This window comes from Myotis daubentonii, chromosome 18 (assembly GCF_963259705.1).
Source record: "Myotis daubentonii chromosome 18, mMyoDau2.1, whole genome shotgun sequence".
Lineage (NCBI taxonomy): Eukaryota > Metazoa > Chordata > Mammalia > Chiroptera > Vespertilionidae > Myotis > Myotis daubentonii.
In genome coordinates, this window is record NC_081857.1 from 43,704,332 (window position 1) to 43,945,081 (window position 240,750).

The 240,750-nt window shown below is 49.2% G+C and overlaps 19 protein-coding genes, 2 long non-coding RNA genes, 12 other non-coding genes and 3 pseudogenes across 44 annotated transcripts; 18 read left to right on the plus strand and 18 right to left on the minus strand.

Moving 5' to 3' along the window:
- Nucleotides 1-3,618: 3,618 nt before the first annotated feature.
- LOC132220820 (probable ATP-dependent RNA helicase DDX5) lies at nt 3,619-5,533 on the minus strand (annotated as a pseudogene).
- Nucleotides 5,534-11,286: 5,753 nt separating this feature from the next.
- Nucleotides 11,287-11,807, plus strand: LOC132220858 (histone H2B type 1-C/E/F/G/I). The gene has a single exon (XM_059674513.1). It carries the CDS (start codon nt 11,312-11,314, stop codon nt 11,690-11,692), a length of 381 nt encoding a protein of 126 aa, XP_059530496.1. The 5' UTR covers nt 11,287-11,311; the 3' UTR covers nt 11,693-11,807.
- Nucleotides 11,808-13,103: 1,296 nt separating this feature from the next.
- Nucleotides 13,104-13,543, minus strand: LOC132220862 (histone H4). Its single transcript, XM_059674521.1, has one exon. The coding sequence runs from the start codon at nt 13,497-13,499 to the stop codon at nt 13,188-13,190; it is 312 nt and encodes a 103-aa protein (XP_059530504.1). The 5' UTR covers nt 13,500-13,543; the 3' UTR covers nt 13,104-13,187.
- Nucleotides 13,544-17,230: 3,687 nt separating this feature from the next.
- Nucleotides 17,231-17,996, plus strand: LOC132220829 (histone H1.4-like). The gene has a single exon (XM_059674471.1). The coding sequence runs from the start codon at nt 17,304-17,306 to the stop codon at nt 17,946-17,948; it is 645 nt and encodes a 214-aa protein (XP_059530454.1). The 5' UTR covers nt 17,231-17,303; the 3' UTR covers nt 17,949-17,996.
- A 721-nt stretch (nt 17,997-18,717) lies between these two features.
- Nucleotides 18,718-19,283, minus strand: LOC132220836 (histone H3.1). The gene has a single exon (XM_059674481.1). It carries the CDS (start codon nt 19,261-19,263, stop codon nt 18,853-18,855), a length of 411 nt encoding a protein of 136 aa, XP_059530464.1. The 5' UTR covers nt 19,264-19,283; the 3' UTR covers nt 18,718-18,852.
- A 990-nt stretch (nt 19,284-20,273) lies between these two features.
- On the minus strand, nt 20,274-21,021 carry LOC132220843 (histone H2A type 1). The gene has a single exon (XM_059674495.1). It carries the CDS (start codon nt 21,001-21,003, stop codon nt 20,611-20,613), a length of 393 nt encoding a protein of 130 aa, XP_059530478.1. The 5' UTR covers nt 21,004-21,021; the 3' UTR covers nt 20,274-20,610.
- LOC132220852 (histone H2B type 1-C/E/F/G/I) lies at nt 21,010-23,409 on the plus strand. The gene has a single exon (XM_059674506.1). The coding sequence runs from the start codon at nt 21,293-21,295 to the stop codon at nt 21,671-21,673; it is 381 nt and encodes a 126-aa protein (XP_059530489.1). The 5' UTR covers nt 21,010-21,292; the 3' UTR covers nt 21,674-23,409.
- Nucleotides 23,410-25,633: 2,224 nt separating this feature from the next.
- On the minus strand, nt 25,634-26,220 carry LOC132220853 (histone H2B type 1-C/E/F/G/I). Its single transcript, XM_059674507.1, has one exon. The coding sequence runs from the start codon at nt 26,164-26,166 to the stop codon at nt 25,786-25,788; it is 381 nt and encodes a 126-aa protein (XP_059530490.1). The 5' UTR covers nt 26,167-26,220; the 3' UTR covers nt 25,634-25,785.
- Nucleotides 26,221-26,434: 214 nt separating this feature from the next.
- On the plus strand, nt 26,435-28,272 carry LOC132220831 (histone H2A type 1-D). Of its 2 annotated transcripts, none has more exons than XM_059674474.1 (2): nt 26,435-26,889; nt 27,771-28,272. In XM_059674474.1, exons 1-2 carry the CDS (start codon nt 26,501-26,503, stop codon nt 27,940-27,942), a joined length of 561 nt encoding a protein of 186 aa, XP_059530457.1. In that variant the 5' UTR covers nt 26,435-26,500; the 3' UTR covers nt 27,943-28,272. The 2 variants fall into 2 exon arrangements, with proteins under 2 accessions (XP_059530457.1, XP_059530458.1); XM_059674475.1 differs by having other exon boundaries at nt 26,436-26,889; nt 27,656-27,912.
- Nucleotides 28,273-32,479: 4,207 nt separating this feature from the next.
- Nucleotides 32,480-47,826, plus strand: LOC132220861 (histone H4). 4 transcript variants are annotated; one of them, XM_059674519.1, is made up of 4 exons: nt 32,480-32,788; nt 36,830-37,223; nt 45,501-45,920; nt 46,442-47,826. In XM_059674519.1, the coding sequence occupies exons 1-3, from the start codon at nt 32,505-32,507 to the stop codon at nt 45,825-45,827; spliced, it is 1,005 nt and encodes a 334-aa protein (XP_059530502.1). In that variant the 5' UTR covers nt 32,480-32,504; the 3' UTR covers nt 45,828-45,920; nt 46,442-47,826. The 4 variants fall into 4 exon arrangements, with proteins under 4 accessions (XP_059530502.1, XP_059530500.1, XP_059530499.1 ...); XM_059674517.1 differs by lacking the exons at nt 32,480-32,788; nt 36,830-37,223 and having other exon boundaries at nt 45,476-45,920; nt 46,442-46,643; nt 46,748-47,826; XM_059674516.1 differs by lacking the exons at nt 32,480-32,788; nt 36,830-37,223 and having other exon boundaries at nt 45,476-45,920; nt 46,411-47,826.
- LOC132220827 (histone H1.3) lies at nt 40,337-41,121 on the minus strand. Its single transcript, XM_059674469.1, has one exon. The coding sequence runs from the start codon at nt 41,064-41,066 to the stop codon at nt 40,395-40,397; it is 672 nt and encodes a 223-aa protein (XP_059530452.1). The 5' UTR covers nt 41,067-41,121; the 3' UTR covers nt 40,337-40,394.
- Nucleotides 47,827-50,699: 2,873 nt separating the features above from the next.
- On the minus strand, nt 50,700-70,670 carry LOC132220873 (uncharacterized). The gene is made up of 4 exons (XM_059674528.1): nt 70,361-70,670; nt 69,986-70,027; nt 56,276-56,609; nt 50,700-51,098 (listed from the first exon to the last, which is right to left on the minus strand). Exons 1-4 carry the CDS (start codon nt 70,641-70,643, stop codon nt 50,750-50,752), a joined length of 1,008 nt encoding a protein of 335 aa, XP_059530511.1. The 5' UTR covers nt 70,644-70,670; the 3' UTR covers nt 50,700-50,749.
- Nucleotides 57,598-58,069, plus strand: LOC132220855 (histone H2B type 1-C/E/F/G/I). The gene has a single exon (XM_059674509.1). It carries the CDS (start codon nt 57,627-57,629, stop codon nt 58,005-58,007), a length of 381 nt encoding a protein of 126 aa, XP_059530492.1. The 5' UTR covers nt 57,598-57,626; the 3' UTR covers nt 58,008-58,069.
- On the minus strand, nt 61,123-63,155 carry LOC132220834 (histone H3.1). Its single transcript, XM_059674479.1, has one exon. The coding sequence runs from the start codon at nt 63,009-63,011 to the stop codon at nt 62,601-62,603; it is 411 nt and encodes a 136-aa protein (XP_059530462.1). The 5' UTR covers nt 63,012-63,155; the 3' UTR covers nt 61,123-62,600.
- Nucleotides 63,304-64,135, minus strand: LOC132220846 (histone H2A type 1). The gene has a single exon (XM_059674499.1). It carries the CDS (start codon nt 64,116-64,118, stop codon nt 63,726-63,728), a length of 393 nt encoding a protein of 130 aa, XP_059530482.1. The 5' UTR covers nt 64,119-64,135; the 3' UTR covers nt 63,304-63,725.
- LOC132220857 (histone H2B type 1-C/E/F/G/I) lies at nt 64,417-65,068 on the plus strand. Its single transcript, XM_059674512.1, has one exon. The coding sequence runs from the start codon at nt 64,443-64,445 to the stop codon at nt 64,821-64,823; it is 381 nt and encodes a 126-aa protein (XP_059530495.1). The 5' UTR covers nt 64,417-64,442; the 3' UTR covers nt 64,824-65,068.
- A 1,652-nt stretch (nt 70,671-72,322) lies between the features above and the next one.
- On the plus strand, nt 72,323-72,394 carry TRNAM-CAU (transfer RNA methionine (anticodon CAU)). The gene has a single exon. It is a non-coding gene; the product is annotated as a tRNA-Met (tRNA).
- A 1,215-nt stretch (nt 72,395-73,609) lies between these two features.
- Nucleotides 73,610-73,682, plus strand: TRNAR-UCG (transfer RNA arginine (anticodon UCG)). Its single transcript has one exon. It is a non-coding gene; the product is annotated as a tRNA-Arg (tRNA).
- Nucleotides 73,683-78,177: 4,495 nt separating this feature from the next.
- On the plus strand, nt 78,178-81,268 carry LOC132220874 (uncharacterized). The gene is made up of 2 exons (XR_009449876.1): nt 78,178-78,471; nt 81,043-81,268. It is a non-coding gene; the product is annotated as an uncharacterized LOC132220874 (long non-coding RNA).
- On the minus strand, nt 78,370-78,451 carry TRNAS-GCU (transfer RNA serine (anticodon GCU)). The gene has a single exon. It is a non-coding gene; the product is annotated as a tRNA-Ser (tRNA).
- TRNAQ-UUG (transfer RNA glutamine (anticodon UUG)) lies at nt 79,574-79,645 on the minus strand. The gene has a single exon. It is a non-coding gene; the product is annotated as a tRNA-Gln (tRNA).
- TRNAQ-UUG (transfer RNA glutamine (anticodon UUG)) lies at nt 80,096-80,167 on the minus strand. Its single transcript has one exon. It is a non-coding gene; the product is annotated as a tRNA-Gln (tRNA).
- TRNAS-UGA (transfer RNA serine (anticodon UGA)) lies at nt 81,090-81,171 on the minus strand. The gene has a single exon. It is a non-coding gene; the product is annotated as a tRNA-Ser (tRNA).
- A 294-nt stretch (nt 81,269-81,562) lies between the features above and the next one.
- TRNAM-CAU (transfer RNA methionine (anticodon CAU)) lies at nt 81,563-81,634 on the minus strand. Its single transcript has one exon. It is a non-coding gene; the product is annotated as a tRNA-Met (tRNA).
- Nucleotides 81,635-82,136: 502 nt separating this feature from the next.
- On the minus strand, nt 82,137-82,207 carry TRNAG-GCC (transfer RNA glycine (anticodon GCC)). The gene has a single exon. It is a non-coding gene; the product is annotated as a tRNA-Gly (tRNA).
- Nucleotides 82,208-87,152: 4,945 nt separating this feature from the next.
- On the plus strand, nt 87,153-87,225 carry TRNAR-UCG (transfer RNA arginine (anticodon UCG)). The gene has a single exon. It is a non-coding gene; the product is annotated as a tRNA-Arg (tRNA).
- Nucleotides 87,226-88,746: 1,521 nt separating this feature from the next.
- Nucleotides 88,747-88,828, plus strand: TRNAS-AGA (transfer RNA serine (anticodon AGA)). Its single transcript has one exon. It is a non-coding gene; the product is annotated as a tRNA-Ser (tRNA).
- Nucleotides 88,829-90,741: 1,913 nt separating this feature from the next.
- On the minus strand, nt 90,742-90,813 carry TRNAM-CAU (transfer RNA methionine (anticodon CAU)). The gene has a single exon. It is a non-coding gene; the product is annotated as a tRNA-Met (tRNA).
- Nucleotides 90,814-91,171: 358 nt separating this feature from the next.
- Nucleotides 91,172-91,243, minus strand: TRNAW-CCA (transfer RNA tryptophan (anticodon CCA)). The gene has a single exon. It is a non-coding gene; the product is annotated as a tRNA-Trp (tRNA).
- A 5,122-nt stretch (nt 91,244-96,365) lies between these two features.
- LOC132220815 (butyrophilin subfamily 3 member A3-like) lies at nt 96,366-146,390 on the plus strand. 4 transcript variants are annotated; one of them, XM_059674443.1, is made up of 10 exons: nt 96,366-96,482; nt 102,195-102,328; nt 102,547-102,888; nt 104,495-104,776; nt 116,260-116,291; nt 140,873-141,008; nt 141,223-141,249; nt 142,420-142,443; nt 142,834-142,860; nt 144,747-146,390. In XM_059674443.1, exons 2-10 carry the CDS (start codon nt 102,250-102,252, stop codon nt 145,406-145,408), a joined length of 1,611 nt encoding a protein of 536 aa, XP_059530426.1. In that variant the 5' UTR covers nt 96,366-96,482; nt 102,195-102,249; the 3' UTR covers nt 145,409-146,390. The 4 variants fall into 4 exon arrangements, with proteins under 4 accessions (XP_059530426.1, XP_059530427.1, XP_059530430.1 ...); XM_059674447.1 differs by having other exon boundaries at nt 96,438-96,595; nt 102,512-102,888; XM_059674444.1 differs by lacking the exons at nt 102,547-102,888; nt 104,495-104,776; nt 116,260-116,291 and adding exons at nt 135,603-135,944; nt 137,543-137,824 and having other exon boundaries at nt 140,844-141,008.
- On the plus strand, nt 116,351-125,524 carry LOC132221060 (butyrophilin subfamily 3 member A3-like; annotated as a pseudogene).
- On the plus strand, nt 127,241-128,743 carry LOC132220832 (protein MEMO1). Of its 2 annotated transcripts, XM_059674477.1 has the most exons (2): nt 127,426-127,863; nt 128,007-128,743. In XM_059674477.1, the coding sequence occupies exons 1-2, from the start codon at nt 127,574-127,576 to the stop codon at nt 128,320-128,322; spliced, it is 606 nt and encodes a 201-aa protein (XP_059530460.1). In that variant the 5' UTR covers nt 127,426-127,573; the 3' UTR covers nt 128,323-128,743. The 2 variants fall into 2 exon arrangements, with proteins under 2 accessions (XP_059530459.1, XP_059530460.1); XM_059674476.1 differs by having other exon boundaries at nt 127,241-128,743.
- Nucleotides 146,391-151,643: 5,253 nt separating the features above from the next.
- On the plus strand, nt 151,644-165,537 carry LOC132220814 (butyrophilin subfamily 3 member A3-like). The gene is made up of 9 exons (XM_059674442.1): nt 151,644-151,792; nt 154,991-155,124; nt 155,339-155,680; nt 157,283-157,564; nt 160,559-160,723; nt 160,938-160,964; nt 162,143-162,166; nt 162,563-162,589; nt 164,509-165,537. The coding sequence occupies exons 1-9, from the start codon at nt 151,767-151,769 to the stop codon at nt 165,162-165,164; spliced, it is 1,683 nt and encodes a 560-aa protein (XP_059530425.1). The 5' UTR covers nt 151,644-151,766; the 3' UTR covers nt 165,165-165,537.
- LOC132220876 (uncharacterized) lies at nt 165,485-191,361 on the minus strand. The gene is made up of 2 exons (XR_009449878.1): nt 191,074-191,361; nt 165,485-166,415 (listed from the first exon to the last, which is right to left on the minus strand). It is a non-coding gene; the product is annotated as an uncharacterized LOC132220876 (long non-coding RNA).
- LOC132220811 (butyrophilin subfamily 3 member A3-like) lies at nt 170,875-231,558 on the plus strand. Of its 4 annotated transcripts, none has more exons than XM_059674419.1 (10): nt 170,875-170,953; nt 174,274-174,407; nt 174,626-174,967; nt 176,574-176,855; nt 185,201-185,359; nt 185,471-185,491; nt 227,291-227,317; nt 228,494-228,517; nt 228,913-228,939; nt 230,835-231,558. In XM_059674419.1, exons 1-10 carry the CDS (start codon nt 170,928-170,930, stop codon nt 231,494-231,496), a joined length of 1,704 nt encoding a protein of 567 aa, XP_059530402.1. In that variant the 5' UTR covers nt 170,875-170,927; the 3' UTR covers nt 231,497-231,558. The 4 variants fall into 4 exon arrangements, with proteins under 4 accessions (XP_059530402.1, XP_059530401.1, XP_059530400.1 ...); XM_059674418.1 differs by lacking the exon at nt 185,471-185,491 and adding an exon at nt 209,049-209,069; XM_059674416.1 differs by lacking the exons at nt 170,875-170,953; nt 174,274-174,407; nt 174,626-174,967; ... (1 more) ...; nt 185,201-185,359; nt 185,471-185,491 and adding exons at nt 220,473-220,620; nt 223,023-223,156; nt 223,356-223,697; nt 225,298-225,579; nt 226,837-227,100.
- On the plus strand, nt 208,423-208,567 carry LOC132221475 (U2 spliceosomal RNA; annotated as a pseudogene).
- Nucleotides 231,559-240,750: the final 9,192 nt, after the last annotated feature.

The following is a 240,750-nucleotide window of genomic DNA, read 5'->3' on the forward strand; positions in this document are numbered from 1 at the left end:
ATTGACTTTTACCTGAGACTTGAGATCCTCGAACACGGGCAAGGTTAGAGAAATCCCCACCCCTCCTGTATTCCAGAAGTGGCTCACAGCAGGGAACCACGTCTCCCCCAGAGCCTTCGGCTTCAAGGGTGAACTGTTGGCCTATGACACAGGTCCTCCCGATTCCCACTCTTTAATTCACAGATGATTAGTTGAACTGCTGATCCCCACTAATCAATCAGAATAATAGGCTTGTCAGCCAAAGGTTGCATTTTCCCCGTGACCCCAGGTTCCAGAACCTTGACCCACCCTCCAACTTCATGAGGGTCCCTCCAGAGAATTGGAAGACCTCAGGCTAAACTATTTTCTGATCTGCTTTCCAGTTAAATCACGTTCTCGCCTCACTTTCCTATACTGGCTGGCTCCTAATCTTGCTAACTCTTCCATCTGAAGCAAATCCCTTCCGCCTAACCTTGGGACGCATCCAGACCTTAAGCAAGTCCCCCGGGCCCATTGCAATAATCCCTTCCATCCTGCCCATAATCCTTTCCAGAAAAGTATCTTCTTACCAAGTCTGAACCTCTTTTTCATTTAACACAATTCTTGGACTATTTTGTCTGGCCCGTATCCTGTGTAACTCACTAAACTCATGTGCATGTGGAATGACCACTCCAGTTTCGGTCAATCCTCACCACTCTTCAATGTTATATAGAGCCCAGGTTCGACTTGTGGCAACACAAAATTCAGCCGAATAAATTAGGTCTGATCATCGGCTGGGGTCCAACCCCAGCAGGTCCAGGGGTCCCCAAAGGTGTGGATGGAGTCGGCGAGGAAGGAATGACACACACGGGGACAGCGTTCAGTTGATCAGCAGCCTAGCCAGGATCTCTAGCCAGGATCTCCAGCCAAGTTCTGGTCTGGATCTCCAGCGAAGTTCTGCTGTTTATTGTCTTGTTACATCCGTATTTATACCAGTTGATTTTAATCCTGTCAATTTCTATTGCAAAGGTTAGGGCATTTCTTATCTCCATTCCAGGGAGTAAAGATTATGTAGCTTAAGCGTGATTGTTTGTAGTTAAAGTGATTAACTACCCGCCTGGCACTTAGTTAAGGAGTTTTTTTGTTTTTTTTTTCCCTCTCTTTTTATTTTTTTAATATATTTTATTGATTTTTACAGGGAAGAAGGGAAAGGGATAGAGAGTCAGAAACATTGATGGGAGAGAAACATCAATCAGCTGCCTCCTGCACACCTCCCACTGGGGATGTGCCTGCAACCAAGGTACATGCCCCTGACCAGAATCGAACCGGGGACCTCTTAGTCCTCAGGCCGACGTTCTATCCACTGAGCCGAACTGGTCAGGGCAGGAGTTTTATCCCCTCCCTGACTTCAGGGAAAAATCCCTACCTGGGGAAACAATCTTTCTCGGAGGTGACCTTGGTTAAAACACACAGCGCTAAGGGGAGCAAACATATTAAGAACAGTATGCTATATACGCCAGGTCCCTTGAAACATATGCTGTGCAGATGTTTCTTTCCTGCAGCGACTGTGTCAAGCAGCAAGGATGGACCGGCTTCCGGCAAATTCCCCCTTTTTCATTTTTTAAATGATAGCGCATGCAAATCAGTGGCCACCTCTCAGATTGGGCTGTTTAAGACTCGGAAGAAGACTGGCAAGCAATGACAGTGAGCGTAACTATAAACATAGCGGATGGAGCGCACAAGGAGCCCCATTCCTGTAGAAGGTTGCCGGCCTCTTCAGTCAAGGGATTTCAGCTGTCCTCAAGTTGTTGGTTTGATTGTCTTTGTTGGTCTGGCTAGCGGGCGGCGTCACTGGCGACGGGCTTCCTGAAGCGTCAGCGAGTTGAAGGGCTGCATCAAAGGGTCCATCAGGGCCGTGGTTGATGGTGGTGTCGATGTCCGAGGAGGAGTAAGCTGTGCCCTCTGGATCCAGCTGACATGGAAGATGGAGGGTAGTAGAGAGAAAAAGAAGAGAAAGCAAAAGAACTACAAGGCATGGAAGTGTTTAGAAAAAAAGAGGGAGAAGAAAGGGAAGAAGGCAGCATCCTGACACAGCCCTTTCCTTCAGCTGCCCCTTTCCCTGTGGTCCAAGTTAGAAATGGGAAACAAGTCCTGTTGCAGTGAGAGGGCAGCTGCTGTCAGCCAGTCTCTGTCTTTACCTGGGTCCTGATCTGAGCTGGGCGTGGGAAGTGGGAAGGAGCCATGGGGACAGGGGACCTTCCTCAGAAGGGGTGAGTGTTCAAGCCCCTGAACCATTCGGGGGGGGGTGAGGATCTGTGCCCCACCTCTGTTGAACCCCGAGTTCTCTCCTACTGGCCCCCCGACTGTGCCTGTCTTAGGTTGCCCCATCTTGTGGGGTCTTATCCGTCTTTGACTACCAGCCATCTCTGGGCCAAGTAGGGTGATATGAGGTTCAGTTCTGTCTCCTTGGTAGCCTATGTCCCTCTGGCCTGCACGCCCAGCAACTGCCTTGGGATCCCCTTGCCTGCTGGCGGGGCCCCGGCATTGATCACATATCTTGGGGAACCCAGGTTTCTTCTCCAGGGAGGGCCCAGCTCACGCCATTGGGTGAGAGACAGATCCTTGGTACCAGCCACCATGAGGCTTCAACCTCAGCATGAACAGAGAGCTCAGGCAACAGCTATGGGCAATTGGATTGTAAGAAGAGGGTCCCTCTTGACACAAGGGTAAGAGGGGCCAATACAGGACAAAGGAGAGTCCCGGAACAGGGCTTTCTCAGCCCAGGATGTCAGGCTCTTGGCACAAGACAACTCCATGTATGGGACATATACCAAACACCCCTAGTCACGGCATAAAAGGGAGGTGCCGTTCCTGTAACAGTAGGGTAGGGAGATTCTAGAAAAGGCTGTGTTCAGGAAAGAAGGAGAAAGGCCAAAGAACCAGCAAACAAGTAGTTAGATTTAAAAAAAAAAAAAAAAAAAAGGAAAAAGGAAAGGAGATGTGGGGCAAAGCTGGGACATGTGGAAAGACAAAAAGGTTTGGCTCAGTGGATAGAGCGTCGGCCTGTGGACTGAAGGGTCCCAGGTTCAATTCCGGTCAAGGGCATGTACCTTGGTTGCGGGCACATCCCCAGTAGGGGGTGTGCAGGAGGCAGCTGATGGATGTTTCTCTCTCATTGATGTTTCTAACTATCTCTCTCCCTTCCTCTCTGTAAAAAAAAAAAAAAAAAAATCAATTAAAAATAAATAAAATAAAACAACCTAAAAATTGTTTCAGGAATGTAGAGAAATATCCAATTTAAAGAGCGAAAAAGTGCACCATAATTACTGCTGCACTGCAGTCATTTCTGCATTTCCCATGTTTCTTAACTCTCTTGTCTGATAACACACAATATAAAGAGCAATTATGAAAAACAGACATTTACATATACTTCTTTTTTTAAAAATATATTTTATTGATTTTTTACAAAGAGGAAGGGAGAGAGATAGAGAGTTAGAAACATCGATGAGAGAGAAACATCAATCGGCTGCCTCCTGCACATCTCCCACTGGGGATATGCCCGCAACCCAGGTACACGCCCTTGACCGGAATCGAACCTGGGACCTTTCAGTCCGCAGGCCGATGCTCTATCCACTGAGCCAAACTGGTTTCGGCTACATATACTTCTAAAGTCTTATTGAGAATATCCTGTTGGCATTGGATAACCAATCATAGGTGCAGCTGCAGTAGCAGGATATGCATATGCCTGTTGGTTCATACCATTGTGCATATTTGGAACATTACTTCCATATTGCTAAATGCTATCATAACCAGTCTGGTAAGTCCCTGTTGGATCACCAGTCCTGAAACTGGTCTGTATACCAGCAGACACAAAATTACTTCCAAAGCTCCCATGGGTGTAATTTGTAGCATTGTAAACACCATTCTGGGTCTTTGCCCCCAAATCTCTCTTAAGCAGACTAGAGTAGCCGCTCTCATAATTTTCCCTGTTTCTAAAGGCATTAAATCCACCCCTTTTGCCTGCAGAGTATCTGTCCCGACGGTCATCCTTCATGCCTCCTCTACCCCTGGAACGACCTGAACCTCCGTCTTCAACCAACTGAAGCAACTTGGGATTGACGGCTTGATGAGCTTCACGAAGCACAGAGATAAGGTCGCTCGCTTGCTTGATGTTATTAGGTGTAAAGAAAGTGTATGCTGTGCCTGTTTTGGTACTGCGAGCAGTTCTCCCAATTCGATGAATATAATCCTCTGAGGAGTTAGGGTAGTCATAATTGATGACAAATTTCACATCTTCCACATCTAGCCCTCTGGAAGCCACATCCGTAGCAATCAGAATAGGAGCTTTTCCATGTTTGAATTCACTTAGAACCCAATCACGTTCCTGTTGACTCTTGTCACCATGAATACCCATGGCAGGCCACCCGTCCCTCCTCATTTTTCTAGTAAGTTCATCGCATCTTCTTTTGGTTTCAACAAAGACAATGGTTTTACTCTCCTTCTCACTCATGACCTCTTCCATCAGACGAATAAGTTTTTCATCCTTTTCTACATCATGACACACATCCACAATCTGAAGAATGTTGTGGTTTGCACTCAGTTCCAGTGCACCAGTGTTTATATGAATATAGTCTCTCAGGAAATCTTCAGCAAGCTGTCTTACTTCTTTTGGCCAAGTTGCACTCCACATCAGGGTTTGCCTGTCAGGCCTTATCTGGTCCACAATCTTTCTTATTTGGGGTTCGAAGCCCATATCAAGCATTCTATCTGCTTCATCAAGGACAAGGTAGGTGGTTCGTCTCAGATTTGTTTTTCCACACTCTAAAAAGTCAATCAGTCTTCCAGGTGTTGCGATACAGATCTCCACACCTCTCTCCAAATCTTGTATTTGTGGTCCCTTGGGAGCACCACCATAGATGCAAGTAGACTTCAATCGGCACGCTCTACAGTATTCAGCAGCCACTTGCTGCACCTGCTGGGCCAGTTCCCGAGTTGGTGCCAGCACCAAGCAAATAGGTCCATCACCTCTCTCTAGGAACGGCTGATGATTGATGTGGACAATGGCAGGCAGCAAATAAGACAATGTTTTCCCAGATCCAGTCTGTGCTACTCCAACCATATCCAATCCACTTAGGGCAACTGGCCATCCCTGAGCTTGAATAGCAGTGGGTTCAGTAAAGTTCTTTCTTGCAATCGCATCCATGATGTTTGCAGGGAAGTTTGCTTCATAAAAATTCAGAACGGGCTTTGGGCAGTTGTGTCCTCTAACTGTAATTTCCTTGCTTCTTCTGTATGTCTCTACCTCTTGCGCTGTGCGCCTGGCCAAATCAGGGTGTTCTTGGTAAAAATTCTTCTCAAATTTGGGCAGCTCATCAAGATTCCACTGCTTTTTAACTAGTTTCTCCCCAGGGTTTCCAAACTTCTTTCCTGATAGAGGCCCTGCCCTACTTCCTCCAAATCGAGGTGCACCAAACCCTCGATCCCGGCTGCGGTCCCGGTCACTCCAATAGCCCGACATGGCGTCAATGATTGCGGTTGGCGGGGAACGAGGTGGAGAGAATCGGGTGGTGCAATGAGTACCTGGTGGAGGCTTTGGCAATAGCGAAGCCTTGCAGGAGTGGGGGCGGAGGCGGAGGCGGAGGCGGCGGAGGGACGGCGATGATAGGAGCCGGAGCTGCTTCCCTACAGGCCGGTGGGCGTCCTCTGTTGGGGTCCAACCCCAGCAGGTCCAGGGGTCCCCAAAGGTGAGGATGGAGTCGGCGAAGAAGGAATGACACGGAGACAGCCTTCAGTTGATCAGCAGCCTAGCCAGGATCTCTAGCCAGGATCTCCAACCAAGTTCTGGTCTGGATCTCCAGAGAAGTTCTGCTGCTTATTGTCTTGTTAGATCCGTATTTATACCAGTTGATTTTAATCCTGTCAATTTCTATTGCAAAGGTTAGGGCGTTTCTTATCTCCATTCCAGGGAGTAAAGATTATGTAGCTTAAGCGTGATTGTTTGTAGTTAAAGTGATTAACTACCCGCCTGGCACTAAGTTAAGGAGTTTTATCCCCTCCCTGACTTCAGGGAAAAATCCCTACCTGGGGAAACAACCTTTCTCGGAGAGGTGACCTTGGTTAAAACACACAGCGCTAAGGGGAGCAAACATATTAAGAACAGTATGCCATATACGCCAGGTCCCTTGAAACATATGCTGTGCAGATGTTTCTTTCCTGCAGCGACTGTGTCCAGCAGCAAGGATGGACCGGCTTCCGGTAATCATCTTTTAGCGTTTCATGAGTCAGGCCGCAGACAGCAAGGCTTTTAGCTACTGCAAGGGGCTCTCAGGGGTTGCACAACCTGCAAAGTTTCCATGGGAAGAAGGTGGGGGGCAAGGAGGCGATTTACAAAAGCAAAGAAAGGTGTGTTCTGGGGCCGAGGTGTCTTTTCTTTGGGGGAAGAGGATGAGGGGATGTTCATCAGGCAGATGCCTAAGGAGGAGCCTTTTTAGACGGATTACCTTACTGGTATCTGACGGGAAAATTCCAGACCAGTTGATTAAGATTCCGTTTCTCCTTTCACCTTAAAAAAAGGGGGGGCGGGCCCTAACCGGTGTGGCTCAGTGGATAGAGCCTCGGCCTGCGGACTGAAGGGTCCCAGGTTCGATTCTGGTCAAGGGCATGTACCTTGGTTGTGGGCACATCCCCAGTGGGGAGAGTACAGAAGGCAGCTGATCAATGTTTCTCTCTCATCGATGTTTCTAACTCTCTATCCCTCTCCCTTCCTCTCTGTAAAAAAATCAATAAAATATATTAAATTAAAAAAAAAAAAGAAGGGGGGGGCGGGGGGGAAGATTACCTGTCTGGGAGAGATTGAAACTGTAATTATGTCAGTTTGTTATGGACCAATGTTCCCGAGAGTAAGACCACCAACTCCAATTCGGTCTTAAGCAGCAAGTGAGGATTTATTGAAAACTGGCCAGCGACTGCCGTAGGCGGTTTTTCCCATGACAGCACCGACCCTGGTTCTAGGTCAGCCTTTTATTCCCCAAAACCATACAACGGTTGGCTAAACACACACAAAGTTACCTGGGATACATTAATCAACACTGCCCCGTTACCAAGGTATTCATTAATCAACTTGCCCCGTTTCCCTAGCTAATAATATCAACTTGCCCCGTACCCTAGACTACCCTCGACCACAGTTGGTTCCATTTCCCCAGTACAAGAGGGGCTTAACTGTAACAAGTTATTAAATCTAATTTTGTTATCTTGAGCTTTTGCCATGAGTTGTGTCATTTTGGGCCTGTGGCTTTTCTCTATTTATGATCCACACACTTAAAATTAGTTGCTTGGTCCTCATACCCTTATTTAAATCCTATAAACCCAGTGGTTACACTTGGGCAAATGGTCAAGGGTCATTGACTTGATGCTTTTACTTTAGGACTCATCTTTTTCCTTAATTGGACATGAATCGGACCACAAACGTCTTGTGTTTCCAGGCAACATGCATTAGTCACCGAATATTCACATTCATTCGCACAGAGAAGTGCCCTTCTCCTGGTGAAACCTCATGGGGAGGATGAAATCAGGAAGGGAAGTTTCCACAGCTGAAGGGATCCGTGTTGGTTTCTCTTCAGAGCTTTGTCTCACTATTGGTGGCTTTCAATTTTACCCCAAATGGAAACACACTAACATTCTCAGCTAGTTAAATTAAAAAGAAAAGAAAAGCTAATGGCAATGCTAATAATAACCGACAACAAAGAACCCTAGACAAAGAATGGAAACGGAAGAGTGTTTGGTCCTTTGCTCACAGCGCCATGTGTCCTGGCCAGGCTGAGGAGGCAGTGGGCACCTGCACCCTGCTGGGCTCCTTGACTTTCTCTCGGGTCCGGGTGGGGGGAAGGGAGAAGCACAAACAATTAGGTGATGACGTAGAACAAAAAGGATGTCGCAACATATGAAAGCCCTGGGCCAAGTGATGAATTAGAGCTAAGCAATGAAATACCTGAGCCCGAAAGGGTTTCCTGTGGAAACGACTGTCACAATACAAAGAAGAATTTGTTCCAATGACTGACGAGACCCTCAGCTATCGGAAACCATGGAGGGTGGCCCTGGACCAGAATCGCGATGGACGGCTGAATTCTGAAAACCAGGGCGGGTTTGCATGTAAATGTGATAGATGCCTTGATTTCAATGTTATGTTTTTGACACGTGTATACACTTAATTTTTCTGTCAAATATGATCACTGATAATAGGCAATAAATATTTCCTTGAGGAAAAGTAAAAAGGGGGGGGGGTGTTTAAAACCATGTGTGGAAAACAGAAGAGATTTCGGGGGAACGTGCTCCTTCCTGTCCTTTGTTTGTCCCCAGCCCCCCTTCTCTGCCGTGAAGAGCAAAGACCCTCAGCACCTGCTTCCACTGCAGCCAGGCGAGTGGGGGTCTCCTTAAGGTGCTGAGTCTGGCTTGTAGGTCAAGGGTGGAGCCTGAATTTCCAACCAGTTTCTGGGTGACTTGCTGCTGGTCGTTCAGGGACCCCAATTTGAGTAGCCAGGCCCTAGAAGAAAATGTCAGATCAAATCATTGCATCCAAATCTTCAACTGGCTACCTTCTCCCATGGGCACTGACCTTGAGACCAATTCACAACTGGCATTCCCTTTTGCTTTAGGGCACATTCCACTTGCTGAGACCATTATCTTCCCGCTCAGACCCGCCTGGAGAATTCTCCACCCAGAAAAGCCACCTGGAGCCCTTTAAAATCCCCTGACTCCCCTGGGAACCCACCTGGAGAATTCTCCACCCAGAAAAGCCACCTGGAGCCCTTTAAAATCCCCTGACTCCCCGCCCCTGGGCGCTGCCGCCATGCGGGGCTCAGCCCATCTGCTTTCCCAGGTGACCTAATAACTTCATAATTCGTACCCCTTTCAGCCTCCTGTGTTCCTCCTTCGGCGACCCTAACAGAAAGGAAGCTACTAAATCACTGGGAAGCGAGGGTCAGTGGGAGTCAGGCCCACGCCCCTGGCACCCAGGCTGCACAGGAAACGCTGCAGGCAGCTCCCGGGAGGAGTTGAGGCAGGGAAGTCGGGTTGGAGGCCGTGGCAGGGACAGCAGGTCACGGATTTGTGGCTCTACAGACAAGCACTTATGAACCAGCTCCTGGGGCTGAATAAAACAGCAGTAGCTACCTAGGCAGTTAGAGAGGTGAGGGGAACGCTTTTCTATTCACACAAAAACTCAGTTTCTGCTGCTTTACGTAGATGGCTCGTTTCCTTGTCAGAAAAAGTAAAATTCAATCAGGGAGGGGCTTACGGTTAAACAAACACAAATAAAGCCGTTCGCTGTTGTTCTGGACCAGCCGTGGGCAAACTACGGCCCGCGGGCCGGATCTGGCCCGTTTGAAATGAATAAAACTAAAAAAAAAAAAAAAAAAAAACCCACAAAAAAACACCGTACCCTTTTATGTAATGATGTTTATTTTGAATTTATATTCGTTCACACAAACACTCCATCCATGCTTTTGTTCCGGCCCTCCGGTCCAGGTTAAGAATCCATTGTGGCCCTCCAGTCAGAAAGTTTGCCCACCGCTGCTCTGGACAATGAGGGAGACATGATGAAGCTGAAAGGGTCTTTGGGAGGTTTCCTCCACATGGAGGTGAGAAGGCAAGTTAACTATTTTAGGAAACAAAGATAAGACGTGTTAAGTTCAGGGGTGTGGTCTTGTTGGGGGCCAGGCTGCCACGGGCTGTTGAGGGGGGGGGGTACGAAGCCGAAATCCGAAAGAATACATCTCCCCGCGACAAGACGGGAAGTGAAGGACTGGCAGAGAAACCGATTCCGATAAACGAGGATAACTTCTTTTAGCCGTTAAACACCGGCTTCCTTCAGTTTATTTTAAAAATCACTTCACAAGTTAGACTGGAAAACTATGTGATCCTCCTCTGTGGCTAGACTGGGAATGATTTGACACTTGTCAGTATGAAGCACTGTAACCACATTGGCCAACTAATTCCTCCCTTATCTCTGTTATTGTGCTTTCTCCCGGGTTTATTCCCTGCCCTTTAATTTCACTTTATGTTTCTGCATCATGAAACAACACTGCCCTCCGCAAGTCTGGATGATGGGGAACCACCCTTTTTTTTTCCTGACTCCCCCCCCCACCCCTCCAACACGGAAACAGAGGAAAAGGCAGGGGCGGTATTTTTATAAACCTATTTGGGAGTGAAAAAGAATTGTGTCATTGCTTAAGATTGCAGCCAAACTGAGAGGCAACTATCACATGATACCACTTATTTGTGGAATCTAATGAACAAATGAATTGAACAACAAAACAAGCCCCGAAGCAGGGAGGGATGGAGGAGATGGACATACCTCGATGTAGGGTGGGGGAAACCAGAGAAGAGATAAACCGAAGAACTTATACACTTATATATGCGTAGCCCAAGGGCAATAGGGTGGTGAAGACCTGGGAGTGGGTAGGCCCTGGGAGGAGGGGAGAGATAGAGAGGGATTAATGGGAGATATCTGTAACACTGTCCACGATAAAATATATATATATATATATATATATATATATATATATATATATATATATATATGAAAAATTGAAAAAAAAAGATAGGGTAGTCGAACATTCTTTAAAAATTAAACTAGACGCCGAAACCGGTTTGGCTCAGTGGATAGAGCGTCGGCCTGCGGACTGAAAGGTCCCAGGTTCAATTCCGGTCAAGGGCATGTACCTGGGTTGCGGGCACATCCCCAGTAGGAGATGTGCAGGAGGCAGCTGATCGATGTTTCTCTCTCATTGATGTTTCTAACTATCTCCTTTCCTCTCTGTAAAAAATCAATAAAATATATTTTTAAAAAAAGTAAAAAAAAAATTAAACTAGAGAAATCGTGATGGTTCATCTAAATACCTTGATTTTATCAGTGGGGAAAAGATTGCAGCTTCATCTTAAATCACTGAAAATTCAAATTTGGGACTCGCGTTCAGATTGGACAGATAATTTTTTTTAATATACTTTATTGATTTTTTACAGAGAGGAAGGGGTAGGGATAGAGAGCCAGAAACGTTGATGAGAGAGAAACATCAATCAACTGCCTCCTGCACGCCCCCCACTGGGGATGTGCCCGCAACCAAGGTACATGCCCTTGACAGGAATCGAACCCGGGACCCTTGAGTCTGCAGGCCAACACTCTAGCCACTGAGCCAAACCGGTTTGGCAGACAGATCATTTTTGACGTCACTTTGAATATCCACCAATCAGACACAAGATTTTGCTTTATAATTGCATACCAAGTTGTATATAAAGGGATACATCCCTCTTTCTTTACTCTCTCCTCTCGCCAGAGCCATCCATTGAGCTCCCGACCATGCCCGAGCCCGCCAAGTCCGCGCCCGCCCCGAAGAAGGGCTCCAAGAAGGCGGTGACCAAGGCGCAGAAGAAAGACGGCAAGAAGCGCAAGCGCAGCCGCAAGGAGAGCTACTCGGTGTACGTGTACAAGGTGCTCAAGCAGGTGCACCCCGACACCGGCATCTCATCCAAGGCCATGGGCATCATGAACTCGTTCGTCAACGACATCTTCGAGCGCATCGCGGGCGAGGCGTCGCGCCTGGCGCATTACAACAAGCGCTCGACCATCACGTCGCGCGAGATCCAGACGGCCGTGCGCCTGCTGCTGCCCGGCGAGCTGGCCAAGCACGCCGTGTCCGAGGGCACCAAGGCCGTCACCAAGTACACCAGCTCCAAGTAGACGCGCGAGCACGCGGCCTCACTCCTGACCCAAAGGCTCTTTTCAGAGCCACCCACGCTTTCCCATAAAGAGCTGTGCACCCCCCAGTCCTGGGGCTGAGCCTTGAGGCCAACGTTCCAGAGGTCGTCCCCGGCCCCTCATGTGTCCCCCCTCCCTTGGCAGCCCGGCCGCGCGCTCGAGCCCCGGGAGTGTAACCCAATGGGGCTGAGAAGCAGCGCGTGCTCACCTCTTGCCATTGCCCGGTCGGCTGGAGGAGCAGCTCCCCGCGCGGCTTCTAACTGGGCCGCGGCGCCTCGGCGCTCGGATGTAACGTCATCACTGGGCGCCGAAGGCCTCGCCAGCGTTTGAAAAGCCCGCGCTAGACCGGGGGGGGGGGCGCCTCTAGGTGTCGCTGCGGCGCTAATTCCTCACCCCTCCTCCCCCCCCCCCCCCCCCCCCCCGCCCCGGGCCTGGGCGTTAGGGACCTCGCCCGGCGCTTTCTCTCCGGGTCTTTAGAGACATGTTGGGCGCCTGCAGCGCTCCGGGGAGAGCAGTGGTTACGGCACCTGCTTCGACCTCCTTGATCTTTTTGGAAGGCGCTTAAGAGTTAGGTTTGTGTTTTGGTTTTAATGGCAAAGCACACAATCCCTTCCGCACTTACGCCTCGTCTCACAGACCAGACCTGCAGCACAATTCCCAGGACGCGGTCTCCACCAGGTTCCTTGTCTGCAGCCTCCAGCGCGCCCTCTCGCACCGTGACTTTCCAGTTCCCATCCGGTCTCCAGGTCTCCCCTGGCTCCGTCCAGCAACTGTGGGGGGTCCTGGTCAGGAGAGGGGCCCGGGCCAGTCTGGACGTGGAGGGGAAGTAGTAATGTGGGAATAGAAAATGCTTTTCTATGCCTTTCTTTAAAATATACATACATACACATTACTTGAGCCAAACCGGGCACGAATGCCGGGTTCAACGGCCATGCGCTGGGCACTCGGGTCTGGAAGCCTACGGTTTGTGAACCAGTGAAGCTGAGCAGACTGCAACCCACAGGAAACACCGCGACTTCCCTTCCCTCATTTACCTGGAAACCGGCAGGGGGTTACTTCTGGGAGTGACATAGGGGCACGACACCCTAGGTTAAAGCATTAAGAAGTGGCATCGCTGTCCTTTGAGAAACACCCCTTCATATACACGATTCCCCGCCACCACTTACTATCAAAATGGCGAAACAGCATTGCCACTGGCTCACTGGGCCGGGTTTCAGCCATCAGACAGAAGGGTCTGGGTTAGACCCCTGGAAAGGGCGCACGCCCGAGCTGCAGGGTTCCCATAACTGTTCCCAACGCCCCATAAGAAACTTAGAGGGGAAACATTCCCATGTGAAGGAACTTACAAGCCTGTGACTACCTGAACCGCCGCAAAGACGAGACAGTGCAGTTAAAATTAACAGCTCTTTTAAACGAATGGGTGGGTGGCCCTAAAAAGGGCCTTTGGTTTTGCTGAAGAAGCCAGTGGGTGGGTGGCTCAGCCGCCGAAGCCGTAGAGGGTGCGGCCCTGGCGCTTGAGCGCGTAGACCACGTCCATGGCCGTGACCGTCTTGCGCTTGGCGTGCTCCGTGTAGGTGACGGCGTCGCGGATCACGTTCTCCAGGAAGACCTTGAGCACCCCGCGCGTCTCCTCGTAGATGAGCCCGGAGATGCGCTTGACGCCGCCGCGCCGCGCCAGGCGCCGGATGGCGGGCTTGGTGATGCCCTGGATGTTGTCGCGCAGCACCTTGCGGTGGCGCTTGGCGCCGCCCTTGCCCAGGCCCTTCCCGCCTTTGCCGCGTCCAGACATCGCGACTTCTCTACTGCTCAGCTAGTAGCGCAATGGTGTGGCGAGCGCCGCTCAGCCTATTTATAGTCGAGGGCCGGACCTGATTGAAACCTTACTAGCAGGCGTGGCGACCCACTCAGTTCCCGCCCTTTGCGCATTGTTCCGGCTCCGAGCTGTGGAAACCCGGTGTTGCGCCGGAAGCCACGCTGAGTCCGGGAGGGGGAGTCTAATCAATGCTACGGCGTGTGCATATGTGTAGTTTGCATACAACACTTGAAGCCTTTAAGTGGGCCGTTCCATACACTTTCCACAAGGAAGCCTGACACTTGTCCTTCAGGGTTCCCAAAATATGAAGTCATGAGTTCGTGCATGTTGTTCCTCATAAAGATCTAAGCCATGCAATTTGTTTAACATCTGAAAACACACACACAAATAAAACAGCCACATTATTAATTATTCCTCTCCCCAAAATGCACTCCTCTAAAATGATGAGTACTAAGACAGCACCCGAATTTGCTAAATCTTTGTGTGGGGCTATGAAAAATTTTTCCTCCCATCTTCAGAGTTCTAGGTGGGCTAATCCAATTAACAGCGACAGGTTAGCGGGAGAAAGCCAAAATGTAATACATCTACATGGGGAATTATGAAAATCCCAAAGATGGGCAAAATGAAGTATATATGTCATTTTGAATAAAGGAGAAAGCGGAGAAGGGCTCTGAGATTTCAGAAGAGAAATAGGCGATTTGCAGGTAACAAAGTGGGGAAAAAAATTTCTTGCTAGACAACTCAGAAACAACGGGGCAAAGGGAAATGCAGTGAACAGATCTTTGCACGGGTCCTTCCTGACTTTCATACTTAATTCTTTTGTGCTAAAGTGTGTTTTCTGAAATGATTATGCTCTGGTTCCCTTCCTAAAGCAGGCTTCTCTATCTGAATCTCATTAAGAAGGAGACACTGCCCTGGCCGGTTTTGCTCAGTGGATAGAGCCTCCGCCTGCAGACTGCAGGGTCCTGGGTTCAATTCTGGTCAAGGGCACATATCTGGGTGGCAAGCTCCATCCCTGGTTGGAGGCATGCAGGGGGCAGCGATCAATGATTCTCTCTCATCATTGATATTTCTATCTTTCCCCCTTTCCCTTCTTCTCTGAAATCAATAAAAATATATATATAAAAAAAAGGAGACACTTTCCTGTTTGTGTTGGGCTTCAATTGATTTCAGCTCCAAATTATCTGTATGCCAAGGGGGCTTCAATTGATTTCAGCTCCAAATTATCTGTATGCCAAGGGGGCACACTGATGGGAGTGTCCCTCCCAAACCCCACACTTCTTTTGAGAACAATTCACAACAATAAATACTTATATATTTACTTCATCACTCACTTCGTGGAGAAGTGCCAGCTGACTCTGGGTAGACCTGGCTTTTCTCCATGGCTTGTAAGGAGGACCAAGCTCGCATCAAAGTTGCTCCACGAGTTCACAGTATATGGAGCCCTCACTGGTTTGGTTCAGTGGGTAGAGCACCGGCCTGTGGACAGAAGGCTCCTGAGTCCTGGGTTCGAGTCTGGTCAAGAGTACATGTCTTGGTTGCAGCCTCCTCCCTGGTCTGGGCGATATTTCTCTCTGTCTTTCCCTCTCTCTCTAAAAAGTCAATAAAAAATATTTTTAAGTATTTAAAAAATATTTTTTTAAAGAAAGCAACAACAACAAAAAACACACTGTATGGAAACAAATTCTAGAGTGGAGTTATTAACCTGGGAATTCAGACAGGATTCAGAGGGTCTGAGAACTTGTGGGTAAAAAAAACCTTGATCTTTATTCTTAGTATCCCCCAACAGAATGGTAGCATTTCCTCTGTTTATGAAAACAGTTAACAGTATAATTGGCTAGACCTGTGCTACAGTCATATCTCAATGCATCTACAGCTATTGATATCTCAAAACATCATTTAAATATATTACTCCATCAAACTCTAATTCTTGGTCACATGGGTAATCTTGTTTAATGTATTGATAAAGAAGCACATATGTTAATACATGTTAATACCTCACTGATTTGCACTTTTGATAAATTTAATGACAGTAGCTTAATATGGTGTTTTTGTAATCCTATGTATATTTTAATATTTTTTAAATTTTGTTTATTGATTTACAAACATTTTTTAATCCTATCTGAGGATATGTTTTTTTATTGCTGAGAAAGAGAGAGAGAGAGAGAGAGAGAGAGAGAGAGAGAGAGAAAGAGAGAGAGAGAGAGGAAAACCATTGATGTAACACACATTGATGGGTCAAGGAGAAAGCTTAACTTCCCGTGCTTTGCCGTGTTGTGTAGTATCCCAGCGTTTCCCTTTCATAGTCCGAGTGGAACACAGCCTTGAGCTTGTTGACGACGAGCATAGAGCTTGAGGAGCGAAAAAGAAAATCAAATCACCGTTACCAAACTCAAGGAGTTTGCCGCTTGGGCTGTTCGGTTCAAGAGAGACAGTTGTGGGCCTGTCCTTTTATTTATTTGCAGCAGGTGGAGGAGACAGGGATTCATAGCCAAAGCTCTGTCCTCTGAAGGAGGCTTACCCAGCAGCGCTCATAGACTATTTGGTTAAATCCCTGCTGATTTCTCCTTTGCTGTTCATTTACCAGATTTGATTCCTGTCAAGCTCCTTGGCTGTTTCTGTGCTGAATTTCAGCATTTAGCAAAAACAGCATTCAGTGAGACTCTTGTCCTAACAACTCTACCATCAACCTGTATCTTACTGAACAGAAAGCAGAAGCTGTAATGCGCTGCCTATAAACCTATATCCTTTCTTAAATAAGAATTTTAGTAGTAACTATAGAACATTCTTGCTTTGAAATGTCCCTGTCCTAAAGGAATCCTACATAAGTGAGGGTGTGTGCTGTGTATGTTCCTTAATGCTGCTGTTACTTGAATTCTTGCCAAATGTATCTTCCCCAACCATGACAGACTTCTGTGCCCAAAAGCCCATGAACATTTGATTAACATCCCCCTCTTTAAAAAAAAAAAAAAAAGAATTTTTTTAACCTGTAGAAAGCACCAACTCTCTTTATGCCTTTTCCTGAATCTATTCTGCCATCAGCTACTGTAACAGGCCCAACTGCCCTAAAAGACAAGCATTGATTACTACATCCCCCATTTACTTTAAATAAATATTGACTCCTTACAGCCAAAAATAGTCACCAAAAGCTGTGCTAAAGCTTTTTCAGACAAATCAAAGGCTTTTCTGATGAAAAATCGCTGGTATTCCAAGCACCCTTCAGGACTGCTCTTGTAGAGAAATCCTGGGAGAGCCTGTGCTATTTCTTCTCCTAGGAAGGCGATTTTCTGGGTAAATCTCAAGGACAATGCAGCAGATGCTGACATGTATGACAAGCCAAGAAGGTATAGAACATTACTGGGGGGCAAGATATTGGAGACACACAGGGAAAATTTTATATTTTGAACGAAAATCAACAAGTGGACTCTCCGATCTGTGAATCTCTCAGAGTGTCGGGGGCTTTTGACAAAGGCTGAGACGGACGTGATGCTAATCGAAAGGCGACAGTATGACGTCCTCAAAGCTTGACCTGTCCCGGTGGATTGTAGAGTAAAATTGCAGTGGTTCTTCCACAGGAAATTTTAATTTTTTGGCTTTCCTAGAATGGAACAAACACAATTCCGAGACGGAGCTGAGACCCAGTTGCTCTGGGGCGGAAGAGGGAGCCGGGAGCCAATCAGCGCGCGGCGTGGCTGTGTGTTTATATAGACACTCTCCGCACCGGCCGCGCCACTCGCAGACTAGTTTTTTTTAATCTGCCAGGTATCCTCGCCGACGACCATGTCCGAGACCGCACCGACCGCGCCTCCCGCTCCTTCTGCGGAGAAGACGCCCGCGAAGAAGAAGGCGCGCAAGTCCGGCGGCGCCGCCAAGCGCAAGGCGTCCGGGCCGCCCGTGTCCGAGCTCATCACCAAGGCGGTCGCCGCCTCCAAGGAGCGCAGCGGCGTGTCGCTGGCCGCGCTCAAGAAGGCGCTGGCGGCCGCGGGCTACGACGTGGACAAGAACAACAGCCGCATCAAGCTGGGCCTCAAGAGCCTGGTGAGCAAGGGCACCCTGGTGCAGACCAAGGGCACCGGCGCCTCGGGCTCCTTCAAGCTCAACAAGAAGGCGGCCTCCGGGGAGTCCAAGCCCAAGGCCAAGAAGGCGGGCGCGGCCAAGCCCAGGAAGCCCGCGGGCGCGGCCAAGAAGCCCAAGAAGGCCGCGGGCTCGGCCACCCCCAAGAAGAGCGCCAAGAAGACCCCGAAGAAGCCCAAGAAGGCTGCGGCGGCGGCGGCGGGAGCCAAGAAAGCGGCCAAGAGCCCCAAGAAGGCCAAGGCCGCCAAGCCCAAGAAGTCGGCCAAGAGCCCAGGCAAGGCCAAAGCCGCCAAGCCCAAGGCCCCCAAGCCGAAAGCTGCCAAGCCCAAGAAGGCTGCCCCCAAGAAGTGAGCACCCGACTGACTCCGTGAATACAAAGGCTCTTTTCAGAGCCACCCACGTAATCCGACAAAGAGCTGGTGACACCACATTCCCTGGATGGGGTGGGAGGCGGCGGACCTGAGGCTGTTCTTACACGTTGCGCCTGGTGCTTGGTGTTCTGTGTGTTAAGAGTAAGTACACGTTTACTTTACCAGTGAAGGGTTTGGCGCGCTAAAGTGGTTTTGGGGTTAAGGTTGGGCAGCGCTTGTCTTCTATGGCTCCAGTATTTGCCTTTGACCCAGCCAGGTATCCAGAGAGGACTTTATTACTGAATAGGATTCGGTGATACCATGTGAGAAGTTGTGAATACAAAGTACACAAACTTGCATGCCCTTAAAGAAAAAAAAGCTGTTAATTGTGAAAATTAAAGCCTCATTTCCCACCACAGGTTTCTGCGTGTTTTTTTCCGACTTGTATTTCCTGCGTTGAGCCTTAAAGTGAAACCTTATAATCCTTTTCATACACACGTTTAAGTCTCATTTCACCAGTCTTGCTTCGGGGTGAAAACGGTGCGCTAAGCTACTTTTACTGTATGCCCTGAGCGACTTCCTACCTATTGTTTACCAATTGCCTGAGGCTAGGAGCTCTCCCATTCCTGATTATGCAAAATTACACTCGGGCATCGCCCGGAGGCGTTCGGGTTTGCTTCTCAAGTGCTGTGCCAAGGAGAGGATTTACACGGGGTTTCGGCTACATCTGATAAATATGATAGAAAGAACCTTTATCAAACACAAATTACCTTGAAATTATGAGCAGATTAAGCCGAGTCCCTGAAGGTGACTAAGTCCCACCCTTTTGCTTACAGCACTTCTAATTGAAGTTGTGGGTGGCTCTGAAAAGAGCCTTTGGGTTTTCGTTGAACTTTGGGTAACAGTTACGCCCTCTCGCCGCGGATGCGGCGCGCGAGCTGGATGTCCTTGGGCATGATGGTGACGCGCTTGGCGTGGATGGCGCACAGGTTGGTGTCCTCGAACAGCCCCACCAGGTAGGCCTCGCACGCCTCCTGCAGCGCCATGACGGCCGAGCTCTGGAAGCGCAGGTCGGTCTTGAAGTCCTGCGCGATCTCGCGCACCAGGCGCTGGAAGGGCAGCTTGCGGATCAGCAGCTCCGTGGACTTCTGGTAGCGGCGGATCTCGCGCAGGGCCACGGTGCCGGGCCGGTAGCGGTGCGGCTTCTTCACGCCGCCCGTGGCCGGCGCGCTCTTGCGGGCGGCCTTGGTGGCCAGCTGCTTGCGGGGCGCCTTCCCGCCCGTCGACTTGCGCGCCGTCTGCTTAGTACGAGCCATTGCAAAGCAACGAGAGGCGAAGCTGGGGATGAAGGGGAGAGTGGGATCTCAACCGGTATATATAAGGCGAGTCCCGCTCTGATTGGAAGAGTTATCTGTCCATCAAGCCTCAGAGTAAAGTTATTGCTCGCGGCGATCACTTCCGGTTTGGTGGGACTTCCGGTAGGTTAAGACCGAAAATTAACTTTTTCCTCCCAAGCACCCTTTCAGAAGGGGTTTTCTATCTACCGTTTTTCGCCTCTATCGTCTTTATACCGTCTCTTTCACAATATCGTGGCTTCATCCCCGCACAAATTATCACAGACGTATGTTGTTCGCTTGATAAGAATTGTAAATTTTGGCGCTTAAACTGCCTTTCCTGTGTTCCTTTTGAAAAGGCGCGCGCTAAATGTGATTGGCTAAGTGACTTGTTTTTGCCTCATTCAAGTTTAGGAAGACGGATTTCAATATAAATTTCTTGATTTCCCCATATGACCTTAGACTTTCCCTCTCCCCGCCCCCAACATGGAGATTTTTAAATGTTCTGTTTTCATATACTTTCCCTAAATGCAACAAGACCATAAATTGAAGTGATTTTATTTTCTGTTGTAACTACATTAATATGTGTATTCCCTATTAATCAGCATCCTCACAGAAAGCATGTCACTAAGTTTGACACTTTTACCTGATGCCTGTGTAAAATGTTTAGAAAATACTCAAGTTTTTGAATGTTGCAAAGATTACTAAGCCTTTTTACAGTAAGGCTGAAGCCTGTGTTAAGTTCTGCCTAAGGTCATGAGGGTGGAGGCGGGAAGAGGATAGGTGTGATAGCATAAACAAAACTGAAAAATAAAGAAAAGGGCATGACTGCGGGCACATAAAGTATTGTTTCCTATTTGCAAACGGTTAAGGCCCAGCAGTGTTGCAGACCCACTTACAGGTGATTTGTCCTATTAAAATGCAAAACTACCCAACAAGAGACTGAAAAGGTGGTTTATTGCGGCGGGTCATTAACTACATTTGCATTTAAATAGTCACCTTTGACCAAACATCCCCCTTATATACAATGTATTTCTTATCTTAATCTTGAGGTATTGCTGAAGTGATCAGCTTAATTATCTGAAACCAAACACCTCTGTTTCTACTTGGCTGATAACTTTTCCTTTTAATGTATCTTTTCAGAGGTTAATTTCGCTCTTATGGGTGTTTACTGACATCTACTGACCAAACACGGTAAAAACCATTTTCAAGCAGCTGCTTATGGAAGAAAAAAAAAAAAATGCAAGCCCTTTCAGTGGGAATGTGGGTGGCTCTGAAAAGAGCCTTTGGTTTAGTTATTTGCGTTGTTGCCAAAGGAACGCAGGGTCCTCACTTGCCCTTGGCCTTGTGGTGGCTCTCGGTCTTCTTGGGCAGCAGCACGGCCTGGATGTTGGGCAGCACGCCGCCCTGCGCGATGGTCACCTTGCCCAGCAGCTTGTTGAGCTCCTCGTCGTTGCGGATGGCCAGCTGCAGGTGGCGCGGGATGATGCGCGTCTTCTTGTTGTCGCGCGCCGCGTTGCCCGCCAGCTCCAGGATCTCGGCCGTCAGGTACTCCAGCACCGCCGCCAGGTACACGGGCGCGCCCGCGCCGACGCGCTCGGCGTAGTTGCCCTTGCGGAGCAGCCGGTGCACGCGGCCCACGGGGAACTGCAGCCCGGCCCGCGAGGAGCGCGTCTTGGCCTTGGCGCGCGCCTTGCCGCCCTGCTTGCCGCGTCCGGACATGTTGAGTTCAATGTGTCAACAAAAAGCAGACAGCAAAGTGAAAGTGCTGCGGTCTCAAATTTTATAAACATGTCTGGGCGCGAAAAAGCAGTTGTGTCATTGGCTAAATCTGCAGCTCTATTTGGCATTCTGATTGGGCAGACCTTATGACGTCACTCTGAATATGCACGAATTACACACAAGAATTTAACACCTTATTTGCATACCACTTGGTATATAAGGCGGATAAGTCAAACTCTCCTCCATCTACTGCATTCTCCAGCTGAACGACTCCGCTGAGCTCCCGACCATGCCCGAGCCTGCCAAGTCCGCGCCCGCCCCGAAGAAGGGCTCCAAGAAGGCGGTGACCAAGGCGCAGAAGAAAGACGGCAAGAAGCGCAAGCGCAGCCGCAAGGAGAGCTACTCGGTGTACGTGTACAAGGTGCTCAAGCAGGTGCACCCCGACACCGGCATCTCGTCCAAGGCCATGGGCATCATGAACTCGTTCGTCAACGACATCTTCGAGCGCATCGCGGGCGAGGCGTCGCGCCTGGCGCATTACAACAAGCGCTCGACCATCACGTCGCGCGAGATCCAGACGGCCGTGCGCCTGCTGCTGCCCGGCGAGCTGGCCAAGCACGCCGTGTCCGAGGGCACCAAGGCCGTCACCAAGTACACCAGCTCCAAGTAGACGCGCGAGCACGCGGCCTCACTCCTGACCCAAAGGCTCTTTTCAGAGCCACCCACGTTTTCCCATAGAGAGCTGTGCACTGGCACGTCCAAGTCCTGAGCGTTCGTGCCCACACTCGGGAGGGGATCCCCGAGTGCCCCACGTGGTAGGTGCAGGGCCACCTCTCTGGACAATAGTGCCCAGTACGAGGCTCCCGTTGTGTATGTGAGCGTGGACTGAAACCCATGTATGTCTCACTATCTAATCCCCTCAAGCTGCTTGCCACCATTTTTTAACGTTTTCGCAGGGACTGTGTGGGCTGCAAGAGACGCTTTATAAAGCTTCCAAATCGACCCTGAAATGTCTGGTCTGTTTTCAGTAAAGCGTCCCCCCAAAGCGCCTCACTGGCAGCCTCCACGAGCGTCCTCTAGGTGTCGCTGTGGCTCTGCGCCCGCCTTCCTTTGTGTGGCTCCAGTGACTTCCCCATCCCCATCCCCCGCCCTGTGCCCGCGGCCTTTAGAGCCCTTGCTAAGCGTTTTATCTAAGGGCGTGGATGCCTAACTCAGGGTTCTTTTCAGAGCCGCTTACTGCCTCAGCGAAAGAATTGCATGCCTTTCTGTTCCATCACAATGACTCCTGAATTTGCTGAGCCTTTGTCCGTTCTAGGAAGACCTGTATGGGAGCCCCGTGTACTCAGTACAGTAGGCCTGTTCCTCTGCCTCCAGTGCTCCCGGGACTTGCTGTTTTTAGGGCAAACAGGCTGGAGTTGTGCACACCAGACTCATTTGCAGTAGCTTCTAGGCACAGCAGCGGGGCTGGCAGGGGGCAGTTACAAGGGGGCGCTCTAGTTTGCTTCTGTGTCAGCTCTGGTCTTACCTTCTGGGGCAACTGTAACCATTGAACCAAGGTATCCGTCTGGGCTGTCGATCACTACTTCTGCCAATTAAGCAGAGACGGGGTTGGATCCCATATGAGCGTTTATTCCAATCCTGCCGGCAGCAGGGAGACCAGCAGGCCACCCACAAGAATCTGCTCTGACACCCCACCCCCCGCCCCGCGCAGTTGGCTGATTAGATGCACACGATGGAGAAGATAGCTACGTGCTGCGCGCTGCGTGTGTAGCAGGGAAACGGGAGGGAAGAGTCTGCAGTCCGGCCTGCAGGAGCTCACACCCTGATAAGGTGTCTAATCGGTGATGTTACAAACAGCTCAGCCTGTTCCTGGGCCCAGAGAATGGTCCGCGCTCCTGAGAAACACTCCCGGAGGGGGCCAGAGTCCCAGCACAGCCACCCAGTCCAAGCGTGTCCTGTCCTTGGCCTGTTCTCCAATGTGTCTGTTTTCTGAGTCATGGACCCATGGCGGCATCTTATCTTTTTCCAGCCTCCAGGGTCCCAGGGTCTGTCAGAGAACCTCTCACCACAGTTAGTGAGGAGAATTACTAGACAATGGCGGCTCCATTCTTATGACATGCCCTCCCCTCTATCACAACAACTGGTTCCAGTTCCTGGCTTTGCCCCCCGCTCCCCACCCCCAGCCTGGGTTCTAGGCTTCCAGCATCAGCTTTATAAGCGCCTGCTCCCAAGATCGGAGCCTTATCTCTACCGGGACTCCCTCCAGATTTCCAGACTTTAATAACTGACGTGTGTTCTCGCTCTGAGCCCTGCTCTGGCTCCTGCTTCCTTTCCCTTGTCCTTGGCACACCAGTTCTCTCTTGCTTTTCAGTTTCCCAAAACCTGTGTCACGTTCATTAAATTATCTTTGTAAAAATAACCCGTCCTTTTCTGTTTTCCGGACACCAGGGCACCTCGCCGCCCTGGCTGTAAAGGGTTGGTTCTATTTTACACTTTAAAGAATATGCTTAGGGCGCCCCTCTCAGCCTCAGGCACGTGGATCACCCTGGAAGACATGGTCCTTGCTCTGGAGGGGGCCTGCTGGGGAGGGCTTATCACCCTCAGCTCCCCGGGACCCAGAGGGAAGTGCAGGCTGCAGGCCCACCTCTGAGCCTAGCCAAGCTTCCCTGTTGGCCGACTCAGGAAACATGAAAGATCAATTGGAACACACACACCAAGAAAACAGGTAGCGGGTGCTGGGGAGAGGAGAAACCCTATGTAAAGGTACTTCCCAAGGTGCTAGGAAATCCGTAGATCTCTTTAAAAGTGTTTTTTAATTCTATGCGGACGTCTTTGGAAGGCCACAGCATCAGAAGACTGGGGTTGGAACTTGAGCTCTGCCAGGTCCATGAACTTGGGTTCTCACACCCTCGGTTGTTTTACTTATTGTTAGGTCTGATCAACTCATCGACTCCATACCCCTCCCCTAGGAACTGGCCTTTAGATGAATTCACAACCCACATTCCCTTTCCCTTACACCACAGTCCACTTGCTAAGGCCATTACCTTTCCCCTCTAGAGAATTCGCCCAGAGAATTCTCCGCCTAGAAAAGGCCCTACAGTCCATTAAAATCTCTGACAATCCCCTACCCCGTCCCTGGGTGCTGGCACCACTGGGGGGCTCAGCCCATCTGCTATCCAGATGGCCTCCTAAGTTATAATTCCTCACCACTTCTGGCATCGTGCGTTCCTCCTTTGGCGACCCTAACTAACACTTATAAAAGGAAAATATTCCTAAAATCTACTTCGCTGCTACTTCTGTTAAAACATGAAGCCATTATAATACATTTAAATATTTTAGGGAGATTTACAGTTCACGAAGTTATTTATGGACATTTTTACCATGACTCCATTAGTTTGCCTATAATGAAGACCAGCTTTTTGAAGTAGTAGTATCAGCAGAAGTAATAATACTGCAGCAGATGAAGTACCACTCCATACAATTAGACTTCTGCTGCTATCTTCAGCCATTGTAGACTCCCATATAAAAGAAAATACAGGTTGCTGCTGTTCAAATAAGATCAATTTCAAAATCATGAGAGCCTGAAATATTTATAAAGTTTACAGGCATCTATATTGATTTTTATAATAGTTACAGGTATAAATTTATAATCTTAAAGACATCACTGAACACATTAGGCAATACTAAATGTATGTAAGGGCATTCATTTTGTATTGTCGGTCGATGAATTATCACAATCTTGGTGAAATACACACTTAAAACTTTATAGTTGTGTAGATCAGCATTTGCTCCTGGGTGTCCTTGAGCTAAAACCAAGGTGTCGGGGGGCTGCGTTCCCTTGTGGGGCTGCAAAGGACACTGTTTGCTCCCCATTCCAGCTCTTGGAGGGCTCCCTCCCCCCTGAGCTCCTTATTTCCAAAGCAGGTCTCTGGGCAAATCCTCCTCCGGCTGCCACCTGACTAGTTCAGCACTCTGATTACCTCACTGGGATCACCTGGAGCATCTCATTTTAAATTACAGGGAATTCGCGGGTACCTGTTTCAGCTGCAGCGGCAGGGCCTTTGTGAGGTAGCCTAACCCATCACAGAATCCAAAGCGTAGGAGGTGGATACACCAGGCGGCACATTCTGCCTGGCACCCTGCATTACAGCACGTTTAGAATTAGAAACAAAGCCACAGTCAGTTCCTTTGCTGGGCAGGGTGGGGGATGGGGCAGGGGAAGAACACGTAGGTAGATGCACTATTGTAAACACTTTCAGGGAATTCGTGAACTAACCTGGAGCCAATGAAACCCTTTTCAACTTTCATGCTCATTAACCATCCTGCAGGTTGTTTTGTGAAGTTAAGTTGCTTTAAGCAAACACACCCACTGGAACTAGGATGAAGGTCTTTCCCAGACCACTAAGGATTATTAAACAACCGAAGTCCTCTTCCCTTTCCATGCAAGGATGTGTAAGACACAGGAATTCACAGCACTTGAGACAGCATGTCAGTGCTTTAGCCACCTTTGTAGCCAAAGTGCCCAAAGGAAGAAATTAAAAGTCTACAACTAAACCAGTCAATACCCCTCTCATGTTTAACCAAACGTCAGTCCTAGTGTGCTTCCCGTTGCAAGTACAAGACATCCAGACACTTTTAAAAATATAATCAAAACGATACCAGTTCGGCATCCTGTTTAGCTGTCAGAGTGGCCAGTGAAGTCCTTACAACTCTTATGCTGAAAACGTGGGTGGCTCTGAAAAGAGCCTTTGGGTTCAGGAGTGAGGCCGGGGGCTCGCGCGTCTACTTGGAGCTGGTGTACTTGGTGACGGCCTTGGTGCCCTCGGACACGGCGTGCTTGGCCAGCTCGCCGGGCAGCAGCAGGCGCACGGCCGTCTGGATCTCGCGCGACGTGATGGTCGAGCGCTTGTTGTAATGCGCCAGGCGCGACGCCTCGCCCGCGATGCGCTCGAAGATGTCGTTGACGAACGAGTTCATGATGCCCATGGCCTTGGACGAGATGCCGGTGTCGGGGTGCACCTGCTTGAGCACCTTGTACACGTACACCGAGTAGCTCTCCTTGCGGCTGCGCTTGCGCTTCTTGCCGTCTTTCTTCTGCGCCTTGGTCACCGCCTTCTTGGAGCCCTTCTTCGGGGCGGGCGCGGACTTGGCGGGCTCCGGCATTTTAATGCAAAAGAGAAAAGCTGCAAAGGAAAGCGGAAAACTGTAAAATGTCCGCCTGGGTCTACAGCGTCTTCTTTTATAGAGAATTTATGCAAATGAGGTCCTCAAGCATCTCCAGATCTGATTTGATGATGTGTCGGTGACGCGCTCATGTAAATGCACTTGCATCTTATCACCTTTCTCATTGGTTGGCGGGGACTGAGATAATTTTGAACCAATCCCATCTCGCGTTTAACAATCCCACCCAGGACTATAACTGGCGTCCTGTTGCTTCCTCTCGCACATTTCTCCTTTTTCTCTTCCTGTGGCTCTTCTCCTGGTGTTACTGGTCAGCATGTCTGGACGCGGCAAGCAGGGCGGCAAGGCTCGTGCCAAGGCCAAGACGCGCTCCTCGCGGGCCGGGCTGCAGTTCCCCGTGGGCCGCGTGCACCGGCTGCTCCGCAAGGGCAACTATTCCGAGCGCGTCGGGGCGGGCGCGCCCGTGTACCTGGCGGCGGTGCTGGAGTACCTGACGGCCGAGATCCTGGAGCTGGCGGGCAACGCGGCGCGCGACAACAAGAAGACGCGCATCATCCCGCGCCACCTGCAGCTGGCCATCCGCAACGACGAGGAGCTCAACAAGCTGCTGGGCAAGGTGACCATCGCGCAGGGCGGCGTGCTGCCCAACATCCAGGCCGTGCTGCTGCCCAAGAAGACCGAGAGCCACCACAAGGCCAAGGGCAAGTAAGGACCCTGCGTTTTTTGGCAACAACGCAAATAACTAAACCAAAGGCTCTTTTCAGAGCCACCCACATTCTCACTGAAAGGGCTGGCATTTTCCCGACCTTAGCAGCTAATTGAAATCATGCTTGCAGCAGTTCCTAGCCACTTGAAAGTTACAATAAAAGCCAAGTCACCATAAGCGAAAGTGCTGTAGGTGCTCCATATTATAATTAAGGCGATCAATGCAACACGCTTCGGGGTTAAAAGTCAAAGGCTTCTTTCCCTTGCGTTCCCCAGTATGAAGGGGACGAGCTCCCCACTTTTCCTGAGTGAGAAGGTGAAGTCTTTCAGGCCAGGACACGTGTCTAAATCTCCATTTTGCTCACAGCCGCTTGGTAAGGTTTTAATTTACCTGCCACAAAGTGCTTAGTTCATTTTTTTTAAGCCATTGGTCACACTTTGTACACAAAGATGTTAGGAAAGATTCATGACACTATAATTTCTGGCGTTCCCTTGTACCGAAGGCAATTGCGATTGTGTGCCAGGACATCAGTTCGGACTGCCCGTGACATGCTAGGAATTGTTCTGTGGACATGACTGCTGTGTATTCCTCATATATAGGCTGCATATTCCAGTAAACTCACTGTCAGCCTCAATTATGAATAAAAGAAATGATAGAACAAAGGAGGGGTAGCTGGCCAATCACACGTGAGGGCGGGCTTTTTAAATTTCACTGGTGAAGGCATTCTTAACATTTTTTTCATCCCCTGGTCATTTGTCTCGTCAGAAAACAATGAATGAAGCCCTCTAAAGTCAGCACTGAATGAAACCTGGCTTTCATGCACTCATTTTGAAGTGGAGTATAAACTCAACAGACATTTTCATTTTATATCCCCCTTTAGCGGTAAGCTGATCCCATTTCTCAAGGAAGCAAACAAGACCACTTCAGGCACAGCCGGGGGGCCTACGAACCAGACTGGCCTGTTGCTGCAAATAAAGCCAGAACCCCCACCAGTGCTCTGGGCCAGTGTCCTGGTCTCTGTAACTCACGGCTCAGCCTGTTGTGACCCCTGAACTGACACAGGCTCATTGCAAACTCATCGAAGTCATGTGCAGCCGCACACCCTCCTGTAGCGAGAACGGAACAGACTTGCAATCCTCGGGGTCCGAGTGCAGGGAAAGTGCAGGGAAATCAAACGAGAGGAGTTGTCATTGAGCCTCTCTGGCTTCGCTGTGGCGGCCTCAACAGCACCTGGAGGCCTGGTTTATGTCACAGAGGGAAACTGGTCTTTGTGCACTGAGCTTAGGACAGCTACCAACATGCAAAATCCAAAACCATACACCATGCCTCAAAAGCACAGTAAATGTTCTTATGGAGAATTAATTGTTAAGGGAACCATCGGGGAGAAAACCTAGTTCAAAAGGAGATTGTCAGGACTATACACAGGACAGTGAAGGACACCAGAGTAGTCACCCCACAGTAGCCTCTGGGACACAAAAGTGATTTTGAGCTGAAGCATCAGGTGCAGGATGAGTTCTCTCTTCCATCCCCTTTTCCTGCCTAAAGTCAGGACAGACATTGTGGAGACCACTGGGTCCTCAGTGACTGGTGACAGCCCACGGGCACAAGAGGAACCTGCAAACGAAGCTGACTCTTGCTTTCCTCACATATATTTCACCTCCCCAGTTTGCCATCCTTAGAAGCCTAAAGCTGCATCCTTTCTCCTGTTCTTTCTGTAAAAAAAAAAAAAAAAAAAAAAAAAGGACTGTACTTTGTTGAAGATGCTTTATAAACAGGAGCTCTAACCGAAACCGGTTTGGCTCAGTGGATAGAGCGTCGGCCTGCGGACTGAAAAGTCCCGGGTTCGATTCCTGTCAAGGGCTTGTACCTGGGTTGCGGGCACATCCCCAGTAGGAGATGTGCAGGAGGCAGCTGATCAATGTTTCTAAGTCTCTATCTCTCTCCCTTCCTCTCTGTAAAAAGTCAATGAAATATATTTTTTTAAAAAAAAACTAAAACAGGATCTCTAAGCCACGTCTATGAATTAATCTTTACTGGGTCTCTCCCAGGTATAAACCTGATTTTCTTTTTATAAATTTTTTTCTATTGATTAAGGTATTACATGTGTTCTTATCCCCCCAGTGAAACCTGATTTTCTTTTTTTAAATATATTTTTTATTGATTTCAGAGAGGAAAGGAGAGAGAGAAACATCAATGATGAGAGAAAATCATTGATAAGCTGCCTCCTGCATGACCCCTACTGAGGACCACACCCTCAACCCTGGCATGGGCCCCTGACTGCTGTGGAAAGTGGCTACAGTGTTTGGGCAGGTTCAAGCCTCAGACTAATGAGAGGGCACAGTCCTCTCATTGCCACGTGCAAGTCTCAGCTTGGAGGGCAGAGCCCTCCCAGCACAATTATAGCCAACAGCTATAGTTATGAGCTTGAACCTATGGTTCGAACACGTGGCCCCACGAGTCTGAGTGATGTGGGCTTGATAGAGTTCAGGTGCATGTAAATGAGTAGGATCAAAACCCACGAGAATGTTGTAAACATCTTGACTTTGCCTGGTGGAATCTGGCTTTAAAATAAAGACACGTCTTGTAGTCCGTGCCGCTGTCTCCATCCGGGAGCCGCGTCCCACCCAGACCCAGCTCATTCTCTTGTCTTTTCTCCATCCTTCATCACCCCCACTCGGGCTCAATGACCCTGGCTGAGTGGCATGGCACATAAGGCTACCTGGGGCTGAGTATGCCATGGCCGTGGCGGCTCGCCACAGACCGGAATTAACCTGGGACTTTTCAGTCCTCAGGCCCAGGCTCTATCCACCGAGCCAACCCAGCTAGGGTGAAACCTGACTTTCTTCTCTCCATTTCCCTTGGTCTTTACCTAAATTCCAGAAACAATACATTTTTCATGGACATGCTTTTTACTTCCCCTGAATGGTTGCTTGTCTTCATTTTTGCACTCCTGGAATGCAAAGTCTCTTGTACAGAAGCTTAAGGCCACCTAGACAATAATTGCTTTAATAATCAGATTTGGATGCTTACTCTCAAAAAATTCACCCATTTGGAACAAAAAGGTTAGCCACATTGATTGCAAGTAGCTTTCAACTCCTGATATCGTGCCCCTGAAGAATTCTAAGGTCAGCATCTTTCTAGTATCCGTCCTTACTTGCAGAATATGCCACCCCAAAATGAGCCACTTTGCCACATGGATTATTGTGAGCTACAGTCAATCGACTCCCAGCAGAAGCACTAAAACCATGTGCCTCTTCCTCACCTACCTGAAAGAATATAAACAGGAGCCTGTCCCCAAAAGCGATCTACTGCAGATAATTTCCATCCGAGTGACTGAGGGCAGGAGACATCCGATGACCCACACCTGCTCCTCCTGGTGACCTACCCTCCCTCTGCCCTGAAGCCATGGCCCCTATTCCACTCCTGAGCTACGGGTGGCAGACGAGCCTCAGTTACCTGACTGCCTTTGGCCCCATGATTTATTTAACCCGAAATACCCAAAACACTCTTATTTCAAAACATAACCCTTATTTTTTTAAAAATATATTTTTATTGATTTTTTTTTTTACAGAGAGGAAGGGAGAGAGACAGAGAGCCAGAAACATCGTTGAGAGAGAAACACCGATCAGCCGCCTCCTGCACATCTCCCACTGGGGATGTGCCCGCAACCCAGGTACATGCCCTTGACCGGAATCAAACCTGGGACCCTTCAGTCCGCAGGCTGACGCTCTATCCACTTAGCCAAACCGGTTTTGGCCATAACCCTTATTATTGTAATATTTTTCATTCCTTCTTTTCAGCCTAAATCTTCCAAAGTAGGTGCATGTTTTATGCAATCTGATATCATTTTTTTCTTGAAATACTTGATATACATTTACATTCCCCAAATTGTCCTGCCGAGAGAATTAATTTCACTTGCCCAAGTGGTTCAAACGTAGCTCAACAGTTTCAATAACTCAGGGCAGCATCTGCTTTTAAATTGAAAACAGCAAATAAAATGACATAAAATTGAAATTTCGGTTCCTCACCTTCAGCCACGTTTCAAATGCTCAAAGGTGGTTCTGAATACTTTTCCAGAAACTGTGGTCCGAGGGGGAACTGTGTGGGGGGGAGGGAAGTGTGATGGAGACTGATGGTTAAATTGGGGAAACACGGCAAAAGGAGGCTTACAGTTGCTCATATGAATGAGAATACAACCACTAATAAATAATAATACAAGAATAAACTCGTGTTCTGCATACCCACAACTGTAAACCTACTTTTGCACCACTCTGTATATACATTTAAATGTTACCAAGTAAATTTAGCATTGACGACAGAAATCGAACAGTTGTTTCTGATATAGAGGTACGGACATGATGAAAGCAAAGGAATGTAGGGCCAGATTGCAAAATACCAGGTTGAAAGGTTCAAGGTCGCTGGGGAGAATAAACCCCGGGGGCATGAAGATTACTTTTCTTAGGAAATTAGTTGTCCGCCTAAGAAATCGCCAAACCTGTGGAGAACTGTACACCAGGACATAAGCTGGGAGGCAAGTTCTCAAATGCTCTCGGAGGAACAGGTTTGTGTTTTCTATGCATTCGCAATTGAGGAGGAGATGGGAGGAAGATTACATGAAGATCAGATTAATGTTTCTCTCTCCCTTCCCTTTCCTCTCTGAAATCAATAGAAAATTTCTTTTAAAAGATTGCAGAAAACAAGGCGTGTATCCAAACTATTAAAAAGATGATGTGCTCCCTGGAGGGTAGGCGGTTAAACCTCCAGGGGCCTGAAAAAGAAAAGGGGTTGGTTTGGGCAGGTCAAAGGAGGGGTGACCCAGGTGCAAAGAACAATGCCCAGGGCGGGCTTCCGGCAAAGACAGCCTCTCACTGAAGGAGGTTTGTGGCTGGCGCGTGTCCTGCCGCCAAGACCTGCCCAGTTAGGACTGACGATACGATTACCCGCGGTTACTCTTCAGAGAACCCTTCATTCCTCCTCGCTGACCGTTCAATACTTGACCAAAAAGTTACTTTCAGATGCCAAACACCAACATTTCCATTCTAAAAATGAAACGAAAGTCAAGATGAGAGAACCGGGGTCCTGGACCTCAGAAGGCGGGGTGCAGGGAGTGTTGAGGCCCACGCAGTGGGGACCAGGCCCCCAAGGACAAGCACCCCAGGTCGTTCCAGCTCTTTCCTGCATCCCTGGAGCTACGTGCCGACATCGCCACGTGACCCTCCTGTAAAGTGTACAAAGACGCCTCTCGGGAGAGAGGAGCCGGGACTTCTCCCATTAGGTCGGCGTTTAAAGCACCAGCCCATGTGCCATCATGGCCTCTGCCTGCTCCGCGGGGAGTAAGACCCCAATCATTTAAACCGGAAAGACACGCTAGTCTGACGTAGGTACAATCATCTAGGGACGTGGATGCACAACTGCATTTTCAAAAGATCCTTCCGCGGGGCCTTGGCAATGGATCGGGAAGGAACGGGGCGCACGGAGCCGCCTTTGTCTCCGCCGGCCCCGCCCTAAGACGCGGGCGCGCGGGGCGGAGACAGACCCCAGGCCCCGCCCACCCTCGCTGGCCGTTTTATAAATAGGGTTTCGGCTGCCTCTTCTCCATTCCTCCGTGGTCACCATGTCCGGACGCGGCAAAGGCGGGAAGGGCCTGGGCAAGGGCGGCGCCAAGCGCCACCGCAAGGTGCTGCGGGACAACATCCAGGGCATCACCAAGCCCGCCATCCGGCGCCTGGCGCGGCGCGGCGGCGTCAAGCGCATCTCCGGGCTCATCTACGAGGAGACGCGCGGGGTGCTCAAGGTCTTCCTGGAGAACGTGATCCGCGACGCCGTCACCTACACGGAGCACGCCAAGCGCAAGACGGTCACGGCCATGGACGTGGTCTATGCGCTCAAGCGCCAGGGCCGCACCCTCTACGGCTTCGGCGGCTGAGCCCGTCCCCCCGCCCCGGCTCCCCCCAAAGGCCCTTTTCAGGGCCGCCCACCCCCTCTCGGAAGAGCTGCGCGCGCTGTCGTGCTCGTGTTTCTGTGGACACAGTTTCTCGTGTTTGATGCCGGCGGGGCCTTAACCTTTAGCAGGAGCTTCAGGCCCAATGGAGGTTCCTCGGCCCATCGGGAGGAACTGGGGTACAGGCCGGAATGAGAGCAAATCGGGGCGGCGGGAGAGAAGGTGAAAGGGGAAGCAGGGTTCATTACAGTATGAGTTTCCAGCCGGAGAATCCGCACACTTTGGACTCACCCCGCTCCCGCCTCCTCCCAGGCCTGGAGCGGCCCCTCCCCGACCCGGCGGTGCTGGGTTTAAAAGGCGCTGGGCCTTGTCCTTTCTGTTCACTTGCAGGCGGGCCCTCCCCACGCCCCGGGCGGAGCAGAGTGAATCACCCTCCACTAGACCAGGCGGCGGGGCTCTAACTCTGTCTCACTCTCAGCCCGAGGCCCCACCTGGCGTTTGGGAAGGAGGGGCTCCCCCCGGGTCACAGCCTCTCTGCCCTGCGGCCCCTGCTCTCCACTCCCTCCGCCTTTCAGCTCGGAAGCCGGCCTGCTGCAACTTCTGAGAAGGTTTTGCTTTTATTATTATTATTATTGTGAATAATTCAAACTCTACAATAGGATTATAAAAAGCTTTTCAGGTATATCCTCAGACTGATAAAGGAAAAAAAATTCCCTTTAGTAACCTGCCTGCTGGAGAGAAGTGCTGATGGCTGCCTAGGAAACCACCTGCTTCCCGGTCCTGTGCAGAGGGCTCCCCCTGGCCCTGGAGCAAAGGCTGGCTCGGCAGCGGGTGTGTGAGACGCGCGAGTTCAGGCGAGAGGCTTAGACTAGGAATATATGGGTCCTGAAAGCGATGGATCACAGAGTTTAAACACGCATTGTGCCTGCGGTTTGTTACAGCAAATCCTCATTAGAAGGCACTGGAGCCCGGCCCGCGTGGCTCTGGTTGAGCATCGACCTATGGACCAGGAAGTTACAGTTGGATTCCCGGTCAGGGCACAGGCCCGGGTTGCGGGCTCCATCCCCAGTGTGGGGCGTGCAGGAGGCAGCCGATCAGTGATTCTTTCATCATTGATGTTTCTATCTCTCTTCCTCTCTGAAAGCAATAATTTTTTTTTTTAAAAAAAGCTAGTTTACCAATTATTGGAGCCCCCACCCTCCCCTCCACGTAGGAAGTCTGCACCCTCACTCCCACATTCTATCTAATTTGCTCGCTGATGCACCCCCAATGCTGAAAGCAGCATCTGGCCCGTGTCATGAGGTCAGTATATCCTGAAGGGACAGGCGCTGAGGACGAGGTCAAATGACCGCCGTCCGACCTGGACCTCACTTGCTCCTCTGCCCATCCGGGCTGCAGCTCTGCATTCTCCTTGTCAGTGTAGATGAAGCCAGGCGAGGAGGAACTGTGCCCATTCCCCCTAGAAATCTTGGAGGACAGTTACCAGGTGAAAAGTAGAACTCAAGAACGAGGAGAGACTCCAGCTGAAAGTAACGCATTGAGGCTATAACCTGCCCCGCACTGAAAGAAAACGAGGAAGAACCCGTGTCAGAGGCCGCTGTGCATGTCTCTGCAGATGGAAATCGCTGTTTCTGGGTTAGCCACTTCCACTGAGCTCACCCCCGTCCCCCTCCGGGGGAGCTCTGAGCTCTGAGGTACAGGCACCCAGAGCGGGGCCAGGGACAAGGGTTTAAAAACCCTCTGGGGCTACAATGACCACAACGCCAAACGCCCTCGTCCAAGACCAAGGAGGGGCTTCACCTTCCTGCCTCACCTCCCGCCACCTGCCGGGAGTCTTCATGTGCCCGGGTATGTACACCACACAGCTCACTCTGCCGCTGGCGGCCCCATTTCATGGTTTTAAAGTACAACAGGGCTATCTGCTTTTTTCTCTATATATCTGCTTTTTATCTAAATAAAAAAAATACACTGATCTTGTGAGGATTATAAGTTGAAAGCAAATATATTATTTAAAAGCTGCCATTGCCAGTTTTGCTCAGTGAATAGAGCTTCAGCCTGTGGACTGAAGGGTCCTGGGTTCAGTTCAGGTCAAGGGCACGTGCCTGGGTTTTGAGCTCCATCCCAGGTGGGGGGTGTGCAGGAGGCAGCGGATCAATAATGCTCTCTCATCATTGATATTTCTAGCTCTCTCTCCCCCTTCCTGTCTGCAATCAATAAAATATATTTTTAAAAATAAATAAAGTAAAATTGTAGTGTGGTAATGGTTGCACAACTCTTTAAATTCACTAAAATGATTAAATTTATATTTATTTAAAAAGCCTGTAAAGGCAGTTACTCTTAACACGGCAAAGTCCCTGAAATGGTAATGAAATTCTATTTATTTCACTCCATGATGCCGGTGTCGGGGTGCACCTGCTTGAGCACCTTGTGCACGTACACCGAGTGGCTCTCCTTGCGGCTGCGCTTGCCCTTCTTGCCGTTCTTCTGTTCCTTGGTCACCGCCTTCTTGGAGCCCTTCTTCGGGGCGGGCGTGGATTTTGCTGGCTCAGGCTGGTATGGCATTATAAGGGCAAGAAATGTGGGAGGCTAACGGAAACAGAACAAAGGGAAAACCCGGGTACTTATGGTACCCATATGCAAAGACTCACAAATCTAAACTCTGATTGGAAAAAATAAATAAATAAACTCTGATTGGACCCAAACTGGCCAAAGTATGAATAGAATATATATTAGGTATTCCTAAACTCCCTTTCTATTGGATGAAACAAACACTTTCAGGGAATCCTGTAAATAAAATCAATTTCTTAAAAAATATATTTTTATGATAGAACCATTTTTAATTTTGAAAATCAGTGAAAGCCAAGGCAGGAAATCCTGCTGAGTAGCCGAGTGCAGCCCTGAGCGCAGCTTCACGGGCTTTGCCACAAATTGTACAGGACGCCCCGGTCTCTCCCGCCAGGAACATTTTGAGTAAATGTGCACTGAAGACCCTGGATCGCTGCCATCTATTTATTTTTTCTTCTTCAAAATAAATTCAGTTTATTTTGTTTACTTTCCTTTAACAAAGCCAAAACCCTAACTTGCTACAAAATTGGCCTTAGTGCTCTTACGCCCCACCCCATTCCCACCTCCCAGCTGCAATGGCCTTTCTATCTAACACCAGCTCCCTCCCTGCCTCAGGGCCTTGCTCTAGCTCAGTCACTACTTCAGGGATTAACTCAAAAGTCACCTTCTTGAAACCTGACATCTGCTACAACATGGATGAAACTGGAAGGAAATAAGCCAATCACACAAAATACTGCTACCATCTATTCCAAGGTTCCGCATTGCAAATGCTTCCTTGCTTCCTTCTTTCCTTCCTTCCTTTATTTTTTTTTTTAATGCTTTTTCATCCGTTCTTGCTTATACAGCGCAGCTGACATTGTAATGCATCCAAACCTAACGGTGGAGTCAAATGACCATTTGAAGTCGAACTTGAAAGTATAGCGCCAGGGATCCCAGAAAATGGGAAGTTTGCATGAACCCTGAATGATACAGCATTCTGCACGTCTTCCCAGTATATCCTAGAAGCACCTGCAGCAGTGAACTGGGAATTTACCGAAAATACAGTGAAATCGATCCCAGGAGAGGCTCAGACAATGGATTGAACAAGGGGGGCGGGGCGGGCGGGTAACAGGAGCGGGAAGAAAACCGGTTAACCGCACAAAATGCCGGTGTTTCTTTCAACAAAAATTAAGCTCTTTCTCTTTCAAACACATTGTTATCCAAACAGGAGAAAATCTCAATAATAATAAATGTCTCTGGGTCAGACTTTGTAGACGTGGGAGCATCACTGATGAAACTGATAAGTAAGAAAATAATTTTATTTGAGGGGCGGGGAAGATGGCCTTCAAATTGACCAATCAGAGACTCGCAGGGAACGGAAATCCCACCCTAATACGGCGGGATCACGTCCTGAAATTAACCAATCAGAGAGATTCTGCTCCCGTATAAATACAGCGCCGGACGCCCACTTCAGCCCACCGACTCGGCTCCTCAGTCATGGCTCGCACCAAGCAGACGGCGCGCAAGTCCACGGGCGGGAAGGCTCCCCGCAAGCAGCTGGCCACCAAGGCCGCCCGCAAGAGCGCGCCGGCCACGGGCGGCGTGAAGAAGCCGCACCGCTACCGGCCCGGCACCGTGGCCCTGCGCGAGATCCGCCGCTACCAGAAGTCCACGGAGCTGCTGATCCGCAAGCTGCCCTTCCAGCGCCTGGTGCGCGAGATCGCGCAGGACTTCAAGACCGACCTGCGCTTCCAGAGCTCGGCCGTCATGGCGCTGCAGGAGGCGTGCGAGGCCTACCTGGTGGGGCTGTTCGAGGACACCAACCTGTGCGCCATCCACGCCAAGCGCGTCACCATCATGCCCAAGGACATCCAGCTCGCGCGCCGCATCCGCGGCGAGAGGGCTTGAGCTCCATCCTATCCACTTGCACCGGAACCCAAAGGCTCTTTTCAGAGCCGCCTACCGCTTCAATGGAAGAGCTGTAAGCCAAGGAGAGACGTCTGTCCCCAAACAATGCTGTAGCAGGCCGGGTCGTAGGGGGGGGGCAGCTGCGTGGAAGTGGTGCTGTCGCCGCCCCACTCTCCCCCAACCGAGGACTCGCCGCCTGTCGCTGAAGCAGTTTGCGCTGCATTTTCTGGCGGAGTGCTTGGCTCTGCTGTCCGTGATAGAGTGGGGGCACTGCTATTGCACCAAATGAGGCCTGAAATTATAACTAAAGGTCTAATAAGGAGTTAAGGGCCTGTTTCGGCAAATCAGTGCACACTCACTGCACAATTGCACCCGATGAAGTTGAGTAGCTCGTCCTTGCCGCATGTCCTCAGCCAGTGAAGCAGCATGTCTGTGGGAGAATACCTCAGAGGGCTATCTGCGAGTACACATACCCACGGGAGCGCAAGTGAAACCGGTGGGGCGTGAATGAGGCTTGCACTGCAGTCTAGATTAGAGTCTTTTGTCCAAGTCCATTGCCTGGTGATTGTGTAGGATGTCACCATTCGGGGAGGTTGGGTCAATGGACTTTATTTGAAACTAACAAATCAGTGTTTGCTTTTCATACAAACAGGGAGGGTTGGCTTTGTTCCAGCCGTGCTGGTGGTGGCAGGTCCCTTTGGCTGAGGTTTGTTCTATGTCAGTACATTCATTTGTAGGTAGTGCCTCTACCTCAAAAGGAAACTGCATTTCAAAACTTGATATTTGTAATCTCAAATTTCCTGATGGGTTCTTGGCTGTTAATGATCCATGGTGTCTAGGTCAGCGTGCTTGGTTCGTCATAAGTGTAGATGGTAAGGGACAAACACCGAGGACCCCAAATGGCATCACTGTGCTAAAAGCCCCAGACACCAACCCAGATTTAATACCTGACCTAACTGCAGTCTCAACCCCTCCCAGAAACATACATAATCTTAACCCGTGTGGGACTTTCTGGTCAAGCACCAGGAAGGTGATTCTGCCCAGTTCATGTTTCTAAACCACAGTTTTCTTACCTGTAAAACAAGCATTTCAATCAGGCCTAATGCAAATGCTTCCTAGCGAGGCAGCCGTAGATGTGCTTTGTAAACTGTAAGGGATTTCAGCGGTGGTGTATGGTCACTTCGACCACTCAGTGAATGACTACTTCCCCCCATAATTCTTATTCCCCCTCCCTCTTCATCAAAAGCCTGACTCTCTCATTCTGGTTATTAAAGACCTCACAGCTGTTTTCCCGTATTCCCTACTCCATGTAGTCTCTTTCCAAACAGATTCTTTTGAGTAACAACCTCGCATTCTCCCATTTTCCCAGGTATTCTTTCTCAAGTGGAAAGTAGGAAGAAATTATGAGATGCAGCTGTCACTGGGAACATTTTGAACTGGTTAGAAAACACCTGCTACAGGCTACACATACTTTAAAAAAAAAATAAGATAGTAAAAATTAAATTGTAATCCAGTAGGGGGTGTTATAAACAAAGTATAAGGTGAAGAGACATTCCACCAAGATATCTGTGCCCCCTGGAAATGGGCTTAGGGATACAAGACTCCTTTTGTTCTTTAGACACTATGGATGTTGTTTTCAAAAGGATGTTGGTTAAGTACTTGAAGCATACAGGATAAGAAAGCAACATTAAAACATACCCAGAGTGTATTTGAGCTTGTAAAATAATGCGTTTCATTAATAACACATCAAATAAGGAGCAGCAAGGAGTAACCAATATCATTTTCAAAAATTTAGCGTAAATTTTATTTCTAAGATATTTGCAATCCCTGCAGAGCGATACAAAAACATCAGTGACTGCTCTGCTGAAGAAGTCACAGGTACTGCAAAATCCATGGTGATTAGTTGCCTACACACATAATTGAAAGAAATGCTGAATTGCATTGAGAGTCCCTGAAAAATGTTTCCCCTACCCAGGTTCACACCCCCAAATGTTCTGTAGAACTGAAGATTTTGTCAGATTTGCCAGTAAAATTAAGTGAACTTCCCTGAAATAAGTGATTAATAATAATAAAAGCTCAGTCCCAGGCATGAAGTGGAAATGGTGAGACAAGTGAACCTCTTCTTCCAAGAGCCCATATTGTGTGCCCTGGCCACGCCCAATCCAGTTCTCTGCAAGCCACACTGCCCTGCCTTCCAGAACGTTCTTGTTTTCTTTACCCTCCAATTCCTTGCCTGCTCAGCAGGAGACTATGGCTCCCCAGGTCCTCGCCACCACCTGCGGGGAAGAAATCGGGCCAAGGGGGCCACTTACAAGCCCCCAGAGGAGGACGACTTCCACGTTCACAGTCCCTCAGCCTCAGGGTGGCAGCTCAATCATGGGCAGAATAAGAGTGGATACCCTTCCCCCAAAAGAACTCCACTGACCTCAAGAGGGGGGAAAAAGCAAGGGTTTCAACTGCCTCACAGAATATACAAGACTTAACATCGCAATCTCTCTAATGGGTACTTTCTCTGGAGCCCATGCGCGTGAGTGCACGGGGACGTTTCGATTAGCTCTCAATAACCTCTTGCAAACCACTGCGGAAGGAAAGTTTAGGAAAAACACAGAAACTTAAATAACCCTTTCCGCGGATCGGCTTGTTACGATAATTACTTTCCCCTTCCAACGAGTCTGGGCGCGGGAAGCAGGGCGGCAAGACTCCCAGGCGCCCCCTACAGCTGGCGGACCGCAACGACCAGCTCAACAAGCTACGGGGCAGTTTGACTACCGCGCAGAGCGGTGTCCTGCCCAATATCCAGGCTGTGCTGCATGCAGCCCAAGACCGAGAGCCGCAAGGTCAAGGGCAAGCGAACAGGCAAGACCACGGTCCCTGGCACCGGATGCCAACGGCTCTACCCAGAGCCCCGATTTCCCGAAAGCGACTATGATTGTTCCCGGGAACCCAACAGCGATCACCCCTGTCTCCCACCTACCCTCCCCAGTGTAAGGGCATCATTCACTTAAAGGAAAACACACCAAATGCAGCCAGCTCAGCTCTTTTCCTGAAATTAGTGGGTGGCTCTGAAAAGAGCCTTTTGAGATTTTCAAAGCAGGACCTGCCGCGGTAGCTTCACTTCTTCTTAGGCGCCGCCTTCTTGGCCTTCGCAGCCTTGGGCTTGGCAGCTTTCGGCTTGGGGGCCTTGGGCTTGGCGGCTTTGGCCTTGCCCGGGCTCTTGGCCGACTTCTTGGGCTTGGCGGCCTTGGCCTTCTTGGGGCTCTTGGCCGCTTTCTTGGCTCCCGCCGCCGCCGCCGCCGCAGCCTTCTTGGGCTTCTTCGGGGTCTTCTTGGCGCTCTTCTTGGGGGTGGCCGAGCCCGCGGCCTTCTTGGGCTTCTTGGCCGCGCCCGCGGGCTTCCTGGGCTTGGCCGCGCCCGCCTTCTTGGCCTTGGGCTTGGCCTCCCCGGAGGCCGCCTTCTTGTTGAGCTTGAAGGAGCCCGAGGCGCCGGTGCCCTTGGTCTGCACCAGGGTGCCCTTGCTCACCAGGCTCTTGAGGCCCAGCTTGATGCGGCTGTTGTTCTTGTCCACGTCGTAGCCCGCGGCCGCCAGCGCCTTCTTGAGCGCGGCCAGCGACACGCCGCTGCGCTCCTTGGAGGCGGCGACCGCCTTGGTGATGAGCTCGGACACGGGCGGCCCGGACGCCTTGCGCTTGGCGGCGGCTGCGCCCGTCTTCTTCGCCTTCTTCTTCACCGGTGTTTTCTCAGCAGGAGCGGGAGCCGCAGGAGCCAGGGGAGCCGTCTCCGACATGTTTCAGTTCCGCCCGGAAAGACCACAGGAGACTTGAACCGTCAGAGGAGCGTGGCCCGGCTCGGGCGGCGGGGGTTTATATAGCGAGGCGCTGGGTGGTGATTGGCTGGCGGCTCCGTGCGCCGTGCAGCCTAGCCGGCTCCTCCGCTCAGCCGGGCTGCTGTGTTTCTTGCCCCTTAAAAAAGGAGAAAAATATAAGAAATCTGTGCACGAAATCATGAGGGATTTGGGGGAAACGGGTCCGGGAGCCTTCAGGCTTCCTTCCTGCCTTCTCCGGCGCGCCCTGCTCCGCCGCCGGCCCCCTGAAACTTTCCCGATTCCCCCAACTCTCTTGAAAACTTCAGTCAAACGGAGACAACTTTCCGATTTTCCTTAAAAATACTACTTCTCTCCGTCTCCTTTGCAAATATTTCTTCCAGAACATAGTTCTTCACATTCTTGACTTTGCAATTTTGTGTACATGAACGGATCCGTACTCAAATGGACCCAGAAAATAGTTTTTTTCGCGAGAGCAATAGCACAGCTCGCCTGCGAGTGGTTCGCCCTGAGCCCTGGGAATTGGCAGAGGGGGACGAGAATTCAAAGTACACGATGGACTACGACCTATATTAGAAAAAATGTTGGTTTGATTTTTTTACGTGTTGGAGCGACCATTGTGGAAACTGGGTTTGATCCCATTGTTTTTGGTGATTTAACCATTGTTAGGAGGGACGAGGGCAAGACTGCTCCGTGCATGTTTTATGTGTTGTTGTTGTTTTTAAATAACCAGTTCTAGCTAGTCATCTATCTTCTCTTAAAAGGTAGCCCACTCGATTTTTCAGACCTAGAGTGGGCATCGGAGGTCACCCCCCACACATCTACCAACAAAGCATCAGATGGGCAGGTCCACCTCAGTTGACCAGCTGTGAGCAGGAGAGCCCTGCGGAAGCACTGGTGTTCATCCCTCCCCTTAAAATTGCAAGGCCTTCAGGACAGACCCCCAGTCCACCAGATTGGCCCCCCAGTACTTAGCATGCAGTTTCGAACATAGTTCCTATATTCTGAGATGATATTCAAAATACAAAATGCATTTGACCTTTGTTAACATTGCAAGTCGGGACCCAGAGGATTAGAAACAAACGTTTCTCACTGAAATCACTGCAGGAGCCCTAGCTGGTTTGCTGGGTGGTTAGAGCTCTGCCTGCAGACTGAAGGGTCTCGGATTCCATTCCCATCAAGGGCACGTACCAGGATTGCAGGCTCAGTCCCAGGCCTGGTTGGGAGGCAACCAATAGATGCATCTCTCTCACATTGATGTTTCTCTCTGTGTCTCTCCCTCTCCCTTCCTGAAATTCAATGGGATGGGGGGGGGGGGTGAGGATTAATAAATCACTGCATGAATTTTTGTATTTCCCCCCGGGGCCTTTTCATTAACAAAGTCTGAACCAGACTGTCACAGCCTAAATCAATGAGCAGAACCTGCCCGCTTGAGGGGCTGAACAAACATTCCATCACAGGCATGACCGACTCCCACTCATCTCTTTCTTTGCAACATCATAAAGCTAATAGAATTCAGCAAATATTGGATAATTATGCACCACTTTATATTGTCCACCTATTAATCCGGTACCGGCACCACACCTCATGTTGTAATAAATAACCAAGTAAAGTATTGGGGTGTTGTGTTTCTTCTAATAAATACCCCTATCTCCAAAAATCTAGTTATTCTGGCCTCGATTCTATGTGATTTGATAACTTTTTCATATAAATCCAAGACAAAATATTCCATTTTAAAGATGCCACAGTTAGTTTTATAAAGATCACTTGGCTTGATTTTAAAGTCATTGATTGGCAGGCACTGACTGGAACCAAGTCTCTGGTACCTGAAACCACGTTATACAAACACTGTACAAACAGGGCGGGTATCGGCTTTGGTCATGGGCGCTCTCCGTCTCCCTGGGCAGGAATGTTATGCGTGTCTAGAGCAGCGGTTCTCAACCTGGCCTCACCCCATAACAAAGAAACAGAATTTCCGGAGGATGAGGCCCAGAAATCAGGATTTTAAAAAGATTCCCAGGTGATTCTAATGTGCAGCCAAGGTGGAGAACCACTGCTATAGAGGAAGGGGTTGTTATCTTCAATAGCATCATTGCCGATAGCTACTATCACAAACATTAATGTTTGGGTCGCCAAAGCAGAAATGCCTGAGGCCGACCGCGGTGAGGGATTATAAGCGTATTGGGTCATCTGGATACAAGATGAGCTGAGCCCCAAAATGGCGCCAGCACCCAGGGATGGGAGGTCAGAGGTTTTACCAAGGGCAGTCTAGGCCGGCTTTTCCTGGGCAGAGAATTCCTGGGTGGATCTGAATCTTGGGGAAAGTCCAGAGGGGAGAGATAATGGTCTTATCACATGGCATGTGGTCTCAGCAAAAGGGATGCAGGTTGTGAGTGGCCTAAAGGTCAGTTCCCAGGGGAGGGGATATTGATACAATTATTGGATCAGACCTAACCATTAAATAGTCCCTTTTCCTGTTCAATCTACAGCTCAACATTATCTACACCTAACGATACAATTAAAATTCAGATTTTTAAAAGTTTCCTATTTGGGTCATCATGGTAGTCATACTATTCGTTGTTGAAAATGGTTGAAATTGTTCTCTAAGTTACATATACTCGATGTAAGATAAGTGCGAAGTATTTTCTACAGCAGACGTCCCTGTTTCAGTCATGTGCAACTCTTCCTGGAGCCCATGGTTATTTAGGTCACGAATAAGGGAGAAGACATTGGGACATAGGGCCTTTTCCTTCCCTGTTTGCAGCTGGTCCCTCCCAGAAGGCAATCACTAAGACCATTGTTTTCACCAGGTGTTTACAGGAGGGTGGGCCGCGCTGCCTGCAGTTCCTGTTGTTGCTTGAGGCCAGGCCCTTCTCCCTGGGACTGTAGGCATGGGGGGTGGGGAGTTCTTGAAAGCCGGATTATGTCCCATGGGACTGCCAACTTGAAAACTTTTCCCTGTCCTTTTGGTAGCCTGCGGAAAAGTTGTGCTTTTCCTCTTGAACCCTAGATCTGTATACATCTTAAAACGGTGGCTTGTCTGTCCACGATCCTGGCGTGAACCATTTACTCTGTAGATGTGAAGAGCAGCTGAGAGAAACTACAGGTAAGCGCTGCACAGCTCACTCAGGACCTCGTGTTCTCTCCATAGTAGTGTTAACCCCCTCTCCCCACCGTGAGTGATGGTGGGCGATACAGGTGCTCGGGGCTGTGCTTAAGTGTCAGGGAACTGCAAAGGCTTGAGGGCAAAAGTGGCTGCGCTGAATAAATACCAAAAGGGCAAAGGAAATAGAACGCTGTAGCGCAGACAGGGGCTTTGTGTTCGAATAAAGTGCAGAGGAGCCCTGAGAAATCACAGCTATTTTCATTTCCTATCAGATGTCTCCTCTGAGGACACTCTTCCACTTGAAACTCCCCTCAGGAGCATGGGGGCGGGAGCACGGAGGGTCCAGAGCATGGGCGCCGGGAGTATGGGGGCCCAGAGCATGGGCGCCGGGAGTATGGGGGCCCGGAGCATGGGCGCCGGGAGTATGGGGGCCCGGAGCATGGGGGCCCGGAGCATGGGCGCCGGGAGTATGGGGGCCCGGAGCATGGGGGCCCGGAGCATGGGCGCCGGGAGTATGGGGGCCCGGAGCATGGGCGCCGGGAGTATGGGGGCCCGGAGCATGGGGGCCCGGAGCATGGGCGCCGGGAGTATGGGGGCCCGGAGCATGGGGGCCCGGATCACGGGGGCCGGGAGCACAGACTTGTTCTAACCCCAAAAGCATTTTAGGACAGGAATAGCACTCCAAGCCTGGATTTCTCCCTTAAAAAAGTAATAATACCTTCTTTTTCTTCACCTTTTACCGCCTCTATACCTTCCTCCACTACCCTCCCTTCCCCCGCAAGGATTACTCCTTTTCACGGTGCAAACAGCGCTTCACAAACCTGGGAGCGAAAGTGGAAATCCCAGGAACATGGCTGCCCTTCCTGGAGCGCCCCCCTCCCCCCCTTAGGAAGCTGCACGCGATGCATAGCGCTGCGCTCTGCGGGCGGGACCGCCCCACGTGCGGCCACGTTCACTAAGGATTGCCAGAGATGTGGGGTCAATACTAACTTCTCCTTCGCCTTTAAAGAGTAACTTGAGCATCTCTCCCTTTTGTCGATAAGGGCGGCGTGACCTCCTCCTCACAAAGGGTCACAGTGGTCAGGACGCGTGTACAAAGCCAATCCCTGCGACTGCGCACCGCGCGGGTCTGGCGACCACAGGAACCCGCGACCCTGCACCCCGAGCGGCGGCAGGAAGGAGGCAGCCCCGGCGCGGGTGCCCCGCCCCCTGCGCGTTCCGCTTCCTGAAGCGCCCGCGGCGCGGGTATATAAGGGGCTGCGCCCAGCGCTGGGGAACAGAGTTGTGATCAGCGTTCTTCCTTCACCATGTCCGGACGCGGCAAAGGCGGGAAGGGCCTGGGCAAGGGCGGCGCCAAGCGCCACCGCAAGGTGCTGCGCGACAACATCCAGGGCATCACCAAGCCCGCCATCCGGCGCCTGGCGCGGCGCGGCGGCGTCAAGCGCATCTCCGGGCTCATCTACGAGGAGACGCGCGGGGTGCTCAAGGTCTTCCTGGAGAACGTGATCCGCGACGCCGTCACCTACACGGAGCACGCCAAGCGCAAGACGGTCACGGCCATGGACGTGGTCTATGCGCTCAAGCGCCAGGGCCGCACCCTCTACGGCTTCGGCGGCTGAGCCCGTCCCCCCGCTCCGTCTCCCCCCAAAGGCCCTTTTCAGGGCCGCCCACCTGGTCTCATGAAGGGCTGTGAGCAACCACCGAGCCTCAAGGTAACTTGTCGAGTTTATGGTGTAGCTAAAATATACGTATTAATTCCAGAGAGGAAGGGAAGTAGAAACACCAGTGATGAGAATCAATGATCTGCCTCCTGCACGCCCCATACTGGGGGAGGAACCCACACCCTGGGCCTATGCCCTGACCGTGACCCCCTGGTTCATAGGTCGACGCAGCCACTGGGCCACACCGGCCGGGCTGTAATCACAATTTTTAATAGACTCCTTTGCAAAGTACGGCGGTTTTGCTTTGGGAGCCATTTGGGGTGATCCTGGCTTAAGATGGCCCCTCCCAAATGACCCCAAAGAAGAAAACCGGTTGGGGCCCTCGCGTTTGGAAAGTCCCTGGTATGCTACTCCCTTGAGCCAATGGCCTTGCGGATGGCAGCAGTTCTCTGGTTTGTTTCTTTTGTTTCTTTGTGTTCCCGGAGCACGAACTTTCACTTTCCCAGAAGGTTCCCCTGACCTGGCACCCCGCGTCCTGTAGAGGGCGCCTGGCTTAACTCACCTCCCTGCAGGAAACACCAACAAAGCCGGGGTGGAGAGGCCGGAAAATGCAAAAATAACTGCAAAAGGACACCTAATTGTCGCCTGAGTGCATTCCTGAGGTCGCGAACCCTAGCATGGCGTAGGTCATTGCTCATCTGGCTGCTTTATTTCCAACAAACGCTCCTTAACGTGTTGTCAACCTACCGCCTTCCCATCTGTAACCCTGAGTGCGTCCTTCATTTTTCTAGGCAGAAGGAGCCTTTAGGTCGCCCCCTGCTCCCCCTCCCGCCTGCGACCTAAATCCTACCCCTCATTTGTGCCCCTTAACCCCACAGTGAAAACAGTGTTACGGGGACAGCGTCCGTCTGTGCCTGTTATGTGTTAGGATGGTTGCTCATGGCGGCACCTTCCACAGACAGTAACGTGGCTGGACATTAAGCAGCTGGTGAACCTATTCCAACTACAGCGATATCCCAGGGTGAGGTGTTCATGGTCTCTCCTGGCTCCTTCCCTTCCATATGTGTCTTTTCCCTTCCCTTCGGGGTTCTTTGGCTGATCTAATAATTAGATTCACAGAATAACAGGAGAAAAACGGCTTTTATTTTGTAAAACAAGAGCTCCAAAAAATATAAGACCCAAAGGCAGTTGAGGATTGTCTGCATCCTGAGCTGAGGAAGAGGAGGAGGGAGGGGCCTGGGGCTGCAAAGGGGTGGGGGGACTCACAGGGGAAAGAGCAGCTGTTTCCTTCTAAGGAGGCCCTGTCCTACACAAAGGTCAGCCAGGTCACAGTTAGCTCTGTTAGTAGCTGGGACAGGCCCACTATCTAAATTCTCTTTTTTTATGGTTTTATTTGTTTTGCTTGTTTTAATTTTTTTACTGTTGATAGTACTACGGATATCTCCCATTTTCCTCCCAGCCCCTGCCCCCACCCCAGTGCCTTTACCATCCTACTGCCTCTGTCTAAATTCTTCTAGGCATAGAAGTTTTTCCTGAGTCCCCTGGGTCTTTGCCTCGAGACCAAAATAATTCACATGACAAGTAGCACATTTTGGAGCAGCCTATTCTGCTCCCCTTCAGTTTTATTTTTAATATATTTTTATTGATTTCAGAGATGAAGAGAGAGAAACATCAATGATGAGAGAGAATCATGGATCTGCTGCCTCCTGCACGGCCCACACTGGGGATCAAGCCTGCAACCCCGGGCGTGTGCCCTGACCGGGAATCAAATCATGACCTCCTGGTTCATAGGTGGACGCCCAACTTCTGAGCCACTCAGGTGGGGCCCCTTTGGTTTCATGTCAGTTTAATTCTCCGGCCCCCAGCCAAGGACCCTGGAGGGTCGAGGTAAAACCTGACTTTCCTGCAAAGGCCGCGGAACATCTAAGAAATTCCTCGCCACAACCACAGAAGGGAGCACAGAAGGGGTCTTTGTTCCCTGGGAGGCCAGGTGCTCCCTGGGGCCAGACCCCCTGGCCTCCCACCTCAGCTCCACTGTGGGCACAGATGTCATTATACACCCGGGGCCTCAGTGCCATCTCTTACATGAAGGTCATAACGCTGATGTCTGTCTTCGGGCTCCTTTGAGTATTAAATGAGCCTAATGTGTGCAGTTGTACCTTAGAACTGGCTCCTCTGTCAGTCACTTTTATTCAAGTAGCACAGACAGAAGAGGCTGAACGCCACGCAATGAATGACTCGTGTTACCTGTTCCTCACCTCCCGGTGGAACATACATGATGCAGCCTTGGCAGCCCCCCCCCCCGCCCCCCGTACCTGTATCCCAAGGCCAGACGTGGGAGAAAGGACACTCCTGGCGGCGTGTCCCCACACGGCCCTGCAGCCCTTACAGATCCGGTGCTGATTCCGTATTCCCCCCCCCCCCCCCCAGTCAGGGGAAGGCCGTCAGCAGAGCGACCAGGCGGCAGTTCTTCTCCTAAGCCGCCATCGATACTTTTCTCAGGAAATATACCACCAAACTTCTGGGACACGATTATTGTGTGAAAATACCAAAACTGTATTTTAAATACATACTGTTTTGTAACGATTTGCCTGCCATAAGCATCTATAGACCAACTTTACAATCATTTTCGAAAGAATTTTGAACTGAAAATATTCAAGAACATCCAAATCGTAATATATTTATTTTTATAATATTCATTGCAAATTGATTCCTTAAATTCAAAATATCGTGGCGTGTGGGGATGGCTGCTGTTTTGGACACGTAGCAATTAACTGGTTAAAATATATTTTTATTGTTAATAATATTACAGGTATCTCCCATTTCTCCCCCCCTTTACCCTCTCCTCCCAGCCCCTACCCCCCCCCCCCCAGGTCCTCACCACCCTATTGCCCCTGTCCACGGACTGTGCTTATAAGTATGTCAGTTGTTTTATGTAGATGGCATTTTCCCAGGTGTCAGGCATGACTTGTGCATATGATAACCTCCAGTCTCCATTAAAAACAGTCCTCTCTGCCTTTGTTCTGCCTCCTGTTCGCCCTCCTGCGTTGTGGTTTCTTTGTTTAATCTGTCCTAACCAGCTACGCTTCTTCACCCGGCAGGTCAATGTTGGTATCGTTTGCCAAATAAACTAAATGGAATAAAGGATATTGAGATTTAAAACAAAACAAAAAAAATAGTTGTCTATAAAAAAATACTTTTCTCAAGCATTAAAAAATACAAATTATTTAGTTGGCTGACTTACCAACCTGACAACATACTTTTTAAGAAAACCTTTGTAAACATATTGCAGTGTTTGAATGGTCCATAATAAAAACCGAGGAAAGACATCTTAAGCGGGCAAGAGTCACAGCGGGAAAATGCGCCGGAGGCTGGGGGGGGGGGAGCCCCGAGAACCTGTGGCCGCAGGAGGGCGCTCCTCGCTCACAGACTCACAGCGAGGCCCTCGGGCGCGGGAGGGTGGACGCGCGGGGAGGCCCCGGGCCCCTCGGGCTCCGCGGGGGTAACTCACCCCGGCCTGGCCTCGGGCGGGGGGGGCCGGCCCGGGAATGGGGGCCGCAGGTGCCAGTGGTCACAGCGGAGCGTCAGGAACCAGCGCCCGCGGTGCCGGGCGATTGTCCTGTTAATGGTCTGGGCCCCCGCGGGCGGCGGGCACTCCCGGCCCCCAGGTCATACTCGTGTTTACTTAACCCCCCACCCCCACCCCCCACCCCACGGGCAGCCCCACCTCCACCCGCCCAACCCCCACCCGCCACCGGGTGAGCGAGCTCAGCGGCGCCTCCTGCCCCCTCGCCACCCGCGCCCGTACCTGCTCCTTCCACGGGGGGGTGCGGGCCGGGCGGGGTCCCTGCAGGAAGAGCGGGGGCCCACGGCTGTCTCCCCTCCACGGAGGACTCAGGACTGGCTGGGACCACCCCCCCCCCCGCCCGTTCACTTGCTTTTTCCCGCCCGCCCGCCCCCGTGACCCCGGGTTAAGGCCCCGCTGACTTCAAACACGAGGAAACGTGTCCACAGCAACGCGAGCGCGACAGCCGCGAGGGCGTGGGCGGCCCTGGAAGGGCCTTCGGTGGGGAAGACTAGGCGGGTGGAGGCGGGGACTTGCCCTCCAAGCCCAGCGCTCAGGCCGCGGCCGGGGGAGGGGGGAGGGAGAGGGAGGAGGGCGGGGGAGGGAGGGGGGAGGCGGGAGCGGGAGGAGGAGGGGGGAGGGTGGTGGGAAAGGCAGAGCCTGGGGCCGCGGGAGGGAGCCCCGCCTCCTCGGACGCACAGCGCCGCCTCCAGGCTGAGTTAGGCCCCGAGTTCGGGCGCCGACCGCTGAGCTAGTCAATGGGACTCACACGCTGCTGGGCCACGGGCTCAGGGAGGGCCCGGGACTGAGACCGGCCCAGTTCAGACCCATTGGAACCGGAGCCGCCGGTGCTGGAGGGGGTGACGGCCAGTCAGCGCGATGCCCGGGAGGAAGCGGGGGCGGGGGGTGGGGGTGAGCCCAAAGTGCGCAGACCTGCCTGACGGCCCAGGCCAGCACGCGAGCAGTTTAGCGGGGAGCTTCCCCTTGAATCGACCGGAGTCCCTTTGGGCAGAAAGTGCACCCTCACTGGCTCGCAATCTGTCCTTTGATGGGTCTCGCGGCCACGAGCGGTCAGACGGCTTCCGGGAGCCGCTCCTCCCCAGCCTGCGCCTGGGACGCGGGGCCCCCGCAGAGGAAGGGGGGGCCCCCAGGGAAGAACCTTTTGGGTTAGAGACCGCCCCAGTGTACTAACTCCCGCAGGCCACCCACCCCCACCACACACCCCAACAAAGGACGACAGCGCGCGCAGCTCTTCCCAGAGGGAGTGGGCGGCCCTGAAAAGGGCCTTTGGGGGGAGCAGGGGCGGGGGACGGGCTCAGCCGCCGAAGCCGTAGAGGGTGCGACCCTGGCGCTTGAGCGCATAGACCACGTCCATGGCCGTGACCGTCTTGCGCTTGGCGTGCTCCGTGTAGGTGACGGCGTCGCGGATCACGTTCTCCAGGAAGACCTTGAGCACCCCGCGCGTCTCCTCGTAGATGAGCCCGGAGATGCGCTTGACGCCGCCGCGCCGCGCCAGGCGCCGGATGGCGGGCTTGGTGATGCCCTGGATGTTGTCGCGCAGCACCTTGCGGTGGCGCTTGGCGCCGCCCTTGCCCAGGCCCTTCCCGCCTTTGCCGCGTCCGGACATGGTGACCGAATAGAAGTCAGAGCCGTCTGTCCCCGCGCTTGCGGCGGCAGCTTCTTAAATAACCGGGGGGCGGACTTCATTGGAGCAGAGGGACCGGAAGAGGCGGGAAACCGCCGAGTCCCGCCCCCGCTGCTGGAGCCTCAGGGAGCGCGGGGCAGGTTTTCTGATGTTTAGAAAGTAAATTCTGACCCGGAGTGTCCACCGTGCACCCGAGAGAAACCAGTCCGCTTGCAGGTGTGCCCATCCCACGGGCATCCCTGGGTCATCCCCACTCTGGGAAGAAACAAGCACAAACCCCAGAATAAGGGAATTGGTAAAAGGGCCAAGCGACCCACCGGCTGTGGCTTCGGAATCCACGAGCGGCCGCTCTCAGGGGTTATGGGGCCTGTTTGCCAAACTGGGTCTTGGCGGCCTCCACACGGAGGAAAACTCTCGTCAGTCAGTCATTGAGTTATTGTAGGAAACATGTCTGGCTGGTAGTTCTTTGACAGAAAACTCATGCCGCCCAGACTTCTGTTTCCAAGGCAGAATATTTATAATGCAGGCAGCAGTAAAGCACAAGGCAGGGTTCCAGGGCATGTCCAGCCTAACCCGAGCACGGCAGTGCTTCCATTCAAACAAGTTGAGCTCATGCATTTAAACAATGGGGGTCCCAGAGGGGAAGAATGTGGATTCCAGGGGCTCAAGCCCTGTTCTCCGGCCTAAGGCAGAGGGTGGAGGGGTGCCCGCCCTTCCCTGGGGCTGGCTCATCCAATTCCAGGAAAGCTGTCATAAACGCTGAAGCTAGGGAGAAGGAATTGTACGCAAGTGACAGTGATAAGGATGCAGCCATTCCTAGAGGTTTGCATTATCTTTAAAAATGGCTGAGCGACTACATGAGAGCGTGAAGATATGAATGCTGCCCTTAGAATACAACAGAATGTTCAAAGCAAGAGATGGTTGTGACTGTGAAAAAAGTAAAGCAAATTCAACAGAGTAAATTTGAGAATCTTATTCGCCTTATTACTCAATTCGTGAGTCAGGCAGCACCCCAACTACAGCTAGAAAGGTGCTCAGAAGGGTGGTACCAAAGGGAAATTTTTATATAGGAACAAGGATGGGGCAAGAGAGCTATTAACAAAAGAAAAGAAAAGAGAAAAGAAGAGAAGAGAAAAGAGGAGAGGAGAGGAGAGGAAAGGAAAGGAGAGGAGAGGAGAGAAAGGAAAAGAAAAGAAAGGAAAAGAAAAGAAAAAGAAAAGAAAAGAAAAGAGAAAAGAAAGGACTTCTCTTGGGCCCAGGCATCTTCTGTTTGGGGGAAGAGAGTTAGAGGACTTTTATCATGCAGATTGCCTCCTGCCTCCTCCCCACCTTTTTGTGGCCACTCCCCACCTAAGCATCTCTAAAATCCTAGTGCCCCCCCCATATACTTCTCATAATTCAAAAAGTGAGCTCCTATTCACGTGGAGGAAGCCTAAAAGGCCATGAACTTGGTCTAAACAAGCTTCCAAAGAACATGGCGTCCATGAAAGAGAAAAAATAAAAGAACGAAAGGACAGTTTGAAGTACTGAGAAAGAAATCACTAAGAAACTGCTTAAAAAATAATAATGATATGAAGTGATATGAAAAAATAGCAAATTTTTGAAACAGAGAGCTGAAATGCATAAATATGTCACAGTATGTATTTATATACTGTATATAAGGCCCCTAAAACCTAAGAGATGCAAAAAAAAAATCACTGTTAAGAACTCATTCTCCAATGGCCCCCCGTGGGGTGCGTGCCCCACTTTGGGAACCACTGCTCTAAGTGGGTGGAGGGGGCCCACGTGACTGATTCCCTTATTAGTGCTTCAACAGAAAATTCCCCAGGGGTTGATTAAAATTACATTTCAAGGAGAGGTTGAAACTGCAGTTAGATCAGGTGTTAAATCTAGGTTTGGAATCCGGTATTTAGCTTGAGCAATAACTGCATTTTTTGCACTTTAACATCATACAGTTAGGATGTCCCAAGCACATTGCCCTAAACACCATGGATCAACTCAGCCAAGTTCCCCACTAGAAAATTTATCAAACCTTGAAACTGTTTACTTTAGAGGTCGGAGCAGCAATATCTCCAAAAATCAGATACCAACATAAAGTGACTAAATCTAAGCCAGATGGGTATTTCACCACTAGGACAGCCAGAAGAAAAACAAACAAAACACCCTCTGTTGTTTACATGAAAAACACACACACACACACACACACACATTGATTTGTTAAGCAAGGCATACAATCCTAAGCAATACAAAGTAGCAACTGCCAAAAAAAAAAAAAAAAAATTGGTACAAATTTTTTTTTACAACCTTAATTTAAAATACAGTCCCCAAGCCCAGTTTCACCTAATGGAGACATCATATATCGTTATAATATCAAAACCAGTAATGGACATTGGCAAATTACTGTCAACTCTAGACTACAGGCCTGATTCAGTCCTCACTGGTCTTACATGCGCTCATTTGGCCATGTGTGTAGATAGCCCCATGCAATCTTACGCCCTGGATAGCGGTGTAACCACCACCAGGATGTAGATAAAACACTTCCACCATCACCAAGGAACTCCTTATGTTCCCCCTCTGTAGGCCCATTCACCCACCTCTCCCACACCCTGGAGCAATCACCAATTTGTTATCCATCTCTGGCTTTGTCATTTGGAGAATGCTCCGTGAAATGGAATCAAACAACATATAACCTTTGAAATAGGCTCTTTAGCCCGGCTGGTGTGGCTCAGTGGTTGAGCATCAATCTATGATCCAGGAGGTTGCTGGCTTGATTCTGGTCAGGGCACAGGCCCAGGTTTCGGGCTTGATCCCCAGTGTGGGGCGCGCAGAAAGCAACTGATCGGTGATTCTCTCCCGTCATTGATGTTTCTATCTCTGTCCTTTCCTCTCCGAAATCAATAAAAAATATATTTTAAAAATAAAAAAGTGAAATGGGCTTTTTTCCACTGAGCTTTATGCCCTTGATTCCCAGCCATTGCCAGCGGCTTCCCTTCTTATTGCCGAGTAGGACCCAGTCGTATTGATGTATGAGAATTTGTGCTCTCAACGTAGGAAACTTTCAAACCTGCACAGAATTTTTGTTTATTTTGAGCTAAACAGAATTGCCAGGAAGCAGCATCTGAACAGATTGAGGGAAACGCTCTGGAAAACTGTGGTTTTACCACTTATTGTATTCATCGGAATCAAAGGGGGAGATGTAAGGTGGTTACATGAAATTCATTGGTGATGGGTAGGGAGGTGGGAGAAAGCAAAGCAGGGAAACCTCCGGGATTGGACACAAAGTAAAAGAAACAGACACATACTTCTTTGAAATTTGTGGCTATAGGATAGTTAACATTAAACAATTTTTAAAAAATTCTTTATTAGTTAAGATATTACAAATGTGTCCTCACCCCCCCCCATTAAATCCCCAAACCCCCCCCCACACACACACACACACACAATCATGCTCTCATCCCCCTGTTGTCCATGTCCATTGGTTTGGCGTATATGCACGCATACAAGTCCTTTGGTTGATCTCTTCCCCTTGCCCCCTCCCTCCCCTACTTTCCCTCTGGGGATTAATAGTCTGATGGCTGTTTCTCTGTCTTTGGATCTGTCCCTGTTCATCAGTCTATGTTGTTCTCTATAATCCACTAATGAGTGAGATCATGTGGTATTTATCTTTCTCTAATGGGCTTATTTCACTTAGCATAATGCTCTCCAGGTCCATCCATGCTGTTGCAAAAGGCAAGAGTTCCTTCTTTTTTACCACAGCGTAGAATTCCATTGTGTAGATGGACCACATTAAATTTAAGGTTAACATTAAACAATTAACACCATAAAATGAAGATAATGGGATTTGTGGTTGCTGCCCTGGGGGGATTGTCCTGGCTTTCCAAAGGTGGGTGATCCTAGATGCAAAATGACAATAGGCAGATACAGTTCAGGTAAAAACTGACTTTTGTCAGGGAAGGTACCAGCTGGGGCCCTGACGACCCGCCACAAATCGCTTTTAGTTAGAAAGTTTTCATGTCAGCTCGTCCTATGTGGATACTTCCCACCTCTGCAGGCCTCCCCCCTTCCCTGCAGGCCTCGCCCCTCCCCTAAGATTGTCGGGTGTAGCCTGTGGCCCCTTTTTCCTTTTCTGTTTTCCACCCTGTAATAAACATTCGTCCATGGAAAGCTAATAGTACACAGCTGTTCCCACTTTAGGACTACTACTAATGAAGCTTTTCTAAACTTTAACAAGTACAGGGGTTGTTTCTTCCCCCTAACCACACTGCAACCCATTTGGGTTTAAGTTTGTATTTCCTGCCTTCCACCTTAAAATTACGGTTCTTAAAGGGGTATTCGTGTCGCTATGATAACTGGTAGCCTAATAACCCTTTCCACATTCACGTAAAAGTCACGTGTTGCCATAGCGCTTGGAAGTTAGCTTCAAGGCAGAAACATACGGCACGGGGCAGTCCGATGATCCTGAATCTGAATCCTGGGTCCTGCAGCTGAGGACTGGCTCCAGCAACAACGTGCGGCTGTTGTTAAACTGCAGGGAATGCCAGGTTCTGGCTCCTGCCGGGGATTCGGTTTTACTCAAGTGCGGAGCCATTGACTGAACAGACGCCATTGCTTACCCACCACCCCGGGGAGGGAAGTCCCACCTTTCCGTGAGCAAACATACTAAACCCTACACGCTGCATGGCCCGAGGTACAGGACTTCCTTCTGGAGGAAAAGGGGGAAGCTTGGCCTCCCTGGTTGAGGAATTCCAGCACAGAAAGGGTTACGCAAGGACGATGGTTTCAGGCCTAGTGGCAAAGTACTTCTCAGAGGGTGCAGGCTGCAAAGCTGAATGCCTGGTTAGAGATCTAGCGACCACCCCAGGCTCCCTTGGGGGCAAGCCAGCTATTCCATTGAAAGCACAGCCACGCATTAGGCTGGGGCTGCTGCTACATAGGAACTGCATGAAGGCAAGCGGCCTCTGGGACAAGGAGCTGGGCAACCACAGCGCCTATCCCACCTGGAAGTAGTTCTGTTTGGGGAACAGAGTCCGGTTTTGTTTACAGCTCTCCCACTGAAACTCTAGGCGGCTCTGAAAAGAGCCTTTGGGTTTCGACGGAAGTGGGTGGGATGGAGCTCAGGCCCGCTCCCCGCGGATGCGGCGCGCGAGCTGGATGTCCTTGGGCATGATGGTGACGCGCTTGGCGTGGATGGCGCACAGGTTGGTGTCCTCGAACAGCCCCACCAGGTAGGCCTCGCACGCCTCCTGCAGCGCCATGACGGCCGAGCTCTGGAAGCGCAGGTCGGTCTTGAAGTCCTGCGCGATCTCGCGCACCAGGCGCTGGAAGGGCAGCTTGCGGATCAGCAGCTCCGTGGACTTCTGGTAGCGGCGGATCTCGCGCAGGGCCACGGTGCCGGGCCGGTAGCGGTGCGGCTTCTTCACGCCGCCCGTGGCCGGCGCGCTCTTGCGGGCGGCCTTGGTGGCCAGCTGCTTGCGGGGCGCCTTCCCGCCCGTGGACTTGCGCGCAGTCTGCTTGGTCCGAGCCATGAGGGCAGATCAACAGCACAGATCGCTACTGAAGCCTCTGTTGGCCTCGCTCCTATTTATAACCTCAAACGCCTCCTGATTGGTCCGAATATTCAAATTCCGCGCCGCCAATTAAGCAACGTAGCGAGCCGTCTGATTGGCTATCGGGTCTATTAAAAAAATGGAAAGTTGCTCAATTATCTTTTCACTGAGTTCTCCGCCCTGTATTTAGGTGTTGATCGCTCGCCTTAATCGGCTTTTTGAATCTCCGGCAGTTTTTAATCTCCTTGTTGTGATTTACACTTGGGAGGAGGTGAAAGTGAAAGTTCCAGGGGTTCTCCACCTTCTCAAAAACTCGGCGTTTGAATTTGCGCAGTTTCGTCCTTTATTAAAGCTTCTAACTTGAAAAGTATTACATTTCTGCAGCACAAGCGCCCTCTTTCATCATTTCTAACCTTCAAACAAACACTGGTATTTCTCTCATCTGCCCCGTCTCCAAGAAACAGAAAAATCCCTCCGCTGTGAAGGTGAGAGAGTTCTTTGAAAAAGCTTGAAAAAGCTTTAGTGTTGCCGGCTTTGACCAGACCGAACGGGGAATGTCAGCAGCATAATTTGGAACATATTTAATATGCAGCTAACATCTAGATGCTCTTCTAGCGTTAGCAACCCGGTCTCTAATTTGGCTGGAAGCGATAGTCAGGAATTTATATTACACTTTGTCTGTTTAGATATGGATCCAGGCAGAGACAAGATTCATAAGTAGATACGATTGATAAGACATTTATGTAATTGTTTGCAGTGTTATGACTAAGAAAACTTTTCTAAGGAAGGAGGAAAAAAACACCCAGGGCGGCTTCCTCATTAACAGGCAGTCAGTAAGATTTGAAATCCCCTTGATTGCGTTGAAGGTTTCTATTGGATGATTTCAGCCAATCAGAGATTGACATGGATTAAGCCCTTATTTGCATATAAGCCATACAAATATAGGCCGGCCTTAAGAGCAGCACTCATTCTGCTGGTTTTCTGTCTGAGAACTGAGCACCATGCCCGAGCCCGCCAAGTCCGCGCCCGCCCCGAAGAAGGGCTCCAAGAAGGCGGTGACCAAGGCGCAGAAGAAAGACGGCAAGAAGCGCAAGCGCAGCCGCAAGGAGAGCTACTCGGTGTACGTGTACAAGGTGCTCAAGCAGGTGCACCCCGACACCGGCATCTCGTCCAAGGCCATGGGCATCATGAACTCGTTCGTCAACGACATCTTCGAGCGCATCGCGGGCGAGGCGTCGCGCCTGGCGCATTACAACAAGCGCTCGACCATCACGTCGCGCGAGATCCAGACGGCCGTGCGCCTGCTGCTGCCCGGCGAGCTGGCCAAGCACGCCGTGTCCGAGGGCACCAAGGCCGTCACCAAGTACACCAGCTCCAAGTAGACGCGCGAGCACGCGGCCTCACTCCTGAACCCAAAGGCTCTTTTCAGAGCCACCCACACTTTCACGTAAAGAGCTCTAGTGCTGGCCACTTTTCTCATCTCTAAGGAAATTCTTTGCAGGTATGTTGGGGCAAGTTGGATATATAGAGGTCGTGTGCTTTCTGACTCTAATTTATTGTTCAGGCTGCTGAGGTTAAGGCTGGTTTCTGGCATATAAGGAATTGGGCGGAGGCTGTGGGACCAAAAGAATGTCCTTGGAGAGTACCTCAAACCTCTAGCCGTGTGATAGGCAATTTAGACATGGAAGATTAAATAGGCTTTACAGGAGGAAGGGGATGAGAAGGAAACCTGAAACAGGCCAAAAACAAGGCCTGTTTGTTGTGGGTAATGTCTTTGGCTTTTGCAGTCTTCCCTTAACAGGCTGAGAATCAACAGTGCTGTTTCCGCTGCGGAATTTTAACATGGCCTCCACTAACAATTACACAGATACCCGAAATGTTGGGCTAGGAGCCCCCCATCCTGGGCTCTCCTGTGGGATCACGGGGCTGAGGTGGGCTTGGTGCAGATTCTTCCCTAATTGGGGTGCTGAGACTAGGAAACTGTTCACTTCTTGAGAGCCTACATGACAGGTATTAGGAAAAGAGCAGTGTCCTCATTGGGCGTGTCACCTTGGACATTTAAGGTGATCAAACAAGGGGGTAGCGTTGCCAAAAGCTGACATGACTTAACCTTACATTCCCAAGTTCCCTGGAGGCAGCTCTGGGAGATGGAGGAAGAGAAATGACAAAGGAAGACAGCAAGAGAGGGATTAGCGGAGGGTGTGGAGTGCAAATTTCAATGTTTGGACTGCAGTTAAGGGGTTGAGTTTATTTGATCCAAGGTGTTTGCTCTGTGGGAGATGCAGGGCCAACTGCACAGCCTCCCATCAGCTGGGCCCCCTCCCTCGACTGGTTCTCAAGTCCACTGTCTCAGCAGAGAAGACAGTCTCCGGGAGGGAGAAGGGAGAGGGCAGGGGGAAGGGAGGGAGAAAGATGTGAAACTTGGCCGCCCATTTATAGTGTATCTGAAATGTGTTAACTTGCCCAATCTCTTCCCCGCTTGTTCCTAGCTATGCATTTTTTTAATATATACCCCCCCCCACTAGGGATGAGACCACAACCCAGGTACATGCCGTTGACCGGAATCGAACCCGGACCCTTCAGTCCGCAGGCCGACGCTCTATCCACCGAGCCAAACCAGTTAGGGCTCTAGCTATGCATTTAAAATTAATCCAATGCAATTAAGTCATGGAACTCGGGAAACTTCTGTTGGTCTGTGACCCGTTCTGTTCCATCACCTTGGAAATGGCCTGCCTGGCAGTGGATTCTGAGGCCACCATTGCATTAAGATGATTTCCCACCTGTCATTCTCATTCTTCATTGGCCCTGACCAAGATGTTGGCACCAGCTACAGCCCTCACATTCAGATTGTCTTGAAGGAAGAAAAAAGAAGAAGGGAATGCCCCCACCATTTTTTTTTTTTTTTTGAAAACCTGAGGGATGGTATAAGATACCATTGACCAAAAATAATGGCCATACCTCACTGCAAAGGAAGGTTGGGGTGTTTAGTTACTAAACAAGAAAGGAAAATAAATTTCAGGGGACATGGCACAGGTCATGTCTAAAAGCAAGAGGGGCCAAAACCGGTTTGGCTCAGTGGATAGAGCGTCGGCCTGCGGACTGAAGGGTCCCAGGTTCGATTCCGGTCAAGGGCATGTACCTGGGTTGCGGGCCCATCTCCAGTGGGGGATGTGCAGGAGGCAGCTGATCGATGTTTCTCTCTCATCGATGTTTCTGACTCTCTATCTCTCTCCCTTCCTCTCTGTAAAAAGTCAATAAAATATATTTTTAAAAAAAAATAAAAAAAAAATAAAAGCAAGAGGGAACATTGGGGAGTTCTTACGTCTTCAGAAGGACACGTTTCCAGTACAACGGAAATGAATTGTAAATACTGGCCAGAATTGTTTCCGTGGGAGAGAAAGTAAGATAATACAACTCTCATTAAAATTAAATGATCATTTTGCAGTAAATAGTGCTTGAGAGCGTACGCAGCTGTGTGCAGTCAGCACAAGGATGAAAGGTCAGACTCAGTGCCTTCTGTGGACGAGGTCAGACTGAGTTTGGAGTCGCAGCAGTGATTGAAACACGCTACTCTTTTCATATACTTTCCAAGTATAACCATCTGATACAGCAGCTCCAGTCCTATCTGCCTCAATCCTGCCTTTTTTTTTCTCAGCTCATTTAAGAAGATATACCAAGTTCTAATGAGCAGTCAGCATTGAGACCTCAGATCTACAATAAAATCAAACTGCCTTCGGTGCACGTGGTTGTGGGTCAGTGCTTCAGAGAACAGCTAATTCTATGCCGGGAATAGAATGAGCTATTCTCTATTCTATGCTGGGATTTGCAAATGCTTACTCCTGCTGAGGGTTCACAGAAGACTGACTTTCTTGATGAGACCAAAACCACCCATTTAAAGAGTAGGTGTCTAAAACGCATTCATGAGAATCACCCCAGGAGAACTGGGGACCGTGTTCATTGAGGGGCCTGGGTGAGTCTGAGACCACATTTCTACCAAGATCCAAGCGTTGCCCAACCTGCGACTTTCCTCTAGGGCCTAGACCAGCCGTGGGCAAACTACAGCCCGTTTGAAATGAATAAAACTAAAAAAAAAAAAAAAAAAAAAAAAAAAAAAAAAAAAAAAGACCGTATCCTTTTATGTAATGATGTTTACTTTGAATTTATATTAGTTCACACAAACACTCCATCCATGCTTTTGTTCCGGCCCTCCGATCCAGTTTAAGAACCCATTGTGGCCCTCAAGTCAAAAAGTTTGCCCACCCCTGGCCTAGACTATCAAGTCCTCAGGGCAGAGCCTTCCGTTCTGCCACCAATACGCTCATTAAAAATCCGTATTGTCAACTGTCATAAACAATAACCTCATTATTCTATGTGACAAGGACAAATAAAGGAAAAAATATTTCACAGGAAAGCCAAAGCTGCCTCACTTCTAACTGTACATTGACATGGGAATGACATAAAAAAAGCTAAGGTGAAAAAAAAAAAAAAAAAAAAAAAAAGCTAAGGTCGCCCCAGCCGCTGCGGCTCAGGGGTAGAGCCTCCACCTGGGAACCAGGAGGTCCCGGGTCAATTCCTGGTTAGGGTACATACCCAGGTTGTGGGCTTGGTCCCTGGGGTGGGGTGTGCAGGAGGCAGACGATCAATGATTCTCTGTCATCATTGATGTTTCTATCTCTCCCTCTCCCTGCCTTGCTGAAATCAATAAAAAAATATATTTTTAAAAAGCAAAGATCAGCCCTCGCTGGTTTTCCTGAGTGTAAAGAGCATTGGTCTGCGGAACGCAGGGTCCCAGGTTCAATTCATGTTAGGGGCACATGCCCTGGTTTCAAGATTGATCCCCAATAGGGGGCATGCAGGAGGCAACTGATCAATGATTCTCTCATCATTGATGTTTCTATTTCTCTCTCTCCCTCTCCCTTCCTCTCTGAAATCAATAAAAATATTTTTTTAAAAAGCAAAGACCAAAGACGTCCCGGTAGCATGTTTCCCAGTGATCAATGACCAAACATGGGAACAAAGCTGTAGGAGGGGCCAACAGAAAATGCACCGCCGCATCCAACCTCTTGTGGGTAAAGAACCTCACCTTTCACAATGTGTGTCCATACCATCCGCATTTCACCTACTATTTCTGCCCCTTCCAGTCTTCAAACACAGGGAAACAACTCAGCCCACTGCTAAGCACCCTTGGGACCTGAGACTCACCTTTACATCCTCCTCCTGCTAGCCAGCAAGGCTCCGATCTGGGACAACTTTGGCACATGACCTGCTCACTGTGGGGTACAAAGCAGCCCCAGAGGGGCCTAGGGGGGCGTCTGAAACTTCACAGGAAACTGAAACCACCAGTCCCCCTTCCCCCCCAGGAGGCAAGCTGCGCAAGTGCATCCAGTCCCTTATGAAAACAGATCACCTCAATGTCCCAAACCAATTTCAAAAACCTCAGGACAGATTCAAAATGAAAATATATCGGAATTGCTTTAAATAGATTAAATAAATGGGTAGCTCTTCAGAGCCTGAGTCCGGTGAAGTCAGTTCCGGGGAAGCCAGGTTCTGTGGTGAGGCCTGGAGCCTGGAGCCGGGGCTCCACTTTAAGCACAAAGCGTTTACTTAGCGGCTGAAGAGGCCATTGTTTCCCAGTCGCCCCGGGCTCGGAGCCCCCATGGCTAATGTGCGCGAAACCACAAATCCTGCATTGCCCGAGGGGCTTCGGGCCGCGGCCTTTGTGGGAGGAAAGGGAGGACCTATTGTGTGGCTGTTCAAGATTACCACCTAATTAGTATCTCACCTGCGCAAGCTGTGGATTCTGAGACGATAGTCGCGTTCTGCATAATGACCTCACGCTTATTTACAGCAAGCTGTGAGCTGCTGGCGGGAACTAAGGTTAGATCCCAGCCCTTGGCCCACAGCGCTTCTCATTGAGATTCTAGGCGGCTCTGAAAAGAGCCTTTGGGTTTCGGCGCAAATGGGTAGGACTGAGCTCACGCCCGCTCGCCGCGGATGCGGCGCGCGAGCTGGATGTCCTTGGGCATGATGGTGACGCGCTTGGCGTGGATGGCGCACAGGTTGGTGTCCTCGAACAGCCCCACCAGGTAGGCCTCGCACGCCTCCTGCAGCGCCATGACGGCCGAGCTCTGGAAGCGCAGGTCGGTCTTGAAGTCCTGCGCGATCTCGCGCACCAGGCGCTGGAAGGGCAGCTTGCGGATCAGCAGCTCCGTGGACTTCTGGTAGCGGCGGATCTCGCGCAGGGCCACGGTGCCGGGCCGGTAGCGGTGCGGCTTCTTCACGCCGCCCGTGGCCGGCGCGCTCTTGCGGGCGGCCTTGGTGGCCAGCTGCTTGCGGGGCGCCTTCCCGCCCGTCGACTTGCGCGCCGTCTGCTTGGTGCGAGCCATTTGGAGGACAGTGAGGGGAACCAACTAAATTGAATAAAAGGAGATAGGGAGCGGAGGCAACCCTTATATACCCTCAAAAGCATGCTGATTGGTTGTGCGCTTTTTCAAAAGTCCCGCGCAAAGAAGCCATTGGCTGAAGTTAAACAAGTGAATGACTAGACAGCTGCTGAATTGCTCCACTCTCCGATCTGTATAACAAGTCTGTGATAAAAAGGAATTTCCTAAAGTTCTTTATTGTACCTCAAATTGTAAGGGACCACTTGGGTATCCTGGGAAGGTGCCAATTCTGGCTCAGCGGACCTGCCTTGGGGCATAAGGATCTGAGGACCACGCGCTGAGAAGACTCACTCGTATTTTGTGACGTTCTTTACCTTCCCTCTTACCTTTGGTTTCCCTCCTCCCTAGAGAAACTACTCAACACCGAGCCAAACTGCCCCTAATGTCTACTGAAACTCGCAAGCGTCTCCTTTACTGGCTGTCCCCAAATTCAAAGCCTTAATAACAGTCCCCTCTCCCAGGACCTCATTCAAGCGCAGGAATCACAAGTAGCAAAGACCGCTAACTCCCGATAACGAGCTGCAGTGACTATGGAGGAAGGTGGCTGACCTGCACGGTCGGGAAGCAGCACCAAAGCTGGCTCTTTTTGAGAAAATGTGTGGCTCTGAAAAGAGCCTTTGGGTAAAACTAAAAGGCAGTAGGTTGTACGCACTTGGTTTACTTGCCCTTGGCCTTGTGGTGGCTCTCGGTCTTCTTGGGCAGCAGCACGGCCTGGATGTTGGGCAGCACGCCGCCCTGCGCGATGGTCACCTTGCCCAGCAGCTTGTTGAGCTCCTCGTCGTTGCGGATGGCCAGCTGCAAGTGGCGCGGGATGATGCGCGTCTTCTTGTTGTCGCGCGCCGCGTTGCCCGCCAGCTCCAGGATCTCGGCGGTCAGGTACTCCAGCACCGCCGCCAGGTACACGGGCGCGCCCGCGCCGACGCGCTCGGCGTAGTTGCCCTTGCGGAGCAGCCGGTGCACGCGGCCCACGGGGAACTGCAGCCCGGCCCGCGAGGAGCGCGTCTTGGCCTTGGCGCGCGCCTTGCCGCCCTGCTTGCCGCGTCCAGACATGATGCGCTGACAAACTTCCCAGGAAGTGTTGAGAGGATGGGGGCGGCCCTTTTTATAAACCTTTTCCGGCGCGAAACAGTGTGTCATGGGTTAAGACTGCGGCTTCATCTTAACCAATCAAAATGCAAATTTGGCAATCCTTCGTTCTGATTGGACAGTGCTCTTTTTTTTTTTTTTGACGTTGTTGTGAATAACCACCAATCAGACACAGAACTGTAATTTATCACTCTATTTGCATACGAGGCTCTATATAAAAGGGACCCGTTGAGTCCTGGCCTTACTGTTTCCCTGGTTCTCTTCTGAGTGCTTCAGGAGTTCTCTACCATGCCCGAGCCCGCCAAGTCCGCGCCCGCCCCGAAGAAGGGCTCCAAGAAAGCGGTGACCAAGGCACAGAAGAAAGACGGCAAGAAGCGCAAGCGCAGCCGCAAGGAGAGCTACTCGGTGTACGTGTACAAGGTGCTCAAGCAGGTGCACCCCGACACCGGCATCTCGTCCAAGGCCATGGGCATCATGAACTCGTTCGTCAACGACATCTTCGAGCGCATCGCGGGCGAGGCGTCGCGCCTGGCGCATTACAACAAGCGCTCGACCATCACGTCGCGCGAGATCCAGACGGCCGTGCGCCTGCTGCTGCCCGGCGAGCTGGCCAAGCACGCCGTGTCCGAGGGCACCAAGGCCGTCACCAAGTACACCAGCTCCAAGTAGACGCGCGGGCACGCGGCCTCACTCCTGACCCAAAGGCTCTTTTCAGAGCCACCCACAATGTCTCAAAGATCTGTAGCTCCAAAAGCGGTGCAAATGTTTCAGGCAAGAAGTCTGCTTCTCCCCCGCCTAGTTCTTAAAAGTTCTCTGTGCAACTGGGATATTTGCTGCTGCGGTAGTTAGCAAAGGGAAGGTGGCCTAGTCTGATTTGCTCTCTTGATCTTTCATTGCCTGGTTAAGGCAGTAAGTTGCCTGTCCTCAGTTTCATTTTTTTATCCAAACCCACTAACGTTTCCATGGATTTTTTTTTTTTTTCACAGAAAGAGCCCCTGGATTGTTTTGAGCAGCTAAATAGTAAGTCTTGGCAAGGTCCAGATTGTCTGACCACCCTGTAGAGTTTTAAATTAAGCTAATATCTGAGCGTATAGAGAACTGCAGGAGTCGCTGAGGGCGGGGAGAAAGTGTCCATTGTTGTGTAAATTTCTCAGCTACCGGGAATTCCTCAGCAGGGAGGGCCTTGATTGTGCCTCCAGGGTCAGTTTCATTCAAACCCCAAGGGCTCCCAGAGTTCCCCTACCCTTGTCCAGAGCTTTTTCTTTTTTCGTTAGCTTTTCATCTCCCAGGACTTTATTCTAAGATTTCACAGGATTTAACATTGGTGTGCTCCAGCGTGTCGCTGATTTTATCCTACAGTCGCCTCAGAAGGAATCTCCAATTTACAGGCAAAGGACTGAGACTTCAGGTTGAGTACTAGGCCCTAGCTCATCGGTCGAGCTGCTCGGGACTTTCCACAGTGTTTGTCAGGCTTTTTCTCAAGGAAGAGGCTGGTCATAGGAATGGGGAAACCGTCAAAGGCAAGTAGATGGTTAGAATGAGAGGAAGTAGAAGTGGCCAGGAGACACATGTGATCTCTGAGGGCCAGCAAAATCCTTGCGTGGCCATTGGCAGAGTAACTCTGAGCTTAAAGAGCTCATTTTCTACTTATGAGCAACATGGAGTTTCATGTCTTTTTTCTGCAAATGACTCGGTAACAGATCCCTGTGAATGTGCAGGAATGACTCGGTTTCGTAATGGACTTTGTGAAGAAAACTCCTGGGGCCCACATATTGTGAAGGCATTGATTTCTTCCTCTCCAGAGCACGTTTAAAATACATTTTTGAAAAACAGTGTGTTCATAAAAAGAAACAAAAAGCTGAGTCCTTGCTTTATTCAAGGTAAGAGAACATGCTCACATTGTGGAATGCGTTTGCTTTTCAGCTGGAGGCTTGGAAACGTGCTTGTTGCCAAGCAACATGTTGATTGTGTGCCTCTTTCCAGGATAAACACTGTGCTCACAGAGCACTTGCCTGTTGCGAGTGACCGCATCCCTTTCTTTAGTCTAAAGTAAAGAAAGCCAGGATAGCTTTTAATTTTTTTCAAAACCCTATATAATAAAGCGGTGATATGCAAATTGACCCTCACGCCATCACAAGATGGCTGCACCCACAGCGGAAGCGGGGTTTCCATAAGGAGCTGAAACAGATCAGCAGGGGCCTGAGGCTCCATGGCGCTGGGGCCAGGGGGGAAGACCTCAGGCTGCATCCCCGGCCCAGCGGGGATTGATGGGGACCTCAAGCCACACCCCCCACCAGGCCAGGGGACCTGAGGGTGCGATGGGGACCTAAGGCTGCATCCTCACCCAGCACTGGGCCGGGAGACCTGAGGCCGCACCCCCCCCCACCTAGCGGGGCTTGACGAGGGTGGGCCAGCGGGCCTCGGGCTCACCCAATGGGGGTGGGACTGGCCAGGTCTGGGTTTCAGATGATTTGAGGTGCACACAGGTGGGTGGGGACTTGACTCAGTCTCCCGGTGCGCCCCAGACTCTGACAGGAGGAAGATTTTCATGTACATTTTACTAATTTTCTTTCATCTCTGACACTTCTATTATAGAGAAAGAGCAAATAGCAATATTAAAATATTTCCTCTAATTAATTCCCTTTTAATGTGCACTAATTTCATGCACTGGGCCACTAGTAGTAAAAAGCAGAAGTATTCAACAAGAAAAAGCATTCGCTGAGGGGAAATGCCCCAGGCAGGACACAGCCCCATCTGCCTGTTTGAATGCTGAGTTTCAGCCAATTACTTAAACCCTCTGTGAGCATCACCTTACATCTAAAATGGGAATAAAATGAGTAACTACCACGTGGCATTGCTGGGGTGATCAATAGAAGATCTCCGGTGAAGCTCTCGGGGCAGTGTCTTAGGACAGAGTCCTCCCAGATATTGGCTGTGGCTACAGCCTCTGGTCCCGCTGGATCTGAGTCCCGAGGCCTAGAACGGGGCAGGAGGCCAAAAAACCTGCTAACATTTGACATCAATTGGGTTCCTTGTCTGGCAGTGTGAACAGTGCAAACCCTTCTGTAACCGGACAACCAAGGGGTCCGGGCTGCCCGTCACCACTTCAGCCAATTCAGCAGAAAGAGGGTCGGATGCTATCTGAGCGTTTATTCCAATCCTGCCGGCAGCAGGGAGAGCAGCAGGTCACCCACAAAAATCTGCTCTGCCCCCCACCATAAGCCAGCTGCTTATATTGGGTAGAAGGGCAAAGATTAGGTGGGGAAGTAGGCATTACAGGCATGTGGACGTGGGCATGGGATACTCATTACAGGCTACAAGTCATGCGGGCTGGGGGGGGGGGTCGCAGAAAGCGGGCGCCTGGGGGCACCCAGGACCAGAGAACAGGTGACAGGGGCTGGGTGCTGTAAGGAGCAGGTGCCTCCTGGATGAGATTGCTTTGGCCGCCAGGTTGTCAATCTTTTCATAACAGACTTAGACAGAGATCTGTGTTCTCGAGGTCCATCTTCTCAAATCAGAAGCTGGGGGAGCCACGGGAAGAGGAAAGCCAGCTAGGGACATGGGGCTCTGAAGTGGAGTCCCACGCTGGGTTCCAGGCCTGGGAAGCCCCTGGAGTTGCATGTAAAACATGGGAGGTGCCTGGGTGCATCTGGGGAGGACATGCATATCCATGGCTGGAGCCCCGGAGCGATCTTCCCAGGCTCTAACATCCACTCCTTCCTGGAGCGAAGTTCCAATTTTATTGCCTCCTCCTTGCCGAGGGCATTTCCCCACATCTGTCAACCAGGATCATAGTTCTGCATGTTCTGAAAATTCCTCAGGGAGAAACTGTTAGAACAAGGGTCTCAGGTCTGGGCTGTTCTTACATGTCACTCTTGCTAAATGTGAAAAGGTCTCAGGGTGTGGATGAGGTTAGCCCACCACAAGGAAGAAACCAACATGTAACTGACAAAATCGTGTAATAAGCCATGGCTAAGCCTCCCTCCCGCAGGCACAGCTTTGGAAATGATTGCCCTGCACTTGTCACGAGTAAAAAATAAAATGGGCCCTAACCAGTTTGGCTCAATGGATAGAGCGTCGGCCTGCGGACTCCAGGGCCCCAGGTTCGAATCCGGTCAAGGGCATGTACCTTGGTTGCCGGCACATCCCCAGCAGGGAGTGTGCAGGAGGCAGCTGATCGATGTTTCTCTCTCATCCATGTTCCTAACTCTCTATTCCTCTCCCTTCCTCTGTAAAAAAACAATAAAGTATATTTTAAAAATAAGTAAATAAATAATAAAACGGTTTTCTTTCAACAAGACTTGTGTTTCTTCGGTTCTGTTACTCCGAACTGAGCCCCTGTGTTCAGTTAGAGGTTGGTCTGCAGGGCCTGAGGGAACAGATCAACTTCGGACCTTCTCTCCTTTGCTCCCTGGGTGCAGCCACAGCAACTCCTGGCCACCTCCCGGCTCTCCTTCCTGGTCTCCCTTCTACTTGGCACTTTCTCAATTTTCTTCCCCACTCATCGCCTTATCCGCAAAGCCTTCCATGGCCATACCATTTAAAAATATCACCTAGCCAGAAAAAATAAATAAATCAATAAAATAAAGTGGAAAGATCTCCTATCCGTGTTTCAGTGGACTTCATAGCACTGAGCACATCTGACACAGTTTTTCTTGTTTTGTTGTTCCCCCCAATAAAATATAAGCTCCATGTCTACAGAAATATTTCGCTGTCAGTCACTGCTATAATTCCTGGAGTATATGTAATTCTGTGTCTGGTTCATGCTATATGCTCAATCTTTTTGTTTGTTAAATTAACATCCTCATATAAGTTTATCTCCTCAAACCGGTGCCTTAGCTCCAGTAACATCTGATATTTTTCCTATTTAAGTACTGGAGTCCATATCTTTAAAATAGATGGGATTTAAAATGATTACATTGATTTTTCCTCATCTCAAAGTGATAGGGGGGACTTGTAATATGATAGATGGAGCACCTGAATTAATCTGAAAGACAATCACATTATTTTGAAATTCTGAAATACATCTATATATAATAAATATAAAATATATAAAAAGCCAGTGTCCGTGACGACCAGGACGGCGGGTCACCATGAGGTGCACTGAGCACCTCCCGGTCCCGCCCCCGCGGCCCACAGGCTCCGATGGCAGGGCCCCTAACATCCCCGATAAACTCAGCGCCTGACAATCAAACCCGGAGCGTAAAACGAAAGTTGGCTGATGAAAGCTTGAACTGAGCGGGTAACAGCAAAAGATGAAGCTCGCTTTTAAGGAAATGGGGGGCGGGCCTGAAACAAGCCTTCGGTGGAGGAAAGAGAAATTGCTGAAAATGGGCGACTTCGCCCCGAAACCAAAGCCCTTGGAGTTCCAGCGCGCAGCCCGCGTCACTGGCGGGAGCTGGGAGGAGAGAAGGTGGGGGGGAGAAGGGAGGGGAAGGGAGGAGGGAGGAGGGCGGGGGAGGGAGGGGCGGAGGCCGGAGCGGGAGGAGGAGGGGGGAGGGTGGCGGGAAAGGCAGAGCCTGGGGCCGCGGGAGGGAGCCCCGCCTCCTCGGACGCTCAGCGCGGCCTCCAGGCTGAGTTAGGCCCCGAGTTAGAGCGCCGACCGCTGAGCTAGTCAATGGGACTCACGCCTCGGGCTCAGGGAGGGCCCGGGACTGGGACCGGCCCAGTTCAGACCCATTGGAACCGGAGCCGCCGGTGCTGGAGGGGGTGACGGCCAGTCAGCGCGATGCCCGGGAGGAAGCGGGGGGGCGGGGGGGTGAGCCCAAAGTGCGCAGACCTGCCTGACGGCCCAGGCCCAACACGCAAGCAGTTTTACTGGTAATTCTTTAATCGATCGGAGTTCTTATGGAGAAGGGTTGCAGCCTCTCGTCCTCGCAATTTGTACACTAATCTGAACGCTCGCCAGACAGTCAAAACCAGTTCGGCGGGACTTCCGGGCGACACCAGGGCACGGTCCCAAGGGAACAAGGGAGCACAAGGTACCCGCCAGGGAAAGGCGGGGTGCCAAGGGCCTGTCCTCCACTGGGGTGCGGAATGGCGGGGACCGCTCCCGTGTACTCACGCTCGTCTCACACACACAACAAACCAAAAAGCCGCGCGCAGCTCTTCCGAGAGGGAGTGGGCGGCCCTGAAAAGGGCCTTTGGTTTTGCTGTCGAAGGTAGTGGTTTGGGGCCTCAGCCGCCGAAGCCATAGAGGGTGCGGCCCTGGCGCTTGAGCGCGTAGACCACGTCCATGGCAGTGACCGTCTTGCGCTTGGCGTGCTCCGTGTAGGTGACGGCGTCGCGGATCACGTTCTCCAGGAAGACCTTGAGCACCCCGCGCGTCTCCTCGTAGATGAGCCCGGAGATGCGCTTGACGCCGCCGCGCCGCGCCAGGCGCCGGATGGCGGGCTTGGTGATGCCCTGGATGTTGTCGCGCAGCACCTTGCGGTGGCGCTTGGCGCCGCCCTTGCCCAGGCCCTTCCCGCCTTTGCCGCGACCGGACATGATGGGAGCGAACAGACAAGTACCGAACAGGCTGAACAACAAAGGCAGCCCACTTATATACGCGGAGTGCGGACCTAATTGCAAACAGAAGGCGCGCAGAACTTCCGCCGGATATAGGCCCTCGCGGCCTCGCGCTGGGTGACGTCACCGTGAATGGAGTCCCGCCTCCCGCGGCAAGTCCTGGGTCCCCGGATGAGGATTTCTGGCATTAACTGCTGAAAACTAAAGAAACTGACCATTTTTTTTGTGTGCAGAAACACGGGAAACGGTAGAGAATTTTATAAGTTTATTGGAGCCAAAATGACGACACGCGAGGGGGCGAGATCCCAAATGCTCAGGAGGACAGCTTTGTAGCTTCCTTCGCGCACTTGCCATGCGGGAGGATCCCACCAACGCGCGGGGAAACGAGGTGCAGGAGAGAGCTGCACCCTGGAGGGCGGCTGCGCTCTGAGGGGCTGGAAAAGGAGGATCCCTTCTGGGGGCTCGGGGGGTGTTAACAGATGCACCAGGACAATGGGCAGGGCTCGCTTAAGGCAAGATAACCTTTCATTGAATTGTAAGATGGGGGCTTGGCTCCCCACCAAGACCCACCTGTGGTCCGACCACCCTGGGGGGTTACTTTCGTTCATGAATTTATTAGAAACCCTCTTTCCTTCCCACATTTCACACGGGATGGAGATAGTCCCGCCTGCCCAGTGCGTTGGCGCCCAGGGCACACATATTGAGAGGCGTTCGCTGGACTCACAGGCCGACAGGGCAGGGTCCAGGGGAAACACAGGCCGGAGGAACCAGACAGGGAAGTCTGAGCAGCCTGATCACAGGAACCAACAGGCAGAAATAATGGAATGTGTCTGGACTCAGGTGGGAGGCATATGAAACGAGGGAGGGCCTGTGGCAACAGGTGACCTGAAGTATAGGAGCAGAGAGTTCAGGTCCGTGCTGGGCAAGAACAATGAGGGAATCGATCAGGTGGCGACACAGGTAGACACAGAGCAGCTTGTAGCCCGATATACCTAGACCGGCTGGCTTCACTGGCAGCCCATACCTGGCCCCGCTCTGAATCTGCTTGTAATAAAATGTCCGCGGCTTTGCTTGAATCTTCTGGTCCACGGTCCTCAATCTTCGGCATCGCGAGACACGACCCCGGGAGGAAAAGCCTCGGCTCACCGTTCAGGTTTTCACTGTTATCCGGGCAAAGCCTTTCCAACCAACCCCCAGCTCCAGCCCCACCTCGGCCGGGCAGGAGTCTAAAAACTGTCATTTCCCCGTCGCCCTCGCCCCCCCACCCCGCCCCCGCTCACACACACACACCAAACCAGGGGAATCCGACCAAAAGGGTGTTCTTCCCGAAGGTGGGGCCACAGAAGCCCGGGTCCCTTCGCGGCGACCTTATTTTTTTCTTCCCTGTGTATTAAAGCCGGTAATTCTCATTTCACTCTCTAGCCACCCTCGCCTCTGCGCCCAGTCACTCATGTGTGTCAATGTTTACTTCTCTGTTCCTAGTTTTGTCTGCTCTCTGATTCTGGTAGCGACATTATTCCAAACAGAATTGGCAACTTGTGGACGCGAAAGTATTGGGATAAATAAATAGGTGCTTTCCTACGAGCTATTTTTAGAAACGAACGTCACTCGCTTTTGAATAGAGTTAAGTACGTAGATAAAGACGCCGCGAAGCAGGCAGCAGAGTGGCGCAGCGGAAGCGTGCTGGGCCCATAACCCAGAGGTCGATGGATCGAAACCATCCTCTGCTAAGTACTTTTTTTTCCTTTTTAAAATTCTGCAGTTTATGTTCACAATAAAAAACAACAAGAAAAGCAGAGACAAACGAGCCAGTAGGGCCAATACTCCCAGGGCGTGCGATTTAAGGAAAGTAAGGAAATGCCTCTGCGTGCAGCTGACTTTACCTTCTAACGAGGTGCTCGAGGTCACCCACGCGCTAACAAGCTCGAAAGGAGCCCCTCTGAGCACAATTTTTCATCAATACCGCGTTATTGGACCAAACACTCTACGGAACATTATAAAGTCTGTAAACACCTTGTCCATCGAATGAGCTATTGAAACACGTGTTTTGTGTAGATGTGTGTATTAAGTGTAAATATTGTTAACAGTCACAATTTTTGTACTCCGGCCAAAGTGGGCTACTTTAATTTATTAATATATGGACGCCTCAAAAAATAGTAACGGCCCTGGGCCTCTTTAAACCCCTGAGAAACGCTAAGAAAAGCATTCTTTTCTTCAAATGGATAGAGACACCGTGTGAAAGCGCTCTAATCTCACATTATAACCATCACGGGCAATAGGGTAGTGAAGACTGGGCGGGGCGGGGGGTGGCTGGAGGAGGGGGAGAAAGCGGGGTGCGGGAACCGGAGATATTTGTAATACTAACAACAACAACAATTTTTTTTTTAATGAAAAAAATATCAGAGAAAGCACCAGAAGAGCATGGGAAGTGAAAGGGCGGGTACCCACGCAGAATGGCGAGAGGGACACGGTGTAGATGCTTCCTGATATAAGACCCCCTTACGGGTGCGGTTACCATGACAACTCTCCAGACAGCTGACCCAAGTATCGAGAGACTGAAAATAGTGAATGTGGGTGAGTTGATAAGGAACAATGAGTTCGCTTATTAGAAAATATCCCTTGATGCAGACAATATGCAATACTTTGGCATCGCTTAGGAGCCCAAAACTCCAGTTTTCTGCTCAGCAGTGGTAGACTGACTGACTTTCCTTTCCACAGAGTCCCCATATGCCACAAGACTTAAATGATTGTCAGTTTCAACCTTTCCCCAATCCCGACTCCGTGGCCCCAAATGACCCCACATTGTCTAGAATTTCCATCTTTTTAAAGGCGAAAAGGCCCAGGCAACATAGCCTGTGCATCAGGACGTGACGTGAAGGACTCAGGACCCGGCTGGAAGAAAGCTCAGTATGCTTTTAAATATTTCAGCAAAACTGAGCGCTAGCGACCACGTGGCCTAACGGATAAGGCGTCTGACTTCGGATCAGAAGATTGAGGGTTCGAATCCCTTCGTGGTTAACTTTAGCTTCTGCGTTCTCTTTTGCCAATAAACTGCCCTAATCCATAAAAGAGGGTCAGGAGTCAGCAGTTTCACCAAGCTCTTTTCACTTTCTTTTCTTTTATTTTTTTTTAACTAATACATATTTGTATTCTTGAGATAGTGGCATTTAGATAAAATCCAATTACCATACCTCAAATAGATTTAAAGAAAGTGGAAAATGTCCTTGGGACACTTGGGATGACTTTAGGGTTATATTTCGATAAATAGAACATCTGCTACCCACTTTATGAGCTACAGTAGAAGTTTTCCAGTAATATTGTTTACTCTATAAAATCATATTTTAGGATCCCAATGTGTTAGCTCATGTGCATGTTAAAGTACAGGTAATTGAGTCCCTATAGGGAACCATGTCTGCTTGTTTGGGTCAAAATTTCTCCCTTTTTGTTGCTATATCCTCTTTTATTCTTATGTAGTTGTCCATTGAAACTAAAAGAAAGTTTTTATTGATTTATAGGAAGTAAGATGCATTCTAAGGTTTAGATAATTTGGCTGTTTAATGCTGCCTGTCTAGCTGCAGCATCAGCTAACTGATTTTCGGTTGCTCTCATTGTGGCAGCTTTAGAATGACCTGGAATTTTGATAATTGCCTATTGTTTCAATTCTGTATGACATCTAATAATTCTTCAACCTATTTTCTATTCTTCCCTGAGAAAGTTAAGAAGCCTCACTGCTTCTACAACATTTTAGAGTTGTGAGCTACACCAAGGTTTTAGCTACTATTAGTGCAAATATTGACTATTTGATCTTTGGCCAATTTACAAGTCCAAGTTAGAACAATTAATTCAGCTTATTGGCCAGACCTTATTCAGGTAAATAAGAACATTCACTTATGTCTACCATGGAAGCTATAGCATATCCAACTTGGTAACATCTCTGTTTATCTTTCTTTTTTTTTTTTAAATTAAATCTTTATTGTTCAGATTATTACATTTGTTCCTCTTTTTTTTCCCCCCCCATAACTCCCCTCCTCCCAGTTCCCGCCCCACCCTCCGCCCTCACTCCCCACCCACTGTCCTCATCCATAGGTGCACGATTTTTGTCCAGTCTCTTCCCGAATCTCCCACACCCCTTTCCCCCCCCAAGAATAGTCAGTCCATTCCCTTTCTATGTCCCTGATTCTATTATAATCAACAGTTCATTCTGTTCATCAGATTATTTATTCACTTGATTCTTAGATTCACTTGTTGATAGGTGCATATTTGTTGTTCATAATTTGTATCTTTACCTTTTTCTTCCTCTTCCTCTTCTTAAAGGATACCTTTCAGCATTTCATATAATCCTGGTTTGGTGGTGATGAACTCCTTTAGCTTTTCCTTATCTGTGAAGCTCTTTATCTGACCTTCAATTCTGAATGATAGCTTTGCTGGATAAAGTAATCTTGGTTGTAGGTTCTTGGTATTCATCACTTTGAATATTTCTTGCCACTCCCTTCTGGCCTGCAAAGTTTCTGTTGAGAAATCAGCTGACAGTCGTATGGGTATTCTCTTGTAGGTAACTGAGTTTCTTTCTCTTGCTGTTTTTAAGATTCTCTCTTTATCTTTTGCTCTTGGCATTTTAATTATGATGTGTCTTGGTGTGGTCCTCTTTGGATTCCTTTTGTTTGGGGTTCTCCGCGCTTCTTGGACCTGTAAGTCCATTTCTTTCACCAGATGGGGGAAGTTTTCTGTCATTATTTCTTCAAATAGGTTTTCAATATCTTGCTCTCTCTCATCTTCTGGCACCCCTATAATTCTGATGTTGGTACGCTTGAAGCTGTCCCAGAGGCTCCTTACACTATCCTCGCATTTTTGGATTCTTTTTTCATTTTGCTTTTCCGGTTGGATGTTTTTTGCTTCCTCGCATTTCAAATCATTGACTTGATTCTTGCGCTCCTCTGGTCTGCTGTCGGGCGTCTGTATAATATTCGTTATTTCAGTCCGTGTGTGCTTAATTTCTAGTTGGTTCCCCAATATAAGATTGAGGGTCTTATTAGTTTTCGTGTAGATCTCATTAAGTTTATCGGCAGCTTCTAAACAGTTCTTGAGAGACCTTAAAAGTGTGGTTCTGAACTCTATATCTTCCATTGACAATTTTGTCCTGTTTCTTTGTCTCCGCATTTTGTTATGCTTCCTTGGTGCACCCCCTAGTGGTCTTTGTTCGCAGTCTTATAGATAAATCTTGATTGTTGTAGCTAATTCCAGGGAGGGTTTGACCTCCAGGCCAAGTGGCTCTGAGAATCAGCTGTGTCAGCAGTGAGAGAACTTCTGTCCTCTAGGGAGGTGCTAACCTAGCCTTTGCCTGAGGCTATCCGGCAAATGCCTCTGTGCAGGGCTTGGGCGGGGCGGGTCGCACAGGATCAACAGGGTGGGCCGGAGAGAGCAGTTATGGCGGCTCTCAGTCCTGTCCCCAGGGGCTCTGCCTCTCTGAGTCCCAGCACCCGCTGCAAAGCTCGGAGAGAAAGCTGCACTCGCTCTGACCGAAGCCAGACAGTCCCGCTTCTCCCGTTTGAGTCTGGGTCCCTAAAGACTCGCCTGGATCTGGTGCTCAGAGTCTGCGACTCCCTCCCGATTGAAAACAACAACCGCGCCCTCCGCCGCCAGCCCGCTCCGCGCACTCCGCACCTCAGAATTTGACTTCAGCACTGCGCCTCCTCTGAGTGTCCGTGTGCGTTTCTCTTTCCTCCTAGTTGTAGGACTTCCACTCAGCCAGTGTTCCTGTGGTTCTGGGTGATGTCCCTTCCGTTTTTTGGTTTCACTTTTGAAGTAGTTGTTCAAAGCAGCAAACTCCGGCGTTAACCTATGCCGCCATCTTGGTTCTCCTCTTTTCACTTTCTTTCTTTCTTTCTTTCTTTCTTTCTTTCTTTCTTTCTTTCTTTCTTTCTTTCTTTCTTTCTTTCTTTCTTTCTTTCCTTTTTTTTTTAAGTTCTGGCTGCTGTGGAGTCTATGTTACCGTTTTTCACTCTTCCCCTCCTGTTCCACCTTCCTTTCTTCCTTCTGTTGTATCCTCATCAAACGGATGAGAACAGCCTGCGTTCCAACCTCAATTACAGAGCAGAAATATTAAGGTCATTAAAAGAGCCCAGGTGTTTACAGAAGTGTGCATGCAACAGACCCATAGAGAAGGTAGCTGCGCAAAATATAAAAACACACATTTCTGTGCCTACATAACTGATTTTAATAATAATTTATAGGATGAAGAGAAGGTAATTTCCAACTGCTGACTTCCTGGTGAAACATGGTCTTTGGTTTTGTATCTAAATATTGGTTCAAACGTGGAGGCCATGAGGGCTCTTGCCAGGTGAAAGCAATGAATAATTAAAACAAGGTAGAAAACAACCACAAGGTAGCTATGGGCCCTTTCTTTCCCAGCCTGTTTCTCAGAGCTCCTGACTGGTTTCCACTAGTCCTCTGTGAAGTCCAGACCGTACAGAGAGAGCAAAGAGGCTTCCCTCGTTTGTACGTAATGTATTCATTCCTGTTTCCTTCCCTCTTTGTTTAGGGAGAAAAACAAAGCCTTTGGGTTTGAGAAAGGTGATGGGCTGGGGCAGAATTGCCCCAGATCTACCTCCTTACTTTGGGACAAGAGATGGCCACGTTTAAAACCACCCTTTAACGTGAATTAAAAGGAGTGACACACCCCCGCAGGTCTTTTATGCTTGGATGAAGTTTCAATCCCTCCCCTGCCACCACACACGCACACAACAGGCCTTTAAGTGTCTGTTTTACAACTACCTGTTGAATGTTTACAGTGTGCAAACTTGGAGAAACAGGGTTTAAAACCTTATTCTCACAGAAGGTAAAGTGGGGAGGGAGTGGCACCAGGGGTAAGACTGCACAGGCATCCGTAGCATCAATAATTACCTCCGATTCTTTGTGGGAGAAAAAGCAACATATACAAAGCATATCGTGTATGACCCAATTCCTGAAGACTCCACTTCGGCTTGCAATCAGGACCATCGCCTCCTGAGCTTTGATTTCCAAGATTAAGCGGGTCATCGTGTGTAAGCCAGCTTGGAGCCACATCTTCCGAATACGCCATCTATTGTTAGGTGAAATTCAAACACAGGCGTTGCTTTAAAAATCCATGCTTCCTGGGTCCCAGTCTTCATGAGGCCTTGGGAGGTCCGCTGACTTCCGCCGCGTGTACTCCAGGAGTTTCCAGGTCTCAAAAGTTGCAATCCCAGTCCCGGACAAAGAGAAGAAGCATTCTTTCCTTTGCAGATGCACGGGAAAGGGACACTTGATCTGGGTCTTGAAAATGGATTTTACCAGAAGGAACCATATAAGCAACAGCACAGCATGTGGGCAGTTTCTACTCCTAAGGGGCAAAGGTTGAGTTTGATGGGGAAGTTGGGAGGGAGGAACTGATAAGGCGTCCAGCCAGAGAACTTTGGACTTGGAAACGTGCCTGAGATTTAAAAGGTAAAGAATATGAGACAAAAACTTGCCAACACACGGCCACTGAGCGAAGAAAGGGGCCAAAGGCCTCACTTCAATCACTGGCAGCACCGGAACCGCGGGACCCTGCCCAGGGGAGTCAGACCAAGCGCTCAGCGCGCAGTTCTCGCTCTTCGCTTACAGACTAATAACAGGCTCAGAAAGCACTAAAACGGCCCCTGGCAGCACTCGCTAAAACCTGGCACCCACCACGGAGCGGGCCCCGGAGCGACGAGGATGGGATTCGAACCCACGCGTGCAGAGCACAATGGATTAGCAGTCCATCGCCTTAACCACTCGGCCACCTCGTCCGCTGCGTGGGGAAGCTTCGGTAAATATTACATTTCTTCATTGAACCGACTTGTTCGGCACTTTCTCTTCTTTTATCGCAAGTCTTCATTCATGAACATGATGCATTTGTTCGCCTGGATGTCCCTCTTGCTTTGATAAAGGAAAAAAAATAAAGAAGAGCCTACAGTCCCGAAATGGAGGGGTAGGGTGAGGATGTGAACCTGAATAAAAATGACAAAATACACTTCCAAAGAGAAATGTGGAGTCTAAAAAAGCCGGACTCACAGAGACAACGAGTGGAATGGCGGTTATAAGGGATTTGCTTGAGGGTGGGAAGCTGCGGGGACGTGGGTCAAAGGATGCAAAACTTACTGTTAGGAGAAGAGTCCGTTCTGGAGACGCACAGCACACCGATCATAAGCAGCGGTGCTGTATCATAGACTTGAAAGTTGCTAGGAGACTGTATCTCAAATGTTCTCACCACACACACACACAAAGAAATAATTATGGGATGTGGTGGAATGGACTGTGGCGATCACACTGCAATACACAAGCGTATCAAATCAAGACGTTGCACAGTTGAACTTGCACAATGCTGTCTATCAGTTATGTCTCTTTGCTCTACAGTCCTTGTGGCATCCGCCTGAGGTTGGGTGATTCGGGGAGGGTGCAGGGAACCCCGGCTTTGTTCGGGGCTGGATGCTGTGAGGAATTCTGTGCTTGAGACGAAGGTAAGAACACAACGAAGCCAGAGCTGTGAAGCTCGTGGGCCCTCGGATCAGGTGGAAGGAGGTGCTTGGCGTTAGCGTGGTTTGCGCGGTGAGCTTTCCGTGTCTGTTCTTCGCGAGATTATCACATGTTTTGTTGTTTGTTTGCTGTTTCCGTCTTCTGTCACTGGGCTCAGAGGATGAACGCCCTTGTCGATGCCCCTGGTCTGCGAGCCTGTTTTCGTTCAGCAGAAGGATCCCCGGGCCGAGCAATATTAGCCGCCAGCGGAGACCGCAAGGCACTGAGTGTTGATGGGGTGGGGGGCGCGAAGTTCAAGTGTAAGGGCGTGTCTTTACAGGCCAGAGTGCACTCTTGGTTTGGGGACTTGATGGGCATAGGCCAGGATGCACCAGTGATGGGAAAAAAACAGCAGCAGGCCCCACCGAGATTTGAACTCGGATCACTGGATTCAAAGTCCAGAGTGCTAACCATTACACCATGGGGCCACACGAGGACACCTTGAAACTCCTATAAATATTTCTTACAGAGTTTGTCATTCTTACTATTTTGTGAATTATAGTTTCAGTTTAAAAGATATTTATTCAATTTAAAATCTGCTACATCGCTCTCAGCAGAGACTACAAAATGCACAGGAAGACCTGGGCTCACACGCACCACGAACTTCTCAAGATCGAGTGCGTGTTAGAGATGGATAGCACCCGAACCCAGAACTGAGGTCCCAGATGTGAAACGCGAATACTTAGACATCTTGAAGAAAACCGAATTTCCCAAGATCTGAAGGGGACTCTGGCCCAGTGAAGGCGGAGGGAGAGGAGAAGGCGGGGGTGGAACAATGAAGGAGGCATGCGGCTGATGGTCAGAACCGTGAGATGGGATGGGTGTCCGTCCAGGTGCAAAGGTGATCAGACGGCCAAGGAAGGCACCAAAAACACAGAAGGTCCCACCGAGATTTGAACTCGGATCGCTGGATTCAAAGTCCAGAGTGCTAACCATTACACCATGGGGCCAACCGGCACCACGGCCGCAACAGTCACAAGCTCTCTGGCAAGCTTTCCCAAAGGCGTTGGCTGTGCGTCCGGTGACGTTCAATAGGGTGACTTCTTTCCTGAACGTCCCGTGGGTCCTGGGAGAAAAGGCGAAGCCAAGCAAAGCTCACTTTTGCTTGGAATTTTCCTGCCGTCACAGCGCTCTTTACAAAACCAAAACTGTGCATTTCTGGGCAATGTCAGAGATTACGAAAAAACTTTTCCCTCTTTAAGTATTTTTACTTCCTTTCTGCCTTTCCTAATAGACAGAATGCAAGTATGATAAAAGATAATTTTTGTTATGTTTACTCTTTTCTATGTTACATATACAATTTAGTGTATGCGTTAGAGTTAGCAAGCAAAACGATTTTTAATAAAAAAAAAAAATAAGATTTAGCGGAAAGCAGCTTTGAAAATTATCTTTCTGGTACTTCCTCTCTAGTTCTGGCCTCTGAGGTGGAACGATAAGAGAGCTCCAGAAGGAGGAACGGTTGGGAAATTCTTTTTGAAATGTTCCCTAATCATCAAACGTGTTCACAGGAGAATACTGCTGCACTGGCGTGCCCACATTTTGGGGAAGAAAATCAAGTGGAAGAAGCTACAGGCAGGCGAGGCTTCAGCAGTCAGACCTGAGGTGGACTGCCGATAGGGAGACAGCAATTCATAGAGAATTAGAGCGTCTTTAGGATGCAGGCTCAGAAATTCCTCTGTAATCCCACAATCATTTTCAAAGATTTGTCTCTAGCGACTGTCACACTAAGAGACTCGTGCTACCTGCTTCCAGTGTTACGGAAAAATAAAACAGTAACCAGGAAAACGGTGTTTCGTGTTATTTTATTGTGTGTTTGAATTTCCAGAGTTGGTCCAGGAGATGATGCGGTGCTGGGGAGGAAAAGCTCAGCTGCGTAGTCGGCAGGATTCGAACCTGCGCGGGGAGACCCCAATGGATTTCAAGTCCATCGCCTTAACCACTCGGCCACGACTACCAGACTCCAGCCAGCACCTAGATAATTCCCATGAGGAATATTACCTCTCCTGCTCCAGATTGGAGTTTCTGTTGGGCACCTGTTTTGAAATGTCTGTCATCATGGTAAAAACAAGACTGGGAAGATCGAGATGTCGATCATAAATTATTACAAATTGTAACAGTTTGACTATGGGATACATATTCCGATCTGTACCAGGCGTACATATCCCCAAACCTGAGTTACTGAAATCACCAGAATTGCCAGACTAATGACTAGCATTTACCGAAGTTGGAGACCGAAAGCAGCAGACCTGCAGTACTAGTCCCCAGGCCCACCTGATAGTCCGTGATAAACTGAATTCAATCCCCTTTCCTAAAATCTAAATTTGTGTCAAAAGTACAAGTCAAGATAGCAGAGGATGGTTTCGATCCATCGACCTCTGGGTTATGGGCCCAGCACGCTTCCGCTGCGCCACTCTGCTCAGACACGCCTGATACTCTTTCAAGTAGTATTAAAAAAGAAGTTCTGGCATTTTCCTAACCTCTAGTAATTGATGAATATTTTGGCTGCCAATAAGAATGGAAAGAGTACACTGATATCCGTACGTGACTACACTCCAACTCCAAATACTAGCGGCTTAGCGTACCCCCGAAAGAGCCCAATCCTCAGATCCGCGTTTACTCGGGCTCTGACAGAATGACGTTTCAGGTTATTGGAAAACCAAGCACATGCTAATTAGCATAACTTAAGAAGATGAAATTGCAAAAGGAAGGCTAACTGGTCTTTCTCAGCTCAGCCATCCCCAGATACCAGAAACATGGCTACTTTAGGATTTTGTTTACCAACCTTTAAATAATTTTTATTTTTCAATCCCAGTTGATACATATTATTATATTAGTCCCGATAAATCTCGCAGTCATCATATTTTTTTGACACTGCAGTGAGATGTTGCCTTGCAGTAATGGGAAGGAAAAAACACGACTTGCATTGGCCGGGAATCGAACCCGGGCCTCCCGCGTGGCAGGCGAGAATTCTACCACTGAACCACCAATGCTCACGGAAGTGCAGCTCTCTTTTTGTCCTTATGTAGACATCGTTACATTGTCACATTAAAACAAGAAGATTGCGTGTTTTTTCCGCCCCTTAGGACTTTCTTAAATTCCATTCACTTTGATCAGGACATTTCTCCTGCTGAAGGGATCCAGAATAAGCCACCACTGTGGCAAAAAATAAAATTATTTTGAACTAAAAGCATTTGAGTTTCTAAAATCCCTTATCTAAGAGCAGAGCCTTCCAAAAGAATTCACTTGTCATAAATCCCGTCCCCTGAAGCAACTCTCATCTTCCCTTCTGAGAGGGAAGTTGGTGTAGAAAAATAAAAAATAATTTTCCCACCCTAAATTCTTGGTTGGAATCCCTGCAACCAAAGCAGAAGTTTGTTAACATGTATATGTCATGTGCACAAGGGAGAGGCCCAGGGAGACTGGTCGCTCTGGGAGAGCAACGCATGAAGCGGAGCAGAACTTACCCCAAAATATGCCTCTTTGACATAAGAATTATTTTAGGTCCATTAGTTTTTAGAAACAGCAGACACAGAAGAAGATCCAAAAACCAAGTAGAAGGTACCTTTTTGTAAGAGACATTTACATTTGTAGTAATAATAATAATGATGATAATCCTATATAATAAAGGGGTACTATACAAACTGACCCTCATGCCCTCACAAGATGGCTGCCTATGACCAGGCCGGCAGGGGTGTTAGTGAGGGACACCAAAGGACTGAACAGCAGGCTGCGTGGGGGGTGCTGTGAGGGGTGACCAGGCCAGCAGAGGGGGGAAGTTGGGGGTGACCAGGCCGGCAGGGGGGCAGTTGGGGGCAACTAGGCCCCAGGGGGGGGGGCGGATGGGAGGAAGGGGGTAGTTGGGGGTGACCAGGCCAGCATGCAAAGGCAGTGAGGGGTGATCAGGCCGGCAGGGGGGGCAGTTAGGGGCGACCAGGCAGGCAGGTGAGTGATCAGGAGCCAGCCCTCCAGGATTGTAAGATAGATGTCCCTGGGATGGGCCTAAACCAGCAATGGGACATCCCCTGAGGGGTCCTGGATTGGAGAGGGTGCAGGCTGGGCTGAGGGGACCCCCCCCTCCCGTGCACAAATTTCGTCCACCAGGCCTCTAGTAGTAATAATAATAATAATATACATGTAGGCATTTTAAAATGGAACTAGAGCTGCAATCACAGAGGAACTGCCTTACACGTTTTATGTCTCACACCTTTGGGTGTAAGACTGTCCAACCTCAGAGGGAAGGCGAGGGGGGGGGCAGGGGGAAGGGGAGATTGGGAGTAAGAGATCAACCAAGGCCTTGTATGCATGCATATAAGCATAACCAATGGACTCAGACTGTAGGGGGGTGAGGGCATGTGGTGGGGGGTGGGAGCGGCAGGGGAGAGGTCACTGGGGGAAAAAGAAGACACGTAATACTTTAAACAATAAAGAATTTAAAGTTAAAAAAAATCTTATGACTTTCAATTTAAAAAAAAAACAAACACACCCAACCCTTTGGGTGTTTAAAAAAAAGGCAAAATAAACTCTGGACTTGGCCTAAAGCAACCTTATGCCCCAGAAAACAGTTTGCAAGGATAACAAGAAAGCAGATATTATGGCTACTGTGCTGATGACTAGGGGATTGAAAACTAAAACCAGTCTCTTCGTTATACTAGGTGCACCAGTTAATGCGGATTTTTTCACCAGATGGAGTTACACATGTGTTGATATATGATGCGATTTGATATGTATGCTATTTTTTTGTATTGACAACAAGCTTCAAAACTTCATGTGTCAAATTTTCTGAAGGTGTTAACATCATAGATATTTTTACGCTTAAATGTGGGAAGTTTTAATTCATTACTTTATTTTGAAGAAAAGTGCTGCTGAAAGTTATCATATACTTCGGAAAGCTAATGGTGAACACGTTCCATCTCAAGATACTTGTGAACGCTGGTTTAAACGCTTTAAAAGTGATGATTTCGATGAGAAAGACAAGGAACGTCCAGGTCAACTGAAAAAGTTTGAAGACCAACAATGACAAGCATTATTAGATGAAGATGCGTGTCAAACTCAAAAACAACTTGCAGAAAGATGAAACGTTGCTCAGCAAACAATTTCCGACCGTTTACAAGCAACGGGAAAGGTTTAAAGGAAGGAAAATGGGTGCCACATCAGCTGAACGAAAGACAAATGGAAAACCGAAAGTCATCAGTAAAATGTTGCTTCAAAGGCATGAAAGAAACTCTTTTTTGCACCCAATTGTGACTGGCGATGAAAAGTGGATTCATGTCGAGAATCCCAAACGCACAAAAACTGCATTATTAACCGGTTAACGCTTAATCCGCATTATTAACCAGGTAACAATCGGCATTACCGGTTAATAATGCGGATTAACCGTTAACCAGTTAAAAATGTGGATTTTGTAATTAAAGAAAACATGATAATTTCAAGAGCAACATCAATCGTGTTTTATTCAAAGTACAGTCATGTCCATCGCTAGCTACACATTTCCCCATCTTTCAGGTAATTTGTGGAGACCGTCCCAATAGAACTTTTCTTGCTTTGGGGCAGACCATTCACAGACCCGATTGTCCGCTTCTTCCTACGTGTTGGAGAGCCGCTCAGAAAGCGCGTGCGCCGTCGATCGGAACGAGTGGCCATCTGCAGGAGCGAGGGCTGGTGAACCCGGCGGTGGGGTGAGAGAGAGATGCAAGGAGGCCTTTGTGGTCATCGGGAGAAGGGGATACGTGCGATTGGACATTGTGGGAGCGAAACTCGGCAGATTCCCTGATGGGGTTGGGAGACGGAGCGGAGGGAGTGTGCAGGATGCTCCCGGCTCCCGGTCCCGGCTCCCGGCTCCGGGGAACAGGGTGGGCCTGCAGCCGAGGAGGCAGAGATGGTCCTGGGCAGACAGGCGAGAGCGCAGAGCGGGGCGCAGGTGCAGGGGCGGGTCCTCGGAGCATCGGGGACACGTGGGGACCAGGAGGCTGCGTGGCCGGGCGGCGAGGACAGTGTGTGAATTAACTGTCCGTCAGCGGAGGCTGCAGAAGATGCAGAAGATGTCCCGTTTCAGAATCCCAATGGCAACGCGGGCGTCACAAAGGCATCTGATGCAAGCACGTCGCCTGCTCTCTTCACCAGGCGGCCGCGGGAGTCTCCCTGCTCTCAAGGCACATCCACCTCGGAGGAAAGTCGCCTCGAGGCTTCATTTCTCCCCAAAAGGCCACTGCGGTTGACCCCGACGGGACTTCTGAGCCGGAGTCAGACGCGCGGCCGAGGCGTCAGAAGGCCACAGCAAGGAGCCCTCCCTCTTCTCCAGTGGGATTTAAATAACTTTCTCCTCTCCTCACTTTTTCCTCTTTTCTTCCAGGATCTAAAGATGTATTTCTCTGTATTGGGAGATTTGATCCTTTCTCCCCCGCCCCCCACCCCCCGCCGTCCCCCCAACACACACTATTCATGGCTTCGTCGACGCTTTGTTGCTAACGATAAGGGACGGACCAGATTAAATGCTAATCCAAAGGGTGAACGCTGGTGGCTGCTCTCGTGGACTCTTCCCAGTTCGGGGTTTCCGTCGCAGTGAACGGGAATGAGAACGGCTGTGCGCCCGGCGCTCCTGCTTTTCTAGAGTAACTCCCCGGATTTCTCCTCCCGCCGCCGAGCCGGCCCGGCGCCCCTAGCCGCGCGCACCCGCGGGCCCACCCTCCGCCGGCGGCCGCGGGCTCTGGCCTCTGCGGCGAACGCGTGCCCTTCAGTCCATGGCACCTCCCAGCAACTCGCCCGCGTTTGCGGCGCCGTCGCCTCCCCCGAGTCCGGTGCGCGACCTCCCCGCCGGGGCGCTCCCGGGGCGCGGGGCGCGGATGTCCGCGGGGACCTGTTCGCCAGGCTCGTCGGCCTCACCGGGGCCGCGGGCGCAGACAGTCGGGTGGCCCGGCAGCCGCGTTTGGACCAACCTCGGGGAACCCCGCCAGCGTAGCGCCCGGTGCTTGCTCCCCGGCCAACTCAGCCTGCAGTCTCCGTTCGGAGACGGGGCGGGGGCGGAGGTGCCGGTCCGCCGGGGCCGCCATCACCAAGGCCGCAGACTTATTTCTCTCACTTCTGGAGGCTGGAAAGCCCAGCTCAGCCTTGTCAACAGGCGTGTAGGGCGATGGTTGCCCGCCCGGTTCCTTCTCATGGTTTCTTTCCTGTGTGTGTCTGAGCCCTAATCTCTTTTTATAAGGACACCAGGCATCTTGGGTCAGGGCCCAACCATAGGCCCTCATTTCACGGACTTTTGTACAAGCGGTGTCTCCAAACACAGGCCGGGAGTAGATAAGGGATGGGGTTGGGGCGACGGCAGGACTCAGCTCCTCACAGGCAGGTCCCAAGCCTGGCCTGGGGTGGGCCCAGGTCTGGGGCGCAGTTCTGACCGCCTCCTGCTCTCCCCGCACTGCTGGTGCGGGGCTCCGCCGTCTCAGGTCTGACAAGCCAACCATCACACCTCAGCGGGAATTCCAGATTTCAAAATGAGGTTGCTGTTCCCTCCTCTCCTCAACGTTCTGTCCTATTGGAAAGTATATGTTAAAGTTGCTTTAAGTGAGATTTCTGGGGTGCGCAAAAGTGAAGCCTGTGTTTCATCCGCATTCACCCGGGAGCCCTGCCCGGCAGCGGGGGCTCCCCGGTTCCATCTTGGCCTTCCTCCTTCAGGCCTCGGCGTTTCTTCCCCGCTGGGGCCTTCCTGTCAAACAAAAGGTAAATATCCTGCTTCTATTCGCCACTGCAGCGCCGAGTTCCTCTCCTGGGTAGCCATCGCGGTTGTAACTTTACCGTTAGGGTCAGCTGGCTTTCCCAGTTAGACTAAGACTTTCGAGGGCTTGGAAACACCTTGGTCCCCAAGGATAATTTCACTGTTGTTCCAGTTATAGCTCCGAGATTATTCAAGCACATGTACTCTCCACATCGCCTCAACTGCCTGAGGACCACGTGGCCTAATGGATAAGGCGTCTGACTTCGGATCAGAAGATTGAGGGTTCGAATCCCTTCGTGGTTGGCTTATTTAACGCAATCGTGGTGGTTGTCCCAATACAGTCGTACTGTGCTTTTGTTTAAGTCAGTAATCAGAAATCTCATTTTCACCCTAACAATTGACCCTGCACGCCCCATCCTTTCTTTTCTTTTAAGCTGGATTTTGTCATTTATTTTAATTTAATTTATTTATTTACCCCATCCTTTCTTTCCCCCCCTCCACGCATCTGTTTCTCTGTAATAACACCACTGTCCATCCTCCCGGGCAGCGCTACTCAAACTCTTGTCCAAGCACTCGCCGCAGGGCTGGTGATCTTCCCTGGAAAAGGGATAAGGGACATAACCAGATTTGCATTCCCAGATGAACACAACAGTTAGTGCTGACATAGTCCCACCTACATCATCAGCCCTAAATCGCATCTCTGGGTACATCGCTCCTTGCTGCCCCTCCAAATAGCAATGTTCCAGCAAGACAACGTTCCTGCAATTTCTCTCATATTCTATGAGGTCTAGAACAGGAACCCCTTCTCTCTTTGGGCTCACTCCCATCCATCCTTCAGATCTGTGCTCCAATATAATTCATTCCACAACCCGATCTTTGAAAATGGGCCTGAGGCTTGGGAAGAAGAGCCTGTTAGAGGAGCAATCAGGAGGTTAACCTGGGTGCTCCTTTAAAAACATGTTGGGTTATTGGAGGAGGTTCAAGTTTGGAAAGAAAAGATGGAACATGCATTTTGGGATGCATTGCTTTGGAGATACCCATAAAGATACACAAAGACATAATCAGGACAACTGTATATTCTGGAACCACCCAGAGGAGAAATCTGGCCAGGAGATGGTTTCCAATCCCTCAGCACATCGACAGTGGTTTATCAGTCAGCCCTAGTCTTCTCCTGTTCATGGAATGGAACTCTTGATGAAGCACAGAAACCCCACTTGCACCCTAATAAAAAACAGTCTATCTGTTGCTTTAAAATATTGTGAGCTTTATGAAAAGACAGAAGATAGGTTTCCCCGTGGAACATTTGGATGGATCCTCATTCTTTCCTTTCTTTTAATGATTTTGAGAGGGGAGAGAGAGAGAGAGAGAGAGAGAGAGAGAGAGAGAGAGAGAGAGAGAGAGAGAATTTGTTGTTTCACTTATTCATGCTTCTTGTATGTGCTCTGATCGGAAATAGAACCCACAACCGTGGCCTAGTAGGACAACACTCCAACCAGCTGAGCTCCCTGTCAGGGCTGATTCTCATTCTTGAGTTTTAGAATTATGAGCCCTTACTGTATTCCAGGCGCTGGGTTAGGTTGGAGGACATCGGGCATCTAGCTGTAAGGAACGTCTTTGTCAGATTATTTAAAGTTATTGCGCCATGTCGCTGATTTCTTTTCTATAAAACAAAGTTTACCACATGCTAGAATTGAAGTTGGTTGACTTGTTTGGTTTCATTGATGGGACTTGAGATTCTTTGTTTTACCCTTTTATCACTAAATCCTGAAATAGCGTAGAATGATATATGATACATTGAAGGACACAAGACAGGGCACCTCAATGGTAGTCGTGGCCGAGTGGTTAAGGCGATGGACTAGAAATCCATTGGGGTCTCCCCGCGCAGGTTCGAATCCTGCCGACTACGGTAGCTGAGTTGTATACTTTTCTTAAATGTTCAGGTTAGACTAGGGTTCAAATTCTGGTGGCCAGGAAAAAGCAAGTTGAAAGAATTGTCATCCTGGCATTTAGAACAAAACAACTCAACTACTTCTTTTTTCTGAAGGTTTATATACTGCATATGCAGCAGGTGGGCCAGTGGGGCAATGGATAACGCGTCTGACTACGGATCAGAAGAATCTAGGTTCGACTCCTGGCTGGCTCGGTTTTTCTTTTTTTGTTGTCATGCCCTTTGAAGTTCCTTTCGTTGCCAGGGTTTCTGCACTGTGTATATTTTAAATTCAATATAATTAAACATTTTTATTCTATAACTTTTACACAGAATGTTCATAATATGGGCTCCAGCTGATAGATCACAACTTTTCTTTTACTGCTATATATATATAAATTTTCTTTAAATCACATTGCTAAGTTGTTTTCAAAACTGACCAATCTTCAAAATAGTCTCTCTCAACTTCATTTTTTTAAGAACAGTGATAGGTTCACAGTAAAATTGAGAGGGAGATACACATGCACAGCCTCCTCCATCATCAACATCCCTCACCACTGGTACATTTATTACAATCGATGAGCCTGCATACATTGACACATCAGAATCACCCAAAGTCCATAGTTTTCATTAACGTTCACCCTTGATGTACTTTCCATGGGTTTGGACAAATGTATAATGACATGTTTCCATCTTTATAATATCATGGGAAGTGTGTTCGCTGCACAAAACCATCTTCTGTGCCCTGCCTACTGATATTCCCTCCCACACACCTCTGCATTTTCCTGTACCCACAGTTTTGCCTGCAATATATATCCTTTCAGATTGGCTTTTGTCACTTATTAACATGCATTTAAATTTTCTCCATGTCTTTTCATGGATTGGTAGCGCCTTTCTTTTTAATTATGAATAGTATTCCATTGTCTGGATGTAGCAGTTTATTCATTCATCACCTACCGAAGGGCATTTGCTTGCATTTAACTTTCGGTTATGATGAATAAAGCTGCTGTAAACATCGGTGTGCAGGTTATTGTGTGATCATAGATTTCAAGTCCTTTGAGTAAATAACCAGGAGTGCAATTGCTGGATCTGAATGTAAGAGTATGTTTCGTTTTGTAGGAAACCACCAAACGGTCTTGCCAGTGGCCGCACCATTTTGCATTCCCACCAGTAATGAGTGAGAGTCCTGCTGCTTCACGTCCTTGCAGCTCTCGATGTTGTTAGTGCTCTGGGCTTTTAACATTTTAGTAGCTACGTAGGGGTGTCCCATTGCTGGTTTAACTCGCCTTTCTGTCATGACATGATGTGGAACACCTTTTCATGTGCTTTAAAAAATGGGCCACAGACTTAGACATCTCACTAAAGAAGATATGCACATAGTCGACAGCAAACTTTGTTTGGGTTTATATCTAGCCTTTTATGCACACATAATTTATTTATTTTAAAAAATATATTTTTTTATTGATTTCAGAGAGGAAGAGAGGAGAGATTTGGGTTTATATCTAGCCTTTTATGCACATATAATTTATTTATTTTTTTAAAATATATTTTTATTGATTTCAGAGAGGAAGGGAGAAGGAGAGAGAGAAAAAAACATCAAGAGAGAGAATCATTGATCTGCTGCCTCCTCAGTTCCTACAGGGAACTGAGCCCACAACCCAGGTATGTGCCCTGGATCGGAATCCAACCCGCGATCCTTCAGTCCGCAGGCTGACGCTCTGTCCACTGAGCCAAACCATCTAGGGCTATGCACACACAATTTAAAGAATCAGACATTTCATAAGATTTGTAACAAAAGACAAAAGCTATCTCTTTTCGCTGTTCTAACGGTCCCATGACAAACGTAAATGGCACCCTCAGATCTACTTGGGATGGAAAAGAAAACTGAATGTTAGCAGAGGATGGTTTCGATCCATCGACCTCTGGGTTATGGGCCCAGCACGCTTCCGCTGCGCCACTCTGCTGCGGCGAAACGTTGTCTGAAAGTTACTATTCAGCTGATTTTTGGTTTGACTTTTCTTTTTTTCTTTTTCTTTTTCCAACTTTCAGATTGAAATGTGTTTCCTCTTTCTCCAGATGAACACTCTGTCTTTGGTAACACGATGGCCACTGGCCTGGACTAACTGAACATTACTCTGTAGACGCCTATTTACTCTCTTTCTTAAGGCGTTTAAGGAGGGCATCAAAGGGTGGGAGAAGGAGGAAGGGCGTGTTTTTCCTCCAGGACACGATTTAACTTTACGGACCAGAATCTTCAAACCCCCTCTGCGCTACACTCCCTCCCACGCCTCGGCAATAAATTAAAAGGAGAAAAACTCTGGTTGACCCCGACGTGATTTGAACACGCAACCTTCTGATCTGGAGTCAGACGCGCTACCGTTGCGCCACGAGGTCCCGCGGGCTGGGCCCCTTTAAATCTGCCCAGCTGATCTATGGATTAATTTTCGACGCTTCCTGCAAACCACGCACCTGGATGTGAGTCATGCCAGGCTCCCTCCTCCGACCAACCCCGGGTTCTCTCGGCCTCCGAATTGCTTGTATTTGCACTTCACCCGATTCTATTTCATTCCTTTTCTTATCTAGCTTTCTGCATAGATGTAAAAAAAAAACAGAAGTTTGGGGGACTTCTGTTGTTTTTGTTGGTCGCTACGGAGTGGAGTGGGGGAGGTGAGAGGTCAGGGAGGGTGGTGTTGGGCTTTCAGAAAATGCACGCGACCAGGGGAGGACTGAGTCTGCAGGTCTGGTGTTGTCAGAGAATCCAGGGGGACCGGCTGCTGCCTGAAACCTGAAACGTGCACTTTCCTCGCCTGCCCCACAGGCTCACTGTGAACTCACATGGGCCACGTGCTTAGAAGGTTGCCTACCGCACACGGTGAGGTCTCAATAGATGCTGGTGCAGTTACTGTCGGTGCAAAGGTCGCTGAAATTCTTACATGCATTTGCCCACATCGCCAGAGATTGTGGGTAAAAGTTACATTTGTCAAGAGTTAATTTCTTGCATAGATTTAGAGTTTGATCTCATAAAACAATAATATTGGCTTATTTCGATGTTAGAATTATTTTTTAAAAATAAGGAAAACAAAAAAAAAATAGTAAACAGGATATGGCCTCTCCTTAATTTCAGATGCATAAAAGAAAGCGCAAAACTATTATTTCTGAGAGCATGTGAGATCTTGCTCCCCCAGCAGATGTTGTCAATTTGGCTCAAATAAACCCATAACATTTGTTTTTAATGGCTGTCACCCGTAGTTGCAGCTAAAACCAGAGAGGGCTTTTGCAAAATAGGGCCGCAGGTGACCTGGCCATTAGCATCAGCTCCAGTTGGCAGCTGGGATTAAACACTCCGGGAAAGACTTGAACTCGGGGGCCGCCCACCGCTCGATTTGCATCGCGGCCCCGCTCGGGGTGGCCATGGGCCGGGTGCCCCGTGGTTGCCCACAGCCTGGCAGCTCTGCCTCCAGGACCACCGCGACTCCACGTTCAAGAACCGGCCCTTCCTGGGGGGCTGCGCCTGTACCCCGGAACGGGTGGCCGCGGCCGGCTCCATCCACGGCCCCACCGGGAACCAGCCCGACCGGCCCAGGGCGGCTTCTGCTTCCAGGAGCTGGAAGGCGGGCGCCAGACGCCGGCCCCGGGGTGGGGATGGGGGGTGGCGGGCGGGGACACAGAAGCATCCACCTGGCTGTGCCTTCCTTCCTGTCAAGGAGCAGCTTGAAGACTCGCCCTCGGTCAACTTTTGAAACTGGACAAGGAAAGAGCCAAGAACAAAGTGGCGAAGGAGGCCAACCGTCAGCAGAAAGTTAATATTCATTATAATCCACAAATGAGTGAGATCATGTGATGCTTATCCCTCTCGGACCAGCTTATTTCACTCAGCATGAAGCTCCCCGGCTCCCTCCCTGCTGTGCAAATGGTAAGAGCCCCTTCTTTTTCACGGCAGTGTAGTCTTCCACGGTGCAGATGGAGCACAGGTTTCTAACCCACTCATTGCTGACGGCACCTGGGCTGTTTCCAAATCTTAGCTATTGTACGCTGTGCTGCTATGGACATAGGGGTGCATATGTCCTTTCTGATCGGTGTTTCTGGTTTCCTGGGATATAGTCCTAGAAGTGGGATCACGGGATCTCAAGTTTTTTTATTCATTTGTTTTCATTGCTGTTTAATGATCATTCACGTCACAGCTGATTTGTCTGGTTGTTTACAACCATCGGCTGCAAGTCCGGGTAACATTTCAGCGATGAGCCTGCTGCTCCGTCTCAGCAACAGGTTCCCGGGTGCGCAGCCTGCGGGGCCCTTTGTCTCCGGAGCTGGAGACCCCGGTGCAGGCGGTGCCCCCAACCCCAACCCCGGCTGCCCCTGAGCCCCAGCCTAGCGCTTCTCCCGACCCCGGGGAGCTGGTTGTGACCTCTGACCCGGTTCTTTTTTTTTTTAATTAAATCTTTATTGTTCAGATTATTACAGTTGTTCCTCTTTTTCCTCCCATAGTTCCCCTCCACCCGGTTCCCACCCTACCCTCCGCCCTCACTCCCCACCCACCGTCCTCATCCATAGGTGCACGATTTTTGTCCAGTCTCTTCCCGAATCCCCCCCACACCTTCCCCCCCCCAAGAATAGTCAGTCCACTCCCTTTCTATGCCCCTGATTCTATTATATTCACCAGTTTATTCTGTTCATCAGATTATTCACTTGATTTTTGGATTCACTTGTTGATAGATGTGTATTTGTTGTTCATAATTTGTATCTGTACCTTTTTCTCCTTCTTCCTCTTCTTAAAGGATACCTTTCAGCATTTCATATAATACTGGTTTGGTGGTGATGAACTCCTTTAGCTTTTTCTTATCTGTGAAGCTCTTTATCTGACCTTCAATTCTGAATGATAGCTTTGCTGGATAAAGTAATCTTGGTTGTAGGTTCTTGGTATTCATCACTTTGAATATTCCTTGCCACTCCCTTCTGGCCTGCAAAGTTTCTGTTGAGAAATCAGCTGACAGTCGTATGGGTACTCCCTTGTAGGTAACTGACTGTCTTTCTCTTGCTGCTTTTAAGATTCTCTCTTTGTCTTTTGCTCTTGGCATTTTAATTATGATGTGTCTTGGTGTGGTCCTCTTTGGATTCCTTTTGTTTGGGGTTCCCTGCACTTCCTGGACTTGTAAGTCTATTTCTTTCACCAGGTAGGGGAAGTTTTCTGTCATTATTTCTTCAAATAGGTTTTCAATATCGTGCTCTCTCTCATCTTCTGGCCCCCCTATAATTCGGATGTTGGTACGCTTGAAGCTGTCCCAGAGGCTCCTTACACTATCTTCGTACTTTCAGATTCTTTTTTCATTTTGCTTTTCTGGTTGGGTGTTTTTTGCGTCTTCATATTTCAAATCTTTGACTTGGTTCTTGCGATCCTCTAGTCTGCTGTTGGAACTCTGCATAATATCCTTTATTTCAGTCAGTGTATTCTTAATTTCTAGTTCGTCTTTTTTCATAACCTCGAGGGTCTCACTACATTTATTGGCAGTCTCACCAGACTTTTTGAGGGTCTTACTAAATTTATCAGTGGTTTCTAGAAAATTCTTGAAAAACCTTAAAAGTGTGGTTTTGAACTCTATATCCAGTAGTTTGCTTTCCTCCATTTCTGTCATTTGTGTCCTGTTTCTTTGTCTCCACATTTTTTATGCTTCCCTGTGTTGATAGAGTGGCTTTGTGTGCTAGGTGTCCTATAGGGCCCAGTGGCTCAGCCTCCCCAATTACCTGAGGTGGACACTCTTGGTGCACCCCCTTGTGGGCTTTCTGCACAGTCTTGTTGTAGTTAAGTCTTGATTGTTGTAGGTATCACTGGGAGGAATTGAATTCCAGGCCAATTGGCTGTGAGAATCAGCTGTGTCTGCAGTGGGAGAAGTTCTGTGCTGGAGACACCCCTCTGGGGCATGACTTGCTTCAGTGGGGCTTTGGTGCTCACTGAGTCTGACCCCTGAGTGTGTCCTTTATGGATCCAAGGAGCTGCAATCTGGATAGTCCCACTCTGACCACTGGTCACACTGGCTCCTAGATCTCTAGGGAGGTGCTAATCTAGCCTCTTCCTGGGGCTACCCAGCAGGAGCTCAGCTGTGAAGCAATGCGAGTTGCTTGGGGCCTTGGGCCAGCTGCAGTTTGGTAGATAATTTTCAGATTGCAAAGGGCCAGGCCTTTCCTATGCAAAAGCCAGCACACAGCTTGGGCGGGGTGGGGGTCCCAGGGGATCAACAGGGCGGAGCAAGCAGCTATGGCTGCCCTCAGAGGCTCCACTTCTCAGTGTCCCAGCAATCGCTGCAAGCACCTCCGAGAGAAAGCTGTCCTCGAGTTCCGACCAATGCCAGACAGTGCAGTTTCTCCCGTATGAGTCTGGGTCCCCAGAGACTCACCCGGAACTGGAGCTCAGAGCTTGAGACTCCCTCCCGATTGAAAAAGACAACCGTGTCCTCAGCTGCCAGCCCCCTCCGCGTGTGCCTCTGTACTTTACTTCCACACCGCAGCTCCTCTGAGTCCCAGTATGCTTTTCTCTTTCCTTCTAGTTGTAGAATTTCCACTCAGCCAGCCTTCCTGTGGTTCTGGATGATGTCTGTTCCGTCTTTTAGTTGTATTCTTGAAGTGGTTGTGCTAAGCAGCAATCTCCAGTGTTTACCTATGCTGCCATCTTGGTTTTTCCTTCCTACCTGGTTCTGAGAGAAGACTGTGTGTCCGTGTTCCCGCTCCTAAGAGAAGAAGGAAAAAAGCCGGAACCCTTAATGCAAACCACTCACCAGAAACAAGGGGTGGAGGCCGAGTTCCAGGAGCACTTCTCCAGGGAGCGGAAGTTCAAAGATCCTAACGTTTGTCAGCCTGGCTTCCTTACGGACCCCGACTCCTTTTAGGATTCCTGGGATGAGTGACCCCATTTTAGTTCACAAAAGTGTCAACATCGGGAACAACTCACAGGAGAGCGCTGCCCATTGTAGGGACCTGGGCTGTTCTCTGGGAGGGGCCCAGGGGGACATATTTGCTGCGCAGCCCATTGGATTCTCTCTCTGTTGCTCTTGCTTGCTCTCCTGCTTCTTCCTTGCTAGTGACCCTGCCAGGCTGCCATGTGGTCCTAGGAGCTGAATGGAGCACGGCCATGCAGACCCCACACGCCATGGACTACAGCTGGGAGCACAAGCTCCCCCAGCCAGATGCTGGACTGGACAGGACTGTGCAAATATGGAGCAGACACTCTGGGAACGGCTGCAATCCTGGTTCTGCTGAAGACAAAATGGGGCTTTTCCATGGCAGGACGGAGGGAGATGGGCCCTTGGAAACTCAGGGGTTTGATTCCACAGAAATAAAGCTTCCCCAACACCTCATCCTCCTGTGGGGCCTCAGGACATTTTTGTTCCCGTGGCACCCCAAGAACCCACTCACACCAGGAACAGGTGGAGACTTGTAGAGCACCCCACCTAGAACACACCCCGGCAAAGTAAAGGTTATTATCGTTCTTTTTCTAACAAGTGCTTTCAAAGAGGGACTTTGCACTTTTTCTCCTCTTGAGCAAACTTTCTTTCCCCACCCTTTCCTCAAAATCAGAGACTCAACTGTAATGAAGACCTAAGGAGGGCCTTTGTGCTGTGGTTTTCAGCTGAAAGTGCCAACTGTAAGTGGGGGGAGTTGGTAAAAGCCAGAGCCCCAGGTCTCCTTAGGAGAGAGGCTGATAAGCTGGGTGAGCCTGCAGGTGAGGACACAGTGAGACCTGGTTGGCAGGGCAAGGTAAGGCCTGAACTCAGAAATCTGGGGGCGGGGGTGGGGGGCTGGAGTGGGGGGAGGGAACCGGAATGAGTGAGTTTGACAACTGCATGTTCCTTAGAATTTACTGTGGTCATTAAGGCCTCTGACAGGCTCGCCTGCTTCTCTCTGGGATGTGTCCTAAGAGATTCTAAAAGACAGGTTGATACTGAACCCAGGTTCAACTGCCTGCCACTTGAAAGACCAAATCGAGATCATGGGACTGGTGGGAGGAATGTCGGTTTGTTCTAGAGCCTGCAGCTTCAGAAGATGGTAGACACATGCTGTAAAGACAATTGGACACGGGCAGGATTTTTTGTGAGGAAGAGGAGAAGGGGGAAGAACAAGAAAGGAGTAAAAAGGAGGGGGTTGAGAGTTCTCCGTTGAGGGGACTAAGTGCCAGCCAACACGGTCTGTTCAGATTACTGGTTGAAGGTCAGCAAATCTTCGGAGATGGAATGTCTGAAGGTTGGAGTCTGCTTTTCCTGAAGTTAGTTCCTAGAATTCTTTTTTTTTATTTTTTTTTATTTTTTTATTTATTTATTATTATTTTTTAAATATATTTTATTGATTTTTTACAGAGAGGAAGGGAGAGAGATAGAGAGTTAGAAACATCAATGAGAGAGAAACATCACTCAGCTGCCTCCTGTACACCCCCCACTGGGGATGCACCCGCAACCAAGGTACATGCCCTTGACCGGACTCGAACCTGGGACCCTTCAGTCCACAGGCTGACGCTCTATCCACTGAGCCAAACCGGTTAGGAGTTCCTAGAATTCTTAAGCGAACAGGCTGGTTATGTGCAGTCACATTTACAGAAATAATGTTAAAATAATGGTGGTGTAGGTTACAAGATGTGCAACTTAAAAATTAATCTGAAAAGGTGTTCATTACAGAATTATATGTAATCTATTTATATAAAAACCCTGGGTGTAACATCACGGCCAAAGCTTGACCAACCAGAAGGATGTCAGTCCTGCAGGGGTCCTCTTGGAAACGGCTGTGCCCTCCCCCAGCTGTTTCCCTGGAGGGTGAGGTTTCAGGCAGGAACCCACCCTCAGGGCAAGGTTTCAAGCAGGAACCTGCCCTTGGAGCTTGGAAGTACTGAGTCCTGGGTTGCCTTGCCAAGGGCCGCATGCCCTCCCTGAGCTGTTTCCTGTGAGGCCTGAGGGAAGAACCCACCCTCAGAGTGCCAGGAGCACCCAGGAGCAGTCAGTCCTGTGTTGCTGAGGTGGAGGCCAGAACTCTGGTAGAACTCTGGGTCCGGCCCAAAAGGGGGCATGGCTGGCCTTCAAACCAGACCCTGACAGTAGGGAGGAGATAGACCCATTCCTCACAGAATCTGCTGTTGGATAGCTTGCTTTCAATGGCCTGCCAGCCAGGAACCCCATTCACCTGCACCCCGGACCTTGACAGGAGGGAGGAGGGAGACACATTCCTCTCGGAATCCACAGGTGGCCAGGTTGCTGTCAGGGGCCTGCCAGCCAGGAATCCTATTCACCTGCATATCTGTATAAAGTTTTAATACATTATATTAGAGGTCATGGTGGTAGTGTTTTACCCACAGTATCTACAGGAATTGCTGTAAATTTATTTCTCGGTGGAATCACCTTTCATTCCCATTATAAATGACTGATTCCATTAAATGAAACTTCAATTTCTAGACTTGATATAAACAGTGAAGTTGCTAAACTATTAAAAAGGCCCAACTTCTCATTATTGATGAATGCACCATGGCATCCAGTCATGCTATAAACGCCATAGACAGATAACTAAGAGAAATTTGAATGTTGTGTTTGGTGGGAATGTTCTCCTTCTTGGAGAGGATTTTCGACAATGTCTCAGTATTGTACCACCTGCTATGGGATCGGCCATAGTACAAACGAGTTTAAAGTACTGCAATGTTTGGGGCTGTTTCAGAAAGTTGTCTCTTACAACAAATATGAGATCAGAGGATTCTGCTTATAGTGAATGGTTAGTAAAACTTGGAGATGGCAAGTTTTCATTTAGGAATGGATATTATTGAAATCCCCTGTGAAATGATTTGTAATGGATCTATTATTGAAGCTACCTTTGCAAATACTATATCTACAGGTAATATTAAAAATATATCTAAACGTGCAATTCTTTGTCCAAAAAAATGAGCACGTTCAAAAATTAAATGAAGAAATTTTGGATATACTCGATGGAGATTTTCACATATATTTCAGTGATGATTCCATTGATTCCACAGATGATAGTGAAAAGGAAAATTTTCCCATCAAATTTCTTAATAGTATTACTCCTTTGGGAATGGCATGTCATAAATTAAAATTGAAAGTGAGTGCAATCATCATGCTATTGAGAAATCTCAATAGTAAGTGGGGTCTTTGTAATGGTACCAGATTTATTATCAAAAGGTTACGACCTAACATTATCGAAGCTGAAGTATTAACAGGATCCGCAGAGGGAGAGGTTGTTCTGATTCCAAGAATTAATTTGTCCCCATCTGACACTGGCCTCCCATTTAAATTGATTCGATGACAGTTTCCCATGATGCCAGCATTTGTGATGACTATTAACAAATCACAAGGACAAACTCTAGACAGAGTAGACATATTCCTACCTGAACCCGTTTTCGCACAGGGTCAGTTATATGTTGCTTTCCCTCGAGTTTGAAGAGCATGTGATGTTAAAGTTCTAAATGCTTCAGCACAAGGGAAATTAGTCAAGCATTCTGAAAGTGCTTTCACTCTTAATGTGGTGTACAGTGAGATATTACAATAAGTGTAATAACTTTATCAGTCATTGTTTGCATCACTGTTGTTTTTATATCATGTTTTTGTTGTTGTTATCTCATGCCTCTGTTGTTACATCCTTTTGTTACTGTTTATTTATTAATAAATGTATATATTATTTTCGTATAGATTTTACTAATTTCCTTTCATCTCTCACACTTCTATTATAGAGAAAGGGCAAATAGTAATATTAAAATATTTCTGCTAACTAATTCCCTTTTAATGTGCACGAATCTCGTGCACCGGGCTACTAGTATTAAAATATATGAGACAGCATACATGTACAACAGTTGAAGAATGGATAAGCATCACGTTGTCTGACAGTAGAGGGTTTCCAATCCATATGCCTGTTGGCAATGCGTACCTGCTCTTTAGGTAAATGTCTATTCAGGTCCTCTGCCCCTCTTTAAATTGTATTGTTTGGTTTCTTGCTGTTAAATTGTATGAGTTTTTAAATAAATTTTGGATATTAACTCCTTATTGGATGTATCATTGGCTAATATATTTTTCCCTTCAATAGGTTGTCTGTCTGTGTCATATGGTCCCATTTGTTTATTGTATATTTTCCTCCCCTTGCCTGAGGAAACACATTGAAAAAATATATTACTAAGAGGAATGTCAGATCTTCACTTCCTCTGTTTTCTTCTAGCTTTATAGTTTTGGGTCTCACATTTAATCTTTTCTAAAAAATATATTTTATTGATTTTTACAGAGAGAAAGGGAAAAAGATAGAGAGTTAGAAACATTGATGAGAAAGAAACATCAATTCAGCTGCCCCCTGCACACTCCCTACTGAGGATGTGCCTGCAACCAAGGTATATGCCCTTGACTGGAATCGAACCCGGAACCCTTCAGTCTGCAGGCTGACACTCTATCCACTGAGCCAAACCAGTTAGGGCTCACATTTAATCTTTAATCCATATTGTGTTTATTCTTGTATGTGGTGTAAGAAAGTGACCAATTACTTTTTTTTTATGTATCTGTCCAGTTTTACCAGCACCATTTTGAAAGGACCGTCTTTACCCCACGGCATATTCTTGCCTCCTTCGTCACAGATTAATTGACCATATAAGTGAGGGTTCTTTTCTGGGCTCTCTGCTGTCCCGTTGAACTGGGTGTCTGTTTATATGCCAGTGCCATGCTGTTTATTAGTGTCGACACTTGTATAGTTTGATATCAGGGAGTAGGATGCCTCCAACTCTGTTCTTTCTCAGGACTTCTTTGGGTCTTTGTGATTCCATATAAGTTTAGGATGAGTTGTTTTATCTCTGAGAAGAAGGCCATTGGTGTTTTAATAGGGATTGCATTGAATGTGGATATTGCTTTAGGCAGTAAGGACATTTTTTCAATGTTAATCCTTCCAATCCATGAGCATGGTGTATCCTATCATTCCATTTATTTGTATCCTCTCCGATTTCTGTCTTCAGTGTCTTATAGTTTCAGTCTATAGGTCTTTCATTTCTTTGGTTAAATTTATTCCTGGATATTTTATGCCTTGTGGGTAAACTTGTAAATGAGATTTTTAAATTTTCTCCTTCTGATTATTCATTATTGTTGTATAGAAATGAAACAGGTTTCTGATTTTCTATCCTGCAACGTTACTGAACTCATTGATTGGTTCTCATGGGGTTTTTTAGTGGAATCCTTAGGTTTTTCTACAAATTGTATCACATTCTTTGAAAATAGTGAGAGTTTTACTTCTTCCTTTCTGATTTCTATGCTTTCCATTTCTTTGTCTTGTCTGACAGCTGTGGCCAGGACTTCCAATACTGTGGGAGCACAAGTGGTGAGAGTGAGCATTCTTGTCTTATTCCTGATCTTAGTTATTAGAGAATAATTTTTCAGCTTTCCACCATTGAGTATTATCATGGCTATAGGTTTAGGAATTATGTTTTTAATAAAAAGTTTTGTTATTATTACAAAACTGGATGCAATTGGGAATTTAAATTGTATCTACCATTAGGTATTGTAGATTTTACTATGATGAACATTAAATATAAAACTTTGTGTTAATGCCTGATATTTTTCCTTTAGGAGTAATTCCTGCAAGAGGTATTTTTGGGTTAAAGAATATAACATTTTAAGGCCCATTGTGTATGTATATATTTGCCTTAAAATGGCTATATATATAAGGCAATATATATATATATATATATATATATATCCAGAAATATTTACATTCATATGTACCAAAGTATGTGGTTCCCATTATAAATTATTTAAATTTTAGTTATTTTTATTTTGAAATAGTTTATAATCAAGAATAAAAACAATAACCATCTCTGAAAATCAGTGGAAATATATTCCCCTCTCTGAGATCTTAAAATTTCAAACATTCAGATAACTTAGAAAGTGCAGGGAGCAGAGGACACCAGCTCCTGCTCTGAGGGCAGTGGGAGCCCCTGGAGCCTGAGGAGAGGCATGAAGTGAGGGAGGCAGGAGCATTCGGGCTGTGGGGTGGAGCAGAGACTGAGGGGCCCCAGTGGTATCGGGGCTCAGAGAGGGAGGGTCCTGCGTTAATCAGAGTGAGATGCTGGAACGCAGACAGGCTGTCCAGGAAGTGTGGGCAGGTGGAAGCTTGTGAGCCCATTGGACACAGAGCCCAGGACTCCCAGGAGGCCAGGGCCGAGGGACGGACACTTAAGGTTACAGTCTTTCGGGTGGTTTTCCCTGTTGGAGTCAAAGGCGAAGAGACTCCCAAGCAGGCATTTCAGAGGAGGCTCTGGGGTCACCAGTGATGGTGGCTGCTCTGGGGGTCGGCCCTGGGGAGGCAGAGGTCTCCATGTGGATTCTCCATCTTCCTCCAGGTCGTCATTTCTACCAGCTCCTTCTGGTGTCTCTCTGTCTGCACAACAGCCCACAATGGTGAGGTCCCTGGCCTTCCATCGGCTCCTCCTCCCTGTCTGCCTCACCTTGGTCCAGCTGCTCACGCCCTGCTCAGGTAGGGACCATCTGCATTTATGTACCTGGAGCTGTTACCTATATGCCCAGTCAGAACCTTGGTGTCCTCCCCACACCTGGGAGGCCCATCCTAACTGTACACCTGTCAGAACTGAGTTCCTTTCTAGATGTTTCTTACCTCACCCTCCCTGCCAGGGACACCCCCTTATCCTCTGGCCTCCAGGTCCCTCTGATGGAGCACCCCTTTCTGCTCACCAGCTCAGTTTGCTGTGGTTGGACCCCCTGAGCCCATCCTGGCCATGGTGGGTGAAGATGCTGAGCTGCCCTGTCACCTGTCCCCGAAGATGAGTGCTGAGTCCATGGAGCTGATGTGGCTGCGATCCGGCCTCAGGCAGGTGGTGCGTGCATATGCACACGGCAAGGAAGAAACAGAGATAGCAGAGTATCGAGGGAGAACCTCCATTTTAAGAAAGGACATCACTGAGGGGAAGGCTGCTCTGCGGATTCACAAGGTCAGAGTCTCTGACAGTGGAACCTACCAGTGTTATTTCCAAGATGCCAATTTCATTGCAAAAGCCCAGGTGGAGCTGAAGGTTGCAGGTGAGTCTGAGGCTGTTCTGAGCTCCTTCTTCTGTGGGGCCTGGGGACACAGGCTCCTAACCCACCTCACAGACCTCTGCCTACACCCCAGCAGCTGCCTCCCTCCTCCACCTCTGCTTCTCTGGGCCCTTGACAGACACAGGTTTTCCTGCAGGAAGGGCTCCTCCTGAACCAAGTGAAGACGTCCCTCCCGCAGCCACCAGGGTCTCAGCAGGGATGTGGGGTCGGGGCAGGAGGCTGAGGAAACCTCCCCTCAGTGGGGGGCCCAGAGTTGATTGGGTTCAGCTGTGTTCCAGGCAGTGGACCTGGGCCCCCCAGGTGCTTGCTGCTGTGGGTCCCGGAAGGCTGAGCTGCAGGGACATCAACTGTACTGCCAGGTCCTCCAACCAAGGGCCCCAGGATCACACCTGCAGTTGAACTAGCTGAGCTTAGGACTAGTTGCACTGAGGAGAACTCACAGTGCGGAAACATGGGGTGTCCCCATGAGGGGGTGTCAGGGAGACTTGGTATTACTTTTGGGCTGATAGGGGACTAGGGGAGGGTTTATGGAAGGAGGGCTTTGCTCTGGGTCAGATGCTGTCAGAAGTATGTGGGGTAACTGGTCACTTACCCTTAGGACAGGGGATGATTGCTCACTGCTGTGGTCTGGACACTGTTCATGTTTTATTCTGTGTTCAGATCTGATGACTGAGTGGTCTTGATTTGTCCTGACCCATCACAGGGACAAAGCATCCTGTCTGATGCTGCTGTTGCATGACATTGTTTATGTCCAACATCATTTCTCTTTCTCAGGGCACAGCCGTGCCTTGCACAGGAAGGAAGGAAGGTGGGGTTGGAGGTCCTGGCTTTCTCCCTGCAGGGCCTCCTCAGCTAAATACAGTCCCTTCCTGAGACCACAGCTCCTCTTAAGTAATCCCTCCCTACAGGACTGGGTTCTTGCAAGTCTTCAAAAGGCTTCCTCCCACCCCCAGACCCGCTTGGGTTAAATGTTGAGGGACTGGTGATAACAGCTCACTGTTGCAGGCCCTGGGTCAGCTCTCTCCCATGTAGTCTTTCCCCTTCCACAACCACAAAATAAAAATTCCCTGAGTCCAAAGACCTGAAAAAGAGGCTGTAAACTCTAAATTAATGATATCAAGAGTTCACCACGGTGACTCTCATACCAGGAACAGCGTGGGCTGCAACAATAGAACGTGCACATCCTCCCCACCACCTGACAAAGCCTAAAGCTCACACAGGACAGGCAGGATAGATAGGGGACTGGGGCATGACCTGCCCAGATAAGGGGAATGACTTACACGCCTGGCGCGGGTGAGGGCCAGTTCTAGGAACCAGCACTGGGCAGGGGTAGGGTCCAGGTGTCTCTGAGGGGATCCATGGGAAGCAGTCTGGGTTCTGGCCCAGATCCAGCTGGATCGAGATCGAGGGTGCATCAGGGTCAGGCAGTGGTCACCTCATGGAACAGTCTCCCCTGCACAGCACACGTGGTAAACAGCTCCTTAGTGAACCCTCCCTGCGTGATCTAGTGGAGTGAGCCCCTGTTCCTGATGGACCCTCACCAACACAGAGGCCTCCCCATGACTCAGGCTCACTCTTCCTTCCCCAGCCCTGGGCTCTGATCTTCACATTGAAATGAAGGGCTATGAGGATGGAGGGATCCGTGTGGAGTGCACGTCTGCAGGCTGGTATCCGCAGCCCCACGTAGAGTGGAGAGGTGAAGGCGGAGAAAGCTTGCCCACTGTGCCGGCACCTGGGGCTGCAGATGCAGAGAGCCTGTTCGCAGCCAGGTCATCTGTGATCCTGAAAGACGGCTCTGGGAAGGGGGTCTCCTGTGTCGTCAGAAATCCCCTGCTCAGCCCGGAGAAGACAGCCAGGGTCTCCATTGCAGGTGAGTGCCCGGCCCCACACTGAGCTCAGCTGTGGCCACTGGGAGAAGGAGGCCTGAGTGTCTGCTGCTGGCCTGGGTCTGTGCAGTGAGCATAAGGCTCAGAGCAGGGACCTGGGTGCCCTTGGCCCCTTGAAGCTATTGATGTCACAGACATTTTCTGAGCATCCCTGCTGCCTCCACCTGGGACAGGCGATGGGGATGGGCAAATGGTAAAGGTCAGCAAACACATGACAAAGTGGGGAAAGTATGTGCAGACATGTCCTGGAGAAAGGGCTGAGCTCCTCAAAACATGAAACAGCTCAGTACAGAAATGAATGGTTCCCAGAAGGAAATACCTCCGGGAAGGGTGTCCAGTCTCACTGAGCAGGGAGACGTTCCCACCTGTGAGATGGGCAGCAAACAAACCATGTAGTTGGAAACACTGATGGCAGGACTGTGGGGAAACAGTCACTCTTAGACGTGTGTTGGTATAATTTGGTATATATATATTTTTTAATTTGGTATATTTTTTATAAATTGATACAGCTTATATTGGGGGTGGGGGTAGTAGAACAGTCTTAATCCAAACTAGTTACTTATTGACCCCAAATCCCAGTTCTAGAAATTTATCTGGCAGATCAGCTCAGGATTGTATGAAAGGTCTGATGGACAAAGATTTCTTTTTTAAAAATATATATTTATTGATTTCAGAGAGGAAGGAAGAGGGAAAGAAAGAGAAAAACATCAATGATGTGAGGGAATCATGGGCTGCCACCTGCACACCCCACACTGGGGACCTAACCCACAACCCAGGCATGTGCCTTTGACTGGAATTAAACCTGGGATCCTTCAGTCCACAGGCCATTGCTCTATCCACAGTTTTTTAATCCACTCATGTGCTGATGGGCACTTAGGCTGTTTCCAGATCTTAGCTCTTGTAAATTGTGCTGCTGTGAACATAGGGTGTGCATATATCCTTTCTGATTGGTGTTTCTGGTTTCTCCAGTTATAGTCCTAGAAGTAGATTATAGGGTCAAATGGGAGTTCCACTTTTAACTTTTTGAAGAAACTCCATACTGTCTTCCACAGTGGCTGCACCAGTCTGCATTTCCACCGGCAGTGCATGAGGGTTTCTTTATCTCCACATCCCTGCCAGCACTTGTCATTTATTCATTTTTGATGATAGCAATTCTGACAGGTGTGAGATGGTACCTCATGGTTGTTTTGCTTTGCATCTCTCAGATGATTAGTGACCTTTAGCATGGTTTCATATGTCTCTCGGCCTTCTGTATGTCCTCTTTCAAAAAATGTCTACTTAGGTCCTTTGCCCATTTTTTTTATTGGATTGTTAATCTTCCTTTTGTTAAGTTGTATGAGTTCTCTGTAAATTTTGGAGATTAAACACTTATCTGAAACAGCATTGGTAAATATGTTCTCCCATGCAGTGGGCTTTCTTGTTGTTTTGTTGATGGTTTCTTTGCTGTGCAGAAGCTTTTTATTTTGATGTAGTCCCATTGGTTTATTTTCTCCATTTCCCTAGGCGCTGTGTTGGTAAAGATATTGCTATGACATATGTCTGCTATTTTGCTGCCTATGGAGTCTTGTAGGATTTTTATGGTTTCCCATTTTACATTTAAGTCCTTTAGCCATTTTGAGTTTGTTTTTGTGTATGGTGTAAGTTGGTGATCTAGTTTCTTTCTTTCTTTTTTTTTTTTTTGCATGTATCTGACCAAGTTTCTCAGCACCATTTATTGACGAGACTGTCTTGACTCCATTGTATGCTCTTGACTCCTTTGTCAAATATTAATTGAGCAGAATGGCTTGAGTCAATTTCTGGGCTCTCTTTTCTGTTGTATTGGTCTGTATGTCTGTTCTTGTGCCAGTACCAGGCAGTTTTGAGAACCGTGGCTTGGTAATATAGCGTGATATCTGGTATTGTGATCCCTCCAACTTTATTCTTTTTTCTCAGGATTGCTGTGGCTATTTGGTGTCCATTTTTATTCCGGATGAAATTTTGAAGAGTTTGTTATAAATCTTTGAAATATGCCATTGGTATTTTAATGGGGATTGCATTGAATCTGTAGATTGATTTGGGTAGTATGGACATTTTAATGATGTTGATTCTATCAAATCATGAACATGGCATGTTCTTCCATTTGTTTATGTCTTCCTCTATCTATTTTTTCAATACCCTATAGTTTTCTGAGTACAGGTCTTTTACCTCCTTAGTTAACTTTATTCCTAGGTATCTTAATGTTTTTGGTGCAATGGTAAACAGGATTTTTTTTTTCATTTGTCTTTCTGTGAGTTCATTATTAGTCTATAAAAAGGCCATAGATTTCTGGGTGTTAATTTTGTATCCTGCTATATTGCCAAATTTATTTATTAGATGTAGTAGCTTTTTTATGGAGTCTTTGGGGTTTTCTATGTACAGTATCATGTCATCTGCGAATAAGACAGTTTTAGTTCTTCTTTTCCAATTTGGTTGCCGTTTATTTCTTCTTGTCTGATTGCTATGGATAGCACTTCCAGTACTATATTGAACAGGAGTAATGAAAGTGGGCATCCCTGTCTTGTTCCCGTTCTTAGGGGAAATGAGTTTAGTTTTTGCCCATTGAGTATGTTGTTGACAGTAGGTTTGTCATATAAGGCTTTTATTATGTTGAGGTATGATCCCTCTATTCCCCGTTTGCTGAGAATTTTTATTAAGAAAGGGTGTTGGGTTTTGTCAAATGCTTTTTCTGCATTGATTGATTTGATTATGTAATTTTTGTCTCTCAATGTGTTTATGTGATGTATCAGATTTATTTATTTGTGGATATTGTACTATCCTTCCCTCCCTGGAATAAATCCCACCTGGTCATGGTGTATGATCTTTCTAATGTAATGCTGGATTTAATTTCCTAGACTTTGGTTGAGGATTTTAGTATCTATGTTCATGAAGGATATTGGCCTGTAGTTCTCTTTTTTTGTGGTGTTTTTATCTGGTTTTGGAATTAGGGTAATGCTGGCTTCATAGAAAGAGTTTGGAAGTGTGCCTCCCTCTTGAATTTTTTAAAATAGTTTGAGGAGGATTGGTTTTCTTTCTTCTTTGAATGCTTGGTAGAACTCCCCTGTATAACCATCCAGACCAGGACTTTTGTTTCCTGGAAGATTAATAATCAGTGCTTCAATTTCTTCAATGGTTATCAGCCTATTCAGGTTTTTTTTTTTCTTCCTGATTGAGTTTTGGGAGCTTGTATTTTTCTAAAAACATGTCCATTTCATCTAGGTTTTCCATTTTGTTGGAATAGAGTTGTTCATTGTATTTTTTCATAATCCTTTGTATTTCTCTGGGGTCGGTTGTTACTTTATCTCTTTCATTTCTGATTTTGTTTATTTGGGTCCTCTCTCTTTGCTTCTTGGTGAGCCTGGCTAGAGGTTCATCCATGTTGTTTATCCTTTCAAAGAACCAGCTCTTGGTTTTGTTGATCTTTTTATTGTTTTTTGTTTGTTTGTTTTTTGTTGTGTTTTTTTGGGGGGGGTCTCTATGTCATTTATTTTCACTCTGACCTTTATTATTTCCTTCCTTCTTCTTATGCTGGGCTTTTCTTGTTGCTCTCTAACTCTTTGAATTGTAGGGTTAGATAATTTATTACAATTTTTTTTTTTTTTTGAGGTAGGCCCGTAGAGCTATGAACTTCCCTCTGAAGACTGCTTTCACTGTGTCCCATAGATTTTGGATTGTTGAGTTTTCATTGTTGTTTGTTTCTATGATGCTTTTTATTTCTTCTTTGGTCTCTTTGGTAACCCAATCATTGTTTAATAGCATGCTATTTAGCCTGCAGGTGTTTTATTTTATTCATAGTTTTTATTGTAGTTGATTTCTAATTTTATGCCATTGTGATCTGAGAAGATACTTGATATGATTTCTATCTTCTTAAATTTGAAGAGACGTTGCCTGTGCCCCAATATGTGGTCTGTCTTTGATAATGACCTGTGTGCACTTGAGAAGAATGTATATTCTGTAGCTTTGGGGTGAAATGTTCTGAAGATGTTAATTCCATCTGATGTAGTGAGTCATTTAGGATTGACGTTTCCTTGGTGATTTTTTGTTTGTTTGTTTGTTTGTTTGTTTAGAGGATTTATCCAATGGTGTTAGTGGGGTATTAAGTCCCCTACCATGACTGTACTGCTGTCAATCTCTCCCTTGATATCCTCCAGAAGTTTTTTAATGTATTTGGGTTTTCCTGTATCGGGTGCGTATATGTTACCAGAGTTATATCTTCTTGTTGAATTGCTCCCTTTAGTATTATGAAGTGGCCTTCCTTATCTCTTGTTCTGGCCTTCACTTTGAGGTCTAATTTGTCAGATATATGTATTGCTACCCCAGATTTTTTTTTTTCCATTTCCATTTGCCTGAAAAACCTTTTTCCATCCCTTCATCATCAGTCTGTGTGGATCTTTTGTTCTGAGGTGGGTCTCCTGTAGACAGCAGATATATGGGACATGTTTTCTTATCCATTCAGCTACCCTATGTCTTTAGGGCATTGAATCCATTTACTTTTAAAGTTATTATTGACAGGTTCTTGTTTGTTGCCATTTTATTCTTTATGCCAGTGTTCCTTCTTCCCTTCCTATTTCTTCTTTTGACAGCAGACCCTTTAGCATTTCTTGCATTGCTGGTTTGGTGGTAATAAACTCCCTTAGTCCTTTTTTGCCTGCGAAGCTCCTGATTTCACCCTCAGCTTTGATTGATAGCTTTGCTGGGCACAGGATTCTTGGATTCAGACCCTTGCTTTGTATGTCTTTGTATATTTCATTCCATTCCCTTCTGGCTGATGTGTTTCTGTTGAGAAATCAGTTGATAGTCTGATGGGATATCCCTTGTAGTTAACTCTCTGTGTCTCTTTAGCAGCTTTTAAGATTCTTACTTTGTCATTGGTGTTTGCCAATTTAATTATAATGTGTCTTGGTGTCAGCCTTTTGGGGTTCATCTTGTTTGGGACTCTGTGAGCTTCTTAGACTTGTGTGAGTTTTTTCTTCCTGATATCAGGGAAGTTTTCTGTCATTATTTCTTCAAACAGGTTTTCTATTCCTTGCTCAGTTTCCTCTCCTTCTGACACCATTCTTGTGCAGACATTCTTTCATTTCGTGTTGTCCCAAAGTTCCTTTAGGCGCTCCTCCTGTTTTTTAAGTTTTTTTTTCAAGTTGCTGCTCTGCTTGGTTTTTTTCCCCCTATATTGTCTTCTAGCTCATTGATGCTGTTCTCCACTTCTTCTAGTCTACTGTTGATGTGTTCTATTGTGTTCTTTATTGAAGCAACGTCATTCTTCATCTCTTCTTGGTTCTTCTTAATATCCTCTTGATTCTTACACATATTGTTGAATTTGTCTTCCATCCTTTTCAGCGTCCTTATGACCATTGCTCTGAATTCTTTCTCTGACAAATTGTTTGCCTCCATTACACTTACTTCCTTTTCTGGTGATTCCTCCTTTTCTTTTGTATGGGGGCTGTTTCTTTGTCTCCCCATGTTCACTCCTCTCAGGGCGTCTGGTTATGTAGTTCTCTCTTTCCTGTGTTGACTTAAAGGCACAAAATACAACATGACAAGACACAACACACAGTGCACCAAACACAAATGGATTCACAATACCAGTAACCCCAAATAATGGTGACCACCAGTAAAAAGAGAATTAGGGGAGAGAAAAGAGTGCAAAAAGTATATTGGGAAAAGGAAAAAAAAATGTAAGAGAGAAAAGAAAGAGAAGAAAAAAGAAGGGGGAAAAATCCTATATAATAAAGAGATAATATGCAAATTGACCCTCATGGCCTAATGCCATCACAAGATGGCTGCCCTGCCCAGTCCCTCCCTGGTCCCACTCCTGATCAGCCTCTCCCACCCCAGTTGAGGGTGGGGAGGCTAGGCAACCCCTCAACCTCCCTACAGCTTTTCACCCAGACCGGCCACCCCCCCCCCCCACTTTCCCTGGGCTGGGGATATCCCAGGCAGGCTGCAGGCATGGCGTTGGTCAGAGGCAAAGGTCCTGGCTGTCCCTGGCCTAGAGAGTCCAGAAAACCTCAGCAGTGACCAAAGACCAAGACCGAGTGGAAAGGTCCCTGCCAGAGCTTATGGCTCAAAGTGCCAGGAGGAGGCGGAACATGTTGAACCTGCAACTCTGGCATCTGTACACCAAGCCTTGGGGCACAACACGCCAGTGGTGCCTGTGGGTGAAAGGGGGAGAGCAGTGGTGCGGAGCTGGGAGGGGCCTAGAGTTTTCGGGAGCAGCCTGCCTGCCGAGGTTACTGTGATCCATGTGCTCAGGCTTGGCCATAGCCCCTGGTCAGCTCTGCCACTTGCCTTCCAGGTGCGGCTAGCCCTGAGCCGGCTGGCATTGTGCTCAGAGAAGCAGCTGTCACTGGGCTCAGTTAAATAAGAGAAATCAAAGAGCCGAGAGTAAATATCCTCCCAGCCCTTCCTATGGACCCGGGCGAGGAGGGCTGGGGATGGGGGTAATGGAAAACAGCTGCTGCTTTGCATTTTATAATGAAAAGACTCCAGCTATGTAGAGAGGAGAGCTGATTCCTTTCCAGCAACACCTGGCGTGTTCCCTGCCCCAGCCCTGAAGCCTGACAGCACCTAGCAAAGGTGTGTCCACACAGCCATGTTGGCCTGGCTCCTGGAACAATGGGAGCAAGTTTGAGCTGCATTGATTTAAAAAAATAAAAAAAGTAAAGATTGGAAAGCACCTCTTTGTACTCAAATGGCACTATAAAATGCAGCTTACAGCATCTGATTTTGTCTTCTGTGTTGATTTTGAGGCAGAGCGCAAATGGGTTCATGGGAAAAGCAGAAAAAAACAAAGGGAAAGGGAGAGGATTGTGCTGTCCACAGCACTGAACGTTGTTTTTAGTGTTGTTTTTTGTTGTTATTTTTCCTTCTGTTCTTCAAGTCAGTATATGCCATTTAAACCACTTTATGGCCTTGGGTAATGAGCTAATGCTTCCTCTATTAAGAGCAAGCAGCAGTGACTTTCATATGCATCACATACATTTAATCCATTTAAATGGAGCATACTGAGTGGAGAGAATGGTATGTGTCATTATATAAAGAACTTGGCATTATGCTGTCTGACTCAAGATCTTATTTATTTTGCAATTTAGAGAAGGTAGACAAAACAGGCATTGAAAATGAATGTGCATGCTTAAATGCATGACTTTATTTTCATCTGTAATGACCAAACGACCGGTCACCAGGAGGTGCATTGATGGGTCCCACGGCACAGCGGGTCTGGGGTCTCAAGGCACAGCAGGTCTGGGTGAGGCTGTGTGGCGAGGGCCAGGGCCAGGAGACCTGAGGCAATGCCCCCCACCCCAGTGCCAGGATGTGAGGCTGTATCCCCCGCCTGGCAGGGTATGATGGGGGTGTGGCTGGCCAGGTCTTGGTGTTGCCCAATGGGGGTGGGCCAGCCGGACACTTCTATTATAGAGAAAGGGAAAATAGCAATATTTAAATATTTCCTCTAATTAATTCCCTTTTAATGTGCATGAATATCCTGCATCAGGCCATTAGTATGTATATGGGGAGAAAACTCCAAAAAACCAACAACTAATCCAAAAAACGCAAACAACAAACACCCAGAGAAGAATGCAAACGACAAATAACAACTAATCCAAAAAATTCAAACAACTAATACCCAAACAACAAACTCCCAGATGAATTTGAAAAGGCAGAGGTTATTTCTCACTCTAGGCCCATTGTTGACAAACTGTGGCTCGCAAGCCCCATACAGCTCTTTGGCCCCTTGAGTGTGGCTCTTCCTAAGCCTTAGGAGTACCCTAATCTACACTAATAAAAGAGAAACATGGTAATTGGCATACAACCGCTACCCTTCCCATTGGCTAATCAGCGAGATATGCAAATTAACTGTCAGCCAAGATGGCGGCCGGCAGCCAGGCAGCTGATGCGAACAGGGAGGCTTGCTTGCTTCAGTGACGGAGGACTCCAACATTCCCCACCTGACTTGCCGGCCTCTCAGCTGCAACTCTAAGTAACTATGTTGCAAATATAGAAGCTAAAAAACCCCCAGAAACCTACTTTACTCAGTGGAGCTTCAGCCAGCCGGACCGCAATATTGTATCAAATACAGACGGTAAACAAAGGCCAGAAACCTGTTTTCAGCAGCAGAGGCCTCAGAGCTAAAGCTGGCCCAGAATAAAAAAAAGAAAAAAAAAAGAAAAAAAGGAGCAGTTGGGAGCTTCAGTCCCAGCCTGAAAACAGCCCTCAGCCCCTCACGCAGACTGGCCAGGCACCCCAGTGGGGACCCCCACCCTGAAGGGTGTGTGACCAGCTGCAAACAGCCATCATCCCCTTACCCAGGCTGGCCAGGCACCCCAGTGGGGACCCCCACCCTGATCCAGGACACCCTTCAGGGCAAACCAGCCAGCCCCACCCATGCACCAGGCCTCTGCCCTATATAGTAAAAGGGTAATATGCCTCCCAGCACCGGGATCAGCGTGACAGGGGGCAGTGCCCAAACCCCCTGATCGCCCTGCAGCTCTGTGTGTGACAGGGGGAGGGGCCCCACCCCCCCCCACCCCCCACGGGCCCTGCTCTGTGTGTGACAGGGTAGAGCCATAACCTCCCCATTGGCCCTGCCCTGAGTATGAGGATGGTGGTGCCCCAACCACCTGATCGGCCCTGCTCTGTGTGTGACAGGGTGCGGCGCCCCCCCCCCCCCACTGGCCCTGCTCTGTGTGTGATGGGGTAGAGTCATAACGTCCCCATCGGCCCTGCCCTGAGTGTGAGAGTGGCGGCGCCCCAACCCCCTGATCTGCCCTGCCCTGAGTGTGACAGGGGGCGGTGCCCCAACTCCCCTATCGACCCTACTCTGTGAGTGACAGGGGGGAGCTCCTCAACCCCCTGATCGGCCCTGCTCTGTGCATGACAGGGGGGAGCTCCCCAACCCCCTGATTGACCCTGCTCTGTGCGTGACAGGGGGTGGCGCCGCAAGCTCCCCATCGACCCTGCCTTGAGTGTGACAGGGGCGGTGCCCCAACCCCCCAATCGGCCCTACCCTTGCCGGGAGCCGGTCCATCCTTGCTGTTTCAAGGGACCTGGCATATATGGCATACGGTTCTTAATATGTTTGCTCACCTTCTTGGCGCTGTGTTTTAACCAAGGTCACCTCTCCGAGAAAGGTTGAATCCCCAGGTAGGGATTTTCCCCTGAAGTTAGGGAGGGAATAAAACCCCTCAACTAAGTGCCAGGCGGGTAATTAATCACTTTAACTACGAACAATCATGCTTAAGCTACATAATCTTTACTCCCTGGAATGGAGATAAGAAACGCTCTAACCTTTGGAATAGAGATTGATAGGATTGAATCAACTGGTATAAATACAGATGTAACAAGACAGCAAGACACAGAACTTAGAAGTCAGAATTCAGAAGACAGAACCTACACAGAACCTACAGACAGAAGAACTTCGCTGGAGAGAACATGGCAAAAGATCCTGGACTGAACCTGACTACAGAAATATGGCAAGAGAACCTGACTAGAACCTGGTGACCGAACCTGGCTGGAGATCTCAGACAGAACCTGGCTGGAGAACCTAGCGAGGGAACATGGCTACAGAACCTGGCTGGAGATCCTAAGCAGAACCTCTCTGGAGATCCAGACCAGAACTTGGCTGGAGATCCTGGCTAGGCTGCTGATCAACTGAACGCTGTCTCTGTGTCATTCCTTCTTCGCCGACTCCGTCCACACCTTTGGGGAACCCTGGACCTGCTGGAGTTGGACCCCAGCATACCCTGAGCATGACTGAGGGTGGCATCGCAACCTCCCAATCTGCCCTGCTCTGTGCATGACAGGGGAAGGCGCCCCAACTCCCCAATTGGCCCTGCTCTGAGCCCGACCAGGGGCTGCACCTAGGGATTGGGCCTGCCCTCTGCCACCCGGGAGCAGGCCTAAGCCAGCAGGTCGTTATCTCCCGAGGGGTCCCAGACTGCGAGAGGGCACAGGCAGGGCTAAGGGGCCCCCCTCCCCCCCCCGAGTGCACAAATTTTTGTGCACCGGGCCTCTAGTTAAGTTAATAACAATGTATCTACCTATATAGTTTAAGTTTAAAAAATTTGGCTCTCAAAAGAAATTTCAATTGTACTGTTGATATTTGGCTCTGTTGACTAATGAGTTTGCTGACCACTGCTCTAGACCAGTGGTTCCTGGAAATTGTTTCTTTGTTATAAGGTGGGGCCACAACATTAATAACAAAGAAACAGAATTTCCGGAGGATGAGGCCCAGAAATCAGGATTTTAAAAAGATTCCCAGGTGAATCTAATGTGCAGCCAAGGTTGAGAACCACTGCTCTAGGGTGGTCGGCAAACTCATTAGTCAACAGAGCCAAATATCAACAGTACTTCTTCAAAATAGACTCGCCCAGGCCGAACACCAACTTCTGTGCTTGGGCCACGAAGTTTCAATCGCACTGTACGTGCGCACCCGCACGTGGTATTTTGTGGAAGAGCCACACTCAGGGGCCAAAGAACCACATGTGGCTCGAGAGCCACAGTTTGCCGACCATGGCTCTAGGCAATCTCTGACCTTTTCATCAATGGATTGCCTCACCAGTGTGTTTAATTTTCCAATCCCGGGGGGTGTTATTGATGCAGCTGTTCCTTCCATCTGCTCTGTGAGAAGGTGCAGAACCCGTCCGTGTATTCGGCTGCCAGCTTGTCTCCCCCTGGACACACTTTTCAGATGCCCGTGGCCGGGGAGGCTGGAGTCCTGGTGTTCGCGGGTTGGCAGCTGAGGCAGCTGGTCCCTGGGCGATGCGGTTGTCCGGTCCTGGGAGGTACCCGAGGTCTCCCCGGTTGAAGGCCTTCCGATCACAGCCGCTCTCCCCTACAAGATGGCGCAGTCTCTTTGGCAGAGCAGGCCACTCTGGGAGAGATTTCAGTGGCAGTAGAGGCGGCCCGCTGGGGAGCCCGGTCCACCAGCCCCCACAGTCCTGTGGAACACAGCTGTCCCTCCCTCACACATACAGACACTCCCACACGTCCACGCCCTCTCCTTTTGCTCTCTCTCACTCACTATCTTGCAGCCTGCGGTCCCCATGCTCGCCATCTTGGGTCTCGAGGATGTTTATGTTTTTAAAATGAATAAACTCTCGCGTGGCACTGACATCGTGTCTGGGACTTTAGAGCATTAACTGCATGCTCTGCCGAGGAGGACACTGAGGACAGAAGGGCTAGGTCACTGGTTCAAGGTCACCCTCCAGCCCCAAAGGTCACCTTCTGAGTCAGCAGGTTAAGCCCCTGAGGAGCTGCTGATAAACGGGGGAGAGGGGGGGAGAGGAGACGCCAGTGACTGTATGTACATTATATTCTAACGGTTCCCATGTGAGAGCCAGACATTCGAACACTAGTCTGTGTGACGGGAGAGTTCTGGGCACTTTGGGAAGAGAAATGTCGCTTCCCCTCCCGGAGCCTGTTCGGGTGAGCAGCTGAGGCTTTCCCTCCACAGGCCCCTTCTTTTCCTGCGTGAAGCCCTGGCAGGTGGCCGTGGGGGTGACCGTTCTGACTCTGGTGGGGATCCTGGTCGGGGCGGTGATCGCATGGTGTCGACAGCAGAAGAGAATCCAGGCTTTGATTCAGGAACAACAGAGGGAGCGAATCGCCAAAGGTGAGGCCTGGTTGCAGGTGGGTGGGACCTCCCCGCCCCAGGCCGCCCACCCACCCACAGCGCGGGTCCCCCCTGCCATCCCCATGACAGCACCTTCTCTTTCTGCTTATTTCCAGAGAAGCTGCAGGAGGAGCTCAGTAAGTCCCAACCCTCAACCCCTGGTCACGTGGGTTCTGGGGTCCCTGGTTACCCCCTCATCAACCCCTCCTGTTTCCCCTGCAGGGTGGAGGATGCAACAGTACCTGGCACGTGAGTACATACACCTGGACCTGCCTCTGAGACTCTCTGCTGGGACCTGTCCAGCCCCTTCCTCACCCCTGACCGCCCAGGGGAAGGAATGAGGACGCTGATGGGGGAGGTCGGCAGGGTTTCCTCCCTGGAGAAAGGGGTCAGGCTCTCTCCCCCAGGCCGCTCGCACCGGGATGTCCAGGGAACCCCAGAAAGAAGAGGGAAGATGGACTCAGGATGTGAATCCTCCCTCCCTGGCTGCTCTACAGAATCTATAGGCTGCTGAGAGGAAACCAGAAGGAGAGAGAACATTCTCTTCTAAGGAGGAGGGGCTGGTGTCAGCTGTCCCAGATTTATCATAACTGCTGAAAAGTAGTGCCTGAAATTTTCTCATTAAGTCGCCCAATTCTTTTTGGAAAATGGCAGGAAATCATGCAGATTGAGATGGATGTATTTCAGCACACATATGCATACATGTATGCACACGGCAAGCCTCTGCCAGGTATAGGAGGAAGACAGTGACCTCATAAGCCAGGAGCATGTGATCCATGACCCCAGTGGGTGCCTGGCCCACGGATAGCACCACACCCTGTGCATAGTAGGTTTCTCCTTCTCACTTAGAGGAAGGCTTCTCATTGCCACACCCCACTGGCCAGCAGCACTGCAATGATGGGTCATTATTAAGTAACATCAGGGGGACTTTCACACCAGCCCTGTGATGCTGACACAGATCTGACCACAGAGCCGGCTCCTCAGTGACTAAGTGGCTCATGGGAGGGACACAGGGTGGACATGCTGGGCACAGATGGTTCTCAGGTTGGCATGTGAGAGACGGATGGCACAGGTGTCATCACACTGCTCAGAATGATGTGCAATTTAACACTTATGAATTGCTTATTTCTGGAATTTTCCATTTAATATCTTCCAACTGTGGGTGACAGAGGGAAACTGAAACTTCAGAAAGTGAAACGATAGTTAAAGGTGACTGCTGTACAGACACGTACAGGACAGACCTGCAGGTGCAGCTGGGAAAGCCCCACTCGGTGCCTGCAGGTCACTAGGTGCAGGTGACTTTAAAGAGGAGGGGGGAGCAGGGAACTGAACAGGCAGAGGGAGCGGGAGGTGGGGGGTCAAAAAGAAGAGAGAGGAAAGGACTCAGAAATGACAGTGGAGGTGACCCTGCCTGTCTTCCTTTGTGGGTGACAGGTCTCAGGCCTATGCTGGTGAGTGACTCATGCTCTCTGGTTCCTGCACTTGTGTACAAAGCCCTTAAACACTCTCTGTGCTGGTGAGGGGTCATCAGACCCTGCTCAGAGCTTATGTTCTGTGGACAACCACCCTGCCGCTCTGGACACCCAGAGAAGACCTCCCAGCTCCAGCCTCCCCTCACCTACTGCTGAATACGCCCACACCTGGGCACAGCCTGGCCCCGTCACCCACAGCCCCACCGTGATGGAGGGAAGCCCAACATTCTGAGAGCTTTGTATGTATCTCTTTCCTTTCAGAGAGGAAGATGGCCCATTTCCAACCTGGTGAGTGAGTCACTGTGTTCCCTGGGACAACAACAGAGGGGCCTGGCTCCTTCTTTCTTCTCCAGCTCTTGACTGGGGGACATCTGGTTGGGTATCATGAGGTCCCCACAGTGTGCGCATCTGCTGCCAAGAGAGCCAGGGACAGCTGCTGCCCTGGGCTGTGTGGGAAGGAGGAGGCATGAGGGGTGGAGCTGGGGACAGGGGCTGGAGGGAGAGGGAGGAGGTGACCTGGCCCAGCTGCTGCCGCTCCTGCCCTGAGCTTCCTCAAGGTGTGCCATGTCTCTGAGTCTCTTTGAGATAATGGTGGTCATTCCTAGTATGTGAGGGTAGAGGTAAGACTAAATGAGGTGATGAGTGTGTGTTGGTCAAAAAATCCAAGAGGGAAGCCATGGCCTATTCACAGTGGGTGTGTGTCTGACAGTAATGACCACAATCAGGAGAAGGTTCTTAAGACCTAAAAGTGATGTAAGCTGCTGGAGTCCAACCCCAGCAGGTCCAGGGGTCCCCAAAGGTGTGGAGGGAGTCGGCGAAGAAGGAATGACATAGAGACAGCGTTCAGTTGATCAGCAGCCTAGCCAGGATCTCTAGCCAGGATCTCCAGCCAAGTTCTGTTCAGGATTTCCAGCGAAGTTCTGGTCTGGATCTCCAGCGAAGTTCTGGTTAGGATCTCCAGAGAGGTTCTGCTGGTTCTCCAGACAGGTTCTGTAGCCAGTTCCCTCGCTAGGTTCTCCAGCCAGGTTCTGTCCAGGTTCTCCAGCCAGGTTCAGTCACCAGGTTCTAGTCAGGTTCTCTTGCTAGGTTCTGTCTCTAGGCTCTGTTGCCAGTTTCTGTCCAGGATCTTTTGCCATGTTCTCTCGCTAGGTTCTGTCTCTAGGTTCGGTGTAGGTTCTGTGTGTAGGTTCTGTCTCTCTTGGTTCTGACTTCTAAGTTCTGTCTTGCTGTCTTGTTACATCTGTATTTATACCAGTTGATTCAATCCTATCAATCTCTATTACAAAGGTTAGGGCGTTTCTTATCTCCATTCCAGGGAGTAAAGATTATGTAGCTTAAGCATGATTGTTCCTAGTTAAAATTATTAATTACCTGCCTGGCACTTAGGTGAGGGGTTTTATTCCCTCCCTAACTTCAGGGGAAAATCCCTACCTGGGGATTCAACCTTTCTCGGAGAGGTGACCTTGGTTAAAACACAGCGCCAAGAAGGTGAGCAAACATATTAAGAACCGTATGCCATATATGCCAGGTCCCTTGAAACAGCAAGGATGGACCGGCTCCCGGCAAATTCCCCCTTTTTTATTTTTTAAAAGCAGGCATTAAAAAGAAAAACCTCAAATGCTCTCTTATATCCATTTTAAGAGTAGGATTGGCGCTTTCCGCTATTACCTGAGTCCTGATCTATCACCCCAGGGAGAGCTTGCCAATCCTGCACTTTCCCAGGGTAGAAAGGCTGCAGTGGGGTTAAGGATAAGGCTCCTTGGGCCCACCTTCTCCCATGCCTCTACATTTACCTTTCTGGCACCTTTCCTTCCTCAGAAAAGCATGGACGTACTTCTTGCATAAAATGTTCCATCTGACTGGGAGTAACCTTAATTCCTCTGCTAGCAAGCATATGTGTTAAAAGATCAATACAGAGTCTTTTTTCTTTAGACTCAGTATGGCACATCTTCTTAATCTAAAGATCAATACAGAGTCTTTTTTCTTTGGACTCAGTATGGCACATCTTCTCAATCTAAGAATCAATACAGAGTCTTCTTTCTTTGGACTCAGTATGGCACATCTTCTCAATCTAAGTTCTGTACTATCCACCTTCTTAGCCTACTTATCCTCTATAGGGGGGTCTACAGTACCCTGGTGGAGTCCTATCCGTCCCGAGTTTGGCGGTTTTCAAGGGGGGGGGGGCTTACCTAGGGGAATCCTGTTCCAGGGATTCCCAAAGGTGTGGACGGAGTCGGCGAAGACTATCCACCCTCTTCCTACGGTGGAGTCCGATTCGTCCTGAGTGTGGGGCGCTTACCTAGGGGTCCCTGTTCGGGCGCCATATGCCGGGGTCCAACCCCAGCAGGTCCAGAGGTCCCCAAAGGTGTGGACGGAGTTGACGAAGAAGGAATGACACAGAGATAGCGTTCAGTTGATCAGCAGCTTTGCCAGGATCTCCAGCCAGGATCTCCAGCCAAGTTCTGGTCTGGATCTCCAGAGAGGTTCTGCTTAGGATCTCCAGCCAGGTTCTGTGGCCATGTTCCCTCGCTAGGTTCTCCAGCCAGGTTCTGTCCAGGTTCTCCAGCCAGGTTCAGTCACCAGGTTCTAGTCAGGTTCTCTTGCCAATTTCTGTAGTCAGGTTCAGTCCAGGATCTTTTGCCATGTTCTCTCGCTAGGTTCTGTCTCTAGGTTCTGAGGCCAGTTTCTGTCCAGGATCTTTTGCCATGTTCTCTCCAGCGAAGTTCTTCTGTCTCCAGGCTCCGTGTAGGTTCTGTCTTCTGAGTTCTGTCTTTCTAAGTTCTGTCTCCTGCTGTCTTGTTGCATCTGTATTTATACCAGTTGATTCCAATCCTATCAATCTCTATTCCAAAGGTTAGGGCGTTTCTCATCTCCATTCCAGGGAGTAAAGATTATGTCGCTTAAGCATGATTGTTCGTAGTTAAAGTGATTAATTACCTGCCTGGCACTTAGTTGAGGGGTTTTATTCCCTCCCTAACTTCAGGGGAAAATCCCTACCTGGGGATTCAACCTTTCTCGGAGAGGTGACCTTGGTTAAAACAAATAGTGCCAAGAAGGTGAGCAAACATTCTAAGAACAGTATGCCATATATGCCAGGTCCTTTGAAACAGCAAGGATGGACCGGCTCCTGGCAAATTCCCCCTTTTTTATTTTTTAAAAGCAGGCATTAAAAAGAAAAACCTCAAATGCTCTCTTGTATCCATTTTAAGAGTAGGATTGGCGCTTTCCGCTATCACCTGAGTCCTGATCTATCACCCCAGGGAGAGCTTGCCAATCCTGCACTTTCCCGGGGTGGAAAGGCTGCAGTGGGGTTAAGGATAAGGCTCCTTGGGCCTACCTCCTCCCATGCCTTTACATTTACCTTTCTGGCACCTTTCCTTCCTCAGAAAAGTATGGACGTATTTCTTGTATAAAATGTTCCATCTGACTGGGAGTAACCTTAACTCCTCTGCTAGCAAGCATATGTGTTAAAAGATCAATACAGAGTCTTTTTTCTTTAGACGCAGTATGGCACATCTTCTTAATCTAAAGATCAATACAGAGTCTTCTTTCTTTGGACTCAGTATGGCACATCTTCTCAATCTAAGTTCTGTACTATCCACCTTCTTAGCCTACTTATCCTCTATAGGGGGGTCTACAGTACCCTGGTGGAGTCCTATCCATCCCGAGTGTGGCGGTTTTCAAGGGGGGGTGCTTACCTAGGGGAATCCTGTTCCAGGGGTTCCCAAAGGTGTGGATGGAGTCGGCGAAGACTATCCACCCTCTTCCTACGGTGGAGTCCTATCCATCCCGAGAGTGGGGCTTACCTAGGGGTCCCTGTTCGGGCGCCATATGCTGGGGTCCAACCCCAGCAGGTCCAGGGGTCCCCAAAGGTGTGGACAGAGTTGGCGAAGAAGGAACGACACGGAGACAGTGTTCAGTTGATCAGCAGCCTAGCCAGGTTCTGTAGCCACAATCTCCAGCCAGGTTCTGTCCAGGATCTCCAGCGAGGTTCAGTCACCAGGTTCTAGTCAGGTTCTCTTGCCAATTTCTGTAGTCAGGTTCAGTCCAGGATCTTTTGCCATATTCTCTCGCTAGGTTCTGTCTCTAGGTTCTGAGGCCAGTTTCTGTCCAGGATCTTTTGCCATGTTCTCTCCAGCGAAGTTCTTCTGTCTGTAGGTTCTGTGTAGGTTCTGTCTTCTGAGTTCTGACTTCTAAGTTCTGTGTTCTAAGTTCTGTCTCTTTCTGTCTTGTTACATCTGTATTTATACCACTTGATTCAATCCTATCAATCTCTATTCCAAAGGTTAGGGCGTTTCTCATCTCCATTCCAGGGAGTAAAGATTATGTCGCTTAAGCATGATTGTTCGTAGTTAAAGTGATTAATTACCCGCCTGGCACTTAGTTGAGGGGTTTTATTCCCTCCCTAACTTCAGGGGAAAATCCCTACCTGGGGAAACAACCTTTCTCAGAGAGAAGACCTTGGTTAAAACAAATAGTGCCAAGAAGGTGAGCAAACATTCTAAGAACAGTATGCCATATATGCCAGGTCCTTTGAAACAGCAAGGATGGACCGGCTCCCGGCAGTAGGCGACTCCTTAGATTATAACAGACAGTATTATAGAGTCATTTGCTCACAGGGGTGTGGGGTTGGAGCGGACAGAATAGGTGTCAGTCTGCACAGACTGTTGCAGTACTTTTTTAAACACACAACTCGGGTACTAATGGTTGACAGGACAAAGAGACAAACAGGGTGGTAGCATCAGCCATAACTCCTGGGGGTCTTGTGGTGGATGGTTCTTTATAATCGGTACCATCACCTTTGGTGTTGACCTCCTTGTCATGTCGTTCTTGTGTTACTAACAGAACTGTTTATGGCTACATTTTAAGGACCACACATCATCATCACCCTGCAGGCTTTGGTGTGCCTGCTGAGGACAGGGCGGTTGGTCAAAGGTTACAGCATGAAAAGATGAAGGAAGTCAGACACACAGAGATGGAGTTGGGTTGATTCAGCCACATCTGCCCAGTGATTACACAGGGTTTAGGGAAGGACCTACTTCCAGAGGCAGGGGTGGCGTTAAGGGAAACCACAAGGAAGAGCAGTTCCCAGGCACAAAACAGTGGGAGCTGTCACCACCCCCAGGCCCAAGGCAGAGGGACGGGGAGCAGTCACTGGAGCCCTGAGGAGGCTGTGGCTCAGGGAGAGGCTGCCTGAGAGGAGGCATGCTCTGTTAGAGCTTCTCCATCACAGGAAGTGGGGAAGTCGGGGCTGGGCCTCTTTCCTTCCCTCCAGTCTTCAGCCAGCACTGCCCTTGGCCAAAGCCAGCAGGTGACCAGAGGCAAGAGAGCCCAGTGAGGCTGCCCAAGGAGGACAGTTCCTGGGCAAAGAGGGAGGGGCAGGTGGGGAGTGAGGATCACATAGAGCCCAGCATGGCCCCAGCACAGCAGAGACCTGGTTGCTATGATCACACCAGATGCTTCCTCCATGCCTGGCCGTGGGCTAAATACAGCTCACTTTCTGTTTTATTCTACCCTGGAGATGAGTATTTTTATTCCCATTTTACAGATATCACATTGAGACTTGCAACATTACATAGTGTGTGTGTGTGTGTGTGTGTGTGTGTCTCTCTCTCTCTGTGTGTGTGTGTGTGTGTGTGTGTGTGTGTGTGTGTGTGTGTGTGTAAAGTAACTGCAGAAAAGGAAGTCGTCCAGCTCAGGAGGGTAGAGCAAGGGCTGGAATTGGAGTCCATGTGACTCTGCAGCACAGTTGGGCACAGTCATTCTGGGGAGGAAATAGGAGGAAGATAGAAGGAAGGTGGCCACTTGAGATGGTGGTTTAGGCAGACCCCAGTCCTCCTCACCCTCCCTTCCTCACTGAACACCAGGCCCTGTGGTGTCTCTTGGCTTTGCTGAGGGTCACACTCAGGGCAGCTGGGACCCCAGGTTCTGGGCTCAGGTCTCACTAGCCAGACCCAACCCTTGGAGCCTGAGGCTCTCAGGTCCAGAAACCTTGGCTGACCCCACACCATTGGAACTCTCTGCAGCGGACGTGATTCTGGATCCCGACACCACACACCCCAAGCACCTTATTTCTGAGGACCAGAGGAGCCTGAACTAGGCAGGAACAATGAAGAGCCTGCCAGACAACCCCAAGAGATGTCAATATCGTTCCTGTGTGCTAGGCCATGATAGCTTCACGTCAGGCAGACACTTCTAGGAGGTGGAGGTGGGGGACAGGAAACAGTGGAATTTAGGGGTGTGTTGGGAGAATGTGGAGAGAAAACTTTATGTTAAAATAACACCCCAGAATGGATTCTGGACAATAGCACTGGATGGGCATGACTTCCACGCTCGAACGGATCCCTGGAGCAAACTCACAATGGCCAACCCTCCTAAAAGAGTGGGGATTTTCCTTGACTATGAGAGGGGGGAGGTCTCGTTCTATGATGCCATTGATGGATCGCACATCTTCACCTTCTCACAGACTCCCTTCTCTGGGCCTCTCTTGCCTCTTTTCAGGGTTTCATCAGAGTATCCCACTGCCTTGACTATTTGCCCAGCACTAAAAGGAGTGGGGAGTTGCCTTGAGTCTGACCCACTGACTGACCCGTCCCTTGAGACCCCAGTGGCTTCAGGCTCAGCTAATGGCATTGAGGACCCTCAGGCAGAAGGAAATTCTTTGCTTCTCCCTGCCCAGCCCTGAGCTGAGGGCTTGCTTAACAGCCAAACCTCACAGCAGGAACATAGTTACTAAAAACTCACTGAGTGAAGCACTTTACTAGTTATCTTTCAACTTTTCCACATGACAGATGAGGAGACCAGGGTGCAGGAAGTTTATTAACTTTCCAAAGGTGATAGAGCTCCCTTCCTGCAACCATAGCTCACATTCAGAGGTAACTTAGAAGGTGGTGGGTGCTGGGCTACATGCTTCAGGTGAATCTCACTCCCCAATCCTCACAACACCCCTATGAGGAGACCTCATTGAAAGTGTGGAAAGGGAGGCAGGGCCCAGGGAAGTGACATATAATTCATGCAGAAACTAGTGCTGCTGGGAGGTGTTTGACCTCTGACCCTCCCTCTACCTCCAGTCTGTTCCTTTGCAGCCAGTTGTTCCTGTTGGGCAGGGTCCTGGGCAGCCTGAGGTTCCTTCCCAGGGCCCCAGGGTGAAGGTCACTGTAGGTGACTCTGAAGGCCACACCCCATCTGGTTCCTTCAAGGGGGACTCTCAGAGCCATGGTCCACTGCTCCATTGGCTGGCTGTCCACGATGACGTTGTCCACAGAATGAACTCACAGTGACCACATCACCCGGGGCTGAGAAGGGACTAGAGGCCAAACTACTCACCAGCTTGAGACCTGTGATCATGATGCTGAACCAACCCTCCAGCTTCATCCCTAAAGCTCATGTGTGAGGCATGAATTTGGGGGGAAGGGAGCCAAGTGAACTGCAGTGGAATTTTTATCACATTGTAGCCCCATCTCCAGGAAAGGGACCCTCCACGCTGAGCATGTGCTGATGTTCCTGGAGGTTCCTGTAACTGCTGGGTCCTGGGGAAAAGCCACTCCATCACCATCACTGTGATTGTTCACCACTGTGTCCCCTCCACCCGGCAGGTGGTGGTCAGGTTACATTTGTTAAATAAACTGGTTTATGGTCTTCACTCTGCATCTGAGCTTCTTCTAGGTTTTCACCCCCACAGCTTACGCACCACATTTTCACAAAATCCTTATTGTATCAGCTTTGTAAGCTGCTGTAATAAAAACCACACATTTCATGACCTAATGCAACACAGATTCCTTACTGCACATGTCTGTAGGTGGGAAGCCCAGCGTGGCTCTGGCCGGGCTGACATCCAGGTGTCTGCAGGCTGGGCTCCTTTCTGGAGGGTCCAGGGAACCGTCTGTTTCTTGCTAATTCTGGTTGTTGGCAGAACTGAGTTTCCTGCATTGGTGGGACCGAGGTTGCCATTCCTTGGTGGTTGTCAGGAGAAGCTGGGACCCTCCAGGCTGGGAGCATCGGTGTTGTTTTCCCAGGAGGCAGATGTGAGGGAACAATTCAGGTGAAGGGAATGGGAAACTGAGTCCAGTCTTGGAGTCACTGCTAGTGGGACTATTGCTTGTGTGCTGACTGCTGTGTCATAATTAATTAGGAGGTAGTGGAGGCTCCAGAGAAAGCATTTAGGCACAGGTGGGGAGTGGTATGAAATGTGCCTTGGGAAGGTTATTCTAGAAGGAATGTACACAGTGGCCTGATTGGGTCTGTGGGGCCCAGGAAGGAGCTTTGGGTGGGTATGGGGGTGCTGGACCCACCGGACCATCCACTGGCAGGCAGGAGCCTGTGCTGGCTGCCATGGTCCTGTTCGCTGCCTCCTGAGAGAGAGAAAGGGCTTTGGCCTGTCACTCAGTCTCCCAAGGACTCTCACTGAGTGTTTTCTGAATGAGTCACAAGTGTCCATAACAACTGCTGTCTGGCTCTGTTCTTCACCCCACGGCCCCTCCTGGTGTCCCCCAATATCTTCCCTGCCCCCCACAAGTCTAGCAACTTGAATGAAATTCTTTACCTTTCGGAAGAGGGTACTTATGTTCACCTCAACACACGCCTGTCCCTAACCCCAATCACACACACACACACACACACACACACACACACACACACACACCATTGCCTCTGAAAAGAGAAAGAGGAAATCAAAAGGCCAGATACTCTTAAGAAGCTAGTAACAGTGCATTTTTCATGCTGAAGCAATTTATTTGTCTTCTACCTAGAAATTAGTCAAGAGTAGACTTGGCCCGGGATCTAGAAATGATTTCTCTGTCAAGCGCCGGGTGTTAATACTTTAGCTGTGCGGACCCCGGGGTCTCCTCCACAGCCCCTCCTGTAGCACAATCTTAGATGGAAGGGTTGGCTCTTCTAGTAAACCCTCATGTATGGGCTGCCATTTGAATTTCATAGAATTGGGACATGTTGCCCAATAAGTTTTAGCTTCCCTGCGTCTCTAGAATAGGAGAGACCACAAGGAGGAGGGCTGCAGAGTGCTGCTGCCTCCTAAACTCAGGACTTTTTTGTTAACTGAGAAAATCTCTATTGTTTAAGCCAATAACACAATCTGACAGGTCACCCCAGGGTGGTGGTTGGAGAGCTGAGGCCTTCAGAGCCTCAAGCCCATTCTCCCGGGTGGCTCCGGGAGGCCGAACGGGAGGTGAGGGGGCCGCGGGGGCGGCGCGGCGAGGACCAGCCCCGGCCGGGCAGCAGCGGCGACTCCGGGGCCGGCCCAGGGCTCTCCGGGCGTCGGTGAGGCCGCCGCGGGCCCCATCTTCCGGCGGTCGCCGGAGTTCGTGCTGATTGTGGCTGCCACCGCCCCGGATGCCATCTCCTCCTCCCAGGCCGCAGCCGCCTCCTCTTCCTCCTCCTCCTGGGCCGGGCCGATCCCCTCCCCGCCGCCGCCTCCTCCTGGGCTGGGCCCGCGGCGTCTCGTCCCCTCGCGGAGCCGCTCCCGCCGCCGCCGCCGCCGCCTCCTCATTCATCCTCGTGCACCATAGGCGGCACAGGCACCAAGATGTCCAACCGAGTGGTCTGCCGGGAGGCCAGCCACGCCGGGAGCTGGTACACAGCCTCAGGACCGCAGCTGAATGCACAGCTGGAAGGTTGGCTTTCACAAGTACAGTCTACAAAAAGACCTGCTAGAGCCATAATTGCACCCCATGCAGGATATACATACTGTGGGTCTTGTGCTGCTCATGCTTACAAACAAGTGGACCCATCTATTACCCGGAGAATTTTCATCCTTGGGCCTTCTCATCATGTGCCCCTCTCTCGATGTGCACTTTCCAGTGTGGATATATATAGAACACCTCTGTATGATCTTCGTATTGACCAAAAGATTTACGGAGAACTATGGAAGACAGGAATGTTTGAACGCATGTCTCTGCAGACAGATGAAGATGAACACAGTATTGAAATGCATTTGCCTTATACAGCTAAAGCCATGGAAAGCCATAAGGATGAGTTTACCATTATTCCTGTACTGGTTGGAGCTCTGAGTGAGTCAAAAGAACAGGAATTCGGAAAACTCTTCAGTAAATATCTAGCGGATCCTAGTAATCTCTTTGTGGTTTCTTCTGATTTCTGCCATTGGGGTCAAAGGTTCCGTTACAGTTACTATGATGAATCCCAGGGGGAGATTTATAGATCCATTGAACATCTAGATAAAATGGGTATGAGTATTATAGAACAATTAGATCCTGTATCTTTTAGTAATTACTTGAAGAAATACCATAATACTATATGTGGAAGACATCCCATCGGAGTGTTATTAAATGCTATTACAGAGCTCCAGAAGAATGGAATGAATATGAGCTTTTCCTTTTTGAATTATGCTCAGTCAAGCCAGTGCAGAAACTGGCAAGACAGTTCAGTGAGTTACGCTGCTGGAGCACTCACGGTCCACTGACGCTCTGAATCCTCAGGGATGCCACCTGCACATACTCATACTCTGTTCGGGGTCCCAGCCTAGCCCTTACCAAGACCCAGGTCCTGGTTTGGGGGGATTCTGAAACCTCAAACAAATAGAACTTTCTTCTCTTCTTTTCTAGTAGGTGTAGTCCTTCCTTAATTTCAACTCATTAAAAAATGCTTTATAGTTTAGGGCAGTGGAAGGAAGGCTGGCATCAAATATTTTGATCAAAGAAGATGGCAATGTAATGGCCCAGTTGTGGCAGTGTTTTGAAAGTAACTTGTAAAGCATTTACCATATTCTAAATTTGCACTCTTTGCAGACTTGTGCACATATATTCCGCTTTCAGAATAGTTTTGCAAATTGTACACAGACAAAAAAGGTGGAAGCTTTTTAATAAAGAAATTGCATTTATAAATGATCTGTATTAGAATATAATAATTCTCCAGTTATAGTCAATTACTACCCGTGTTGTACAACAGATACCTTCTATTTTAGTTGCTAATAAAGGGCTACACAACTCAAAAAAAAAAAAAAAGCCCATTCTCCCACACCTACCACCCTCATCGATGTCAGTCTTCTCTCGCCTTCACTCGTGTGTAGTTAAAATATGAAGTAAAACAGCTCAGAGATGAGGTTTTCCAAGGGCGATGGTATCACCGCTGAGTTAAATCCAGAGGGACCTTCTCACTGACCACCTAGTGGGAGTCCTGTCATTGGCTGCATTTAGCAAGAACTCAAGGCTGACCGAGCTTCTTCTTCATGGGACATGGAAGAACCACGTGAGAATGAAGGCAGAGACAAACCAGGAAAAGCCTAGACTGCCAGGAACCCCAACACTAGGGCAGATCCTGGACCACCCTGTGGGGATCCGGAGCTGAAGCTGAGAAGACAACGCTCTGGGGCTGAAGCTGCCCAGTTGTGGCACTTTGTGTACCAGACAGACCTAGGGAACCAATGTGCAGCTGTACAGGGGCTGTCGTGGGTGTGTGGTGGGGACTGATACAGAGATGGGGAGGGTGGGCCCAAGTATTTAACCTTCTGCCTCAGAAAACTCTCTGTGCTGCCTCATGCCCAATGATAGGTTTTCAACATGAACATGAAGAGAAGTACATTTTTCTCTTTCAAAATTATTTAACAATCCATGTCAACAATTATAACATGAAGATAAAGGTTTGAGGGTCCAAGTCCTGTCTGTGGACAACAAAAGCAGAGCCCACAGGACGCGGGGCCTAATGTTTCTGCCATAAGACAACCGTCATGGAGCAGTTCTCCACTGCAGGTCCTGGGCCATTGATGGTGCATGAGATCAGTATATTACGTAGAGACCAAACGTCAATACACACGAATGGAACTATGAGAGCATGCAGTATATATAATCGTGTGTGTGTCCCCAGTTACATTATAAAATGTATTTCTTACTGTGGATCACAGTTTTAAAATTGTAAAGAAGGTTTTAGATTAAAGGTGTGGGAACTTGGGAGAACATGGTGGAGGGAGAGGTGGGCTCCATTCCCAGCTGCACGGGGTGCAGTGATGCGCTGCGGCCACTAGGGGAGGAGAGGACTGAGACAGTGGTTCTTTTTTTTTTTTTTAGTTGCACAATAAACATTTATTGGGCAAAATTACCAGCCAGCAGCACAGAAACAGTTCATACAATGTTTGGATACGGAAGGAAATCCCAGTTCTGTGTTTCTCTAGGTCAGTGATGGCAAACCTTTTGAGCTCGGCGTGTCAGCATCTTGAAAAACCCTAACTTAACTCTGGTGCTGTGTCACATATAGAAATTTTTTTGATATTTGCAACCATAGTAAAACAAAGATTTATATTTTTTATATTTATTTTATATATTTAAATGCCATTTAACAAAGAAAAATCAACCAAAAAATGAGTTCATAGGTTCGCCATCACTGCTCTAGATGCTCCCACCTTTGCCCGAAAGGTTTTCTTCAGAGAGATCAAGGGTACCCTGGAGGCGCCATTGTTAACCTTGTAGTTGACAAATAAAGTCCTCCCAAATCAGTCCCAGATTCCACTGAGACAGTGGTTCTTAACCTTCCTAATACAGCGACCCTTTCATACAGCTCCTCATGTTGTGGTGACCCCAACCATAAAATTATTTTCGTTGCTACTTCATCACTGTAATTTTGCTACTGGTATGAATCATAATGTAAATATGTGATATGCAGGATGTACTTTCATTGTTACAAATTGAACATAATGAAAGCATAGTGATTAATCACAAAAACAATATGTAATTATATATTCAATATGTGTTTTCTGATGGTCTTAGGCGACTCCTGTGAAAGGGTCGCTCGACCCCCAAAGGGGTCGCGACCCACAGGTTGAGGACCACTGTCTCTAAGATAATCATCTGAGAAGTTGGAGGAAGAGGTGGGGGGGGGGGACGGGGGGAAGAGGAGGAGGGAAGGGGGACAGGAACCGGAAAAGGAGGGACAGATACTGGGATGGGAGAGTTGGAGGAGAGAGGGGTGAGGGGACGGGGCGGGGGGGGGGGGGGGGGGGAAGAGGAGGAAATGAAAATGTGTCTTGTAGCTCCTGGTCCCAGAATGGAGAGACCTCTGGAACTGACATGAACCCAACCTGCAGCCTTGAGACCAACCCAGTTATTCAGGCCCAGGTGAGCCCACCTGGACCAGCTGCACCCTGTCCCCTGTCGACTCACGAAGGAGAAAATAAATGTTGATAAAATCTCCTGAGACATTCGGTGTTTGTGTTGAGGCCTGGTTGCTGTTTTGAGGCATGATTGTAATGGAATCCTGTCTAATACCCATGTACCTGTTGCCCTCATAACTAGCTAGTCATTCATATTATTAATAGGGAAGGAGCAAAGGGGAGGCCACACATAATAAGCAAGGTCATCTGGGCAGCCTCACCAGGAAGCTGCAACTTGACACTCCCCAGGGAGCCAGCCTATTCACTGGAAGTCACTGGGGAAGGCTCCACAAAGGGAAGATGGCACGTGTGCAGTGAAGTCGGGGTGACGGGTGACATAGGGAAGGGGCCTGCCTGTCCGTCTAATCTGGGAACGAAGATCATTGGCTAAAAGGGTGCACCCCAATGCAAACCCATCAACATTGGGAATACAGTCACCAGGCTGAGAACTCTCTCTCTCTGTTGCTCCTGCTTCCTCTCCTGTTTCTTCCTTGCTAGTGACCCTGCTAGGCTGCCATGTGGTCCTAGAAGCTGAATGGAGCTTGGCCATGCAGACCCACATGCCATGGACCACAGCTGGGAGGACAAGCTCCCCCAGCCAGATGCTGGACTGGACGGGACTGTGCAAATATGGAGCAGACACGCTGGGAATGGCTGCAATCCTGGTTCTGCTGAAGACAAAATGGGACTTTTCATGGCAGGACAGAGGGAGATGGGCCCTTGGAAACTCAGGGGTTTGATTCCACAGAAATAAAGCTTCCCCAGAACCTCATCCTCCTGTGGGGCCTCAGGACATTTTTGTTACCGGGGACCCCAAGAACTCCACTCCCACCAGGAACAGGTAGCGACTTGTAGAGCACCCCACTGATCACACACCCGGAGCAAAGTACAGGTTATTATCATTCTTTTTATAACAAGTGCTTTCAAACAGGGACTTTGCACTTTTTCTCCTCCTGAGCAAGCTTTCTTTCCCCACCCTTTCCTCCAGATCAGAGACTCACCTGCAATGAAGACCTAAGGAGGGCCTTTGTGCTGTGGTTTTCAGCTGGAAGTGCCAACTGTAAGTGGGGGGAGTTGGTAAAAGCCAGGGCCCCAGGTCTCTCTAGGAGAGAGGCTGATAAGCTGGGTGAGCCTGCAGGTGAGGACGTGGCGAGACCTGGTTGACAGGGCAAGGTAAGGCCTGAGCTCAGAAATCTGTGGGAGGGAGACAACTGGAATGAGTGAGCCTGACAACTGCATGTTCCTAAGAACTTACTGTGGTCACTAAGGCCTCTGACAGGCTCTCCTGCTCCCCTCTGGGATGTGTTCTAAGAGATTCTAAGAGACAGGTTGATACTGAACCCAGGTTCAACTGCCTGCCACTTGAAAGACCAATGGAGATAATGGGACTGGTGGGAGGAATGTCGGTTTATTCCAGAGCCTGCAGCTTCAGAAGATGGAAGACTCATGCTGCAAAGACAATTGGACACGGGCAGGGGCTTTTGTGAGGAAGAGGAGAGGAGGGAAGAACAATGAAGGAATAAAAAGGAGGGGTTGAGAGTTCTCCATTGAGGGGACTAAGTGCCAGCCAACACGGTCTGTTCAGATTACTGGTTGAAGGTCAGCAAATCTTCCGGAGATGGAATGTCTGAAGGTTGGAGTCTGCTTTTCCTGAAGTTGGTTCCTAGAATTCTTAAGCAAATAGGCTGTTTATGTGCAGTCACATTTACAGAAATAATGTTAAAATAATGGTGGGGCGGGTTACAAGATGTGTGGCTTAAAGATTTATATGAAAAGATGTTCATTACAGAATTATATGTAATCTAGAATAATTATATGCTGATTAGACCAGATGGCTAACTACCTTCCTGACAAAGCCAGGGCTGCGAGGGCCAAGCCCTTGCATGAATTTGGTGCATTGGCCCTCTAGTTGTAATATAAAAATATATGAGATAGCATACATATACAACAGTTGAAAAATGGATAAACATCACATTGTCTGACAGTAGAGGGTTTCCAATCCATATGCCTGTTGGCAATCCGTACCTGCCCTTTAGGTAAATGTCCATTCAGGTCCTCTGCCCCCTTTTAAGTTGTATTGTTTGTTTTTTCCTGTTAAATTGTATGAGTTTTTTTTAAATAAATTTTTGATATTGACTCTGTATTGAATGTATAATTGGCTAATATATTCTTCCCTTCAGTAGGTTGTCCTTTTGTGTCATATGTTCCCATTTGTTTATTGTATATTTTCCTGCCCTTCCTTGAGGACACACATTGAAAACATATATTACTAAGAGGAATGTCAGATGTTCACTTCCTCTGTTTTCTTCTAGTTTTATAATTTTGGGGCTCACATTTAATCTTTAATCCATACTGTGTTTATTCTTAATTTGGTGTAAGAAAGTGAGCCAATTACATTTTTTTCCATGTATCTGCCCAGTTTTACCAGCACCATTTTGAAAGAACTGCCTTTGCCCCACGGCATATTCTTGCCTCCTTTGTCACAGATTAATTGACCGTATGAGTGAGGGTTCTTTTCTGGGCTCTCTGCTGTCCCGTTGAACTGAGTGTCTGTTTATATGCCAGTGCCATGTTGTTTATTAGTGTAGACACTTTTGTATAGTTTGATATCAGGGAATAAGATGCCTCCAACTTTGTTCTTTCTCAGGACTTCTTTGGGTCTTTGTGGTTCCATATAAGTTTAGGATGAGTTGTTTTATCTCTGAGAAGAAGGTCATTGGTGTTTTAATAGGGATTGCCTTGAATGTGGATATTGCTTTAGTCAGTAAGGACATTTTAACAATGTTAATCCTTCTAACCCATGAGCATGTATATCCTATCCTTCCATTCATTTGTATCCTCTTCAAGTTCTTTCTTCAGTGTCTTACAGTTTTCAGTCTATAGGTCTTTCATTTCTTTGGTTAAATTTATTCCTGGATATTTTATGCTTTATGGGTAAACTTGTAAATGAGATTTTTAAATTTTGTCCTTCTGATTATCCATTATTGCTGTATGGAAATGCAACAAGTTGCTGATTTTCTATCCTGCAATATTACTGAACTCATTGATTGGTTCATATGGGGATGTGTGTGTGTGTGTGTGTGTGTGTGTGTGTGTGTGTGTAATTCTCAGGTTTTTCTATATATTGTATCATGTCCTCTGCAAATGGAGTTTTATTCTTCCTTTCTGATTTGTATGCTTTCTATTTCTTTGTCTTGTCTGACTGCTGTGGCCAGAACTTCCAATACTGTGGGAGCATAAGTGGTGAGAGTGGGCATCCTTGTTTTATTTCTGATCATAGTTATTAGAGAATAATATTTCAGCTTTCCACCATTGAGTATGATCGTAGCTGTAGGTTTAGGAATCATGTTTTTAATAAAAATTTTTGTTATTATTACAAAATTGTATCCAATTTGGAAATTTAAATTGTATGTACATTTTGGTATTGTAGATTTTACTATGATGAAGAGCATTAAATATAAAACTTTGTGTTAATGCCTGATATTTTTTCTTTAGGAGTAATTCTGCAAGAGGTATATTTGGGTTAAAGAATAAAACATTTTAAGGGAAATATATATGTATTTATTTGAATATATATATGGATATATATATATATCCAAAATATGTCCAGAAATATTTACATTCATACGTACCAAAGTATGTGGTTTCCATTATAAATTATTTAAATTTTACTTATTTTTATTTTGAATTAGTTTATAATCAAGAATAAAAATAATAACTATCCCCCAAAATCAGTGGAAATACATTCATCTCTCTGAAATCTTAAAATTTCAAACATTCAGATAACTTAGAAAGTACAGGGAGCAGAGGATTCCAGCTCCTGCTCTGAGGGCAGTGGGAGCCCCTGGAGGCTGGGAAGAGGCGTGAAGTGAGGGAGGCAGGAGCATTCGGGCTGTGGTGTGGAGCAGAGACTGAGGGGCCCCACTAGAATCAGGGCTCAGAGAGGGGGGGCCCTGTGTTAATCAGAGTGAGATGCTGGAGGCGCGGAGAGTCTGTTGCAGGGAAGTGTGGGCAAGTGGATGCTTGTGAGCCCATTGGACACAGAGCCCAGGACTCCCAGGTGGCCAGGGCCGAGGGACGGACACTTAAGGTTACAGACTTTAGGGTGGTTTTCCATGTTGGAGTCAAAGGTGAAGAGACTCCCAAGCAGGCATTTCAGGGGAGGCTCTGGGGTCACCAGTGATGGGGTTTCACCGGGAGTCGCCCTGGGGGAGACAGAGGTCTCATGTGGATTCTCCATCTTCCTCCAGGTCGTCATTTCTACCAGCTCCTTCTGGTGTCTCTCTGTCTGCACAACAGCCCACAATGGTGAGGTCCCTGGCTTTCCATCTGCTCCACCTCCCTGTCTGCCTCACCTTGTTCCAGATGCTCACGCCCTGCTCAGGTAAGGACCATCTGCATTTATGTACCTGGAGCTGTTACCTATATGCCCAGTCAGAACCTTGGACTCCTCCCCACACCTGGGAGGCCCAGCCAGCTGTACACCTGTCAGAACAGAGTCCCTCTTTAGGTGTTTCTTACCTCACCCTCCCTACCTGGGACACCCCCTTACCCTCTGGCCTCCAGCTTCCTCTGACGGAGCACCCCTTTCTGCTCACCAGCTGAGTTTTCTGTGATTGGACCCCCTGAGCCCATCCTGGCCATGGTGGGTGAAGATGCTGAGCTGCTCTGTCACCTGTCCCCGAAGATGAGTGCTGAGTCCATGGAGCTGATGTGGGTGCGATCTGGCCTCAGGCAGGCGGTGTGTGCATATGCAGATGGCAAGGAAGAAACAGAGATAGCAGAGTATCGAGGGAGAACCTCCATTTTAAGAGAGGACATCGCTGAGGGGAAGGCTGCTCTGCGGATTCACAAGGTCAGAGCCTCTGACAGTGGAACCTACCAGTGTTATTTCCAAGATGCCGATTTCCTTGAAAAAGCCCAGGTGGAGCTGAAGGTTGCAGGTGAGCCTAAGGCTGTTCTGAGCTCCTTCTTCTGTGGGGCCTGGGGACACAGGCTCCAAGCCCACCTCACAGACCTCTGCCTACACCCCAGCAGCTGCCTCCTTCCTCCACCTCTGCTTCTCTGGGCCCTTGACAGACCCAGGTTTTCCTGCAGGAAGGGCTCCTCCTGAACCAAGTGAAGACGTCCCTCCTGCAGCCACCAGGGTCTCAGGAGGGATGTGGGGTTGGGGCAGGAAGGCTGAGAAAACCTCCCCTCAGTGGGGGGCACACAGTTGCATGGGTTCAGCTGTGTTCCAGGCAGTGGACCTGGGCCCCCCCAGGTGCTCACTGCTGTGGGTCCAGGGAGGCTGAGCTGCAGGGACATCACCTGTGCTGCCATTTCCTCCAACCAAAGGCCCTGCAGTTGAACAAGTTGAGTTTGGTACTAGTTGCAGTGAGGAAAACACACAGTGTGGAAACATGGGGTGTCCCCATGAGGGGGTGTCAGGGAGACTTGGTGTAACTTTGGGCTGACAGGGGACTAGGGGGGGGTGTATGGAAGGTGGGCTTTACTCTTGGTCAGATGCTGTCAGGAGGGTGTGAGGTAACTCGTCACTCACCCCCAGGACAGGTGATGATTGCTGGTTGCTGTGGTCTAGATACTTCATGTTTTATTCTGTGTTCAGATCTGATGACTGGGTGGTCTTGTTTTGTTTTGACCCATCACAGGGACAAAGCATCCTTGTCTGATGCTGCCGTTCCATGAAATTGTTTATGTCCAACATCATTTCTCCTTCTCGGGGCACAATGCTGTCTTGCACAGGAAGGAAGGAATGTGTGGGTGGGAGGTCCTGGTTTTCTCCCTGCAGGGCCTCCTCAGTCAGGTTCAATCCCTTCCTGGAAACCACAGCTCCTCTTAAGAAATCCCTCCCTACAAGACTGGGTTCTTCCAAGTCTTCAAAAAGCTTCCTCCCACCCCCCGACTCCCTTTGGTTAAGAGTTTAGGGACTGGTGGTGACAGCTCACCATTCCTGGTCCTGGGTCAGCTCTCTCCCATGTAGTCTATCCCCTTCCACAACCACAAAATAAACATTCCCCTGAGTCCAAAGACCCAAAAAAGAGGCTGTAAACTCTAGATTAATGATATCAAGAGTTCACCACGGTGACTCTCATACCAGGAACAGCCTGGGCTGCAGCAATAGAACGTGCACATCCTCCCCACCACCTGGCAAAGCCTAAAGCTCACACAGGACAGGCAGGATAGATAGGGGACTGGGGCATGACCCGCCCAGATAAGGGGAATGACTTACATGCCTGGGGCGGGTGAGGGCCAATTCCAGGAACCAGCACTGGGCAGGGGGACGGTCCAGGTGTCTCTGAGGGGATCCCGGAGAAGCAGTCTCTGTTCTGGCCCAGGTCCAGCTGGATCGAGCTCGAGGGTCCACCAGGGTCAGGCAGTGGTCACCTCATGGAACAGTCTCCCCTGCACAGCACACGTGGTAAACAGCTCCTCAGTGAACCCTGCCTGCATGATCTAGTGGAGTGAGCCCCCGTTCCCGATGGGACCCTCACCAACACAGAGGCCTCCCCATGACTCAGGCTCACTCTTCCTTCCCCAGCCCTGGGATCTGATCTTCACCTTGAAATGAAGGACAATGAAGATGGAGGGATCCGTGTGGAGTGCATGTCTGCAGGCTGGTATCCGCAGCCCCATGTAGAGTGGAGAGGTGACGAGGGAGAGACCTTGCCCGCCATAGCAGGGCCTGGGGCTTCAGATGGAGAGGGTCTGTATGCAGTCACATCATCTGTGATCCTGAAAGGTGGCTCTGGGAAGCGGGTCTCCTGTGTCGTCAGAAATCCCCTGCTCAGCCAGGAGAAGACAGCCAGGGTCTCCATTGCAGGTGAGTGCCCGGCCCCACACTGAGCTCAGCTATGGCCACTGGGAGAAGGAGCCTGAGTGTCTGCTGCTGACCTGGGTCTGTGCAGTGAGCATAAGGCTCAGAGCAGGGACCTGGGTGCCCTTTGCCTCTTGAAGCTGTTGATGTCACAGACATTTTCTGAGCATCCCTGCTGCCTCCACCTGGGACAGGCGATGGGGATGGGCAAATGGTAACTGTCAGCAAACACATGACAAAGTGGGGAAAGTATGTGCAGACACGTCCTGGAGAAAGGGCTGAGCTCCTCAAAACATGAAACAGCTCAGTACAGAAATGAATGGTTCCCAGAAGGAAATACCTTGGCCAAGGATGTCCAGTCTCACTGAGCAGGGAGACGTCTCCACCTGTGAGATTGGCAGCAAACAAACCATGTAGTTGGAAACACTGATGTCAGGACTGTGGGGAGACAGACACTCTTAGAAGTGTGTTGCTATCAGTTGGTATATTTTTGTATAAATTGACACAGCTTATATTGGGAGGCACTAGAACAATCTTAATCCAAACTATTTATATATTGACCCAAAATCCCTTTTCTAGAAATTTATCTGAAAGATCAGCTTAGGGTTGTGTGAAATTACTGATGGAGAAAGTTATTTCTTTTTAAAAAATATATATTTTATTGATTTCAGAGAGGAAGGGAGAGGGAGAGCAAGAGAGGATCATCAATGATGTGATGGAATCATCAGCTGCCACCTGCACGCCCCACACTGGGGACCAAACCCACAACCCAGGCATGTGCTTTGGCCCCAATTAAACCTGGAACCCTTCAGTCCATAGGCCTATGCTCTATCCACTGAGCCGAACCAGCCAGGGCACAAACTTATTTCTTAGAGCATCAGTTATAATAAGGAAAGTCAGAGACAGTTGAAATGCCACCCATGGGGACACCTTTGCAGTGGAGGCTGCCCTGTGGGAGGAAACACAGACGTGCTCTCCATGCTGAGAGGGAAAGTTCCCCAGGACCCACGATGCACTGAGAAAATGAGCTGTGGAGCAGCTTGTGTGGATGCTCCCTGTGGTGTGAGCAACAAGAATAAGAAGATGTTTATGTTATCTATCTATCTATCTATCTATCTATCTATCTATCTATCTATATCTATCTATCTATCTATCTATCTATCTATCTATCTATCTATCTATCTATATAAAAGGCTAATATGCAAAGTGTCCCCTTGGGAGTTCGACCAGGAGACGGAGTTTGATTGCTCACTATGACATGCACTGACCACCATGGGGTGGCACAGAATGAAGGAATGCCCTGGATGACAGCCGGGAAAGGGAGGCCCCTATTGGCCCTGATTCCCTGATTGCTGGGCAGGCCTAGGGACCCTACCAATGCATGAATTTCATGCACCAAGCCTCTAGTGTGTGTGTGTGTGTGTGTGTGTGTGTGTGTGTGTGTGTGTGTGTGTGTGTATAGTTAAGTGGTTCCAGTACAGGCATTATTATTATTTTAATGTAATGCAACTTTTTTATTGTCTGAAGTTGAATTCTTTTTTTTTTTTTTTTTTTTTTGAAGTTGAATTCTTTCTTTGACAAATTGCTTGCCTCATTTCATTCACTTCCTTTTCTGGTGATTCCTCTTTTCTTTTGTGCGGGGGCTGTTTCTTTATCTCCCTATGTCCACTCCTTTCAGGGTGTCTGGATATGTCTCTCTCTCCTGCATTGACTTAAAGGCACAAAATACAACATGACAAGACAGAACACACAGGGCACCAGACACAAAAGGATTCATGATACCAATAACCCCAAATAAAGATGACCACCAGAGAAAAGAGAATTATGGGAGAGAAAAGAGTGCAAAAATGATATTGAGAAAAGGAAAAAATGTAAGAGAGAAAAGAAAGAAGAAAAAAGAAGGGGAAAAATATATGTATATGGGGAGAAAACTCCAAAAAACCAAGAACTAATCCAAAAATGCAAACAACAAACACCCAGAGAAGACTGCAAACAACGAATAACAACGAATCCTAAAAATGCAAACAACAAATACCCAAACAACCAACACCCAGATGAACCTGAAGAGGCAGAGCTTATTTCTCTCGGTGATCTCTGACCTTTCTGTCCAGGGATTGCCTCACCGGCTGTGTTTAATTCACCAATTCTGGGGGGGTGTTATTTGATGCAGCTGTTCCTTCCATCTGCTCTGTGAGAAGGTGCAGGACCTGTCCATGTATTCGGCCACCATCTTGTCTCCCCCTGGACACACTTTTTAGGTGCCCATGGCCGGGGAGGCTGGAGTCCCGGTGTTCGTGGATTGGCAGCTGAGGCAGCTGGCCCCTGGGCGTTGTGGTTTTAGGGTCCCGGGAGGTATCCAAGGTCTCCCTGGTTAAAGGTAAGGCTGGGCTTCTGATCACAGCCGCTCTCCCTACAAGATGGTGTGGTCTCTGCGGCAGAGCCAGCCACTCCAGGAGAGATTTCAGCAGCAGTAGAGGCTGCCCTGCCAGGGGAATATAGTCCCCTACAGTCCTGTGGAATATAGCTGTCCCTCACTCACACATACAGACACTCCCCACACATCCACACACTCTGCTTTTGCTCTCACACTCACACACTACCTTGTAACCTGCCATCATATCGACTGCCATCTTGAATCTCAAGGATGTTTATATTTTTAAAATGAATAAACTCTCGCATGGCACTGACATCGTGTCAGGGACTTTAGAAGCATTAACTTAATGCTCTGCCGATGAGGACACTGAGGACAGAAGGGCTAGGTCACTGGTTCAAGGTCACCCTCCAGCCCCAAAGGTCACCTTCTGAGTCAGCAGGTTAAGCCGCTGATACACGGGGGAGGGGGGAGAGGAGACGCCAGTGACTGTCTGTACATTATTCTCTAACGGTTCCCATGTGAGAGCCAGACATTCGGACACTAGTCTATGTGACAGGAAGAGTTCTGGGCACTTTGGGAAGAGAAATGTCCCTTCCCCTCCCGGAGACCCCAGGACCGTTCCAGCGAGCAGCTGAGGCTTTCCCTCTGCAGGTCCCTTCTCCAGCCCGAAGCCGTGGCAGGTGGCCGTGGGGGTGACCGTGGGGGTGATTATTCTGGCTCTGATTGTAATCCTGGTCGGGGTGGTGTTCTTCAGGCGACAACACAAGAGAATCAGGGACTTGAACAAGGAGAAGGAGAGGGAGCGAAGCGCCAAAGGTGAGGCCTGGCTACAGGTGGGTGGGACCTCCCCGCCCCAGGCCGCCCACCCACAGCGCGGGTTATCCCCACTTCCATCCCCATGACAGCACCTTCTCTTTCCGCTTATTTCCAGAAAAGATGCAGGAGGAGCTCAGTAAGTCCTGATCCCCCACCACACAGGTTCTGGGGTCCCTGGTTACCCGCCTCACCAACTCCTCTGTTTGCCCTGCAGAGTGGACAAAGAAGCAGTACCTGGCACGTGAGTACCTGGACCCACATCTGAGACTCTCTGCTGGGACCTGTCCAGCCCCTTCCTCACCCCTGACCGCCCAGGGGAAGGAATGAGGACGCTGATGGGGAAGGTCGGCAGGATTTCCTCCCTGGAGAAAGGGCTCAGGCTCTCTCCACCAGGCTGCTCGCACGCGGATGTCCAAGGAACCCCAGAAAGGAGAGGGAAGATGGACTCAGGATCTGAGTCCTCCCTCCCTGGCTCCTGTACAGAATCTATGAGCTGCTGAGAGGAAACCAGAAGGAGAGAGAACATTCTCTTCTAAGGAGAAGGGGCTGGTGTCAGTTGTCCCAGATTTATCATAACTGCTGAAAAGTCGTGTCTGAAATTTTCTCTTTAAGTCGTCCAATTCTTTTTGGAAAATGGCAGGAAATCATACAGATTGAGATGGATGGATTTCACCACACATATGCATAAACGTATGCACACAGCAAGCCTAGCCAGCTATAGGAGGAAGACAGTGACCTCATAAGCCCGGGGCATGTGATCCATGACCCCAGTGGGTGCCTGGCCCACGGATAGCACCACACCCTGTGCATAGTAGCTTTCTCGTTCTCACTTAAAGGAAGGCTTCTCATTGCCACACTCCAATGGCCAGCAACACTGCAATTGATGGGTCATTATTAAATAACATCAGGGGACTTTCACCCAAGCCCTGTGATGCTGAGGCAGATCTGACCACAGAGCCGGCTCCTCAGTGACTAAGTGGCTCATGGGAGGGACACAGGGTGGACATGCTGGGCACAGGGATGGTTCTCAGGTTGGCATGTGAGAGACGGATGGCACAGGTGTCATCACGCTATTCGGAATGATGTGCAATTTAACACTTATGAATTGCTTATTTCTGGAATTTTCCATTTAATATTTTCCAACTGTGGGTGACAGAGGTAACTGAAACTCCAGAAAGTGAAACGATGGTTAAAGGTGACTGCTGTACAGACACGTACGGGACAGACCTGCAGGTACAGCTGGGAAAGCCCCATAGGTGCCTGCAGGTCACTAGGTGCAGGTGACTTTAAAGAGGAGGGGGGAGCAGGGAACTGAACAGGCAGAGGGAGAGGGAGGTGGGGGGTCAAAAGGAATAGAGAGGGAAGGACTCAGAAATGACAGTTGAGGTAGCCCTGCCTCCTTCCTTTGCAGGTGACAGGTCTCGGGCCTATGCTGGTGAGTGACTCTGCTCTCTGGTTCCTGCACTTGTGTACACAGCCCTTCAACCCTTTCTGTGCTGGTGAGGGGTCATCAGACCTGCTCAGAGCTCATGGTCTGTGGGGACCACCCTGCCTCCCTGGACACCCAGAGAGGACCTCCCAGCTCCAGAGTCCCCTCACCTGCTGCCACACACGCCCACACCTGGGCAGAGCCTGGTCCTGTCACCCACAGCCCCACCGTGATGGAGGGAAGCCCCACATTCTGAGAGCTTTCATGCCTCCTTCTCAGAGCTGTGGAGGAAGAAAACTAGATTTTGGTGGGAAGGAGAGAGAAGAGGCTCACTGAGGAGAATGGTGGGGGAAGAACAGAAATGATGACCTTTCCTTCCCTGTGTCTCCCTTTCAGAGTGGAAGATGGCCCTTTACCAACCTGGTGAGTGAGTCACTGTGTTCCCTGGGACAACAACTCAGGGGCCTGGCTCCCTCTTTCTTCTACAGCTCTTGACTGGGGGACATCTGGGTGGGTGGCATGAGGTCCCCACAGTGTGCGCATCTGCTTCCAAGAGAGCCAGGGACAGCTGCTGCCCTGGGCTTCCCCAGGTCTGTGGGGGAAGGAGGAGGCATGAGGGGTGGAGCTGGGGGCAGGGGCTGGAGGGAGAGGGAGGAGGTTACCTGGCCCAGCTGCTGTCCCTCCTGCCCTGAGCTTCCTCAAGGTGTGCCATGCCTCTGAGTCCCTTTGAGATGATGGTGGCCATTCCTAAATTGTGAGGGTGGAGGAAAGACTAGATGAGGTGATGAGTGTGTGTTGGTCAAAAATTCCAAGAGGGAAGCCATGGCCTGTTCACAATGGGTGTGTCTGACGGTAATGACTACAGTCAGGAGAAGGTTCTTAAGACCTAAAATTGATGTAGGCAACTCTTTAGATTATAACCGACTGTATTATAGAGTCACTTACTCACAGGGGTGTGGGGTTAGAGCAGACAGACTATGTGTCAGTCTGCAAAGACTTTTCACCACTAACGGACCTGTTAGGTACTTTTTAAATACACAACTCGGGTACTAATGGTTGTCAGGACAAAGGGACAAGGAGTGTGGCAGCATCAGCCTTATCTCCTGGGGGTCTTGTGGTGGAAGGTTCTTTATAATCAATACCATCACGTTTGGTGTTGACCTCCTTGTCATGTCGTTCTAGTGTTGCTAACAGAACTGTTTATGGCAACATTTTAAGGACCACACATCACCATCACCCTGAAGGCTTTGGTGTGCCTGCTAAGAACAGGGAGGTTGGTCAAAGGTCACAGCATGAAAAGATGAAGGAAATCAGAGACAAAGAGATAGAGTTGGTTTGATTCAGCCCCATCTGCCCAATGATTACAGAGGGTTTAGGGAAGGACCTACCTCCAGAGGCAGGGGTGGCGTTAAGGGAAACCACAAGGATGAGCAGTGCCCCAGACTCACAACTGTGGGAGCTGTCACCACCCTCAGGCCCAAGGCAGAGGGATGGGGAGCAGTCCCTGGAGCCCTGAGGAGGCTGTGTCTCAGGGAGAGGCTGCCTGAGAGGAGGCTGCTCTGTTAGAGCCTCTCCATCACAGAAAGTGGGGAAGTCAGGCTGTGCCTCTCTTACCTTCCCTCCAGTCTTCAGCCAGTACTGTCCTTGGCCAAAGCCAGCAGATGACCAGAAGCAAGAGAGCCCAGTGATGCTGTGCAAGGAGGACGACTCCTGGGCAAAGAGGGAGGGGCAGATGGGGAGTGAGGATCACATAGAGCCCAGCATGGCCCTAGCACAGCAGAGACCATGCTTCCTCCATGCCTGGCCTTGGGCTAAATACAGCTCACATTCTGTTTTATTCTACCCTGGAGATGAGTATTTTTATTCCCGTTTTACAGATATCACATTGAGACTTGCCACATAACATTGTGTGTTTGTGTGTGCGTGTGTGTATGTGTGTGTGTGAAAAGAGACGGTGCAGAAAAGGAAGTCGTCCAGCTCAGGAGGGTAGAGCAAGGGCTGGAAATGGAATCCATGTGACTCTGCAGCACAGGTGGGCACAGTCATTCTGGGGAGGAAACAGGAGAAAGATAGAAGGAAGGTGGCCACTTGAGATGGGAGGTTGGGCAGTCCCCAGTCCTCCTCACCCTCCCCTCCTCACTGAACCCCAGGCCCTGTGGTTTCTCTTGGCTTTGCTGAGGGTCACACTCAGGGCAGCTGGGACCCCAGGCTCTGGGCTCAGGTCTCACCAGCCAGACCCAAGCCTTGGAGCATGAGTCTTCCAGATCCTGAAACCATGGCTGACCCCACACCATTGGAACTCTCTGCAGCGGATGTGATTCTGGATCCTGACACTGCGCACCCCAAGCTCCTTATTTCTGAGGACCAGAGGAGCCTGAACTATACAGATGTAAGGCAGAGCCTGCCAGACAACCCCTGGAGATTTCAGGATCGTTACTGTGTGCTTGGCCGTGAGAGCTTCACGTCAAGGAGACACTTCTGGGAGGTAGAGGTGGGGGACAGGAAACAGTGGCAATTCGGGGTGTGTAGGGAGAATGTGGAGAGAAAACTTTATCTTAAAGTAACACCCCAGAATGGATTCTGGACAATAGCACTGTCGGGTGGGCATTTTTTCCAGGCTCGAACGGATCCCTGGAGCATACTCACAGTTGCCAACCCTCCTAAAAGAGTGGGGGTTTTCCTGGACTATGAGAGCGGGGAGGTCTCGTTCTATGATGCCATCGATGGATTTCACATCTTCACCTTCCCACAGGCTTCCTTCTCTGGGCCGCTCTTGCCTTTTTTTAGGATTTGGTCACAGGAGCCCACTGCCTTGACCATTTGTCCAGCACCAAGAGGAGTGAGGAGTTCCCTTCTGCCTGACCCACTGCCTGACCCTTTCCTGGAGACCCCAGTGGAGTCTTGCTCAGCTGATGGCAATGAGGACCCTCAGGCAGAAGAGAGGTCTTTGCTTCCCCCTGCCCAGCCCTGAGCTGAGGGCCTGCTTAACAGCAAAAGCTCACAGCAGGAACCTATTTACATCAGAAACATATTTACATCAGGAACATACTTACTAAAAATTCACTGAGAGAAGCACTTTCCTAGTTATCTTTCAACTTTTCCACATGACAGATGAGGAGACCTGGGTGCAGGAAGTTAACCTTCCAAAGGTGACTCAGCTCCCTTCCTGCAACCATAGCTCAATTCACAGGTATTTAGAAGGTGGTGGGTGCTGGGCTAAGTGCTTCAGGTGAATCTCACTCCCCAGTCCTCACAACACCCCTGTGAGGTGGCCTCATTGAAAGTGTGGAAAGGGAGGCAGGGCCCAGGGAAGTGACATATAATTCATGCAGAAACTAGTGCTGCTGGGAGGTGTTTGACCTCTGACCCTCCCTCTACCTCCAGTCTGTTCCTTTGCAGCCAGTTGTTCCTGTTGGGCAGGGTCCTGGGCAGCCTGAGGTTCCTTCCCAGGGCCCCAGGGTGAAGGTCACTGTAGGTGACTCTGAAGGCCACACCCCACCTGGTTCCTTCAAGGGGGACTGTCAGAGCCATGGTCCACTGCTCCACTGGCTGGCTGTGCATGATGATGTTGTCCACAGAATGAATTCACAGTGACCACAGCATAGGGTCTGAGAAGGGACTAGAGGCCAAACTCCTAACCAGTTTGAGACCTGTGATCATGAAGCTGAACCAACCCTCCAGCTTCATCCCTAAAGCTCATGTGTGAGGCATGAATTTTGGGGAAGGGAGCCAGGTGAACTGCAGTGGAATTTTCATCACACTGTGGCCCATCTCCAGGAAAGGGACACTCCACGCTGAGCATGTGTTCATGTTCCCGGAGGTTCCTGTAACTGCTGGGTCCTGGGGGAAAGCCACTCCATCACCATCACTGTGATTGGTCACCACTGTGTCCCCTCCACCCGGCAGGTGGTGGTCAGGTTACATTTGTTAAATAAACTGGTTAATGGTCTTCACTCTGCATCTGAGCTTCTTCTAGGTTTTCACCCCCACAGCTTACGCACCACATTTTCACAAAATCCTTATTGTATTAGCTTTGTAAGCTGCTAATAAAAACCACACATTTCATGACCTAATGCAACACAGATTCCTTACTGCACATGTCTGTAGGTGGGAAGCCCAGCGTGGCTCTGGCCGGGCTGACATCCAGGTGTCTGCAGGCTGGCTCCTTTCTGGAGGGTCCAGGGAACGGTCTGTTTCTTGCTAATTCTGATTGTTGGCAGAACTGAGTTTCCTGCAGGGGTGGGACCAAGGTTGCCATTCCTCTCTGGCTCTCAGAAGAAGCTGGGGACCCTCCAGGCTGGGAGCATCTGCAGTTGTTTTCCCAGGAGGCAGATGTGAGGGAACAACTCAGGTGAAGGGAATGGGGAACTGAGTCCAGTCCTGGAGTCACTGCTAGTGGGACTATTGCTCGTGTGCTGACTGCTGTGTCAAACTGAGTCAGAAGGTAGTGGAGGCTCCAGAGAAAGCATTTAGGCACAGGTGGGAGTGGTATGAAATGTGCCTTGGGAAGGTGATTCTAGAAGAAATGTACACATTGGCCCGATTGGTGTCTGGGGCCCAGGAAGGGAGCAGCAGGTGGGTGTGGGGGTGCTGGGCCCACCCGACCATCCACTGGCAGGCAGGAGCCTGTGCTGGCTGCCAGGGTCCTGTTCGCCTCCTGAGAGAGAGAAAGGGTTTTGGCCTGTCACTGAGTCTCCCAAGGACTCTCACTGAGTGTTTTCTGAATGAGTCACAAGTATCCATAAAAACTGCTGTCTGGCTCTGTTCTTCACCCCACAGCACCTCCTGGTGTCCCCCAATACCTTCCCTGCCCCCCACAAGTCTAGCAACTTGAATGAAATTCTTTACCTTTCGGAAGAGGGTACTTATGTTCACCTCCACACATGCCTGTCCCCAACCCCAATCTCACACACACACACACACACACACACACACACACACACACACACACACACACGTGCGCGCGCATTACCAATTCCTTTGAAAAGAGAAAAAGGAAATCAAAAGGCCAGATAATCTCAAAAGGCTAGTAACAGTGCATTTTTTTTCATGCTGAAGCAATTTATTTGTCTTCTACCTAGAAATTAGTCAGGAGTAGACTTGGCTCGGGATCTAGAAATGATTTCTCTGTCAAGGGCCGGGTGTTAATACTTTGGCTGTGTGGACCCCGGGGTCTCCTCCACAGCCCCTCCTGTAGCACAGTCTTAGATGGAAGGGTTGGCTCTTCTAGTAAACCCTCATGTATGGGCTGCCATTTGAATTTCATAGGATTGGGACATGTCGCCCAATAAGTTTTAGTTTCCCTGTGTCTCTAGAACAGGAAAGACCACAAGGAGGAGGGCTGCAGAGTGCTGCTGCCTCCTAAACTCAGGACTTTTTTGTTAACTGAGAAAATCTCTATTGTTTAAGCCAATAACACAATCTGACAGGTCACCCCAGGGTGGTGGTTGGAGAGCTGAGGCCTTCAGAACCTCAAGCCCATTCTCCCACACCTACCACCCTCATCAATGTCAGTCTTCTCTCGCCTTCACTCGTGTGTAGTTAAAATATGAAGTAAAACAGCTCAGAGATGAGACTTTGCAGGGGGGATGGTATCACCGCTGAGTTAAATCCAGAGAGGACCTTCTCACTGACCACCTAGTGGGAGTCCCGTCATCTGCTGCATTTAGCAAGACCTCAAGGCTGACCCAGCTTCCTCATGGGACACGGGAGAACCACGTGAGAATGAAGGTGGAGACAAACCAGGAAAAGCCTAGACTGCCAGGAACCCCAACACTAGGGCAGATCCTGGACCACCCTGTGGGGATCCGGAGCTGAAGCTGAGAAGACAACGCTCTGGGGCTGAAGCCGCCCAGTTGTGGCACTTTGTGCACCAGACAGACCTAGGGAACCAACGTGCAGCTGTACAGGGGCTGTCGTGGGTGTGTGGTGGGGGCTGATTTAGAGATGGGGAGGGATGGGCAAGAATCCTTAGCCCAAGTATTTAACCTTCTGCCTCAAAAAACTCTCTGCGCTGCCTCAGGCCCAGTGAAAGGTTCTTCAACATTAACATGAAGAGAAGTCCATATTTCTCTTTCAAAATTATTTCACAATCCATGTCAACAATTATAATATGAAGGTAAAGGTTTGAGGGTCCAAGTCCCGTCTGTGGACAACAAAAGCAGAGCCCACAGGACTTGGGGCCTAATGTTTCTGCCATAAGACAACCGTCATGGAGCAATTCTCCACCTGCAGGCCCTGGGCCATTGATGATGCATGAAATCAATATATTATGTAGAGACCAAACTTCAATACACACGAATGGAACTATGAGAGCATGCAGTATATATAATCGTGTGTGTGTCCCCAGTTACAGTATAAAATGTATTTCTTACTGTGGATCACAGTTTTAAAATTTTAAAGAAGGTTTTAGATTAAAGGTGTGGGAACTTGGTGGGAGGACCTCGTGGATGGAGGGAGAGATGGGCTCCATTCCCACTGCACCGGGTGCAGTGATGCGCTGCGGCCACTAGGGGAGGAGAGGACTAAGACAGTGGTTCTCAACCTTCCTAACGCCGCGACCCTTTAATACAGTTCCTCATGTTGTGGTGACCCCCAACCATAAAATTATTTTCGTTGCTACTTCATAATTGTAATTTTGCTACTGTTATGAATCGTCATGTAAATATCTGATATGCAGGATGTACTTTCATTGTTACAAATTGAACATAATGAAAGCATAGTGATTAATCACAAAAACAATATCCACACTAATAAAAGAGAAAAATGGTAATTGGCATACGACGATACCCTTTTCATTGGCTAATCAGGGCTAATCAGGGCTATATGCAAATTAACTGCCAACTATGATTGGCAGTTAACTGCCAACTAAGATTGGCAGTTAACTGCCAACAAGATGGCGGTTAATTTGCATATGTAGGCACAATGCAGGGAGGCGAAAGGGAAAGCCAATGACAGTGATCGGAAACCCAGGGGGGAGCTAAGAGCTGTGGGGCAGGCCATGATCAGAGAATCAGGCGCCCTGGCCAGTGATAGCAGGAAGTAGGGGTGGAGCCAGCGATGGGAGCTGGACACGGTCAAAGCTGGCAGTCCCAGGAGCTAGGGGTCCCTTGCCTGGGCCTAAAGCAGAGCCCACGATCGCGGGGCCGCTGCAGCTGCGGGTCCCTGCTGTCCGAGCTGGACGCCTCAGCCAGAGGCGTTAGGCTTGGGCAGGGGCAGAGCCTGCAACCGCGGGGAGCTGGGCGTCCCCTGCCCAGGCCTGACACCTCTGCCGGAGGCCTCAGGCCTGGTCAAGGGGCCAATCCGGTGATTGGTGATCGGAGGGTGATGAGGGTCAACTCCTCTGGCTGAGGCATCAGGCCTGGGCGGGGGGCTGAGCCGGGGATTGGGGGGATATGATGGTCCCCTTGCCCAGGCCTGAAGCCTGGGTCAGAGGTGTCAGGCTTGGGTGGGGTGTGGAGCAAGCGATCAGAGGGAGATGGGGGTCCCCTGCCCAGGCATGATTCCTGGGCCAGAGGCCTCAGGCCTGGGCGGGGGCCAGAGCCAGTGATTGGGGGGAGATGGGGGTCCCCTGTCCAAGACTGACACCTCTGGCGGAGGCGTCAGGCCTGGGCAAGGGGCCGATCAGGTGATCAGAGGGTGATGGGGGTCTACGCTAGTGGCTGAGGCATCAGGCCTGGGCTGGGGGCAGAACCAGTGATGGGTGGAAATGAGGGTCCCCTGCCCAGTCCTGACACCTCTGTCAGAGGCGTCAGGCCTGGGCAAGGGGCCGATCCTGCGATTGGAGGGTGATGGGGGTCAACGCCTGAGGGCTCCCAGTATGTGAGAGGGGGCAGGCTGGGCTGAGGGACACTCCCCCCCCCCACCCAGTGCACCAATTTTGTGCACCGGGCCCCTAGTGTAATTATATATTCAATATGTGTTTTCCGATGGTCTTAGGCGACCCCTGTGAAAGGGTCGTTCAACCCCAAAAGGGGTCGCAACCCACAGGTTGAGAACCACTGGTTCTAAGATAATCATCTGAGAAGTAGGAGGAAGAGGTGGGGTGGATGGTGGGAAGAGGAGGAGGGAAGGGGGATAGGAACCAGTAAAGGAGGTAGAGATACTGGGATGGGAGAGTTCGAGGAGAGAGGGGTGAGGGAGGGGGGAAGAGGAGGAACTGAAGAATGTGTCCTGTCGCTCCTGGTCCCAGAATAAAGAGACCTCTGGAACTGACAGGAACCCAACCTGCAGCCCTGACTCCAACCCAGTTACCCAGGCCCAGGCGAGCCCACCCGGACCAGCTGCCCTGTCCCCCTGTCGACCCACGAAGGAGAAAATAAATGTTGATAAAATCTCCTGAGATGTCCGGTGTTTGTGTTGAGGCCTGGTTGCTGTTTTGAGGCATGATTGCAGTAAAATCCTGTATAATACACACACCTGTTACCCTCATAAGTAGCTAGTTATTCATATTAATAATAGGGAAGGAGCAAAGGGGAGTCCAGTCATAATAAGCAAGGTCATCTGGGCAGCCTCACCAGGAAGCTGCAACTTGACACTCCCCAGGGAGCCAGTCTATTCCCTGGAAGTCACTGGTGAAGGCTCCACAAAGGGAAGATGGCACATGTGCAGTGGTGACGGGGTGACGTAGGGAAGGGGCCTGCCTGTCAGTCTAACCTGGGAACAGAGATCATTGGCTGAAAGGGTGCACCCCAATGCAAGCCCATCAACATTGGGAATACGGAGTCACCAGGCTGAGAACTCTCTCTCTCTCTCTGTTGCTCTTGCTTGCTCTCCTGTTTCTTCCTTGCTAGTGACCCTGCTAGGCTGCCATGTGGTCCTAGAAGCTGAATGGAGCTTGGCCATGTAGACCCACATGCCATGGACTACAGCTGGGAGGACAAGCTCCCCCAGCCAGATGCTGGACTGGACGGGACTATGCAAATATGGAGCAGACACTCTGGGAACGGCTGCAATCCTGGTTCTGCTGAAGACAAAATGGGGCTTTTCCATGGCAGGACAGAGGGAGATGGGCCCTTGGAAACTCAGGGGTTTAATTCCACAGAAATAAAGCTTCCCCAGAACCTCATCCTCCTGTGGGGCCTCAGGACATTTTTGTTACCGGGGACCCCAAGAACTCCACTCCCACCAGGAACAGGTAGCGACTTGTAGAGCACCCCACTGATCACACACCCGGAGCAAAGTACAGGTTATTATCATTCTTTTTATAACAAGTGCTTTCAAACAGGGACTTTGCACTTTTTCTCCTCCTGAGCAAGCTTTCTTTCCCCACCCTTTCCTCCAGATCAGAGACTCACCTGCAATGAAGACCTAAGGAGGGCCTTTGTGCTATGGTTTTCAGCTGGAAGTGCCAACTGTAAGTGGGGGGAGTTGGTAAAAGCCAGGGCCCCAGGTCTCTTTAGGAGAGAGGCTGATAAGCTGGGTGAGCCTGCAGGTGAGGACACGGTGAGACCTGGTTGGCAGGGCAAGGTAAGGCCTGAGCTCAGAAATCTGTGGGAGGGAGACAACTGGAATGAGTGAGCCTGACAACTGCATGTTCCTAAGAACTTACTGTGGTCATTAAGGCCTCTGACAGGCTCTCCTGCTTCTCTCTGGGATGTGTTCTAAGAGATTCTAAAGGGCAGGTTGATCCTGAACCCAGGTTCAACTGCCTGCCACTTGAAAGACCACATAGAGATCATGGGACTGGTGGGAGGAATGTCGGTTTATTCTAGAGCCTGCAGCTTCAGAAGATGGAAGACTCATGCTGCAAAGACAATTGGACACGGGCAGGGGCTTTTGTGAAGAAGAGGAGAGCGGGGAAGAACAATGAAGGAATAAAAAGGAGGGGTTGAGAGTTCTCCATTGAGGGGACTAAGTGCCAGCCAACACAGTCTGTTCAGATTACTGGTTGAAGGTCAGCAAATCTTCCGGAGATGGAATGTCTGAAGGTTGGAGTCTGCTTTTCCTGAAGTTGGTTCCTAGAATTCTTAAGCAAATAGGCTGTTTATGTGCAGTCACATTTACAGAAATAATGTTAAAATAATGGTGGGGTAGGCTACAAGATGTGTGGCTTAAAGATTTATATGAAAAGATGTTCATTACAGAATTATATGTAATCTAGTATAATAAAAGCGTAATATGCTGATTAGACCAGATGGCTAAACTACCTTCCTGACAAAGCCAGGGCTGCGAGGGCCCAGCCCTTTCATGAATTTCATGCATTGGGTCTTCAGTTGTAATATAAAAATATATGAGACAGCATACATATACAACAGTTGAAGAATGGATAAACATCACGTTGTCTGACAGTAGAGGGTTTCCAATCCATATGTCTGTTGGCCATCTGTACCGGCTCTTTAGGTCAATGTCTATTCAGGTCATCTGCCCCTTTTAAAATTGTATTGTTTGTTTTTTTCCTGTTAAATTGTATGAGTTTTTTTTATAAATTTTGGATATTGACTCCATATTGGATGTATCCTTGGCTAATATATTCTTCCCTTCAGTAGGTTGTCCTTTTGTGTCATATGTTCCGATTTGATTATTGTATATTTTCCTGCCCTTGCCAGAGGACACGTATCGAAAACATATATTACTAAGAGGAATGTCAGATGTTCACTTCCTCTGTTTTCTTCTAGTTTTATAGTTTTGGGTCTCACATTTAATCCACAATCCATATTGTGTTTGTTCTTAATTTGATATAAGAAAGTGAGCCACTTACATTTTTTTTTGCATGTATCTGCCCAGTTTTACCAGCACCATTTTGAAAGGACTGTCTTTACCCCACGGCATATTCTTTCCTCCTTCGTCACAGATTAATTGACCATATAAGTGAGGGTTCTTTTCTGGGCTCTCTGCCTGTCCCATTGAACTGGGTGTCTGTTTATATGCCAGTGCCATGCTGTTTATTAGTGTAGACACTTTTGTATAGTTTGATATCAGGGAGTAGGATGCTTCCAACTCTGTTCTTTGTCAAGACTTCTTTGGACATTAGGGGTCTTTGTGGTTCCATATACATTTAGGATGAGTTGTTCTATCTCTGAGAAGAAGGTCATTGGTGTTTTAATAGGGATTGCATTGAATGTGGATATTGCTTTAGGCAGTAAGGACATTTTAACGATGTTAATCCTTCTAACCCATTAGCATGGTGCATCCTATCCTTCCATTCATTTGTATCCTCTTAAAGGTCTTTCTTCTGTGTCTTATAGTTTTCAGTCTATAGGTATTTCATTTCTTTGGTTAAATTTATTCCTGGATATTTTATGCTTTGTGGGTAAACTTGTAAATGAGATTGTTAAATTTTGTCCTTCTGATTATTCATTATTGCTGTATGGAAATGCAACAAATTGCTGATTTTCTATCCTGCAACGTTACTGAGCTCATTGATTGGTTCATATGGGTGTGTGTGTGTGTGTGTGTGTGTGTAATTCTCAGGTTTTTCTATATATTGTATCATGTCCTTTGCAAATAGTGAGAGTTTTGTTCTTCCTTTCTGATTTCTATGCTTTTAAGTCCTTTGTCTTGTCTGACTGCTGTGGCCGGGACTTCCAATACTGTGGGAGCACGAGGGGTGAGAGTGGGCGTCCTTGTCTTATTCCAGATCTTAGTGATTAGAGAATAACATTTCAGCTTTTCACCACTGAGTGTGATCATAGCTGCAGGTTTAGGAATCATGTTTTCAATAAAAATTTTTGTTATTATTACAAAATTGTATCCAATTTGGGAATTTAAATTGTATGCACATTTTGGTATTGTAGATTTTACTATGATGAACAGCGTTAAATATAAAACTTTGTGTTAATGCCTGATATTTTTTCTTTAGGAGTAATTCTGCAAGAGGTATATTTGGGTTAAAGAATAAAACATTTTAAGGCAAATATATATATATATATTTATATTTACTAGGATATATATATATATATCCAAAATATGTCCTGAAATATTTACATTCATATGTAGCAAAGTATGTGGTTCCCATTATAAATTATATAAATTTAAATTATTTTCATTTTGAAATAGTTTATAATCAAGCATAAAAACAATAACTATCCCCCCAAATCAGTGGAAATAGATTCCTCTCTCTGAAATCTTAAAATTACAAACATTTAGATAATTTAGAAAGTACAGGGAGCAGAGGACTCCAGCTCCTGCTCTGAGGGCAGTGGGAGCCCCTGGAGCCTGAGGATAGGCATGAAGTGAGGGAGGCAGGAGCATTCGGGCTGTGGTGTGGAGCAGAGACTGAGGGGCCCCAGTGGAATCGGGGCTCAGAGAGGGGGACCCTGCGTTAATCACAGTGAGATGCTGGAGGCGCCGACAGGCTGTCCAGGACGTGTGGGCAAGTGGGAGCTTGTGAGCCCATTGGACACAGAGCCCAGGACTCCCAGGTGGCCAGGGCCGAGGGACAGACACTTCAGGTGACAGACTTTAGGGTGGTTTTCCATGTTGGAGTCAAAGATGAAGAGACTCCCAAGCAGGCATTTCAGAGGAGGCTCTGGGGTCACCAGTGATGGTGGCTGCTCTGGGGGTCGGCCCTGGGGAGGCAGAGGTCTCACGTGGATTCTCCATCTTCCTCCAGGTCGTCATTTCTACCAGCTCCTTCTGGTGTCTCTCTGTCTGCACAACAGCCCACAATGGTGAGGTCCCTGGCCTTCCATCTGCTCCACCTCCCTGTCTGCCTCGCTTTGGTCCAGCTGCTCACGCCCTGCTCAGGTAAGGACCATCTGCATTTATGTACCTGGAGCTGTTACCTATATGCCCAGTCAGAACCTTGGACTCCTCCCCACACCTGGGAGGCCCATCCATACTGTACACCTGTCAGAACTGAGTGCCTAAGTGTTTCTTACCTCACCCTCCCTACCTGGGACACCCCCTTACCCTCTGGCCTCCAGCTTCCTCTGACGGAGCACCCCTTTCTGCTCACCAGCTGAGTTTTCTGTGATTGGACCCCCTGAGCCCATCCTGGCCATGGTGGGTGAAGATGCTGAGCTGCTCTGTCACCTGTCCCCGAAGATGAGTGCTGAGTCCATGGAGCTGATGTGGCTGCGATCCGGCCTCAGGCAGGCGGTGTGTGCATATGCAGATGGCAAGGAAGAAACAGAGATAGCAGAGTATCGAGGGAGAACCTCCATTTTAAGAGAGGACATCGCTGAGGGGAAGGCTGCTCTGCGGATTCACAAGGTCAGAGCCTCTGACAGTGGAACCTACCAGTGTTATTTCCAAGATGCCGATTTCCTTGAAAAAGCCCAGGTGGAGCTGAAGGTTGCAGGTGAGCCTAAGGCTGTTCTGAGCTCCTTCTTCTGTGGGGCCTGGGGACACAGGCTCCAAGCCCACCTCACAGACCTCTGCCTACACCCCAGCAGCTGCCTCCCTCCTCCACCTCTGCTTCTCTGGGCCCTTGACAGACACAGGTTTTCCTGCAGGAAGGGCTCCTCCTGAACCAAGTGAAGACGTGCCTCCTGCAGCCACCAGGGTCTCAGCAGGGATGTGGGGTCGGGGCAGGAAGGCTGAAAAAACCTCCCCTCGTGGGGGGCACACAATTGAGTGGGTTCAGCTGTGTTCCAGGCAGTGGACCTGGGCCCCCCCAGGTGCTCACTGCTGTGGGTCCAGGGAGGCTGAGCTGCAGGGACATCACCTGTGCTGCCATTTCCTCCAACCAAGACCCCAGGGTCACACCTGCAGTAGAACAAGTTGAGTTTGGTACTAGTTGCAGTGAGGAAAACACACAGTGTGGAAACATGGGGTGTCCCCATGAGGGGGTGTCAGGGAGACTTGGTGTAACTTTGGGCTGACAGGGGACTAGGGGAGGGTGTATGGAAGGTGGGCTTTGCTCTGGTTCAGATGCTGCCAGGAGGGTGTGAGGTAACTCGTCACTCACCCCCAGGACAGGTGATGATTGCTGGTTGCTGTGGTCTGGACACTGTTCATGTTTTATTCTGTGTTCAGATCTGATGACTGAGTGGTCTTGATTTGTCCTGACCCATCACAGGGACAAAGCATCCTTTTCTGATGCTGCTGTTCCATGACATTGTTCATTGCCAACATCATTTCTCTTTCTCGGGGCACAGCCCTGCCTTGCACAGGAAGGAAGGAAGGTGGGGGTGGGAGGTCCTAGCTTTCTCCCTGCAGGGCCTCCTCAGCTACATCCCTTCCTGAGACCACAGCTCCTCTTAGGAAATCCCTCCCTACAGGACTGGGTTCTTCCAAGTCTTCAAAAAGCTTCCTCCCACACCGAGACCCCCTTGGGTTAAGAGTTTAGGGACTGGTGGTAACAGCTCACCATTCCTGGCCCTGGGTCAGCTCTCTCCCATGTAGTCTTTCCCCTTCCACAACCACAAAATAAAAATTCCCTGAGTCCAAAGACCCAAAAAAAGAGGCTGTAAACACTAGATTAATGATATCAAGAGTTCACCATGGTGACTCTCATACCAGGAACAGCGTGGGCTGCAGCAGTACATCGTGCACATCCTCCCCACCACCTGACAAAGCCTAAAGCTCACACAGGACAGGTAGGATAGATAGGGGACTGGGGCATGACCCGCCCAGATAAGGGGAATGAGTTACATGCCTATGGCAGGTGAGGGCCAGTTCCAGGAACCAGCACTGGGCAGGGGGAAGGTCCAGGTGTCTCTGAGGGGATCCATGAGAAGCAGTTTCTGTTCTGGCCCAGATCCAGCTGGATCAAGCACGAGGGTCCACCAGGGTCAGGCAGTGGTCACCTCATGGAACAGTTTCCCCTGCACAGCACACGTGGTAAACAGCTCCTCAGTGAACCCTGCCTACGTGATCTAGTGGAGTGAGCCCCTGTTCCTGATGGACCCTCACCAACACAGCGCCTCCCCATGACTCAGGCTCACTCTTCCTTCCCCAGCCTTGGGCTCTGATCTTCACCTTGAAATGAATTACAATGAAGATGGGGGGATCCCTGTGGAGTGCACTTCTGCAGGCTGGTATCCGCAGCCCCTCATAGAGTGGAGAGGTGACGGGGGAGAGAGCTTGCCCGCCATGGCAGGGCCTGGGACCGTAGATGGAGAGGGTCTGTTCGCAGCCACGTCATCTGTGATCCTGAAAGGTGGCTCTGGGAAGGGGGTCTCCTGTGTCGTCAGAAACCCGCTGCTCAGCCCGGAGAAGACGGCCAGGGTCTCCATTGCAGGTGAGTGCCCGGCCCCACACTGAGCTCAGCTGTGGCCACTGGGAGAAGGAGGCCTGAGTGTCTGCTGCTGACCTGGGTCTGTGCAGTGAACATAAGGCTCAGAGCAGACACCTGGGTGCCCTTGGCCCCTTGAAGCTGTTGATGTCACAGACATTTTCTGAGCAGCCCTGCCACCTCCACCTGGGACAGGCGATGGGGATGGGCAAATGGTAACTGTCAGCAAACACATGACAAAGTGGGGAAAGTGTGTGCAGACACCTCCTGGAGAAAGGGCTGAGCTCCTCAAAACATGAAACAGCTCCGTACAGAAATGAACGGTTCCCAGAAGGAAATACCTTGGGGAAGGATGTCCAGTCTCACTGAGCAGGGAGACGTTCCCACCTGTGAGATGGGCAGCAAACAAACCATGTAGTTGGAAACACTGATGACAGGACTGTGGGGAGACAGACACTCTTAGATGTGTGTTGGTATCAATCAGTTGGTATATTTTTGTATAAATTGACACAGCTTATATTGGAGGAGAGTAGAACAATCTTAATCCAAACTTCTTATTTTTTTAATCCAAATTCCCTGTTCTAGAAACTTATCTAACAGATCAGCTTGTGGTTGTGTTAAATAACTGGTGGACAAAATTATTTCTTTTTTAAAAATATATTTTTATTGATTTCAGAGAGGAAGGGAGAGGGAGAGAAAGAGAGGAACATCAATGATGTTAGAGAATCATCAGCTGCCACCTGCACTCCACACACTGGGGACCAAACCTACAACCCAGGCTTGTGCCTTTGGCCCCAATCATACCTGGGACCCTTCAGTCCATAGGCCAATGCTCTATCCACTGAGAAAACTGGCCAGGGCACAAAGTTATTTCTTAGAGCATCAGTTATAATAACAATAGTCAGAGACAGTTCAAATGCCACCCATAGGGACCCCTGTGCAGTGGAGGCTGCCCTGTGGGAGGAAACACAGACGTGCTCTCCATGCTGAGAGGGAAAGGTCCCCAGGACCCACGAAGCACTGAGAAATGAGCTGCGGAACAGCTTGCATAGATGCCGCCTGTGGTGTAAGGAAGAAGAATAAGAAGATGTTTACGTTATATATCTATATATCTATTTATCTATATATCTATATATCTATATATCTATATATCTATTTATCTATTTATCTATATATATAAAAGGCTAATATGCAAAGTGTCCCCTTGGGAGTTCGACCAGGAGCCTGGGAGTTTGATTGCTCACTGTGACATGCACTGACCACCAGGGGGTGGTGCAGAATGAAGGAATGTCCTGGATGACAGCGGGAAAGGGAGGCCCCTATTGCCCCTAATTCCCTGATTGCTGGACAGGCCTAGGGACCCTACCAGTGCATGAATTTCATGCACCAGGCCTCTAGTGTGTGTGTGTGTGTGTGTGTGTGTGTGTGTGTGTGTGTGTGTGTGTGTGTGTTTGTGTGTGTGTGTGTATAGTTAAGTGGTTCCAGTACAGGCATTATTATTATTTTAATGTAATGCAACTTTTTTATTGTCTGAAGTTGAATTCTTTCTCTGACAAATTGCTTGCCTCATTTCATTCACTTCCTTTTCTGGTGATTCCTCTTTTCTTTTGTGCGGGGGCTGTTTCTTTATCTCCCTATGTCCACTCCTTTCAGGGTGTCTGGATATGTCTCTCTCTCCTGCATTGACTTAAAGGCACAAAATACAACATGACAAGACAGAACACACAGGGCACCAGACACAAAAGGATTCATGATACCAATAACCCCAAATAAAGATGACCACCAGAGAAAAGAGAATTATGGGAGAGAAAAGAGTGCAAAAATGATATTGAGAAAAGGAAAAAATGTAAGAGAGAAAAGAAAGAAGAAAAAAGAAGGGGAAAAATATATGTATATGGGGAGAAAACTCCAAAAAACCAAGAACTAATCCAAAAATGCAAACAACAAACACCCAGAGAAGACTGCAAACAACGAATAACAACGAATCCTAAAAATGCAAACAACAAATACCCAAACAACCAACACCCAGATGAACCTGAAGAGGCAGAGCTTATTTCTCTCGGTGATCTCTGACCTTTCTGTCCAGGGATTGCCTCACCGGCTGTGTTTAATTCACCAATTCTGGGGGGGTGTTATTTGATGCAGCTGTTCCTTCCATCTGCTCTGTGAGAAGGTGCAGGACCTGTCCATGTATTCGGCCACCATCTTGTCTCCCCCTGGACACACTTTTTAGGTGCCCATGGCCGGGGAGGCTGGAGTCCCGGTGTTCGTGGATTGGCAGCTGAGGCAGCTGGCCCCTGGGCGTTGTGGTTTTAGGGTCCCGGGAGGTATCCAAGGTCTCCCTGGTTAAAGGTAAGGCTGGGCTTCTGATCACAGCCGCTCTCCCTACAAGATGGTGTGGTCTCTGCGGCAGAGCCAGCCACTCCAGGAGAGATTTCAGCAGCAGTAGAGGCTGCCCTGCCAGGGGAATATAGTCCCCTACAGTCCTGTGGAATATAGCTGTCCCTCACTCACACATACAGACACTCCCCACACATCCACACACTCTGCTTTTGCTCTCACACTCACACACTACCTTGTAACCTGCCATCATATCGACTGCCATCTTGAATCTCAAGGATGTTTATATTTTTAAAATGAATAAACTCTCGCATGGCACTGACATCGTGTCAGGGACTTTAGAAGCATTAACTTAATGCTCTGCCGATGAGGACACTGAGGACAGAAGGGCTAGGTCACTGGTTCAAGGTCACCCTCCAGCCCCAAAGGTCACCTTCTGAGTCAGCAGGTTAAGCCGCTGATACACGGGGGAGGGGGGAGAGGAGACGCCAGTGACTGTCTGTACATTATTCTCTAACGGTTCCCATGTGAGAGCCAGACATTCGGACACTAGTCTATGTGACAGGAAGAGTTCTGGGCACTTTGGGAAGAGAAATGTCCCTTCCCCTCCCGGAGACCCCAGGACCGTTCCAGCGAGCAGCTGAGGCTTTCCCTCTGCAGGTCCCTTCTCCAGCCCGAAGCCGTGGCAGGTGGCCGTGGGGGTGACCGTGGGGGTGATTATTCTGGCTCTGATTGTAATCCTGGTCGGGGTGGTGTTCTTCAGGCGACAACACAAGAGAATCAGGGACTTGAACAAGGAGAAGGAGAGGGAGCGAAGCGCCAAAGGTGAGGCCTGGCTACAGGTGGGTGGGACCTCCCCGCCCCAGGCCGCCCACCCACAGCGCGGGTTATCCCCACTTCCATCCCCATGACAGCACCTTCTCTTTCCGCTTATTTCCAGAAAAGATGCAGGAGGAGCTCAGTAAGTCCTGATCCCCCACCACACAGGTTCTGGGGTCCCTGGTTACCCGCCTCACCAACTCCTCTGTTTGCCCTGCAGAGTGGACAAAGAAGCAGTACCTGGCACGTGAGTACCTGGACCCACATCTGAGACTCTCTGCTGGGACCTGTCCAGCCCCTTCCTCACCCCTGACCGCCCAGGGGAAGGAATGAGGACGCTGATGGGGAAGGTCGGCAGGATTTCCTCCCTGGAGAAAGGGCTCAGGCTCTCTCCACCAGGCTGCTCGCACGCGGATGTCCAAGGAACCCCAGAAAGGAGAGGGAAGATGGACTCAGGATCTGAGTCCTCCCTCCCTGGCTCCTGTACAGAATCTATGAGCTGCTGAGAGGAAACCAGAAGGAGAGAGAACATTCTCTTCTAAGGAGAAGGGGCTGGTGTCAGTTGTCCCAGATTTATCATAACTGCTGAAAAGTCGTGTCTGAAATTTTCTCTTTAAGTCGTCCAATTCTTTTTGGAAAATGGCAGGAAATCATACAGATTGAGATGGATGGATTTCAGCACACATATGCATACACGTATGCACACAGCAAGCCTAGTCAGCTATAGAAGGAAGACAGTGACCTCATAAGCCCGGGGCATGTGATCCATGACCCCAGTGGGTGCCTGGCCCACGGATAGCACCACACCCTGTGCATAGTAGCTTTCTCGTTCTCACTTAAAGGAAGGCTTCTCATTGCCACACCCCAATGGCCAGCAGCACTGCAATGATGGGTCATTATTAAGTAACATCACGGGGACTTTCACCCAAGCCCTGTGATGCTGAGGCAGATCTGACCACAGAGCCGGCTCCTCAGTGACTAAGTGGCTCATGGGAGGGACACAGGGTGGACATGCTGGGCACAGGGATGGTTCTCAGGTTGGCATGTGAGAGACGGATGGCACAGGTGTCATCACACTGCTCAGAATGATGTGCAATTTAACACTTATGAATTGCTTATTTCTGGAATTTTCCATTTAATTTTTTCCAACTGTGGGTGACAGAGGGTAACTGAAACTTCAGAAAGTGAAACGATGGTTAAAGGTGACTGCTGTACAGACACGTACAGGACAGACCTGCAGGTGCAGCTGGGAAAGCCCCACTCAGTGCCTGCAGGTCACTAGGTGCAGGTGACTTTAAAGAGGAGGGGGGAGCAGGGAACTGAACGGGCAGAGGGAGAGGGAGGTGGGGGGAGGGGTCAAAAGGAAGAGAGAGGAAAGGACTCAGAAATGACAGTGGAGGTGACCCTGCCTGTCTTCCTTTGCAGGTGACAGGTCTCGGGCCTATGCTGGTGAGTGACTCGTGCTCTCTGGTTCCTGCACTTGTGTACAAAGCCCTTCAACCCTTTCGGTGCTGGTGAGGGGTCATCAGACCCTGCTCAGAGCTCATGGTCTGTGGAGGACCACCCTGCCTCTCTGGACACCCAGAGAGGACCTCCCATCTCCAGCGTCCCCTCACCTGCTGCCACACACGCCCACACCTGGGCAGAGCCTGGTCCTGTCACCCACAGCCCCACCGTGATGGAGGGAAGCCCAACATTCTGAGAGCTTTCATGCCTCATCCTCAGAGCTGTGGAGGAAGGAAACTAGATTTTGGTGGGAAGGAGAGAGAAGAGGCTCACTGAGGAGAATGGTGGGGGGAGAACAGAAATGATGACCTTTCCTTCCCTGTGTCTCCTTCCTTTCAGAGTGGAAGATGGCCCTTTACCAACCTGGTGAGTGAGTCACTGTGTTCCCTGGGACAACAACTCAGGGTCCTGGCTCCCTTTTTCTTCTCCAGCTCTTGACTGGGGGACATCTGGGTGGGTGGCATGAGGTCTCCACAGTGTGCACATCTGCTTCCAAGAGAGCCAGGGACAGCTGCTGCCCTGGCTTCCCCAGGTCTGTGTGGGAAGGAGGAGGCATGAGGGATGGAGCTGGGGACAGGGGCTGGAGGGAGGGGGAGGAGGTGACTTGGCCCAGCTGCTGCCCCTCCTGCCCTGAGCTTCCTCAAGGTGTGCCATGTCTCTGAGTCCCTTTGAGATGATGGTGGCCATTCCTACTATGTGATGGTGGAGGTAAGACTAGACAAGGTAATGAGTTTGTGTTGGTCAAAAATTCCAAGAGGGAAGCCATGGCCTTTTCATGATGAGTGTGTGTCTGACGGTAATGACCACAGTCAGGAGAAGGTTCTTAAGACCTAAAAGTGATGTAGGCAACTCCTTAGATTATAACAGACTGTATTATAGAGTCATTTACTCACAGGGATATGGGGTTGGAGCAGACAGACTATGTGTCCGTCTGCACAGACTTTTCACCACTAACGGACCTGTTGCAGTACTTTTTTAACACACAACTAGGGTACTAATGGTTGTCAGGACAAAGGGAAAAGGAGTGTGGCAGCATCAGCTCTACCTCCTGGGGGTCTTGTGGGGGAAGGTTCTTTATAATCGGTACCATCACGTTTGGTGTTGTCCTCTGTTGTCATGTCGTTCTAGTGTTACTAAGAGAACTGTTTATGGCTACATTTTAAGGACCACACATCATCATCACCCTGAAGGCTTTGGTGTGCCTGCTGAGGACAGGGCGGTTGGTCAAAGGTCACAGCATGAAAAGATGAAGGAAATCTGACACCCAGAGATGGAGTTGGGTTGATTCAGCCACATCTGCCCAGTGATTACAGAGGGTTTAGGGAAGGACCTACTTCCAGAGGCAGGGGTGGCGTTAAGGGAAACCACAAGGAAGAGCAGTGCCCCAGGCTCAAAGCAGAGGAAGCTGTCACCACCCCAGGCCCAAGGCAGAGGTACAGGGAGCAGTCCCTGGAGCCCTGAGGAGGCTGTGGCTCAGGGAGAGGCTGCCTGGTTCTCTGTTAGAGCCTCTCCATCACAGGAAGTGGGGAAGTTGGGGCTGTGCCTCTCTTTCCTTCCCTCCAGTCTTCAGCCAGCACTACCCTTGGCCAAAGACTGCAGGTGACCAGAGGCAAGAGAGCCCAGTGATGCTGTGCAAGGAGGACGATTCCTGGGCAAAGAGAGAGGGGCAGGTGGGGAGTGAGGATCACATAGAGCCCAGCATGGCCCTAGCACAGCAGAGACCTGGTCCCTGTGACCACACCAGATGCTTTCTCCATGCCTGGCCTTGGGCTAAATATAGCTCACATTCTGTTTTATTCTACCCTGGAGATGAGTATTTTTATTCCCATTTTACAGATATCACATTGAGACTTGCCACATTACATTGTGTGTGTGTGTGTGTGTGTGTGCATGTGTGCATGTGTGTATGTGTGTGCGTGAAAAGAGATGGTGCAGGAAAGGAAGTTGTCCAGCTCAGGCGGGTAGAGCAAGGGCTGGAAATGGAATCCATTTGACTCTGCAGCACAGGTGGACACAGTCATTCTGGGGAGGAAACAGGAGAAAGATAGAAGGAAGGTGGCCACTTGAGATGGCAGGTTGGGCAGAGCCCAGCCCCCCTCCCCCTCCCTTCCACACTGACCACCAGGCCCTGTGGTTTCTCTTGGTTTTGCTGAGGGTCACACTCAGGGCAGCTGAGACCCCCAGGCTCTGGGCTCAGGTCTCACCAGCCAGACCCAAGCCTTGGAGCCTGAGGCTCTCAGATCCTCAAACCATGGCTGACTCCACACCATTGGGACTCTCCGCAGCGGACATGATTCTGGATCCCTACACCGTGCACCCCAACCTCCTCATTTCTGATGACCAGAGGAGCCTGAACTATACACATGCACAGCAGAGCCTGCCAGACAACCCCATGAGATTTCATTATGCCTGTGTGCTGGGCCGTGAGAGCTTCACGTCAGGGAGACATTTCTGGGAGGTGGAGGTGGGGGACAGGAAACAGTGGCATTTAGGGGTGTGTAGGGAGAATGTGGAGAGAAAATATCATGCTACATCACCGGAGAATGGATTCTGGACAATAGCACTGTCGGGTGGGCATGAATTCCAGGCTCGAACGGATCCCCAGAGCAAACTCACAATGGCCAACCGTCCTAAACGAGTGGGGGTTTTCCTGGACTATGAGATGGGGGAGGTCTCCTTCTATGATGCCATCGATGGATTTCACATCTTCACCTTCTCACAGGCTTCCTTCTCTGGGACTCTCTTGCCTTTTTTCAGGATTTGGTCACAGGAGCCCACTGCCTTGACTATTTGCCCAGCACCAAGAGGAGTGGGGAGTTCCCTTCTGCCTGACCCACTGCCTGACCCTTCGCTGGAGACCCCAGTGGAGTCTTGCTCAGCTGATGGCAATGAGGACCCTCAGGCAGAAGAGAGGTCTTTGCTTCCCCCTGCCCAGCCCTGAGCTGAGGGCCCGCTTCACAGCAAAACTCAGCAGGAACATACTTACATCAGGAACATACTTATTAAAAACTCACTGAGAGAAGCCTTTTACTAGTTATCTTTCAACTTTTCCACATGACAGATGAGGAGAACAGGGTGCAGGAAGTTATCCTTCCAAAGGTGACTCGGCTCCCTTCCTGCAACCATAGCTCAATTCACAGGTATTTAGAAGGTGGTGGGTGCTGGGCTAAGTGCTTCAGGTGAATCTCACTCACCAATCCTCGCAACACCCCTGTGAGTTGGCCTCATTGAAAGTGTGGAAAGAAAGGCAGGGCCCAGGGAAGTGACATATAATTCATGCAGAAACTAGTGCTGCTGGGAGGTCTTTGACCTCTGACCCTCCCTCTACCTCCAGTCTGTTCCTTTGCAGCCAGTTGTTCCTGTTGGGCAGGGTCCTGGGCAGCCTGAGGTTCCCTTCCCAGGGCCCCAGGGAGAAGGTCACTGTAGGTGACTCTGAAGGCCACACCCCACCTGGTTCCTTCAAGGGGGACTGTCAGAGCCATGGTCCACTGCTCCACTGCCTGGCTGTCCATGATGACGTTGTCCACAGAATGAACTCACACTGACCGCAGCATAGGGTCTGAGAAGGGATGAGAGGCCAAACCAGCTTCTGACCTGTGATCATGAAGCTGAACCAACCCTCCAGCTTCATCCCTAAAGCTCATGTGTGGCATTGATTTGGGGGGAATGTAGCCAGGTGAACTGCAGTGGAATTTTTATCACACTGTAGCCCCATCTCCAGGTAAGGGACACTCCACGCTGAGCATGTGCTGATGTTCCCAGAGGTTCCTGTAACTGCTGGGTCCTGGGGAAAAGCCACTCCATCACCATCACTGTGATTGGTCACCACTGTGTCCCCTCCACCTGGCAGGTGGTGGTCAGGTTACATTTGTTAAATAAACTGGTTAATGGTCTTCACTCTGCATCTGAGCTTCTTCTAGGTTTTCACCCCCAGAGCTTACGCACCACATTTCCCCAAAATCCTTCTTGTATTAGCTTTGTAAGCTGCTGTAATAAAAACCACAAATTTCATGACCTAATGCAACACAGATTCCTTACTTCAAATGTCTGTAGGTGAGAAGCCCAGCGTGGTTCTGGCTGGGCTGACATCCAGGTGTCTGCAGGCTGGGCTCCTTTCTGGAGGGTCCAGGGAACGGTCTGTTTCTTGCTAATTCTGATTGTTGGCAGAATTGAGTTTCCTGCAGGGGTGGGGCTGAGATTGCCATTCCTTCCTGGCTCAGGAGAACCTGGGACCCTCCAGACTGGGAGTATCCGGAGTTGTTTTCCAAGGAGGCAGATGTGAGGGAAAAATTCAGGTGAAGGGAATGGAATGGGGCCCAGAGTCCAGTCCTGAAACAACCACTAGTGGGGCTGTTGCTTGTGTGCTAACTGGTGTCAAACTGAGTCAGAAGGTAGTGGAGGCTCCAGAGAAAGCATTTAGGCACAGGTAGGAGTGTTATAAAATGTGCCTTGGGAAGGTTATTCTAGAAGAAATGTACACAGTGGCCCAATTGGGGTCTCTAGGCCCAGGAAGGGAGCATCGGGTGTATGTGGGTGTCCTGGACCCACCAGACCATCCACTGGCAGGCGGGAGCCTGTGCTGGCTGCCAGGGTCCTGTTCGCCTCCTGAGAGAGAGAAAGGGCTTTGGCTTTTCACTCAGTCTCCCGAGGACTCTCACTGCGTGTTTTCTGAATGAGTCACAAGTGTCCATAACAACTGCTGTCTGGCTCTGTTCTTAACCCCACGGCCCCTCCTGGTGTTCCCCAATATCTTTCCTGGCCCCCACAACTCTAGCACCTTGAATGAAATTCTTTGGCTTTGGGAAGAGGGTACTTATGTTCACCTCAACACATGCCTGCACCCAACCCCAATCACACACACACACACACACACACACACACACACACACTACCAATTCCTCTGAAAAGAGAAAGAGGAAATCAAAACGCCAGATAATATCAAAAGGCTAGTAACAGTGCATTTTTTTATGCTGAAGCAATTTATTTGTCTTCTACCTCGAAATTAGTCAGGAGTAGACTTGGCCCAGGATCTAGAAATGTTTTCTCTGTCAAGGGCCGGGTGTTAATACTTTGGCTGTGCGGACCCCGGGGTCTCCTCCACAGCCCCTCCTGTAGCACAATCTTAGACGGAAGGGTTGGCTCTTCTAGTAAACCCTCATGTATGGGCTGCCATTTGAATTTCATAGGATTGGGACATGTCGCCCAATAAGTTTTAGTTTCCCTGTGTCTCTAGAACAGGAAAGACCACAAGGAGGAGGGCTGCAGAGTGCTGCTGCCTCCTAAACTCAGGACTTTTTTGTTAACTGAGAAAATCTCTATTGTTAAAGCCAATAACACAATCTGACAGGACACCCAGGGTGGTGGTTGGAGAGCTGAGGCCTTCAGAACCTCAAGCCCATTCTCCCACACCTACCACCCTCATCAATGTCAGTCTTCTCTCGCCTTCACTCGTGTGTAGTTAAAATATGAGGTAAAACAGCTCAGAGATGAGACTTTCCAGGGGGGATGGTATCACCGCTGAGTTAAATCCAGAGAGGACCTTCTCACTGACCACCTAGTGGGAGTCCTGTCATCGGCTGCATTTAGCAAGAACTCAAGGCTGACCGAGCTTCTTCTTCATGGGACATGGAAGAACCACGTGAGAATGAAGGCAGAGACAAACCAGGAAAAGCCTAGACTGCCAGGAACCCCAACACTAGGGCAGATCCTGGACCACCCTGTGGGGATCCGGAGCTGAAGCTGAGAAGACAACGCTCTGGGGCTGAAGCCGCCCAGTTGTGGCACTTTGTGCACCAGACAGACCTAGGGAACCAACGTGCAGCTGTACAGGGGCTGCCATGGGTGTGTGGTGGGGGCTGATACAGAGATGGGGAGGGATGGGCAAGAATCCTTAGCCCAAGTATTTAACCTTCTGCCTCAGAAAACTCTCTGCGCTGCCTCATGCCCAGTGAAAGGGTCTTCAACATGAACATGAAGAGAAGTCCATGTTTCTCTTTCAAAATTATTTAACAATCCATGTCAACAATTATAACATGAAGGTAAAGGTTTGAGGGTCCAAGTCCTGTCTGTGGACAACAAAAGCAGAGCCCACAGGATGTGGGGCCTAATGTTTCTGCCGTAAGACAACTGTCATGGAGCAGTTCTCCACTGCAGGTCCTGGGCCACTGATGGTGCATGAGATCAGTATATTACGTAGAGACCAAACGTCAATACACACGAATGGAACTATGAGAGCATGCAGTATATATAATCGTGTGTGTGTCCCCAGTTACATTATAAAATGTATTTCTTACTGTGGATCACAGGTTTTTTTTTTAAATATGTTTTTATTTTTTTAAATTTTATTTTATTGCTTACAGTCTTACAAAGGGTATTACATGTGTGTCCCTTTTTTCCCCCTGCCCTTGACAATCCCCTGGCCTCCCTTACCCCCCAGTGTCTTATGTCCATTGGTTATGCTTATATGCATGCATACAAGTCCTTTGGTTAATCTCTTACACCCCTCCATCCTGTCCCCCACCCCTCCCCGGCCTTCCCGCTACAGTTTGACAATCTGTTTGAGGCTGCTCTGCCTCTGTATCTATTATTGTTCAAAAGTTTATAATGGTCTCTATTATCCATGAATGAGTGAGATCATGTGGTATTTTTCCTTCATTGACTGGCTTATTTCACTTAGCATAATGCTCTCCAGTTCCATCCATGCCATTGCAAATGGTAAGAGTTCCTTCTTTTTTACAGCAGCATAGTATTCCATCGTGTAGATGTACCACAGTTTTCTAATCCATTCATCTACTGATGGGCACTTAGGCTGTTTCCAGATCTTAGCTATGGTGAATTGTGCTGCTATGAACATATGGGTGCATATATCCTTTCTTATTGTTGTTTCTGGTTCCATTCCCAGCTGCACCGGGTGCAGTGATGCGCTGCGGCCACTAGGGGAGGAGAGGTCTAAGACAGTGGTTCTCAACCTTCCTCAACCCTTTAATACAGTTCCTCATGTTGTGGTGACCTGCAACCATAAAATTATTTTCGTTGCTACTTCATCACTGTAATTTTGCTGCTGTTATGAATCGTAATGTAAATATGTGATATGCAGGATGTACTTTCATTGTTACAAATTGAACATAATGAAAGCATAGTGATTAATCACAAAAACAATATGTAATTATATATTCAATATGTGTTTTCTGATGGTCTTAGGCGACTCCTGTGAAAGGGTCGTTCGACCCCCAAAGGGGTCGCGACCCACAGGTTGAGAACCACTGGCTCTAAGATAATCATCTGAGAAGTTGGAGGAAGAGGTGGGGTGGACAGTGGGGAGAGGAGGAGGGAAGGGGGACAGGAAATAGAAAAGGAGGGAGAGATACTGGGATGGGAGAGTTGGAGGAGAGAGGGGTGAGGGGACGGGGGTGGGGGGTGTGGGGGGGGGAATGAAAAACGTGCCCTGTAGCTCCTGGTCCCAGAATGAAGAGACCCCTGCAACTGACAGGAACCCAACCTGCAGCCCTGACTCCAACCCAGTTAGACAGGCCCAGGCGTGCCCACCCGGACCAGCTGCCCTGTCCCCTGCAGACCCACGAAGGAGAAAATAAATGTTGATAAAATCTCCTGAGACATTCATTGTTTGTGTTGAGGCCTGGTTGCTGTTTTGAAGCATGATTGCAGTAGAATCCTGTGTAATACACACACACCTGTTGCCCTCATAACTAGCTAGTCATTCATATTAATAATAGGGATGGAGCAAAGGGGAGGCCACACATAATAAGCAAGGTCATCTGGGCAGCCTCACCAGGAAGCTGCAACTTGACACTCCCCATGGAGCCAGTCTATTCCCTGGAAGTCACAGGGGAAGGGCTCCACAAAGGGAGGATGGCACATGTGCAGTGAAGTCTGGTGACATAGGGAAGGGGCCTGCCTGTCAGTCTAACCTGGGAACAGAGATCATTGGATAAAAGGGTGCACCCAATGCAAGCCCATCACTATTGGGAATACAGTCACCAGGCTGAGAACTCTCTCTCTCTGTTGCTCTTGCTTGCTCTCCTGCTTCTTCCTTGCTAGTGACCCCTGCTAGGCTGCCATGTGTCCTAGGAGCTGAATGGAGCCTGGCCATGCAGACCCCACAGGCCATGGACTACAGCTGGGAGCACAAGCTCCCCCAGCCAGAAGCTGGACTGGACGGGACTGTGCAAATATGGAGCAGACACTCTGGGAACGGCTGCAATCCTGGTTCTGCTGAAGACAAAATGGGACTTTTCATGGCAGCACGGAGGGAGATGGGCCCTTGGAAACTCAGGGGTTTAATTCCACAGAAATAAAGCTTCCCCAGCACCTCATCCTCCTGTGGGGCCTCAGGACATTTTTGTTACCGGGGACCCCAAGAATACACTCCCACCAGGAACAGGTGGAGACTTGTAGAGCACCCCACTGATCACACACCCAGAGCAAAGTAAAGGTTATTATCGTTCTTTTTATAACAAGTGCTTTCAAACAGGGACTTTGCACTTTTTCTCCTCCTGAGCAAGCGTTCTTTCCCCACCCTTTCCTCCAGATCAGAGACTCACCTGCAATGAAAACCAAAGGAGAGCCTTTATTCTGTGGTTTTCAGCTGAAAGTGCCAACTGTAAGTGGGGGAGTTGGTAAAAGCCAGGGCCCAGGTCTCTCTAGGAGAGAGGCTGATAAGCTGGGTGAGCCTGCAGGTGAGGACATGGTGAGATCTCGTTGGCAGGCAAGGTAAGGCCTGAATTCAGAAATCTGTGGGAGGGAGACAACCGGAATGAGTGAGCTTGACAACTGCATGTTCCTAAGAACTTACTGTGGTCATTAAGGCCTCTGACAGGCTCTCCTGCTTCTCTCTGGGATGTGTACTAAGTGATTTTAAAAGAAAGGCTGATACTGAACCCAGGTTCAACTGCCTGCCACTTGAAAGACCACATAGAGATCATGGGACTGGTGGGAGGAATGTCGGTTTATTCTAGAGCCTGCAGCTTCAGAAGAAGGTAGACTCATGCTGCAAAGACAATTGGACACGGGCAGGGGCTTTTGTGAGGAAGAGGAGAGGGGGGAAGAACAATGAAGGAATAAAAAGGAGGGGTTGAGAGTTCTCCATTGAGGGGACTAAGTGCCAGCCAACACGGTCTGTTCAGATTACTGGTTGAAGGTCAGCAAATCTTCCGGAGATGGAATGTCTGAAGGTTGGAGTCTGCTTTTCCTGAAGTTGGCTCCTAGAATTCTTAAGCGAACAGGCTGTTTACGTGCAGTCACATTTACAGAAATAATGTTAAAATAATGGTGGGGTAGGCTACAAGATGTGTGGCTTAAAGATTTATATGAAAAGATGTTCATTACAGAATTATATGTAATCTAGTATAATAAAAGCGTAATATGCTGATTAGACCAGATGCCTAAACTACCTTCCTGACAAAGCCAGGGCTGCAAGGGCCAAGCCCTTTCATGAATTTCATGCACTGGGTCTTTAGTTGTAATATAAAAATATATGAGACAGCATAGGTATACAACAGTTGAAGAATGGATAAACGTCACGTTGTCTGACAGTAGAGGGTTTCCAATCCATATGCCTGTTGGCCATCTGTACCTGCTCTTTATATAAATGTCTATTCAGGTCATCTGCCCCTTTTTAAATTGTATTGTTTGTTTTTTTCCTGTTAAATTGTATGAGTTTTTTAAATAAATTTTGGATATTGACTCCATATTGGATGTATCCTTGGCTAATATATTCTTCCCTTCAGTAGGTTGTCCTTTTGTGTCATATGTTCCCATTTGTTTATTGTATATTTTCCTGCACTTGCCTGAGGACACATATCGAAAACATGTATTACTAAGAGGAATGTCAGATGTTCACTTCCTTTGTTTTCTTCTAGTTTTATAGTTTTGGGTCTCACATTTAATCCACAATCCATATTGTGTTTGTTCTTAATTTGATATGAGAAAGTGAGCCACTTACATTTTTTTCCATGTATCTGTCCAGTTTTACCAGCACCATTTTGAAAGGACTGTCTTTGCCCCAGGGCATATTCTTGCCTCCTTTGTCACAGATTAATTGACCATATAAGTGAGGGTTCTTTTCTGGGCTCTCTGCCTGTCCCATTGAACTGGGTGTCTGTTTATATGCCAGTGCCATGCTGTTTATTACTGTAGACACTTTTGTATAGTTTGATATCAGGGAGTAGGATGCCTCCAACTCTTTTCTTTCTCAAGACTTCTTTGGACATTAGGGGTCTTTGTGGTTCCATATACATTTAGGATGAGTTGTTTTATCTCTGAGAAGAAGGCCATTGGTGTTTTAATAGGGATTGCCTTGAATGTGGATATTGTTTTAGTCATTAAGGACATTTTAACAATGTTAATCCTTCCAACCCGTGAGCATGGTATATCCCAGTAATTGCGAACCTTTTGAGCTTGGCGTGTCAGCATTTTGAAAAACCCTAACTTAACTCTGGTGCCATGTCACTTATAGAAATTTTTTGATATTTGCAACCATAGTAAAAAAAGATTTATATTTTTTATATTTATTTTATATACTTAATTGCCATTTAACAATGAAAAGTCAACCAAAAAATGAGTTCGCGTGTCAGAGGTTCACCATCACTGGTATATCCTATTCTTCCATTCATTTGTATCCTCTTCAAGTTCTTTCTTCTGTGTCTTACAGTTTTCAGTCTATAGGTGTTTCATTTCTTTTGTTACATTTATTCCTGGATATTTTATGCTTCGTGGGTAAACTTGTAAATGAGATTTTTAAATTTTCTCCTGATTATTCATTATTGCTGTATAGAAATGCAACAAGTTGCTGATTTTCTATCCTGCAACGTTACTGAACTCACTGATTGGTTCATATGGGGATTTGTGAGTGTGTGTGTGTGTGTGTGTGTGTAATTCTCAGGTTTTTCTATATATTGTATCATGTCCTCTGCAAATAGTGGGAGTTTTATTCTTCCTTTCTGACTTGTATGCTTTTAAGTCCTTTGTCTTGTCTGACTGCTGTGGCCGGGACTTCCAATACTGTGGGAGCACGAGGGGTGAGAGTGGGCGTCCTTGTCTTATTCCAGATCTTAGTGATTAGAGAATAACATTTCAGCTTTTCACCACTGAGTGTGATCATAGCTGCAGGTTTAGGAATCATGTTTTCAATAAAAATTTTTGTTATTATTACAAAATTGTATCCAATTTGGGAATTTAAATTGTATGTACATTTTGGTATTGTAGATTTTACTATGATGAACAGCAGTAAATATAAAACTTTGTGTTAATGCCTGATATTTTTTCTTTAGGAGTAATTCTGCAAGAGGTATATTTGGGTTAAAGAATAAAACATTTTAAGGCATATATATATATATATATATATATATATATATATATATATATATGTATATATATATATCCAAAATATGTCCTGAAATATTTACATTCATATGTAGCAAAGTATGTGGTTCCCATTATAAATTATTTAAATTTTACTTATTTTTATTTTGAAATAGTTTATAATGAAGAATAAAAACAATAACCACATCTGAAAATCAGTGGAAATATATTCTCCTCTCTGAAATCTTAAAATTTCAAAAATTCAGAAAACTTAGAAAGTGCAGGGAGCAGAGGACGCCAGCTCCTGCTCTGAGGGCAATGGGAGCCCCTGGAGGCTGAGGAGAGGCATGAGGTGAGGGAGGCAGGAGCATTCGGGCTGTGGTGTGGAGCAGAGACTGAGGGGCCCCAGTGGAATCGGGGCTCAGAGAGGGGGACCCTGCGTTAATCACAGTGAGATGCTGGAGGCGCCGACAGGCTGTCCAGGACGTGTGGGCAGGTGGAAGCTTGTGAGCCCATTGGACACAGAGCCCAGGACTCCCAGGTGGCCAGGGCCGAGGGACGGACACTTAAGGTGACAGACTTTAGGGTGGTTTTCCATGTTGGAGTCAAAGGTGAAGAGACTCCCAAGCAGGCATTTCAGGGGAGGCGCTGGGGTCACCAGTGATGGGGTTTCACCGGGAGTCGCCCTGGGGGAGACAGAGGTCTCATGTGGATTCTCCATCTTCCTCCAGGTCGTCATTTCTACCAGCTCCATCTGGTGTCTCTCTGTCTGCACAACAGCCCACAATGGTGAGGTCCCTGGCCTTCCATCTGCTCCACCTCCCTGTCTGCCTCGCTTTGGTCCAGCTGCTCACGCCCTGCTCAGGTAAGGACCATCTGCATTTATGTACCTGGAGCAGTTACCTATAGTGCCCAGTCAGAACCTTGGTGTCCTCCCCACACCTGGGAGGCCCAGCCAGCTGCACACCTGTCAGAACTGAGTCACTTTCTAGGTGTTTCTTACCTCACCCTCCCTGCCTGGGACACCCCCTTACCCTCTGGCCTCCAGCTCTCTCTGATAGAGCACCCCTTTCTGCTCACCAGCTCAGTTTGCTGTGGTTGGACCCCCTGAGCCCATCCTGGCCATGGTGGGTGAAGTCGCTGAGCTGCCCTGTCACCTGTCCCCGAAGATGAGTGCTGAGTCCATGGAGCTGATGTGGCTGCGATCTGGCCTCAGGCAGGTGGTACGTACATATGCCGGCGGCAAGGAAGGAACAGAGATAGCAGAGTATCGAGGGAGAACCTCCATTTTAAGAAAGGACATCGCTGAGGGGAAGGCTGCTCTGCGGATTCACAACGTCAGAGTCTCTGACAGTGGAACCTACCAGTGTTATTTCCAAGATGCCGATTTCTTTGCAAAAGCCCAGGTGGAGCTGAAGGTTGCAGGTGAGCCTGAGCCTGTTCTGAGCTCCTTCTTCTGTGGGGCCTGGGGACACAGGCTCCAAGCCCACCTCACAGACCTCTGCCTACACCCCAGCAGCTGCCTCCCTCCTCCACCTCTGCTTCTCTGGGCCCTTGACAGACACAGGTTTTCCTGCAGGAAGGGCTCCTCCTGAACCAAGTGAAGACGTCCCTCCCGCAGCCACTAGGGTCTCAGCAGGAATGTGGGGTTGGGGCAGGAAGGCTGAGGAAACCCCCCCTCGTGGGGGGCACACAGTTGCATGGGTTCAGCTGTGTTCCAGGCAGTGGACCTGGGCCCCCCAGGTTCTTGCTGCTGTGGGTCCAGGGAGGCTGAGCTGCAGGGACATCACCTGTGCTGCCATTTCCTCCAACCAAGGGCCCCAGGATCACACCTGCAGTTGAACTAGCTGAGCTCAGGACTAGTTGCACTGAGGAGAACTCACAGTGCGGAAACATGGGGTGTCCCCATGAGGGGGTGTCAGGGAGACTTGTTGTAACTTTGGGCTGATAGGGGACTAGGGGAGGGTTTATGGAAGGAGGGCTTTGCTCTGGATCAGATGCTGTCAGGACGGTGTGGGGGTAACTGGTCACTTACCCTTAGGACAGGGGATGATTGCTCACTGCTGTGGTCTGGACACTGTTCATGTTTTATTCTGTGTTCAGATCTGATGACTGAGTGGTCTTGTTTTGTCCTGACCCATCACAGGGACAAAGCATCCTTGTCTGATGCTACTGTTCCATGAAATTGTCCATGTCCAATATCATTTCTCTTTCTCAGGGCACAGCCCTGCCTTGGTTAGAAGGAAGGTGTGGGTGAGAGGTCCTGGCTTTCTCCCTGCAGGGCCTCCTCAGTCAGCTTCAGTCCTTTCCTGGAAACCACAGCTCCTCTTAGGAAATCCCTTCCTACAGGACTGGGTTCTTGCAAGCCTTCAAAAGGCTTCCTCTCACCCCCTACCCCCCTTCAGTTAAGAGTTTAGGGACTGGTGGTAACAGCTCACTGTTTCTGGCCCTGGGTCAGCTCTCTCCCATGTAGTCTCTCCCCTTCCACAACCACAAAATAAAAATTCCCTGAGTCCAAAGACCCGAAAAAAGAGGCTGTAAACTCTAGATTAATGATATCAAGAGTTCACCACGGTGTCTCTCATACCAGGAATAGCATGGGCTGCAGCAATATAATGTGCATATCCTCCCCACCACCTGGAAATGCCTAAAGCTCGCACAGGACAGGCAAGATAGATAGGGGATGGAGGGTATGACCCACCCAGTTAAGGGGAATGACTTACATGCCTGGGGCGGGTGAAGTCCAGTTCCAGGAACCAGCACTGGGCAGGGGGAAAGTCCTGGTGTCTCTGAGGGGATCCATGGGAAGCAGTCTGGGTTCTGGCCCAGATCCAGCTGGATCTAGCTTGAGGGTCCACCAGGGTCAGGCAATGGTCATGTCACAGAACAGTCTCCCCTGCACAGCACACGTGGTAAACAGCTCCTTAGTGTACCCTGCCTGCGTGAACTAGTGGAGTGAGCCCCATTCCCGATGGGACCCTCACCAACACAGAGGCATCCTCATGACTCAGGCTCACTCTTCCTTCCCCAGCCCTGGGATCTGATCTTCATGTTGAAATGAAGGGCTATGAGGATGGAGGGATCCGTGTGGAGTGCACGTCTGCAGGCTGGTATCCGCAGCCCCTTGTAGAGTGGAGAGCTGATGGGAGAGAGAGCTTGCCCACCATGGCAGTGCCTGGGGCTGCAGATGGAAAGGGTCTGTATACAGTCACATCATCTGTGATCCTGAAAGGTGGCTCTGGGAAGCGGGTCTCCTGTGTCGTCAGAAACCCCCTGCTCAGCCAGGAGAAGACAGCCAGGCTCTCCATTGCAGGTGAGTGCCCGGCCCCACACTGAGCTCAGCTGTGGCCACTGGGAGAAGGAGGCCTGAGTGTCTGCTGCTGACCTGGGTCTGTACAGTGAACATAAGGCTCAGAGCAGGGACCTGGGTGCCCTTGGCCCCTTGAAGCTGTTGATGTCACAGACATTTTCTGAGCATCCCTGCTGCCTCCACCTGGGACAGGCGATGGGGATGGGCAAATGGTAACTGTCAGCAAACACATGACAAAGTGGGGAAAGTGTGTGCAGACACCTCCTGGAGAAAGGGCTGAGCCCCTCAAAACATGAAACAGCTCAGTACAGAAATGAATGGTTCCCAGAAGGAAATACCTCGGGGAAGGATGTCCAGTCTCACTGAGCGGGGAGACGTTCCCACCTGTGAGATGGGCAGCAAACAAACCATGTAGTTGCTAGCACTGATGTCAGGATTGTCGGAGACAGACACTCTTAGACACTAGTTTGTTGCTATAAGTTGATATATATTTGTATAAATTGGCACAACCTATATTAGGGCCAGTAGAACAATCTTAACCCAAACTAATTTATTGGCCAAAATCCCAGTTCTAGGAATTTATCAGACAGATCAACTCGGGTTGTGTGAAGTGACCCCGGGGCATTGCTGTTTCTTAGAGATCAGTTATAATAACAAAAGTCAGAGACAGTTCACATGCCACCCATGGGGGCGCCTGTGCAGTGGAGGCTGCCCTGTGGGAGGAAACACAGACGTGCTCTCCATGCCAAGAGGGAAAGGTCCCTGGACCCACGATGCACTGAGAAAATGAGCTGTGGAGCAGCTTGAGTAGATGCTGCCTGTGGTGTAAGCAAGTAAAATAAGATGATATATATATATATATATATATATATATATATATATATATATATATATACTGAGGCCCCATGTAGTGAGGGGTGAGGGGGGTGTGGGGGGGGTGAAGGGGGTGTGCCTCAGCCCAGCCTGCGCCCTCTCACAGTCTGGGAGCCCATGGGGGATGTCTGACTGATGGCTGAGGCTAGCTCCTAGGGCCCTCTTCTGGCTGAGTGGCGCTCCCCCTGTGGGAACGCACTGACCACCAGGGGGCAGCTCCTGCGTTAAGAGTCTGGTGGTCAGTGTGCGTCATAGCAACCGACCCATCATTCTGCCATTCTGTTGATTTGCATATTAATCTTTTATTATTAATATACTAGGGTCCCGGTGCACGAAATTCGTGCACTGGGTGTGTGTGTGTGGGGGGGAGTGTCCCTCAGCCCAGCCTGCCCCCTCTCACATACTGGGAGCCCTCAGGCGTTGACCCCCATCACCCTCCAATCACAGGATCGGCCCCTTGCCCAGGCCTGACGCCTCTCACAGAGGTGTCAGGCCTGGGCAGGGGACCTTCATTTCCCCCCATCACTGGTTCTGCCCCCAGCCCAGGCCCGATGCCTCGGCCAGAGGCGTAGACCCCCATCACCCTCCGATCACCTGATTGGCCCCCTGCCCAGGCCTGACGCCTCCGCCAGAGGTGTCAGGCTTGGACAGGGGACCCCCATCTCCCCCCGATCACTGGCTCTGGCCCCTGCCCAGGCCTGAGGCCTCTGGCCCAGGAATCATGCCTGGGCAGGGGACCCCCATCTCCCTCTGATCGCTTGCTCCACCCCCCGCCCAAGCCTGACACCTCTGACCCAGGCTTCAGGCCTGGGCAAGGGGACCATCATATCCCCCCAATCCCTGGCTCCGCCCCCCACCCAGGCCTGATGCCTCGGCCAGAGGAGTTGACCCTCATCACCCTCCGAACACCAATCACCGGATCGGCCCCTTGACCAGGCCTGAGGCCTCTGGCCTAGGCGTCCGGCCAGGGCAGCGGGGACCCGCAGCTGCAGTGGCCCCGCAATCGTGGGCTTCGCTTTTGGCCCAGGCAAGGGACCCCTAGCTCCCGGGACTGCCAGCTTCGACCGTGCCCAGCTCCCATCGCTGGCTCCACCCCTACTTCCTGCTATCACTGGCCAGGGCGGAAAAGGCGCCTGATTCTCTGATCATGGCTGGGGGGCAGGGCAAAGGCGGCCCCAGGGCCGCCTTTGCCCTGCCCCCCAGCTCTTAGCTCCCCCCTGGGTTTCCGATCACTGTCAGTGGCAGGGGGCTTCTTCCTGCTTTCCCTTTCGCCTCCCTGCATTGTGCCTACATATGCAAATTAACCGCCATCTTGTTGGCAGTTAACTGCCAATCTTAGTTGGCAGTTAATTTGCATATAGCCCTGATTAGCCAATGAAAAGGGTATCGTCGTACGCCAATTACCATTTTTCTCTTTTATTAGATAGGATATATGAGGTTCCGGTACAGGCATTATTATTATTTCAATGTAATGCCATTTTTTTCTTTTTATTATTGTCTAAAGTTTTACATATGTCTCCTTTTCCCCCCGATTGAGGCCCCCACCCCTCCCGCCACACAGCCATTTCCTCCCCCACCCCCGGCCAAACCCCCACAGCCTTAGTGTTTGTGTCCATTGGTTATGTTAATGTGCATGCATACAAGTCCTTTGGTTGCTTCCAAAACCCCACTTCCCCGACATTTGTCTCTGGATCTATTTTTGTTCAATATATGTTGATCATTATATCCCACATATGAGTGAGATCATGTGATATTTATCTTTCTCTGACTGGCTTATTTCTCTTAGTATAATGCTCTCCAGTTCCATCAATTCTGTTGCAAATGGCAAAAGTTCCTTTTTATATTTTTAAAATATATTTTATTGATTTTTTTACAGAGAGGAAGGGAGAGGGATAGACAGAAACATCGATGAGAGAGAAACATGGATCAGTTGCCTCCTGCACACTCCCTACTGGGGATGTGCCAGCAATCAAGGTACATGCCCTTGACTGGAATCAAACCTGGGACCTTTCAGTCCACAGGCTGACGCTCTATCCACTGAGCCAAACAGGTTAGGGCAAGTTACTTTTTTTTATACCGGCATAGTATTCCATTGTGTAAACGTGTCACAGTTTTTTAATCCATTCATCCACTGATGGGCACTTAGAATGTCTCCAAATCTTAGCTATGGTAAATTGTGCTACTATGAACATAGGGGTGCATGTATCTTTTCTGATTGGTATTTCTGATTTCTTGGGATATATTCCTAGAAGTGGGATTACTGGGTCAAATGGCAGTTTCATTTTTAACTTTTTGAGGAAACTCCATACTGTCTTCCACAGTGACTGCACCAGTCTGCATTCCCACCAGCAGTGCACGAGGGTTTCTTTTTCTATACATCCTCGCAAGCACTTGTCATTTGTTGATAGCCATATATTTCTGGGTGTTAATTTTGTACCCTGCTACATTGCTGAATACATATGTAGTAGTGTTTTGAAGGAGTCTTTGGGGGTTTCTATGTACAATATCATGTCTTCTGTGAATAAAAACACTTTTACTTCTTTTTCAATTTGGTTGCATTTTATTTCTTCTTATTGTCTGATCACTATGGCTAGCACTTCCAGTATTATATCGAACAGGAGTGGTGAAAGTGGGCATCCTGTCTTGTTCCCATTCTTAGGGGAAGTGAGTTTAGTTTTTGCCCATTGAGTGTGATGTTGGCTGTAGTTTTGTCATATAAGGCTTTTATTATGTTGACGTATGATCCCTCTATTCCCACTTTGCTGAGAGTTTTTAACAAAGGGTGTTGGATTTTGTCAAATGCTTTTTCTGCATTGATTGATTTGATTATGTGATTTTTATCTCTCAATTTGTTTATGTGATGTATCACATTTATTGATTTGTGGATATTGTACCATCCTTCCATCCCAGGAATAAATTCCACTTGGTCATGGTATATGATCTTTCTAATGTAATGCTGGATCCGATTTGCTAGAATTTTGTTGAGGATTTTAGCATCTATGTTCATCAAGGATATTGGCCTGTAGTTCTCTTTCTTTGTGGTGTCTTTATCTGGTTTTAGAATTAGGTTAATGTTGGCTTCATAGAAAGAGCTTGGAAGTGTGCCTTTCTCTTGACTTTTTGGAATAGTTTGAGGCGGATAGGTTTTAGTTCTTTGAATGCTTGAACTCCCCTGTAAAGCCATCCGGACCAGGGCTTTTGTTTGCTGGAAGATTTCTGATCTGTTCTTCAATTTCTTTGGTGGTTATCAGCCTATTCCGGTTTTTTTTATTCTTCCTGATTGAGTTTTGGGATCTTGTATTTTTTTAAAAAAATATGTCCATTTCGTCTAGGTTGTCCATTTTGTTGGAGTGGAGTTGTTCATTGTATTTTTTTATAATCCTAAGTATTTCTTTTGGATCGGTTGTTACTTCACCTCTTTCATTTCTGATTTTGTTTATTTGGGTCCTCTCTCTTTGCTTCTTGGTGAGCCTGGCTAGAGGTTCATCAATCTTGTTTCTCCATTCAAAGAACCAGCTCTTGTTTTATTGATCTTTTGAATTGTGGTGGGGGTTTTTTGTGGTCTCTGTTTTTTTTTATGTTGTTCATTTCCACTCTGATCTTTATTATTTCCTTCCTGTTGCTTACTCTGGGCTTTTCTTGTTGCTCTCTTTCTAACTCTTTGAGTTGTAGGGTTATATAATTTATTACCATTTTTTTCTTGGTTTTTTTGAGGTAGTTCTGTAGAGCTATGAACTTCGCTTTAAGACTGCTTTCACTGTGTCCCATAGATTTTGGATTGTTGTGTTTTCATTGTCGTTTGTTGCCATAATACTTTTTATTTCTTCTTTGATTTCTTTGGTAACGCAATCATTGTTTAATAGCATGCTATTTAGCCTCCAGGTGTTTGATTTTTTTCATTGTTTTTATTGTAGTTGACTTCCAATTTTATGCCATTGTGATCTGAGAAGATGCTTGATATGATTTCTATCTTCTTGAGTTTGAAGAGACTTTGCTTGTGCCCTAATATGTGGTCTATCTTTAAAAATAACCTGTGTGCACTTGAGAAGAATGTATATTCTGTGGCTTTGGGGTAAAATGTGCTGAGGATGTCAATTAATTCCATCTGATCTACTGAGTCATTTAGGATTGATGTTTCTTTGCTGATTTTTTGTTTAGAGGATTTGTCCAGTGGTGTTAGTGGGGTATTAAAGTCCCCTATTATGACTGTATTGCTATCACTCTCTTCCTTGATATCTTCCAGAAAATTCTGTATCTATTTGGATGCTCCTGTATTTGGTGCATATATGTTTACCAGAGTTATATCTTCTTGTTGAATTACTCCCTTTAATATTGTAAAGTGGCCTTCCTTATCTCTTGTTATGGTCTTCACTTTGAGGTCTAATTTGTCAGATATAAGTATTGCTACCCTAGCTTTTTATTTCATTTCCAGTCGCCTAAATATCCTTTTTCCAACCCTTCACCATCAGTCTGTGTGAGTACTTTGTTCTGAGGTGGGTCTTCTGTAGACAGCAGATATATCGGTCATGTTTTCTTATCCATTCAACTACCCTATGTCTTTTGATTGGGGCATTTAATCGAATTTTTTAAAAATATATTTTATTGATTTTTTTACAGAGAGGAAGGGAGAGGGTTAGAGAGTTATAAGCATTGATGAGAGAGAAACATCAATTCAGCTGCATCCTGCACACTCCCTACTAGGGATGTGCCTGCAACCAAGGTATATGGCCTTGACCAGAATCAAACCTGGGACTCTTAAGTCTGCAGGCTGACACTCTATGCACTGAGCCAAACCAGTTAGGGCCATTTAATCGATTTACATTTAAAGTTATTGTTGATAGGCACTTGCTTGTTGCCATTTTATTCTTCATGCCTGTGTTCCTTCTCCCCTTCCAATTTCTTCTTTTGACAACAGAACCTTTAGCATGTCTTGCATTGCTGGTTTGATGGTAATAAACTCCCTTAGTTCTTTTTTGTCTGTGAAGCTCCTGATTTCACCCTCAACTTTGATTGATAGCCTTGCTGGGTACAGTTTTCTTGGATTCAGACCCTTGCTTTGCATGACTTTGTATATTTCATTCCATTCCCTTCTGGCCTGGTGTGTTTCTGTTGAGAAATCAGTTGATAGTCTGATGGGAGATCCCTTGTAGGTAACTTTCTGTGTCTCTCTGGCAGCCTTTAAGATTCTTGCTTTGTCACTGGTGTTTGCCAATTTAATTATCATGTGTCTTGGTGTTGGCCTTTTTGGGTTCATCTTGTTTGTGACTCTGTGAGCTTCTTAGACTTGTGTGAGTTTTTTCTTCCTGATTTCGGGGGTGTTTTCTGTCATTTTTTCTTCAAACCGGTTTTCTTCAAACCAGTTTTCTATTCCTTGCTCAGTTTCCCCTCCTGACACCCCTCTTATGCGGATGTTGTTTTGTTTCATGTTGTCCCAAAGTTCCCTTAGGCTCTTCTGTTTTTAAAGTTTTTTTTCAGTTGCTGCTCTGCTTGGGTATTTTTTTTTAATCTTGTCTTCTAGCTCACTGATACTGTCCTCTGCTTCTTCTTGTCTACTGTTGATGCTTTCTATTGTGTTCTTTATTGCAGCAATGTCATTTTTCATTTCTTTTTGGTTCTTCTTCATTTCCTCGTGATTCTTACACATATTGTTGAATTTGTCTTCCATCCTTTTCAGCGTCCTTATGACCATTACTCTGAATTCTTTCTCTGACAAATTGCTTGCCTCATTTTATTTACTTCCTTTTCCATTGCTTCCTCCTTTCCTTTTGTATGGGGGGCTGTTTCTTTGTCTCCCCATGTTCACTCCTCTCAGGGTATCTGGTTATGTACCTCTCTCTCTCTCCTACGTTGACTTGAAAGCACAAAATACAATACGATAATGGACAACATGCAGGGCACCAAACACAAATGGATTCACAACACGACTAACCCCAAATAATGGTGACTACTAGAGAAAAGAGAGTTAGGGAAGAGAGAAGAGTGCAAAAATGATATTGAGAAAAGGAAAAAATGTAAGAGAGAAAAGAAAGAGAAGAAAAAAGAAGGGGAAAATATATATGTATCTGGGGAGAAAACTCCAAAAAAACAACTAATCCCAAAAATGCAAACAACAAACACCAGATGAACCTGAAGAGGCAGAGCTTATTTCTCTCTCTAGGTCAGTGGTTCCCAACCTTGGCTGCACATTAGAATCACCTGGGAATCTTTTTAAAATCCGGATTTCTGGGCCTCATCCTCCGGAAACTCTATTTCTTTGTTACTAATGTTGTGGCCCCACCCCATAAGAAAGAAACAGAATTTCCAGAGGATGAGGCCCAGAAATCAGGATTTTAAAAATATTCCCAGGTGATTTTAATGTACAGCCAAGGTTGAGAACCACTGCTCTAGGTCAGTGGTCAGCAAACTGCGGCTCCTTGAGTGTGGCTCTTCCATAAAATACCACTTGTGGGTCCGCATGTACAGTGCAATTGAAACTTCATGGCCACACTCAAGGGGCCAAAGAGCTGCGTTTGCCAACCACTGCTCTAGGTGATCTCTGACCTTTCTGTTCACGGATTGCCTTACCAGTTGTGTTTAATTCTCCAATCCCGGGGGGTGATATTGATGCAGCTGTTCCTTCCATCTGCTCTGTGAGCAGGCGCAGGACCCGTCCGTGTATTCAGCTGCCAGCTTGTCTCCCCCTGGACAAACTTTTTAGGTGCCCATGGCCAGGGGGGCTGGAGTCCCGGTGTTCATGGGTTTGCAGCTGAGGCAGCTGGTCCTTGGGTGATGTGGTTGTAGGGTCCCAGGATGTATCCAAGGTCTCCCCGGTTGAAGGTGAGGCTGGATTTCTGATCACAACTGCTCTCCCCTACAAGATGGTGCGTTCCCTGCCGCTGAGCCGCCGCTCCGGGAGAGATTTCAGGGGCAGTAGAGGCTGCCCGCTGGGGAGCCCGGTCCGCCAGTCCCCACAGTCCCGTGGAACACAGCTGTCCCTCCCTCACACATACAGACACTCCCACACGTCCACGCCCTCTCCTTCCACTCGCTCACTCACATACTATCTTGCAGCTGGCTGTCCCATCGGCTGCCATCTTGGATCTCAAAGATGTTTATGTTTTTAAAATGAATAAACTCTCACATGGCACTGACGTCATGTCAGGGACTTTAGAGCATTAATTTAATGCTCTGCCGATTAGGACACTGAAAACAGGAGGGCTAAGTCATTGGTTCAAGGTCAACCTCCAGCCCCAAATGTCACCTTCTGAGCCAGCAGGTTAAGCCGCTGATACATGGGGGGGTGGGGGGGGGTGGAGAGGAGACTCCAATGACTGTATGTATATTATACTTTAACTGTTCCCATGTGAGAGCCAGACATTCGGACACTAGTCTGTGTGACGGGAGAGTTCTGGGCACTTTGGGAAGAGAAATGTCGCTTCCCCTCCTGGAGACCCCGCGCCCCATTCGGGCGAGCAGCTGAGGCTTTCCCTCCGCAGGCCCCTTCTTCTCCTATGCGAAGCCCTGGCAGGTGGCCGTGGGGGTGACCCTTGTGGCTTTGCTGGGGATCCTGGTCGGGGTGGTGTTTTCATGGTGGCGACAGTGGAAGAGAATCCAGTCCTTGAGCCAGGAGGAGCAGCGGGAGCAAAGCGCCCTAGGTGAGAATTTCCTGCAGGTGGGTGGGACCTTCCCACCCCAGGCTGCCCACCCACAGTGCAGGTCCCCCTTCCATCCCCATGACAGCACCTTCTCTTTCTGCTTATTTCCAGAGAAACTGCAGGAGGAGCTCAGTAAGTTCCAATCCCCCTCCAGGAGGGTTTCTGGGGTCCCTGGTGACAGGGCTCACTGACCCCTTCCCTCCCGTTTCCCCTGCAGGGAAGATGAAGCAGCGGTACCTGGAGCGTGAGTACCTAGACCTGGACTGACATCTGAGACTCTCTGCTGGGATTTGTCCAGCCCCTTCCTCACCCCTGACCTCCCAGGGGAAAGAATGAGGACGATGATGGGGGGCAGTTGGCAGGGTTTCCTCGCTGGAGAAAGGGGTCAGGCTCTCTCCACCAGGCCGCTCACACCCGGATCTCCAGGGAACCCCAGAAGGAGAGGGGGAGATGGACTCAGGATGGGAGGTCCTACGTCCCTGGCTGCTCTACTGAATCTACAGGCTGCTGAGAGAAAACCAGAAGGAGAGAGAACATTCCCTTCCAAGGAGGAGGAGGGGCTGGTGTCAGCTGTCCCAGATTTATCATAACTCCTGAAAAGTAGTGTCTGAAATTTTCTCATTAAGTTGCCCAATTCTTTTTGGAAAATGTCAGGAAATCATGCAGAATGAGGTAGATGGGTTCTAGCACACATATGCATACACATGTGCACAGGGCAAGCCTAGCCAGGTACAAGAGTAAGACAGTTACCTCATATGTCAGGGGCATGGGGTCCATGACCCCAGTGGGTGCCTGGCCCACAGATAGCACCACACCCTGTGCATAGGAGGTTTCTCCTTCTCACTTAAAGGAAGGCTTCTCATTGCCACACCCCAATGGCCAGCATCACTGCAATGATGGGTCATTATTAAGTAACATCAGGGGGACTTTCACACAAGCCCTGTGATGCTGAGGCAGATCTGACCACAGAGCCGGCTCCTAGGTGACTAAGTGGCTCATGGGAGGGGCAGAGGGTGGACATGCTGGGCACAGGGATGGTTCTCAGGTTGGCATGTGAGAGACGGATGGCACAGGTGTCATCACATCACTCGGAATGATGTGCAATTTAACACTTATGAATTGCTTATTTCTGGAATTTTCCATATAATATTTTCCAACTGTGGGTGACAGAGGGTAACTGAAACTTCAGAAAGTGAAACGATGGTTAAAGGTGACTGCTGTACAGACACGTACAGGACAGACCTGCAGGTGCAGCTGGGAAAGCCCCACTCGGTGCTTGCAGGTCACTAGGTGCAGGTGACTTTAAAGAGGAGGGGGGGAGTAGGCTGAGGGACAAGCAGAGGGACAGGGAGGTGGGGGGTCAAACGAAAGAGAAAGGAAAAGACTCAAAAAGACAGTTCAGGTGACTCGGCCTGTCTTCCTTTGCAGGTGATAAGTATCTGGCATATGCTGGTGAGTGACTCTGCTCTCTGGTTCCTGCACTTGTGTAAAAAGCCCTTCAACCCTTTCTGTGCTGGTGAGGGGTCATCAGACCCTGCTCAGAGCTTATGTTCTGTGGAGGACCACCCTGCCTCTCTGGACACCCAGAGAGGACCTCCCAGCTCCAGCGTCCCCTCACCTGCTGCCACACACGCCCACACCTGGGCACAGCCTGGCCCCATCACCCACAGCCCCACCGTCATGGAGGGAAGCCCAACATTCTGAGAGCTTTTCTGCCTCCTCCTCAGAGCTGTGGAGGAAGGAAACTAGATATTGGTGGGAAGGAGAGGGAAGAGGCTCAGTGAGGAGAATGGTGAGGAGAGAACAGAAAAGATGACCTTTCCTTACCTGTGTCTCCTTCCTTTCAGAGTGGAAGATGGCCCTTTATGAACCTGGTGAGTGAATCACTCTGTGTTCCCTGGGACAACAACTCAGTGACCTGGCTCCCTTTTTCTTCTCCTTCTCTTGACTGGAAGACTTCTGGGTGGATAACATAATGTCCCCACAGTGTGCCCATCTGCTGCCAAGAGAGCCAGGGACAGCTGCTGCCCTGGGCTTTTCCCGGCCTGTGGGGGGAAGGAGGAGACATGAGGGGTAGAGCTGGAGGCAGGGGTTGAGAGGGAGAGGGAGGAGGTTACCTGGCCCAGCTGCTGCCTCTCCTGCCCTGAGCCTCCTCAAGGTGTGACATGTCTCTGGTCCATTTGAGGTGATGGTGGTCATTCCTACTATGTGATGGTGGAGGTAAGACTAGATGAGGTGATGAGTGTGTGTTGGTCAAAATGCCAAGAGGGAAGGCATGGCCTGTTCTTGATGGGTGTGTGTCTGACAGTAATGACCACAGTCAGGAAAAGGCTCTTAAGACGTAAAAAATGATGTAGCAACTCCTTATATTATAAGAGACTGTATTATAGAGTCATTTACTCACAGGGGTGAGGGGTTGGGGTGCACAGACTACGTGTCAGTCTGCACAGACTATTCCACTCATGGACCAGTTACAGTACTTGTTTAATACACAACTCAGGTACTTATGACTGACAGGACAAAGGGACAAGGAGTGTGGCAGCATCAGCCTTACCTCCTGGGGGTCTTGTGGTGGATGGTTCTTTATAATCGATACCATCACATTTGGTGTTGACCTGCGTTGTCATGTCATTCTCGTGTTACCCACAAAAGTGTTTATGGCTATATTTTAAGGCCCACACAGCATCACCATCACCCTGAAGGCTTTGGTGTGCCTGCTAAGGACAGGGAGGTTGGACAAAGGTCACAGTATGAAGAGATGAAGGAAATCTGAGACACAGAGATGGAGTTGGGTTGATTCAGCCACATCTGCCCAGTGATTACACAGGGTTTAGGGAAGGACCTACTTCCAGAGGCAGGGGTGGCATTAAAGGGAAACCACAAGGAAGAGCAGTGCCCCAGGCTCACAGCAGTGGGAGCTGTCACCACCCACAGGTTCAACGCAGAGGGTAGGGGAGCAGTCACTGGAGCCCTGAGGGGGCTGTGGCTCAGGGAGAGGCTGCCTGAGGAGGCTGCTCTGTTAGAGCCTCTCCATCACAGGAAGTAGGGAAGTCGGGGCTGTGCCTCTCTTTCCTTCCCTCCAGTCTTCAGCCAGTACCTGCCCTTGGCCAAAGCCAGCAGGTGACCAGAGGCAAGAGAGCCCAGTGATGCTGCGCAAGGAGGATGGATTCTTGGGCAAAGAGAGAGGGGCAGGTGGGGAGTGAGGATCATATAGAGCCCAGCATGGCCCCAGCACAGCAGAGACCTGGTCGCTATGATCACACCAGATGCCTTCTTGATGCCTGGCCTTGGGCTACATACAGCTCACTTTCTGTTTTATTCTACCCTGGAGATGAGTATTTTTATTCCCATTTTACAGGTATCACATTGAGACTTGCAACATTAAAGAGAGAGAGAGAGAGAGAGAGAGAGAGAGAGAGAGAGAGAGAGAGAGAGAGAGAGAAGAGAAGAGAAGAGAAGAGACTATGCAGAAAAGGAGGACGTCCAGCTCAGGAGGGTAGAGCAAGGGCTGGAATTGGGATCTATATGACTATGCAGCACAGGTGGGCACAGTCATTCTGGGGAGGAAACAGGAGGAAGATAGAAGGAAGGTGGCCACTTGAGATGGTGGTTTAGGCAGACCCCAGTCCTCCTCACTGTCCCTTCCTCCCTGAACACCAGGCCCTGTGGTTTTTCTTGGCTTTGCTGAGGGTCACACTCAGGGCAGCTGGGACCCCAGGTTCTGGGCTCAGGTCTCACCAGCCAGACCGAAGCTTGGAGCCTGAGGCTCTCAGATCCTGAAACCATGGCTGACCCCACACCATTGGAACTCTGCAGCGGACGTGATTCTGGATCTGGACACTGCGCACCCCAAACTCCTTATTTCTGATGACCAGAGGAGCCTGAACTGGGCAGGAACAATGAAGAGCCTGGCAGACAACCCCAAGAGATTTCAATATCGTTCCTGTGTGCTGGGCCATGATAGCTTCATGTCAGGCAGACACTTCTGGGAGGTGGACGTGGGAGACAGGAAACAGTGGAATTTAGGGGTGTGTATGGAGAATGTGGAGAGAATATGTCCTGTTAAAATATCACCCCAGAATGGATTCTGGACTATAGCACTGTTGGATGGGCATGACTTCCAGGCTCAAACTGATCCCTGGAGCAAACTCACAATTGTCAACCATCCTAAAAGAGTGGGGGTTTTCCTGGACTATGAGAGGGGGGAGGTCTCCTTCTATGATGCCACTGATGGAACGCACATCTACACCTTCTCACAGGCTTCCTTCTCCTGGCCTCTCTTGCCTCTTTTCCGGATTTTCTCAGAGGAGCCCACTGCCTTGACCATTTGCCCAGCACAAAAAGGAGTGGGGAGTTCCCTTCTGCCTGACCCACTGCCTGACCCTTCCCTGGAGTCCCCAGTGGCCTCAGGCTCATCTGATGGCATTGAGGACCCTCAGGCTGAAGAAAGGTCTTTGCTTCCCTTTGCCAGCCCTGAGCTGATAGCTTCCTAAACAGCACAACCTCACAGCAGGAACATACATACTAAAAACTCACTGAGCGAAGCACTTTACTAGTTATCTTTCACCTTTTCCACATGATAGATGAGACCAGGATGCAGGAAGTTAATTAACTTTGCAAAGCTCCCGTTCTGCAACCATAGGTCACATTTACAGATAACTTAGAATGTGGTGGGTGCTGGGCTAAATGCTTCAGGTGAATTTCACTCAGTAATCCTCAATACAACCCTGTGAGGTGGCCTCATTGAAAGTGTGGAAAGGGAGGCAGGGCCCAGGGAAGTGACATATAATTCATGCAGAAACTAGTGCTGCTGGGAGGTCTTTGACCTCTGACCCTCCCTCTACCTCCAGTCTGTTCCTTTGCAGCCAGTTGTTCCTGTTGGGCAGGGTCCTGGGCAGCCTGAGGTTCCTTCCCAGGGCCCCAGGGTGAAGGTCACTGTAGGTGACTACAAAGGCCACATCCCACCTTGTTCCTTCAAGGGGGACTGTCAGAGCCATGGTCCACTACTCCATTGGCTGGCTGTCCATGATGACGTTGTCCACAGAACGAATTCACAGTGACCACATCACCCGGTGCTGAGAAGGGACTAGAGGCCAAATTCTAAACCAGCTTGTGACCTTTGATCTTGATGCTGAACCAACCCTCCAGCTTCATCCCTAAAGCTCACGTGTGAGGCTTGTATTTGGGGGGAAGGGAGCCAAGTGAACTGCAGTGGAATTTTTATCACATTGTAGCCCCATCTCCAGGAAAGGGACACTCCACACTGAGCATGTGTCCATGTTCCGGGAGGTTCCTGTAACTGCTGGGTCCTGGGGAAAAGCCACTCCATCACCACCACTGTGATTGTTCACCACTGTGTCCCCTCCACCCGGCAGGTGGTGGTCAGGTTACATTTGTTAAATAAATTGGTTAATGGTCTTCACTCTTCATGTGAGCTTCTTCTAGATTTTCAACCCCACAGTTTACCCACATTTTCAAAAAATCCTTATTGTATTAGCTTTGTAAGCTGCTGTAATAAAACCCACAAATTTCATGACCTAACGCAACACAGGTTCCTTACTTCACATGTCTGTAGGTGAGAGGCCCAGCGTGGCTCTGGCCGGGCTGACATCCAGGTGTCTGCAGGCTGGCTCCTTTCTGGAGGGTCCAGGGAACGGTTTGTTTCTTGCTAATTCTGGTTGTTGGCAGAATTGAGTTTCCTGCAAGGGTGGGACTGAGGTTGCCATTCCTTGCTGGCTGTCAGAAGAAGCTGAGAACACTCTAGGTTGGGAGAATCCAGAGTTGTTTTCCCAAGAGGCAGATGTGAGGGAACAATTCAGGTGAAGGGAATGAGGAACTGAGTCCAGTCCTGGAATAGCTGCCAGTGTGACTGTTGCTCGTGTGCTAAATGCTGTGTCAAACTGAGTCAGAGGTTGTGGAGGCCTCCAGAGAAAGCATTTACTAGTGGTCACATGTGGGGAATGTTATGAAATATGCCTTGGGAAGGTTATTCTAGAACCGTGGTTGGCACACTGGGGCTCGCGAGCCACATGAGGTTCTTTGGCCCCTTGAGTGTGGCTCTTTGACAAAATACCACGTGCAGGCCCATGTACAGTGGAATTGAAACTTCGTGGCCCATGCGCAGAAGTTGGTTTTCGGCCTGGGCGAGTCTATTTTGAAGAAGTACTGTTGATATTTGGCTCTGTTGACTAATGAGTTTGCTGACCACTTTTCTAGAAGAAATGTACAAAATGGCCCAATTGGAGTGTGTGGGGCCCAGGAAGGGAGCATCACATCAGTGTGGGTGTGCTGGACCCAGTGTAAGAGAAAGAAATTGATTGTTTGCTTCCTGCACCTGCCCTGACCAGGGCCCGGACCAGGGAGGAGCTTGCAATCAAGGTATGTGCCCTTGGCTGCAATTTAACCTGGGACCCTTTAGTCCACAGGTCAATGCTCAATCCACTGAGCAAAACTACCTTGGGCAAAATACATTTAATTTTCAAAATTGAGCTATCAACTTTTAAAGTGTATGCATATTTCTTAAGGACACCCTGTAAAATATAAAACTCAGGTAGTGCACTGAGATTTTATATATATATATATATATATATATATATATATATATATATCCTCCAAAATAGGTCCAGAAATAGTTACATTCATATGAAGCAAAGTATAGCATTACCATTGTAAATTATATAAATTTTATTTTTATGAGTCTTTTCATTTTAAAGTTAAGGAATAAAATGCAATCACCATCCCTGAAAATCAGTGGAAATATATTCCCCTCTGAGATTTTAAAATGTCAAACGTTCAGATAATTTACAAAGTGCAGGGAGCAGAGGATTCCAGCTCCTGCTCTGAGGGCAGTGGGAGCCCCTGTAGGCTGAGGAGAGGCGTGAAGTGAGGGAGGCAGGAACAGTCAGGCTGTGGTGTGGAGCAGAGACTGAGGGGCCCCAGTGGAATCGGGGCTCAGAAGGGGGGGGGCCTGCGTTAATCAGAGTGAGATGCTGGAGGTGTGGACAGGCTGTCCAGGACGTGTGGGCAAGTGGAAGCTTGTGAGCCCATTGGACACAGAGCCCAGGACTTTTTAATCTGCCCAGCTGATCTATGGATTAATTTTCGACGCTTCCTGCAAACCACACAACTGGATATGAATCATGCCAGGCTCCCTCCTCTGACCAACCCCGGATTTTCTCTGCCTCCGAGTTGCTTGTATTTGCACTTCACCCAATTCTATTTCATTCCTTTTCTTATCTAGCTTTCTGCATAGATGTAAAAAAATAGACATTTGGGGGACTTCTGTTGTTTTTGTCGGTCGCTACGGAGTGGAGTAGGAGAGGTGAGAGGTCAGGGAGGGTCGTGTTGGGCTTTCAGAAAATGCACGCGACCAGGGGAGGACTGAGTCTGCAGGTTTGGTGTTGCCAGAGAATCCGGGGGAGACCAGCTGCCGACTGAAACCTGAAACGTGCACTTTCCTCGCCTGCCCCAGAGGCTCGCTCTGAACTCACATGGGCCACGTGCTTGGAAGGATGCCTACCGCACACACGGTGCGCTCTCAATAGATGCTGGTGCAGTTACTGTCGGTGCAAAGGTCGCTGAAATTCTTACATGCATTTGCCCACATCGCCAGAGATTGTGGGTAAAAGTTACATTTGTCAAGAGTTAATTTCTTGCATAGATTTAGAGTTTGATGTCATAAAACAATAATATTGGCTCATTTCTATGTTAGAATTGTTTTTTAAAAATAAGGAAGACAAACAAAAGTAAACAGAATATGGCCTCTCCTTAATTTCACATGCATAAAAGAAAGCGCAAAACTATTATTTCTGAGAGCATGTGAGATCTTGCTCCCCCAGCGTATGTTGTCAGTTTGGCTCAAATAAACCCATAACATTTGTTTTTAATGGCTATCACCCGTAGTTGCAGCTAAAACCAGAGAGGGCTTTTGCAAAACAGGCCCGCAGGTGAGCTGGCCATTAGCATCAGCTCCAATTGGCAGCTGGGATTAAACTCTCCGTGAAAGACTTGAACTCGGGGGCCGTCCACCGCTCGATTTGCATGGCGGCCCCGCTCAGGGTGGCCATGGGCCGGGTGCCCCGTGGTTGCCCACAGCCTGGCAGCTCTGCTTCCAGGACCACTGCGTCTCCATGTTCAAGAACCTGCCCTTGAACAGGGGGAGGGGGGAGGGGCGAGGGGGGGTGCGCCTGCACCCCGGAACGGGTAGTTGCAGCCGGCTCCATCCACGGCCCCACCGAGAACCAGCCCGACCAGCCCAGGGCGGCTTCTGCTTCCAGGAGCTGGAAGGTGGGCGCCAGATTCCGGCCCGGGGGGGGGGGGGGGGGCACTAGAAGCATCCACCTGGCTGTGCCTTCCTTCCTGTCAAGGAGCAGCTTGAAGACTCGCCCTCGGTGAACTTTTGAAACTGGACAAGGAAAGAGCCAAGACCAAAGTGGCGAAGGAAGCCAACCATCAGCAGAAAGAACTTGAAGAAATCACAAAGGAAGTCCTCTGTGCCCTTGAGCAGCCAGCAGCCGTTGAGTGAGGCCTCCTGCACACTCCTGGTCCCTCGCAGTGGGCGCGTTGCCCAGGCCCTGTCCCCTGTGTCAGGCTAGTCTGTGGGCCGTAGCAGTGACTTAGGAAGGGAGAACACTGACCATGTGAAATGAGAGTTTAAACTGCAGTGTTTTCTCCTGAAAGTGGTGCCACAGCTTTCTGTGCTTGCCCCTGGTGTGGCTGAGCACACTGGCTGATCCCTTTTACTTTGGTGGTTTTTGCTTTATTGATCCTGGAGGTGCCAGGGTGGGAGGGGGCAGGTTTGGTCACCTGGGCTTCCTGCTCACTGCCTGAGATTTATATGAACGCATCAGAGGTCTTTTGCTGCTGGACGAGTAGAGAATGAAGGATGCCAATTCAGGTGTTTTTGCATCATCTCAGTGTATGGTGTGCATTTCTTGTGTTCCCAGGGCTCTGTATTATCGCCCTGTGACCACCTTCCCTGCCAGGCCTCTGGCTGTGCTGTGTGCATTCTGGGTCTCCTCACCTGGTCATCATTTTGTAATCCTGAAGGCTGCAGAGGGACTGTAGTAGAGCCCTTCCCGGGGCAGGCCCAGAGTGGCTGGGAACCCCTGTGGCTGGCAGGCCAGAGGAGTTGGCAGGCTCAAGTGGCTGGGAGGGATGGCGAGGACTGGTGTCTTGAGAAAAGCTCACTTCGAGATCGGTTGAAGGACCTTTCCCTCCAATGGGCACATGGCAAGGTGACAGCATTTCCCCAAAACAGACAAGGAAAAGGTCCTCGTGCCCGATACAGCATTTCCAGGGCCACTCAATGTCCTACCCTCTCCAGCCAGAGGAGTGCAGTGGGCTGTCCCTGCCCTGTGTCACTCAATCCACAGACGGGGGTAGGGGGTTGGAGGGGAGGAATAGGGAGTTAGAAATATCAATGAGAGAGAAGATGAGAGAGAATCGATCAGCTGCCTCCTGCACACCCCCTACTGGGGATGTGCCCGAAACCCAGGTGCATGCCCTTGGCCGGAATCCAACCTGGGGTCCTTCAGTCTGCAGGCTGACACTCTGTCCACTGAGTCAAACCAGTTAGGGCCGGAATTTTTTATTGTCCAACTCCCTCTTTCCCCTACCACCCCCCCTTGTCCTCTCCCAGCCTACCCACGCCCCCATCCCTGGCGTTCACCTGCCCCCCCCCCACCATTGACTGTGTCCATTGGTTACGCTTATATCCATACAAGTTCTTTGGTTGATCTACTCCCCCCCCCCCGTCCCCCTACCCACCCTCCCCTGCCTTCCCTCTGAGGTTGGAACGTCTGGATGCTTTTATGACTCTGGTTCTATTTTTGTTCATCAGTTTATGTTCATTATATTCCACAAATGAGTGAGACCCTGCGGTGCTTATCCTTCTCCGACCGGCTTATTTCGCTCAGCATGATGCTCCCCAGCTCCCTCCCTGCTGTTGCAAATGGTAAGAGCCCCTTCTTTTTCACAGCAGCGTAGTCTTCCATGGTGCAGAGGTAGCACAGGTTTCTAACCCACTCATCGCTGACGGCACCTGGGCTGTTTCCAGATCTTAGCTATTGTACCTGTGCTGCTATGGACATAGGGGTGCATATGTCCTTTCTGATCGGTGTTTCTGGTTTCCTGGGATATAGTCCTAGAAGTGGGATCACTGGATCTCAAAGAAGTTTTTTTATTCATTTGTTTTCATTGCTATTTAATGATCATTCACGTCACAGCCGCTTTGTCTGGTTGTTTACAACCATTGGCTGCAAGTCCGGGTGACATTTCAGCGATGAGCCTGCTGCTCGTCTCAGTGACAGGTTCCCGGGTGCGCAGCCTGCGGGGCCCTTTCTCTCCGGAGCTGGAGACCCCGGTCCGGTCCGGGCGGTGCCCCCGGGTGTGCTGACCCCCCGGTGCCCCTGAGCCCCAGCCTAGCGCTTCCTCCGACCCCGGGGGCTGGTTGTGACCTCCGACCCGGTTCTGAGGGTTCTGAGAGCGGACTGTGTGCCCGTGTTCCGGCTCCTAAGAGGAGGAGGGAGAAAGCCGGAACCATAACGCAAACCACTAACCGGAAACAAGGCGTGGGGGCCGACTTCCGGGGGCACTTCTCCAGGGAGCGGAAGTTCAAAGGTAACTTTCGTCAGCCTGGCTTCCTTCCGGACCCCTACTCCTTTTGGGGTTCCTGGGATGAGCGACCCCGTTTTAGTTCACAGAAGCGTCAACATCGGGAACAACTCACAGGAGAGCGCTGCCTGCTGCAGGGACCTGGGCGGATGACAGGCCGCAGGCGGATGCGGGGGCATCCGGTGACCCTGAGGGACCAGCAGCGCTTGAACTTCATAGATTTGGGACGTTTTAATTTCCCAATAGTTTTAGTTTCCTCGTGTCTCCCACAGGAAGGGCCACTGGGAGGAGGGTGCAGAGAGCCGCTGCCTCCGAACCGCAGGGCTGTGTGTTACCTGAGAAAAACCTTTAACATATATTTTATTGGTGTCAGAGAGGGAGGGGGAGGGAGAGGGAGAGCCAGGCGGCCAGGGGAGGAGAAAATCTTTACTGTTTAATCCAATGCCCCGAGCTGACTGGACCCCGGGTGGTGGTTGGAGAGCGGAAGTCTCAGAGCCTCAGGCCCGTTCTCCACACCCGCCGCCCCACTCACATCGGTCTCTCTCTCCCTCACGCGTGTGCAGTTAAATGTGAAATAAAGGAGCTCAGAGATGAGCTTCCAGGGCGATGGGATCACAGCCGAGTTAGATGAAGAGGCCTCACCCGCCACCATGGCTCAGTGGCTGAGCATCGACCTGTGACCCAGGAGGTCAGGGTTCACTTCCGGGTCAGGGCACAGGCCCGGGTGGTGGGGTCGGTCCCCAGTGGGGGGTGTGCAGGAGGCAGCTGGTCCATGACTTTCATCATTGATGTTTCTCTCTCTCCCCCTCTCCCGTCTTCTCTGAAATCAATGAAAGATATATTAGAGACGGGGGGGGGGGAGGGGGGGGGCTTCTCGAGGACCCTCCCATCATTCCCGTCATCGGCTGCATTTAGCAAGAACTCGGGCTGACCCAGCTGCTTCTTCACGTGAAAGAGGAGACAGACACGCTTCTCAGAGCCAACCCCGTGAGAATGAAGGTGGAGACAGGGCTCAGCCTCCACCACCAGGAAATACCCGGAAGCCAGCGAACCCCCAACAGGAGGGCAGAGGCTGGACCACCCTGCGGGGATGGGGAGTCAGAGATCGGAGGGCAGGCGAGAGCCCTGCACCCACGTATTTATCCTTCTACATGGAAACCTCTCTGCGCTGCCTCAGGCCCAGTGAAAGGGTCTTCAACATGAACATGAAGAGAAGTGCATTTTTCTCTTCCAAAATTATTTCAAAATCCATGTCAAATCCTATAACAGGAAGGTAAATGTTTGAGGGCCCAAGTCCTGTCTGTGGACAACAAAAGCAGAGCCCACAGGACGTGGGGCCTAATGTTTCTGCCGTAAGACAACCGCCATGGAGCAGTTCTCCACTGCAGGTCCTGGGCCATTGATGGTGCAGGAAATCAATGTATTACGTAGAGACCAAACTTCAATACACACGAATGGAACTATGAGAGCATGCAGTATATATAAATGTGTGTGTCCTCAGTTACATTATAAGATGTATTTCTTACTGTGGATCACCGTTTTAAAATAAAAAAACAAAGAAAGTTTTAGATTAAAGATGTGGGAACTTAGCGGGGGACCTGGTGGAGGGAGAGGTGGGCTCCTGTCCCAGCTGCACGGGGTGCAGTGATGCGCTGCGGCCACTAGGGGCGGAGCGGTCTAAAGATCATCACCTGAGAAGTTAGAGGAAGAGGGAGGAGGAGGAGGAGGAGGGAGGGGGACAGGAATTGAAAAGGGAGGAGAGATACTGGGATTGGGGAATTGGAGGAAGAAGGGGACGGAGGGAAGAGGAGGAAATGAAGAACTGTCCTGTATCTCCTGGTCCCAGAATGAAGGGACCTCTGGAACGGACAGGAACCCAACCTGCAGCCCTGACTCCAACCCAGTTAGCCAGGCCCAGGCAAGCCTACCGGGACCAGCTGCCCTGTCCCCTGTAGACCAACGAAGGAGAAAATAAATGTTGATAAAATCTCCCGAGATGTTTGGTGTTTGTGTTGAGGCCTGGTTGCTGTTTTGAGGCATGATTGTAATGGAATCCTGTCTAATACCCATGTACCTGTTACCCTCATAACTAGCTAGTCATTCATATTAATAATAGAGAAGGAGCAAAGGAGAGGCCAGTCATAATAAGCAAGATCATCTGGGCAGCCTCACCAGGAAGCTGCAACTTGACACTCCCCAGGGAGCCAGTCTATTCCCTGGAAGTCACTGGGGAAGGGCTCCACCAAGGGAAGATGGCACATGTGCAGTGAAGTCGGGGTGACGTAGGGAAGGGGCCTGCCTGTCAGTCTAACCTGGGAACAGAGATCATTGGCTAAAAGGGTGGACCCCAATGCAGGCCCATCAACGTTTGGGAATACAGTCACCAGACTAAGAACCCTCTCTCTGTTGCTCTTGCTTGCTGTCCTGTTTCTCCCTTGCTAGTGACCCTGCTAGGCTGCCGTGTGTCCTAGGAGCTGAATGGAGCATGGCCATGTAGACCCCACGCGCCATGGACTACAGCTGGAAGCACAAGCTCCCCCAGCCAGATGCTGGACTGGACGGGACTGTGCAAATATGGAGCAGACACTCTGGGAATGGCTGCAATCCTGGTTCTGCTGAAGACAAAATGGGACTTTTCATGGCAGAACAGAGGAGATAATCCCTTGGAAACTCAGGGGTTTGATTCCACAGAGATAAAGCTTCCCCAGCACCTCATCCTCCTGTGGGACCTCAAGACATTTTGTTACCGGGCACCCCAAGAACTCCACTCCCACCAGGAATAGGTAGAGACTTGTAGAGCACCCCACTGATCACACACCCAGAGCAAAGTAAAGGTTATTATCATTCTTTTTATGACAAGTGCTTTGAAAGAGGGACTTTGCACTTTTTCTCCTCCTGAGCAAGCTTTATTTTCCCCAACCTTTCCTCCAGATCAGAGACTCACCTGCAATGAAGACCAAAGGAGGGCCTTTGTTCTGTGGTTTTCAGCTGGAAGTGCCAACTGTAAGTGGGGGCGTTGGTAAAAGCCAGGGCCCAGGTCTCTTTAGGAGAGAGGCTGATAAGCTGGGTGAGCCTGCAGGTGAGGACACGGTGAGACCTGGTTGGCAGGGCAAGGTAAGGCCTGAACTCAAATCTGTGGGAGGGAGACAACTGGAATGAGTGAGCTTGACAACTGCATGTTCCTAAGAACTTACTGTGGACATTAAGGCCTCTGACAGGCTCTCCTGCTTCTCTCTGTGATGTGTTCTAAGAGATTCTAAAAGACAGGTTGATACTGAACCCAGGTTCAACTGCCTGCCACTTGAAAGACCTAATCAAGAGAATGGGACTGGTGGGAGGAATGTCAGTTTATTCTAGAGCAGTGGTTCTCAACCTTCTGGCCCTTTAAATAGGTCCTCACGTTGTTACCCAACCATAAAATTATTTTCATTGCTACTTCATAACTGTAATGTTGCTACTGTTATGCATTGTAATGTAAATATCTGATATGCATGTTGGTTTTAGGCAACCTCTGTGAAAGGGTCATTCCACTGCCAAAGGGGTCGCGACCCACAGGTTGAGAACCGCTGTTCTAGAGCCTGCAGCTTCAGAAGATGGTAGACACATGCTGCAAAGACAATTGGACACAGACGGGTTTTTTTAAGGAAGAGGAGAGGCAGGAAGAACAAGAAAGGAATAAAAAGGAGGGGGTTGAGAGTTCTCCATTGAGGGGACTAAGTGCAAGCCAACACAGTCTGTTCAGATTACTGGTTGAAGGTCAGCAAATCTTCCGGAGATGCAATGTCTGAAGGTTGGAGTCTGCTTTTCCTGAAGTTGGTTCCTAGAATTCTTAAGCGAACAGGCTGTTTATGTGTGGTCACGTTTATAGACATAATGTTCAAATAATGGTGGGGTAGGTTACAAGATGTGTGGCTTAAAGATTTATATGAAAAGGTGTTCATTACAGAATTATATGTAATCTAGAATAATAAAATGGCAATATGCTAATTTGACTGGATGAAGGAACGACCTTCCGTATGAAGCTGGGGCTGCGAGTGCCGAGCCCCTTGCATGAATTTCTTGCATTGGCCTTCTAGTTGTAATATAAAAATATATGAGACAGCATACGTATACAACAGTCGAAGAATGGATAAACCACATTGTCTGACAGTAGAGGGTTTCCAATCCATATGCCTGTTGGTCATCTGTACCTGCTCTTTAGGTAAATGTCTATTCAGGTCCTCTGCCCCTTTTTAAATTGTATTGTTTGGTTTTTTGCTGTTAAATTGTATGAGTTGTTGTTGTTGTTGTTGTTGTTTATAATTTGGATATTAACTCCTTATTGGATGTATCATTGGCTAATATATTCTTCCCTACAGTAGGTTGTCCTTTTGTGTCATATGGTCCCATTTGTTCATTGTATATTTTCATGCCCTTGCCTGAGGACACATATTGAAAACATATATTACTAAGAGGAATGTCAGATATTCACTGCCTCTGTTTTCTTCTAGTTTTATAGTTTTGGAGCTCACATTGAATCTTTAATCCATATTGTATTTACTCTTGTATGTGGTGTAAGAAAGTGAGCCAATTACATTTTTTTATGTATCTGTCCAGTTTTACCCGCACCATTTTGAAAAGACTGTCTTTACCCCGCTGCATATTCTTGCCTCCTTTGTCACAGATTAATTGACCATATAAGCGATGGTTCTTTTCTTGGCTCTCTGCTTGTCCCATTGAACTGGGTGTCTTTTATATGCCAGTAACATGCTGTTTTTATTAGTGTCAACACTTGTAGTATAGTTTGATATCAGGGAGTAGGATGTTTCCAACTTTGTTCTTTCTAAGGACTTCTTTGGATATTAGGGGTCTTTGTGGTTCCATATAAGTTTAGGATGAGTTGTTCTATCTCTGAGACAAGGCCATTGGTATTTTAATAGGGATTGCATTGAATGTGGCTATTGCTTTAGGTAGTAGGGACATTTTAACAATGTTAATCCTTCCAACCCATGAGCATGGTACATTCTATCATTCCATTTATGTGTATCCTCTTCAATTTCTTTCTTCAGTGTCTTATAGTTTCAGTCTATAGGTCTTTCATTTCTTTGGTTAAATTTATTCCTAAATATTTTATGCTTTATGGGTAAACTTGTAAATGAGATTGTTAAATTTTGTCCTTCTGATTATTCATTATTGCTGTATAGAAATGCAACAGGTTTCTGATTTTTTATCCTCCAACATTACTGAACTTATTGATTGGTTCTGATTTTTTTGGTGGAATCCTCAGGTTTTTCTACAAATTGTATCACATCCTTTGCATATAGTGAGAGTTCTACTTCTTCCTTTCTGATTTGTATGTCTGCTTTCTATTTCTTTGTCTTGTTTGACTGCTGTGGCCAGGACTTCCAATACTATGGGAGCACAAGTGGTGAGAGTGGGCATCTTTCTTATTCCTGATCTTATTTATTAGAGAAGTAGAGGCCCAGTGCATGATTTCTTACACAGGTGGGGTCAGTCAGCCTGGCCGGTGATCCAGGCCTATTGGGGGGACAGCAGTGGGGAAAGTGGGGTAGCCAGCCAGGGGAGGAGCTGCAGGTGGTTGGTCGGCCAGCCAGCCCATCCCCGATTGGGGGTGGGGCCAATCAGGGGTGGGTCCAGCCAGAGCGGGAGGGGCCCTGGGCAGTTGGGAGGGGCCGATAGGCACCTAGATCAGGCTGTTGGACACTGCAGTGCATGTCATAGAAACCGGTCATTCCACCATTCAGTTGCTGGGCTTTTATATATATAGATAACTTTCAGCTTTTCACCATTGAGTATTATCACAGCTGTAGGTTTAGGAATCATGTTTTTAATAAAAATTTTTGTTATTATTACAAAATTGGATCCAATTTGGGAATTTAAATTCTATCTGTATTTTGGTATTGTAGATTTTACTATGATGAACAGCATTAAATATAACTTTTTGTTAATACCTGATATTTTTTTCTTTAGGATAATTCCTACAAGAGGTATTTTGGGGTTAAAGAATAAAATATTTTAAGGTATATATTTATATGAGTGGCTAGTTATTATGACCACCTGACGTTTGTAGGCAAATTAGCCATACACTGCATCGTATGGGATATGGAAGCCGAAGGCTGTTTGAACAGCTTTGCTGTCTGCAGTTACCAAGATAAAACGTCTCCAATTCGCACAGGAGCACAAGGATTGGACAGTTGAGCATTGGAAAAAAGTCATGTGGTCTGATGAATCACGTTTCTAGTTGCATCATGCAGATGGCAGAGTGAGAATTTGGCGGAAACAGCATGAAAGCATGCACCTCACATACATGAGTATAACCCTTCAAGCTGGTGGGGGCAGTGTTATGGTTTGGGGCATGTTTTCCTGGCATGATTTGGGCCCTTTAATTCATGTGGAACAATGTCTAAATAGCACAACATACCTAAGTATCATTGCTGATCAAGTTCATCCTATCATGTTGATGGCATATCCCAATGGAGATGGCTTCTTCCAACAAGACAATGCACCATGCCATGGTGCTCGTATTGTGCAGGAGTGGTTTCAAGAACATGAGGGAGACTTTACCTTGCTTAGTGGCCCCCACAATCACCAGATCTCAATCCAATTGAGCATTTGTGGGCAAAGTAAAAAGAGCCATCAGGCAGCTGGTTCCACAACCATCAAATCTCATAGACTGGACAGTGCTATTCATCAGGCATGGTGTCAGATTCCTCGCATCACCTTTCAACATCTCGTGGAGTCAACGCCAAGAAGAATCGCCGCAGTATTGAAGGCAAAAGGTGGTCCAATGACGTACTGATGGGGTGGTCATAACCATTTAAATTTTACTTGAAATAGTTTATAATCAAGAATAAAAACAATAGCTATCCCCCCAAATCAGTGGAAATATATTCCCCTCTCTGAAAATTAAAAATTTCAAACATTCTGATAATTTACAAAGTACAGGGAATACAGGAGTTCAGTTCCTGCTCTGAGGGCAGTGGGAGCCCCTGGAGGCTGAGGAGAGGTGTGAAGTGAGGGAGGCAGGAGCATTCGGGCTGTGGGGTGGAGCAGAGCCTGAGGGGCCCCAGTGGAACCAGGACTCAGAGAGGGGGGACCTGTGTTAATCAGAGTGAGATGCTGGAGGCGCGGACAGGCTGTCCAGGACATGTGGGCAGGTGGAAGCTTGTGAGCCCATTGGACAGCAGAGCCCAGGACTCCCAGGTGGCCAGGGCCGAGGGACGGACACTTAGGGTTACAGACTTTAGGGTGGTTTTCCATGTTGGAGTCAAAGGTGAAGAGACTCCCAAGCAGGCATTTCAGAGGAGGCTCTGGGGTCACCAGTGATGGTGGCTGCACCGGGAGTCGCCCTGGGGGAGGCAGGAGTCTCATGTGGATTCTCCATCTTCCTCCAGGTCGTCAATTCCACCAGCTCCTTCTGGTGTCTCTCTGTCTGCACAACAGCCCACAATGGTGAGGTCACTGGCCTTCCGTCTGCTCCACCTCCCCGTCTGCCTCACCTTGGTCCAGCTGCTCACATGCTCAGGTAAGGACCATCTGCATTTATGTACCTGGAGCAGTTACCTAAAATGCCCATCAGAACCTTGGTGTCCTCCCCACACCTGGGAGGCCCATCCACACTGTACACCTGTCAGAACTGAGTCCCTGTCTAGGTGTTTCTTACTTCACTCTCCCTACCTACAACACCCCTGTACCCTTTGGCCTCCAGCTCCCTCTGATGGAGCACCCCTTTCTGCTGACCAGCTCAGTTTGCTGTGATTGGACCCCCTGAGCCCATTCTGGCCATGGTGGGTGAAGTCGCTGAGATGCCCTGTCACCTGTTCCCGAAGATGAGCGCTGAGTCCATGGAGCTTATGTGGCTGCGAACCGGCCTCAGGCAGGTGGTGCATGCATATGCAGACGGCAAGGAAGGAACAGAGATAGCAGAGTATCGAGGGAGAACCTCCATTTTAAGAGAGGACATCACTGAGGGGAAGGCTGCTCTGCGGATTCACAAGGTCAGAGTCTCTGACAGTGGAACCTACCAGTGTTATTTCCAAGATGCCGATTTCGTTGCAAAAGCGCTGGTGGAGCTGAAGGTTGCAGGTGAGCCTGAGGCTGTTCTGAGCTCCTTCTTCTGTGGGACCTGGGGACACAGGTTCTAAGCCACCTCACAGACCTCTGCCTACACCCCAGCAGCTGCTCCCTCCTCCACCGCTGCTTCCCTGGGCCCTTGAAGACACAGGTTTTCCTGCAGGAAGGGCTCCTCCTGAACCAAGTGAAGACGTGCCTCCTGCAGCCACCAGGGTCTCAGCAGGGATGTGGGGTTGGGGCAGGAAGGCTGAGAAAACTTCCCCTCAGTGGGGGGGCACACAGTAGAGTGGGTTCAGCTGTGTTCCAGGAAGTGGACCTGAGCCCCCCAGGTGCTCGCTGCTGTGGGTTCAGGGAGCCTGAGCTGCAGGAACATCACCTGTGCTCTGCTATGTCCTCCAACCAAGACCCCAGGATCACTCCTGCAGTTGGACAAGTTGAGTTTAGTGCTAGTTGCAATGAGAACACACAGGTGTGGAAACATGGGGTGTCCCCATGAGGGGGTGTCAGGGAGACTTGGTATAACTTCTGGGCTGATAGGGGACTAGGGGAGGGTTTATGGAAGGAGGGCTTTGCTCTGGATCCGATGCTGTCAGGAGTGTGCGAGGTGTAACTGGTCACTCACACCTAGGACAGCGGATGATTGCTCACTGCTGTGGTCTGGACACTATTCATGATTTATTCTGTGTTCAGACCTGATGACTGAGTGGTCTTGTTTTGTCCTGACCCATCACAGGGACAAAGTATCCTTGTCTGATGCTGCTGTTCCATGACATTGTTTATGTCCAACATCATTTCTCTTTCTTGGGGCACAGCCCTGCCTTGCACAGGAAGGAAGGAAGGTGGGGGTGAGAGGTCCTGGCTTTCTCCCAGCAGGGCCTCCTCAACTACATTCCTTCCTGGGGACCACGGCTCCTCATAAGAAATCCCTCCCTATAGACTGGGTTCTTTCAAGTCTTCAAAAGGCTTCCTCCCACCCCCTGGCCCCCTTGGGATAAGAGTTTAGGGACTGGTGGTAACAGCTCACTGCTCCTGGCCCTGGGTCAGCTCTCTCCTATGTAGTCTTTACCCTTCCACAACCACAAAATAAAAATTCCCTGAGTCCAAAGACCCGAAAAAGAGGCTTTAAACTCTAGATCAATGATATCCAGAGTTCACCACGGTGACTCTCATACCAGGAGCAGCATGGGCTGCAGCAAGAGAACGTGCACATCCTCCCGAACACCTGGCAAAGCCTAAGGCTCACACAGGACAGTCAGGATAGATAGGGGACTGGGGCATGATCCGCCCAGATAAGGGGGAATGACTTACAAGCCTAGAGCCGGTGAGGGCCAGTTCCAGGAACCAGCACCAGGCATGGGGATGAGTCCAGGTGTCTCTGAGGGGATCCCCGGGAAGCAGTCTCTGTTCCTGCCCAGATCCAGCTGGATCTAGCTCGAGGGTCCATGAGGGTCAGCCAGTGGTCACCTCATGGAACAGTCTCCCCTGCACAGCACACGTGGTAAACAGCTCCTTAGTCAACCCTGCCTGCATGATCTAGTGGAGTGAGCCCCCATTCCTGATGGGACCCTCACCAACACAGCATCTCCCCATGACTCAGGCTCACTCTTCCTTCCCCAGCCCTGGGATCTGATCTTCACCTTGAAGTGAAGGGCTATGAGGATGGAGGTATCTGTATGGATTGCACGTCTACAGGCTGGTATCCACAGCCCCTTGTAGAGTGGAGAGGTGAAGGCGGAGAGAGCTTGCCCGCCATGGCAGCGCCTGGGGCTGCAGATGGAGAGGGTCTGTATGCAGTCACATCCTCTGTGATCCTGAAAGGCCGCTCTGGGAAGGGAGTCTCCTGTGTATTCAGAAACCCCCTGCTCAGCCAGGAGAAGACAGCCAGGGTCTCCATTGCAGGTGAGTGCCTGGCCCCACACTGAGCTCAGCTGTGGCCACTGGAAGAAGGAGCCTGAGTGTCTGCTGCTGACCTGGGTCTGTGCAGTGAGCACAAGGCTCAGAGCAGGGACCTGGATGCCCTTGGCCCCTTGAAGCTCTTGATGTCACAGACATTTTCTGAGCATCCCTGCCACCTCCACCTGGGACAGGCAATGGGGAAGGGGCAAATGGTAACTCTCAGCAAACACAAGACAAAGCGGGGAAAGTGTGTTTCAAAACATGAAACAGCTCAGTACAGAAATGAGTGGTTCCCAGAAGGAAATACCTCGGGAAAGGGTGTCCAGTCTCACTGAGCGGGGAGACGTTCCCACCTGTGAGATGGGCAGCAAACAAACCATGTAGTTGGTATCACTGATGGCAGGACTGTGGGGAGACAGACACTCTTAGACGTGTGTTGGTATCAGTTGGTATATTTTTTGCATAAATTGACACAGCTTATATTGGGAGGCACTAGAACAATCTTAATCCAAACGAATTTACTGACCCAAAATCCCAGTTCTAGGAATTTATCTGCCAGATCAGCTTGGGGTGCGTGAAATAACTGATGGAGAAAGTTATTTCTTGTTTAAAAAAAATATTTTTATTGATTTCAGAGAGGAGGGGAGAGGGAGAGAAAGAGAGGAACATCAGTGATGTGAGGGAATCATGGGCTGCCACCTGCACGCCCCACACTGGGGACCAAACTCACAACCCAGCATGTGCCTTTGTGCTGGGGGCCAGCCCCAGTGGTCCAGGGGCTCCCAAAGGTGTGGACGGAGACAGCGTTCAGAACTCTCTAGATCTCTTTAGTCTCCGTGGATCTCCCTGAGCCTGGCTGAGGCCACAGAGAAAGATCCAGAGGCAAGCTGAGCCATTATTTTATAGTCAGAGGTAAACAAGGTAATGGTTATCATAGTTACACTGTTCTTGTGAGTTTCACTTGTTTACACTGTTCTTGTGAGTTTCACTTGTTTTTGTTCCTGTTGCACTTCCCTCAGCCCATCAGCTTCCCAGGTAAGATCTAGAGAGCATTATAAGGTCAAGCCTAATTATGCTAAAAGGATTGTGCCCTCTAAGCTGGGACTTGTTTGTGACTTTGCCAACAGGTCAGTCCGAGGTTTAACCCTATAGAGGCTCCCCACACCTTTGCCTGGAATCAAACCTGGAACCCTTCTGTCTACAGGCCAATGCTCTATCCACTGAGCCAAACCAGCCAGGGCACAAAGTTATTTCTTAGAGCATCAATTATAATAACGAAAGTCAGAGACAGTTCAGATGCTACCCATGGGGACGCCTGTGCAGTGGAGGCTGCCCTGTGGGAGGAAACACAGACGTGCTCCCCATGCCGAGAGGGAAAGGTCCCCAGGACCCTGATGCACTGAGAAAATGAGCTGGGGAGCAGCATGCGTAGATGCTGCCTGTGGTGTAAGCAAAAAATATACGATGATATATATATACACACACTGAGTGGCCAGATTATTAGGACCACCCCATCAGTACAATGAAGTGAATTAGTTATGCAAATAATAATAATAATAAAACCTTGAGAGTATTTGCTTAGGAAGTTTTCAATATTCAGTATTTTTGGAAGTGTCAATGAAGTACTGATGTGGTGGTCTTAATAATCTGGCCGGTCATAATAATCTGGCCACTCAGTGTATGTGTGTGTGTATATATATACAAGTCCTTTGGTTGCTCTCTATCCCCCCCACCACCTCCCCTGCCATTTGTCTCTGAATCTATTTTTGTTCATCAAATTATGTTGATCATTATATCCCACATATGAGTGAGATCATGTGATATTAATCTTTCTCCGACTGGCTTATTTCTCTTAGCATAATGCTCTCCAGATACATCCATGCTGTTGCAAATGGTTAAAATTCCTTCTCTTTTTATATCGGCGTAGTATTCCACGGTGTAGATGTACCATAGTTGTTAATCCACTCATCTGCTGATGGGCACTTAAGCTGTTTCCAAATCTTAGCTATGGTAAATTGTGCTGCTAGGAACATAGGGGTGCATATATCCTTTCTGATTGGTGTTTCTCGTTTCTTGGGATATATATTTTTTTCTTTGTCTCCCCATGTTTGCTCCTCTCAGGGTATCTGGTTATGTAGTTCTGTCTCTCCTGTATTGACTTAAAAGCACAAAATACAACATGACAAGACACAACACACAGGGGACCAAACACAAATGGATTCACGATACCAATAACCCCAAAGAAAGATGACCACCAGAGAAAAGAGAATTAGGAGAGAGAAAAGAGTACATAAATGTATCGAGAAAAGGACAAAATTTAAGAGTGAAAAGAAAGAGAAGAAAACGAAGAGGAAAAAAATACATGTATAAGGGGAGAAAAGTCCAAAACGACAACTAATCCAAAAAATGCAAACAACAAACACCCAAACAACAAACACCCAAACAACAAACACCCAGTTGAATCTAAAGAAGCAGAGCTTATCGCTTCTCGGCCTTTTGGCTAAGATCAAGTGTAGTAAGAAGCAGAGCTTAATTCGCTCTCTAGGTCAGTGGTTCTCAACCTTGGCTGCACATTAGAATCACTTGAGAATCTTTTTAAAATCCTGATTTTTGGGCTGATAAATGAGATGCTGATGAATGGGGGCGGGGGTGGAGAGGAGACTCCAATGACTGTATGTACATTATACTCCAAATATTCCCATGTGAGAGCCAGACATTAGGACACTAGTCTGTGTGACGGGAAGGGTTCTGGGCACTTTGGGAAGAGAAATGTCACTTCCTCTCCCAGAGACCCTGCGCTCATTCGGGCAAACAGCTGAGGCTTTCCCTTGCAGGCCCCTTTTTCTCTAGCGCAAAGCCCTGGCAGGTGGTTGTGGGGGTGACCCTTCCGGCTCTGCTGGGGCTCCTGGCTGGGTTGGTGATCTCATGGTGGCTACATCAGAAGAGAATCTGGGCCTTGAGTCAGGAGAAGAAATGGAAGCAAAGCATCCAAGGTGAGGCCTGGCTGCAGGTAGGGGGGACCTCCCCACCCCAGGCCACCCACCCACCACTTGGGGGCCCCAATTCCATCCCCTTGACAGCACTTTCTCTTTCTGCTTATTTCCAGAGAAGCTGAAGGAGGAGTTCAGTAAGTCCCAATCCCCCTCCAGGAGGGTTTCTGGGGTCCCTGGTTACCCGCCTTACCGACCCCTCCCCTCCTGTTTCCCCTGCAGGGTGGAGAAAGAAGCAGTACCTGCCACGTGAGTACCTGGACTGACATCTGAGACTCTCTGCTGGGACCTGTCCAGCCCCTTCCTCACCCCTGACCGCCCAGGGGAAGGAATGAGGACGCTGATGGGGGAGGTTGGACAGGGTTTCCTCCCTGGAGAAAGGGGTCAGGCTCCCTCCACGGGGAGCTCGCACCCAGATCTCCAGGGAGAGGGGGAAATGGATTCAGAAAGGAGAGGGGAGATGGAGTAAGGAGGTGAGGTCCTCCCTCCCTGGCTGCTCCACAAAATCTATAGGCTGCTGAGAGGAAACCAGAAGGAGAGAGAACATTCTCTTCTAAGGAGGAAGGGCTGGTGTCAGCTGTCCCAGATTTATCATAACTGCTGAAAAGTAGTGTCTGAAATTTTCTCATTAAGTCACCCAATTCTTTTTGGAAATTGGCAGGAATCATGCAGATTGAGATGGATGTATTTCAGCACACATATGCATAAACATATGCACACAGCAAGCTAATGCCAGGTACAGGAGGAAGACAGTCACCTCATATGTCAGGGGCATGTGATCCATGACCCCAGTGGGTGCCTGGCCCACAGATAGCACCACACTCTATGTAGTAGGTTCCTCCTTCTCACTTAAAGGAAGGCTTCTCATTGCCACACCCCAATGGCCAGCAGCACTGCAATGATGGGTCATTATTAAGTAACGTCAGGGGGACTTTCACACCAGCCCCGTGATGCTGAGGCCGATCTGACCACAGAGCCGGCTCCTCAGTGACTAAGTGGCTCATGGGAGGGACACAGGGTGGACATGCTGGGCACAGGGATGGTTCTCAGGTTGGCATATCAGACATGGATGGCACAGGATTTCATCATGCTACTCGGAATGATGTGCAATTTAACACTTATGAATTGCTTATTTCTGGAATTTTCCATGTAATATTTTCCAACTGTGGGTGACAGAGGGTAACTGAAACTCCAGAAAGTGAAATGATGGTTAAAGGTGACTGCTGTACAGACACGTACAGGACAGACCTGCAGGGGCAGCTGGGAAAGCCCCACTAGGTGCTTGCAGGTCATTAGGTGCAGGTGACTTTAAAGAGGAGGGGAAGCAGGGAACTGAACAGGCAGAGGGAGCGGGAGGTGGGGGGTCAAAAGGAAGAGAGAGGGAAGGACTCAGAAATGATGGTTGAGGTGACCCTGCCTGTCTTCCTTTGCAGGTGACAGGTCTCAGGCCTATGCAGGTGAGTGACTCTGCTCTCTGGTTCCTGCACTTGTGTACAAAGCCCTTCAACTCTTTCTGTGCTGGTGAGGGGTCATCAGACCCTGCTCAGAGCTCATGGTCTGTGGAGGACCACCCTGCCTCTCTGGACACCCAGAGAGGACCTTCCAGCTCCAGCGTCCCCTCACCTACTGCTGAAAACACCCACACCTGGGCACAGCCTGGCCCCGTCACCCACAGCCCCACCGTGATGAAGGGAAGCCCAACATTCTGAGACCTTTTATGTGTCATCCTCAGAGTTGTGGAGGAAGGAAACTAGATATTGGTGGGAAGGAGAGAGAAGAGGCTCACTGAGGAGAATGGGTGGGGAGAGAACAGAAATGATGACATTTCCTTGCCTGTGTCTCCTTCCTTTCAGCATGGAAGATGGCCCTTTACCAACCTGGTGAGTGAATGAGTGTTTACTGGGACAACGACACAGGGGCCTGGCTCCCTTTTCCTTCTCCATCTCTTGACTGGGAGACTTCTGGGTGGGTGGCATGAGGTCCCCACAGTGTGCCCATCTGCTGCCAAGAGAGCCAGGGACAGCTGCTGCCCTGGGCTTCTCCAGGTCTGTGGGGGAAGGAGGAAGCATGAGGGGTGGAGGTGGGGGCAGGGGCTGGAGGGGTAGGGAGGAGGTGACCTGGCCCAGCTGCTGCCCCTCCTGCCCTGAACCTCCTCAAGGTTTACCATGTCTCTGAGTCCCTTTGAGATGATGGTGGTCATTCCTACTATGTGAGGGTGGAGGTAAGACTAGACAAAGTGATGAGTGTGTGTTGGTCAAAACTCCCAGAGGGAAGTCATGGCCTGTTCACAATGGATGTGTGTCTGACGGTAATAACGATAGTCAGTATAAGGTTCTTAAGACGTAAAAATGATGTAGACAACTCGTTATATTATAAGAGACTGCATTATGGAGTCATTTACTCACAGGGATGTGGGGTGGGAGCAGACACACTACGTGTCATTCTGCACAGACTATTCACCGCTAACAGAACTGTTACAGTACTTTTTTAACACACAACTCTGGTACTAGTGGTTGACAGGACAAAGGGTCAAAGAGTGCGGCAGCACCAGCCATACCTCCTGGTGATGTTGTGATAGATGGTTCTTTATAATCGATACCATCACATTTGGTGTTGACCTGCGTTATCATGTCATTCTCGTGTTACCCACAAAAGTGTTTATGGCAATATTTTAAGGACCACACATCATCATCACCCTGAAGGCTTTGGTGTGCCTGCTGAGGAGGGGGAGGTTGGTCAAAGGTCACAGTATGAAGAGATGAAGGAAATTCGAGACACAGAGATGGAGTTGGGTTGATTCAGCCACGTCTGCCCAGTGATTACAGAGGGTTTAGGGAAGGACCTACCTCCAGAGGCAAGGGTGGCATTAAGGGAAACCACAAGGATGAGCAGTTCCCAGGCTCACAACAGTGGGAGCTGTCACCACCCCCAGGCCCAAGGCAGAGGGACAGGGAGCAGTCCTGAGGAGGCTGTGGCTCAGGGAGAGGTTGCCTGAGAGGAGGCGTGCTCTGTTAGAGCATCTCCATCGCAGGAAGTGGGGAAGTCGAGGCTGTGCCTCTTTTTCCTCCCCTCCAGTCTTCAGCCAGCACTGCCCTTGGCCAAAGCCAGCAGGTGACCAGAGGCAAGAGAGCCCAGTGATGCTGCCAAGGAAGACAGATTCCTGGGCAAAGAGGGTGGGACAGGTGGGGAGTGAGGATCACATAGAGCCCAGTATGGCCCAGCACAGCAGCGACCTGGTCCCTGTGACCACACCAGATGCTTCTTCCATGCGTGGCCTTAGGCTAAATACAGCTCACTTTCTGTTTTATTCTACTGTAGAGATGAGTATTTTTATTCCCATTTTACAGATATCACATTGAGACTTGCGACTTTAAATAGTGTGTGTGTGTGTGTGTGTGTGTGTGTGTGTGTGTGTGTGTGTGTGTGAAAAGAGACCGTGCAGGAAAGGAAGTCATCCAGCTCATCAGGGTAGTGTAAGGGTTGGGGCCCTTGGAATCCATTTGAGTAGGAATTGGAATCCATGTGATTATGTAGCACAGGTGGGCACAGTCATTCTGGGGAAGAAACAGGAGAAAGATAGAAGGAAGGTGGCCACTTCAGATGACAGGTTAGGCAGACCCCAGGCCTCCTCACCCGCCCTTCCTCACTGAACACCAGGCCCTGTGGTTTCTCTTGGCTTTGCTGAGGGTCACACTCAGGGCAGCTGGGACCCCAGGCTCTGGGCTCGGGTCTCATCAGCCAGACCCAAGCCTTGGAGCCTGAGGCTCTCAGATCCTGAAACCATGGCTGATCCCACACCATTGGGACTCTCTGCAGCGGACGTGATTCTGGATCCGGACACCGCACACCCCTCCCTTTTTATTTCTGAGGACAAGAGGAGCCTGAGGAGGATAAAAGAAATGCATAGCCTGCCAGACAACCCCAGGAGATTTCAAGATTATCACTGTGTGCTGGGCCGTGAGAGCTTCACGTCAGGCAGACACTTCTGGGAGGTGGAGGTGGGGGACAGGAAACAGTGGCAATTGGGGGTATGTAGGGAGAATGTGGAGAGAAAACATTATGTTAAAATATCACCCCAGAATGGCTTCTGGACAATAGCACAGTTTGATGGGCATGACTTCCAGGCTCAAACGGATCCCTGGAGCAAACTCACAATTGCCAACCCTCCTAAAAGAGTGGGGGTTTTCCTGGACTATGAGACGGGGGAGGTCTCCTTCTATGATGCCATCAATGGATTTCACATCTTCACCTTCTCACAGGCTTCCTTCTCTGGGCCTCTGTGGCCTCTTTTCAGGGCTTTCTTAGAGGAGCCCACTGCCTTGTCCATTTGCCCAGCACAAGAATGAATGGGGAGTTTTCTTGTGTCTGACCCACTTCCTGGCCCTTCTCTGGAGACCCCAGTGGCCCCAGGTTCAGCTGATGGCAATGACAACCCTCAGGAAGAAGTAAGGTCTTTGCTTCTCTCATCCCAGCCCTGAGCAGAAGGCCTCCTTAATAAGAAAATGTTACAGCAATGAAATACTTACAAAAACACACTGAGTGAAGCACTTTCCTAGTTACCTTTTAACTTTTCCACATGACAGATGAGGAGACCAGGGTGTAGGAAGTTAATTAACTTTCCAAAGGTGACTCAGCTCCCTTTCTGCATCCATATCTCACGTTTACAGATAACTTAGACGGTGGTGGATGCTGGGCTAAATGCTACAGGTGGATCTCACTAACTAATCCTCACAACACCCCTGTGAGGTGGCCTCATTGAAAGTGTGGAAAGGGAGGCAGGGCCCAGGGAAGTGACATGTAATTCATGCAGAAACTAGTGCTGCTGGGAGGTGTTTGACCTCTGACCCTCCCTCTACCTCCAGTCTGTTCCTTTGCAGCCAGTTGTTCCAGTTGGGCAGGGTCATGGGCAGCCTGAGGTTCCCTTCCCAGGGCCCCAGGGTGAAGGTCACTGTAGGTGACTATGAAGGCCACACCCAATCTGGTTCCTTCAAGGGGGACTCTCAGAGCCATGGTCCACTGCTCCATTGGCTGGCTCTCCATGATGATGTCGTCCACAGAATGAATTCACAGTGACCGCATCACCCGGGGCTGAGAAGCGACTAGAGGCCAAACTCATAACCAGCTTGAGACCTGTGATCATGAAGGTGAACCAACCCTCAAGCTTCATCCCTAAAGCTCATGTGTGAGGCCTGAATTTGGGGGGAAGGGAGCCAAGTGAACTGCAGTGGAAGTTTTATCACATCTCTGGGAAAGGGACACTCCACGCTGAGCATGCACTGAGCATGAACCTCCCGGAGGTTCCTGTAACTGCTGGGTCCTGGGGAAAAGCCACTCCATCACCATCACTGTGATTGTTCACCACTGTGTCCCCTCCACCCGGCAGGTGGTGGTCAGGTTACATTTGTTAAATAAATTGGTTAATGGTCTTCACTTTGCACCTGAGCTTCTTCTAGATCAGTGGTTCTCAACTTTGGCTGCACATTAGAATCATCTGGGAATCTTTTTAAAATCCTGATTTTATGCACAGTGCCCCACACATCAGATATTGTTGTTCTAGCCATTTCTCCAGTTTCCAAAAGCATTTAACATAGCTCGAATGCATAAGATAGCTCTATTTTTAATAACATGAACATTTGAGCATTATATTTCTCATATCCCTTGTGAGTGCTAGACTTTTTTCTACTTTAGTCGGATTTTGTTTTGAAACTTTGCTTTCATATGAACACTCAGCAGGAAAGTACTTACTTCTTGCCAATTATCTATTAACGAAAAAAAGAAAACCTTTGATTTGTAGTTTTAAAGATTAACCCTCAAAAAAGTTCTCTTCATTATTGCTTTGACATTTTGGGTTGTTCTGTTAATTTTCTTTTGCTTTTTTGTGTTTTTTGTTTGTTTTTACTTTTGCATTTAAGACCATTAAATTTGATTTTGTTTTGCTCAAAAAAAAATAAAAATAAAATAAAATAAAATCCTGATTTTAGCCCTAGCCAGCTTGGCTTAGTGGATAGAGCCTGCGGACTGAAGGATCCCAGGTTCAATTCTGGCCAAGGGCACATGCCTGGGTTGTGGGCTCAATCCTCAGTAGGGGGTGTGCAGGAGGCAGCCAATCAATGATTCTCTCTCATCATTGGTGTTTCTATCTCTCTCTCCCTGTCCCTTCCTCTCTGAAATCAATAAAGAAATATATTTAAAATCCTGATTTCTGGGCCTCATCCTCCGAGGCCCAGCTACCCTCATCCAAGGATGAGGCCCAGAAATCAGGATTTTCAAAAGATTCCCAGGTGATTCTAACGTGCAGCCAAGGTTGAGAACCACCATTCTAGATTTTCACCCCCACAGTTTACCCACCATATTTTCACAAAATCCTTATTGTATTAGCTTTGTAAGCTGCTAATAAAAACCACACATTTCATGACCTAATGCAACACAGATTCCTTACTGCACATGTCTGTAGGTGAGAGGCCCAACGTGGCTTTGGCTGGGCTGACATCCAGGTGTCTGCAGGCTGGCTCCTTTCTGGAGGGTCCAGGGAACAGTCTGTTTCTTGCTAATTCTGGTTGTTGGCAGAACTGAGTTTCCTGCAGTGGTGGGACCGAGGTTGCCATTCCTTCCTGGCTCAGGAAAAGCTGTGACCCTCCAGGCTGGGAGCATCCGGAGTTGTTTTCCCAGGAGGCAGATGTGAGGGAACAACTCAGGTGAAGGGAATGGAATGGGGAACTGAGTCCAGTCCTGGAGTCACTGCTAGTGGGACTATTGCTCGTGTGCTGACTGCTGTGTCAAACTGAGTCAGAAGGTAGTGGAGGCTCCAGGGAAAGCATTTAGGCACAGGTGGGAGTGTTATGAAATGTGCCTTGGGAAGGTGATTCTAGAAGAAATGTACACAGTGGCCCGATTGGTGTCTGGGGCCCAGGAAGGGAGCAGCAGGTGGGTGTGGGGGTGCTGGGCCCACCCGACCATCCACTGGCAGGCAGGAGCCTGTGCTGGCTGCCATGGTTCTGTTTGCTGCCTCCTGAGAGAGAGAAAGGGCTTTGGCCTGTCACTCAGTCTCCCAAGGACTCTCACTGAGTGTTTTCTGAATGAGTCACAAGTGTCCATAACAACTGCTGTCTGGCTCTGTTCTTCACCCCATGGCCCCTCCTGGTGTCCCCCAATATCTTCCCTGCCCCCCACAAGTCTAGCAACTTGAATGAAATTCTTTGGCTTTGGGAAGAGGGTACTTATATTCACCTCAACACATGCCTGTCCCCAACCCCAATCACACACACACACACACACACACACACACACACACACACACACACACCATTGCCTCTGAAAAGAGAAAAAGGAAATCAAAAGGCCAGATAATCTCAAAAGGCTAGTAACAGTGAATTTTTCATGCTGAAGCAATTTATTTGTCTTCTACCTAGAAATTAGTAGGAGTAGACTTGGCCCGGGACCTAGAAATGTTTTCTCTGTCAAGTGCCGGGTGTTAATACTTTGGCTGTGCGGACCCCGGGGTCTCCTCCACAGCCCCTCCTGTAGCACAATCTTAGATGGAAGGGTTGGCTCTTCTAGTAAACCCGCATGTATGGGCTGCCATTTGAATTTCATAGGATTGGGACATGTCGCCCAATAAGTGTTAGTTTCCCTGTGTCTCTAGAACAGGAAAGACCACAAGGAGGAGGGCTGCAGAGTGCCGCTGCCTCCTAAACTCAGGACTGTTTTGTTAACTGAGAAAATCTCTGTAGTTTAAGCCAATAACACAATCTGACAGGACACCCCAGGGTGGTGGTTGGAGAGCTGAGGCCTTCAGAACCTCAAGCCCATTCTCCCACACCTACCACCCTCATCAATGTCAGTGTTCTCTCGCCTTCACTCGTGTGTAGTTAAAGTATGAAGTAAAACAGCTCAGAGATGAGACTTTCCAGGGGTGATGGTATCACAGCTGAGTTAAATCCAGAGAGGACCTTCTCACTGACCACCTAGTGGCATTCCCGTCATCGGCTGCATTTAGCAGGAAGTCAGGGCTGACCCAGCTTCTTCATGGGACACGGGAGAACCACGTGAGAATGAAGGCAGAGACAAACCAGGAAAAGCCTAGACTGCCAGGAACCCCAACACTAGGGCAGATCCTGGACCACCCTGTGGGGATCCGGAGCTGAAGCTGAGAAGACAACGCTCTGGGGCTGAAGCCGCCCAGTTGTGGCACTTTGTGCACCAGACAGACCTAGGGAACCAACGTGCAGCTGTACAGGGGCTGCTATGGGTGTGTGGTGGGGACTGATACAGAGATGGGGAGGGTGGGCAAGAACCCTTAGCCCAAGTATTTAACCTTCTGCCTCAGAAAACTCTCTGCGCTGCCTCATGCCCAGTGAAAGGGTCTTCAACATGAACATGAAGAGAAGTACATTTTTCTCTTTCAAAATTATTTAACAATCCATATCAAAAACTGTAGCATGAAGGTAATGTTTGAGGGCCCAAGTCCCATCTGTGGACAACAAAAGCAGAGCCCACAGGACTTGGGGCCTAATGTTTCTGCCATAAGACAGCCGCCATGGAGCAGTTCTCTACCTGCAGGTCCTGGGCCATTGATGGTACAGGAAATCAATATATTATGTAGAGACCAAACGTCAATACACACGGATGGAACTATGAGAGAATGCAGTATATATAATCGCGTGTGTCCTCAGTTACATTATAAAATGTATTTCTTACTGTAGATCACAGTTTTAAAATTGTAAAGAAGGTTTTAGATTAAAGGTGTGGGAACTTGGCAGGAGACCTGGTGGATGGAGGGAGAGATGGGCTCCATTTCCAGCTGCACAGGGTGCAGTGATGCGCTGCGGCCACTAGGGGAGGAGAGGACTAAAACAGTGGTTCTCAACCTTCCTAATGCCGCGACCCTTTAATAGCGTTCCTCATGTCGTGGTGACCCCCAACCATAAAATTATTTTCGTTGCTACTTCATCACTGTAATTTTGCTACTGTTATGAATCGTAATGTAAATATGTGATATGCAGGATGTACTTTCATTGTTACAAATTGAACATAATGAAAGCATAGTGATTAATCACCAAAACAATATGTAATTATATATTCAAGATGTGTTTTCCGATGGTCTTAGGCGACTCCTGTGAAAGGGTCATTCGACCGACAGAGGGCTCGCGACCCACAGGTTGAGAACCACTGGCTCTAAGATAATCATCTGTGAAGTTGGAGGAAGAGGTGGGGGGGACAGAAACCGGAAAAGGAGGGAGAGATACTAGGATGGGAGAGTTGGAGGAGAAAGGGGTGAGGGGAGGGGGGAAGAGGAGGAAATGAAAATGTGTCCTGTAGCTCCTGGTCCCAGAATGAAGAGACCCCTGCAACTGACAGGAACCCAACCTGCAGCCCTGACTCCAACCCAGTTAGCCAGGCCCAGGCGAGCCCACCCGGACCAGCTGCCCTGTCCCCCTGTAGACCAACAAAGGAGAAAATAAATGTTGATAAAATCTCTTGAGATGTTCGGTGTTTGTGTTGAGGCCTGGTTGCTGTTTTGAGACATGATTGCAGTAGAATCCTGTGTAATACACACACACCTGTTTCCCTCATAACTAGCTGGTCATTCATATTAATAATAGGGAAGGAGCAAAGGGGAGGCCAGACATAATAAGCAAGGTCATCTGGGCAGCCTCACCAGGAAGCTGCAACTTGACACTCCCCAGGGAGCCAGTCTATTCCCTGGAAGTCACTGGTGAAGGCTCCAGAAAGGGAAAATGGGCACACGTGCAGTGAAGTCGGGTGATGGAGGGAAGGGGCCTGCCTGTCAGTCTAACCTGGGAACAGATATCATTGGCTAAAAGGGTGCACCCAATGCAAGGCCATCAACATTAGGGAATACAGAGTCCCCAGGCTGAGAATTCTCTCTCTCTCTCTCTGGTCTTGCTTGCTGTCCTGCTTCTTCCTTGCTAGTGACCCTGCTAGGCTGCCATGTGGTCCTAGGAGCTGAATGGAGCATAGCCATGTACACCCCACACGCCATAGACTACAGCTGGGAGCACAAGCTCCCCCAGCCAGAAGCTGGACTGGCTGGGACTGTGCAAATATGGAGCAGACACTCTGGGAATGGCTGCAATCCTGGTTCTGCTGAAGACAAAATGGGACTTTTTTCATGTCAGGATGGAGGGAGATGGGCCCTTGGAAACTCAGGGGTTTAATTGCAGAGAAATAAAGCTTCCCCAGAACCTCATCCTCCTGTGGGGCCTCAAGGAATGTTTGTTCCCCAGCACTCAAAGAACTCTAGTCCTACCAGCAACAGGTGGACACTTGTAGAGCACCCCAGATCACACACCCAGAGCAAAGTAAAGGTTATTATCATTCTTTTTATGACAAGTGCTTTCAAACAGGGACTTTGCACTTTTTCTCCTCCTGAGCAAGCTTTCTTTCCCCACCCTTTCCTCCAGATCAGAGACTCAACTGCAATGAAGACCTAAGGAGGGCCTTTGTGCTGTGGTTTTCAGCTGAAAGTGCCAACTGTAAGTGGGGGGAGTTGGTAAAAGCCAGAGCCCCAGGTCTCCTTAGGAGAGAGGCTGATAAGCTGGGTGAGCCTGCAGGTGAGGACGTGGTGAGACCTGGTTGGCAGGCAAGGTAAGGCCTGAACTCAGAAAACTGTGGGAGGGAGGTAACCGGAATGAGTGAGTCTGACAACTGCATGTTCCTAAGAACTTACTGTGGTCATTAAGGCCTCTGACAGGCTCTCCTGCTCCTCTCTGGGATGTGTTCTAAGAGATTCTAAAAGACAGGTTGATACTGAACCCAGGTTCAACTGCCTGCTACTTGAAAGACCAATGGAGATAATGGGACTGGTGGAAGGAATGTTGGTTTATTCTAGAGCCTGCAGCTTCAGAAGATGGTAGACTCATGCTGCAAAGACAGTTGGACACGGCCAGGCATTTTTGTAAGGAAGAAGAGAGGAGGGAAGAATAATCCTATATAGTAAGAGAGGAATATGCTAATTATCCATACACCATACTGTCAGGACCAATCTACAAGTGGTGGAGAGCTACAGGAGGGTGGGGCAGCAGGCAGAGAGCTCCAAGGGGCGGGAGTGCTACCACCAGCAGTGGGCAGATGTCCAGCTGAGGCAAGCCACAGCGATCTACTTGCACACGAATTCGTGTGCAGGGCTACAGTAAAGGAATAAAAAGGAGGGTGTTGAGAGTTCTCTGCTGAGGGGACTAAGTGCAAGCCAACACGGTCTGTGCAGATTACTGGTTGAAGGTCAGCAAATCTTCCGGAGATGGAATGTCTGAGGGTTGGAGTCTGCTTTTCCTGACGTTAGTTCCTAGAATTCTTAAGCAAACAGGCTGTTTATGTGCAGTCACATTTACAGAAATAATGTTAAAATAATGGTGGGGTAGGCTACAAGATGTGTGGCTTAAAGATTTATATGAAAAGATGTTCATTACAGAATTATATGTAATCTAGAATAATAAAAGGGTAATATTCTAATTAGACCAGAGGGTCGAACAACCTTCCAGGCGAAGCTGGGGCTGCGAGTGCCGAGCCCCTTGCATGAATTTCGTGCATTGGGCCTCTAGCTGTAATATAAAAATATATGAGACAGCATACGTATACAACAGTCGAAGAATGGATAAACATCACATTGTCTGACAGTAGAGGGTTTCCAATCCATATGTCTGTTGGCCATCTGTACCTGTTCTCTAGGTAAATGTCTATTCACGTCCTCTGCCCCTTTTTAAATTTATTGTTTGGGTTTTTTTGGGGTTTTTTTTTTGCTGTTAAATAGTATGAGTTTTTAAATAAATTTTGCATATTAACTCTGTATTGGATGTATCGTTGGCTAACATATTCTTCCCTTCAGTAGATTGTCTGTCTGTGTCATATGGTCCCATTTGCTTATTGTTTATTTTTCTGCCCTTGCTTGAGGACACACATTGAAAACATATATTACTAAGAGATATGTCAGATGTTCACTGCCTTTTTTCTCCTAGTTTTATAGTTTTGGGTCTCACATTTAATCTTTAATCCATATTGTGTTTATTCTTGTATATGGTGTAAGAAAGTGACCAATTACTCTTTTTTTGCATGTGTCTGTCCAGTTTTACCAGCACCATTTTGAAAGGACTGTCTTTGCCCCACTGCATATTCTTGCCTCCTTTGTCACAGATTAATTGACTGTATAAGTGAAGATCCTTTCCTGGGCTCTCTGCCTGCCCCCATTGAACTGGGTGTCTGTTTATATGCCAGTGCCATGCTGTTTATTAGTGTAGACACTTTTGTATAGTTTGATATCAGGGAGTAGGATGCCTCCAACTTTGTTCTTTCTCAAGACTTCTTTGGACATTAGGGGTCTTTGTGGATCCATATAAGTTTAGGATGAGTTGTTCTATCTCTGAGAAGAAGGCCATTGGTGTTTTAATAGGGATTGCATTGAATGTGGATATTGCTTTAGGCAGTAAGGGCATTTTAACAACGTTAATCCTTCCAACCCATGAGCATGGTGTATCCTATCCTTCCATTCATTTGTATCCTCTTCCATTTCCTTCTTCAGTGTCTTATAGTTTCAGTCTATAGGTCTTTCATTTCTTTGGTTAAATTTGTTCCTGGATATTTTATGCTTTGTGGGTAAACTTGTAAATGCGATTTTAAAATTTTCTCCTTCTGATTATTCATTATTGCTGTATAGAAATGCAGCAGGTTTCTAATTTTCGATCCTGCAACATTACTAAACTCATTGATTGGTTCTGATGGGTTTTGTTGGGTTTTTTTGGTGGAATCCTCAGATTTTCTACATACTGTATCACATTCTTTGCAAATAGTGAGAGTTTTGTTCTTCCTTTCTGATCTGTATGCTTTCTATTCCTCTGTCTTGTCTGACTGCTGTGGCCGGGACTTCCAATATGGTGGGAGCACGAGGGGTGAGAGTGGCGTCCTTGTCTTCTTCCTGACCTTAGTGATTAGAGAATCACGTTTCAGCTTTTCACCATTGAGTGTGATCATAGCTGCAGGTTTAGGAATCATGTTTTTATAAAATTTTTGTCATTATTACAAAATTGGATCCAATTTGGGAATTTAAATTGTATCTACATTCTGGTATTGTAGATTTTACTATGATGAACAGCATCAAATATAAAGCTTTGTATTAATGCCTGATTTTTCTTTAGGAGTAATTCCTTAAAGAGATATTTTTGGGTTAAAGAATAAAACTTTTTAAGGCAAATATATATCTCTCCAAAATATGTCCAGAAATATTTACATTCATATGTAGCAAAGTATGTGGTTCCCATTATGATTTATTTAAATTTGACTTATTTTTATTTTGAAATAGTTTATGATCAAGAATAAAAACAATGATTATCCCCCCAAATCAGTGGAAATATATTCCCCTCTCTGAAAATTTAAATTTCAAACATTCAGATTATTTAGGAAGTGCAGGGAGCAGAGGACTCCAGCTCCTGCTCTGAGTGCAGGGGGAGGCCCTGGAGGCTGAGGAGAGGCATGAAGTGAGGGAGGCAGGAGCATTCGGGGTGGAGCAGAGACTGAGGGGCCCCACTAGAATCAGGGCTCAGAGAGGGGGGTCCTGCGTTAATCAGAGTGAGATGCTGGAGGCGCGGACAGGCTGTCCAGGACGTGTGGGCAAGTGGAAGCTTGTGAGCCCATTGGCCACAGAGCCCAGGACTCCCAGGTGACCAGGGCCAAGGGACGGACACTTAAGGTTCATCCTTTAGGGCAGCGGTTCTCAACCTGTGGGTCGAGACCTCTTTGGGAGTCAAATGACCCTATCACAGGGGTCGCCTAAGACCATCGGAAAACACATATATAATTACATATTGTTTTTGTGGTTAATCACTATGCTTTAATTATGTTCAATTTGTAACAGTGAAATTGGAGGTCACCACAACATGAGGAACTGTACTAAAGAGTCGCGGCATTAGGAAAGTTGAGAACCATTGCTTTAGGGTGATTTTCCATGTTGGAGTCAAAGGTGAAGAGACTCCCAAGCAGGCATTTCAGAGGAGGCTCTGGGGTCACCAGTGATGGTGGCTGCTCTGGGGGTCGGCCCTGGGGAGGCAGAGGTCTCACGTGGATTCTCCATCTTCCTCCAGGTCGTCATTTCTACCAGCTCCTTCTGGTGTCTCTCTGTCTGCACAACAGCCCACAATGGTGAGGTCCCTGGCCTTCCATCGGCTCCACCTGCCTGTCTGCCTTGCGTTGGTCCAGCTGCTCAATCCCTGCTCAGGTAGGGACCATCTGCATTTATGTACCAGGAGCAGTTACCTATATGCCCAGTCAGAATCTTTGACTCCTCCTCACACTGTACACCTGTCAGGACTGAGTCCCTGTCCAGGTGTTTCTTACCTTACCCTCCCTACCTGGGACACCCCCTGACCCTCTGGCCTCCAGCTCCCTCTGATGGAGCACCCCTTTCTGCTCACCAGCTCAGGTTGCTGTGATTGGACCCCCTGAGCCCATCCTGGCCATGGTGGGTGAAGATGCTGAGCTGCTCTGTCACCTGTCCCCGAAGATGAGTGCTGAGTCCATGGAGCTGATGTGGCGGCGATTCGGCCTCAGGCAGGTGGTGCGTGCATATGCACATGGCAAGGAAGAAACAGAGATAGCAGAGTATCAAGGGAGAACGTCAATTTTAAGAGAGGACATCACTGAGGGGAAGGTTGTCCTGCGGATTCACAAGGTCAGAGCCTCTGACAGTGGGACCTACCAGTGTTATTTCCAAGATGATGATTTCCTTGCAAAAGCCCAGGTGGAGTTGAAGGTTGCAGGTGAGCCTGAGGCTATTCTGAGCTCCTTCTTCTGTGGGGCCTGGGGACACAGGCTCCAAGCCCACCTCACAGACCTCTGCCTACACCCCAGCAGCTGCCTCCCTCCTCCACCTCTGCTTCTCTGGGCCCTTGACAGACACAGGTTTTCCTGCAGGAAGGGCTCCTCCTGAACCAAGTGAAGACGTCCCTCCCGCAGCCACCAGGGTCTCAGCAGGGATGTGGGGTCGGGGCAGGAAGGCTGAGAAAACCTCCCCTCTTGGGGGGCACACAATTGAGTGGGTTCAGGTGTGTTCCAGGCAGTGGACCTGGGCCCCCCAGGTGCTCGCTGCAGTGGTTCCAGGGAGGCTGAGCTTCAGGGACATCACCTGTGCTTCCATGTCCTCCAACCAAGACCCCAGGATTACACCTGCAGTTGGACAAGTTGAGTTTGGTACTTGTTGCAGTGAGGAGAACACACAGTGTGGAAACATGGGGTGTCCCCATGAGGGGGTGTCAGGGAGACTTGGTATAACTTTTGGGGTGATAAGAGATTAGGAGAGGGTTTATGGAAGGTTGACTTTGCTCTGGATCAGATGCTGTCAGGATGGTGTGGGGTGTAACTGGTCACTCTCACCGACGATAGGGGATGATTGCTGGTTGCTGTGGTCTGGACACTGTTTATATTTTATTCTATGTTCAGACCTGATGACTGAGTGGTCTTTATTTGTCCTGACCCATCACAGGGACAAAGCATCCTTGTCTAATGCTGCTGTTCCATGGAATTGTTCATGTCCAACATCATTTCTCTTTCTCGGGGCACAGCCCTGCCTTGCACAGGAAGGAAGGAAGGTGGGGTTGGAGGTCCTGGCTTTCTCCCTGCAGGGCCTCCTCAGCTACATCCCTTACTGAGACCACAGCTCCTCTTAAGAAATCCCTCCCTACAGGACTGGGTTCTTCCAAGTCTTCAAAAGGCTTCCTCTCACCTCCCCTTGGGTTAAGAGTTTAGGGACTGATGGTGACAACTCACTGTTCCTGGCCCTGGGTCAGCTCTCTCCCATGTAGTCCTACCCCCTCCACAACCACAAAATAAAAATTCCCTGAGTCCAAAGACCCAAAAAAGAGGCTGTAAACTCTAGATTAATGATATCAAGAGTTCACCACGGTGACTCTCATACCGGGAACAGCGTGGGCGGCAGCAATACAACATGCATATCCTCCCCAACAACTGGCAAAGCCTAAAGCTTACACTGGACAGGCAGGATAGATAAGGGTCCGGGCTATGACCCTCCCAGTTAAGGGGGAATGACTACATGCATAGGGGGGTGGTGAGGGCCAATTTTAGGAACCAACACTGGGCAGGAGGAGGGGTCCAGGTGTCTCTGAGGGGATCCGTGGGAAGCAGTCTCTGTTCTGGCCCAGATCCAGCTGGATCAAGCTCGAGGGTCCATGAGGGTCAGGCAGTGGTGAACGCATGGAACAGTGTCCCCTGCACAGCACACGTGGCAAACAGCTCCTTAGTGAACCCTGCCTGCGTGATCTAGTGGAGTGAGCCCCCGTTCCTGATGGACCCTCACCAACACAGAAGCCTCCCCATGACTCAGGCTCACTCTTCCTTCCCCAGCCCTGGGATCTGATCTTCACATTGAAATGAAGGACAATGAGGATGGAGGGATCCGTGTGGAGTGCACGTCTGCAGGCTGGTATCCGCAGCCCCTTGTAGAGTGGAGAGGTGATGGGGGAGAGAGCTTGCCTGCCATGGCAGCGCCTGGGACTGTAGATGGAGAGGGTCTGTATGCAGTCACGTCCTCTGTGATCCTGAAAGGCAGCTCTGGCAAGGGGGTCTTCTGTGTATTCAGAAACCCCCTGCTGAGCCAGGAGAAGACAGCCAGGGTCTCCATTGCAGGTGAGTGCCTGGCCCCACACTGTGCTCACTGTGGCCACTGAGAGAAGGAGGCCTGAGTGTCTGCTGCTGACCTGGGTCTGTACAGTGAACATAAGGCTCAGAGCAGGGACCTGGGTGCCCTTTTGCCCCTTGAAGTTGTTGATGTCACAGACATTTTCTGAGCATCCCTGCCACCTCCACCTGGGACAGGCGATGGGGAAGGGGCAAATGGTAACTCTCAGCAAACACATGACAAAGTGGGGAAAGTGTGTGCAGACATGTCCTGGAGAAAGGGCTGAGCTCCTCAAAACACGAAACAGCTCAGTACAGAAATGAATGGTTCCCAGAAGGAAATACCTCGGCCAAGGATGTCCAGTCTCACTGAGCAGGGAGACATTTCCACCTGTGAGATGGGCAGCAAACAAACCATGTAGTTGGAAACACTGATGGCAGGACTGTGGGGAGACAGACACTCTTAGACGTGTGTTGGTATCAGTTGGTATATTTTTGTATAAATTGACACAGCTTATATTGGGGAGGAGGGGAGTAGAAGAATCTTAATCCAAACTACTTATTTATTTACCCAAATCCCAGTTCTAGGAATTTTTCTGACAGATCAGCTTGGGGTTGTGTGATATAACTGATGGACAAAGTTATTTCTTTTTTAAAAATATATTTTTATTGATTTCAGAGAGGAAGGGAGAGGGAGAGAAAGAGAGGATCATCAATGATGTGAGGGAATCATGGGCTGCCATCTGATTGGAACCAAACCCACAACCCAGGCATGTGCCTTTGACCAGAATCTTCTGTGGACCCTTCAGTCCACAGGCCAATGCTCTATCCACTGAACCAAACCAGCCAGGGCACAATGTTATTTCTTAGAACATCAGTTATAATAAGGAAAGTCACAGACAGTTCAGATGCCACCCATGGGGACCCCTGTGCAGTGGAAGCTGCCCTGTGGAAGCAAACACAGGCGTGCTCTCCATGCTGAGAGGGAAAGATCCTCAGGGCCCACTATGCACTGAGAAACAAGCTGTGGAGCAGCTTGCGTAGATGCTGCCTGTGGTGTGAGCAAGAAAAATAAGATGTTTATGTTTTTTATTTATATATACTAGAGGCCCGTTGCAGGAAGATTCCTGCAAGAATAGGGCTTCCTGCGGCCCTAGTATATGTGACAGAAAGAGTTCTGGGAACTTTAGGGAGAACAATGGTCATTGCTCCTCTTGAGAGACCTCATGACCCTTCGGGCCAACCGCTGAGGCTTTCCTTCCCCAGGCCCCTTCTTCTCCAGCACGAAGCCCTGGCAGGTGGCCTTTTGCATGACCCTTGTGGCTCTGCTGGGGCTTCTGGCTGGGTTGGTGATCTCATGGTGGCAACAGCAGAAGAGAATCAGGGCCTTGAGCCAGGAGAAGGAGAGGGAACGAGCTGAGAAAGAAGCAGCGCTGGCGGCGAAGGAGCATGAGCAAGCTGAGAAAGAAGCAGCATGGATGAAGGAGCAGCTGGAGCGATGCACCAAAGGTGAGGCCTGGCTGCAGGTGGGTGGGCCCTCCCTGCCCCAGGCCATCCACCCAGGTGTGGGTCCCCCTTTCCATCTCATTGACAGCACCTTCTCTTTCTGCTTATTTCCAGAGGATCTGCAGAAGGAGCTCAGTAAGACCCAATCCCCTGCCAGGAGGGTTCTGGGGTCCCTGGTGACCCACCTCACTGACCCCTCCCATTTCTCCTTCAGGGTGGAGGAAGAAGCAGTACCTGGAGCGTGAGTACCTAGACCTGAACCTGCCTCTGAGACTCTGCTGGGACCTGACCAGCCCCTTCCTCACCCCTGACTGCCCAGGGGAAGGAATGGGGACACTGATAGCGGAGGTCGGGCAGGGGGGTCCTCCCTGTAGAAAGGGGTCAGGCTCTCTCCACCAGACCGCTCACATACGGATGTCCAGGGAACCCCAGAAAGTAGAGGAGGAGATGGACTTCGATGTGAGGGCCACCTTCCCTGACTGCACTACAGAATCTAAAGGCTGCTGGGAGGAAACCAGAAGGAGAGAGAAATTCTCTTCTAAGAAGGAGGGGTTGGTGTCAGTTGTCCCAGATTTATCATAACTGCTGAAAAGTAGTGTCTGAAATTTTCTCATTAAGTCGCCTAATTCTTTTTGGAAAATGTTAGGATATCATGCAGATTCAGATCAATGGATTTCAGCACACATATGCATACACGTATGCACATGGCAAGCCCAGCCAGGTACAGGACAAAGACAGTCACCTCATATGTCAGGTGCATGGGATCCATGACCCAGTGGGTGCCTGGCCCATGGATAGCACCACACTCTGTGTAGTATGTTTCTCCTTCTTACTTAAAGGAAGGCTTCTCATTGCCGCACCCCAATGGCCAGCATCACTGCAATGATGGGTCATTAATAAGTAACATCACGGGGACTTTTACACAAGCCCTGTAATGCTGAAGCAGATCTGACCATAGAACTGGCTCCTCAGTGACTAAGTGGCTCATGCGAGGAACACAGGGTGGACATGCTGGGCACAGTGATGGTTCTCAGGTTGACAAGTGAGAGGTGGATGGTACAGGATTTCATCACGCTACTCGGAATGATGTGCAATTATAAACTTATGAACCGTTTATTTCTGGAATTTTCCATGTTATTTTTTCCAACTGTGGGTGACAGAGGGTAACTGCAACTTCAGAAAGTGAAACGATGGTTAAAGGTGACTGCTGTACAGACACGTACAGGACAGACCTGCAGGTGCAGCTGGGAAAGCCCCATAGGTGCCTGCAGGTCACTAGGTGCAGGTGACTTTAAAGAGGAGGGGGAGGCAGGGAACTGAACAGGACAATGGAGTGGGAGGTGGGGGGTCAAAAGGAAGAAAAAGGAAAGGACTCAGAAATGACAGTGGAGGTGACCCTGCCTGTCTTCCTTTGCAGGTGACAGGTCTCAGGCCTATGCTGGTGAGTGACTCTGCTCTCTGGTTCCTGCACTTGTGTACAAAGTCCTTAAACCCTTTCTGTGCTGGTGAGGGGTCATCAGACCCTGCTCAGAGCTCATGGTCTGTGGAGGACCACCCTGCCTCTCTGGACACCCAGAGAGGACCTCCCAGCTCCAGCGTCCCCTCACCTGCTGCCACACACGCCCACACCTGGGCACAGCCTGGCCCCATCACCCACAGCCCCACCGTGATGGAGGGAAGCCCAACATTCTGAGAGCTTTTCTGCCTCCTCCTCAGAGCTGTGGAGGAAGGAAACTAGATATTCGTGGGAAGGAGAGAGAAGAGGCTCACTGAGGAGAATGGTGGGGGAAGAACAGAAATGATGACCTTTCCTTGCCTGTGTCTCCTTCTTTTCAGATTGGAAGATGGCCCTTTACCAACCTGGTGAGTGGATGATTATGTGTTCCCTGGGACAACACAGGGGCCTGGCTCCCTCTTTCTTCTACAGCTCTTGACTGGGAGACTTCTGGTTGGGTGGCATGAGGTCCCCACAGTGTGCCCATCTGCTGCTAAGAGTGCCAGGGACAGCTGATGCCCTGGGCTTCCCCAGGTCTGTGTGGGAAGGAGGAGTCATGAGGGGTGGAGCTGGGGGCGGGGGCTGGAGAGAGAGGGAGGAGGTGACCTGGCCCAGCTGCTGCCCCTCCTGCCCTGAGCCTCCTCAAGGTGTGCCATGTCTCTGAGTCCCTTGGAGATGATGGTGGTCATTCCTACTATGTGAGGGTGGAGGAGAGACTAGATGAGGTGATGAGTGTGTGTTGGTCAAAATTCCAAGAGGGAAGCCATGGCCTCTTCATGATGGGTGTATGTCTGACGGTGATGACCACAGTCAGGAGAAGGTTCTTAAGACCTAAAAGTGATGTAGGCAACTCCTTAGATTATAACAGACTGTATTATAGAGTCATTTACTCACAGGGGTGTGGGGTTGGAGCAGACAGAATAGGTGTCAGTCTGCACAGACTGTTACAGTACTTTTTTAAACACACAATTCAGGTGCTAATGATTGACAGGACAAAGGGACAAGGAGTGTGGCAGAACCAGCCTTACCTCCCAGCGGTCTTGTGGTGGAAGGTTCTTTATAATCGATACCATCACCTTTGGTGTTGACCTCCTTGTCATGTCATTCTAGTGTTACTAACAGAACTGTTTATGGCTACATTTTAAGGAACACACATCATCATCACCCTGAGGGCTTTGGTGTGCCGGCTAAGGACAGGGGGGTTGGTCAAAGGTCACAGCATGAGAAGATAAAGGAAATCAGAGACACAGAGGTGGAGTTGGTTTGATTCAGCCACGTCTACGGATTACAGAGGGTTTTGGGAAGGACCTACTTCCAGAAGCGGGGGGTGGGGGGATGTTAAGGGAAACCACAAGGAAGCGCAGTGCCCCAGGCTCACAGCAGTAGGAGCTGCCACCACCCCCAGGCCCAAGGCAGAGGGACGGGGAGCAGTAACTGGAGCCCTGAGGAGGCTGTGGCTCAGGGAGAGGCTGCCTGAGGAGGCTGCTCTGTTAGAGCCTCTCCATCACAGGAAGTGGGGAAGTCGGGGCTGTGCCTCTTTCCTTCCCTCCAGGCTTCAGCCAGCACTGCCCTTGGCCAAAGTCAACAGGTGACCAGAGGCAAGAGAACCCAGTGACGTTTCCCAAGGAGGACGATTCCTGGGCAAAGAGGGAGGTGGGGAGTGAGGATCACATAGAGCCCAGCATGGCCCCAGCACAGCAGAGACCTGGTCACTATGACCATACCAGATGCTTCCTCCATGCCTGGCCTTGGGCTACATACCGCTCACTTTCTGTTTTATTCCATCCTGGAGATGAGTATTTTTATTCGCATTTTACAGATATCACATTGAGACTTGCCACATTGCAGTGAGTGTGTGTGTGTGTGTGTGTGTGTGTGTGTGTGTGTGTGTGTGTGTGTAAAGAGATCATGCAGAAAAGGAAGTCGTCCAGCTCAGGAAGGTAGAGCAAGGGTTGGGGCCCTTGGAATCCATGTGACTCTGCAGCACAGGTGGGCACAGTCCTTCTGGGGAGGAAACAGGAGAAAGATAGAAGGAAGGTGGCCACTTGAGATCGGGTTAGTGTGACCCCAGTTTCCTAACCCTTCCTTCCTCACTGAACAGCAGGCCCTGTGGTTTCTCTTGGCTTTGTTGAGGGTCACAGTCAGCGCAGCTAGGACCCCAGGCTCTGGGCTTGGGTCTCACCAGCCAGACCCAAGCCTTGGAGCCTGAGGCTCTCAGATCCTGAAACCATGGCTGACCCCACACCATTGGAACTCTCTGTAGCGGACGTGATTCTGGATCCGGACACCGCGCACCCCAGCCTCCTTATTTCTGACGACCAGAGGAGCCTGAACTGTACACTAGAAAGGCAGAGCCTGCCAGACAACCCCAAGAGATTTCAAGATCGTTACTGTGTGCTGGGCTGTGAGAGCTTCACTTCAGGCAGACACTTCTGGGAGGTGGAGGTGGGGGACAGGAAACAGTGGCATTTAGGGGTGTGTAGGGAGAACGTGGAGAGAAAATATTATGCTACAATATCACCGGAGAATGGATTCTGGACAATAGCACTGTCGGGTGGGCATGAATTCCAGGCTCGAACGGATCCCCGGACCAAACTCACAATTGCCAACCCTCTTAAAAGAGTGGGGGTTTTCCTGGACTGTGAGATGCGGGAGGTCTCGTTCTATGATGCCATCAATGGATCACACATCTTCACCTTCCAACAAGCTTCCTTCTCTGGGCCTCTGTGGCCTTTTTTCAGGATTTGGTCACATGAGTCCACTGCCTTGACCGCTTGCCCAGCACCAAAAGGAGTGAGGAGTTCCCTTGTGTCTGACCCACTGCCTGGCCCTTCCCTGGAGACCCCAGTGGCCTCAGGATCAGCTAATGGCAATGAGGACCCCCAGGAGGAAGTAATATCTTTGCTTCCCTCTCCCCAGCACTGAGCTGAGGGCCAGCTTAACTGCAAAAGCTCACAGCAGGAACATTCTTTCATCAGGAACATACTTACATCAGGAACATAGTTACTAAAAACTCACTGAGTGAAGCACTTTACTAGTTATCTTTCAACTTTCCCACATGACAGATGAGACCAGGGTGTAGGAAGTTAACTTTCCAAAGGTGACTCAGCTCCCTTCCTGCAACCATAGGTCAATTCACAGGTAACTTAGAAGGTGGTGGGTGCTGGGCTAAATGCTTCAGGGGACTTTCTTTCACTAATCCTCCCTACACCCCTTTGAGGAGGCCTCATTGAAAGTGTGGAATGGGAGGCAGGGCCCAGGGAAGTGACATATAATTCATGCAGAAACTAGTGCTGCTGGGAGGTGTTTGACCTCTGACCCTCCCTCTACCTCCAGTCTGTTCCTTTGCAGCCAGTTGTTCCTGTTGGGCAGGGTCCTGGGCAGCCTGAGGTTCCCTTCCCAGGGCCCCAGGGAGAAGGTCACTGTAGGTGACTATGAAGGCCACACCCTATCTGGTTCCTTCAAGGGGACTGTCAGAGCCATGGTCCACTGCTCCATTGGCTGGCTCTCCATGATGACGTCGTCCACAGAATGAATTCCCAGTGACCACATCACCCAGAGCTGAGAAGGACTAGAGGCTAAATTCTTAACCAGCTTGAGACCTGTGATCATGAAGCTGAACTAACCCTCCAGCTTCATCCCTAAAGCTCATGTGTGAGGCATGAATTTGGGGGAAGGGAGCCAGGTGAACTGCAGTGGAATTTTTATCACAGTGTAGCCCCATCTCCAGGAAAGGGACACTCCACGCTGAGCATGTGTTCATGTTCCCGGAGGTTCCTGTAACTGCTGGGTCCTGGGGAAAAGCCACTCCATCACCACCACTGTGATTGGTCACCACTGTGTCCCCTCCACCTGGCAGGTGGTGGTCAGGTTACATTTGTTAAATAAATTGGTTACTATTCTTCATTCCTCAACTGAGCTTCTTCTAGATTTTCACCCCCACAGCTTACGCACCACATTTTCACAAAATCCTTATTGTATTAGCTTTGTAAGCTGCTAATAAAAACCGCAAATTTCATGACCTAATGCAACACAGATTCCTTACTTCACATGTCTGTAGGTGAGAAGCCCAGTGTGGCTCTGGCCGGACTGACATCCAGGTGTCTGCAGGCTGGCTCCTCCTGGAGGGTCCAGGGAACAGTCTGTTTCTTGCTAATTCTGGTTGCTGGCAGAACTGAGTTTCCTGCAGTGGTGGGACCCAGGTTGTCATTCCAGCCTGAATGCTGCAGGCTGGGATTATCTGGATTCCTTCTGCCAGCTGGCAGATGTGACGGAAAAATTTAGGTTAAAGGAATGGGGAACCAAGTCCAAAAATAACAGCTAGTGGGGTCATTGCTAGAGTGCTAATTTTAGTGTCAAATTGAGTCAGAAGGGAATTAGAGGCCTCCAGAGAAAGCATTTAGGAATCGGTGGGACATGTTAAGAAATGTGCCTTGGGCCCACATGGTGTGGCTTTTTGGTTGAGCGTCTACCTATGAACCAAAAGGTCGAGGTTTGATTCCCCATTCCCAGTCAGGGCACATGCTCCGTGAGGGCTCCATCTTCAGTGGGGGGCGTGAAGGAGACGGCTGGATATGAATCATGCCTGGCTCCCTCCTCCAACCAACCCCTGATTCTCTCTACCACCAAATTGCTTGTATTTGCACTTCTTCTGATTCTATTTCATTTTTTATCTAGGTTTCTGCATATATATAAAAAAGAGACTTTGGGGGACTTTTATTGTTTTTGTTGGTCACTGGAGTGTAGAGTGGGGGAGGTAAGGGATCTGGGTGAGGGTCGTGTTGGGCTTTTAGAAAATAAACGACCAGGGGAGGACGGAGTCTGCAGGTCTGGTGTTGCCAGAGAATTCAGAATCACCAGCTGTTGACTGAAAACTGAAACATGCACTTTCCTCGCCTGCCCCACAGGCTCGCTGTGAACTCACATGGGCCACGTGCTTGGAAGAATGCCTACCACACATGGTGAGCTCCCAATAAATGCTGGTGCAATTACTGTTGGTGCAAAGGTTGCTGAAATTCTTACAGGCATTTGCCCACATCGCCAGAGATTGTGGATAAAAGTTACATTTGTCAATAGTTCATTTCTTCCATAGATTTAGAGTTTGATGTTATAAAACAATTAAATTGGCCGTAACCGGTTTGGCTCAGTGGATAGAGTGTGGACTGAAAGGTCCAAGGTTCGATTCCAGTCAAGGGCATGTACCTTGGTTATGGGCACATCCCCAGTAGGGAGTGTGCAGGAGGCAGCTGATCAATGTTTCTAACTCTCCCTCTCCCTTCCTCTCTGTAAAATAAATAAATAAATAAATAAATAAATAAATAAATAAATAAATAAATAAAAAACAATTAAATTGGCTTAATTCGATGTTAGAATTGTTTTTTTAAAATAAGGCAAAGAAAAAATAGTCAATAAAAAATGTCCCCGCCTTAGTTTCAAATGCAAAAAGGAAGCTGCAAAACTATTTTTCTTGAAAGCATTTCAGATCTTGCTTCCCCAGTATGTGCCATCAGTTTGGCTCAAATAAACTCACGAATTTTTTTTTAATGGCTATCGTCCCTGGTTGCAGCTAAAATCAGAGAGGGCATTTGCAAAATAGGGCCCCAGGTGAACCTGGAGGTTAGCATCAGCTCTAATTGGCAACTGGAATAAAACACTCAGTGAAAAACCTGAACTCAAAGAAGTTTCTTTATTCATTTTTTTGTTGCTATCTATCAATCTATATAAAACAGTACTATGCAAATCGACCCAACTGCAGGACGACAGGTTGCTATGACCCAGACGGACCACCAGGGGGCAGACGCTCAACCCAGGAGCTGCCGCCTGGTTGTCGGGGGGGGCGGGGGGGGGGGCTCCCACAGGGGGCGACCCGCTCAGCCAGAGCCAGGCTCCCCGCTGTGATGGCAGAGGCGGTGGCGGGAGCTCCTCCTGCCTCCCGGCAGCGCTAAGCAGCTGGCAGGCGGGAGGTAAGGAGCAGCGAGCCACGCGGTAAGGCGCGGGCGGAGGGCGGTTAGACACGAGGGGTCCCGGGTTGAGAGACAGCGCAGTCGGGCTAGGAACACCCCCCCTCCCCCCCGCCGCGCACACACACACACACACACACACACACACACCTGCACAAGGTTCATGCACCAGGCATCCAGTTCAATGATCATTCACGTCACAGCCGCTTTGTCTGGTTGTTTACAACCATCGGCTGCAAGTCCGGGTGACATTTCAGCGATGAGCCTGCTGCTCGTCTCAGTGACAGGTTCCCGGGTGCGCAGCCTGCGGGGCCCTTTCTCTCCGGAGCTGGAGACCCCGGTCCGGGCGGTGCCCCCGGGTGTGCTGACCCCCCGGTGCCCCTGAGCCCCGGCCTAGCGCTGCCTCAGGCCCCGGGGGCTGGTTGTGACCTCCGACCCGGTTCTGAGAGCGGACTGTGTGCCCGTGTTCCCGCTCCTAAGAGGAGGAGGGAGAAAGCCGGAACCTTAACGCAAACCACTCACCGGAAACAAGGCGTGGGGGCCGACTTCCGGGGGCACTTCTCCAGGGAGCGGAAGTTCAAAGGTAACGTTCATCAGCCTGGCTTCCTTCCGGACCCCGACTGCTTTTGGGGTTCCTGGGATGAGCGACCCCCTTTTAGTTCACAGAAGCGTCAACATCGGGAACAACTCACAGGAGAGCGCTGCCCGCTGCAGGGACCTGGGCTGCTCTCCGGGAGGGGCCGCGGGGGACGGACTCGCTGCGCGGCCGGTCGCCGCCATAGCCGCTCTGGTAGCGGCCGCAGGCGGATGCGGGGGCGTCCGGTGACCCTGAGGGACCGGCTGCGCTTGAACTTCATAGACTTGGGACGTGACGCCCAATAGTTTTTAGTTTCCTCGTGTCTCTCCCACAGGAAGGGCCGCTGGGAGGAGGGTGCAGGGCTGTGTGTTACCTGAGAAAAACCTTCAATATATACCAGGTGTATCCGTTAATAATGCGGATTTTGTAATCAAAGAAAACACCATATGATTGTAATAGAATCAGGGACATAGAAAGGGAATGGACTGACTATTCTTGGGGGGGGGGGGGAAGGGATGTGGGGGGTGCGGGAAGAGATTGGACAATAATCGTGCACCTATGGATGAGGACAGTGGGTAGGAACTGGGTGGAGGGGAGTTATGGTGGGAAAAAAGAGGAACCAATGTAATCTGAACAATAAAGATTTAATTTAAAAAAACACCATAATTTCAAGAGAAACATCAAAAGTGCTTTATTCAAAGTCATGTCCACCGCTAGCTACACATTTCCCCATCTTTCAGGTAACTTGTGGAGACCGTCCCAATAGAACTTTTCTTGTTTTGAGGCAGACCATTCACAGACCCTATTGTCCACTTCTTCCTACGTGTTGAAGTGCCGCTCAGAAAGTCCATGTGCCATCGATCGGAACAAGTGGTCATCTGAAGGAGCGAGGGCTGGTGAATATGGTGGGTGGGTTCATACTTCCCAGGCAAGACCATTTAACGTGTCTGTAACTGGTTCTGAAGTGTGTGATGGTTCATCATCATGAAGCAAAATTACTTTGCCGTATGTTCTGGAACATTCTGGTCGTTTCACGATCAAAGCATGCTTCAAGTTGATTATTTGTTGTCAGTAGTGATCAGTATTAAAGGTTTTACCTGGTTTTAGAAGCTCATGATACACCACACCTTTCTAATTCCACCAAACGCAGAGCATTGTCTTCTTTCCGAAGCGATTTGGCCTTGCAGGCGATGTTGATGGTTGACCTGGGTCAACCCATGATTTTGTGCATTTGGGATTCTCAAAATAAATCCACTTATCATCTCCAGTCACAATTCGATGCAAAAAAGTCTTTCTTAACAGTAACATAAAAAAAAAAAAAAAAAGTCTTTCTTTCGTGCCGTTGAAGCCACATTTTACTGATGATTTTTCGGTTTTCCATTTGTCTTTGGTTCAGCTGATGTGGCACCCGTTTTCCTTCCTTTAAATCTTTCCCGTTGCTTGTAAACAACCGGAAATTGTTTGCTGAGCAACGTTGAATCTTTCTGCAAGTTGTTTTTGAGTTTGACACGGATCTGCATCCAATAATACTTGTCATTGTTGGTCTTCAAACTTTTTTGGTTGACCTGGACGTTCCTTGACTTTCACATGGAAATCCTCACTTTTAAAGGGTTTAAACCAGTGTTCACAAGTATCTTGAGATGGAGTGAGTGCACCATTAGCTTTCCAAAGTATACAATAACTTTCAGCAGCACTTTTCTTCAAAATAAAGTAATGAATTAAAACTTCCCACAAATGCTCTTTGGGCATGAAATTCGACATTTTTAAGTGTAAAAATATCTATGATGTTAACACCTTCAGAAAGTTTGACATATGAAGTTTTGAAGCTTGCTGTCAATACAACAAAATAGCATAAATATCAAATCGCATATATATCAACATATGTGTAACTCCATCTAGTGAAAAAATCCGCATTATTAACCAGTTCACCTAGTATATATATTATTGACATCAGAGAAGAAGGGAAAGGGAGAGGGAGATAGAAACATCAACAATGAGAGAATCTCAGATCGGCTGCCTCCTGCACACCCCCACTGGGTATGGAGCCCACAACTTGGGCCTGTGCCCTGACGGGGAAAGGAAGGGTGATCTCCTGGTTCATAGGTTAGACACTCAACCACTGAGCCATGCCAGCCAGGTGATGAGAAAAATCTTTATTGTTTAATCCAATAACACGATCTGACAGGACACCCCAGGGTGGTGGTTGGAGGGTGGAGGCCTTCAGAACCTCAAGCCCATTCTCCACACCTGCCACCTCATTAATGTCAGTCTTCTCTCTCTCCTTCATGCGTGTGTAGTTAAAATGTGAAATAAAACAGCTCAGAGATGAGGCTTTCCAGGGGCGATGGTATCACAGCTGAGTTAAATCAAGAGAGGCCTTCTCATCCGCCAGCGTGGCTCAGTGGTTGAGTGTAGACCTATGAACCTGGAGGTCGCCGTTCAATTCCCTGTCAGGGCACACGCCCAGGTTGTGGCTTGATCAGCTGTGCAGGAGACAGCCGGTCCATGATTCTATCTCATCATGGATGTTTCTATCTCTCTCCCCCTCTCCATTCTTCTCTGAAATCAATAAGAGATACATTAAGGGGGGGGGGGAGGGAGGGCCTTCTCGCCAACCACCCAGTGGCATTCCCGTCATTTGCTGCATTTAGCAAGAACTCGGGGCTGACCCAGCTGCTTCTTCGTGGGAAACAGGACCAAGACACGCTTCTCAGGGTGAACCCTGTGAGAATGAAGGTGGAGACAGGGCTCAGCCTCCACCACCAGGAAATACCCAGAAGTCAGCGAACCCCCAACAGGAGGGCAGAGGCTGGACCACCCTGCGGGGATGGGGAGTCAGAGATGGGAGGGCGGGCAAGAACCCTGCACCCACGTATTTATCCTTCTACATGGAAACCTCTCTGCACTGCCTCAGGCCCAGTGAAAGGTTCTTCAACATTAACATGATGAGAAGTACATCTTTCTCTTCCAAAATTATTTAACAATCCATGTCAAATCCTATAACAGGAAGGTAATGTTTGAGGGCCCAAGTCCTGTCTGTGGACAACAAAAGCAGAGCCCACAGGACGTGGGACCTAATGTTTCTGCCATAAAACAACCGTCATGGAGCAGTTCTCCTCCACTGCAGGTCCTGGACCATTAATGGGGTATGAAATCAATGTATTACATAGCAACCAAACTTCAATACACACAAATGGAACTATGAGAGCATGCAGTATATATAAATGTGTGTCCTCAGTTACATTATAAAATGTATTTCTTACTGTGCATTGCAGTTTTAATATAAAAAAGAAGATTTAAATTAAAGATGTGGGAACTTGGTGGGAGGACTTGGTGGAGGGAGAGGTGGGCTCCTGTCCCAGCTGCACTGGGTGCAGTGATGCGCTGCGGCCACTAGGGGCGGAGAGGTCTAAAGATCATCATCTGAGAAGTTAGAGGAAGAGGGAGGAGGAGGAGGGAAGGGGGACAGGAATCTGAAAAAGGAGGAGAGATACTGGGATTGGGGAGTTGGAGGAGGGGATGTGGGGAGGGGGAGAAGAGGAGGAAATGAAGAACGTGCCCTGTAGCTCCTGGTCCCAGAATGAAGAGACCTCTGGAACTGACAGGAACCCAACCTGCAGCCCTGACTCCAACCCAGTTAGCCAGGCCCAGGCGAGCCCACCCAGACCAGCTGCACCCTGTCCCCCTATAGCAGTGATAACGAACCTTTTGAGCTCGGCATGTCAGCATTTTGAAAAACTCTAAACTCTGGTGCCATGTCACATATAGAAATTTTTTTATATTTGCAACCATAGTAAAACAAAGACTTATCCTTTTGATATTTTATATATTTAAATACCATTTAACAAAGAAAAATCAACCAAAAAAATGAGTTCGCGTGTCATAGGTTCGCCATCACTGCCCTATAGACTCACGAAGGAGAAAATAAATGTTGATAAAATCTCCTGAGATGTTCGGTGTTTGTGTTGAGGCCTGGTTGCTGTTTTGAGGCATGATTGCAATAGAATCCTGTGTAATACACACACACCTGTTACCCTCATAAGTAGCTAGTCATTCATATTAATAATAGGGAAGGAGCAAAGAGGAGGCCGGACATAAGCAAGGTCATCAGGGCAGCCTCACCAGGAAGCTGCAACTTGACACTCCCCAGGGAGCCAGACTATTCCCTGGAAGTCACTGGGGAAGGGCTCCACAAAGGGAAGATGGGCACATGTCCAGTGAAGTCGGGGTGATGGGTGACGTAGGAAAGGGGCCTGCCTGTCAGTCTAACCTGGGAACAGAGATCATTGGCCAAAAGGGTGGACCCAATGCAAGCCCATCACTATTGGGAATACAGTCACCAGGCTGAGAACTCTCTCTCTCTGTTGCTCTTGCTTGCTGTCCTGCTTCTTCCTTGCTAGTGACCCTGCTAGGCTGCCGTGTGTCCTAGGAGCTGAATGGAGCATGGTCATGCAGACCCACATGCCATGGACCACAGCTTGGAGCACAAGCTCCCCCAGCCAGATGCTGGACTGGACGGGACTGTGCAAATATGGAGCAGACACTCTGGGAACGGCTGCAATCCTGGTTTTGCTGAAGACAAAATGGGACTTTTTCATGACAGGACAGAGGGAGATGGGCCCTTGGAAACTCATGGGTTTGATTCCACAAAAATAAAGCTTCCCCAGCACCTCATCCTCCTGTGGGGCCTCAGGACATTTTTGTTCCCGTGGCACCCCAAGAACTCCACTCCCACCAGCAACAGGTGGAGAATTGTAGAGCACCCCACCGATCACACACCCAGAGCAAAATAAAGGTTATTATCATTCTTTTTATGACAAGTGCTTTCAAACAGGGATTTTGCACTTTTTCTCCTCCTGAGCAAGCTTTCTTTCCCCACCCTTTCCTCCAGATCAGAGACTCAACTGCAATGAAGACCTAAGGAGGGCCTTTGTGCTGTGGTTTTCAGCTGAAAGTGCCAACTGTAAGTGGGGGGAGTTGGTAAAAGCCAGGGCCCCAGGTCTCTTTAGGAGAGAGGCTGATAAGCTGGGTGAGCCTGCAGGTGAGGACAGGATGAGACCTGGTTGGCAGGGCAAGGTAAGGCCTGAACTCAGAAATCTGTGGGAGGGAGACAACTGGAATGAGTGAGCTTGACAACTGCATGTTCCTTAGTACTTACTGTGGACATTAAGGCCTCTGACAGGCTCTCCTGCTTCTCTCTGGGATGTGTTCTAAGAGATTCTAAAAGACAGAACCCAGGTTCAACTGCCTGCCACTTGAAAGACCAAATCTAGATCATGGGACTGGTGGGAGGAATGTTGGTTTATTCTAGAGCCTGCAGCTTCAGAAGATGGTAGACACATGCTGTAAAGACAATTGGACACGGGCAGGCATTTTTGTAAGGAAGAGGAGAGTGGGGAAGAATAATCCTATATAGTAAGAGAGGAATATGCTAATTATCCATTATACTGTAGTGTCAGGACCAATCTAAAAGTGGTGGAGAGCTACAGGAGGGTGGGGCAGCAGGCAGAGAGCTACAAGTGGTGGGAGAGCTACCAGCAGCAGTGGGTGGATGGCCAGCTGAGGCAAACCACAGCAAGCTACTCGTGCACAGAGTCCTGTGCAAGGCTACTAGTAAAGGAATAAAAAGGAGGGTGTTGAGA

Coding starts and splice junctions, on each gene's coding strand:
- LOC132220836 (XM_059674481.1), bottom strand. CDS start 19,263: ATGGCTCGTACTAAGCAGACGGCGCGCAAGTCGACGGGCGGGAAGGCG.
- LOC132220814 (XM_059674442.1), top strand. CDS start 151,767: ATGGTTTTCAGCTGGAAGTGCCAACT. Junction 157,565..160,558: donor GGCCAGGGTCTCCATTGCAG/GTGAGTGCCCGG, acceptor TTCCCTCTGCAG/GTCCCTTCTCCAGCCCGAAG. Junction 162,167..162,562: donor CAGGTCTCGGGCCTATGCTG/GTGAGTGACTCG, acceptor CCTTCCTTTCAG/AGTGGAAGATGGCCCTTTAC.
- LOC132220834 (XM_059674479.1), bottom strand. CDS start 63,011: ATGGCTCGCACCAAGCAGACGGCGCGCAAGTCGACGGGCGGGAAGGCG.
- LOC132220858 (XM_059674513.1), top strand. CDS start 11,312: ATGCCCGAGCCCGCCAAGTCCGCGCCCGCCCCGAAGAAGGGCTCCAAG.
- LOC132220852 (XM_059674506.1), top strand. CDS start 21,293: ATGCCCGAGCCTGCCAAGTCCGCGCCCGCCCCGAAGAAGGGCTCCAAG.
- LOC132220843 (XM_059674495.1), bottom strand. CDS start 21,003: ATGTCCGGACGCGGCAAGCAGGGCGGCAAGGCGCGCGCCAAGGCCAAG.
- LOC132220829 (XM_059674471.1), top strand. CDS start 17,304: ATGTCCGAGACCGCACCGACCGCGCCTCCCGCTCCTTCTGCGGAGAAG.
- LOC132220811 (XM_059674416.1), top strand. CDS start 220,511: ATGAGACAGCATACGTATACAACAGTCGAAGAATGGATAAACATCACA. Junction 220,621..223,022: donor CATCTGTACCTGTTCTCTAG/GTAAATGTCTAT, acceptor ATCTTCCTCCAG/GTCGTCATTTCTACCAGCTC. Junction 227,318..228,493: donor GAAGAAGCAGTACCTGGAGC/GTGAGTACCTAG, acceptor CTTCCTTTGCAG/GTGACAGGTCTCAGGCCTAT.
- LOC132220873 (XM_059674528.1), bottom strand. CDS start 70,643: ATGTCCGGTCGCGGCAAAGGCGGGAAGGGCCTGGGCAAGGGCGGCGCC. Junction 70,028..70,360: donor CTACGCGCTCAAGCGCCAGG/GCCGCACCCTCT, acceptor ACAAATTGCGAG/GACGAGAGGCTGCAACCCTT. Junction 56,610..69,985: donor CCATAAGAACTCCGATCGAT/TAAAGAATTACC, acceptor GCTGTTGATCTG/CCCTCATGGCTCGGACCAAG.
- LOC132220827 (XM_059674469.1), bottom strand. CDS start 41,066: ATGTCGGAGACGGCTCCCCTGGCTCCTGCGGCTCCCGCTCCTGCTGAG.
- LOC132220861 (XM_059674519.1), top strand. CDS start 32,505: ATGTCCGGACGCGGCAAAGGCGGGAAGGGCCTGGGCAAGGGCGGCGCC. Junction 32,789..36,829: donor TATGCGCTCAAGCGCCAGGG/CCGCACCCTCTA, acceptor CGTATAAATACA/GCGCCGGACGCCCACTTCAG. Junction 37,224..45,500: donor GCGCCATCCACGCCAAGCGC/GTCACCATCATG, acceptor AGTTGTGATCAG/CGTTCTTCCTTCACCATGTC.
- LOC132220815 (XM_059674443.1), top strand. CDS start 102,250: ATGGTGAGGTCCCTGGCCTTCCATCGGCTCCTCCTCCCTGTCTGCCTC. Junction 102,889..104,494: donor GGTGGAGCTGAAGGTTGCAG/GTGAGTCTGAGG, acceptor TTCCTTCCCCAG/CCCTGGGCTCTGATCTTCAC. Junction 116,292..140,872: donor CCTGCGTGAAGCCCTGGCAG/GTGGCCGTGGGG, acceptor AAGCCGTGGCAG/GTGGCCGTGGGGGTGACCGT.
- LOC132220831 (XM_059674474.1), top strand. CDS start 26,501: ATGTCTGGACGCGGCAAGCAGGGCGGCAAGGCTCGTGCCAAGGCCAAG. Junction 26,890..27,770: donor CACCACAAGGCCAAGGGCAA/GTAAGGACCCTG, acceptor ATCCCCCTTTAG/CGGTAAGCTGATCCCATTTC.
- LOC132220857 (XM_059674512.1), top strand. CDS start 64,443: ATGCCCGAGCCCGCCAAGTCCGCGCCCGCCCCGAAGAAGGGCTCCAAG.
- LOC132220855 (XM_059674509.1), top strand. CDS start 57,627: ATGCCCGAGCCCGCCAAGTCCGCGCCCGCCCCGAAGAAGGGCTCCAAG.
- LOC132220862 (XM_059674521.1), bottom strand. CDS start 13,499: ATGTCTGGACGCGGCAAAGGCGGGAAGGGCCTGGGCAAGGGCGGCGCC.
- LOC132220832 (XM_059674476.1), top strand. CDS start 127,429: ATGTCCAACCGAGTGGTCTGCCGGGAGGCCAGCCACGCCGGGAGCTGG.
- LOC132220853 (XM_059674507.1), bottom strand. CDS start 26,166: ATGCCGGAGCCCGCCAAGTCCGCGCCCGCCCCGAAGAAGGGCTCCAAG.
- LOC132220846 (XM_059674499.1), bottom strand. CDS start 64,118: ATGTCTGGACGCGGCAAGCAGGGCGGCAAGGCGCGCGCCAAGGCCAAG.